Genomic DNA, 211,552 nt, shown 5'->3' on the forward strand with positions numbered 1-211,552 from the left:
CCAAACAGTTCTCTGTAGCACCAAAGGGGCCTCTGGTAGCAAGGGGAACAATCACATTTGATATCCCTAATATTCAGAATGTCATATAACAGATGACATAATAATTTAAAGAGGAAAAATCATAGTGCTTCATTTTTTCATTTAATTTTGCACTCTTGAAACATGATTCTTCATGGGGTACATATGCAAGTAAGCTAACAGTAAAAACAAATCCAAGATTATATGATCATTTTTAAATTAAAGGACATTTCTGTCTAAACTGGAGTCTCAAGGGAGTTAAATCCACGATACAAGACCACTCACTGTAGTCAGCAAGCCTTGATCAGAGTATTTGTGCCATGCAAAATATAGTCCCTGCATTTACATTGCAGAAAAGTCAGAGTCCATTTATCCCACTTGACAGTAAAATTTCATTGATCTAGGGTGCTTTACCTTGCATGAGGATTTGATCCAGTATATTTTGAAAAGCAACACTAAGAACTATGGGACTATGAACAGCAAGCAAATCAGTGCCTCTTCCTTGCCTTTGTCTGAGTCAGTTACACTGTGAGATCTGCTTTCAAACTTACTGAAAGTAATGGTTGTATAAACAACACAGAGCTTTGTCATCAAAAGTAGGATGTTTTAGCAACATCATGGGTTAGACTAAGTTCCTAAAAATAAACGTTCAGTGATAACAGTGATCTTACCTTCATGCTAGTGCTTGAGTGCTTAGCTATTATTGAGTGTTTATGAGGACCCAGGAGAACTCAAAAGAGGATTCTAACAGTTCACACGTTCAAGAGCAGTTTCAGAATAAGCTGATACTAAAACAACATTTAAAAGATGTTAATAAATAATCATCTCTTTTCCTGTAAATCAGGTCTATGGAGTCCTGGGACACATGGGCTGCTTTAGAAGACTGCAAAACATAATTAAGAAGAGTAATCTATTGTCAGTCAGCTTCAGTTTGCTATATAAGGACCACTGTAGATCTATTGGAAAATGCTTAAGATTCTTCAAACTGATGTAAGGTGAGAATTTCTATTACTAAACCCTTCTGCAACAGGGCTTTTTTCACTTCTTGTGCCTTCTGTTGTGCTGAAAGAACAATCAGGCAGTCAGTTTTATACTGTAATTACCAACATCCAGCACAATTGCTACAAGCTGTGACTTACAAAACCAAACAACTTTTAATTAGGAATGGATGTTTCATAAAGCATGAGAACACTTCTGTTAACACTGGCTATACTGTTAATATCAGATCTTTTCAAAAAAGCCACTGGCTTTCTGAAGGATTTCCTCGGCTCCTGAACACTGGAGATTATCAGAACCATGTTCCATTATTCACATCAAACTCAGGGTACACCTATAGCTGTCTTTGTACTCTCAGTCAATCCTACTGTAATCAATGAAACAAATCATGTTGGGTGAAATTCGTCTGTGCAGAGGGACAATGCAAGTCCTTCACAATATGACAAAGTATGATTTAAAGACTCTGTATTAGATCTCCAGCCTATGACTTACACTGCAATGTTGCAACAGGATATCTCCTCCTATGACTTTCTTCTACTACCTTCCCAGATTCCTGGCTGTTTTCTAAGGAAGTGCTTTCTTTCCCTACAAGTTGCATAGGAGGATCTTTTCGCAATCAAACTAATTTGAACTGAGATGAGATGAGTTATGGTAATATACAAAGGCACACTGGTGGAAAAATAGCCTTTTGATTGGCAAACAATCATCTGAGGCAATTATTCACTACTTAGAGCTAAATTAGATTGTCTTTAAGAATAATATAATTCAGTAATTACATACAGAAATTAAATATTCAGAGGTCAGATCTTTCACAACTGAAATGGGTATGAACTGGATATAACTCCCAAGATTGCTTGAAAACTATTCTCACACATATAAAATAAAAAGAGAGAGGATTCACTTTATTAACAGTATATAGGGGACACCATTACATTTTTATTTGATTTACTGCTTCCTGATGTAATAAATACAGATGAGCCCAGCAAAAGTACAGGTTTAAGTAAGAATTGCAGAGTTGTGTTACGCCAGCAGTGCCTCGTGTACAGTTAATCAGAAAGCAGAAGGTAATATAAATTGTTTCTGACATTATGGGAGTATAATAACACTTCATTTCCACCAGCTTCATAGCTCTTAGAATTAGAACTATGTCTCCTGAAGATACTCCTGAAAACCCAAGAAATATGAAGACATTTGTACATACTGACTTTTTCCGCATTTGTGTCTTAGTTGTGCAACTGTAATAGACACAGGCTATTGCTGTAACAGTTCGTGTTCAGTTCTGATAAAAGTTGCTGGATGAATTGGCTTTTGCTACCTAAAGTTGAATTAGACTCCAGTAATGCAGTAATGTAGTAGTGACTATTATTTATGAACAAGTTCCCTCTTTGACCCTATTCTTATACAAAATTTTGATCATCCTTCAATGTAGTAGAACATATTACTATGTGCCAGACCCTATTATTCTGTCAGGATGTACAGGGTACCATTCTAGCTCCAATGGAAGGGGTAATAAACCTACTATACATTTCCATGGTTCCAGGATTTCACCTGTTAACTATTCTTAGAAAACATGAATAGTAACAAATCAATGATTCAAGTAGTCTCCTAACCTGCCTCTAAAACTAACTAACCAGAAAAAAATAACTTTCACAGAGCTTAGACATACTGCAAACTCTCATCATGCCTAAGAGGAATATGCCTTTCTTGAGGCAACCAGGAGCAACTTTTTGCCATGAATTCTGAATATTAATCTCTACAGCTTTTTACTAGTTAGTCTAACGCATTTACTCTGCTAATTCACATAAAATTTGAAACTTTTAAAACCAATTATTTTTGGCAAGGATATTGTGTGGAAGACAGCTTTATAGATTAGCTATAAACTGCACAGCAGAATATTTGTTAAACTGTCTCTCATCTGCAGCTTTTTAATTTCACTTTATGTCTCTGTTATTGCACAGTAATGAAAGGTAAACAGGAGAACTTTGATAGTTTGTTCTATGGCCATTCTTAATATAATCAAATCTTAAACAGGTGTCCTTTTGCCCTGTTTTTCAAAATGGATGAAGCTGTAATGCTTGTACTCAATTTTCCCTCTTTTGACTCTGTACTTTCCAATGCTTGTACTCAATTTTCCCTCTTTTGACTCTGTACTTTCCCCTTGACTCCTTTTATCTGTAGTTTCATCTTGTCCCTGAATCCCTTTTCATCTTTGCTTCTGTCTGTCTCCACTATCACTCTATCTGTTAACTGTCTGTTGTAGAATTAATCAGTTTAGCTAATCAAAATGCTGACATTAACATAAAGTTTGGTTACTTGTGTGTCCTTTGTATTTAGGAAGAAATAACCGGCTTAAAACAAGCAAATAAAAAAGGCTGTAAGACACATTTGATAATACATGTATTATGACCTGATTTTGGTTCATATTGGAAGAAGCATCATGATTTCTAAAAACTCATTGCCTGAGCATCTCTCTTACTTTAGAAAATGGAATGATGAAAGTGATAAAGGCAGCTTAGTGCAGTTAAGGTGAAGCTTCCGCCATGGAATCCTGCTGTAGCTCCTGCCATGACTTCACGCTACCACTATGGGTTTGGCCTAGTAACATCAGAAAGCACAGGGAGAACGCTGTGTCCCAAATTCCACTGAGTTTTTCTGATCCACTATTAGACATTACAATGAGAACACATTAGCTAATTATAAATCATTACCTTTTTGTGCTCAGGTAGATAGCACACAGAATCCCCAGTGTCTCAGAATACCACAAATCATGTAAACATGAAGCTTGATTATCCTGCAAAATCTTGGTTGTGTTTAGTAAGGGAAGGTTTGAGAAAGCATCTGGTATGACCTCTGTTACCATCAAACTCATTAACTCAAGTCACTGAGCATCCCTAGCAAAGTGTATAAACTATTTGCATGGCATTAATAACCACATAAAGCCTAGTAATCTTTTTGTATCCATTTTGTGCTAGGATACACCAGTTTCACTGTAACAAACATAAACTGGAATGGGATCTCTTTGGATTTCTCCAAAGTCCATACGGAATGGCTGGTCTACCACTTGTATCTTAAAATAGTGCCATGAAACTAACTGCATAAGCAAAAAAGCACAGTGTGTATTCAAAATGCTAATAATAATATAACAACATGCAAGGTGATTATGAAAATTCACTTGTCTACTAGCACAGATATATTTTGGATTATCACAAGACTGTCCCCTTGGAGAGTAGGCTGTGAAGGACCATTTTACTGGAGACAAGGTACCCACCCTACTGGCAGTGTGTGAAACTGAGACTGACACATGCCACATTCATTCATGCAGATTTTATCTCTTCTCTTGTTCTAACATCTCTAAGGTTAAACATAATTTCTTTCATATTTTTTTTCAGAGCACCATCAGCTCTCAGTGTGGCAGGTGAATACTGTGGAACACTCAGCTGCAGGGATGGAGACAAGAACTTTGTGAGAGCAAGTGAACAGGAAGAAAGTAGGGCTGCTAGCAAAGGATGCACAAAAAAAGAGGACAGCAGGACTTTGTGGAGAATGCATTAGAAGTAGTCTGGCAGTGTGTAAAATAGGAAAAGATCAGTAGTTTGGAAACAGAAAGAGAAATTATTTGCTTACAGGAATGTGCTTTTGACAACTATCTTGAAAGTCTAAACTTCTTGGACCTGTCTTTAGCTTTCAGATCTACTATCCTTACCAAAGGACATCTGGGAGCAGAGTGCTCTGCAGCAAAGCCAGAGTGCTGCTCATGTTCTTAATTCTGGGTCTGAAACTTTCTGGTTAGGTGAGCTGGGACGGCTGTTTTCCCCAACGTTGAAGCCTTTGCATCCGTAAGGGAAGAATATAATCATGCTTCATGGATAGATGTGCAGAGTGCTGTGAGCTTGTGGATTACTACAGATATAATGAGGCACCTTAACCTACCTGTCTATACAGATAACCATTTCTTTAAAAAGAGATAAAGTGACAACTGCCATCTCAATCTAAACAGGGAACATTAATCATCCACCCTGCAGCCTGATTCCTGCCCCTGCCTGAACTGGAACAGACTCCATCTTCTGGGCATGATTCTCATAAAGGAATACATGTAGCAACCAACACATCTACCTTGGGGTGAGTAGGTGTCACAAATATGTCACTTAAAAGCATTTGTTATGCTCCTGCATCATGACTGTGATGCCCTGCTCTTCACCTGTACCTTTGGCTTCCTTTAAGAGTAGTGGTTTAGAACCTCTGGTGTTGTTCATTAGCATATGTGCAGTAATCTGCCACAAATCTTACATCTTGACTACTTACATCACACTAGAGCCACTGGCACTGGTTGATTATTTTGCAAATGCAAAGCCAATTGCATTTACTATTATCTCTAACTGAACTGAACACAGACCCACACAATGACAGAGTGTAAGATTAAGACAAAAAAAGAAAGCAGAAGAACACCAAGGTAAAGCAACCTGCTGAAATCAGAGGAAAAGCAAACATTAAGGGAAGAACAGTCTGCTGGGCCTGTGAGGTGGGCTACTTGACCCAGTATCTCTTTTCTGTCTCTATTTTATACAGTTTTCTGAGTCCAAAAGCAGTAAAAAGGGCTGCAAGGTCCATCAGGAAGGTGTCAAGGAGGTGGGTACCAGATTGACCCCTTTGAGAACTCATCCTGAAGCAGAGGCTCCCTGTGCATGTGCAGGCCAAGGGCGTCTCAGGACAGGTGCTCAAGGTACAGGGATGAGATGTCCAGCACCCACCTGGGTGCTCCCCATCAGGTTGGCCATGCTGTGCTCTGTGCTGCGACAGCTCAGACATGTTCCGTCTTTTTACAGCATAAGGGATGAAACCGGGAGAGTTCGCTGGGGTTCCTTCCTTTAGAGCAGGTTGGGAAGGACCTAATATTCCCTTGTGTGGGATTAAACTCTTCCTTGTCTTTCTTCACTTCATGGAACTGTGGGCGGATGATGCCTCCCTGCTGAGCCGCTGGCACTGGAGGAGGGACGGGCAGAACTCGGGCGCAGGGCAGGCAGCCCCTCCGGGAAAGTGCCTGAGCATCCCTTGCCGTGGCCCTTTCCAGCCCTCCCTCGGCAGCCCGTGCGCTTCAGCCTCTCCGCTCCGGCGGGGCCTGCCCGGTTGCCCCGGCCCTCCCCGAGCCTCTCTCCCGCGGTACCCGGAGGCGCCTCCGCCGCCTCTCGGTCCCCGGTGCTGGGGCGCCCGCACCGCCCGCCGGGCACGGCCAGGACCCGACACCTTCTCCACCTCCTCCACCTCCTCCTCACCACCCCGGCATCCCTCGCCGGCCCCGGCTCGGCTCGGCTCGGCTCCCGCCCCTCCTTCCCTTCCTCGCTCCCTCCCCCGCCCGCCCACAGGCGCACGCACCGCACTCACACACGCTCACACACTCACACACAGCGAGGCGATGCAGCTTTAAAGGGGCACTGCAGCCCGGGGGCCGCCCCACGCGAGGCCGGTGCGCTCCCGCAGCCCCGAGCGCGGAGCCGCGGCCGGGAGACGCCGGGGCTGGGCGGGCGGGCCGAGCGGAGCTGCTGCCTCCCCCCGCACGCCAAGTTTGATCGATAACCCCCTCCCGGCCCGGGCGGAGCAGCCTCGCCGGCTCCGCTACCCACCATCTTTGGGGGAAGTCCCTGCGCTGGGGGGGGGCTGCTGGAGACGGGGGGAGAAAGGCAATCTCGCAGCCAATGAGCCCTGCCAGGCTGGGGTGAAGACGAGAGCAGAGGGATTTGGGGAAGGAAAGAATAAAAAAAAAAAAAAAAGAAGAAGGGAAGAAAGGAGGGGGACCATCCTCCCCACCACCTCCGCCAGCATCGCCACCACCACTGACGCGGCTCCGAGTCTCCAGTTGCGCCCATGCCTGTGCCGCCAGTTTCGGTTTAGGGGCTGAACCGCAGGGGCTGAAGAAAATGGGGCAGAGCGCGCCCCGGACCCTCCTGCTGCTGCTGGCGGGGCTGCTGGGGGAGGCTCTGGCGGGGTTCCCCAACACCATCAGTATAGGTAAGCGCCCGCCGCGGCACCGCGACCCGCGCCTTCCCCGTCAGCTGGGGGGAAGTTGTGTGGAGGGGAGCGGGGGACGAGCCCGGGAGGCGCCGGGAAGGAGCCAGCCCTGCTCGGGTTCCTTCCCTTTGCTGGTGCCCGAGGGCTGCGCTGGCGGGCGGCTGCGAGCGGCGCCGGGCTCCCGCTCCCCTGCGAGCGGCGGGGATCGGGTCCGCACTCTGCGGAACCGTGCCCTGGAGCAACGCATCCCGTGGAGCACATCATGTGGGAGAGTCACGGCGTGAATCTGTAGCGACGTGCCCTAAACCCAGGGCTGAGCAAGCCGTGAGGCTGAGGGCAGCGAGTGAAGCGGGGGCTGTTCCCTGCCGTCCCTCGGAGCATCCTTTCGCTCGGCCGTGCTATCGCTCCACCAGACCGTGAAACCGCACGTTTGCCACGCCGCCGTGTCCTCGCACATAACTCCACAGTGACGATATTTCGGTAGTCTGGAGATGATTTAGGAGCCGCGGTTCCCCAAGTTAGACTTTTAAATCTCTCTGTGGGCATCTGTGTGGAAGTGGCCTGGTTTTCAAGGCACACCTGCAGCTCCCAGCGACTCCCATTGCTCGGGGGGTACCTGGATGTGATGGCTTTAAAAGCCTAACTTTGACTTGGAATATGCATTTCATGTAGGTGCTCTGTCAGAGTTATGTGCTCAGGTTCAGCCTTCTGCTGTTCATTCTTTCCTGCAGTGTGCAGCATGCAAATGTAACTTACTGCCACTGCTTCTCCTCAAAATTAATTCTGAAATACCTTTTCCTTTTTTTTTTCCATCCTAGGTGGACTTTTCATGAGGAACACTGTTCAGGAGCACAGTGCTTTTCGGTTTGCTGTGCAGTTATACAACACAAACCAAAATACCACAGAAAAGCCCTTCCATTTGAACTATCATGTAGATCACTTGGACTCTTCCAACAGTTTTTCAGTGACAAATGCTTGTAAGTAAATACATGGTTTTAAAAATATATTTCTTTGTTATCCATCCTTACATTCAGTTTCTCCCTGGTAGCCTAGAGTTCTCAGTCATGCAGTATAGTGCAACAAATGTGTGCAGTGTCTTGAGGTTTAGTACATTTGCAGCATTATATGGTTGAATAATACCTTAGGAAAAGTTGTCTCACCAGTTCTTTTCACCCCTTTAGTTTTGTTTTCCTGAAAAACAACCCTGTTGTTGGTGTAGCAATGCTGTGTAGCTGCGATCAGTGAATTGCGCTGAAGTAAGATCCCGTTTCTGTTGAGGCTACAACCTAGGTGTGTGAAAAGGCATAATTTGCCAATAATACTATGTAGGAAAAAGTCAGAAACAACTGTTTACAAGTGACCTTGAGGGGATAAAGCTGCAGGGGCTTATTTGCCTCCTCTGCCCTGAAATACGGAGTTGTTTTCTTACCATGAAAGTCCAGTGAAAAGCTGAGGAGATTGTAAACTGACAAATACCATTAGAGCTGAGGGGAGAGAAAATGGAATCAGAACGCTTGTTGTTATGTGAAATAGCTCTGCACAAGCAGTGCATATGTATAATTTGAGCTTTTATTAACAGAAGATGCTAAACAGAACTTTGAATATTGCTAATGTGATGTTAAAATGCGAAATCTCTTTCAGAAAGACATGTGCGTGTTCTGCATTTTAAAAAGCATTCCTTTACCAATAGTAGTTCCTGGATATTTGTTTTACTGATGTCTCCAAATTCAGTTCTATACAATCTTTATTGTGAATCTTTGAAAATGAAAGGAGTTCTCTTGCAAGGTAGTTAAGGCACTTTGCAATGTACAGATTTATGTCTGTATATGATCTAAAGGACCTCTGAATGCAACATACTAACTTTGTGTTATGAACAGGTTTCCTCTCACAGTAGGCAGGTTTATATTCACCGTATAAAATGTTCAAAGACGAAGAAGCATTATACTGAAACAATGAAGTACTGGAGTACAGAAAACTGGTACCTTTAGGTTTAAAACAATTTCATGTTTTGAATATATTCTTTGGTTTTTTTCTTTTTTCTTTTTCTTTTGTTGGAGGTAGAATAGTTCTTATATTCCTGTCCCACTGTATAATCTGAGAAAGTTGATAGTTAGAAAATATGTAATTAGGAAATATTTGCACAAATTTTGGATTGATATTCTAACATATCCCCCATGTGACTGCTTCGTGCTAGTGCAGCACTACACTTTTCAAAGGGCTTTGAATTAGGACCCTTACAACTTTTGCAGGGGGGTTAATTACATAGTATTCAATAAAAATATTTGGTCAAGTAAAAAAAATAGTAAATAAAAGCATGTCTCTACTTAGCATCTTATTTTACTAATCCTATCCGGCCTCAACAGCTCTTACAACAAACATCAGACTATTAATCCTTAATCAGTGTAATCCCTTCAAGAGGCTGTATCTCAAGCACACTTTCCTAAATATCAATTATATGGATTTAAACTAAATACATTGAACTGCTTAGGTGATTAATTACTGTCTTTTAAAAGTTCTACCAGCACTTCTTTACAGATCCCACCAAGACTAGTGAACCACACACTTGTTTAGGGGCAGCCAGTATATTTAGTCAGTGTCCTACTCATCTTCTGACATATAATGATTTTTATCATTGCTATGGTGTCAAAGCTATGGTGATTTTTAGGAAGGTGAGATGGTTTTCTGTAGTGTAGGGCTGCATGTTCCAACACTCATACTACCAGTGTAGTAAAACTGGGAAAACTTAAAACTCTGGAGAAACTGTAGACTAGAGAATATGAACCTACAGTAACCTATTTAAAAGTAGATGTGAAAAAAGAAATACAAGAAAGACAATGAAAAGGTGACCTTGTCCATAGCTATGTCAACCATCTCATAATACTGTTGATAGGAAAAGAATAGAGTCCAAGTCACCAGTCATATGTTTCAGAAGCTCAAAATATTTTTAAAAAATAGCAGAACAGTTGCTCTTTGAATCTGGAAGCAATTGTCTTTGAAAGTCAGAACACTCATGTATCAATGCATGAGGAGGAACTCATAGCTCCTCCACTACCTGGTTCACATCCCAGCCTAAGTACCTCTAATCACATCCTCCTTCCTAGTGGAGTGGCAGATAATTTTAGGGTGTTCCCACATCCATGAAGGAATTCTTTCCACAATATTTTTACTTCACATAGAGATAAGCATATATTGTCTCCAGTGCTGTCACACAACCTCTGATCAGTATTTGCAATTGGCAGGAATCCATAGGAGAGAAACCTGCAGTGACTGCCTGCCCCCACTGGAGAGGCAGACGGGCTGACTGTGGTGGGATAGGTACAGGAACTGGAGAAATTGGAGAAGGTAGCATGTGTAGCTTGAGCCTAGTGCCTGTATCCATAAAATAACACTTTTCATTCTCCTTTGCTTTGAAGTATGTGATAGTGACTGTAGTAACTGTTCATGAGTGTGGGAATTGAGGGGGGCTCTGCCCAGGAAAGACTTATGTTTTTAATGTACAGCTGCACATCCCTCTTGATGCAATCTGGTGCATTCCGGAGGCAAGAGAAAAAAAACACCTCTTCTGAAGTATTCTCATGAGCCAGAGAAAAAATGCCCACCTCTGGTATGGCTGATTTGGCAATATCCCAACATGGGAACAAACTTGTTTAGAAGCAAAGAAAATTCCTGCCCTAAGCCCCTCCCTCTCATTCCTTTGTCAGTTAAATGATGCATAATCTGATTTATGTACGTGTATTCCTTGCTTTACTGCTAGCACTGAGCCCTTCTCTGTATATTTAATTTACACACATTCATACAGTATTCATCCACACTATTTATCTCCCCACTTATTTATTTAGCTGTATGATATCTTAACAGAGAACAAATGCAAACACAGATGAAAATTCCTGTGTATTTAAAGGTGAATTGAAGTTTATCAGTTGGCTCCAGGGATATTATTACATCTTTTAAAATATGCAGCTTTTTGCTATCAGAAGAAACAGAAAGGAAGTTAACTTGACCTATGAATGTATAAAATCAAAATCATGTTCAGTTTTCTTTAAAAATGCTCATGTAGGGACTGAGCTGGCATTTTAAAAATAATGTGAATCTAACAATTCAAATATATAATTTCATCACTGAATCAACATCTTTCATGCTTTTCTTATAACCTCTGCTGCAGGATGTTGGTATTAGTGTTGAATTGTGTGTGTATAGTTCTGTAGATCATATTCCCTAGAAATAGCCCACGTATGTCGTTCTGCTCTGCACTTGTAGTGCACTATACCAACACTGCTCCAGCCTCTGCAGTGTCAGCTCATTAGCACACAGATCTCATATTCCCTCTCTGCACTGTCATTGCAAAAAATTGCTGTTGTACACCTTTACAGCCGACAAATGTGCACTTGCGTTATGTACAATTTTCAAGAAATATTTAGAAAAGTAAACTCAACCTTCTTCATTGTCTCCATGGAATTTCTCAAAAGAAAGCATTAGTTTTCATTAAAATCTGTTGATCATGTAATGATAGTGGTGGGATGTGTGCGGATGAACAGGGGCTGTGATTGCACAATCTAATTAATCTACAGGCAGATTTCATCTTTCAGCTAAACCTACCCTATCAGCTGCAAATTCTTGTCCCATTAGTTATTCTGAGTTTATTTTAATATATCTGTGAAATCAGAAGGCTTTTTGTATTTTACAAAATATTGATGTGCAGTGGGTTTTTTTTTTTTTCACAAGCTCTCATTCTTCAAGAGATAAAAAAGAGGGAAGACACAAAGACATGCTAACCCTAAGTTGCTAAAATCGTGTAAGGGATTGTATGGGCCATTCCTGAAGGGGTCTGATTTCAGACTTTCTTAGGAAAATAGACTTTAGCATCCTTGAAGTCCTTGTGTTTAATCTTTAAAATTCGACTTGGAAGATTTTAATGGAAAAAGTGCCTGTTCATTGTTGTGAGAATGTTGCAGAAAATGATACCTCAGGACTGGTAGCAGCCAATTTTCCCAGTTTAACTGTACTGCTGCCTTTCCCAAGGCCCAGGTGTCTGTATGTACACGCTCTCAGGCTCACTCACTCACACACAGGACCACATGCGCACATGTGCGTTTTCTTTAGGTGCTGTTCAGCACTTCTTTTAGCCAGTGGGCAGATAATTTGCTTCCCTTGCATCTGTGTGCTCTTTGGCCAGCTGGCAAAGGACACTGATGCTGCAAGTGGTCAGCTCCCTTCTGCCAAAAGCAGTAGCATGTGTCTCTGAGAGTCCTGCCAAGTCTGGGCCATGCATGGGTGGTTTTGCATAGCGTAGATGCCTCACTCTCCCACCATGGATGCCCTCTGGTTTCTCCAGCATTCTGTGGTAAAACACCTGGAAATGTGGTTTCTGCACAACTCTACTCATTATAGATCACTACAAATGCTTTTTACGATGCAGAAGGGGCTCAAGTATCGTATGTGACTGCTGTATGACAGCATCAGGTGGCTTCAGTTGAGGGGTCAGAGCTTTTGCAGTATTGGGCCTAGGTCGAAAGGTGTGTTCCAACTTCAGTTGGAAGTTTCCACTTCATGGCAGAGCAGATGATTTGTCATTAAGCTGAATATGATCTCAGTTTTAACTGAAGGAACCCTACAACTTTCAACTATGTTTTATTATTTTTTTAATTAGTTTTGCAATAAGCTGACTCTCTTTCCTCCTCTGCTGCATACGTAGCATTGATGTACTGTTTAGGTGTTTGGGTTTCATTAAAGTCACACTGTAGAGATGGAAAAAATGTGTTTTATGGATGGACACTTTTGAGAAACTCTGAATTCAGCAAGTGAATGAAGAGTAAAGCATGTTGAAGAGCACCATTTACTTTTCTAGTTTCAGAAAGATTTTGTACAGATGCAGATGTGAAATTGTTCATTTTTCTTATATAGCACTGGGCCTGCAGCACCCATAGGGCTGTTAGGATGGGTTGGAGAGCTACTGATTAACTAGGCATTCCAATAAAATGTGTAACAGCTGTGGTTTGTCTCTGGGAGGAAATGGAGATGCCATGATGGGAAACAAGCCTGTGACAGAAGCTTTTAACAACAACAGAAAAACCCCACAGTTTTGTTGAAGGCTGACTTGGGAGCTTGTCCAAGAGGCACAGAAACAGTGGGTTTCTTTCCTCTGGGTTCGCTGTGTTCAGTGTCTGGGAGGTGGGAGGCCATCCTACTGCAAGTGGAGGACTGTTATGCAAGAAGGTGTGAAATGAGGCAGCTGATGTATTTTCAGTGATTCTTTATTGTCACAAACCATCAATTTAACATTTTCCATTTAAAGTACATATTTTGTCATTACCAATTTTGGAATGCTAATTTTAATTTAGTAGGCATCCTTAAAATGTTTTAGACTATGTTATTTTTAAAACAGCAACAGGTTTTTTTTCATAGTTCATTTCAAACCAAGCCAACCCATATAATTGAAAACCTGTGTTCATTTATTTGGAGAAAGGTGTTTATGTGAATTTGTATTTGCACTGAAGTTGCAGCCTGAGAGCTGTACTTTCTGTGCTGCTGGAGAGTAGAGGTCACTGGAAGGCCATGACCCCCTTTCTAAGGAGGCTCATGAGGCAGCCAAAAGCTCTGTACCTATTGTCATGAGGTTTGCTATGTGGGAGCTTGTGCTTCCACTGGAACAATGAGGTGTTCTAAAAATAGAAATATAGCAATGATTGATCTAGATTAAACCACTTCCTGTGGAACTGTGATGATCACTGCAGTGAAGCAATTTCCAGGTTTCATATGTGGATATTTCCTTCCTCTAAATATGTATGTGTTGTATTTCCCATCAGAGTCAGGGGCTTTCCTGGGTTGTATCACCTGCTTTATATTATTTGTTGATCTTCGGAGTGTTAGGTGTCTTAGAAACCTCAAACTTGAAATCATCTTGGAGTTTTTCATGTGTAGTCATCTGATGAGAACTCTAGAGTAGACTCCTCTATCAGGCTGTTTGTAGTTATTGCAATGTGTACCCTTAGAACTACCCCAGCCTCACAGTACGTGCTCTGGCCTGACTGTATGGGGGACTTTGGAGATATTTCTGTATCACCAAAAATGCAGAGTTCATTTATCAGTGTGTAGCTATATGTGAAGTATTCAGAGGCAATACGTGCCTTTTCAGTAGATCTTACAAAGATGTAACTGTTAGTGATAAAACATAAATATACACAGAGCAGGAGAGAAACAGGTGATAAGGTTTCTGTGTAAAGGGGAAGAGTGAACGTAGGAATGCGTTGTCAGTGGATTCATTCCTGCGTATCCTCGTTGTGTCTGAGGCTCTAGATCTGTTTTATCATCTTAACTGTTTCTCAAAGAGCAAGTGGCAATGTGCAGCCCTGACACAAACACCACACAGGAGGCAGAGGTGCCCTTGTGTGTGAGGATCGGTCTGCAGGGGCACAGTGCTGTGTGTAACTTGCCCAGGCACTTGTGAAAACAGTGAATTGCTCTCCTGGAATTGGATAATAGCTCAGGTGAGCACTCTTCTGCTGGAATGGAGAGTTCTATCTGGTCACTTGTATGTAATTATTTTGCCAGACTGTTTGGACATTTCAGATGTACTGAAAGTATTTTTGCTTGGTTTGTTCAAGTGCTATTTACATGTTCACTTTCAGAACACTTATAGTTTAGGGGATTGCCTTTGGATGCTTGGTCTTGCCCTTGTGCTGTATTTGTTGGAGTTTATTCAAATGTGATGTTTGAAATTCTGATCAAGAATTTTAAAAAATGCAGGACTGTGTGGGGACTTCAGTTTTGAGACCTTTTTAATAAGAGGACTGTCTGTAAAATTATATGTATAGGTATCTGGGAAAGGTACCGCTCTTTGATGGTCTCTCTTACTTAATTTTGTGTATACTTCATAATTTTTACACATCTTTCTCCTGGGCTGATGGGTGTAATGGTGTTTGCTGATTTCACCATTGTCAGTTTTGCAAACATCAAGTGTTTGGGTCTGGCCTATGTGGTAAAGGAACTGAATGTGGGAAATTGTGGACTCTTCTGGTGGCTCGTAGCATGATTTGGAGTAAGTTGATTTGTTCTTTTTGGTAGTGCAGGTTTGCTATCCCTTGTACAAGGGTGGTACAATTTACCTGTATCTGACAGGTATTGCAGGGTGTTTTCAGTGAAAAACATGTAGTTTTGGCTAATAGCACCTTCTTCCATCTACTGATCACTTTGTCCTTTTCCTAAAAAAACCCACAACTAACCAACCAAACAAAAAACCCAAACAAAAAGAAAAACCCAAACAAAGAAAAAAAAACCCAAAAAACAAACCCAAAAACAACCCACAACCAACCAACCAAAAACAAAAAGAAAAAATCCCCACCAAAATCCAGGCTACTTTTCATCCTATTGCAAAATGAATTGAAATTAGCACTTACAAATTTGCTGTCTATGCTGGAAGAAGACATACATTCCCACTGATGAACCTGGGAGAACATGTGTCTCAGCTGTACTGCAAGCCAATCTATCTCTTGGCAAAGGAGGAGTTTTCAGCTCTTTACCTGAAATAAGTAAAGCTGTTGGAGAGAAAACAAGTTTAATATTGCAAATTTCTTTGTCTCCTACACACCCTGGGTCTTTATTATGAGTATGGTCCATAGTTCAACAGCCCAGAGTGTGCCCAATTCTTACCTACCTGATCCCACACTCAAACTGCTTATTTGAGTGATGGGAGGAAGAACCATCTTTACTAGAAGTGCTGCTGTCTGTTGATTTCTCCCTGTGAGATCTGGCAAATGTGCTGTAATCAGTATCTCCCAGCTGCCAGCTTTTCTGAGAGAGGTGCAGCAGTGCGTTTCAGGGGTTGCTGCCTCCCATGATTTCTTTGTCTCATTTCCATTTCAGAGATCTTAGCCCACGATAGGCGCTGCCGCCCGCTTAGTGAACATGGATCAGGTCTTGCGAATCACTGGGTTGCTACATCATGACACACATCTTGATTTGTCTTTGTGCCCTGCTGTGTGTGTTAAATTTCTTAAAACTTCCTGATGGTTGTCATTGATGTTGTTGTTTGTGTTTTTCTTCTGTGGAAGAGGTGCAGGGGGGAAGATGGTTTGGGGAGAAATAAAGTAAACTAAAAATAAACGGCAGAGGAACTGAACTTCACACCAATCTATGAGATTCATAGTGAAGACATTTTATTACACATAGCACATGGTTTATATAGTGTTAGGACTACAGCTTATTGGCTAAAAGAGTTACACACCACCATGCTAGAAACTTCAATTGGTTAAAACCTATCTCTCACAAGTCCCATGTTTATATTATTTCATCCTGGCTATTTTCGTGCACCTGCAGAGTCCTGTGAATTCCTACTCAGTGAATTCTTGGGGAGTAACCCTCCTCCCTACCAGCCAGAAGCAGCTGAGCTCTTTGCTGCTTCTGGCTGATAGCTAAGTCTCACAGGGCTTTCAGTAGATCTGAATTGCTTGCTTTTGATTTTACTGTAATAACAGAGAAATAGTAATTATTAAGTGTTTTCAGGTAATGAACATTCCATAGCCTCTCTGCAGGAGAGACGCTGATTTTTACCAATTACAGAGGTTTCGTCTTCTTAGACATTACCAATTTTGTCTCCAAGTTTGAATTCTAATGAAGTCTGCTGGTCAGAAAACTGAAGTTCACGTGCATTCTTTTTTTCCCAGTAGTTAGATGAGAGCTAATTAGCGTCTATTGATTGGCAAAGGACTGACCCAGAGTCTAACCCTGCATTGAATCAAAACTGTTAGGGGGATTCTAAATTGTCTAGCAAGTTTAATGTACTCACCCATCTTTCTCCAAAGTGTTTGTGCAGTGGTCAGGTAGCATCTCCACAGTGGCTTCACTACCATTGTGGAATATGTAAAAAGTAGTTGGACTTAAGGAAATGCTGAATGAGCAGGCAGCATAATATCAGCTATCCAACTCTGATTTTTTTTAAAACATTGCTTTTTGTGCTTATTTGCTTAGGACTTCTTGATGAATAGAAAATAATGCTAAAGAGAAAAAATGTACATGGTCATATTGTGCCAGCTAATGCTATTTCTTTCCTATTTCAGCCATGTCAGCAGAGTGATTCTCATAACTAATGGTAGTTTTTATATATTTGTATTTAATGTCTCAGCCAGCTCAGACCAAGTTCCTCTATGGAACCATTATCCCTCTGCTGTTCTGTGTATCCCAGAAACTAATTGTATATCCCAGAACATCATCATTGGAAATGATGGGACCTGTGTGACTTGCTAATCTTTCATTTCAGATGTAGTTCCAAAAAGGTTTTAAGAATTAGATTGGGATCAAGCAGAAAATTAGAGAATTATAAATAAAAGATTTTTTAATAGTTTCAGATTAAAAAAAAAAACCAAACAAAACAAACAACTTGGTTTCAATTGAAGCCAAATGTTTTGTTTTAGAAATTATGATTTCTGTTTTGTACATTTTTTTCTTGACTGAAACATTTTAGTGAAGTCTGAGTTAGCAAGATGTTTCTGCAGCCATGAATCTGCCTTTTTTAGTGTAAAAGCACCTGTTCTGTCCAATTTTTATAATGACATATAGATGATGGATGTGAAAATAAAATTGTGTGTGGTTTGGAAGAAGCTGTCTGCTTTTTTTCAGGGTACATAGTTCAAGCTGTTTGTGATGGATTTTATGGATAGATGATTTTTGTCAGTTAAGTATGTATAGCGTGTCTTTCCACACCATCTACAGGCAACTTACTTTATTACCTGAAGAGGCAGTGAGATAAGCCTAAAATTGATCAAAATGAGACCAGTTAAACCTCCTGAAGTTTTCCACTACTCCAGTTGGGCACTGCTGGTGTGGAAGATGCTTGAAGCATGCATCACATGCAGAGTGTGGGAAAGGTAGCAAAGGTTTCTGCAGCTGCCATGTCCTGTTTCCAAAACGTGTGTTCATTTGTGTCAATGTCCTTTTCTACCAGGCCCTTTGTTCTGTGTGACACAAAACAAAATTGCAAGCTGTGATACTTAGTTATGTATATCCGCAATGACCACTGGGACCTAAATGTTTTAATGCTTCGTTGTTCTACCCTAAGAGAAAGAAAAGAAGCCTCTTTATATCTCATAGATAAAGAGGGGCAGTCAAGATACATAATGGGATCTTCCTCTGATGTGATTTATACCAGGGTAAATTTGGAGTAGCTGTTTGAAGGAGTGAAGTCAGTAAATGCTAAAAGCAGGGTAGTCCCTCCTGACTTTAAGCCTCTGGATAAATAGAGGATGTGGGTCCAGGACAGCCACTGGATTCTTCAAGAGAGACTCCAAACATCTTTATCAGTAGTGTACCTCTCCTCCAGGACTGCGTAGGTTGTGCAGACTCTTGACTTCAGCAAATAACTGAATACACCCTTGTGTTGCATTGCACATATTTCCTCTTAGAACTTTGGGAAGTTTAGCAAAATGATCACGTTCAGCGGTAATAAGTGTCCCTTTATAAATGATTCTGGGTATCTCAGAAGTATCTGTAATAGACTGTGTAGAGCAGAATCTGCCAAGGAAAGATTTTGTTTTTCAATTGAAACAAAATAGTGTAAATCAAATAGTCTCCAGTGGAAAATGCTGACCTTGCTTTTAGCAGAAGGCACTTATACCATCTCTACTTTCAAATTTCCTTTTTTTTTTTTTTTACCCTTTCCCTCCTACTTGTTTATTCTTTTTGGTTTGTTGAATTTTGGATTTTTTGGTTTGGTTTGGGTTTGGTTGTTTGGTTTTAGTTTGGGTTTTGGTTTTGTTTTGTTTTGTAGCTGTGAAGCTTTCACTACTTTTCTCTGCATAAGTTTATGGATTTTGCAATTCTTTTAGAAATAGAGGCCGTGACATTGAAGACCATAGACTGTTCTGTGAAGTTTAACTCATTGTGTCTCTTAGATGCTTTCATGAATAGCGATAATCTTGACTGAAAAACGTGACACCTTTTCCTGAGTTGCTCTAGATTTAATTCAAGAACAGATCTCTGGCAAAACAGGGTCTTTTGGCTGAAGCATAAAGCTAACATTTTAAATTATTTTCGTCTGTAAAAACACCCTGTTGTTTTTCATAAATAGGGAACCTATTGTGAGTAGTGATGCTGCTAACTTCTGCATCCTGGTCAGGTTCCAGCTTGGATCAACATCAACATAAATCAGTTACTCTCCTGGAAGCTTTATTCAGATAAATTATCTGCACTTCCTGTCTTAAATTCTTATTGTGTTGTTCTGCAGTGCTAGCCCCTGTTTCACATAAGATGCATTTGAGATTTGAAGCAATCTCTGCATATGCTGGAGGATACAATTTGATATTAAAGTATATTTTCCTTGTGGGCTTTTCTGAAAAGATTCTGTGCTATCTTGGTACTGTCTGGAGATTCTCAGCATTAATAAGAATTGTTTTGTTAATTGACTCCAGAATCTGCTGCTCTGGAATTGTGTGCCTTAATCAAGATCTCCATGTGAATTTAAAAATGGCATCTTTCTGGACAAAATTCTACTTTGTACTATGTGGTCTCTAAAACTGCTTATATCAGCCCAGTGTATTTCTAGTTCATGTTGGGTTGATTTCAGTCTATTGCAACATTCTCTGTAAGGAGATTAAAATCGGAATCGGTTATTAATTGTGTTTTGCAGAAGCCTGGGTGAAGCTGTGTATGAAATATGAATCTGTCATTGCTGTTTCTCAGAAATTCAGCTCTCTAATTCAGTGTGTGTGGAGTAGACTTACTCAAAAATTATCTGAAAATTCCAAAGGCAGGAGACCTTCTTCTGCAAAATGGGTGTGGGAAGGGCAGTAGCAGTTTGAGTCTCCCCTGCTGTCCTGCCTGCCTCATCCCTGGATGAAAGATGCTATAGAAGTGTAAAGCATTAAGATCAAAACTCCTGGATAATCAGGACTGTGACTTTGTTCTGCATGACAGAGAAGGGCCTGTGGTTCAGACACTGCTGCCTGCCTGCTCCACTGAGCCTGCCAGCCAGAGGGTCAATTAGTGCCAACTGCAGGAGTGTGGCTCTGGTACAAAGGCCTGCATGCACTTAGAACTGTTCATTTAAGCTCTCACTATGGACTTCAGCTGAATAACAGTGTGTGCTGCCACCTATTCATTTACCTGAAATTGAGAGACTTTATTTTACCAGTTTAGTCATCCTCCTACCCAGTTTGAGTGTTTTTCTGTGACTGAGTCCAGCTCTAAATCTCCAAGAGAAGTGTATTGGGTTGTGCTGTGATGATTACAGTTAAAGTGTGTAGAGATTTATTGCTAATATAGAATAAAAAGTAGTAACTTTAAAATATTGATGATCAAAGCAATAAAGATGTGCAGCTTGATAAATTCACCCATTCTTAAAAGCTGGCTTTTCTTTATAAATATCCTGCAGACAATTTGACAATATAATCAAGGCTTTCCAAACAGCCACAGCCTGCCTCATTTCTCAGAGGTGTAGAGGCACCAACTGAGTTGTGAACTTCTCTGTTTGTCCACTGGTAAGTGTTCTCTTTTCGAAGAGATTGGTGCCATCAGTCTTTTCACTGTTGGTGGTTGGTTGAGAAACATCCCACTGCAGTGCTGGGGTGGTGTGGCTGGGCGTGCTGGTTGTCATTCACATTAAACTAGCAATAAGCTTGTAAATTGGATAATGCTACAACTTGAAAATTATTTTAATTACCAGGATATAAATTTTCTGAGTAACAAGATTTAAGACTGAAAAATGATTGTTTGCGGCTGTAGGTGGAAAAATGTGACTTTAGAAACTTGGTCCAGCAGTGGTTTGGTTACTTGGGTGTGCACACATATGCTGTTGGTTCTTGCCAGTACCCTGTTCAGAGGGCTTGGGCATTTCTGCAGAGCTCATCTAATTCTTTGTAGCATTGTAATCTGTGTGAAGGAGCTGAGGTGATGGCCTTGGCTCCCATTCATGGTATCCACAGAAGAGAATTACTGCAGTCCGGTGGTGTATTGAGCTCTCTGCAGTGATGGCTCATGGAAGCACAGATCCTGCCTGGAAGCCAAGGAGTGCCAACCTCTAGGTCCTTGCCAGGACTGATTAGTCTTCTGTTTTCCCTAGAGCACACACCAGTCATCTTGAAATTCCTAACCAGTGAAATTAGGTAGAAAACCTAAGGATAATTCCCTGCAGTTAGGAGATTTTCCTGCAGGAGCAGGAGGTATGTGCAGCATCTTGGGTCCAGTGACCCACCAGTCTGCAGGTTCTCATGCTGGGCAGCAGAGGTATTGCAGTGCAAGCCCCCAGCCTGGCCAGGGTGCCACGGGGAGAGAGAAAATCTCTAAGGCTACAGCAATTGGATCTTTTTCACTTCAGGGCTTTGGAAGCTTTCTTTGGGATCTGTACTCCGCAGAGATGTGGGTTTTTCCCTTTAGTCAGCTGTCTTTATTCTTTTTTCTCTGTTCTCTGTTCTCGCCTTGCTTTGATAGATAGGAGCAGATAGAGCATAATTAATTAAAAAAAAGAGCTATTTCACTTCCCAAAGACAGCGAACAGGCCTGTGAATGGTGCCTTCTGTTCCCCGTCTGCCCGTGTTCACCTCGCACCCAGCAGCCTCAGCCTTAGTCTCATTCACACCGAGCTGTTAGGTTTGTTTCACTCTCAAAAACTCCTTTGAGAGTGGGCAAGTTTCACACTGAAGGAGTTGAAGATCCCAAACTTGCTCACGTTTCCTCGTAAGCAACATTAGTCACTACCCAGGGTAGGTTTGCTCGGCTCACTGGAACTTTCTCTGAGTTTGGTTTGACTTTTGAGGTATTTTCCAGTCTTTGAGATGGTGTGAGTTTCCTGCAAGGCTGGAAGTGCTGTAGCACTGGAGGGATACTTGAGCTTTCAGTGGAGCCTGTATGTAAATACAGGAACTGTGTGAATGGAAAACCAGTGAAATTCATCAGCATTTCTTCAGTTTCTTGAAGCCTGCCATGCCTTTTGCACTGATATGAGACTTCTGCAGCTCCCAGTGATGAACCCCCTAAAACAAATGACTGAGATTAGTAGTATTTATAGATAACCACAGAGATCATTCATCCCTCTCAAGCTGTTTATTTTTGGGCAGCCCAGTGAAACTGATGAAATTGCCAGTTGTCTGAAATGCTGCTCCAGTTGTTTGAATGAACGGTATTGATTACAGTTACAGGACTATTCATCTCAGACTGGCACACATACAATACATGGATTATAAAAATGTTGTCTCTGTTGACAGCTGGGTTTATGAAATGATACACTGAATTATATGTCCTTGTAGGCAAGTGTATACATTGACTTTTCTTATACTAATTCAAAAGTATTAAAAGTCACTTGAAGGAATACCAAATGGAGTATCAGACTTTGAAAATACTATGGTATCTCCATTAGAAACAATGAGTTAACAAGTTTATGTTGAATTGAGCTGACCCAGCAAAACTCCAGTGAGTGTAAACAGTCTGCTGTAGAGCTGGAGAACGTTCTATTTTATTAAATGAGTAAAGTTAGAATTCTTAGAAGATGCAGGTATAAAAGAGACCATTTAAATCTACTCTATTACCATATTTTTGTTTTAAAATCAAAGAAAACCTCGAGGTGAACCTTGTTTGCAGTGCGTACAGTAGTAGTCTTTTGGCTTCAGAGCAAATATCTTCATCTTTCTGATTTTTCATTTTAAAAATATGCAGTGATGCAGTGATCATGTTTGTCTACACTTACCTTCAAAAGTTTTCCATCCTTCATTCTGTCACTTACTTAATGGTGTGTATCCCAGTTGCCTGGGTTGCTCCATCACAACGCCTTTTGCTGTGGGATCCACTGGAGAGGAGCTCAGCAGATGGCCCGTTGGCTGTGACTTCTGTCCCTTCACTGGAACAATCTGTTCTTCTAACTCTAACGAGTTAGAACCCCAAAAGTTGAAATAAAAGCCCCTTTCACATTTTAGAGGATGTGCTCTTTCATTGATGCATCGCTGCGTACTTGAAGGATTCATATTTTGAAAAACTATGATCGTTAAACAAAAATTAGATTTTTAAGTACTGTGCTTGAAAATTTCCGTTATCATGCTCTGTAGTCACAAGTGAGCAAAAATAGATTAAAGTGCTCAGAGCATTTTTATTTTAAGTTTCACTAATGCTTATTTGTATCGGAAATAACAGCACTGCCTCCAGCTGCTGCCTTGAGAGCAGACTTTCCCTGTATTTACCTGAACTAATTTGGTACGTTGAACATAATTTCAGCAGTACACAGTGGTGACAGATGTATCTGTAGAATGCTTGGATGTGTTTTAAAATGCATGTGTGATTGTAGCAAATATATTAAATAACCACATTTAATGTTTTATAAAACATGGAAGTCCAGATCAGAGCTGGAGTGGATTGACTTTGCATGCCTGATGGAAGAGATTTGTATCACCACGGTTCTCTAAATGGTATTTGGCAGTTCCTTTTGGCAATAAAGATTTTTTGATAAAAATCTACAAATTTACTGTGATTTGTGTGTTATTTAGTTGCCAAAGGATCATATTTTTCAGAATATTCATTTTGCATATGCATATTTGCATTACCTGTGATAGCTTTCAAATGAAACATTTTTTATCATAATTTCGGTTTTATCAGCTATCAGTTTCCAGAACAGGAAAACAATTTTTTCTCTTGTTCTTCCTTTCTTACCCTTCATCATCTGAGACTTTTTCCGTAACTTGTAAGTATGATTTGTAACCATGAAAAAGCTTTATTTGAGTATGTCTCGTCATTGGTTTCTCAGATGCTAGCAAGCCACTTTTTATCTGTCTGCACTCTTCTGCTCTACATTTCTGCTTCCTTTTCCTTTGTCTCGGTCTCTGCAATGAAGCTGTTCAAATACCACCACTTTATTGATAATGCTTTATTTTTAAATTCTTTCTACAAAAATTTAATCTCCTGTTACGAGACAGGATATGCTCATTCTCTCAGTAAGTGGATGAGTTAGCGGAATGAATATCCTACGTGTTCATGGAGAACAGACACCCCCATGCCCATGCTGTCAGCGTGGAGAGATGGATGCTGCTGGTAATTTGTGTGGTGCAGTGGCTGACAAGATAGAGTAGCAGAGCAAAGCACCAGCGACTGCACCTGGCAAAATTTAGGGGCATCTTCAGCTGTGAATGGCTCTGCTTAATTTTTGCCGAAGCCTCCCCTGCTGAAACGATACATCAGAGCAGCACAAGCTGAGAAGTTGTGATGGCTGAACTTGCTCCTGCTGCTCACGAACCAGAGATACTGTAAATGCAAACAGTAGGTGATCCCCTTACCTCTAATTAAAGCATGGATGCAAGTTTGACTATTCAGCTGCAGTCTCAAGTTACTCACAAGGCCAACCTGGGAGTTGAAAAGCAGGTGTTTTTGCTTCATACATACTCTCAATACCTTTGCTTTTCTGGTTTCCTTGGCAGAAAGGACAGCTTGAGGGTAAAAAATGTACAGTGATGAATCTTCCTTTTTTCTTCTTCTTTGGCTGGTTTTTTTTTTTAAATATATATATAATTATGAAAAACTGTGGCATTTTCTACCATTCACTTCAGAGTAAAGAAAAAAATTTCCTGGGAATCCTAAGGAAAGGTGTCCTTCCCTAAGTGGTATTTTCTCATTTTTTTGTGGAGCTGCAATATGACTGTTTCTCTCCTGCTTGTCTTTTAAAGATGATCAAGATCAATTGTGATAATAAAGATTATATGTGATGGTTATCCTGATTCTTTAGAAAAGAATGGCAGAGAAGGAAGTAAGAAGGAGCAATACTGTCATTTGAGAGGATGATTGTATGTGGCTTGTAGCTAAAAGACTTTCTGTATTCTTCAGTATTCTGTGCACTTGTCCATAAAGAAATTAACATCTCGTTGGAGAATTCAGTTGTTGAAATTGGACACTCAAATGTCCAAACTTGCCTTTCGGGAATCTGCTCAGCTGTATAAAATGGCGGGTGGATATTGTGGCTCAGGCCCCTGCTTTGTTCTTTGTTAGTAGCCATATCCATTGCAGGAGCCAATGTGTGTGGTTTCCATCATGATCTTCCATTAGATGTCACTCAAATGTCTGCTTTTGGGTGGGTTTTTTTGGCTTTCAGGAGAGTGAGAACATGTGGGCTTGCTTAGCTTAAATAAGTGGTTATTTTTCAGATCTAGTTAATCACAAGGCCAAGTTCTTCACCTGAAAAAATCTTTCAAGAGTTATCCATTCAGATAGCTTCTTCTAGTCTTGGGCAACAATTACACTTTTTAAACACAGAAATCCTGATTACAAAGTTTTAGAGGAAGGACCCTTCCTCTCATTGTTCATTATCCTTATTTTTAAGAAGTCTTGATTTTTATTTATATTTTTCTTTCCATTCAAACTTGGTTTTATTCTTTTTCACTAGAATTGTGCCATGTTTGTGCAGACATCTGCTTATATCAAGGACAAAAAATTTAAAATTTTGTGTACAGCAGCAACTTTGTGAAATATTTATTACTGTAATCAGTAATGTGCCTTAATAAATGACAGTATTATTAGTTCATTCCTGATGAGAGTTTCACAAAGATGAGTTAAGTTTTCCAGGGTGAGATTAATTTCTCACTTGCTCTCCCCGGTCTCCCAAAACCGATACTCAGAAATAAATCTTTTAGGAAAAGAATTTAATTATCTTGCATTTCCCATGTTGTTGGCTCTAATTAGGTGACTGTGCTTTGGATTCTGTCCCTCATTTTGGAAGTTTGAATGGACTCTGTAGATACAACAATTTTAGAAAGAGACTTGAGAATGCTGCTTGTCAGGAGACTACAGCTCTGTAGAACGTGATGAGTTTCACTTATTGGTTGACCCAGCACATTTATCCTGCTTAGCTGAAGTCATGCAAATCCAAGATACTGAACTTATTTACATTTGCTTGAACCATCCTTTTGGTAAAAGGAAAGATTTTTATTGTGGCAGTTCAATGGTTTCTCTTTATTCCCTAGTAATACTCTCTCTGTTATGTTTTATTCAAAGTTAATTGTGTGATAGCAAGATATTGTTTATTTCAAAATGGTTTTGAGAGCTGGGATATAGGACCAAGTAAGTGAAGGGGAGCCACAGCTTAGAAAAGGATCCAGAGCCAAGAGGGTTAAATTGCACTTCTTTCTAAGATGTGAAATGGCTTGAAAATACTCTTTTCTAGGGCACAGCCTTGGTGAGTTTGCTGGTGCTGTTTTGAAAGACTTTCAATTACTGTGTCATGGGTAGGTTTTATGGAAGGGAAGTTTTCTTTCTGAAGAACAGAAATGAAATCATACTTTCTTCTCTAGGAACTACAATGTAGTGTGTAACCACATATTCATGGCTACTGAATTACCCTGTTTGTGTCAATCTCTCTTGCTGTTCCTTTATTCCCTCAACAAAATAAGAGGACAGATTCAGAGTAAAGAGGGGGCTCCTATCAGCTGGCCAACATCTGAATCCTTGTAAAACCAAATAATTTTGGTGGGGTGAAAAATTTCTATCTAACATAGATTAAAACAGAATAAAATCCCAGAGGTTCTGTGCTTAAAGAGACAGTGTTAATTTATAGATTACATATATTCTGTGTACAATTATTTCCTGCTGTCCTTACTCATAACATCAACATAACAAAAATGGAGGGCCAGGAAGAGGTGTTTTCCTTTGGTTTTGAATTTATGATGATTGCAAAATACTCTGTGATTTTTTACTCCGTGGAGTTTGTAATTTGGTTTATTTGATGTAGTTCCTGTAGGTCTCAGGACTTCATGAAATAATTGGACTGTCAGTGCTTAACTAAAGCTAGTGACAGCTTGTGTTTGCACTTCCTGCGTGTTTTTGCAGATTTTTGTTGGCTTAGTGGAAAACTGTAGAGGTCAGTAGCTTGCTATATGTTCCTACAGTCACTTCAGAGCTCAGGCCTGTGCTCCTAACCAGAAAGAGTGTTACAAGAGTATTAGTATAATGAAAAATATTAGAAACAAATTGGAATATTTTAAAATGTTTCAGACTTACTTAGAGCAGATTCAACAGTGAGTTTAGCCCCTGAAGCAAAGAATAGCATAATAGAGGGACTTGAAGGCCTGTTTTTCTTTTATAGGTGATCTCTGTAGAACAGGAGGTAAGAAATATTGTCTGGACTTCTTGTGGAAGCTTGGAAGAGCTGATGAATTCATCAGTGCCTTTTATGCAGCTCTTCTGGAGGATTTAAATCTTCATGTCTTCAATTTATTAAATTATTATGGGAAAGTCATTCTATTGTTATAAAATTCATTTTTCTTATGCAAGTTTCTGTGCTATTTTTGTTATAGAAAGGTATTGTCTCTCTGATAACATTGCCAGTGGGAAGGAGGTCTTGGACTGGCTCATGTAAATGGAAAATACGTGGAGAAAATCAAAGTACAAAGAAGTCTTCTGTGCCTCTAGCTGGCATTTCTTAGAAAATGATGTCTCTTAAGCCTTCTGTTATAGTCAAGAGAGACACTTCACTTAGTCCATTAATCTATCTGAAAAGCTTTACTACCTGTGTTCACCAAATAAATGTATTCAAAACCTACAAAATTATTGAGTCCAAAATAGTCTGTGGATGGGCTGCTTTGAAAAGTTCACCCTGTCAGGGAGTCAGTTTGAAAATCAGACTAGGAAGAGTCAGTAACAGTAGCCTGGCATTAGCTGCATACCATTTATCAGTTTAAACAAATATGCATTATCGTTCTCCTTTTTGTTGCCTGCTCTTTGGATAGACAGGGTAGGAATATGCAGGGATAGGTGTGTTTGTGGTGCAGGGAAAAAGAGGTTTCCTGGTTTGGATCCTAAGTCTGTGGTGTGCTGCTGTTTTTGCTACATGATGTCAAATGCTTCTCTTCATGACTATTACACTGATTCTAGCAAGAGAAAAATATTTATTTTAAATTTACTCTGAAATTGGCACTGAAACTTGCAAGTTTCTGCCATAAAGATTAGAGGTTTTGTTCCCAAACCAGAAAAAGCTTGGAAACTGTTGCAGCAAATTTCCCTCTGCCTCATTTGTTTCTCTTCATTCCAAGTTTACTCAGGGGTTTTGCAGGATGCTTGGAAATTGTTGGTGCAAGTTGTTAGCAGCATTAGTCAGTCTTACGAAAAGCCAGATAGATTTTTTTTTTAATACTTCAATAAATGCTGCTGTTACAGAGGCATTTGGACAAAATATTCTAATAATCCCTGTCTCTGGAGATGGAGCACATCTGTGAACCAAGAGGCTAAGGAATGAGTTGGAAAGTAAGCCCCGATGAAGATGATTACAGAGTAGTTTGAAAAATTATTTATTCAATAGCAACCAAGTTATTTAAGTATGTATTTGTTTACATGCAGAAAACCCAGTACATTAAAACAGGCCCACATTTGAAACAAAGTACAAATTATTAAATCAAATAATGTACCAGAAACTTATAATGTGAAAAAATTGAGAAGTTGGCAGTGAGCACGCTGGTTACCTGTACACTTGAAACAACAGGAATTCATGGCATCACTGGTATTAACCTTTGTGAATATTTCATATGCAGCACACACTGTCTTATCTATCAAATTCCACTTTTTCAATCAAATAAACTTGCAGAAACATCAGATGATGTTTGCAGTAAAGATTTAAAAAATCCCAAAAGCAAGGAGGACAATGAAGATGCTTTGGCACATAAAGTTCTTTCATGAGTCGCTTTATACTTCTTGAGAGGCACCAAGAATTCAGTGCTAGGTGCCTCTTGGATAGGAGGATGTGTGTGCAAGGCATGGACTTGAACCCACTGGCGATGAGCCATGATGTGAACAATGTACGTAACTCAGTAACTTTGGAAAATGTCGGAGTATTTTCAGAAGTAAGTTAATGTTTGCTAACCATGGTTCCAATAGGGTGGAGCTGTAGTGGCTGTCATGTAATCCAATTTTTTTTTAAAATATCTGTGATTCTCCATTTGTATTTATGCTGATGAGACCACAGACATGGTAATATCACAGGAGGATTCTCTGGCCTTAATGGTGTTTGTGAATAAAAGAGATTCTAACTCATAGGAATGGAAGTTACGCGAGTCCTCTTGTTTTCTAGTAACTCTCCTGGCAGGTGTGTGTGTATCAGAGAGAGAGGGAAGAAAGGGCTGATCTTTGAAATCATTGATTTGCAGGTGTTTTACTGCTAGGAGAGACTTTAGTAAGTATTAGTAGCGAAGGCAAGTGTGGAAGTGTAATGGTGTAAATCAGACTAAATCATCTTAGTACTCCTAATCCAGCTAGAGTGTAATGGAAGGGGGACCTCCTCCCAGAGTGAGCATCATGGTAATTTGATGCTCAGCTCTGATTCGGTATCTTGAGCACGTACTTCAGTCTGTGTCTGTTCATCAAAACACCCAAACATGTTCTCAGATTTGTGCACACAGCTCTGGCATCCAGGACATTTAGTAAAACCTTGCTGGTGTCAGTGACGCAATTCTGTGCCTGTAGAATAAGGCTGACTAAACAGTGGTTCTTTAGGTGTGTGTTCTTCTAGAGAAAGTCAAGTGCTGCCCCACACTGCCATTGTCTCATGAAACACCAGGATTCTGATGAGGACTTCTAGGACCTCTTGAGTAGAAACAAGGGGCTGCTAATCTGGCTTAGCTCTTCTCTGTCAAGTGGAGATGTGGGAAAAGCCCCACTTCTCTGTCACCATCACACATACCCCTGCAGACCACAATCTCTTGCTGTTGCTGATGACGAATAAGATTGTTCTCTGTGTTATGTCTCGTGGAGCACAGGAAGCACCAGGGTAACATTTTGCTATGCAGCTGGCTAACAGCAGATTTTAAACCAATATTTAAAGCTATGACAATCTGTCCAAACCCTCTGAGATTAACAAAAAATTTCAAACCAGGTTGATCTGTCTTGAACGCTCCCTCCTGCTTTGAAAGGGCAGCAATCAGTTAAGAATTAACATGTAGCAATGTGACTTTTCTTTCACAGTCAGGCTTTTGCTGTACCATTTCCATCAATTTTGGCTTCCACATTATTCAGCTGTGCACCAGACAACTCTTTTGTTTTGTGCCAATTAACCCAGCTTGATAAACAGTGATTATGCATAATTTATAAAGAATAATATTCTTGTTGTTCCCTGTAAATAAGACACTGGCTTAGTGAGGGTACTGGTCTGTGAATTACTGTCAGAAGTGATTGTGAAGGTCCAGGAGGCTGGTAGCAGCAAGGACTCTTTGGACTGTAAGGCAGATACAAATTATAGGGAGAATAAAAGTAGATGGGTGATGCTTTTGTAAGGGCACTTGGGATTTTAATTTTGCATTTCTGTAGTTTGCTCTTTCGGTGTACTGAACAGGTCTCTCAGATCTAGTCCAGCTCTCACTGAGTGAACTTCTCCAGTGCTATTGGTGGGTACTTTATTGGGCCCCTAAGGAGCATCTTCAAATAATTTTCCTGGCTGCTGAAGCCAATTTTCACAGCCATTCTGTTTCCTCTTCTGTGTTAACTCATCTGAAGCCTCTCAGCCTGATAAGCTGACAGCAGTGGGGCACGAGAACTGGGTGAGGATTGCAGAGCCCCATGAACTTTGAGTAAACTGGGGGAGGAGATAGAGAAGTGCAAAATCCAGTTCACTTGTCTGAGATGTACTTGCAGCTCTTGCTGGAATACTATTGCAGTGCCTCCAGAAGAGTGTTAGGGACTGTTGGTTTGGGTAAACTGGGTTGTCTGTCAGCCAGCACCATGCTCTGCATACATGGAGACAACTGGAAACCCTCCAGAGCTGGAGGCTGCTTGCACAGCTGCTGTTTTGGCGTTTGCATCCCCTTTCTCCTTGGACAACCTTAATTGTGGCCTTCACCTCATGGTGAATTTTACTCAGTTCAATGCTTCAGGTGTGTTGGCCATTTTGCCTCTTCTATCTCATCCTCTGTAATACATCCCCACAGGCCTATAAATGGCACCACCTCAGCAGACTCAGCTCATCTTTCATCACACTTCCAGGGCCTTGTTTTGATTTATTGCCTTTCACCACAGTAGCCCAGAATGAAGTCAACTTCTGAAATCACTTAGGGAAGGATCTGCTGAACAAGCAGACATTTAATAATACGCCTCTGCCTTTTTACTTCCTCCTTACTGAGATGTTCCGGTGAATAAGAAATCCCTCCAGAGTACCAGAGTGCTGGAGAGAGCTGCTGCTGATCTGCAGCTCTGGGCACGGCATTGCCTTACACTGCTGTGCTTTGATTCAACCCCGCAATCTGCCCAACATCCTCCACTGCAAAATGCTGCCCTTTTGTGATGGGTGTGATTTATTTTTTTCTTTACACCACAAAGCTCTTGCTTTCTCTTAGCCTGTTGTTTGAAGTGTTGATGAGATATACAAGATAGCTCATCTCTGAAGATAGTAACAATAGCAACTTGAGTACTCCCTGGCCTATCATATCTTGTCATGTTTTTATTAAAAACACTTTTTTCAGCATGTCTTTTTGTTCCAAGGCAGAGTGCTTAATGGCTTTGGAACTCCTATGACTTTGAATAAAGTTACAGAAACGTTCATGATTTTATATGAAACTATTAAAGGTTACTAAAGTGTTTGCTGGAATATGTATGTTAGTAGAGTATATTGGATATCCATATTAGTATATTGGCTGCCTGTAAATAAATGGCTGCCAAATTTCCTGGTTTGTTATAACTGAGTAATTTTTGAAAGAATGGAGTTTTTCTTATTTTCCTTTCACGAACATTTTTAGCAAAAAGGCTCCAGAAATTAAGAGATACAGTTACAATCCAAAGTGATCACAGCATGCTGGCATAACACACAAGATTAAAATTAAAAGCATTTCAAATGGTGCAGCAGATGGAAACAAGTTATTTCACTCGAGTGAGTGTTATGTATTTGTGTTGCATGCACACTGTCCGTGTTACTGCAGAGATTAGTCACGACACAGGAGTTGGAGTCTTGGATATGAGGGACGCAAATGATCATTGTTTGCTGTGAATATGTTTAGACTCCCATGGGAAAAGCTTTGCCAGGTCCTCTGGCTCCCTCACACAGGTGTCAGCTCATCTTCCATGCTCCATGGAGAAAGGAGTATGTGGTTATATGTACAGGATAGGCCGAGCCTTTTCTCAGGGGGCAAAGCTCGATGAACTGCTTTACATCCACTCGTTAAGGCTTTAACACTCTCTAAACTTGAGGGAGGCCCATGCCATAAATCTAAAGCATCCAGGATGGTGGAGCTGCAATCAGGAGCAGAGTGTTGGCATTGTACAGACTGCTGCTGTTGGTGAGGCATTGATCATCTTGGGCTAACTGAGCAGAAACATCTCTTCGTCAGGGTGCAGAAGTCAGATACCGATGCCTTTCCATTTCTCTCCAGCAGTGAGTTTAATTGTCTACGAAGATAAGCCTCTTGCTGCTTCTCTTACAAATGCCTACTTTGGTGTCAGGACCAGCATAGGCAGAAAGCAGAAGAGCCCACAAATAACACAAATCCACAGCACTTCAATCTGAGTTCTGCAACAGGGTTACAAAGTCTTCTTTCTAAAAGCTTTTCGTGTAAACCTGCATGGTGTGTTTTTAATGTCTTTCCCTTAAAACTAAAAGGAGTATTTCCTTGTGAGCAGCTTGTGAGGGTGGTGGGACCAAAAAGGAAAGTGGTCTGTTAACATAAAAGGTTGTGAATTGCCAGGATGGATTTAAGAACAGAAAACTTGGTTATAGTTCGTGGGGTCTGGTCTAAGAGCTTGAACTCCATCTTGTAAAGCCAAAAGCAAGATAATGTAGTATTCTGATCTGCATCTCCTTAAGTATAGTCCTTAAGTACCTAATATGTTTTTTAAATCATCCTCCAAAAAAAATCAGTGGATTTGTATGGCACACATATATATCCTCTCACCTTTAATCCATTTTAAGCTTTAAACCCCTGTTTTGCTTCTTTCAAACTCCAATCGATTATACTTCAAAATGAGTCATGGTAATCTGACTCACAGTTTTCAAAAGGAATGTTTTCATACTACGCAGAATACATGTTATTTAAAAAAAAATCAGTTTGTAATAGGGATACCAGGTAAACAAAATCTTTATGTAATTTGGACCTCTTGATATAAGAGGCTGACGCCTTTCCTGGAAACTGGGTGCATTGACTCCTGGCTTTCTTCCACTGTCAGAAATGTGTTGTAAATACAGAGATTCAGACTTTACACCATCTTAGGTTTAGAAGTAGCTTGGGAGCTAAACAGTAGTATGAAATAGCAGGGCAGGTAGCATAGCCTGCTCCAAGCTACTCAGGCTACCTGCAGTACTCTGGAACAAGAACAGCTTTCAGAAAGTTAAGCACAGCTTTCTCAGGACAATCAAGGTTGTGTTCAGTCTGTCTTTTCATCTGTCTTACAGTTTGGTGCTTAAGAATCCTCTTTTTATTGACATTTTAAATGTACTAGCTAGTTGTTTAAATACCAAGGCTTTCATTTGCATATATATCAAATTGGGAGGTTGAGGCCAGAGAGGTTTTCATCCTGGTTTACCTTTATCTGACTGAAGTTACGCTAATGGACAACCACCTCAGACCTGAATGAACATCAGCTGCCTCTCACTGAGTGCTTTCTGAAACTGCACCTTTCCCTTGTCAGCCTTTCTGTCTATAAGGGTCTGACTGCAGAGGTGCACGTGTTTCTCACGAGCAGTCCTTGCAGGTCTCAACAGGCACCTGTTGGCCCCGTGGTGTGCGTGAGATGTGGCGCTGCTGCTGCTGTGCCCACCAGCACTGCTCCAGCCTAAGTGGCCTATTTTTATCATTGCAAGCTGGCATTTTTCATACACTCATAAAATTCACACAAATGTTTCAGTGTGAGAAGGAAGATCCAGCATACAGCAAACTCATGTAAATCGTCAGGGTTTTATTTGACCGTGGTAGTATATATAAAAGCCAAAATGGGATTTGTAAAGTTTAATGAGTCAAGTATGTCATAAATAATTGGGCATATGAAGGTTGTGGTAGTGTATTTGTACAGCACCCAACATGAAGGAACTGTAATTGAGATTCGGTTTCCAAAGTCATCCTGGAAAGCAGATAAGAAATAAAGACTCCTTTAATAATGTGTAATAGAATTGTGATAGGGTGACCAAAGTAATCTTGAACAGGATCTTGACCAGAGACTGTTTGGGGACGCTTGGATCTGAATATGTGTTTTGAATTGCTTTCCACTAAATGGTTTGCAAAATATAAATGGATTAATTCTTATTCCTTTCATTTGCAATTTAATAATATTCCCCTCCTGGTACCTGAACGTGCTGTTTTTATTTTATTTGCTCTCCTAAAATGCAAACTGAAGGAAGTGTGTATATTTGAAGAAGGCATTAGATTGAGCGAAACAAGCAAGCTGAGTAGTTCTTTCTAAAAAGAACTAGATAAAACACTGCAGTTATATCATTGAGAAAACTGATGCCATAAATGAAGTAGCAAGAGTAAATCACGATATTGTTTTGGGTTCCACTGTTAAGGTTTTGGGTTGGGGTTTTTTTGTTTTGTTTTGAGGGGATTTTTTTGTGTTTGTGAGGGCATACCATTTTCTAGGGAGGATGAGAAGTGATGTTACAGCCAATACCTCAGGAAAATTTGTATACAATTCCATGTTGTAGCTTCCTTGATGCCCTCCTGCCCTCAAGAATAGTCACTGTAAGCTATTTCAGAAATAGCTGTTTCAGAAATACATCTTTTCTCACCTAAATTTTTAACAATGCAGTGACTCTGAGATTAGCTCAGTTGGTTAAAACTTGGTTGTAATAATGCCAAGGTCATGGGTTCAATCCCCTGTGTGGGCCATTGACTTAAAAGTTGGACTCGATGATCCTTATGGGTCCTTTCCAACTCAGAATAGTCTGTGAATACATATGTGTGAAATATTTTCTTTGTGCCAGAATTCAGTGTCTTAATTAAAATGTAAAAGATGGGTTTATTTGCTATGGATAAATGCAGTTCATTTTAAATTTTTAATATGAGTTTGTCTTTAAAGAAAGCTCTCGCTTCTGACTGCCTGGAGTCTCTGAAAGTAGCTTATTCTACATTCAGGGGCACTGCTGTGCTGATCTCCTCAGGGCTCAGGGTAGGGTGAGTGTGACTTTTCACTCAGTGTGTTGAAAGGGAAGTGGAAGAAAGCAGTAGAGGCATTGTCCATCTCTCTAAGAGCAAGTCTGTTTGCTTGCTGTAAGAGTGATGTTAGTGGTTACCCTTACATTAGTACAGCATGATCCTGTTCCATTAGAAAGTAGTCCTGTTAGTCTGTTAGTCTGCAAAAGCTGGCAGGGAGAATTGTCTGGAATCCAGGATAATTGGCAGAAGAAAGTGGAGAGAATAAAATTATTTCACAGTTGAGGGAAACACAGAGCCCAAACCCAAGGAACTGGGGAATGTCAGTGGAGATGGAGCCCCAGCAGTGCCTCTCCTGCCAGGGAGCTTCAGGAGTATCACTGAAGCAGTGTGCTTTTGGCACAGGTTGATTTTGTCAGACTCACTTTATAAGAGATTGATAGGGATAAATGGGAAATTACTGGTCCATCAAAAGAGTAATGAAGAAGGAATAGTATTGTCCTCTCAAACCCCTGACTCCAGAACTACTGGACTCTTATATCCCATGTGGAAGTGTACTGGATGCCACACTTGGGAGGATCCTGCTGACTTTTACAATTTGGTCACTCATGGTGATATTAAGATCTAACATTAACATATCTCTTTTATTGACTTATGCATCTTTTCTCTAAACAAGTAAAATCCAGACCTGCTTGTAAATGTTCCTAGTAACGCTTCAGTTGTTTTTGTAAGGCTGGAAGTAAAAAAAAAAAAAAAAAAAGGTGTCAGAGAAGTTTTGGCTTTAGCTTCCAGGCAATAGACAGTAAAAATGTCAGAGCCTATACAACCTTGCTGTGTCAGGAATACTCACAGTCACTAAAATATAGAAAAACTAAATGCTATTAGAAAGCAAAAATAAAGTTTAAAAATACACAAAACATCTAATAACTTGTGTGAAATGCGGCGTCTTTTGAGATTCTGGCCTGCAGCCTTCCTGGGGTCACAGTGAAAAGAATCTTACATGGTTAATCTTAGCAGGTTTCAGTGGTGGGCCTGATTTGACTGGAGGGGGGATGGAACTGCAAGGAAAACAGAAGTCTGTGCTCGTTAGGTTACACTGACACGTAGGATGGCTCAGCTGCTATTGAGTACAGAAACCATGATTTTTATTTATTTGGCTTAAGTGGGATGCTGTTTATGTGGGTTTGGGTTTTTTTAAAGTAAATCCTGCTTACCACTGTGATCTCCCTGGCTCTGAGCATTTTCCTTCCTTGGCAGGAAACACCAACCTGTCATGACCTGAAAGTTTTTTATCTTCTCTTGACATGCTTGAGAATTCACAGGCTTCTGTCGTACCATCCCTCCCTCTCGTGAGCATGATGCCATGTGGCACCTCACGTACTGTGAGAAAGCCCAGTGTTAAATCTCCAGGAAACCTTGCACCTAATGCCAAAATAATGGCTTATCATGATCTCCTGTTGGAGAGCTGCTGCTCAGGACCCCTCTCCCTTGTTGAGGACGTTGAAACTTGTTCAGATCAGGTTATAAAGCGACTTGCTTATGTGCTGTCCTTGGAAAGAGATATGCAGCTACATAATTAAGAGCAGTTTCATAGCTCAGGAAAAAAAATAGGTTTTTTTGTTGAGGAATGAGGTTGCATCAGGATTTGTCCAAATCATTTCTTTAACAGCCAGAGTATGTGTTTGACCATCTGCATTTTTCAAATGGAGAAAAACAAACATAAATCAACTGTGATTAATTAAGGGAAAATACCAAAATTCTTACTCAAACATGAAGATTGTTCTGATTATCAGTAGAGAGTACTTTGTAAAAAGAGCTTAAAGCTATGCTGTAATTACCCTTTTTAAAATTTTTCTTGTGGTCAGTGATGTTGGAATAATAATGTAATTCAAGTGAATGTAATTCCATGTTTGGGTTTTGGAAAATAAATAACAACATGGCTATGAGTTCATGGATATTTGGTAGGTTCATTTGATCACATAGTAAATTAAGTCACAAACTATACGAAAGACCTAATGCTACAACACTGTATGAAAACTATGAGTTTTAAAATGCAGATGAACAGAGAGGACCAAGGTAACTGGCCTTTTACCTTTTCCTTATAAAAACAAAGATTTGCCTTTTAAACAGGTCAGTAAAATTTCATTTGCACCCTACAGTGCCTGCAGAATAGTCACAAAGAATAAGCAACGAATAGAAGACATAGTTTATCAAAGGATTAAATCTGTAAAATTTGCAATGACTACAAACCTGAATCATGGAAAATGTGATTGGACATAGAGTTGTGTTTATGAGACGATATTGTTGGTGATCCTTCAGAATTTGTAGGAAAAATAGTTGCAAATACCTGAAAGGCCAAATCAGCAGCTTTTCCTCTACACAAGCACCAGCTCCATGTTGGCTGTAAGGTCCTGTTTGGAGAAGGTCCTGCTTATGGTCAGGTTGTTCACAGACTTTATCAGGGGTTTTTTTTTCTCAGATTGCTCACAAATTATGAGTGAGCTCTTGGCATAAATGAGCACAATCTGCTATGAAAATACATTTTAATCCAGTGTTTTAAAGTAGGGATGAAACACAGAAAATTATGTCTGAGGACAAAGACCTTGAAGCATTTTCGGCATGTTGGCCACAACGCCCTGGTGTGAAATCTCAAGGAATGAGAAAGAGCCCAAACCTGACCACTTGCAGCTGGTTCCCAGCACAGTGCAGAGAACAGCTGTGGGGAGCTGTCCACGCTGGGTCAGCCACTGTCAGTTACCTTTAGTGCTGCACCTCTTCTCTGCTGACTCCAGCAGCTCCAGTAAGAGCTAATCCATACTGTCCATTAGAATCCTAGGCTTGGATGACATGCTGGGCTTTCTGGGCTCCCACATGACTTTTTTCAGATTAGATGTCCCTATGAATTTGAGTGATTTCTGTTGAGTCACAGTTCAATAGTATTCCTAGGTCTTATACCTCATACCTGATATGAAATAATGGGTGAACCCAGGATTGTTTGAAATATTCTGAGTTTTTAGGATCAGGAGACCTTTGAGAATGTGTTTTGTTTGCATTGCAAGAAGGGATGTTTCCTGGAATGCTTGCTTTTCTCTGCAGTACAGAATCTACATAAAAACTAGTAAACTAGGCCATTAATAAATATGTAAAAGCTTTTTTGAGGTAGAGGCTCAGTGTATGTGAGGACACTGAACTCCACTAGTCCCACTCCATTGATTATTCACATGGAATTAGAGGGCTTACAGACCATTAGAATGATTTGGAGACTGCCAGACTTTCTAATGTAATCTTGATATTTTCCTTTTTCCACCTGTAAGTTAATGCTTTTTATTTGTTACTTCAGCAGATCATTTTTATGGTAGCTTTTCTATTTTATATCCTGCTGGTATATAGTTTAACAAAATGCCTTTTTAAACAGTGTATTTAATTCCTCACTCATTCCTCTGGGAATAAAGTCTTACTGTATTATAGCTTCTTTTATATCTTCTTTTTACTGTGGCTGAGAACTTCTGCAAACTTTTCTTACAGAAATCACCACTTCTTATTTCCTTTCTGTGTCTCATGTGCATCTCTTTTCTGTCTGTACCAACTGTTATTTGCTGTTGATATCCACAGCTGGTCCTGTCCTTTACAGTGGCTTTAACACTGAAAGAAATTCCTTAACAGCATTTTTATTTTTGCATCTGGACCTCCAGGAAGAAAATCAGATTTTCACACCTGACTGCCTGTTTGAGGTGTTATCCATGATACTGTGTCAGTGAGCTGATGTTGTGGAGAATCCTTTTTAAAATTATTCCAACAGTCTTTAGTGGTTCTGAATTGTAGCATTTATGGTGGGAAATGTTTCATGATGCTATTTTCAGAAGTAACGATACTGCATATTTCTGTGTAGAAATCACATCTTCCTTGCTGGTAACTACTTGCCCTTGCTTTTTGCAAAGTTAAATACAAAGCATTTTGGCAAAAGCGTTTATTGGGGCTAGCTGAAAATTGTTGTTAAATCCAGTTCCTGACAAGCAAAATTGTTAAAACTGAATGAGCATTTTTCTGGGAAACTTATTTTCATTACAAGTGGGACTTGCTCTTCTCAGTGCAGAAGTGGTTGGATTAGGAGTGCTGCTGTACTGTGGTTATTGCAGTTGTACAGTCTTTGTTAGGAGCCACAGCCCCAGCACCTCACAGATCAGGCTCCCTCACTGTCTCTGCTGCAGAATCCCTCCAGGGAAAGAACCCAGGGTCACAAGAAGTTTTCACTTTTCCTACGGAGCTGAACCACAAAGAAACTCTTTTTTTCCTGCAACTCCCATGAAGTTGGCATTGTTTATAAATTGGAATACTTTCATTTTTGTCCAAAATGCTCATTGTTCAACCTCTATAAAAGATGGGAAATAATGAAGTGTTTCCCCACGGTCCAAAATATGTTCAGGCCAGTTTAATTGTTACAAAGTCAGTACAATTTACTACTACACTGAAATTAGTATATATTACCTCATTAATTCATTCCATCTGCTGCATCACACAGAATAATTTCAGGAATAGTTAGAAGCTTTACCTCAAATATACTTGGAAAGTTTGATCGCATTCAGTGTTTTTCCGATTTTCACACCCTTGTCTGTTTTATTTAGTCTGTTCACAGTTTTCCAGAGGAGTTTATGCCATCTTTGGATTCTACGACCAGATGTCAATGAACACACTGACGTCATTTTGTGGAGCCCTTCACACATCCTTCATCACCCCCAGCTTTCCAACAGACGCAGATGTGCAGTTTGTCATCCAGATGCGGCCAGCATTGAAAGGAGCCATCTTGAGTCTCTTGACTTACTATAAGTGGGAAAAGTTTGTGTACCTCTATGACACAGAACGGGGTAAGCACCATCCTTTTAACTGATTTTTATATTTCATAGCTTACTCTTAAGTATTCCCAGAATCAGTATGTGCAGCACAATTTTCTTCTGGATGTAGGTGGCACATCCTGATGGTCCTGCAAAGAAGAAACTAAAGTAAATGGTAAATGAAAATAAGGCATCTTCATACTGTTGTTCATTTTTAAAGACATTGTCTGGAGGATGGTGTTAACAGTGGAAGCACCCAATTGGCATACCTGGTTTGCATGGAACTGCAGACTCAGCACTTCCCAGAGTTTTTGAGTCCTTGCTAAATAAATAAAATTGATACTATGAAGGAGGCTGTTAGGGAAGACCTTCCACTCTGCGTGACATTGCAGAGCCCTCACCACTTTACATAAATGCACATTTCTGCTGTCACTGGACGAAGACAATCCATGCCAAGATATGCTCTGGAGATGCCTAAGCATCAATAACATCTAAGAATGTAGAGCGTAAGATGCTTCAGGGCTCGGCTGGAGAAAAGATGCTCCAGATATGTCACATGGATATCCAGAGACAAATTTAGATGCGTGACAGGAATGACCAGAGTTATGTTTTACTAAGTGGAAACATACTAAACCCAGTGCTTTCACACTTAAGCCTGTCAGTTAATTGTTAACTACAGAGAAGCGTGAAATGTAGCAAAGACTGTGAAAAGATCTAGACTTGAAAAACCATCTCAGGTGAGGAATCTTGCAGGTTTCTGTGGAGCAGGTGTTCCCCCTGCTCTGTTGCTCTGTTACAGGTTTCACCAGGGTAGTAATTTTTGTATCAAATAGATGTGCCAATGCCTTTCTCACCAGCTTTATGATTTACAACTCCAAGACCTTCTTTGGATCAAAAGGTTCTGGGTAGAGACAACGAAACTTAGATTCTCTTACTGGCTCCCATGACAAAATTCTAATCCTTTAGGCTACTGCAAATGTTTAAGGATCAAGTCTTCAGGAGGTATGCTCTTCACACCCAACTAAGGACATATCATATGTTGAAAAAAAGTAACTTTCAGTCTAATTTTAGATGACTATCAAGAATTCAGAATTTTTGGAGTGATTTGGAGGTGTTAAATATTTCTAGCGCTGATAAACACTAGCTATGAGATCAAGTAGGAAATATGGAAAATTTAAGAATGCCATTACTCCTTAAATTTTGTAAAACCACTATCCATACATCCATATTTCTGGTTTAGTCCACTTTCAAATGAAAGCTCCTATAAGCCATTTGTCTGAGTAGGAAAGGCTTGGTGTGGCCAAATGCGATAAATTTACGTGTGATAAAGTAAAATGTCATTTTTTCTAGGACTGATGAAACTTGCCATGATTAAGGCTAATAAAATCTGCTTTAGAAGGAGTTTCATCAGTCTTCCAAGATCATGCCTAATAAGAAATTTGGCACTTCAGACTGAAAAATAATCCAAAACAGTGAGAGTTTCAGTGGAACTGGTCTAGATGACGTGACTCTCAGACTAACTGAGATAATAATGGGAGTTATGAGGGGGGAGACTTGCAGCCTCAAACTTGCATTTTTTGGCAATTCACGGTGTATAATCCTTCCTTAGGTAGAGACAGTCTAATCATGAGCTTATTATGATGACTAATCCCTTTGGAAGAGTTTAGGTGGTGTCAAGGCATCACTTTGCCTAGTTCGTGCTAAGGTTTTAATCATGGGTTAAAACACTGCTCTTGCTGGTGGAATTAGCCCCAAGAATCTGACTTTAGCTCTGTTGCCATCTGCCTCTTTTATTGTCTTCCCATTCACACAATCTTAAAATTACTAATCCAAATCATGTAGCTCACCTGTGTTATGCTGACCCTGTGTCGTGTTAGACATTCTGATTATGTGTGAGAGGGACAAAGCTGAATTAGATGACAGTGAAGGTGACTGTAGGATTACGAGATGAAGCTCAGGGCTGGAAGATAAAGGACATCTTAGGATGGAAGAGGCATCAGTACAGATGGGTAGCTTGATGATGGGCTTTGAGTTGTTTGGGATAAACTTACCATGTTTTATCTGTCCTCCCTATACTTACTACATCCTCATTGAGCTGCTTGGTGACAATATTTGCCATCTGCTAAAACAGGAACAAAAATGAACAGTTTATTATCTTTAGTTACTGCTGCTTTAGTTTGGTTAATACAAACTTGGTGGCAGTTCTGTCAGTTATAATTCATCCAGTATTATAATAAATTAAGTTTTCTATTGGAGGAGAGGCAGTACAATTAGGTACTGAGAAATGCACATTGGATTCTTTTGTTGAGGAGTGGTAATCATGGGTGACACCACCTGAAACATGTGGCAGTTCCAGTAAGCTCCCTAAGTTCTTGTGATAGACCTTCAAATACAAAAAAAAAAAAATTGCAAGAGGTTGGACAGTAATAGTGGTGTATGACTCCTTTATGTCAGGTAATGAATAGACTGTACCTGTTCCCTTGCTGAGATACCACTGGAAATGCAAACACTAAATCTGTCACAATTTTTAATCGTTCCTGTCTTAGATAATTAACTGCTTTGGGACACGAACACTGTAGAGAGAAGGTGTTAAGCAGTTTACTGTCAGTTCCTGAAATAAACTATTATTTAAATGCTGCCTTTCTAAAAAGATTATAATCTCACTGAGAATGTGAAAACGAACTAAATATTAGACTAATCTTTCTTATGTTGAGTATTAGTTATACATTAAATTGTTCTTACAAGTACTTTTACAGTGTTCTGCTGAAGGTAAAGACTGCCATGTATTAAACATTGCATTTACTATTAGTAAGCACTACAGCATATTAGAGATGCCATACAAAACTGAACAAACCCTGTGGTTTTAATGAACTCTTTCAGTTTAAGCTTAGGAGAATGGAGCTTTATGAAATTGTTTTCCTTAAGCAGTGGTCTTTTTGTTCTTTGCCATCAAATCATATAATCATATGGTTTCCCCCTTGGTTGCATTAAGTACAATCCTGCCATGTTTGGCTCCTGCAATGAAGACAAAAGATAAATCTCAAACAATAGAATAAAGTTAAGAGGTACAATTACATAGATAGGTGGTGAAGCTTTTAATCCAGTGAATTAGTATGTACATTGTATATATTTATATTCTTAAGTGTAAAATAATATTTTATTTCCTGTTGCTATGAGATGACTGTTGCAGATTGTGCTCTCATATATGTATTTATGTGCAGGTGTAAAATTCATTTTCTTAAAAACTTCTAAAACACACAGAAAAAAAAGTAAGATTCATGATTTTCACAAGCAAGAATCGTGTCATATCATTGCTTATTTCAGTTGCTGGACTTACTCTTCTATGAAGAAACAGAAATTAAAGAGAAATACCAAATTCCATATTCTGGCCTAGTGCCAGCAGAAAAAAATATACTTTGCAGAGTAATGATGCATTAGGAAATGGCTGCTAAGGGAGGAAAGGATGTGTTAACCACTGTGTAGAAGAAATAGTCATATGTGCATTCCATGCCTTGTGTTTAGTTCATGTGAAAGGGAAGGGTTGATTTCTGTTTGTATTAACTCACATCAGTAAGTTGACACTGTTGGTTGCTGTGATGCGTGCAAAGTGTCTGATTAATTATATGGTGCTAAGTGCCTCAGTAGGCTTCTCTGCAGCAGAACTAAGACTAATTAAGATTATGTCAGGACGAGATGAGGTTACATACAGAAAGCTATTAAGAATTTGGGTAGCATTTGTCAGGAAAGTCACCTTTTGCATCTCATGCTGAGGATTATGTTTCATCAAAACCCTCAGGTTTACTTCCAGTCTTCAGGTCTATTTCTCCTCTTGTTTTACTTTATTTTAAATCAGATACTATTCCACTGAAGTCAGTGGGCCAGAGAAACACAGGTGTGAATGTGTGGAGAGAGAAGCCTGTGGTTTTCACAGGCATTGCATTGTTGTGTGAAAGTGTGAAGTACTTCTCATTTAATTATAAAAATTATATGGTGGATTAGAATACTGAAGCTTTTGTTTATTTAAATTTTCATGATGCTCCTTAAGCAATGTTTCAGTTTATTTTTGCCAAAGAAACACAATTTTGTACAGATTGTTCACTTTCCATCTGTCAGTATAACACAGACATTTTGTCCTGTTACTTTGATTTCTCATACCTGCTGTGCACAAAGACATTGATTTCTGTCATGTAAATAATTTAAACAAAGTCACACCAAATCACTTTCATGATTTGCATCAAGTCTTCATCTTCTTCCTGTGGATCAAAGGAGCCACCACAGGACAGGAAGGTGACTGACTGGGTTTGTGTAATGGCTACCAACTCAATGGCAGCTCAGTCTAGACAGAGGTACAGAGATCACAGTCTTCATGGCATTGTAACAAATATCTTACTAAATCAGAAATTCTTCTGTCATTAGGGTTTTGTATAGCCTATCTTGATTTAGTGTGACCTAAAATCAAGGAAAAAGAAGTTTTGATCAATAAGGTTATTGTTGGCTAATATATGTTTTTTATTGGTTGATGCTGGGTGTATAAAGGCTGAGGAAGGGAAGTGTCAATCTAAAGCCCCAGGTTACGTGGCTAAGGAGAGGTGAAAATGTCTGCTTTAAAAGCAATTACATTTAATCCTTATTGCTACAGAAAGTCAAAAATTTGACCTGAACCTAATGGATGTGTAACGATGCAGAAGACCTGACAATACAGCTTCAGAAAATACCAGTCCTTTCTCTTAAGCATAAAACCTTCTGCTCCCCTGTTGCATAAAGAAATGCCAGGTATAGAACAGTGGGGAAAAAAGGTATGAGTGGAAGGTTCTCAATGATCATGTGTAAGTTATCACATTGCCTTAAAATGGGTCCAGTACAAGGCAATGAGGTCTGACTCGCTGCTTCTGCTGAAACAAAGAACAACTCTGTTTAGTTCTGCTTCTACAAAATGAGGTTAGTTATCTATTGCTATCAAAGGACAAGACACTTCTGTACTGCTTTCCCTGGAGAATGAGAGATTGGAGCTGATAAAAGAAGCTGTATGTAGAACCAGGCTCATTATAGCTTCCACAAAATTAAATTGAAGGATTTTTTTTTTGTAAAATAAGAGTTGCACTGAAAATTGCTCATATGTAGAACATAATTTTTTTTCCTGCAAAACATCTGGGCTAAGATTAATTTTTATGGAATCTAAAAAGGCTCTGCTTTTGTACTTGGTGGACTGCTAGGGATTTTAGAATGTTGGGTTTTGGTGGACTGTGCCTCTCTTGAAAACAGTGAAAAATGTAACCCAACACAGAATGACTGACTCATTGTTATAAGCATCTTCCATCAGCAGAGAGGTGCAAAAGAATTCCTCTTTCCACATAGCTCATTTGTTAAGCTCTGTATTGTATTTCTGCATGTCAGGATGTTTTATTTTCTTTATAAAAATCATTCTTCAATGAAGGGGTAAAACAAAACCAGTGGTAGGAGCTACACCAGCATTAGTAAACCTGAATTCAGCACCTGCTGATCAGTCGAATGTCAAAAGAATCGATAGCTGAGCTATTCATTAACATATTTATTTTTCAGAGCAGGGGAGTTATTCCAGTAGCTGAAGAACTGCTCTGAATCCCTTGCATAAAGAAAAAAGGATTTAACGATAGCTTACACTTTTCTCAGAATTAAACATGGGCTTGGTCCATTTTAAAATTATAATTCTTTGTTGCTAGCATGTTTATACCTGTTTAATTCTTCCCAGTTGCACCTGTAAGGTTGATGCAATGTATTTCGCTTATGCTTTCAAAAGTATGGAAGGATTTAAAATCTTGACATTTTCTTCTGTAAAAATCACTCTGTGGCGAAGAATAATGGAACATACAAAGCTTGTTTGGAAGCCTATAAAACACCAAAGGTGACAAAACAGGGAAGAGTTACTGCAAGCCTTGATTCTTCTGCATTTTTTGGCTCTTTACAGGAGTGGTTTGGACAGCAGCCCAGGTTCCTGGGGATGACATGCAGACAGTATCAATTGCTAGTGTTTAGGTAGCTATGTAGATGAGCTGTCTCATTCTCCTTTCCCATTTCTTTATATAGGGAGAAATGCACAGCAGGGTGTAAAATCTTGGCAAAACCTCCTGAGCTGAGGCTCAGCTTCCATGTCCCAGGTCTGTACATTGGATGAATTATGTGCCCCAGTAACTGCCATCCAGAAGTTTTCTTCTAGGTCAAAAGACAAGTTGTAGCGTGGCCACAAAATGTGGCATCTTTTGCATGGCGTTGCTTGAAAGGATGTGTGGTGTGGCTTCAGGTTTTCATGCTCTCGTACAACAGAGAACACACACAGCGTAAAAGACCCTTATGGTAGAAAATCCATTATTTATATTTAAAGAACAATCATACTTCATACAGTTACGTGCAATAAGAAAATGATCTGTTTCTTTCACTATCAGCCTTCTGGGAATGGGTGACTTTACCATCTTATAATGCCTAGAATTTGTATTTATATAAAATCGAAAGTCGTAAATACTGCTTAGCAATGTTTGCATGAAATAGAAGTAATTTACCCTGACAGAGAGGCAAACCTTGACATTCTTATTAAGGGTGCATTGTTTTGTTGCTTTCAGCAGTATAATGTATGAACCAAGGCTCTGAACAGGAAATATGCCAGGACCTTAACTGAAATATTCCAGGATTGTTTTACTGTTTGATTTCACTGCCTGAATGTGTTAGGGAATAATCTGAGCCTGAACAGTTGAATCTAGCTTTTGATAATCACTCTCCATTTATTTCCTCTGAAACCTCTACAGTCTCATACAGACTCCTTTTATCTTGGTCTCTGTGGTACACAGATACAGAAGAAAGCCCTTTTACTGATCCTTGCCCAAACAAACATTAAGACCCTGTGTGGGAGAATGGATGTTGGCCGGTTTTTAGGTGGACTGAGAGCCTTAAGCATTTTTCTCCTGATCTTTCCCATTAGCTGCTATTTGTTTAGCTTACCCCTGGTAATCACTTAAACCGTTTTTGTAGCTTATGAACAAGAAGAGTGAATCAACTTTGAAAGTCATCCAGCATGAGATGTATCATACTGGCAATGCTAAGATGCAGCTGAAAACCAGCAGCATGGAGTTCATGGGGGTTTGCTGTACTGCAGCTTTGTGCCTCTTTACTCACAAGTGTTGTGTACACACAGTAGGTTCAGTTTGGTGTTGGGATGCCCAGCTAAATGCCTGAGCATCCCCTGAAGCTGTTGGAACACACACCACTGTCAGCAGTGTTTTCCAACAGGAGGAGTAACTGCACATGTGCAACACATTTGTGTCTTGTTTCGTGGGGCCTCTGAGAATACAGAAGTGTGTCAGCCCGTTCATGAAGAAATGAGTATTACAGTGGCCTCACTCACACTGACTGTGAGTCCAGTTGTGGCTGAGAAAGTGTTAGAATCTAACTTGACTTCATGGGAAATCAGGTCGTGAACCTGACTCAGAACATTCGGTGTACAGAGTATGAACAGGCAGGTCCTGGTTAAATCATTTCTGGAAGTCTGAAGCAGGATGTGTGCACTTTCATGGTCCTAATGAAAGCAACTGAAACTCTTGGGGTCATGAGGCCCCGAATATCTTCAGCAGTAAACAGGAGAACTGGCAGCATTGCTACTCACCAAAGCCTTAGAGATAAGTCTGGGAATGATTATATTTATAAAATAAGTCATGTAAGTGCATGCATTTAAATCTTTAGCTTTTCATGAATGCGCATGTTTTATCCACTTTCGGTAGAGATGTAACATTTAATTATTTTCATTGTATGCACAAGTAATTTAAGTGGCAGAAGCTTTAGTTGTCAGTTGATTTTAGGTGTGCATCAGCAAGGCTTAAATGGTCAGTATCTTGCTTCTCCAGATTTCTAGAAACAAAGCTGAAGTTCAAGACAGTTTCCAAGTGCAGGTGGAGGGAGGAAGGGCTGAAAAGATACATGAGAGGCATTGTTGGCAGTTTTGCTCTGAGGCAAAGGACTTGGCACAAAGCCAAGCATTAGAGGTGATAGAAAGGCTTTGCTTGAAACCAAAGGCAACAAGGTGGAATTTGTTGATCCTGTGGAGGAGTAGAAAGGAAAGCTGTAGAAAAGAATACCTGTATGCAAAAGACTGTGAGTGAATTTTTATCAAATCCATTTCTTTAACCCATCTCACCCCACAGATCTAGGAGTTACTGAAAGTTACTTCATTTGAGTTTATTATTTTGCATCTGTATGTGTGGCACAGCCTTAAAAACTTGAAGTCTTTGGTGTCTTTGGCTCAGACGCTCCAAGCAAGGCAGGCTGCCTTCACCTGGGCAGCTGGGCTGGTTCTGTCCATGGAAGTAAACTGGCTTGTTGACCTAAATTCTGCATAAGGGGGCTGGTACTCTGAGTGGGACTGAAGAAAGCAGCACAATTTAATGAAGCAATTTTCAGATATGTGTCAAAAAGAGATGTGTAACATTGCATTAGCATGTGAAGTTTACTACTTATTTCAGTGAAGTAGCATGTTCTGGTTATCATGAGTTTTGCAAAGGACAGAGATTTTGACACCCTATGTCTTAATGCAGTTAAGGTGACAGTTATTTAGCATTAGTGTTCTTATGAGTTTGCAAATGGTATCACCCTTCACTGGATCTTGACTCTGTGTTTACTCTTTGTGTGCATTTTTCTTCACCCAGAAATCATTGTTTCTTAACCTGAGTGACAGCTATTATTGGTAGCCCATGGTATTTATGCAGCCATGGCTGTTTCATATTCACAGTGAGGGAACAGATTCCCAACATACACTATGAGAGACCCCACACTTCTGTGAGCTTGATGTGATAGTGAGATGGTTTTCAGCCCAAGCAAATGAACCATTCACTGAGTGAAGAACTTCTGTGGAATGAGCACAGGCTATTGTGGCTAAATGGAATTACTATAATAGTTGCAAGTGACAAAAAAATGCCAAACACAAGAGATTTCTCCTGCACTTGAGGAACATATTAATAAAATGGAGTATCTCAACAAGTTAGTAAATCAAAGTTTCTCCTTTCATGAAGTGTCCTCAGATACTCCAGAAAGAGTTCTCAGCTGAGCAATTACATGTTCTTTTCTCACTACTCAGAGAGACTTCACATGCAGGTTGAATTTCTTTTGATACAGAACTGTAAGTTCACTGCTGGGTGAATGGTGGGTAAGAATTTAGTTTTCTTAAAGGCTTTGTGCTCTTGAAGTGACTTTCATTTGATGGCCTCAAACAACAATGAATGAATGTTGGTATGCAAAGGGTTCCAGTCCCATTTTTCAGATGGAAGATTTGATATACTGATCAGCAGGTTAACAACCTGGTTTTCATGTGCTTATGTGTGTGGAAATACCCTTGTAGAGTTGAAAGCACAGTGAGCTTTGACTTGAGAGACATGCTGAATGTCATACTGGAAGTCAGTGGTCATGGTTACTAATGAAAAGCAGTTTTTCATACTCCTATACAAGAATTCTCTTGAATTTGACCATCAATTCCCTTTTCACCTACAAAAGTACTTGAGCCTTTCAAGAAACTCATAATGTATTACTTAGAGGCTTTGCATTTAAGGGAGTTATTTAAAGGTGTTTACCATGGAGATGATGTAAAAAAATCCATTGGTTATAGCTCCAGTGCTTCCCTTCATCTGTGACATTTGGCCCTTTTAGATGTAGTTTCTTCTTTCAGCCTTCAGAGAATTTACCAAACTGGTTTGACCACATGCTTTTTTTCTTCCCAGAAAATATCAACTCTCTTAGTAAGCATAACGATGACTGAAGTGCTTTGTAGAAGAAGAATAAATGTGAATGCATTTGTGACAAACTCACTCAGCTAGCAGGTAAAATGACCTCGTATTGTATTTAGGTTAAGGAGTTTTTAAAGGATTTTTCTCTTACAGAGATAGATTTTTTCCTCTGGTTTCTCATGAGACATTTAATATCACGCCTCCTTTTTTATTTTTGAATTCTCTTCTTGCAATTCAGAGTAGGACAGCACTGTGAGCCTGCATTTCAGGAGGTATATAAGATACAGTAGTACAGTGGGATGAAAAATAGCTCCATAAAGTGATTAAGTATTAATCTCTGAAGAAAAAAAGTGAAAAGTTCCTGACATGAATTTTATACTCAGTAACAAGTAATTATTCATTTCTTCAGCTCCAGATGCATAGCTTTTCCTGGCCACCTCTTTTGCTTTGATTCATGATGCAAAGAATCATTGGGAGGGAAAGGTGACCTGAGGTTTTATTCCTCCTTATCCTGAGCTCATCGTGTTCACAGCCTGTTGCTTTGCACTTGCAAGTATTTCTGACTTACCTTGGTTGTCAGCAGCCCAAGGAGACAAATCAGCAGTCAGTGATTTGCACAGCTTAGCAGCATTTAGTCAGGGCCCTTCTCCAGTTTGTTAAACTGAACAGAGTTGTCATCTCGTAGAACAGCAGAGCATCCCCTTTGATGCTGAAGTTTCTTCTCCAGTATTTCAGGCCAGATTCCTCAGGCACCTCTCTGTGAGTGTGTGTGTGCCCTGCAGTCTGGACCTGCATGTGAAGGACAACTGTGCTCCTTCCAGGTGAGCGGGATGGAGCCTGAGGGAAGTGTTTTTCCCAAGGGAGTAGCTCAGTGAGCAGTGTGGGCCGGTGCTTGGTGTCTGCAGCAGAGGAGTGCTGTGCCTGCTGGAGGCACAGCCCAGTTTGCTGCGTGTCCCAGCACTGGGATCTGTGCTGGAGCTGGGAGTGTTGGGAAGCCGTGAGCACCACAGTGCTGACACAGTAACAGCAGCAGTCTGGAAAGGTTAGCTGGTACCAAGCAGTGGTTGTTAAGGTTTCTTAGGAGCTTCTGAGGTCTTGTTTGCTTAGGGGATATATTTGTCAATTATAACATGCAGTGAATTGCCAGAGCTGTGCACATACAGTGTGTAAGAGACCATTGACTGCACAGGGTGCTAATATCTTTCTAGCATTTCTTCTGCTATTTATGAGGTTATGAGCTAGCAGTAATTAATTTTTGATAACTCAGATTTTGATAACCTGACCAACTGTACTTAAGAACAGGTTTATAAAGGAGCAGGACCACTCTGCACACTGCATTGAACCCCACTGCCCAAGGCCAAGGCACAGCCAAATTGCTTTGTTCAGTTGTGACATTTTTTTAATCTGCACCTCTGTGTGGTGAAAATTTAACTGATGCTTATTTCCCTTTTGTAAGTAAAAGCCATTTCTGGCTATTCTAGTTTAGCCTAATGAAATGGCCAGTCAAAAGCCCTTCTGCTCCTTTTCAGTTCTTTTGGCTTGGTGTACAAAGCAGTCTCAAATGCAGCAGCTCTGAGCTGTGCTTAAGCTGTCTAGACCTGATAGTCAGAGTTAAAAGGACTTTTTGAGAGAAGAAAATGCATGATGATGGTCATCCAAGATTTTCTCAGGGTACCTTAGAATGTTTGAGACACTCCGAAGCCATTAGATAAGTATGGCAAATAATGCAGACATGTTCACGTGTCTTTTTTTAGCAATGTATTTTGTGCTGGTCACTCATAAGAACATAATATAGTCATTTTTGTATCAAAGGCTATATATGGCCTTGTTAATTTACATTATGATCCCCTTGGTGATATAAAAATAATGATGTAGTCTCAGAATTAATATGGGAAAGCATTTGTTAAAACTCCTGGGTGCCTTCAACTCAGTAAGAGCGTTGTAGAACCATTTGGTTCTAATGGATGAATATATCAAATAAACTAAAATGTTGGATGAAGCTGTGATACAAACAATGTATTTGCTCTATTGAATGTAGTTTTCAGTTACATTATGTCCTGCTGAGCCATCTGAAATATCTGAAAGGATCCATAATTGTCACTCATCTGTACGAAACGCCAAAGTCGTATACTGCATTGACCTCAGTCTTTGTGCATTAATTCATCAAGAATTTAATTTGATGAGTTTAAGTCAGAACTGCAGTATAAAATCCTTTCAGTGCAATTTCATTATTTTGCCAGCATTATATACACGTAACACCATCATAGACTGGATTCTGTCATGAGCTGCTCCTAAGACTAAAGATACTGTGTATTTCTAGATCAAAGAATGCTATTTGCTGCAATCTTAGTTCTTACTGGTTTTTTCTCATGCTTAAAACAGGGGATATTATGGTTTTAGGAGCAAATATTAGTCTACAGTCTGTGTAGTTTAGCCTTGTCTTTTATTAGCAAGATAAGGCTTTATTCTTTTAAGGGAATGAAAAAATGAAAAAGAATAAAGATAGGGAAAAATAAAGAAGCCAGTCTCCCGACGCTGTTTGGCTCAGCAAGATCAAACCTTGCAGCTGACTGCACTGTCACTAATTGCTCTGTAGATAGAATTGCCTATTGCTTAGTAGTACTACCATTATTGATCAGTTGGTTTGATCCGTGAACTGACAATGATAACCTCAAATTAGATCAAGTTTTCATTAAAAGAATAAAATCAAATTATGCCTGACTAGACAAATAATAATGAGTTATATGAACAAATAATTATTGCAATAATGTAAAAATAAACCCCCAAACCCTCCTGTTTGTTTTTTTTCTGCCATTTGTTATGCAGTTCTCTGCCCCTCTCACCTCTAGTGGAATGGGCAGGACTGGATTTTAATGGCATTGTAACAGTTGCCACAGAGAGGTGGAGAGGTGGAGGCAGGAGAGGGAGCTGAGCTGCTGTATCTGAGGGTGAATACAAGGATGCATAAGTTATTGCAGCCTCAAGGCAGCAGTAATTTATGCACTGACACTTTGAGTTTCATGCTATGCTATTTTAAAAAAGCCTTACAATGAGCTGCCTCCGTTACACAAATGTCTGTGGTGTTTTTAGAGATATTCCACATCATGGAGACAGTTTGAACACAAACTTTTGGAACACATTCATCACAATGTGGTACTTGTACTGCTTCAGTAAGAAAAAAAACAGTCATAAAAAAGGCATAGTTATTTTCCACATTTTAACATGAATTTGAGTGCCCTAAAGCATTTTTAAGGGTTGTCTCATTGCTTATTTTTCTAGTTTTGGTTATGTTGATGCAAGTAAAAATTGTATGCATCTGTATTTTATTAGTGTAGTTATTATCATAGTCATCCTCTCTGGAACCATTTAGCCACACTTCTCAAAGGAAACAGGAAAATGGATGTGAATGGCATACATTTAATAATTACCAGTTTGGTTTGCATGTTTTCTCTGTGCTACAAATCAGAGAAGAGTGTAACATCACACAGCATTTACAACATACAAGACCAACAATGCTTTTGACATGAACCATATAATAATATCTCTGCAGTAAAGCACCATTTCCTAATAGGGTAGTATCCCACTTAATTATATACCATTAATTTTCACTATTTTAACAATTATTGTGAAACTGCACTTCTGGAGGCATAAATAAAAACCATGATTTTGAAACTTTGAGGTGTATAGAACTACACTGAGTTTTCTTTAATAATATAAGTGTAAGCAGCTGTAGAGCATTACAATTTAGATTTAATTTATGTAGTCTCTGGATTGACCTTCTTCAAAAACTGGCCACAGTAGGTGATGTGAACACATCATTGTGTGTGTCAGAGTGAATTTTAGATGCCAGCTGCGTCCTCATAACACCTTATTGAGTCTCCTAGGAAAATATAAAAAGATAATGGAATCAATGTTGTTACTTGTTCTTAAGTTTTAAGTGCTATTCATTTTGCATAGATCGAATCTTGGTTTATGGGGTATTCATGTGCATTTTTCTGCAGATAGTGTTTTTGTGACTTTAGTGACCTCCCTCTGACTACAAAGCTGGATTTTATCAAAATGTTTTTAACATTAAAACCTTTACTTCAGGGAATTCAGAGTGCTACTGGATGTAACCAAGTTGGTTCAGTTGTGTAAAAATCAGCATATGCCTCAGAGCAAAGCAAAAGCCATTCATTGCATGTCTTTGAAGTGAAGCAATGCAGATTTGCACAGGTGAAGATTTGACCTAATGTGTTTCAAAATAATTTCTTGATAGGTCCATTTCAAACAACAGAGTTGTAACACAGAGATAAAACTTGTACAAAGTCATTATTATGAGAGAAGATTAAAAAACCTGTCAATTTTTGATATTCAAATGTGATCTTTTTTCTAAATCCCAGATAGGTAATCCTTAGGACTTGACATGAATAATGGATGCTATTTAAAATGTTTACTTAAGGACAATGACTTCATTATATCAATAATGAGAAGTTTTGCTGTGGACCACTTTGTAATATTTTGACTGTCATGTTTTATACCACTCTTCAGGTCAAATGGCAGAACTTCACTTAATTACTGTATTTAACCTGCAGTCATTAGTGAAGGTGGAGAGGGAATTTATATTTGCTCTCTATTTCTGCAGCATCTGTCACAGTGGGGATTCTTGGGAACCACTTTAAACAAATAATTGCTGATTATTACACTACAATGAAGGGAAATGGAGAGGCTTCAGTGGACATTTTGCTAGAAAAATGAGAATTAGCTTCAGTTTTATTACTTGAGGTATATTTATATGAGTTACAGTATGAAGAGTAGCAGCCTCAATTGTCACACAGAGACCAGAGTCTAGAAGCAATAAAAACGGAAATTGCTGTTTCACAAGGGAAACCAGTTTTCTGTAAACTAATAAAAATGATGTTCTAATGGATTTCTCTGTGGTCCTTCAGGGATTTTTAGGGACATATTTCTTAAAGAAAAGCTGAAAGCTGTTGTATTTCCCTAGTTTTGGTCTTTTTTAATGACTGTCCTTTACAGAATATTCCTTGGTGCAGTGTCTTCTTCTCAAGTTCCTATTCACAGTCTTTTCTCATTTCCTTTACAGGACTTTATTCTGTGATAGCTTAGCACTAGGTTCTTCAACATAAGTGACAAATGTATATTTTCTTTCCTGACTGACAGAATTAAAGCTTAGAAAGAATAACTTAAAGTCAAGTGGAACCTGAGAAGGAGTGGGAAATGTTGAGGGAAACTGAAATTACACAGTTCATTTTGGGCCAAGCTGGAAAATGTTAGTTTATCTGTAAGAAATCTGGTTCATGTTATTTCAATACTAACTTTTAGTTTAATCTTTTTTTCTGTTTTGAAAGTAAGTGGCATTTACTTTCATTTTGAAAAATATTTTCCTTCATTTTTTTCAGCCTGGGTTTTAAATTCAACTTGGCCTAAATTAATTTATAGTTGTGGTCCCCTCTTCTCCTAACGGTCTGATCGTCCAGTGAATGAAATGTTAATTGGAAAAAAAAGATTCACCAGCTCTGTTGCTGAATTAAAAGAGTTGTGATTGCTAATGGAACACTTCCATAAACTGTGAGTGAAGTTATGCCCACATTTGACTCATGTAGGACATCAAGAAACATTTCTAATTTATTTGAGAATGGCTACTAACCACAATTTACAGAAGAAAACCAGCTAACAGTAAACATGCTGGGTTTTGCCCAAAAGAAATGTGTCAGGACATTATTTTAGTAATCTCCACATATCAGTTAAATATTTTTATCATATTATTCTGTACAAGGGTTTAATTTTACTGAGATAGAATTATTTGTGTGCCTGCCTTCAGCTGTTATCATCCACACTTTGTTTTATTGTATTAATAACTATTTAAGTCAGTTAAGACACTTTAAACATATTGTAAGTATGTTTCTGTGTTAAATTTGATCCAAAGCAAAACATATATTTAGTAATGATTTTTAATTAATTCGGTTACAGAATTATTGCTCTATTACGTTATATAAAATTATTATGTATTCATTGATCATTTATAAATATTTATGAAAACATCCTAAATAAAAAGCATGAAATTGTCATTAACACATTTTGGTACAAAAAATGTAACAGGCTTTGCTTAAAGTTGTTCAGGTGCAGAGCAGACTTTTCTGTGTTTGGTTTTATTTTCTGCTCATTGTTGTCTTGTCCCAGTGACATTTTCGTACTGTTGTATAGTGTTGACAATGCATTATTCCTGTAGACTTCTTGAACATTGTTCACTTAAGCAACAAGATAGCAAAGTAAGTAATAACATATTATTTTATTGATGTAAATGAGAAATGCTCTCCCTTTGCCCCAAGGGTCTGGGTTTTTGTTAGGAATGATCATCAGAAATGAGCCAGGGCTGCTCAGTAGCTGAGGCTGCTGAGAGGAGGTTCTGCCCAGGCACAGGAGCCATCAGACAATAGGCAGTCAGGATTCCTTGCTGTCATGTTTCCTGCCTGGTACTTTCCAGACAGGCAGCCTAATCTCTGTTATTTTTGTCTTGCCTCATAGACAAGATGAATAGTACTTGTGGCACCACAGGAGTCAACTGAAGCTGTGGCACACAGTTGCATCTTCTGGTGGTGAGAGTATTTTTGTGGATGGAGTAGATGAGCCCAAACAAAATCTCATGTTAAGACTGTCATCTCTTAGCATCTATCATCTATCATTCTCATACTGGCCCTTACAAATATCATGATAAAAATCCTGTTTAAACTGAGAGCTTTTCCTTCATCCTATTCTGTTTTCAGAGCAAAAAATCCTAAGCAACAGGATAAAGACTTCAAAATCCATTAAGCTACATAACAAAAAATTACCCTGCCATGAAAGCAGGTTTTTATTGTATTCCTTGAGGAGAATGGAGAAGTTGGTGTCTCTACCATCAGCTGTGGCCCTGGTCATGAAGGACCACTGCATATTTTTGTATCCCAGCAGCCAGCTCTGCCACAGAGCTATAAGGAGGCCCCTTCCAGACCTCTGGTCTTTTTAGATAAGTCAAACTGCAAAGTATCCCAACTTTTTTCTTCTGCATTTAATAGAAATCTGTGGGTTCAAAGACAAGCCTCTGTACATTGTTTTCTAATGGAGTCTGGAAGAGACTTTATGCATGAACTGTGCTTGTTTCCCTAATTGGATTGTTGCATTCAGTTGCTATGAGTTGCTTTGACAATCCCCAGTGGAGCCTCTGCATTTTGTGAGCAGGGGTACAATCATGGTGCATCAGTTTCACTGCAACTGCAGCTGTGTTAAAACCATCACATTTGCTGACCATTCAATAAAGGTCATTCTGTTTGTGACAGAACAAGCCAGCCAGAAAAGAATTACATGGCTCCTGGCCAAAAAAAAAAAAAAAAAAAAAAAAAGAAAAGAAAAAAAAGAATAAGGGCACTGTAGAAATATTTTATCTTTAAATATGTCTCCATTTTTCTTTTTTTTTTTCCTTGGGATTCTTTCCAAAGAAATGAAGTGTATTATTCATGTGATTTTGGGGAGAAAGAATATTTGAAATAGCCTTTTTGCAGTATATCACTGAGATCAATATGTGTATGTCAGATACAGGTGTTGCAGTTTTATTTACTATGCAGTGCAGAGGGATGCAGTCTGATCCAGCAAAGTAAGGAAAAGCTGCTTTCTACCACATTCTGCCTGAGTGTAGAACAACTACTTTAACTGCTGCCACGTCAGAGTCTTCATATCCCACCTTCCTTTGTGCTGGTAATGGTGTCCTGGAACACTTGGGAGAAAAGCCACAATGTTGGTCTTTGGATGCTAAGAAAAAAAATTAAGTCTTTCTTGGAAAGGCAGCTGCTGGTGTAGGAGCTCACTGAGTACTGCAGGGCAGTGCCGTGACACTGGAGTGTTAAAGATGGATCCAGTGTGTGTTGGAAGATGATAGTCAGTGCTGCTCTGAGGAGCTGTTTGAAGGATACAGGAACTGAAGCTTCAGTAGGGAGTGGCTGGGAAAATTGCAAGTGATCTCTGAATTCTCACAAAAATTCCACATGGCTTTAGCTGAAGCAGATTTGGGCTAATACTGATTGCCAGTGTTTTAAAACTCTTGGCAGGGAATGGGAAAGAACAGATCTAGAACATACACAGTTAATTTAGATCTCTTAATGCTTCTCTCCCAAGGTGTTAGAGTTCCAGGATGTAAGAGGGGGAATAAAATATTACTATATGTGGAAAATGAGGTGGGAGTGTTATGTGGAAGGCTGAGGAATTGGAAAGTAAAGTTGTTCCTCTTCTGCTGTTTGAGATAGATAATGGCATAAATCCACTCCTTTCCAGAGTTTTGAGTACGAGGATATTTGGGAGTGTGCTTAGGATAGGCTGAAGGTCTGAAGTAGTTTATCCTGGAGTACCTGAACCACTAACATGACACAATCAGTGGAGGTGTGGAAGTGCTTCGCTGCATGGCAGTAGGACCATGGTCCCAGCCCCGTGGCTTTCAGCATGCTTTGATTTTGAATCCTCAGTTCCATCCAAAGTTACAGAGATGAGTCACAATGGGGGAAGTAAATTGAGTAGAAGCCATGAAGTGTAGCCATGGAGGACAACAGTGCTATTTCTGAAAAATAGGAATGAAGACAGAAAATCTTCCAAGAGACAAAAGGGATATCCAAAGAATGAGGACAGATATGCGCAGTGTAGACCTTTTAAAACAGGGACAAAACTTTTGCTGCATTGAAAAGAATAATAAGAAAAGGAATCGCTGAGGTGATGGGATATTCTCCAAACAATGAGCAAGAATATCTGGCATTGAAATCTAAGACCTTAGTGAGAGCTGTTAAAAACAGCAGTACAGCTGGAATGTGATTCTAGACCTCTTGATACACTATGGTGTATAGCACAGTCATAAGAATCCAGTGTTTAAAGAATAAGCTTTATAAATGTTTGCTTTTTTGCAGAAACAACAATAGAACTTTTTGCTGTAAAAAGAAAGATGTTGGCTTGATATTTCACTGCAGGGAGAGAGTTGGTTTAGTACTGAGTACAGCCAGAGGGGACCAGCTCCCTGGAGTAAGCACAGGCGTTACATTTTGAGCCTAGAACATCTGTACATTAATAATTAGTAAGGTTAGATGGAAATTTTTTATTGAAGTCGACTCCAGTTGCTTGCAGGCGCGTCCGACCTGGTTTTCCCTTGTATTTCATATCTGCATGGAGATAATTACAGTGGCAGAAAGTGTTAAAATAAAAATTCTTACTTAGTTTACTTGGGGGTGAAAAATGACAGTCAACAAGAAGTGTCATCCTACTGCAGGAGGGCACTGATAGAACAAGAGAACCTTTTGTTTTAAAGTATTGATTTGCCCAGAACACTTACAACCTTTCCACTCTTAAAAGCAGAGACCTCCCTTGTTCTGTGAAATCTTTCTTTGCCTGAATGACTACAGTAAGTAAACTGGGAGATCAGAACTCTCAGTGCTTGGGCTTCTAGTTGTGTGTGCCATTCACTGCTTATTTTCTCCTTCAGATTAGATAATACTAAAGTGTTTGCATATTTTACCATTGTAGTTTGCTAACCATGCAATCAGATTTGTGGGGCTTTGGAGTCATGGAAGAGTAGTCATGCATCAGTATAATATCAGAGCAAATGTAATAAAAGATTTCTTTTGTTTCAGTGAATATTAAATTGAATATTCAAATAACGTATAAGCCTTTTAAATAATAATAAACACTTGGCAGCATAATTACGTGCAGAGCCCAACATAATTGGAGTGCTGAGCCTGACTGGTCCCAAGGATGTGTTTGTTGTAGCTTCCTAATTTTACAAAACAACTCTGAGAAAACACTAAGAACAATTTAGTTTAAAACTATGAAAACAGACAGTATGGGGTTTACATGCAATCCCTTCCTTGTAGTAGATACTGTACCACTCTGCAACCGTGGAGGGGAATTTTCTCTCTCGCTTTTCTTCTTCAAGCTAATAATTGATAGTCTGTCTCAGATATATGTACATCCCATTTAGTCAGACAGTCCTTATCTGTGCACCTGTTGAACATGTTGTAGTGAAAGAACTAATTAACAGCATATTCTGTAGAGAATTCTGTGCCACTTTTTAAACAGGCCACAGAGTACATAATCTGAGATGCAGATATCCTATTTTGGTAAGTGATTTCCAAAGGCACACAGGGCAGGTCTTTCAGAGGTATTTTGGGTTTTAACACACACAGAGTCACATTGTGAAAAGAATGTCAGTGGGATCTGTGTCTGGCTGCCATTGAAGGCAGTGGAGTGCAGGTACCTCACCTGCTGAAGTTCTTCAGCATCTGCATCTTAATTGCCTCTGAAAACCTGCCCCCACTTCCTACCCAAGTCACTTTTGAAGATGAAAGACAGATGTGAAAATTTTGTCTCTGCCATACCATGAAATGAACCCATTTTTGAGAGGATCACAGGCAAAAGTATTAGTTGTTTCAAATGCTCTGGTTATCATTTAACAGAATCTTTACCATTTACCACATGCAAGAACAAGATCTATTTTTCTATTTTTACTAATAATGTAAAACTAGGAAACACATTTTACATGTTGAGTGATTTTGCTGTATAGTCACAGATAGATACGTGTCTATAGCTCAGCAGCAGCTAACAGAGATCTGGTGGCCATTAGTTCTTGAAGGATACCACTGATACCATTCCATGTTTGTGGTGATCCAGCAGTGTGCACTTCCATTATGCTAATTTCTAGACATATTTTGAGGGCATATACCTGTCAACAGACAGGTACTTTATATGCAGGACCAGGTTTCGCCCAAGTTACTCAACAATGGTAAAGCTGAGCCTCTGCTGAAGTTGCCTTTGAGGTCATGTAAGTTATTCCCTGACTCTGGTTTCTCTGTCAGACTCATCACACTGGTATTTCTAAACCCTCAATTATTAGAAAAGTAAATTAGACAAATTCTGCCCATGCAGAAATGTTACCTTTTTCTTTTTTCTTTTTTTGTCTTTTTTTTCTTTTCTCTTTTTTCTTCTTTTTCTTTTTTCTTTTTTTTTTTTTTGGATGTATTGAAGTTGTTTTATGGTTTTCTGTGCAAATTCCATTTGTGGAGCATGAAATTTAATGGAATTACACTATAGGGAGGGGAAAAAAGTCCAATTCATGGGAAAAATGTCCTGGAAGGAGGAGTAGTCACAAAGCATCTTGAATGCTGTAGAAAAGTCTGGATCTGAAGCCCAGCCCTTGCTGAGGTGTGGAGCCAACTCCAAGAATGCTTCTCTCCTTCCTTCCCCAACTGAGCACATCGAAACTTGGAGTGATGAAGCTGGAGCTAAATGTTTGAATCACATTCCTCTCTATTTAGTGAATATTTATGCTGAAATGTTTGCACATTTCTGTATAATCCAGCTTGATGCTTCATCTGAGCTGCCTTCCTGAGCTAAATCAGGAACAGCATATTCAGTAACTGACCATATTCTTACATTTGGGACTTTTTCCCCCCCATCTAAGCTTATTGGCTTCTACCCCTGTAATTAGAAGGTGCAAAGTACAGTTCAGCAGCCCAGAAACATTCTGTGTGTTACAAGAGAAGGGGTGGGTAATGCTGAAATTCTTAAAGATTTTGATGAAGTGAAAGAGACCTGTAATAGTCAAACAGGATCACAAGGCTGAATAATGAAAACAAGGCGTTGTTTCCCTTTCAATCTCTTTTTCAGTAGCAGGTAAAGCCAAAGGGATTTCCTGACTGGCAAGGGGAGTTTTCAATCTGCAGGTTATGCCAGCCTGTTGTGTGTCTCCACCCTGCAGAGTAAGCCAGGTCTTTCTGAGACACAGAACACAATGCTGGAGGCAGGAACGGAGGTAGGTCACTGATACAGGGCACTGAAGCAGCACATCCTCCTCCTGCTGCCTCATCTCCGGCAAATGTCCGGAAAGGCAACTTGTTTCCCCAAGCTTTGTGCTGGGTTGGGTGTTGCCTGCTGATGCCATGTGCATTCTCTGCTAACTTTGTGAGTTGTCCTCCTGTGGCCTCACCCCAGGAGGAGTCAGTGTAAAGCAGGTCAGTTGATATATTCTGTGCTCTGGTCAACACAGTAGAATTATATTTTGTATATTCAGGCCCAGTTCAGACCAAATGCATATTACCAAGTAGTTTAGGAGATATGCAGACCTGTTTAGAATCAGTATGAGGCCTTCTAATTAACAAAGGCATCATTGTTGTGAAGAGAAATGCTTGTACTGAAAAAATATAGGTAATAGTGCTGTATAAAAGCTCCTTATTGCAAGGTAATATTCAAAAAAAAAGCAGAAATAGCCAGCTGAGAGTGACTAAAAAGAAACACATATGCAGACTGTGAATATGGATCCATAAATTATCATTTATATTACCATAAAAACTCATTTAAATTTCAGAATGTTTTTAAGCTTGGTACTCACCCTTTGATTGCTATATTTTTTTAGTGTTCAGAATAAATAAAAGGAAATTAACTTATGGTTTGAGACATGAGACACATTCCAGCTGCAAGGGCAATTAAAATGCTGGATACCAAAGGGTGAGATGTTGATGAAGAGAGACTTTGAAAGGCTGATAGCATCTGTTAATGAAAATTCTCAGAGGCATAAGATTTGTTTGCTCAGGTAGTTTGAAAACAGAAAGTGTAGATGAAGGTTAGGAAGAGGAATAAATATTTTTCTAACATGATTGACTGAAGGTCAGATAGAAAGAATAATTTCACTATGTTTGAGGACAATTCAGCTAGTGTAATTTTTTTCCAAGACATTTATCTGAGGTGAATCCGTGGAATTTTTTGTGATGAATATGTATTTCAATTCATAATCTGATTACCATAATCTTCTGTGATTGTTTCTTCAAAGGAATAATATTTATGATTTTTTAGACTCAGCAGTTCCAAACATGTATTGTAAGAGAAGGCAGACATCAATACCCATGCACACTGATGCTAAAACACCCATGCCTATCATGGTAACAAGTTAACTTGTGTTATCAATATTTTTAAGTTTGCAGCATACATTGAAATGATGTTTTTCACTCTTTCGATATGTGAGCCCAAATTTTAGCTATTTGCAAAATCCTGTGCTGTTGATAAGTGAATAAGTTTCCTTTTTCCAGAACTTCTATTGCCTATAACATGACAAATGTGGTAATGCTTTCTTTTGGCTAAAAAAAGATATCTAAGCTTAAAAAGAATTAATTTTTATTTCCTTTCTCAGATGATAATTCCCCTCAATACTTTTCTTCTTAACTCTATTTGTAATTGTATCACGATTATACAACTTTACCTGGAAGAATAAATAACGCTTTCCATCAGTATCCAGCGCACTGGGGTAGTAGGTATTCAACTTACTGTGGCAAATAAGATAAGAGGAAAATGTATTCTGAGATACCATACAGATGATTTTACTATATAATTTCAGTGGATAATGTGTTTGTTGACAGTACAGGAATCTTTAGAAGTCTATGCTCAACTGTGTTACAGCTTGAAATATATATATACATCTCTATATGAATCAGGACAACCTGAATTTGAAAATTAGCTCTATTACGAATACTCTCTGTGGGACAGATCAAATCTTCTCCTTTTTCTATGTCAAATTTTCCATTTGCTTATTTCGTATGGAAATACTGCCAATGACTCTGTTTATCTGCAGTGCTTGGAGTGTCATTTAGCGGTTTTGTTAGCATTATTCATGCTTTTGTAAGAATTTTCTGAAAGCTGGGCGACGCAAAAACATCTGGTGTGGAGTGCACTGCTCGGTGGCAAGTGCAGGCCACTCTGGGGGAGACACCGGCTCTCACATGAGGTACTTCTGGAACATGGAAGCTGGGCTGAAATGTGGCGTTAGGTGGAGGCATGTCAGAAGTTTCGTAGACTGACTGAAGAGAGGAGGGGAATCCATAGATCCAGATCAATGGCAGCATCAACATCACATGCTGGAGCAGACCTTTTGTTTCTGAAACAAAAGAGAGTGTTCATTGCAGCACCTCGCTCAGAGCAGCCAGAGCCAAGCCTGGAGAAAGGTAGTTCAGCAGCTCAGCTTGCTGCTGAGCCACAGCTGTGCCTTTATATATGAGGTGGCTCTTCATTTTCTTTTGGTCTCCAAGTCATATGGTAGGCCAAATACTTCTCAAAATCAGTATTTTCACCAAAAAATTAGTTAAATTCTCCATGTCTTGCAACATCTGCACATGCTCAGATTTTGAGTTTTGTGAGCTTTCCCTTTGAGAACTGGCTTCACATGGAATGTACTACAGTTGTTTTTCAGACAAGTTAGGTTTTCCTTTCCAGACTGATAATTGTTAACCTTGTGATTCCTAATTAGAATATTTTTTCTGAAATAAATGTAAACACAATTAGATTTGTATTTTAAAGTGCAGTAATTAGCCCTGTCAGTTGAGTGCTAGTCAACACATTGGGATTTTTGTTCTTTTTTTGTTTTTCACTTGCAGGTAAAGGGTGTGAGTGATACCTACATAACGATGCCTTACACAACTTCATGCTTTTGTTTATTTTCTTCCACTGATTTCCATGCGTGTTGCAAACACAGAAAAATTACACATCATCTCTCTCTCTCCTGACTAGAAAGAGAATATAAGAGGCTGTCCAAATATGCCTAAAGTTAAGGACAGATGAAGACCAGAGCATCTCACTTAGGCTTCATTATGGTCAGCTTTGTGGTGTCTGACATCAAGGGGATTATGGCAGACATACTTTTTATCCAGGTGACTAGACCTGGTTTCTTCAGTAACCAATGCACAGGAGTAAGGATAAAACCCATTTCTGATGGATCTGAAGGAAATGGTTAATAATACCTGGGTATCTTGGTTTCTTCTCTTTTACTAAAGAAACTTCAATTCTGATTTATATCATTCAGATGCTTTTCAGCTGCAGGCTGGTCTGTCACAGCAACAAGGCTTCTCTGGTTTGCTCCATTCAAGAGGCAGGAGAAGAGGCTGCAAAAGGCTTGAAGGGCTCACTGGTGAATGGAAGGGAAAGACAGGCTGCATGTAGGCCAGGCTGTGGTACTGGACTAAGGTTATGGTGTTAGCTTCCCGATGCCAGTAGGATGCAGGATACTCGGCAAATGGTTTATTTTGGATTTGCTGATCCTGCTTGGAACATGTCTTTGCTGGAGAGTTCAGGCACTCAGGGCAATTGGTGCTGGGCAGGAATATCATACAGTACTGTGCTTACTGCATAGTTTTAGGTTTGGGGCTCTGCTAGACAGTGAAAGCCTTGGACTCAATGTAGAGCTTACCAGATGAAATATCTCTGTACTTAAGCAGTTGATTGGGGTTTTTTTTAATTCAGATCTTCTAAAGCTTGGAATTCAATTATTTTTAAAGCTAATGTAGCTTTACAATTTTGACAGTCACATGTATAAAGTTTTCCCTTTGGGTGAGCTCTGCACTACTCCTAAGCCCATGTCTCGCAGATCTTGGCATCATCAGGTGGCAGTGCCCTCACTGCTGTCAGGTTCCTGATAGCATCAGGATCAAGAGTTCTTAGTAATACACTGAGGTTACCCTGCAGCCCCTGCCCATTGGGCAACACAGTGCTCTTCACCTTCTGTCACTTCTCAAATACATTATTACTTTCTCTGATTTTCTGTGCTAGTTCTGCCATCACAATTGTTTACCTGTAGTATTTTCCTCAAGCAGAATGTACTCTGGTTTTGAAGTGGTTCCATCACATCTGTTCTGTTACCAGTCTGCATCCAGAAGCTGTAATCACTCGATTATTATTCCATTGGAAATCATTTAAAGAAAGATTTGCATAGCAAAGCTAAAACTAGAACACAGCTCTTTTGATAAACTTTGGATCATATTGTTGTATTGAGGTATCCCTGTCTGTCCTACACCAGGAGACTTGCTCACATCATTGTGAAAGTCAAATGAGTAAGTCCCCTTACGGAAGTGACAGCATTGCTTACGGCATCTTTATTTTTGTCCTTGGTTATTGTACTCTTTGATCCCTTTCTACGTTGCTCTCATTTTACACTGGCACAGCTTCATTCAAAAACACTGGAGTTGCACTGACCTAAAACTTGAATAAATAAAATGAGGGATGAAATAGATGCAAGGTTGTTATGAAAGAATAGATCAAGGTGAAATGGATTCAGAAAGAGTCACTTGGGGGGGGGGGGGGGGGGGGAAGGTATTTTACCTGAATCCAGCAGTTTTGAATTCCTGCAGGTTTATCTGTATCCCATCCTAAGCAAATACAAACCAGATGGTTCCTGTAAATTATCCTTTAGAGCCAGGCGAGTTCACATTCAGCCAACCCAGCTGACATATCTATTTGTGTATATTTCTGTGTTTATGGATGACAGGTTGCAATACTGTAGTGTATGTATAAGAAAAACTAGAGGTTTGCAGAAGAAAAAAAGCAGAAGAAAAAAAAGTGTTAGAGTGTATTTGCTGCTTGGTCTAGAACGATGTTTTGCTACTTGTCTGCTATGCTACCAGAGTAGTGGAGTGTAAAAATTTACATGTTGGTTACCAGCTAGAAGTGGTCAAAAACAGATGGAATGCACTTATTCTACTTTTGTTTAATAATTTGAACTTTTAGGTGTATTAGACTGAAAGCACTCCAGGATACTTGGCTTTTGCTGCACCACTTTCTGGTGACTCAGGAGCTTGTTCCATGTTTCTTGCCCTACTGTGGAGTTGTGGAGCAGCCGTAGGTTATGCAAAGCGTGTTTGCCTCATGACTGTGTGTGGATTTGGAATGATGGGCAGTGTTTGGGTTGCCTCTTTGTTTTTTTACTCATGCCTAACGTGTTGATCTGTTTGCTTTCAAATTAGTGCCAGGCTCAGTGCCAAACAGAATATCCAAGTAGATCTCAGCTTACAGACCTCTAGTACACTGGAAGTGTAAGCCGGTGTCATAGAGTGTGTATTTGTCTTGGGGAATCACTTGCCTGGATGGCCTCCTTTTTTGGTTAGTTCATTGTGCCCTTGTCAAACACAGCTCCACACTTAAATCCCTGAGGTTCACTCGTGGGCCAGAAGGGTAAATCTTTGTATCATGTCCCAGATACATAGTTCAAAACACAAGTATTCAGATCAGAGTTGGTGTTCATTCGGTTGGCACAAACATGCTGCATGTCAGGAAAATACACCCCTCATAGATCTTTGGTACTCAGCAAGGCAAAAGGAAGAGGGACTACAAGCTCTTTCTTTTCTCTGGGAGGCTAAAGTCCAACATCTTAGCAAGAGCACTCAGGAAAAGAGTGATTTACATAAAGTGGTAATTTTTTCTCAGTAAGTACTTTGGTGCCAACTGCGAGGGCTCATGTGACACTACAGATGTTCCAGTGTGGTCGTTTAGTCATGTCACATCAATGACTGCTGTTATTTAAACAGCAGTAAGTTCAGTGATGTAGTACATAGAATTTCGTATGGCTGAGCAAAATGCTGAGGTGATTTTGCCTACATGGATGTGGGAGAAGTTTTCAGAGATGCAAAAGAGTGAAATGTTTTCCTTGCCTCTATTAATAGGGTCAGTTGAGAAATGCTTGTGTCAAAGGAATGATTAGAAAAACTGAGGGAAAGGATTAGCTTCTCTGTCAGAAGTAGGAAGATACTGGGTGAATATGTGTCTTAGCCCAGCTGCAGGGATGACTGCCTAGAATGTAATTCCATCTGGGCAGTTTAAATACAGAGATAGCACTGCAACAAATAATATTTTCCCTACTTTCAGGGATATTTATATTGAATATTTTCCGTCTTTGCAAGCTTCAATCAGCAAACTTCAAAATATTTGCTACAGCTTACTGAGAGGCAAGCTGGGCACTTGTTTTGTTCTAGTTTTACTCCTATATCTACTTTCAGCTCAGTCATTTTGCAGGCTGTTTAGATGAGGATTAGCACTTTTAAATCATCAATATTTTAAGAACAAGCCAGACAATGACACATTTGAATATTAAGGGCAGGATCCTCTAAGCATTTAGTAGTGCAGATCAGGTTGACTTCAAACATCACAGGGGCAGCTCCTCCCCAGTACGTGGCTAAAAAGGACCAAAACACCTTATGGGTCTGCCACATGACCTGGCAAGTATGGACACAGCCATGGTGTGACCAGACTACTTGCTAATAGCACAGTGCAGTGTGGTGCCACCAAGTGAGCCAGCCTCAGAAGCAGTGCTTTCACTTTCATCCTACTGCTTTTTCACATCCAAAATGTGACTCTAGAAAAGGGGTTGAAAGATCACATTGGGGTCTAAATAATTTTTTCCTGTTGTCTGCACTGGTGTTAATGACTACAGGATGAAGAACCTCTGAATTTTAGTGATGGTGTTATGAACTGGTTTTGAGGTGATCTCATTGCTGCCATCTTCTAGGAGTAAGATAGTTTCTTCTTCCCTTAACTAATTTTTTTTTGTCTTTATTGAGTGAAATAGTATAAACTGGCAACAGTATTAATGGAAGCCTTTCCTCCATGACTTCTTCACAGACTTGGGGTGAATTGTCAGTTCTTCAGTCTTTCGAAGTAGATCTGATGCACACCATGTTCAAACTACAGACTGGCAGTGATTGCCATGGCTGGCTGGTCTCCTTTAGGGGGAATGAGATGAGACGCACCCCTAAGAGTTCCAAACCTATGGGGAGAGCATCTCTTGTGAAGCATTCCCAGGGTGTGTGTACCAAGGATAGGGTGAGGGAAAACGCAATGTACAGGCCTGGTCAGCACCATGTGCAGAACAGGGAAAATAATTTCCCCGTTCATTACCCAGGCAGTACTCCTGAACTGGCACAGCTTGCATTGTTATGCTAAGGAGAGAGGAAAGTTCACATTTGAAGATAAAATGGTCCTTTTATTTAAACAATCACAGTGCTTATGTAACAGCTCTTTTAATGGTACAGTACAGCTGGAGCCTGGAACATGTTGTTTACAGAAATAACACGTAATGGGTAACGATGTAAAGTGCAGTAAATGGCGCTGAAGGCAGTGGGCATGGAGAGAGACTGGAGGCTGGGAACAGCGAGGATGGGAGTGTGCTGCCTTCCTGAAAGCAGGAGGATGGAACCAGGCTTTTGTAAAGCAGGGGCAGTGGGCTCTGTAAAGGTCATCAGAGGACTGGCCTAACAAGCTGCCACAGGAAGGGCAAATGGTTCTTCCCCAAGCGAGGATAGGAGAGGGAGAGGGCCTGAGACAGGGGAGGTGGCACAGCACAGAGTGACCAAAGAGAGAATTTCAAGAACCAGCAAGGGTAGAGAGGACTGTGACTGTAAATACTTGATATGACAAGGAGAAAAAGGGGGTAGAGAACATAGAAATTATGAAACTGTAGAACTTTTCACACTAAGATTACTGTAATTGTATTTTCATGCATAGGAGGTGGGCTTCTCAGTAACATTGCTCTTATCTTTTTTGAAAAGGTAACCACACACATACAAAAATACACATATACTCACACCCACACAAACATGTAATTGCACAAAACTGGGAAAAATGCCCAACTTTCTTTTCAGATAGTCAAGGTTTGACAGAGCAAGTTCTGACTCATTGTTATCTTGAAATGGGGAGCATGGCAGTCAACCAACAGCATCTGCACTCCAGCATGTTCATTTTCCTTCTTTCCTTGAGACAATTCATAAGTCTTGTATGTGTCATAGCAAAAAAATAGAGCCACAGGTATTTTTCAAGTGTCATTTTTTAGTCATATGTTGAACACACTTGTTCAATTTGGAGTAAAAAATTTGGACTTATGGACTGTTTGTTGTTTACAGCAAGCTTGAGGTTCACACTTAGACATCATATGAATGATGAAACAAAGTTGTAAATATTTATTACTTAGTGGAATCATATTTTTTTAAAAGCACATCTTTGTACACAAAGCATTTGTAAATCCCTATTAGTGGTTTTTATGGTCCCACATCAAAATTCCTAGTTTGCAGCCAACAAAGTATCCTGGACTTAGATCTTCCTCCTACACGTAGTGGAATCACAATGCTGTCACAGACATCACAACCATTTTTGTAAAATATGATGTTAAGGAAGACTGAGTTCATTGTACTATACATATGTAAATGCCTCTCTTTCAGTAGTCTCAAAGGAAAGAAGATGCCAGAAAGAATTCTAAACGAGCGTACATATTAATTGTCACCACCTTTCATGGGATAGTAAAGTGCATTCATACAAAGAAAAGCATTAAGAGGCTGCACAGGGAAAGTGAGGGCATTTGAGTGAGACTTAAGGAAGTCACATGGTGAATTATAATAATCTAATTGCAATCCAGAAAATCACTCTTTCCTTGTTTGTGTCTGTAATGAGGTAATGATGCAACTCCTCTGGCTTCAGACAGCCACTACAGATTTACAGCAGGCTATGGAAGATCAGGCTGCAGCATAAGCTCTTTGTTATTGCTGTGCCCCAACAACGATGTCTGAGTGCAGAATAGCTATTAGTGTATTTTGCAGCAGTGAATGTGTTGTTCTCAGCAGCTCAAACTCATTTCAGTGTCAGAAGTGTAGGGAACTGGTTATCACAGAGCACAATTAATGAATTGTTGAGCCTCTATGTGTATGTGCCCATGTGTAAGGTTTTCAAATCTGGCCATGGATGAGAAATCCACAGTATGACTAAATAAGTGGACTGAAAGTTTTGCAAATAAATATCTGGCAGAAACAGAGCTCACATGGATGTGCTTCTGTACAATAAAACTCGACTGGAAACCACTGGGTGCTTGAAGTAGGTGACCTCTGTCTTTGATTGGAATCTGCTCAGAATTGAAATTATTAGAACTATGCACAAAATTAAATTTCCTGAATCAAAACAGATAATGCACCAAATTCCCAGGTACATACTGTAATAAAGGGTCGCATATCAATGTCTGATAACTCCTACTTAGCATGGCTTGAAGGAGATTCCATTCCCAGTTCCACCACTTTTCACTTAGGGACTTGACTTGAGTCCTGCCTGTTGCTGAGGCACAGCTGTTCACAGGAAATGAATTGCTTCTTGCCCATATAAATTCCCACTGCAGTCTTTGGTCATTCTGTGCTGTTTCTCTCCTCTTGGGGATGCTAAATGAGTTATTACCTTAATGAAAGAATTGAAAGTGTGGTTACTGCTGTTCGACTCCATATTTAAAAACAGTTTTTGAAATCAAAGTGAGTATCAGTAAAATATTCTCCTGTGGTTGTGGCTCTGATGACCAGTACAATGACTTAATTGGCATTCTTGTGCAGTGCTTGGATCTGTGCCAGTTAATGACCCATTGCTGCAGTCTGCAAATCACCCCTTCTGTCCTGCTCTTCAAGCTGATGGACTTTTGCCCAAGTAATGGCTGCAGGCTCCTATTCTCAGCTGGCACAAACCCCAGCACGACCATAAACATCCCTGAGAGGATCATAATATGATATATTGGACAGATTCTGATATGTCTTGCCATAATATACCACCTAGCAATTCTGCTGAAGTCAGTGACTTTGCCAGTGCCGTAGCTGAAAGAAGAAACTGGTCCCTACACTGTTGCTTTCTCAAGTAATGAAGCACTTGCAGGCTCTCAGCTCATCTGTGTCCCTTTATATGATGCAAGTTTTTGTGAACTTTTTGACAAGCATTCAAAATAGTTTTTATGTTTGTTCTGTTTTTAAGTGGTTGTGTGGTCTCTTCCCAAACAGGATTTTCCATTCTTCAGGCGATTATGGAAGCAGCAGTACAGAACAACTGGCAAGTGACAGCCAGATCTGTAGGAAGCATAAAAGATGTTCAAGAGTTCAGAAGAATTATAGAGGAGATGGACAGACGGCAAGAAAAAAGATACTTAATTGACTGTGAAGTTGACAGAATCAACACCATTTTGGAACAGGTATGTGCTTTTCAGAAATTGTGGTCTCTCTGTGACAGACATGATTCCCAGAACTGTCTATTTCTAAAAATTAATTAAATATCCATGAGATGTGAGGCCCAACAACTGGCCAGTTACCCTAGCAAAGTTAATGCCACAGTGATGCTCATAGCTGGTGGCAGAACTTACATGTAACCTCCCAGGAAATGTCTCAGAGATATTTTTTCCCCAATGTTAATAATGAATTATTTTTAAGTAGGTTGAGAACCTAAAACCTCAGCTACCAGAGTAGCATTACTGGCATCAAGGCTGCTTGTAGGGATTCCAAGACACACGCAGTTTGTTAAGTGGAACATGAAACAAGAAATAAAAAGCCATTGAAGTATCATAGAACCATCTTAAAGAATTCCCAGAAGAAAATACTGCTAATGAAAAATTCAGCTGGTAGTCCAAATGACATATTAGCACTTTTTGTTACATAAAGCTCTTCCTTCTGCAGAGCCAGTGCTGTTGGCAGGCTTAAATTGTGGGTGATAGAGTCTATCCCCCTTTATGGGGGAAGATGCATTTGGGGTGACTGTTTTGCTCTTGCATGGCCTTCCCAGTGTTTGCTTTGCCCCAGAGGAATTGCCATATCCTCTGGCCATTCCAGGGTGCTGCCCGGAATGCTGTGCCACTGGTTGTGCTGTGCAATGTGCTTGAAGAGATGAAGGAACAGATACAAATCACTGGGAGCAGAAGCAGCAGTTCCCTCCTGCCTGGGCTCACAGCAAAACTGGGGTTGGTGTGCAACCAAATCCATTCTGCTTGGTTATTTGTAGCCACATGGGAGTTCACTTACTCTGATTATTGCCATTTCATAAATTTAACTGTGGGCTTATATTATGGAATAGATCAAAAGTAACATTTAAATTTCATGAAGCATTAGCATATCTCTGAGAAATGTTATATTGTAAACTACCAACAAACTGACCTCACTGTAATAAACCCTAGGAAATGCAAAAAACCATATTCATTGAGTTCCTTCTCAAAATATTCAGTTCCTATCAAGCTTTGAGGTATACCACTGAGGGTCAGTCTGTGGAGACAGCCAGATGCCACAGCTGCTGCCTACAGAGAAAGGAAAGAGCTGCTCAAGGGAACACAGCACAGGTGATGCTGGTCTGTAACTGTGATACTGATACACAGCTTTGCATTTTACGCTGTATTTTTGGGCAATATGGTGAGTGTTCTCTTCAGGGAAATTCATACTGTAAAATGTAAGAAATATGTCCTTTTTTTGCAAAAGATGCAAAACACCTACCCACAGCCCACACTTCCGAAAATGCTGCAGGAGAGCACTTCTGAGCCAAGCTTAAATAGCTCTTTGGGCCCACTCCCTGCAGAGAAACAGGCTTTGTGTTTGATCTGTCTAACTCGGTTTACTTTTGTTCCCTCTTTTCCTTCTATTGTGCAAGTGAGAGAAAAAAACAATCAGACCTTTCCAGTGCCTAAAATGAAAGCTCTATACCAAGCAAACTGTACAGCAAAAACCTGGCGACTCTTTTCATCTGCAACTATTCTAAATTCAACTCTAATGAAGTTATAATTTTATTAGATGGATGATTCAGCTTTCTATCAATGTGATTAGCATCTGAGTAAGTAAAAATTTGCTACTGGGGCCTCCAGGCTTCTCCAAACTCTACAGTACAACTGGTGCCTCTGATGCAAAAAATATCTCCTGTCAACAATTTTCAGTTTTTTTATTGGGTACTGAAAAGTTATGTTTCTGCAGAGAAAGTCAGTAATGGTGGGCCCTAGATTGAGAGCTGAACAATTATTGGGTTTAGGCTTTTTCTTCCATCTCTTCTGCTTACTTTGTTATCTTCTCATAAAGTAGTTGAAAGTTTTCACACATATATGTGGCACTTAAATCCAGCCAGCCAGCTTGCTCAAGGGAGTGGAGAGTTGTCTGTTTTTTTAGCCTGCTGTGTTTGCTCAGAGCATAGCACTGAGGGGAGAGATAAATCTGGATTTGCATATTTCAAATCTCGCAGTTTGTTGCAGTTTAAAAAGTCAATTCAGTGCTATGTGTGGAGTCTAGAAAGTCTGCTCAGCTGAGAGGCAGTAAGGTCTGAGCATGTTACCACATGCTGATGCACAGTTACAGCTGGGTTTGAGGAGCTTTGCCCCAGTGAGAGCAAAGGGAAGCCAAGGATCTCTACCTGTCTGTACTGCTATGTCAGAGTACTGATGGACAAACTGCCTCACAGAGGGTTGGCATAGGCTGCCTCAGCCCAGCTGCCTTTCCATTCCTCTCCCGTTTTTGGCCTCCTAGGGGCACTTGTTCAAAGGTCAACCCTCCCATCACCTTCTGGTGTGATGCCTCCCTTCAGAGAGGGTGGTTACATGGGCTCTGTGAGGCTGTGTGGCACCTGTCAGTTCATTGTCTTGGGGACAAAAGCAGCTTTTGCCAGTGACTCTGGATTTCAGAGGTTTAAATAGAACCTATGCAAGAACAAAAATCACAGCAGAAATGAGCAGACTGTAAAGGACTAAACAGTCTACACACGCACTGAGTTTGCTATCAGACTTTTGGGCTCTTGGCCAGGCCATCCAGCAGGGCTTGTCAGTTCTGTGCTCCAGAAACTGTATATCATGGCTTTGTCTTAGTGCTTGGGTTGAATAAGAGTGACCTCTTTTCCTGTATTGGGCTGGTCACTGTTTGCAGTTCTCTTCCTTTGATGCTTTTCCAACACTTCAGATCAGGCTATACCTTTCTGCTGAAAGTTCAGACTTATCCAAAGACACAGATCTGAGGATTTTCTTCAGAGACTTCAGGCCATTCTGGAATATTCTGTACCTTCCTCCAGAGATATACAGACATGTGAGTCAGTGACCTTGAGTATTCCATAGGCCTTTAGCATCTGGCTCATCTGTATGTCCCTATGTTTCCAAGATCTGTAAGTGTCATATGAAGTATTTCTCTTTTCAGAGCTGGCTGGTACTTGACCTTTCCCAGCTGTAAATATAAGGTAGGGGAAAGAGGCCATCTCAGCTCCTACTCTGCCTGAATAACCTGCTTTGTACCAAATTTCACCCTGCAGGCATTGTTTTCATTCCCCTTTCAGAAGATTTTGTGATGGGACTTACAGTTTGTCCTAGAGGTGGAAACCCTGCCCAAATCTCTTCAGCTGCAAAGTAAGGGGAAGCAAAGGAATTAATAGTTATTCTGTAAGTTGCCATCTGTTTGTTCACTTGTCCTATAGTTCTGCAACCACTGAGCATGTGGATCCATATTCTTCCTTGCACAACAAAACTATATCCAATTTAATCATCCAGTGGCCTCTCAAGCATACAGATAACAACACTTATGTCATACAAAATTCATAAGCTCCCCACACTTCTTGTCCCTTGATGCTAAAATATTCTGCATTCCTTCACAGAGAAATACAAAATTTTGTTCTCATAAACAGAAGTACATTTTCTTTCTAGAGCTAACAGTAAGCTTTAGTCTGTTCAACCGTGTATTTAGAGACATGTTTTTGAGTTAAGAAATATGTTTTTCTTATTCCCAGGATAATAAGCTGTATTTCAGACTAGAGTGGCTTTATGTCCATTTATAAGAAAATCTCCTGAGGGAAAATGAGGAGGGATCAAAATGGTGAAACTTTTCAAAAGACCTGTTTGTTCCAGAGACTGCATGCTTTTATCAAAGGGACACTATCTCCAAACATAGTCATAAAGGTTAGGCTCCAAGGAAATATTGAGTGAAGGCATCTCACAAAGCAGAAGCAATATTACGGTAGAGAATGCAGTCCCCAAAGCTTTACAATGACAGCCAGAATGTCAAAGACGACTTAAAGTGAAGCATTTGTAGGATTATGAAGGGTAATCTGATTGACTGAACTCTGTCCTATGCAAGCACTGACTGTGACTTTACCTTCGAGTCTGAAATTTTGAGATTAGGAAGATGGTCTGCAGGTTCTCAGTACAGCCACAGCTGCATCTCTGCTGAGCTGCTCAGACCTCAGAGGAGGGTGCTCACTGCATAACAGCTTTCACATTTAGGGTGTTGTAAGAATAAACACAAAACTGGTACTCGGTTGACCAATAGTCATTAAAAATAACAGCAATGAGGAAAAATGTAATTGAAAAAAGTCAACACCGCTGTCATGTAAACTTGCTGGTTTAAGTGTTCACTCATCAGCCCATAGTCTGGTGGGGGTTTGCCTGTGTTCTCTGCAGCAATTTAAAATACAACTGCCTACAAGCACAGTGAGACACTTGGAGCAGGAGCAGAGCTGTGAGTAGCTGTAGCTTCTGCTTTGCTTTGAACAACAGCAATGCCATGTCCTCTGAAGGTGCCACTCTGCACAGAGCACACCCTCCAGAGCAGTGTGCCCCTGCCACCCTCTCCAGGGCTCAGTGCCAAAGCCATGTCACAGTTGGATTTTATCCTCTGCCTGGAACTGTGTGGAGCAGAGAAGGGGGTTCAGCTGAGGCTCCAAGAGAGTATCTGCTATGTGTAGAGTTGTGTAACATCACTCTGAAACTGGTACAGTTCATTTTTACATTTCCAATGAACTAGAAACTTAAAATTTAGGACATTTTTTCTTTAGGTACCCATGAGTATTGCTGAAACAAGGATATAAAGCAGAATGAAAGGTCACTTCTTTCCCTTCACATCCAGAGAGTTTGAACAGCTCACAAGTCCATATGGGCATGTGGGGAGGAAAGAGGAATTACTTAGGTCGGTCACCCTCAGGACCGTAACAGCAGAAGGGTAAGTAAAAAATGGGTATATGTCAAAAGCGACAGCAGCTGTATCTGCCTTGGAGGGCCTGCTTCTGTCAGCTGTGAAACTCATAAAGGGCAGGAGATGGATTGCTAAAGCAGAGAAAAGTAACATCTTGGGTTAATCTGCCCCACATATAGCACATTCCACACATACCTGATGAGAGAATATCTAGCTGGTAAATAGAAATATTTCTCCAAAATCATCATCCAGGTGTCATAAAGCAAGGCAGATTCCAAATGACAGGATTTGAACAGAGTGTTAGTCATCCTGCAGAATGACTGAGGTAATGGCACACAAAGCTTAAAAGCGTTCAAAAGACATTAAAGCACCGTTTTAAATGTATCTGATCAGTAATAATAACAATTAATACAGAAAATGTCTCACTGTAAATGTGGACACTGCTGTATGTAGAAGATTACCGCCAAGCTACTCTGGTTTCTTGTGCCAGAGGCATATGAACCTGAAGTCACCATTAGAGTTTTTATTTTTCTGTGATAGTAGCAATTACTCATTTTATGTTTTATGATAATTCATGGGATATAAATGCACACATCAATGCACACATGCATCTGCTTTTAATGTTTTGCATATTTTTACCACAACATTTGTAGTATGCAGTTATGCAGTTGCAGTGATATTTATGTGGTGGCCTCTGCATTGCCATTAAACGTACAGAGAACTGAAATCTCTGCAGAGTTACACTGCTCCAAGTAGAGAGTCAACCATTATCCTGAACATTATCCTGGAGACAATATTTAAATTGATGCTGGTGTGCTTATAAAGAGATTATATTTGCCTTGAACTTCAGTTAATAGGTAGCTGTAAAAAGCACAATTTGCCACACAGTTCACTGTTCTTTGCAGCTTTTCTGTGCACAGAATGTTTGCCCTGAGCAAGAGCTCTGAGGGTCCCACTCATTATTTAGGCTGTGTCCACACTGCCAGAGCTGCTCCTGCAGCTGGCACTAATTGTTACCCATGTTGACAGTCTTGGGAGAAAAGTTGAGCCTGAGGGCCATTATCAGAAGCCTCTCACTCTCATGTTTGATGTGCTTTGGAAGCAGATGTACACACTGATGCTTCTCACGCCATACCTGGACTGGGGGGAGAGGATTTGGTCTTTCATTAGCTGTAACAGGTATTGTTCAAAAACAACATTCCCAAGAAGGCTTTTAAAGACACAGAGTATTTGAGAGAAAGGTATACCTGACTAGAATTTACTTAACATATGATCTGCTGAATTTTTTGCCCCACTCTATTTGTCCATCTCTGCGTCCCTAATAGCTCTGGGAATCTTTGTCACCTCTTCTAAGCCCCTGGCTGATTCTGAAATCCCTCGCTCACTCATCTCTTCCATGTTTTAAAAAACAGTGTTGTACAGAAGTTGCTTTGTTTCAGCTCTGGCATTTAATGTGGTTCTTTCTTCTCCGTATAAAGGATAAACCCTTTCATCTTAGCAGACATTACCTTAATTTCTGCATCTGTCTCTCAAATAGTTTAATGCTTGAAACTCTGCTTCTAACCAAAGGCTTTCCTTAATTAGTTTCCAAGGCAACCAACCATCTTGGCGACAATTCAGATGAACCAACTGCAGGGAGAGGAAGGAAACACACTATCAAAATGAATAGTAATAGCACAATACCACTGTGCAAACAGGCGTTGTACATCACCAGAGACAGCGCGATAGTTCTGGTGTCTCATCAGTTCATTTACAAGGGAAGAAGTCCCAACTCAGTAAAAGAAAAGCTGCACAAGAGTGTATGGCTTTTTTTCACAGCTGACTAAACTGGGATTAATGGCTTCAGTGTGATATGAATCATGTATCAGGGGAAGGAAGAGAACCAGAAAGGTTTTTAGGGTCCTTCATGCACCAAGGTGTTCCCAAGTGTGTTTTGTAGAGTGCTGTTACACTGCAGTTCTAAGAGCAAGACTTCCAGCCTGAGAGCCACCCCCCCGGGCTCTTTTAGCTCAGCTGCTGGTTGGTGGTGCAGTATATAAGACCCTGGCAGTTCATAACTACAGTCTTGCAGGCAGAAGTCTAAGCATGAGGTCCAGAGGTGTGATCAGAGCTGTGGTGCGTTTGCTCTGGGGTACAGATGGGTTTGGATCAGGCCATTCATTCTATGGCAAACTACATCTCTCACTGTTTGTGATTATACATTCATAAGGGATTCCTGCCTCTTGTCCCACCCTCTTACATGTGAAATTCCACTGGCCTCTGAGGATCAGAGTCAAGCCACCAGGGCTAAATTCCCAAAGAATCAGGCCCTGTAAGTCATTAACTCTACTCAAATACAAACTTATCCCACAGTATCCATCCAGTAAGATGGAAAACAGCATAACAATTTTAAAGAAAGTTAATGTTCCAGGCTTAAGTAAAGCCCAGGTTACTAAATTAAGTTTATTATTGTCACATGTGCATGTATAATGGTGTATGTACTACTGGAAGCTCATTCTTCCAAAACATATAATAAATGAAATTATCAACTATATATATAGACCCTTAAAAATACTCCAAGTATCTTCTGTAAAGAATCAGAGAAGAAAAATATTGCTGTAACTTTATTATCTCATATGAGTAAAACAACCTCCCTTGCTGCTTAAACTAAATCTAGTAAAAATAAATTAACTCTCTTTTTCAGTTTATGGTTTATGTACCAAGTTCTATGAGGAATATTGCAGATTGCTGTTTATAGTGAAGCAGAATAAACCTTTCAGATTCCTTCAAAGCATTGAAAACACCAAATTGAGTGAAATTCCAGACACAGTAAAATGCCATTTATAAGAAAAATTATAAGAAGATGTAGCCTTGTTTTTCCTAGAGGAGGTTGCACGGAGTTTTTTTTTTTAATTTCGGAGGGCATTTGAAAAGGAAAGGAAATGCTTAAAAGGAAAAAAAAAAAGAATGGCCACTATTCAGTATTTTTGGTCTGCTTGAAGGCAGTGCTCTGCAGTACAAAACCCCTTCCAAAAGAGTCTCATGTGAGCATTGGGACTGAATTACTGCGACACTTCTGGGTTATATCCAAGTAATAGTTTGAAGTGATCCTGACATGCAGTAATGGTTTATATAAGCAGCATTCTTTTTCCAAGGACTCTTGTTCGATTCCAGGGAATAATACTGGGATTTTACTCTGACATGCTGCTGGGAAGTATGGAGAAAGTGGGAAATATGTTTTTTTTTAAAATTATAACATATGACTCAGTTTACCTAACGTCTTCCCCTGTGCCCCCGTTGATACACATCCTTCCATATTCTGAGCAGCCCTGATGAGAAGTTTTGTGTACCCTGTGGGATATGAAAAGAAGAAATTTACATTTTTTATGTTTGTCTGTGATGGAAGGGTGTGCTCTTAGGAATGTTCAAAGTACAGTTTCATGGTATTGAAAGCCAAAAGGGACAGTTGGATATGTCTTGTGTCACGGGGATTGGGCACACGAGGCAAAGGTCAGTAAAGATTCACTTGTTAATGATGTTGATACACCATCAAACTGTGTGACGGTGATGAAGCAGTCATGACTCCTGCAGAAGGTTTGGAAACTAACAATAAATGTAAAACTACTGTTATTAACAGTCTTTGTGGAAGTGGCTTTAGGTGTTATGAAACTTGGTGAAGGCATGCCAGGCTGGCAGTCAGTTCTTGTAGTGCTGATTTTGATACACCTGAGATGGACTTGTAGGTCTACAGTGAGAGCATCCACAACAGCTGAGAAGCAAGGAGGGAGAGTGTATGTGAAGTAGGAAATGAGGATGTTATTGTGGTAGGACCGTGTTACATGGAATTGGAGCTGGTTGGATTGAAAGAAATTTGATCATGAATGTTGCTGGGGAAAACAACCTTTCTGTGATTTCTATGAGATCTGAAGCCTCCATGTGAAATTTTAGGTGGAATTTACATTTCAGAAGAACTTCAGATTTTACAGAGACTTGAGAAAGTACCAGAACTTCTGTGAAATTACCTCAGATATAACTTGGATCACTCTATTATTTTTCAATGGAGTGTATTTCCCAAAGAATATACTAGAACTGTGTAGACAATTAAAATATTTGCTTCCTATAAATAAGCTGCAAAAATTCCTCCAGAACACAACTGGATTTTCAGCTTATTGCTCTTACTCAAGAAGCTAAAGAATTCACTAATAGAGAATTTCTACAACACATCTCTTCAAGGAAGCTGTCTGGGAACAAGTGCTTTCTCTTGAGAATATCTTAGCAAACTAAGGGGCAAAGGTCTCAGCAATTTCGAGTATCCTTTTCATAGGCTACAAAGAATTTTTGTCATGGTTGTAGCAGCCCCTCATATCTCATCTTGTTTTTTGTGAAATAGCTTCAAGTGATAAAGAATAGCTTAAGTTTTGATTGTTTTTGACATGAAGGTCTTTGTATTGAAGGACGTTGCTTGTGAGGAGAGATGCAATCCTGGGAGATATAACACTGTTCTCATCTGTCTAAATGAAGAAATTGTGATAGAAAGAAAAGTTTGTTTAAGAAATTTTGTTCTGCTTAAGGAGTAAATAGCTGTGATTACGAACATTAGTTAACAGGAGTCATAAAACTCTTCATCTCCGTGTCCTCCAGGGTCTGATGTTTTGCAGTAGGATATGTCCTTTTAACAATAATTGTGCCAACAGGTTAGTTAATCTGGCAATATTACTAAGTCACATCAAGGAAAAGGAATTTAGGAAATTTTCTTTTCAGGGTGCAGAAAATTCACAGACAATTTTGTCATCGCAGTGAAAGAAATTAGGAGAAAGTATCATGCCCTCAGAACTGATGTTGCAGTTTGTGGTGTTTTTCTGAAGTTATTTCTAATGTAACCTTTTATTCACAAATTAAATGCGTATTTCACTACAGAATCTTCAATCAGCAAATGTCAGATTAGTTATGGGAAAAGAAGGTTTAGCCATATGGAGGGAGAAGGAAGCACAATACAGCTTTCAGATGTTTCATTTAATTGCTCTCCAAGGACTAACATGCACAACCATCATCTATCTGGAGATGGCCTAAAAAGCAGAATTTCACTCTTGATGTGACTATCATCAAGGAGAGAGACAAGAGAGGGAAGAGCACAAGAAGCTTTTTCCCCCCAGAGGGGGAAAAACTCTAATGAAATGCTGCAGAGGCATCTCATATCCTTGCTTCCTCCGTGCACATTTTTGTCTCCTTTTTCCAGGAGATTCCGGATCTCTAGGAGGGTGTCTCCCACGAGAGGTACATTGCAGAACAGCCAAAAGCTGTTTGAAGAATGTTTTATAAGCCCAAACAAATGTTCTTTATACTGTTCTATAGAGAGAAGTGAGATTTGGGTTATGAGGTGTAGTCACAAATGTATACGGTGGCAGGTGCGTGGAAGTAAAATCCTTGGGTCCATATACTGCGCAGAAATACAAAATACACCACTTGGGACCATGTATGGATTTGTGACATTCCCTAAAGGGCATGAAGACTCTGAACTGTTGATGAATTAATCTCAACTAGCTATGTAGTTATTTTTATCAGCAACAAATAATATGTGTGTGGAATCTTCATTTTAATATTTAATACATTCTTCATTTAATATTTAACTCAAATTTAATATAGTACTCATTCTTCATATAAATGAAATCATTGTTTACTGCATCTTTTACAGCACCACCATCCCTGGTGGCCAGATTCCCATCCCATTAATACTAAGTGAAGGAATAAATCGCCTTCCCTGGGTTTGCACTACAATTACAGTCATGAAATTTTGATGCTTTGTGTGAGGAAAGCTGGTTCTGCTGAACATGGAAATGCTTTTGTCTCTGTGGAATTAAAGGCAGGACAGGTGTCACTTGTTTGGCGGTGACAGACCATCACTAGCTGGACATATCTTTTGCCACCACAAGATTGTGGTTTCTTTGGAGCCTCAAATATTGGTGTTCGTGTTGTTGGTGTGATAGAAAGAGACAAAATCATGACCCCCCCAAAAAGCTTTTTTTTTATTTACTGAGGGAAGATTGAACTTTGTCTAGTGTTTATAATCCTCAAAGGGAATTTGCTCTTTCCTCAGGAGTTTGTGTGTAAATTGGAAAACCGGCAAGTGGACTCTGCAAGCTTACGGTAAAATTGAACTACTCAGGTTACAATGGATCTTATTTTTTCTGTGGCATCTGGTTAGATGAGGAAAACCCTATTCCCATTTCAGGTGAACTGTAATTTTATTCTCCTGCTGTTTATCCTACTCCTATCTAAAGCTAGAAAACAGCTGCCCTGATGCCCAGGTGTGAAGGCCGTGTGCTCCACAGCAGTTTGGGCTTGCCAGACAGTTGCTCAAATGTGCACGTATACTTAAAAATCAGTAGATTTTTTTTTAATGTGGGATTTTTGCAACAATGGAACCCAAAATAATGCACAAATAACCTCAACAGAGACAACAAAATACATTTTTTTTACTCTGAGCTGTAGGAAATGTCATTTTTCTTACTACTGTCTTTTTAAGACCTAGGAAAAATGAACTCTAGAGTTACATTGCCTTGTTGTTCCCAGATAGGGTCGAAATGGAAAGACACATTACAGCAGGTCAGATTGCTGCCTGTCATTCCATTCAAGTGGCATATTTCTGCCACTTGTCAGGTATGAAAAGCACAGTAAAAATCTCCAGACTTTCTTTGTGGCAATACTGCCTGTCAGCATCAGTATGTTATGGAAAGATCTAATGCACTCATAAAATATCAAGGGTTTGAGTTGTACATAAGGGATGATTAATAACTTTGATTATACAGACTAAACTGACCAGATGGCAGTGGATTCAAATGAAGTAAAGAGTTTCTAACAGGTATTAATTGGACATGTAGTTTTCCTTTCACTGCTGCTAAAGTCATGATAGCTGTTTCTCTCAGTAAAAGTGCAAGCATATCCTCTTAGCTTGTATTTTTCAGTGACTTTAAAATCGAAGCCTTCAGAGGCAGGAAGGTGCATTTGAAAGTGAGTGGAATGCTGGACTTACAGGGTTGTGATCAGCAACACAGAGGCCAGCGGGAGGTTGGTTACTATTTGGAGTACCCTAAGGGTGCTGGGGCTGATACTGTTTAACATCTGTAAGTGATCTGAAGGTTGTGGGATGGAGTGCAGTCTCAGCAAGCTGGCAGATGACACGGAATTAGGAGGAGTGTGGTACACCAGGTAGTCATGCTACAATGCCTTGACAGCCCGATGAAGTGGACAGAGAGGAACTTCATAGAGTTCAGCAAAGGGCAATGCAAAGCTCCACACCTGGGGAGAACTCCTCCATGGCCCAGTACAGACTGGACAGAGGCTTCCTGGCTGGAAAGCAGCTCTGCAGAGAAGAATCTTGGGGTCCTGGCTGTCAAGTTGACCACAAGCCAGTACTGCAGTGTCACAGCAAAGAAGGCCAGCAGCATCCTGGACTGCATTGGATTAGCATGGTCAGCAGGTCAATAGAGGTGACCCTTCCCCTCTACTCTGCAGGGGTGAGGCTGCGTCTGAAGTGCCGTGTACAGTTCTGGGCTCGCAGTATAGGAAAGACATGGGCATCCTGGAATAATCCAGGGAAGGGACCCTATAACCAGTAAGGGACTGGAACATCTGATGTACAAAGAAAGGCTGAGAGAACTTGGCCTGGAGAGGAGAAAGCTCAAGAGCAAATGTTGTCTGCAAATATCTAATGGGGTGGAATGAAGAAGTTTGAGCCAGATTCTTCTCAGAGAGTTTCACTGAGTTCTCAGTGATGCCCAGTGATAAGACCAGAGACAAGGACACAAACTGAAATGCGGGAAATTCTATGGGAACATTAGAAGAATCAATTTTACTGTGAGGGTGGTCAGACACTGAAACAGGCATCCCAAATCTTAGGGATATTCAGCCCTGACATGGTCCTGAGCAACCTGCACTAGCTACCCCTGCTTTAAGTTATTGGGCTGGAACAGACAATTCTTAGAGACCTCTGCCAGCCTCACATGTTCTGAGATTTCCTCCATCCATAAAAGAAAAATTTCATTAATCAAACAAACCATTGATACTTTTAAAAGACAAGCTAGGACTTCTCAGTCCTACCCACCAGGCTTGCACTGTTCTTTCATTTCTTGATTTCTTTTGAGTCTACAGAGTCTTGTTTTTCATTAGTTCTTTCTTTCCTTGCCTATGGTCTGCTACTATTGCTCACCAACACACTTTGTTATCATCCTAGTTCATCATCAAGTCCTTGGAGAAATAATCCAGTGAAACTCCTGGATCTGTCTCCATCTCTACTCATGTTTAAAGCAATTGCCTTGGCTTTCCTTGCCTTGACTTTTCATCTAAGAGTTCACCAGTCTCCTTGTAATGTTCCCTTCATCCTTAATCAGTATTTCTTTTTCATGGCCAAAAAACCAGATCCATGTTCTAAACCAGGAACTACATGTGCTTGTAATTTGACTAGGAAATAAGTCAAAAGGTAATATAGCAATTGTGATGTAAATATTAGTTATTTTGCTTCCTCTTCGCTGTCCTTGCTCTTAAGTGTTGTGTAGTCTTTGAAATACATCATGAAAGAATTTTTATTATTGCTTTAGAAATATCACAGTGGTTCATACCAATTTAATATTAGCCAGATAATACCTAAAGTGCTATCTTCCAAAACTAAGCAAAATGTAAAAACTAAGGCAAACATTTATAGTTGCCTATTTATTGTAATGATGACTGTTGCAGTGGAAACCTGATTGTCTTTATGCTTGATAATTTACCCAGACCAATGAAAAAGTAAAATTGGCAATGATGACTTAATTTCTCAATCTGGCATTTAGGGCTGCACTTTGAGTAAGCCTGGTGTTGGCCAGCAGATTCTATTTTTATTTTGAAAACAGATGTATTTTAATTACATTCCCTCTAGACGTTCTCTTAATTAATTGGAAATATCCGAAGAGTTAAGTAAATATACAAACTTGTATTTGATTCTATATCAAACTTGACATTATGATCTTTTTATCTACAAAGCAAGAATTATGTGGGATCAGAAATCTGAATTATTCATGATGGTTTCCAGCCATTTTTTTCCTTGCTCCTTTGTTCAGTGTAAAATCTTTTAAGCTTTTCTTTCAGTCAAGGTGAAAGCAATATTAAGTCTCGGAAGTCAAACTTAGGAAAGACATGTAGTCTGTGAAATCCTTGCCCTGTAATCCTGGCTTTCTATTCACCACCACTATTCAATATCCCACTTTCTATATAAGCTTCACAATATATCACCAGTTGATGAGATTTATTTGTTATACTCCTGTTTTCCTTCTTCATAAAAAAGCTTTATCCGTCCCTGCACTCCCTTGGGAGTAACACATGTCTGTGATTGTTTCTGCTGGGCTCACTAATCCAGCAGCTCCCTTTGACATGCTGGGCAGTTCGTAGAGGGTGGAAAGAGAGGGAGGAGAACAGTAGTTGTGCTTGTTAAGATTTAGGACAGCAGTGTAGAGTGTAGTGAATTTTAAAGACACTGTTAAGATCCAGTTCAATAGTTACCAACTAACACAGTTAGTGTTTGTTATGTGAGAGTAGAAATGCTGGCAAGTCACTTCTAAAAGATGCTTTATGAATTAAAGCTTGACTGTAGTACATTGAACCTCTCTAAGGGACTGAACAGAATTGTTTCTGGTCATCTTGAAGACTTGACAACAGATGAGATGGAAGTTGAGTCTCATTTATGCTAATGAGTACTAGGTTTCTTATTTGTATTATTGCTCCTGATGCCCATAGCAGCTCCGTAGATGTTTTTCTTACAACCTCTGACTTATTTGTGGTGGTATTTTTCTCTTAAATAAACACATTTCTGTGTATAAATGTAAAAGCTTTCTTATTTGTTGTTAAGGTTAAAACCACAAAGAGTATTGTTGTTCTTAAATAAGTTCCTTGTCTCTAACCTGCCTTTAAGGTGAAATTAAAACATAGAGAATTCAGTATGCAAATAGCACGCACACCAGATGATCTGGAGGAAGCCTGCACATTTCCATAGAAAACAAATGTGAGTGTAGGAAAGCAGATGCTTTCTACCAACAGAGTGTACATACAGTTCTCTAGAGAACCTGAACAGCAATTTATTTTCAGACTGCTGGAAGTATGCAAATTCCTACAGAATTAAATGTGAATTTAAAAGAAATGGCATCTATTAAGGACAAGGCTACCCAAAGAGGCAATTGGGAACTTAATAATTTAATCAAGAACTTGAACAGGCTCAGCCATATATCTAAAGTCAGTGACTCAAATGTCATCTGTTTTTAGCAAAGACATAAGTGGTCATGTTGAAAAGATGTCTTATAAAGTATGGCCTTTGGAGTGTGTTTCTGTGACGATGGAGAAGTGTGTTTGTATGGAGTGTGTAGACCTTCAGATGATTCTCCATCAAAAAGCATCATCTGTTCACTTGATCTGTTCTTAGGATACAGTCAGTGTGTATCACCAGCATTATATTCACTATTTTTAACCCAGCAATTCTGGATAGATTATATCCTGACACACACAGAATCACCACAATTTTAAGTTAAATTCTTACTGCTGGTTGTTGTTCCACCTCATGTCTGTGGGACTGGATGGACATTACTGAGATTCACCTGAAGGCACAGTGCTAAGTGCAGGGACATGGGTGTGCACAGAGGGATTGCTGGAGAAGCAGCAGCCAGCTGCACAGACATGGCATATGTGTGTTTTCCTTCTTCGTGCGAAAAACCAGTCTTCCTACAGTGGGAACGAGCACACAGGCTGGCAGAGTTCAGGCTTGCCAGACAGGGCTGCCTCCAGTCTTCCCCGTGACCCTTACAGAATCCACCTGCTCAGTTCATCCTGCTGTCTCTTTGTCTCTTAGCAATTCCATTTAATGACCCTGTTTGTACAGAGAGATGTCCAAGTGGGGTCAGGGAGGGCAGGAGCTGTTGTTTAGTGGAATGTGCAACATAACATTTAGTAGAAATTTTGACAAAACATGTAAGGTCAGATGTGTCCATTTAGATGCAGTGGAAGTGACAAGTTTTCAGGCCTTTTGAAAGCTGTCAAAAGGCAATGAAGGTCACTGCTTATAACTTTGAGAATTTAAGTATTCATGTATGACAAGGCTTGTCCAGGGTTGTCATGGCAGGAAGCTCTCTCTGCAACCTGGAGCCTACCCAGCCCTGCTGTGCTGGTAGTTCAATAACCACAGTGAGTGACTGAGCTGTGTCCTCCTCCTTTCATAGACTCCACAACGGAGGAACAAGGTATTCAGGCGCTTAGTGAGTGGGTGGATATAGTACTACCTCATTTCAGAAATACTTCAACTGGTAAGTAAAATTAACCTGGTCAGCAGGGAAGACACTGCGATCGCAAAAGTGAGTTTGCCAGGTCAGGTCATCTCTGCAAGCAAAGTCTCCTCAGCCTTGTGAGTCACTCTTTGCTCTGCTGATGTGTTTGAAAAACAGAAATGACATCATGTCTGTAATGCACAGATTTGTAATACTTGTGCTGCCTGTGGATTGAGCATAGAATACTACCAGAATGTTCATTTTTCTGTTTTCCACTAGTTGAGAGTAATGTTCTTACAACTGAATAATATGCAGTTTTTCTCTTTGCACAGGTTGTAATCCTTGGCAAACATTCCAGAGGCTATCACTACATGTTAGCTAACCTGGTAAGAACTTTTCTTCATGACGAGTATTGCCATGTTTTAGGGAGTTATATATTCTGTTCAGGTTGTGGCGACTTCAGTCAGGAAGTGGAAATGCATGAATGAGTTCTTGGATTTTGAGAAATTACTTCAGTAAATATTAGAACTGGTATTTCATTGGTACTCAGTTATGGTCTTTCTTTTGTCTGAGAATCTCATATCCTCTACTAATTTTTAAATAATAATTTAATCATGTGTTTTCCACTAATTTCTATCCTCATAAATTAGGTGCTTGTGACTATAACCTTCTGTGTAACATACTTTAAATTTAAGCGCTCCAAGAAAAATAATTGTAACATATTAGTGTGTAAGTGGTAAAAAGCTGCAAATGAGAGCTATTCCATTTAGTAAACCAGCCAGGCTGTTTAGCTCTTCTTTTGTGTTTGAGAGTGTGGGGTTGTGCCGTTGTATGTGCTGACCTACCTGGAAGAGGCAGTATATTTTTATCTGTATCAGAGCTTCTTCTGGATTGTAGGATTGACTTTCAGGGACATCTATAATGCCTTTGAAACACCATCTGTTTAAGTTTCTTACAAAAAGTGTTGTATTGTAATTAATCCTGCAGGAAGACTCATTTTTGGGTTCTGTGTCTACTGTGAGTGAAAAAATGTTTTTCCAATACTCACACTTTCTAGTTAGCAATATGACTTACTCAAAGATTCTCTGTATCCCTGTTTTGGTGTGATTAAAGCAGAAAAGACAAATGTTAAATTACCCTTATTTAATATAAGTACTGTCTGACTTTAAGATGTGTCATTTTACTTTATAAGAACCAGTCATGATCTCACTGATTAGCATGTGGATAGAAATACAGAGGTTTTTATTCTGCGTTGCCTTTTAGCATGTGTAACCATTGACATTCAGATAAACATGACTGCAATCAAGTCAACTAATCAAAGAGACTCCAATTTACTGCCTCAGGTATAAATAACAACAGAGTGGGAGAGAATCATCCTGTTCTGTTTGTAAGGGAGATGCTAAGTGATGTGATGGAGAACTGCCTGGCAAGGGGTGTGTGCTTTGCCTCCACAGAACAGTTGAGTGTCAAGTGGTTTTCTGCTCCCAGCACTGAACCTTTATTTGCACTTTGCTGTACAAATGGATTTTGAGGTCTTTGACAGCTTTTCACCATGGCGAGGACAAAAGAGGAAATAGTACTTCAAGTTTCCCCACTGTTTTCTTTTTGACTGGCAAACATTACGTACCACATTGCCACAATCCAACAGGGCAGTTTTCTATTGCCAAGAACAAGAAGGTGTTTTAAGTTCTATTTCATGCCACTATCACAGTTCCAATTGTGATAGTAGTTGTCTCCTTGGTAGAGTATTTTCAGCTAACAAGAGGGATATTAATCCATTTCATTTGTGCTGCACTTATAGCAGGTAAAACTGAGCCAAAGAAAAGGGGCTTTGGATGACAATGGTTCTTGTTTTCTTCATGCGTCCTCCTAGGGTTTCACAGACATTGTTCTGGAGAGAGTAATGCATGGAGGTGCCAACATTACTGGATTCCAGATTGTTAATAATGAAAACCCAATGGTTCAACAATTTCTACAGCGCTGGGTGAGGCTTGATGAAAGGGAATTCCCTGAAGCCAAAAACTCACCATTAAAGGTATTTACTTTAACCTGACAGCGATTATTTGGGAGTTTGTCTCAGATATGTGCATGTGTATGATACCGATCCCTCATTAGAATATATGGAAACATTCACTGCCCTTCCAGAAGAAAGGCAGAGGCTGTTAGACACAAGTGCCCACCATGGTTGGAGTCCCTTCGAGGCAAAGGCTTGGGCTTGCAGATCCTGTTATTGCGCAGTGGATATAAAAGCTTTTAACTTGAGCTTCTTGAGTTAATCTTGAGGTGGGTGTAGGGGCTAGTTAAGTTAGATTTTAGATGCAAAGTGTGGGTAACTAGTCGATTTTAATAGTAATAGATAATTTCAGGTGAAAAATGAAGTAGCTCTGCATTCACTGAGGAGCCACTGCCACCTTCTAGTCACTGCTGCAATTGCCCTCATCATCCAACCCACTGCCCTTAAACCATCTGGCCATTATGTCTTCAACCAATAAAAATTTTCAAATTTTTTTGAATGAAAGTCCCAGGTTCACCCAAACTGTCATAGATAGGGTAAAGTAAATGCAGTTTTTATTAGGAAACTCACAACTTGTTACTCTCTCACCCAGATGTTTTTCTGCCTCAGCATCTCTATAATAGAAGGGGATACAATTCACTGTCCAGTCAAGGAGTGCATCAGGGATAGTTTTTCCAGGCATGCAAATCATAAAATCTTCAAGAACCACTGCATATTGCTAATATTACTATTATGTTCCTTTATTCTCTTGCTGAGGCCTGTTCTTTTTCACCAGTATCTATAGGTGAATGAAACAAACTGGGTTTGGTGGTTGATGAGAGGACCTTAAATTCTGTCACTCCCAGAAGTCCAGTCCTCCACATCACATATACAGACTGTCTCAGACTGCCAAACCTGAGAACCACAGCCGTGTTGAGACAGTTCATGTCTTTCCTGTTTGATCTGGGAGGGACACATGTAAACTGATGAACAGATTTGGAATTCAAAATTACTTTGATAAACTGGAGTCGTGTTTTGGTGTTAGTAAGACAAAATTCAGGAAAGCACTAAAATAGTAGATATGAAGGAAAAATCTAGTCCAGTCCCGTTCATGGGGAGATACCAGCGTAGGTGGTAGTGCTGGGCTGCACTGCAGACAGAATAGGAACCAGTTATGAGGTTCTGCTGCTTCTGGCAGTGCCATCCGAAGAGATACTTTTCCATCCGTGGGATCATGTGATTTCTGCGAGGGAGGAAAATTATATTTATCCCACAACCTTGATGGCATTTCAGAGGAAGCAGAGAAAGGCAAACAGAGGTGCCAGGCAAACAAAACCCAGATTAGTGTATTGTTGCCTGTGGATTAGGACCTAGTCTTGTTTTCTGAAGCCTCCTAGCAGTGATGCAGAAGCGAAGATGAAGATAAGTATCATACTAATCTTAAAAGCTCTGAAATATATGAAGTTAACCTGAGAAAATTTTATTCCACTTGAAAGACATTTACCTTGAGGGAATAATTATTCTCCCTCCTTAAAAAAGAATCTTAAGTATATGGTACAAACACAAAGATTACGTTACCTTTCCACAAATGTATCTGCCATTATAGAAATGTGCACAGTATTTGTCAATCAGACAAAAAGCATACTTAAAAATTGATGTACAGTATTTTTGATTAGGAAATAAAATTGCCTAGAGATTAAAGCCCTGATGTTTAATTTATGCTGTATTTTATCAGCCTTTCCCTTCTTTCTCTCTTTTTTCTCTTTGCATGCTCATACATTTATAAGTAGAATTCAAATAAAGTAGAAAATTAGATAGCTGTCTTGGCATGACTTGGAAGGGACTGCATTAAGGTTACTGACAATTGACGCAGTCTGCTGAAAAAATTATCAGTGTGTAAGTTTTATGTAGTGCTAGATTGGGCAGCTATTACAAGATTTTTTTTTAATATGAGAACAAATACCTTAAAAATACTGTCTGGTTCTGTATTGTCATGTGGATTGTGATGTGTAACCTTTGTTAGCTTTCAAAAAAAGGAGAGAGTGATCATTGCAAAGCATCACAGGGAGGGGTAAAGGAGGGCAGGATCAGAGGATGCCTGTGCAGGCAGGAACCACCACACACACCCAAAAAGAGTTTATAAACCCCTGTCATTTAAAGCTCAGTAAGAATGTCTGCTGTACAACCTTTTTCACAGCCCTACCTTTGCACTCTTTTTTATCAGATAAAATTCTCTTGATCTGCACATGCAGACACACCTCACTCTGTGCAGAACTCATAAGGCTTTATATCAAACTGAAGAACTTGCAATAAGATCATACACAGTTTTAAGAAATGCAGACCTCCAATTCTGCTATCCTGCCCTACAGGATAGAATTAACTTCTGAATATAATAAATCTTATCCACAAAGAGAGAACCTGAACAAGCAGTTGAAACTTGGATTTCTGCCTTTCTAACTTGTGTATGGGCAGCAAGTCTTCTGGCACGAACTCCAGTGTCAGGTTCCTTGGGAGGGAGAACCGTGGTACGACAGACTGCCAAAAGATGGGCAGGAGCACCAGTACATGCAGATACCTCTATATTCTTCTTTTCTTCATTCTCTTACAACGTGGGGATATGAAGGGTCAGTTACAAGAGGTTTAAAATCTGATCTTACACACGGAGCACATTTGATTGCTTCCAATAGGTACATGCTCAGAGGGTCTCCTCTACACAGACCCTGAAGTTAGAGATGTTCTGTAATGCCAGTGAAACCCAGGGATGTCATATCCAAAGGTCAGGCCACTCTAGTAGGGAGGACCTTTTAGACAAACACATAAGTATGGAAAAAATGTGAAAAAACCCTACCTCTATGGCATTTGATAGGTGATAGTAAATTTATAGCATCAGGAGGTGTCACCAGATACATATGACAAGCAGTGGATGAAGTTGACAGCAACATGAACAAGTAAGTTAAGGTATCTGGGGATGTTGCTCAAGAGCTGCTGCTACACAGAGTTTACCACCCTCTGCAGATTTGCCGTGGAGGAAAGGTAGGTGGGGAATTACCCAAGGCAATGTAGTGCCTAAAGTGTGTTTTGTGATTACTTGCCTGTATAGCTGTTTTCTGAGAAAACTAATCTGATCTGTTCCTTGCCACAGATGCTACCTAATCAGGATTGTGATCCAAACAAATGATTTATGTTAACTTCACTTCAAAGTCATGGCAGTCTTGTTAAAAAACAACACTCCGAGCAAAAACCCAAATACGAACTTTTCTTTGGTGGCAGTATGGTCCAGCATGGTATTCCAGACTTCTGTAGTGACCTCATTTAGATGAGCAAGTTTCCAATTAAATTGAAATTTTATGCAACTGTAAACTGGTTTTGTTATTTTGGTGCTATATGCTAGACAAAATGAAAGCATTTTTTGGTTTTTTTCAATTGAAATAAGTGGAATTGCTAAACTACAAAAAGCATCAGCTGAATGGCAGAAAGCAAGCAAATGGGTTTGCAGGCATGATTCTGGTAAGAGTATTATAACAAAGAGGAGGACTTTACCTGACAGACCTGGGACAGTTTTAAGGTTGTAGTTTGTCACATCTTTTGTTTGCATTGGTTGCAGTACACGTCTGCACTGACCCACGATGCAGTCCTGGTCATAGCAGAGGCTTTCCGCTACCTCCGAAGGCAGCGTGTGGATGTCTCCAGGAGAGGCAGTGCTGGAGACTGTCTGGCTAACCCTGCAGTACCCTGGAGCCAAGGAATTGATATAGAAAGAGCCCTGAAAATGGTAAGGACAAACATACTGGTTGATTAATGTAGCAGATTATATTTAAGAGTGAGAGAAATGGTTCAGTCTCACAGAAAAAAAGCCAGAGCTCTTTTTTTATGCCATTTTGTCACTTTCTAATTTGTCCCAACTGCACATTCACTAATGTACCATTATACACTTTTGAAGAGAAATAACTACATTCAGCCTTCACCATTGTTAGAGAATTTGTAGTGTCCATTTGAACTTAATTACAAGCTAAACATAAAACTCCTGAATGAGGTACGAGATACTCGTGTCAACAGAGAAAGCCAACACTGCTACAGGAGGCTGTCTTATTTAGGAGAATTTTTTTAAAAGCATATTAAAAAGATATAAAAAGCCAAGGTCATGATTGGCAAAAAATGCAGAAGTTTGACTTTTATCTAATTGCCTTGTATTGTTTTAGCTATTCAAATCATGTAAGTGAGGTTTATATACACCTCCAATGAGAGCCACCCAAGATCATCCCACACTACCTTCTTGTTCCCCTCCTGTTCCATCACCCTCTCTCCTTCTGTTCAGACAACAATCTTGAATCTTTGCTTCAGGAAAAAAAAAACAACCTTTGATTTAACAATGTTTCCTCTCCATTCTGTAGCATCAATTCAGATAAGAATATCTTTTTCTGAGGTACCCATGAAATATCTGTCCTGTACCAGCAGAAGTTTCAGTGTCACACTATAGTCATCTTGCTGGCAAAAGGAAAACAGGCATTACTTGAATCTTCTTCCCTGCAGCCTTGCAAATTGTGCCTGTCCTTGTTTCTGAAGCTGGTTCTAGGACATCAGATCAGGGGCAGAGTTTACCTGAGCAGATCTGGACACTTAGAAATAGTCACTCCATTTGTGATTGCCTCTGCACACTGCTACCAGAAATGCTTCAGTCCTGGTGAGCCTTCCTGCCTCGGTGCAGCCAGGGTTGGCAAAGTGCTGAGTTTTGGCACCAAAGATAGAAACAAATTAAAGTTGAAGTCCCAAGGTGCCCAGTGCACAAAGCTCACGTCTCAACGCGCACCAGGATGGAGCCAGTCTAACAAGCTCTGCTGAGACACGCAGTCACTGCTGTGCTAAGGTAGCCAGGCAGCCTCCTGCCAAAAGCAGGCACAGCAACTCACATCTGGGTGCAGCTTATGTGTCAACTACCCTATGAATACATTTGCTCAGTCCTTGGTTGGTAAGACCTCTTAGGGTCAAATTTGGTTTTCAAAGTCCAATTCATCTTTCTAGCTTAATAGGAATAACTCACATTTTCTTCCAGCCCCTGTAATGATATAAACTATTTTAAGAGAGGTTCAAATCCACTTACTGATAAAAAGAATCACACTCCTTATATGTCAGTCTGAATTTGGCTCAGTGAATAACTCAGGGTCCATGGAATTTTGGATATTTTGTGTAGCCTTGTCCAGCATCTCTAAACTGTGAACAGCAGATCAATCACCAGCCCTGAACAGTTTGCCTTTGACTAGTCTAACATCACCTTTTCCTGAAACTTCTACATTTTTTTGATAAATATTAAATCTAATTTACCCCTGGTGAATTTGAGACTGTTACCTCTTCTCCCTGAGATGACAGCTTGTCGGTGTTGATAAGTGATGTGAGTGAAAACACCTCATCCTTTCATACAGGAAAATAAGAAATACTTTTTCTTTAAAATTAAGTACTTTATACTTCCCCTTTAGATGATTCATGTTAGTAGGTAATGATAATGACTTACCGTCTGCATGCCTATCCATCCTGACTGAGACCAGAATTCCATAAGCAGCAGAGACAATTGACTGTGCTCATTCAGAGGAGACATTCATTCCTTTCTCCTGCACTGGGACTTATCTTAAAATAAAGCACTTCCTGGAATGTGCGGTGTCATTCTGGTCCATACTGCAGATTGCTCTGTACCATATTGTGAGGGGTTTAATGGCACTGAGTTATTGCTTGTGCCTTGCTGGTGCTCTGTGCTGTCCCAGTGAACCCAGCGTGACCAAGCATGCCAGAATCAGTCTTCCTTACATTTAACATACCTGCAGGGCTAATTTCACTTAAATACAGCTCACTCTGCGGCAGAGAGTCACCAGCAGAGTACTAACTAAGAAATATGTACAGCTGGAGCTGAGAGAATTTGGATTGGTTTTGTTTTGAAGAATTTAACTGATTGTGTCAAAAGCACTACAAGTCTCTTGTATAGATAAAAATTGGGCTAGAGCTCATGGGTTCCTGCAAAATGTAAGAGGACAAAATAAAGTGAATCTTTTATTAAAATGTTTTTTCTGTTTATTCTGTTAAGGTGCAAGTTCAAGGAATGACAGGGAACATCCAGTTCGACACCTATGGGCGGAGAATGAATTACACAATTGATGTGTATGAAATGAAAGCTGGTGGGTCACGGAAGGTGAGTTTCAAGATATGCATCCAGATTTCACACCTTCACAAATCTTATTCCAAGAAACTAATGAAACTCAAAAATACCATAGAGGCAGTGTAGTAACAGAGCCCTGAGAAATCCCCCTTTTCTTGCAGTCTTTCCTATCCCAGGAGCCTTGTTCTGTTCAGTTCCTGGACTAAGCCAGTTGCCTTGCTTAATATCTTCATTGGTTTCCATGTCAACTTCAGGCACAAGTTTCTCCTTTAAAACCCCTCTGGAGCTTTTCCACTGCCAAGCATAGTACCTGCTGTCATGGTCCTGTGCTCAGCCCCATCTTCTACATTCCTCTTCATCTTTTCTTCCCTATTCATGTCATGTTTTAGAGCCATAGTAAAGCTGGAACCAGTGAAACCTTCTGAAATTAAGAGAAAATGAGTGTGGTTTTAGTTCGAATTTTCTACTCGGTCTCTTATCTCTCTAAAGTGTAGAGCCTAAGTGGGATGATCACCTAGTTCCATGTTATAAAAGAAGTTTAAGGCAGATTTTTAAAAGTAATTAGCTAGAAGGGTCACAGAAGTACGGAGAGAGGAGTCTGCATGGCTGAGTTTCTTAAAACCCCCTGATTTCACCTGGAGATAGGCACCTAACCTGTTTGGTCATCACTGAGTCTCCTTAAACACTTCTGCACGTTTGATAACGAAATACCTCTGGATGTGGCCCAGCCACTCAGGTAGGTGTACAGTGCAGCCAGCAGTGTTGCTTCTGTGTTGTGCAGAAATATCAAACCTAGTGTGATAGCCTAGTGCTGCAGCCACAGCAGCACGAAGGTCAGCACCACCAGCTGATAAACAGTCACCTCATGCTCACAGAGGGGTTTGTATCCTGTGCTGCAGATAAAGCCACTGTGCCTGCATTGCAAACAACGTCTGTGCACGTGCTCAAAGCCAGCTCAGACAGGTCTGCCAGGGCTGTGTTCTCTGGCCAAACTGCAGCAGGGTATGGATAAAAATTACAAAACCGGAGAATTTTACTCAGAATGCTGTGCAGTTTATTTTTTTTTGTTTGTATATTCTTATGCTATGGGAATTTATTCCACAGGCACCACGATGATGTGAATTGCAATAGGGAGATTTTAATATGTATTTTCACTTAGATTTGGCTTGTGCTTATTTGCTCTTAGGGTAGAGAACATTGTTTCTTTAAGGAAATTAACTTAATATGAATGTGGTCCCTTAATGACAGAAACTGTGTATGAGAAATGTTACAAAGCCACATGTTTTGAGAGTTCCTCTTACAAGTTGAGGTACTAGAGTCCTTATAAAGGTATGTAATGAGGTAATAATCTCCATCTTTCTAGGCTGGTTATTGGAATGAATATGAAAGATTTGTGCCAGCATTAGATCTGCTGCCCTCTAATGACACTTCATCTGTGGAGAACAGAACTATAGTAGTCACTACTATCTTGGTAAGTTTTATGTTCTTAGTGTGTTTGTGTTTAGGAAACAAGACACGAGGCTCTTGAGGTGTGTCAGGCACCTTGCCAGGAAGCAGATGTTGAATACTGTGTGACTTCAAGTGGCTGGAAAGTTCAGTATCAACCAGTGATATCTGAGGGCTTGACCCTGCAAACTTATATATGTATCATAACTTTTCTCACAGGAGGAGCTCAACTGAGCTCACCATTTCACTTTGCTGCTTCTCAGACACTTGAACTCAATTAAATGCTTCATGTAAGTGAAGTTACTGTGCATGTGTGTAAATGACCACAGGATTTGGCCTTACTGCTGTAGGGTCAAATTCTGCACCCCTCACTCAGGTACAGCTCCTGTAAACTCAACCCCTGTGGACTGAGTAAGGGTGGCACAATGAAGCCTGTAGAGACCTGGAACTGCTCTAGCACTGGGGGAAAGCAGCCTATACCTGTGCAATGCCAAAGGAGCAAAGCTCTTCCTGTGTCTCACGAGCAGCAGCACCTGTGTCAGTCCCAACGCCTCTACACGCCTGCTCTGTACAGTATTCATTGTGACTTTTATGCATGTTACAATTCTGCTAAGCATGAGCCACTTTTATGCTATTTCCTCAAGCATTGTATTTTATACTCCTATGGATTTAGCAAGATATAAGCAGCATTTCAGCTAGAATTTTCCAAGAAGGCTAAGGGAATTCAATGACAAAAAGTGCTCCTGAAGATTTTAGCCTAGATTCCCTTAGGCTGCTTTGAAAATATCTCCATTAGAACTGCAGTCTAGGCCATTGGGGCCTTAGGAAATGATGTTGATGGTACAGGTGTTTTGTATGTCACTCTTTAAACACTAAAACCTGAATTATTACTGCAGTGATGCTGTTAGACTGTCTAATCAGGCCTAATCCTGCAAACAGAAGTGTAACTTTGTTTAAAAGTCCTGCTGTCTTCATTGGCTCCATACTAGAACTACAATCAATAGTATGTGTGGCTGCAGGATCAGTCAAGGATTTTTAAACTGCAGAAGTCTGGCTTTCTAATTTCTGTACCAAAGCAGGAAATATTGTAAATACTTGCCAGTAATATAAAGGATAATAACAACTCTCATTTTGTGTGGTTTACAACTGTATTTTACATTCATAGACTTTTGATCTTTACTTTTGTTTCAAAGGAATCACCATATGTAATGTATAAGAAAAACCATGAACAACTAGAAGGGAATGAGAGATATGAAGGATATTGTGTAGACTTAGCTTCTGAAATAGCAAAACATGTTGGAATAAAGTACAAACTGTCAATTGTTGGAGATGGGAAATATGGAGCTAGGGACCCTGAGACTAAGATATGGAATGGCATGGTGGGTGAACTGGTCTATGGGGTAAGTTTCTCTTAACCTTCATTTTAATGTTCTTTATAAAAAGTTATGCTCAGAGTTAATAAACTGCAAAATAAAGTTTGAATATTACCTTTAAAATTCTAGATATTTCTTTGTAGTGCTATTTTTATACTCTTCTAATAATTTCTTTACAGGAAAGTGTCACTTTTTTACTGCTGTTCTCCAAATCAGAGTCTACAAATTGTTGAGAAGTAGCATTGGGCAAATTTCAAATTCTTGTTTAGAGCAGAATTTCCAATTTGCCCTTAATATGTTTCTTCTTCATTTGCCACATTTCCTTTTTCTGTATCAGTCTCTTAAGTGCTAGGAGGATGTCCCTTCCTCTCAAGGTCTGATCTGTGATTCTGGCCCTCATTGGGTCACTGGATACTGATTTGTGTTTGACCAGAAACTAAAGACTCGGTTTAACCCCATGGTTGTTTTTACCTTTTTTTTCTTCTTAAACCCTGGGTTTGGCTTTAAAAATCAACTGTCAGGAAGAAAAAAAAAAGACCCAAAACAAAGAAAAGCCTAATTCATTGCATTCCTCTTTATATTTCTATATTGAGTGTACATTGCTTTGTTTAGTAAGAACAAAAACAGTCCGGAATTGCCATTTTAGAAACTTCTTTGAAAATGAGAATTTTGGAATACAGATAAACCAGATGGAAGGAGGAGAAAATTGGCTCTGCAGAAAAGACTTTTCAAGCTGATATTTCATCTTTGCCTTTTTTTTTTTGCCCCAAATGCTAATGAGATGATTTGTGATTCCGCCCAAATCTTTTTTACAGTTTATTTTTAACAAGCTTTCCTCTATTAAAAATATCTGAGCAGAAGCGAATATTTCAATTGCTTCCTTTTGTTCCATGGTTGAGTGTAATTTCTAAAAGTCACCTCAAAATTTCCTTGGGATAATACATCATCATTCTTGCAAAATGTTTGGTGAGATAATTCTTTTTACATGAATCAGTCTTTTTAAAGTCATTGCTAGATTTGCAAAAGTTTTCTTACTCTCGAGCAGTCAGTCCTGATGCCTTATTGTATATGTTGTAGCCTGTTCAACTTCAAAGTATTTTATAAAAACAAAAATGTTTGTTGTTGTATCATATTATGGCAGGAAGAGATATCTACAGATGAGAGAAAGTAAACAGGGGACTGGACCCCTGGATTGCACCTTTGCTTCCCTGTTGCACCGAGGTTTGACATTAAGCAAACCTGAACTCCCCATGCCTCAGTTATACAACTTGGGAAGCTGATGTTTGCTCTCTGAGAGAACACAAATCCACTGAGAACCTCTGAAGCAAAATATTTAGTTTACTTCCAAGAAAATTACGTTGCACTGGAAACCTAAACCCTGTTTCTCTGTGTGTGGTTCAAGAAATATCAAGAATATCAGCTGTAATTGGGTCCTTTTGATCTCTTTTCAAGTGACAACCAGTTTATTCACTTAAAAAATAATCATAACATAGTCAAAAATCATGGCAAAAACGAACCTGAAATAAGTGCTAACACTCAAGCACAGGGACTGTCTACACTGGAGGAGGCAAGGTGTGATGTGGGCCACTGCTTTTGGGACTTGAGCCAAGATTAGCTGTGCAGCTGCTGTGCCATGCAGGATCTGTCTGAATAAAGGGCCACAAAAATGCTAAGAGGGCTGGAACACCTCTCCTGTGAGGGAAGCCTGGGAGAGTTGAGGCTGTTCAGGGAGGCTCCAGGGAGACCTCAGAGCACCTTCCAGTACCTAAAGGGGCTACAAGAGAGCTGCAGAGGGCCTTTTTATAGCAGCATGTAGTGCTAGGACAAGAGAAGATGGCTTAAAACTGAAAGAGGGTAGATTCAGATTAGGTACTAGGAAGAAATTCTTTGCTGTGAGGGTGCAAAGAACCTGGCACAGGTTGCTGAGAGATGCAGTGGATGCCCCATCCTTGGAAACATTCAAGGTCAGGCTGGACAGGGCTCTGAGCAGCCTGATGTCCTGGAAGATGTCCCTGCTCGTTGCAGTGAGATTGGACTAGAGGCTCTTTAAAGGTCTCTTCCAGCCCAAACCATTCTGTGATAAATAGGTTGTCTGCAGTTGCCTTTTCCACAACCCCTTGGGACAAGCCTCTCTGGGAGAGCTCTGCCTCCTTGGCATCCTGTCCACATCCCCATGACCCAGCCAGCCATCCTTGTGACCTTTCCACACCAGCAGAAACCAGCTCCGCAGCACCACGGGCCATAGCTTAAAACAACCCCAAACTCACCCCACTGTTCTCATTTTCCCCTGCCAAAAGGTCTGTTCCTTTGTATTCTGAGCACAGTTTTCATCTGTGTTTTCTCGTTAATGAAAAATTGAGGAATGTTTTCCTCCCTGACCCCCAACAGCTCCTGCACTCACACTCTGAGCTCTGTTACTGAAGTCTCTTCACTGCAGTGCTCAATTATTCAAAGGTCAGAGTTGTCCCATGAGGTTTGAGAGCAGGCCCAGGTTAATTCCTACAGCCTTGCTCTGCTGAGCCAGCTCCCCAGCCTGCCAAGCTAAACTCCTGACTGGCAAGCTGCATGGAAATCCACCTGGCTTTCTGTAAGCAGAGGAAACAGCCCCTGAACTCCGAGTATAAGCCTCACCAGCCCTCCAGACCTTTCCCAGCTCTATTTGCAAACATCATTAAATGCCCTTGGCCTCTTCCTCCATCTGTTGAGCAGGGGCTGTGTACCACACTCACAAGGATGTGCACTAAGCATTTGAAGATGAGAAGTGCTCTAGAAGGGCTAATTGTTTGGAGCAAGCGCCTCATTTACGTACTGACTTTCCTTTATCTCTCAGGGGCTTAAAACTCTATTAGGGAACTAGAACTGTACGTTTCTCTAATGCCCCTGTGAGCCTTGTCGGCAAAATGACTGTCAAATTTGGCTTCTCTGGATTCCATTTTGGGAAGACAAGAGGGAGATTAGATTTTAAGTATCTTTATTAGCGTGTATGGAAGACAGACTTGGGGGGATAAAAGAGGCCTGATTGGTTTTGGTACCAGTTATCCAGCAGCTGAGCTGAGCTGTGGCAGAAATACAATCCTTTAGATTGCATTTGTCTCAAGTAATAAACAGGGACTAGTCATTTGTCAAATACAGTGTGTTCCTGACCAAACAGCCTCCTCACCACCACCTGGCACTGCTGGGGGGGGTCTCTCCCAGCTTTTTGAATACTGTGCCCTGCTTTGCATAGCCCCATGCATACAGCTCTTTTCTAAAATTGCTCTTAGGACAGTCATAGGAAGTGAATGGCTTGTCATTTTAATGTCAAACCCCTAATTAACTCTATTTAATGTTTGGTTTGTACCAGTTGGTTGTTACTGTTGCTTCCTGTGGAATGCAGCACAGAGCCAGGAGAGAACATGCAGCCTCCTGACCACTGCGTTGGAGGGCTCTGAGTGGCAAGGAGAGGAGGGATGGGTGGGGTGGCAGAGGGTTCAGTCTGCTCTGAGCTGTACCCAGAGGGGCAGGGATGCTGTGCCACTGTGCTGCCCAGCACAGCCCTGCCTCCAGTGTAAGACTAGCCAGATGTCAGCACTGACCAGGCTAACCAGGGCAGTCCTGAGAGTTACACATTGCCATTTCCTCACTGAAATACCTCCCATTAGAAATTTTCCCTCCCCTGTCCCTTACCACATCAGGGCTGGTTGGAGGGTGTAAAGGTCTGCTGTGCTGCAGGGTCTTCAAGTCAAGGACAATCTCAGCTGTCCCTCTTGGGCCTTTCCTTGCAGATTTGCAGGGGGCTGTACCAATGCAGTTTGTTACAGAGGGATGGGAGCCCTGGAGGCAGGGAATTCTGCTTGAGCAGATATTCCCAAATGCCCTTGCTTCAGGCAGGAGAACCCAAAAATCTTGTTAGAGAGGAGCTAACAGAGTTTTGTGGTTTATTAGCACTTTTTTAAAACTTGGTAATATTAGCAGTAGTAATAATAATGAATAATGACAATGAAATTTGACATAAAATGAAATTTATTTGATTTTTCATAAATCAAAAAGTGTCATTTCAGGTTGGAAAAAAACTTAATTTTGCTCTTTCACTCTGATAGTATCAAATAAGACTTTATCCTACCAGAAAAAGCTACCAATACAAGGAATATTATTTTTTAAACTAAGAGGAATTTTTAAATCATAGTGGAGAATTTTGACAGAATAAAAATAGAAAATAGATAAAGCTTTTTTCCTGGACTTTTCAGAAGAGAGAAGTAGCTAAATCATTCTCAGACCAGGACACTGAATCACTATTTAAATCTCAGCAGCAAGGCAAGTGCTGTCCTCCAGTGACCCAGGGGCTGAGGACGTGCCCTTGTTTGGGGCTGAGGAGCAGCGGCACCTCCCTCGGCAAGGCCCCCATGAGGCCAGTGCTCAGGGCTTTGTACCCACCAGCTGCTGAGCACTAGACTGTCGTCTTTTCTCTACTGTAGGGTCAACCTCTTTCTGTGGCTTTTATTTCTTCTTTCTCTTTTAAAGCAGGCTGCTGTTCTTCCTTCCCTGTTCAGCCAGGGAAAGCCATCCCTCCCCAGCCCTGGTGCTTTTCACAGCGCTCAGGCTAATTGACAGTAGGTTTAACACAGATCTTAATTGTAACTACAAATGCTTTGGGAATGAAAAGAGCAGCCAGACCTTATAGCTTTTAAAACTCTCCTCAGGTTAAAAAGTCTTTATAAAAACGTTTCAATATGTAAAATAGCACTGAGGGATAGCAGGGATGTAAAGGATGTAAAGGACAGGCAGTGCCTGGAACAAAGCAGCCTCTGCAGTCTGTGAGAGTGGAACCACTGACAAATCTCCCTGCCCTTGCAGACTAACCAGCCTCGTGTGGTGCTGGCCTCTCAGGCTCTCCCAGCAGCAGAAGAAATGCTGCAGATGGCATAGGCAGACCTTGAACTGTAGCAGAAAAGCAGAGTAATTCGATTCCTGCTTCTCCTCAAAATGTCCCATGTGCTCAGTCCACAGCAGAGCCTGACTGTGCCACGAGTGGTCTTTCTGCAGGGGGGTAGTGCAGGTGCAGGTTCCCAAAGGCAGCAGCTCAGGCAGACCCTCATCCTGTGCAGACATGGACAGATGTGGGTGCCTGCCCAGGCTGAGCCGTGGTGGCAGTGCCACATGGGGGACAGGATCGCAGCCCTGGCACAGAGCCACCTGCTGTGGTCCCAGACTCCGGTTGACCTGGGTCAGAGCACAGGCACAGGAGGCACACGTATGTCCACAGCTCCAAAAGCAGATGTACCCTTTATTTCTCCATCTGCAAGTGGCAGTAGTGTGTCAGGAAGAGCTGTGGGCATCCCCATAAAGCACAAATGGACTTAACATTAACAAACCGTGGCAGACAAGGCCAAGTGCCCTTTTAACACCTTAATACCTTTTTACACTGCTCAGCCAGTACACATTAAGGCTTCAATGTGGCATGTTGCTAGTCAGATATCAGCTGTTGGTTTTAAATAAGTGTAAGCTAATGTGCTAAAAACACATTGCCCTCGAAAGCTGACCTCTCATCCCACCCTGAATATCCTTGGGAGTCATGGACTGTCTTTACAAAGTGGCTTTTACCAGTAGAAGCCACAGGTTATGTTTTGTTCCATCTGACACTCTTTTCTGATACTGGGAGACCTCAGACTACACTGAGAAGTCTTAAAACATGCTCAGAGTCAGTGGCCATTCCAGCACAGTCTCTTCTGGTGCCACAGTGAACCTGCAGTCAGCACTTTTGGGGTTCCCAGAGGTTTGGCTGCCAGTGGAAATTAGGCAGTGTCCCTCTGCCTCAGTCTGCACAGTCAGAGTGCTGCTTTGCTTCCCATCATACAAAGGTCTTGCAAAGTGACTGTAGCCCAGAGCCACTTCTTGCAAAGCCACACACAAGCAAAAGAGTTGTTCAGTTCTGTGAGCAGGAATGACCCAAAGCACATACAGGCAGGAGCATAGCCTGTATCTCTTGCTGCCTCTGGTGCAGAGCTTTGAAGTTAGGGAGAGTCATCTGTAGGGCTCTAAGCAGAAGAATTCCATCCCTCCTCTTGGATTACAGAAGTGGAACATCTTATCATTTTTCTTTTTCCATGTAGAAGGATATTTCCATTTGCTTTTTTTTCTCCTTCCCCATAAGAGTCTTGAGGTTTGCAGCTCCCTGGGGTCAGCTTTGAGCAGAGTGGGCAGTGCCTCTGTGCTGCATGTCCTCTCTAAATCCCTCCCTCCCACACTAGTAGGCAAAGACAGAACAAGCCTCAGAGGAATTCATGACATTTCTTGCCCAGCTCAAATGCAGTGAAGATGATGTTTGAAACACCATTAGTCATGAGTGATTAGCAAAGCTTAGTTGTTGAGGTTCTTAAACCCCACTCCAGTTCTGCACAGAGAGGGACATGTTTTTGGTTGTGTTCCTTTTAATCGAGCTCAATTTGTATGGGTTCAGCTTATCTGCAGCCATAACAGCAAGGGAAATTCTCAACAGTGCTGCAGTTATTAATGATCCTTTAGGGTGCTTAGGGCTCTCCATAAGCTCTCCATTTCAAATACTATATCTCTAAATAAGTAAGTGAAGAGCAAACTGGTTTTTAACCTCCCAAGTGCAACTAATATTCAGGGAAGTGGTGGGCAGTCAGGCATGGTTGGATTGTGGCTGGTCCATTTTCTGTGCCCTGGTTGTTGATGGTTTCCTAAGAACCTGCATGTGAACCAAAGCTTGTTCCCTGTGCAGAAACCAATTGCTGCCATGTTCATTTAGGGATAGGAGTGTTTGTTGGTGTTTCCAGTACAGTAAACGCCTCTGGTAGGAACAATAGGAAAGCAGGAAGACTGCAAGGTATCAGATAAATATTTGTTTTTCTTGTAATATTAAAACACAATTTGAAATTATTTACAAAGCAATCTGTACTGTATGATGTGTGAGGACATGGTAACAGTGAGGCTATTAAAGAACTTTTGTCTGTGCTTCAGCACAGCAGCAGCTTCATCCCCCTCAAATTCCCACAGGAACATCCTACATGAACTCAGTTGGGCATGAAGGAGATACAGACTTTATTGCACGCTGCTTCAGCATTTAGGAAGAGCTCCACAGTGTCTACTTTGGCAATTAAAATATTACTTTGGGAGAATTAAATTTCTCCAAGTCCAGGAAAATGCTCCAGAAACTAAATGCTCTTCTAGCTGAACCAGCCTTTTCCTTCCTTGGCGAGGTGTTCCAAGGCTGGCAGTCCATGTGCAGAAGTGCCAGGCACTAAGACACCTGCCTCCCACCTACGCTTCAATTCGCATGGAGTCTTTGCTAAGTCTCTGCAGGGTCCTATCCATTAAACTTTCTCTGATAAGGATTAATTTCTAAGTACCTCATTAGTTCAACCTGAAGTACAGTGGCCATGGTCAAAGTGCTTACTCTTCCAGCCAGCCATGGACTCTGACTACATTTAGAACTGGTGTTTTGTGTATGTCTCATACAGACTGCAGACATCTAATATTTATCAGCAGCTCAACAAGCAGCAGCTACAAGACAAATACATGTTTGGGGGAATTCTTCAGTAAATAAGTTCCAACATCATCCAGTCCTTTTACCTCACTTTACCCATGTTCCTCCCCAGTCTCTCCATTACTTAGATGATGAACACATTCATCTGCAAAGTCAGTGAACACCCAGGCATCCAAAGGCATTTTCAGGTTTTATAGTCAAACCACGTTAAGCTGGATTTTTGCACTAAGTGACCACAAATCAGCTGTGTGTTTTCTCCTCAGGGAAAGCATCACTCAAGGGGAAAGGCAGTGTCCCAGCACACATGAGTGTCTAAAGATGCTGAGCAGGGCTGTGAGAGGGGGCACCCAGGGCCATGATTTCCGAGTGGCTTCCTTAGGTGCACAGGCATGGTTTATCTGATTATTCCAAGCAGTGAACTTGTGCACGTACCTTGTAGTTGCACATGCCAGTACAAGCTGCCAAGAGATATTCCTAACTGGCTGGAGCAAACCCAGAGGTTGTGAGTGCAGACCATGCCCTGCAGAGGGAGGCTTGTTGTGGGGAGGGCCAGTGCTCATTCGACAGGGCTGCCAGAGCCTCGATCTGCAAACCCCCAACCAGTGCCCTGGGCATGGCTGCTCAGTGCTACTGACATCAGCCTCAGGAGAACCCTTCACCATTTCTGCTTATTAAACTTAAAAAGAAAACCCAAACTAACTATGTAGGACGAGAAGCAAACCAGACATAATGACAATCACGTACATCACCATCAGATTTACATAAAGGCATATTCAATTATTTTATAGCACAGATTTTAATCACTTCTTATTAACATTTCCTATTAAATTTTGTTCAAACTTCTACTTAACCAGGCTTTATTTTTCCACCAGAAAGAGATACATGGTTAATAAGTGAGAAGAAAATGAGGTTTAAAAAAAGGTGCACAGTGGGTTAGGTTCTGGTAAGTTAGGCTCTCCCTAAGAATTTTTTTTTTCAGAAGTTCATAATTACCAATGAAAGGCCATCTTTAAAAGTATCAATAACATGAATAGTTGTAGTGTTTAAAATAGAGTAAAAAAGGTGTATGTAGGTATGTAAACTCTCCTAACAGTAATTTTTAAATGAAAAAGTGGTTTTTTTTAACATTTTATTCCCCTCTGATGCAAATGCTGACACCTGCTTGAGTACTCATGAGGCTGGATCAAGGCTAGGTTATTTATACAGCATGACTTGAATCTTTCTTGCAGAGACTTACAGATACAGTTAAATATGTTCAAAATCTATTTTGGAATGTTAGTTTTAAAGGAAACTAATTTGTTTTCACATTCCTACCCTGCCATGGAATCCACCAAAGATATATTGATTGAAGGGCAAGGTATTGGTTCAGGGTATACCATGTGCTGGTGAATGACAGATGCAATAATGCCATTTTGCTTCCAGATGTCACAGCCCCAGAGCACAGTCTGTGGTACAGGGCTGTAAAGGCAAGTTCTGTAAAACAGGAGGGCACACATCAGGCTGAGAAATACTGCTTTGCGTTCTTCTCAGATTACCCAAGCTGTTTACTCCTCAGGGAATCACAAATGTGTGTTACTGTCCTTTACTGGGCTGTCTGGTTCCTAACCCCCACTATTTACCTTCTTCTGTCCCTTACTGCAGTGGAGTTTCAAAGGAGTATACTGGTAGCAATACCCAAATGCAGCTGAAATTCAGTGACCGATTACTTCTCACAGGTTCCTTTTAAAGATCCTGGACTAATGACTAAGGCAAGAGAACCTGCTGAAAGAATGGGAAAGAGAAAATTAAAACATAACAAACACAATTGCCCAAAGTCTTTGAGACAAATGGGTAGATACAGACCATTACTAGAAAATGACATTGTTTTAGTTACCATCTCACTGTCCAGTTTGTGTAGTATTTATTCATCCATTTTAACTTAATAGAAATATCTGCCTCTGTCATGAGCTCCTTGCACAGATTTGTTTGTAATTTTTCTTGTTAATAATTTTCTAATAATGTCATGTAGTCCTTAACTTTAGTGACTGCAAGATAGGCTGGAAAGAATATGTTTCCACTCTCTCTTGCAATTTATCATCTGATTCATTAGCCTGACATTCTAGATTGTGATTCTCTTGTGTGTGATTTGGAACTAACCTGGGTTTGTTTTCCCTTTTCAGAGAGCAGATATAGCTGTTGCCCCCCTCACCATAACATTGGTGCGAGAAGAAGTCATAGACTTTTCCAAACCCTTTATGAGCCTGGGCATCTCCATCATGATCAAGAAGCCTCAGAAATCTAAACCGGGCGTATTCTCTTTCCTGGATCCTTTGGCTTATGAGATTTGGATGTGTATAGTCTTTGCTTACATTGGCGTCAGCGTAGTTCTTTTCCTAGTCAGCAGATTCAGCCCTTATGAATGGCACTTGGAAGACAGCACAGAAGAACCACGTGACCCTCAGAATCCTCCTGACCCTCCAAATGAGTTTGGAATATTTAACAGCCTTTGGTTTTCCCTGGGTGCCTTTATGCAGCAAGGATGCGATATTTCTCCAAGGTTTGTTCCATATCACTCCATCACCTTTTTGCATTTTATGGTCATTTTCTGATGCCATGGTGCATATATGTTACTTTTTCAAATTTCTTTTAAATTCCAAATTTTTTATTTTGAGAGTCCATTCAGTGTTCGGCATCATCATCATCAAGCCACCATGCTTGCTAACATTCACCTCCAGAGTGAGTAGCATTGCTTATAATGCCATTTATGCATTTCTGCCAAACTATATTCACCATGTTAACGCTGTAAAATGCATAGGGTTTTCAGTTTTCAGCAATGCTTGGAGGGCTACCGTGTTTTTGCTGCATATCTCATTTTACGGTCATCTCCTTGGTGCATTAAACACATTCTGCTTTGCAAAGAAAGAATTATTTATTTTTAAAAGTCACATGCAACAGCACTTTAAAGCATCTCCACTCCCATCAAAGATCCTTCTAGTCTTTTTATTTCTTTTGAGCCTAATTTCTCCAATTTTGTTCTTGAGCCGTCCTTTCATTTGTTACTAATTTGCTTACCACCACTGTGCATATGTTCAGATCTCTGTATGTACTGTGTTACTGCCCTGTATCTGTATCGTTATTTCAGTCCAGTCTAATCTGTTGTCCCTCTGTTCATAGTCAATATGGTCTAATAAGCATTGCCAGTTTCCATAAAGATATTTCTTATGCACGAAGACAGTCTTTCTGGATAAGGCTGTAGTAAAGTCTGTTTGATATTAATTCAAATGTAACAGAGACCAATGCTATTAACTACTACGGAATTAATTTCTGTTTTAAAGGAGTATTTTAAAAATTCCCTCTGGTTGAACAATGCATATACTAAAGATGTTTTTTGAATAATGCACATCATGTTTCTACATTTACACTGGCAAAATACTTTGGTGATGTGCTTGTGATAAGCAGTAAAATTATCTAGTTTCTTAGTGATGGAGCACTAATTATATTTTGTATGACAATAATCTAATAATCAATTTACAGTTATTTTAATTATTCCAAATACCTGCTCAGTGCAAACAGGATGCAGTTTTTCTATTTAACAAGGTTGCTATTTAGAGGAAGAGAGACAGATCTCTAAGCACTGACATTGGAAATGCACCTTTTTGATCTCCATGTTGGTTACCTTTTTCAATACCCAAATCACTGAAAAGATGCCAGGTTCTCCTGATTCATATAGTGGTGGGGGTCTTGAGTATCCTCAATGAAGCAAGTGACAAAACTTCTATGAAGTTTCATGGGACAGATCATGATTTTACCTGTTACAATGTAATATAAATTCAGAGTCATTGCACATTCAAATCTCCTGATGGCAGTGAGATCCAGGATTTTGGGAGTTACTGGTGTGTGCCTGGTGGTGTATGATGCAAGTCATGCCTGTGTTTTAAAAGTCTTGGCAGCACCAGTTGTATTTCCAACTTACTGACCGATGCATGTGTACCCACCATAACACACACACACACACGTGCTGTGGCCATGTGTGAGTTTTCCCAGTTCCCAGTGTCTGGGTGTGCTGCCTCCCTGTGTAGCTACAGCTGTTGGCCTGTTCCTCCTGTTTACATTCCTTGTTTCTGTTTCTGCCTAAATTCTGCATTGAAACTAAACTTTGCCTTGCTGCTTGCTGTTAAAGGGGATGAGTAGTGATACCATTTAAATTGCTGTTGACCATGTGTGTGCCCAATATAAAGGACCGGGAAATAAGCACTGGGACATCACATGGAAAGCTGCAGGCATCGCACTGTTTCCGCTAGAGCTGGTTATTGACAGTTAAATAGAAGTGCATAGGATTTTTGTTAAGCTCTCATGTGACTCTTTGGCATGTTCAGCCATTTACCTTATATAATAAGAGGAACATACTCTGTTTTTATTTCAATCCTACCATGATAAGTGCCTACAATAAGGAAAAGAGACAACAGTATACCTTGTATTTTACCTGTCCGTCAGAAGCTATTAGCTCAGTATTAACATATGGCCCTCGTTTGAAGACATTGTCCAGTTATTTTATCTTCTATGATAACATTTCAGTTAGTTACATGCATTGTTACTGAAAAAAAAAAAGAAAAATTTAATACCTTGGTTTAAATTCCAGAAACACTGTTCCTTTGACCAATATGTTGATTTAAGTTGATTAAAATGTCAAATTCCTTTTCCATAGAAGGGACTATTCCCAAGTATTCCATTCTTAATCCGTATCTTTGTAAGGTTATGCCATTCAGAGTACACTGACTATATGAATGTTTCATACTATTTTATTGCCATTAGAAGGGGCTTCATTCTTCCATTGTGAGATTTGTCTGAATAAATTTCTTATATGAGAGCGTACAGCACTTGTAGAGAGATGTCGACAAGCAGTCTGGAGAGATCACTTTTGTACTTGCTGATAAAGGCTCTTTCAGCTGCCTTTGTGTGGAACAGCTGTGACATCTAATGACTAGTTAGATCTATCCTCGGTGAGTATGCTGTGTGGATATTCCAGAGGATATATCCCTATACTCTCCTCTCTGTATTTAATAGGAGTCATCCAAACAGAATCAGAGAGCATCCAAAGGGTGGGGGTTAGTGCCTCCCTTGATGGAATCACCATTTATTTCAGCAGTTTTGTTCTGCTATCAAAGGCTGCTGTGTTTTCTGCATAGTGAGCTAAAGCATTGAAAATTCACTTTTGATGGATCAAAAGTAGATTATTAAACTTGCTTTTATGTAAGATGTGTACAGCAAAATGGAATAAGGAAAAAACACAGTCAAATTTGTAACACTTTTTTTGAGCGAAAGTATCTTTGAAATCTCTATGAGATCATTTATTTTCATTTTGCTCTTTATTCACGTAAAACAAAGAGGCTAGATTAATTAATTGCTGATGGTGAAAGACAAGGGGTTCATTAAAAACTTGTCTCAAGAGGTTTGTCATTTCAAGGGTATATTTCTAGGTCCCCCTTTTAACAGCAGAGGACATGAGAGACTCCTATTAAAGGCTATGGGAATGACTTTGTGGGACTTTCACAGTAGCAATGAGAGCCGGGTAACTAGAGATTTCTGAAACTCCCACTGCCATTCCTGTGATTGAAGCATCTCAAGCCTGTGCTTTGGATGCTGTGACTGACTGTGTTGTGTCTCTGTAGCCGAGGCGAGGGCTGGCTGGGCGAGCAGTGAGGGGCTGGGCCCGCAGCTTGCTGGGTACCAGGTAATGTGTGCTCAGAATAGCAAGGGCTTCTAGACTAGGAGAGTTTGCACCAAAGTTGTTCGGGGTTATTTGTCAGTATAACAACCATCTTGTATCGATCAAAACAGCCCAATTAAAAATTGAGTAGTTGTGAGAAGCTTATTATTTCTGTGTTCTGTAGGAAATCAAATATGTTTTATGGCCATGAGCAGAATCAAAATTCAAGCTAAATTGACAAACGAGGTTTTGTTTGAATGTATTATTCTCCTGGAAACTGAATGTGAATTTGAATATTTTTTTTTCTCTTGTTACTAATTTGCTCTCATTTGACTTCATGCTTCCTTTTAAATTTCCTCTCAAGGTATGCACTCTTCCTGTTTACTTACTTTTGAAAACACCATCTGACTTTGTTTTGACTTTTGAATTGTAATTCTGTTATCCCAGGTCTGTGTTGATCCTCTCATTTGTTAGCACTCTAATTCACTTTAAAATAATGTCATATAAAGTATCTGTTTATTGAGGTGATTTGGAAAACTACATGTTGGGATAAAGCATTAGCTGTTTTGTTTTTAAATTACAATACTACACATGTGGACAGGTATGTCTTCATCAGAAAAAGTGGTGCTGGTATTAAAAGCTGTGATTGATTTTTCTATAATTATCATCTAAGTAGTGAACAAGCATTTCTGTGGTTCACAGTCCAAACTATATGGGTATTCTCTGATTACCAGCCTGGTGTTCATGTACTAACCCTTTTTCTCCTGCATCCCTCTACACCAGCCCCTGCAGTGGGTATAAGGAGTCTTCGTATCAGCAGATGGCCTGGGGGAACTGGGGTCCTTTCAACAAGGAGGCTGCCAGGCCATGCTTGTCTGTGTTCTTGTTCTTCAATGTTCTGTCTGTCTTTTCTTCGCTGTCAGCTCTGTGGTTTATTTAGTTTTATTTTTGCCCCACCCTGTGCTACCACCATTGACAGCTGTGTCAGCCCAGACTGCTTTGTAGTAGCCGCTGTTTAATCTTCCTTCCTGTGCTCATGGGAAGACTCCAGGAGAAACAACTGTAGTGACATCCAGTTTTCTTTCAAGTGACTTCAACTCTTCTGGAAACAGCTCTGTTCCCCATCTAGCAAGACCCTGCTCTTGCATGTAGGGCTCCTGAGGAAGTGCCTTCTCCGTCAGGGGATCCCCCCATGCCCACCTTCCCCTGCCTCGGCTGCTCTCCCCTTTTGTCCTTTGCCTCACTTGGTCCATGCAGGTTGCAGGATCTCTGGGCTGAGATACTTTTACCTTTCTCGGTGTGTGGGATGCTGTCTGAGAATGCAGCCCAGCACAGACTTTTTCTTGTTGCAGCAGTGTGAGCTTGAAGTTTCACTGGTTTGGAAAAATGCTTGTCTTCTGTACAGCTCTGTCCCAGCAGCCCATCTGTTCTGCAAACAGAAGGGGCAGCTAACAGTCCAAGTAAGAAATTTCCAATGGGAAATTGTAAGGAGAATGAACACATACTGTTTTATTCCCAGTGCTTCCACTGAATTCATCAAAACGCCCTGGCAAATCTTTTTTTCATCTTCCTATTTCAAGGCCTACCTTAAAGCAAGAGAGCTATGGGAACCTGGAAGCTCCAGACAGAGCTAGTCCTGCTGTAGGCAAGTGGATGTCTCATCTGCTGTACCTGCTAGCCAAACTCTGCTCAGTCTAGCTCTGAAATTGTCCACCTTGTGCAGGGAAAAGTTCAACTCCAGGTCTTCCCTGAAGATGGAAAGTACGTACTGAAGGAAGGAGCAAAAGTGAGATGAATTTCACCTGATGTAGCCATCTGAAAGCAATAGACTGTGGTTTTTAGTGAGGCATCTTGGTTCCCTCTGAAGTCATGAGACAGATGGAGACCTTCAGATTTATCCTAGACTACAGCAAATGAGATAAATCTATTTCTAAGTGTGTCTGTCTCCTCTCTTTCTCTCCGTTGGCTCCAAGGGAAGCCTTATGTGGTGAGTTCAGCAGGCAGTGCTTTGCAGTTGGCTAAAACTGTGCCAGCCCATGTAAGAGATTGATTCAATGTGTAGGGTATTTACTAAATAGCTAAAGCCAAGACGCTGCCTGGTAAGGGAGCTGGCCAGAAAGGACTTGAGCCATTTGTAAAATCCCAGGATACTCACTTGAAACCTACAAGGAATGTAGAGAGAGGTGGAGAGAGTCCTTGACTTATTCTGTATTTATAATTCTGCAAATTCCCTTTGCAGCCACTCAGTAGTCTTCTGTTAGCAAGCACAACATCTGCACAGCCCAAGTTGAAACTTGGAAGCCTTTTATCCTCTTGGGAGGCCCTCAGTAAAGGCAGGGAAGCCTCCTCCAGTTGTGGGTGATCTGGTGGATGTGCATGTGCCCTGAGGAACCTGCCTGGGTCTGCCCTCTTGGTAGAAGCTGCTGCTTCAGCTCCTTGGGCAGAGGAGAGTGGAGAACAGTAGTACCCCACTTCTGTGGTTTTCCTCCACATTCCTCTCACCTATTTCAGATTGATCTTTCTATTTTTATTGTGTTGGTGATTTTTTTTCTCTGGTATGTTCTTTAATGTTGGATGGATAATTTTCTTTCTTTCTTTCTTTCTTTTCTTAATAATTTAATGGCATTTTTTTAATGGCTCAGGCAATCTCAGGCTCTGGCCAAGACTGGGCAGTTTACCAGCAAAGCCCCCTGTGTGGGTGGGATGGGGGCACATTGTGAGACTTTTGCTTTTTGCCTATCTCCATCTGTTGGTAGGACAACTTGTACCCACTGTCTGGGGATGGCACTGAGGGGCTTGAAGGAAACAAATAAACAGGTAAGAGTTTTCTTGCTTTCTACTTCTCTTCACACAAACCGAGGACTGCAGCACCCAGGTTCCACAGATGTGTCTGGGATTGATTCTTCCTCCACTGGTATCAGCAGAGCTAAGGGAAAATATGAAATAGCCTTTTCTCAGCACCTCAGATGATTGTTGGTCAACATGCTGTGTTTGAAGAACAAGCACTGTACATGACAGTAAAATTCCCCACCCAGCTGAGTGATGTGGCACTGGTGTCCTTCAACCCAGAAAAAATTCTTTGAGCCTGATGTTCAGCTGCTGTAGAGCTTCAAGATCTCTTACTGACAAGATCTAGACCTCCTGACTATTAGGCATTTGTGATTACATGTTTGCAGTTAGCCATTTTTTTTAGTTCTTACTGAATCCCTTTAAAAAGCTAAAACAAAAACCTCATCAAAACCAAAATGCAATTAAATTTTTTTTCTGTTTCCTTCTCCATTGCTCTGATGGTTATAAAGCAAGAATATGCTTGACTTGGAACAGTGCAACATGCAAATTTTAATTAACATAAAACATAAATCAGCCTCTCTCCTCACTTCAATATGCAGATTAAGTCTGTAATTCCTGCTTGGTTGCAATGGGAGAAGGATGCTGGATCATTTTTGTGTATTCCTTTGCATGTTTGCTGAGATTTCTTTGTGCAGTTTACTGTATCTGACATTTTGGAGGTCAGTGCAGCATTTGTGTCCTCCAGGCTGGGCAGCCCCCAAAGAGTCACAATGCCAGCACATCACAGCAGTCAAGTCCAGTACAAGGCACATGGAAAAGACAAAAGTCTTCTGGCAAAAGCCTTCTCCAGCAAATTGTTTGTGGAAGTCAGGAGAGCTTATTCTCTCCAAGCCTCAAATTAAGTATTTCTTAATTGACTGTCCTTGTTTTCACTGAAAAAGAGGTTTTCACTAGGTAAGACCAGATGGGCTCCAAGTTTTCTCTCCTGAGGAAGGCTATCAGGAGCTGGCTCACAGTCACAGTCACAGGAGCTGGTTCACAGATACCTGGAAGATCTGGACAAAGGGGTTGTGCATGTGAATTTCTTTTCAATAAAAAAGAAAAAAATTAAGTAGTATCTTCAAAGCAATTTGATGATGTGTGTTTTTCCGTAGATCTCTCTCAGGGCGAATTGTCGGAGGAGTCTGGTGGTTCTTCACTCTCATCATTATCTCTTCCTACACTGCTAATCTCGCTGCCTTCCTCACGGTGGAAAGGATGGTTTCACCCATAGAGAGTGCAGAGGACCTGGCTAAACAAACTGAAATAGCCTATGGCACTTTGGATTCAGGTTCAACCAAAGAATTCTTTAGAGTAAGTCTGTTCAATCTCCATTAGTGTTTTTCTAAACTGTAAATGCCTAATTTATGGTTTTCAGTTGTTTGGTTTTACCCAGCTGTAATAGCTGTCCGGGTAAAGGCTGCTTTGTGCAATCAGGACAGGCCTAAGTGCAGATTTTTAATATCAAAATGCATTTTAGCAAAAATGAGTGGTTTTGCTCCACCTGAAACACCTCACGATGGAAAACCTGACCTCTGCTACCACAGGAAAGGTTCTGTAACACCAGTTTCAGACCTCGGTCTGATGAGCAATAATGCAGTCGTTAGCACAATAGAGAGCAGAGAAAACTCTTACGAGGAGTGATGCTCTTGACCTACTTGCTGTGCGTGCCCAGCTGGCAGCCGGTAATGCCATCCGACATCGGTGCTCACTTGCCAGGATGGAAGGGGGATGGGAGGCATGTGCTGCTGCTCATTTCTGTTGGTTCATTGATTGCTGCCATTGTTGTTGCTGTGTCTTCATTGCTCACCAGTGTCTGGCTGTGGCTGAGTCAGGCAGTCAGGGGTAAAACTTCTGCATCCCAGAGCACCTTAAAGAAATGATGGGTTGGCAACATTTGGGAATAGAGGGGGTGCACACTTTTATTTAAGATCATCCTTCCTTCCTCCTCTTGCTAAGCCACACTGAACTGCAGAGAGTTTGGTGAGGGGCATTAAAAACTCTAACTATGACCTCAGACCACTTTTATGCCTCTGAAAACATTGCCCTGAAAAGCTCTTTTTTCTGGCCTTCCAAGGTCAAACTGAAATGCTCGGCCCCGTCAGGGAGCTCTTGGTTCTCTCTCAGCAGTGCCAATCAGATGCCATTCAAACCAACATTTTTTTGTATGGAAAAGTGGTCGGTGCTGCAGGACTAATTACTGCCTGTCACGCATGCTGGCCAGGTGCAAGCAGGAGGGAGGAGGCAGACAAAAACACCCTTGCTGCTGTAGGCTGATGAAATACTGAGGGGTCCTTGAATAAGTACTGGGGTTTCCTTGGATTTACTTAAAATTTCCAAGCATGACCACACACACACATACATGTATGTCTATGTCTGGTGTGAAGATGGAAGTGAATTCAAAGGTATTTTATGAAACTTCTGTACTCTGCCTTACCCACATGTAATGTTTTTATATTAAAATAGATACTCGGTAGTTCTTAATTAACTGTGATAGCTGGTACATTACAAAGGCTTCTGTTTGTGTTAAAATCCTGTGAGATAAACACTGACCTTGTAAGGGTGACATTAGTGTGTAAAAAATTTTATTCCATTTAATTATCAGCCTGAGGCAGTATTATCTGCACAACAAATATTAGTTGAGTGGACCTGTCAGAAGAGGTAGTACAAGTTGATTAGAAATACTGGTGTTCTTTATAGTCACTATACTGTTCTTGGAAAAGTATCTTCTTTTGAGTATCTTGTTACTGTTAATACAGCAAGAGGGATTGTATAAGGGTGTTGCTTCATTTCCTTAATAGTTTGACACAACAAGGAAATGGCTTCTCACGGAAAGATCAAAGGAATGAGTGTTTCGTGTGAAAGGATACGAAGTCTTGTAAATGTATGAATACTTTGTTGTGCTGTTGATAGTCTTGAGATGAGCTGTGACTCTCCTGGTGCTGCGGAAAGCAGGGCTGTAAATGAGGGTGATCTGTCAGGAGCTGTCAGCTCCTTCCGGCCAGGAGAGGAGTCGGATGGGGATGGAGGAGAGCAGAGCCCTGGTAGGGTGGAGAGAGCCTGGATGGGCCAAGTGGGAAGAAGAATGGGCCCTAAGTGGTGCTTCTCTCTCTTCAGCATTCTCAAGGCACACAACATAATTTCAGTTGTATTAACTTTTGCGGCCATGGAATTGTAATTAAAATCTTCTTCAGTTGATTTGAAAAGGGCAAAAGCTTTGCCCTAGATTAAATGTGTATGTCAACATAAATACTGCATTGTACAGTCTTTATTTGTTACTTAATAAGATGATAATGGTGCCTGAAACTTGATGTAACTCCTAGAGGACTCTGGGCTTCTGGGGTTCTGCAGCACAGATTGCACTTCTTTATGTTTTGGGGGATTTGTTCTCTCTTGGCATATCTTTTCTCATTGCTACTGGAGCATCCGTGGGAGTGATAGTGCTCTGGGTCAGAAAAACTCATGAGTTCTTCCAGGTACAGGGTGATCCTTATGCAGTGTGTAAGGGAAGTGTCCTCCTGCACCCATTTACCCCCAGCATTTAGCCCATTAAGCAGCAGTTGGCTGAGTGGTTCAGGGTCATCTACCCAGTGAGAAAGGAAATTCTAACTGAGGGAAAGCTGCATGAGGAAATTAGTGCAGTCCTTGTTTACACCAGTTCCCTGTGCTTATCTACGCACACTCTGGCTGTGGCATGTGTAGATAAATCTTGCCTAGAGATGGGGGAAGTTACCTGGCTGTGAGCAGGAGGTCAGCATTTCTGTAGAGGCACCAAGAACAGTAACTGTCTTTTCGCAGAGCTGTAAGGCTAAAATATTTCTCAAATATATTAGTCAAATATTGATCTTAATGGCTGCTGTTGGCCAGTGAAAGGTGCCTAAGGAAAGGAAAATTGCCTCCTGGTGCACTATAGAGGGATGACACATAAGTGAGCTTCAGATCCCCACCGTGGTGTCTGCATGTGCTGGAAGGAGCTCCTTTAGAGCCTTCAGGCCATGGCCCCTTCTGCCAACCCCATTTCCAGATAGGATCATTTCTGAAGGTCTCCTTTACAGTGTAAATACCTGTGAATACCTGAAACTGGAGCGATACCAGTCCCTCAATTCAGATGAACAGATGGTAATGACTTTCAGCCACTTCAGACCTGGGCAGACTCCAGACAGTGACCTATTTTAGAGTCCTGGCGGTTTCCCTGAACATCGCAATGTCTCCCAGGTAGATGCTGTCCCAGCTATGTAGGTTAACTGGATCCACCATTGCTGGTCAGGCACTGCTGTGGGGGTGACTCTGCTCTCACATTCCAGCCACAGCCGCTCTGCTGTAACAGTTCCACAGCACACACTGTTCACACTTCCCACTTGTTGGTGACTCTCTACATTAAGGGCATTTCTCCTTCCAGTATGTCCAAGAATCAAATGAGCCTTCCTGTGTTTTCATGGTGGTTGCTTGTTTCTGCTCAGAAACATTTTACGTTTTGCACTAATTAGCTGATAAAGGCATTTAAATGGCAATCAATAGATTACATCAATTCCCTTTTGGCTTTTAAAGGGCACTCATCCGTATTGGAAAGGAAAAGAAAGAACCTCTCCTTAGATATTTATTAACACACAGTCTCAGATTAACAGTGCCAAAATACCTCTTTCTCATTCTTGAACACTGGCAGAGACCTGTACAAAAAAGCAGTTTCAAATCACTAAACTACTGCTTTTAAGGGTGTATCTGTAGAATTAACATCTTCTAATACATTCAGTTAAAGTTTCAGCATATCTGAGCATCTTATCAAATCAATATAACACCATTTAATCTGAATTTAGCACTGAGCCTAACACCAGTTTAGCAGGTTTCACCTCCAATATGCATATATTCAAAAGGCATGACCTTTGCAACCAATTAGTAATTCTTGTATAAACTTGGCTGTGTGTGAACTTCAGTAGAACGTCTTTGTAGATATTTAGAAATATAAATTACCTGTGAATTTGTGATGGCTTAATTGATAACAGATATGAGTATTAAGAGGCTTCTGCAAAGTAAGTTGCCAAAAGTGTGTCTTTGGTTATTGACAAACGCAGCTGACCTGCTACACTTCACTGAGAACCTGAAATTTCAGAAAGTGCCCTCAGACTTGATCTGATGTGATCAGGCCCTGCAGGTGGAAATAGTGAGGCAGGTAACATAGCAAGATCTCCCTTTTGTGGGAAATTGCAGGCAGTTCATATCACACCATTGCCAGTGTAGTTAATCACTGTTAACTATAACTAAGGAAAAAGAAAGCCTCAATGGAATGTTGTTTTATTGTAGAAATTTTTATTTCTAAATTTCACAGCAGTAGTTTAAGGATGTCCCCAACTAAATAACTCAGCTGTCCAGTGGCTCTCTCATGCCTCAGGTGAAATGACTGGCTGCCCTGAAGTCAGTTCCTGATTTTTCCTCCTGGAAATGTCATTAATTGCCAGGCTTGTTAGGAATTTCAGTAGAAAGGCAAAGGTCCTCTGGGCATGATGGTTCCTGCTCTTACGTTTGGTTCATCGATTTCATCTAAAAGTGGTTCCTTCCGAACTGCATTCAGATGTGAGGCATTTCTGGACTTGTATATACATAAAATAGGGTGTAAAACTACAGTTTTAAGACACAGGAAGTCATGATAAGGATGGTCCTCTACAATAGTCCCTGTTCTTGTCTCTTTTAGTTCAGCAGGATCAGGTAGAAAAGCACGAGATGCCCTGGCAAGAGACTTTGCATTTCTGGTTGCCCATGCTGAGGAAAGGTGCTTTGACATAGACATGGCTACCAGGAAAAGTGTGTAAATGTGATAAGGGGACTGGTGAGGTATCTCTTGAACACAAGTTCTGTAGCTGGTAAAAAGCTGATATAGAAAACAATTTGTTCAAAAGCAAAGAAAAAAAAAAACAACAGACAGATTAGCACCAAAGCAGAAAATTAAAATTTATTGGAAAAAAACAGTGAAAGAACAAATTAACAGATTGACTCCAAATTCCTTGGAAATTAAAACATTCCTTAAACCTTCAAAAAGGATTTTGAGATAACTTCCACTGAAAGCTCTTGAGGTAACACAGACCTCCCCTCCTGTTCAGCAGAGCTCTGTGTGGGGCTGTGTGAGGTGGGGCTGTCGTTGCATCAGTGGGTCCCTTCTGGCTTGTGCAGAGAGGACTCCCCCTCCAGGTGCTTCTGGAGCACTCAATACGGGCAGACTGTGTGGACAAGGCCAGAGCTGCAGTCAGGCAGCCAGGCAGGAGCACAGCTCCATCCCAGAGCCATTGGGAGGGAGGCAGGAATTATGACTGTAGAGCATTCAGAAGCACTAGTGTGTTACAGCCCATTATAACTTAAAGAGCTTATTGCTTTCATCTGATGATAAGGTTGTGTGAAGATGATACTGAAATAAATTCCACTAGCAAGCAGTTTAGGTAAGGAAAAGCCTTGGATTGTACACCCATAGATGCTGTGTGATTTTTATGCATTCTGTGCAATCAAATGATATCGAGATCATCATTAGAGCCTATTACAAACACCAATAGTGAACTCTGTGCGTGTGGCGCTAAGGGTTTCATCTGTAGTTAAACTCTTTGATTTTTAATTTCAAAATTTATTTTGCTAGTGAAGATGAAGGACTTGTTTTTAGCACAGCACTCATAGAAATGCTTTGCTTTTGCCTTTGGATAAAACTATGATTAACAGTTTGAAGCTTTCTGTGTTCCTGACATTGAGCAAAACAACATAGTCATCATAACAAATTCCTGACAAAAATATTGAAGTATGATTGTATTTATGGGCTTTAAAGAACAGAACATCACAGAAAAGTGATAGCTTAAAAAATGAGTTGTATAGATCTTTGATAGGCAATGTGGCAGCAATTAGTCAGAGTACTGTGGTGTAACTGTTTTTCCACACAGAAGGTGTGAAAATTTTATTCCACCCATTTATTCTCTCTCTTCCCCGTTTGATATCGGTGGGAGTATGCAGAAATATTAAAAGGTGAATGTGTGTGTGCAGAGAGATCACAGCCTCCCCACTGCATGGGTGATAGATGGTCTGCTTGTGGGGTTCTTTTAATCTCTTGAACCTCCTTTCTGCCACATGGCCAGCAGGCAGTTTTAAAGGCAGCAGGAAATCAAATGTGACATAATTACAAGAGAAATGGTTTCCCATGAAGTGATCTAATGTCTTTAGGGCTATAGATTGGAGAGGAAAATTTATCCTTACGGGAACTAAAATTAACAGCTCATCCATCATCCACTCCTTGGAAAAGAAGCCTTTGAATGGTGCTGGGGTTAAGGTGGCTGAACTGCCTTACTAATTTCAGCAGCCAAGCTAGGATTTAGCAAAGCTTTCAGTCAACACTTAATAACAAATATTTGAATAGATCTCTCCATTATCTTCAATAACAGAGGGCATTTGTCTATCAGCTCTCCTTGTGTTTGTAGTTTAGGCTTTCCAGTTCACCTCTGTCTCAATACTGCTCAGCAGTTGCAAGCTGAGTCCCAGGGACCAGGTGGTATGAGGCTGTAGCCCTTGGGAAGCTGGGCACAGGGGGCTAAAGCCTGTGGGAAGCTGGGCACAGGGGGCTAAAGCCTGTGGGAAGCTGGACACAGGGAGGCTGTATTTTGGGAAGCTGGACACAGGGGGGGTGTAGCCCCTGAGAAGCTGGGCACAGAGGGGCTGTAACCCCTGGGAAGCTGGGCACAGGGAGGCTGTAGCCCTTGGGATGCTGGGCACAGGGAGGCTGTAGCCTGTGTGAAGCTGGGCACAGGGGGATAAAGTCTGTGGGAAACTGGGCACAGGGGGATAAAACCTGTGGGAAACTGGGCACAGAGGACCTGTAGCCCCTGAGAAGCTGGGCACAGAAGGGCTGTAGCCCCTGGGAAGGTGGGCACAGAGGGGCTGTAGCCTTTGGGAAGCTGGGCACATCAGCTCGCAGTGGGTTAATGCTGTAACTGTGCCTGCACCACAGAGGCAAGCAGAAAACGCCTGGGGGGAAAATCACTTGCTGTTTGAATGCTCTAGTTTTTGGAGAGCAGCTCTATGATAATGATAATGACATTGCTCAAGACAGCTAGGACCCTGGTTTTTCAAGTCTCTCCTACTTTATGTAATGCTGTTGTGTCACTTTAGTACATGCTTATTAGGGATCCATTTAAAATACATGGGTGCTGATAAATTACTCACAGTGCTGCGACTGTTACTTTTGCATAATTAGAAAATACATGAAGGTTTAGAAACTCTAATGATGTGAATATGCAACATCCCCTCTTGTAGTCTGCTGGGATTTCTCCATCATTGCCTGTGTATTGGCCTTTTCTGTCTGAAGCTGAAAACTCATTAGACCTGACAGTGTTCAGATCGTGTGCTGGAAATGCCGTTCTCTGTTAATTTATTACGGGCCAAATCCAGAGCAGGGCTGGTGTGCTGCTCAGTTGCCCAGACAAGGCAACTCTGCTGAATATGTCACTGCTGGAAAGATGCCCCTTAGCCTGAAGGCTGACGTAACCCTCTCTCCAGCCAGCTCCAGTGCGTGCTGCTCCTGCTCCCCAGGCAGACAGACAGACAGACAGACAGACAGACAGACAGACACTCTTCCCAGCACAGTCATCCAGATCCCCTGTGTGTGCCACCCAGCCCATCACCCCCCTGGAAGTGCTTCCTCGGGAGCGAGCTCTGCCCGGGCACTGGCTGCGTCCGTGAGTCACAGAGGATTTACAAAGGCAGCTTGTCTCTGGTAAAGACTTTCATTTTAATTTCCCAATCAACATTGGAATGAGGAGGAATGGATGGCAGCAATAAAGTGAGGAGATGAATGTAGTCTGAAGTTCAGTGTTGTGCCAGGAAAGGACATCTTAAAATCTTGATTTACATTCTGCTGCTCACAGTGTTACTGACATGTCAGCGACGTCTGGTTGCAGCCGGAGTGACTCTGCTTGTCTGTTTGTGTGAGCAGAGCTCGGTCCAGAAAAGATGCCTGTTAAAGCAGCTACAGCACATCACCCACTGCTGCCAAAGGTCACACTTTCAAAGGAACTATGATACACAGGAAGGAAGTCCCAAAAGACAACTCCTACAATATTGTATTATTTTTATAAGATAGTTCCTTTTGTAATCGAGCCACTGTGTATGTCAGGTATGGAAAAGCTAGTGATGCTGAAGGCTGGAGGGGCTTTTTTAGGCTCCTTCCTCAGCTGTTAGGTTGGCAGAACTGCTGTGGACCCTCCTTCCTCACCATCACCACCTCCACCAGCTCTCTGCTGGATTCCCCATCACTCTACCTCATGCAGGGGTTGTCTGCATCTTAGAGGATCCTAGAGGAATGCTGCAGCCCTGGGGTTTGTGGGCCTGATTCTTTCACTCTCTGGGCTTCATTTGCCCCAAATGGGAAAGGAAAATGCCATTTCTAAAGCGTAGTTATAACCTGAGCAACAAACCAACATGACAATATCTCCCATCACAAACTTGGCTGCAAAATACTATTAGACACCAGGTCACCCGTTCTTTTACATTTATGTGTATGGTCTGAAAGGTTTGTGTATTCCTGCAAACACACAGACTAGTTTGTATACGCATGCTTGAACCTTCTTTGTCTGTGGCGTCCCACAAATGCATAAACTGGGGATACAGTTTGGTAGATTTGAGGGTTGGTCTTGCTAGAAATGCCCTGTGCATGCCCATGGCATCTGACCTACTTTCTTCTGCCAAGAATGTAATAAAAGCAAGAGGTTGATGTAATGATGGGATTGATTTCTCTGTCCATATAGGTAAGTAAATTGCTGGCATCACAAGTTATCTGTGGCTAAAAGCTGTGACATTGATCTGTTAGACTCTGCCCTATGACCTTCAGTAAATGACATCTCTGCTTTCATGTCCACACTGGGGAAAGGGGACTAATGGTGCCCTCTGGCCTTCATGAGACCTATTTTTACCATCTCAGTAAAAAGCTTGAAAATCTTGGGCAGATGGACCTTACAGACAATATTTATCATGGGTTTACTAATTATGTAGCATCATTAGGCCCAACCTCCATGTGCTCCAGAGCTGGGATCGGGCTGGGGGCTTCCACCACCATTCCTTGCTCCTCCTGAGGAAGCTGTGCCAGGGTAGAGTCAACATCAGGCTTGGGTGGGAGTGGAAAGGCATCACTTCAAAGCTGTATCCAAAGCAACCAAGACAGTGGTAGCCACTCCCTTGCAATTTGCCATATTGGAAGTTCAAGCAAGCAACAGCCTAAACCCGATGGATCTCAGTCATGGCCAGGCCAGGCAGCAGCGGCGCTACCAAGCCAGTCTCTGGCAGTCTTTCATTCCTGTTTAGTAACTTGTTTTTTAATGGTTCATAAGCTACTGGGTTCATTAGCTGCTGTAGAGCTAATTGCACACATGGAAGAAAAGCAGTGAGTGATGATAATGAAGCTGAGGTTCACACTTAACTGCCTAAGTTCATACCAGTGAGGTGTGCAGCCATATCAAGGCAGTGTGTATTATTCAGATTAAATACCTGCACTGCTTTTAGTATTCACCTTTGTGTTTTGTATCAGCAACATCTGTCTGACTAAAGGGCTATAAATTTCCCTTGTTAAAGAGCTATAACATAGTCATATTGCTGGTTTAACAGAGGAGTGTGTTAACTCTGCTGCTTTATCACTTATCCATGTCTCTGCCTATCTTTGTGTGGGTGCCATGGTCAGGATGCTCCATGTACTTTTTTATTTTGCTGAATTTCCCCATTTGATTTACTGTGTTTCCACACATGCTGGCCCACTCCAAAGTATATTAAAGTTTATGTAGGCTGGACCCAGCCCTGAGAGCAGGTATCTGTAACTGGCTTCCTTGTGGGCCTTCCCCATTGCCTGTTCCATTTCTTACACTGATAACTGCCGGCACAAAATGTTCTCCTGTTCCTCCTCATAGCCCAGCTACTGGATTACTAGGGAGGCCTTATCTCATTCTTTTCTCCCTCTTTTTTTTTTTTAAGCTTTTTTATCACTCTCAGTTTTGTAGACAGAGGTAAAAAAACTAACATCAATGTAATCTAAAATTTTTAACAGTATGAAAGGAAGAACATATAAATGGATTTTAAAAATAAACTTGATTTAGGTGAATCGGGCTCATGACTGGTAAACAATCATCATCTATATGATAAAAATTCGAGCTTGATTGCTGGGAAATCATTTTGTGCCTGCCATGAGAAACTAAAGACCATTTTGGTCATTTTAATAAAATATCCCAACAGGGTGCATGAGACAGGCATTTTAAAGACCTGCAGGTTGTGGAGAAGGTGGCAGGGAGGCCTAAATGTTCTAAAATAGGAAAAGGTCATCCCTGTAACATACTTTAACTATAGAGGAGAAATGCTGTGTCCCTCAAATTCAACATTCTCTGGTACTCAGTAGTGGCAGAGGTGACGCAGTGTCACTTTAGCAGAAGTGTGAGACAGATGTCTGCAGAGGGGACAGTAATTCGGTCTTTGGGAAAAAGCTTCAGCCACAAAGATAGTTTAGAGCTAAATTTAACCAATGTCAAGGAGTTGTCCAAGAATTGCTGAGGTTTGCTATATGTCTGTAGGTGATTTGGGATGTGCAAAAGTGAACCAAGGCATCTGGTTTCACTCAGCTGGAGCCACAGCTTTTGGTGATTGAATAGGCTGAAGAAATAACTGCCTCTGAGAGGCAAAGCTGCCTCCGTCCCACTGCCTGTATCACACACCCAGCCCCGGCTGGCCGCGCTGTCGGATGCTGTCACACACTGTGGGTTTGCTTGCCTTCTCATTCCACTGCTGGAGCCACACAGCCACACGTCAAAACCAGGAGAATTAGAATGAAAGGCAGTGTTAAAACTGTGGACTGATTGAATTGGCACCTTCTTTTCAAATGAATGCATTGCTACCCAGAAGCAATGTGTATTTAGGGGCTGATTAGTAACAGGCCAAGTGAAGTGAGTCCTTGGCACGAGAGCTGCTGGCTTTGCTGACTCGGAAGGGAGCTGCCTGCACCCTTGGCTGACGTGTTTGTGCCTCATATTTCTGCATAAACATCTCCAAATAAAAAAAGAAAATAATTTAAAAAGCCAAAAATAAAACCAAAAAAGCCCCAACACTATTGACAAAGCAAAGGCCAGCTCTATTTATATCAGCAGTACGGCTGTGATAATGAAAAGACGCTTTAATGTGTCCCAGGGCCTAGATGAAACACTGAAAATGTTGCTTTTAAGAAAAAAATTATAATAATATCCCCTTGAAATCCTGAGGAAATGTGTGTGGCGGACTTCTGGAGACCAATATCAAAGAAATGAAATAAGAGTAGCAGAGCATAGGGAGTTACTGCAGTTACGGGTTTTGAATTGGTTTAAATCTTTGCTTTTAAGCTTTTTTTTCTAAGTATCTCTTTAAAAGTAACACTTTAATGAGAGAGAAAATGTTTTACTGCCACTGAACTATAGCAACAGTGCAGATCTGTCAGACTTTACCTTATTTTGGAGTGTAAATCCTTTCCCTATGGTTGCTTCTGCGGTCTGGCCCTCTTCTGGGTGTCAGACTTCTGGAGGGGACTGGGAGGGGTAGCATGAATGTCTGCAGAGGAGGACAGATGGGTGAGAATTTTCTTTCAGCACAGGATTTGCAGCTTTATAGATAGAAACGAAAGACATTTTCCTTTTGTGAAAGTCTTTTAGGGTGGTTGGGTTTTGCTGAAGCAATTGTAAAATTGCAAAAGTGTAAATATTTATTCAAAATACTGTCTTTCATTTCATCTCATTGCATCTTTGACCAGCTTTAGTCAACTGGCTGTTTCCTGGCATTGAGCAGGTAAAAAATAGTTTGTGGGGCAGAAAACGCCCTCAAGCATTGCTGAGTGGATGTGCAGTGTCACAGCTCCTCTGGTGCCACTGTCCCTTCATCCAAGAAGACTTGTCATAAGTCATTATTTTGGCCACATCATGAATGTAGGTGAGTGGTTGCAAAAAGCAGCACTAACCGAGCAGGACTCTGTGGCCAGAGCCCATCACCTCCTTGGTGCTCTCTTCCAGGACACCGGTGGGTCCTCACCCACACCCCCCAGCCAGACGCTCTGCTCCAAAACCAGCACAGCCATTTTATTTTAACCTTTCCCAGTCAATGCATGTTCTGGTAATTTATAGCTTGCATTTTTGTCTGCTTCTTCTAGATCAGACTGCTATTCTAACTTAGGTTATTTGATAATATCAAGATATTACGAAAATCCCACTTGGCAGAAGAAGAAGTGGGCAATCATATAGAAATGAGAACTGATTTTTAACCACATCATCCAGAAGAGTTAAATGAAGGTAGCAAACTATAAAGCTTAGGCTATTTCTTGAAGTTGAAAAGAGATCAGGTTTTGAGTCATGGAATTTGGTTTTCTGAAGCATGAATGATGATATTCACCCTTTGCCCTTGGAGCAGGGAACGTGCTTTGGACCATGTGCAGCCCTGAGCGTGCTGTTGGCACTCATCAGATAACTGTGATTATTAACAATGCACAGATGTACTGGCCATTGCTCTCAGGTAGTTGGGCCAGCTGGAAAGAGTAGGAAAGAACTTACTACAGACAGGTATTCAGGTGTGAGTTAGGAGATAAAAAGCAAAAGAAATTCTTTTTTATCTGTGTAATTAAAGGCACACTCTGCAGAGGAAAACAAGCAAAAGCACGCACAATTTGGTAGGCTCACCACTGTAGCTTGCTAAGAGGTAGAAAGAGTGAAGCTGGTTTTGTACCTTCCTTTTGTCCCTTAGGTGCTTATTTGCAAATATAAATGAGCAGGTGCGTTTGTGTTATTTATGTTAAAAGAAGATGAAGGTTGTAAGGGAGAGAACCTTGAAATTGGGACACACCAGGTTTGCCACTGCTCGCTCAGTGTCTGTGCTGGCTGGCCAGGCTGTTTGTTCCTGCTCTGCCGGACGGGGCTGCACAAGAGGAGCGGGCAGGCTGGCCCTGGGCAGTGCCCGGGGCTGTGGGCTGCGCTGCCGTGTTGCCTGCACTGCAGCTTGCACAGGGGTGCAGAGCTGCCACACGGGCTATGCTGCCCACGGGGCACCGCGGTGGTGGCGACTGCTGAGGCGGTGACAGCCACCACCTTCTGGCACTTCTGGTAGCCCTGGGGTGCCCACTGCCCCTCCAGCGGGTGCCTGGGCGCTGTGCAGTGCCGTGGGCAGTTCCCAGTAGGGCAGGAAGTGTGAAAATGCTCTCGTGCATTAAGGGGGTTGCTGGAAAAGCAGCAGCCGCAGGGCAGTGTGCTCGCAGACTGGTCTGGTCATCAGCCCTGGGGTGCCTGTCAGAGAGCCCCGGGGTGATATCCCTCCTTGGGCAGCACCCACGGCCCCGCGGTCAGCCGGGGCTCAGCACTCCCCTCTGCAAACCCTCCCACCGAGGCGGGCAGGGGCAGGGCCGGGCAGGGCCAGCGCAGAGCAGCGAGCACAAGCTCCCTGCCAGGAGCGGAGCTGCCACGCTCCCCACTTCGGCTCCAGAGCCACCATCCTCATCTCTGCCTATTCAGTGTTTACTGTTGTAGCGGAAAATCAGGAAAGTCCCGATTCCTTCTTTTATCTGTGTTAAGGACCTATTTCAAGCCCCACTTATATCCCTTTTCCTGCCAGTGCAGGATAAGGTCCTACAGCCCCTCTTTAGCCAGGAGATAGATGCTCTCTCTCTTGCCTATTTTTCACACCTACCACACAGTCAGCTTCTCTGGAAGCTGAGCTGTGTTGTCTCTCTGATTTCCTGTTGTCGAATGGACTGATTTTAATTGGTTTGCAATTTTCAGGTTTTTTTTCAGCTCATCAGGAAGGATAATTAAAATAAAATCCTGCCCTCCGTGCTCCTCTCAATCCGTTGTAGCAACACCAGCTGAGCATGTTAATCCGAGAAGCAGTACAGGCAGGGCTTGCTCTCTGTGAAGTGTTTGGAGGCTGGTTGTTAAGCATTGTATTATTCAAAATGCATTAAATTGTCCTGAATGAGGTGGAAGCATGTCTCAATCATCAAGAGGATGGACATTAGCAGTCTTCCACCACAAGTTTGCTACATTTGAACTAGATTTACCTACTGCCTGCTTCATTTCTATTCTGCAAGGAAAGCTGTGGACAGGGAACTGGCAAGGAGTAGAAGGCATAAATTTGAGATACCTACAGCTTGGACCAAAAGCTTTATATAAATCCTTTGGATTTCTAGACTTTAGAGCAATGCAGTTGGCATTACTGCCTTCTGTTGACCAAGCAGGAAAGTTTAACCAGTAGTCCAGGATACAAATGCATAAGAGTCTGGAGGTGGCTTTGAGATGTGAGGGTGGTTTAAATGTTACTGGTGGGGAAGAGGGAGAAGGGGAAGTAACACATTTCTCAACATTTCCAGATTTACAAAGCCTGTATGCTGAGCTAAAGGCTGTTAGGGTTGGCTCAACCACAAAACAATGAAAGCAGAAAAAATAGATAGAGATGACAGGCAACCAGTTAACCAGAGATTTTTTTCAGTTTATTGATAATATTTGTGTTTGCTCTCTTTTAGGTAAATGTAAAATAAAATTTTGAAAGTTTGACTATTGACTCATAAAGGATTTTGGAATTACTATTTATACCCCTTGTATGAGCACCACCACCATTAGAAGCCACTAGAATGTCATGGTCTCCTGCTGTTGTCACATGAAAAGCAGACTCCTGCCTTGCTGAAAACTTGTAATACGCAAATGTCAGTCCTTCCTATCTGCAAATAGCATAAAAAAACCAGTGCTGAGGATTTGTATGAAAAGGAGAAGCTCCTTTTGCATCTGTTGGCCATGATGGATGAGTTGGGATTTCCCACCCTCCCTCTGGTTCAGTAGCAGAGCAGCACACAGGCAGATAAACCCAGCACAGAACAGGAGCCAAGCGCTGGGATGGGCACACGCTGTTGTTCATTCTGACTGCCAAGCTGCCAATTACATGGCAAATAGTAGACTAAATGTCCGAGATTTGTTTCCCCCTCCCCAAACATTTTAAGGTTTGGTCATTGTTCAGGAGGCAATGTATATCCTTCCAAGCTACCTTGACTTTTTTATTTGCTAACCTTAATCAGTTATAGGGTTTCATGCCAGCTAACCCCAAGGAGCTCAGTCCTGTGCCCTTGCCAACACAACTCTTCATTTCCCTCCTTTTGTCTCTCCCAGAGGTCAAAAATAGCTGTCTACGAGAAAATGTGGTCATACATGAAGTCGGCCGAGCCCTCGGTGTTCACCAAGACGACGGCGGACGGCGTGGCGCGGGTGCGCAAGTCCAAGGGCAAGTTTGCCTTCCTGCTGGAGTCGACCATGAACGAGTACATCGAGCAGCGCAAGCCCTGCGACACCATGAAAGTTGGAGGCAACCTGGATTCCAAGGGCTATGGTGTAGCAACCCCCAAAGGCTCAGCATTAAGGTGGGTGGAATAATATAACAATATCCATGTTGTTATAGTATTCCACCTACCCTGATGTATTGTGTTGTCATTTTCTTTCTTGTGGATTTTGAGGTAACTTAAAAGTTTAAAATCTTCAATATTCCATGGAGTTAAATAAGACGGTAAATTATGGTTTCATTTATTTAATGCATCCATTTTTTGTGTTCTCTTCGTGTTGTCCTTTCTGATTGTTTGTTGCTGTTTTAATTTTACAGTTCAATGGCTTTTTCAATTTAAATGGTAAAAGCCAAGTTAACCTGCCATATGTGACGAATGTTAACTGCATGATGTGGTGTTCTTGTTACTTTTTTTCTCAAAGACGATTTCCCCATCCCGCACACTTCAGTTTTGAGCAAATGTTATCCTCCATGCCACCTTCCAATATTTAACCCTGTATTTGCTGTACAGACATTTTGATAGCTCCACGTTCTGTGAAATTTTAGCCAATTTGTCCTCTTGTGCTCCTTTTTTTATACGTTACGATTTCCTGAGCATTTGTGCATTTTTTCTTACAAGTTATGTTTTATCGTTTCAAGAAATGCTGTTAACCTGGCAGTATTAAAACTGAATGAGCAAGGCCTCTTGGACAAATTGAAAAACAAATGGTGGTACGACAAAGGAGAGTGCGGCAGCGGGGGAGGTGACTCCAAGGTCAGCCTCAATGTCACCACAATCGGGTACCTTAGCAAAGAGTAATCGGCAAGGCTGTTATTTCGCTTCTCAAGAAAAAAAGAAAAACAACCTCAAAAAAGAAAGCAGATGAAAACCATCTTACTAATTGCGGTGGGGGGAAAAAAAGCCATTTTCTTGCTCAGTAGCTCTTTCAAAGAAACAGTCTTCTTTAATATCACAGCAGGCTTGGTCAAGTTTGGAAACTTTATTTAACTAACAGATAGAAAGTCCAGTGTTGGTGGGACCTGGGCAGAGCAAATCAGTGAGGTAACTGTACAAGAAACCAGTGATGGCATCTGGTCACCGTAGTAATCCCTGAGGACAAGGCTTTGGTCCTCATGTGATGCAGAGCAGGTTTTGAGAGGCTTTTTTGGCCAGGACCACCTGTGCCAGCACAGACCTGGAGATGAAAGGGCTCCTGTCTCCTTTGCTCTTTTGGGTAGGGGTCAAGCAAACCAGTACCAGCACATGTGGCTTTGCTGGTCTGAGCTGGTGCTACAAGAGCCTGGTCTGTGGAGAAGAGATGCTGGTGTGGGGCTGTAGCTCAGAGAAGGAGAGGGTGGCTGCTCACCTAATCAATCACAGTGTGGGGTAGAGATAAACGTTAAGCAAAGATCATGGCAAAGACAATGTTACACAGAGACGGTATTGCCTGTTAATGGTAAAATAACAGCAACAGTAACGGGTAAGGAGTTACAGCTTATGGTAGGCAAAGCTGAAACGAGATGTGCTACTTGCAACAAGGTGGTGTTTAGTTGTATTGCTGCACTAAACTGGAAATTAAGGAATGAAGCTTTGGAAGTTTTGTCAGGAGTATTCGAATGTCACCTTTTGTATGGCACTGACCAGTCTTCTGCACACACTTGTGCAGGAGCCCTGCATCTGTATTACATTGAGATGTAGAGTCAAACCTGGCTCTAGTGCCAGCAGTGGCAATGCTGTAACTGCATTCTGCTGAGCTGAGTCTTCCCCCAGCCTGCCAAGCAGCCTGTGCTTTCCTATTGCCACCCTTATAGTGTAAAAGTGGCATTTTCTGCAGTCTTTAATCCAGAGAGGAGAAGCTGTAGCTAAAGTAGGCTGGGTACTGTTGGTCACCTTGGGTGCAGAAATTACCAAGAAAATTAATTTAAATGACATCATTATATTGAAAAGTACTGAAATTCATTTTCATAGTGACACTCTCCTACAGTTACTAAAACCAGTTCTTTAGGAAATAATAACTCCTAATCTTGCTTATAGAAATGCTTCAGCTTTGGCCCAAAATCAATAATAGCAGTATTTTCAGTAGACCGCAGTTTTGGACAATTACTGCAAATTACTGCTGCATTCTGTTAATAAGAGTTGCTTACAGTTGGCTTCATAGGAAATCGCTCAGCTTGTCATGTCTGATGTTAGCAAAAGCCACTGTGTAATATTGAAGGAAGGAAAAGCTCTTGAATTCAGGTTTGTTCAATAGCTGGAGGTCTGCAGTGCTCAGCAGCAGCCTAGAGATGAGGATGAGCTTTTTTATGCATTTTAGCTCTGCTGCTCATCCTTCACAGAATATTTTTATATAATGTCATACTTGCCAGTATATTAAATGTTTAATATATTCTCCTGGGATCCAGCACCTCACTGTTTAATGCTACCTCCATGAAAAAAAAACTCTTTGTACAAACCAGCTCCAATGAATTTCATTGCTTCAAGTTCATTGAATTAAACCCAGCCAATAACACTTTCAGCCCTAAGAAAACTAAAAAGGATTTTTAAAATGGTCATAATTAGGGCAGGGTCATCCTATTTTTCGCTTGTGCTGAAAGACCTTTTACAAAGAGCGATACTGTCTATGAGCAAGCCCTTGGCCTGCACAGGAAATGTTGCAGGAGTGGAGTCAGGGATGCTGTGGTAACATGAGTTGGGGAGCAAACACAGTAATGAGTGTTTTGCTGGTTTAGTCCAAAATGCTGTCTTTGCAACATGCTGTGGTGAAAGACTGCTTGTTAGTTTGAGCTGCGGACATCAGCTCTCAGGGCACGGCTCAGCTGGCACAAGTCCTGAGGCAGGAGAAGACCTCCCACAGAAGACTAAGCTGAGGGAGGCAGAGAGGGGGTTAGTTGCTGTTTCTAGGGGTGTTGTAAATCAAAGAGCTTTCTGGTTATGAAGTGGTTTTTCTGGGGAGGTGGCATCCCAAAGCATTGAGTGCTGCCAGCTGTGATGGAGCACTGTTGCAGCAGCATGAGCTGCCTTCCCAGCAGTGCACACTCCATTGCTGGCCACTGGCACCAAGTTCAGGCCATGCCCCTGCCCTCTCAGGAAAGGTGAGCACCACTGCTGCCCTCTGGGCACTTCAGTTTCAGCAGTCTCGCTGGCCTCTCTCTCCTGTCTGTCCTCCCACCAGAAGTTGCCCTCATCATTTCATCCCATCTCTCCGGTTAATTGTTTATGTGAACACACCTTCATTTATACAGCTTTCAGAGGAGGTGCTTCAAAACTGCTCTTTTTTTCCCCTTAAAGGAGGTGGTAGCTGGGGGGAATCAGAGTGGATGGGGTGGGGAAGGTGCCTAAGGTGGAGATACAGACCTTGTAGCTCGTCACAAGGCTGGTGTGGGGACCATTGCTCACTGGGGACAGCTCTCTCTACCGGCTGAGCTGACAGAGCCCCTCTCAGCTTTGTCAGTAGAGACCCAGGCTTGGGTAATCGCTGTCCCAAGTTTGCAATCATCCATGTCCTACCTGCTGGGTTGTGCGCAACTGGGAGTTGTGAACTGATGGTGCTGGGTTCTTAAGCTGAATTCCTCTGTGCACTCTAATATTCTAGCTCATGCTGAAAGCCAGAGGTAAGTATGCAGTCTGCTTGCCTGTGCCAGCACCCATTGTTGTACCACAAAGGACCCAGTCACCCAGAAAATGCCCTCCTGTGCTCGTCCTCCCTGTGGCCTCGCATGCAGTGTGCCTGTGCTTGGAGAGGAATGATTCTGAGTTGTGACTTCATCCCTTGTTACTATGTCATCATCAACACTGGAAAATTAAACAGTGACTTTCAGTTTCACAAGGATTTTGAGTCTTGCAGCAGGAAAGAAGAAAAGGTATTTAGTTGTCTTTTCTGCAAGTTTTTTAATCTGTTGCGTCACACAGAGTGTAAGGTTAGTCCTGTGAACTTCCCGTGCTCCTGGAGTTTATTCATAATTTGAGACTAAAGAGATTGTGCCATTTTAATGAGATTGTTTTAAAGGCCTCAACTGACATGTGTCTTGTTTTCAGCACTACCAGTCTGTGCCAGTGCTGATGTGGAGAAAAGGGTGCCAGTCTGCCCTGCAGTGCCTTAGCTGTTGGTACTGCCTTGGTGAAGGGAGTTACCCAGTTTTGGTAGTGGTCCTCATTTAAGAAGTCTGAAGGGGAATGTGCTCCATCTATATGCAGTTTTTCTGGGATGCATGTTAATACATGTGGGCTGACTTGGCTGGTGCAGACGTTCTGGTACGTGCATCAAAATTTGTTCATTTAGCTCTCCTAAATGAGCATGAATTTAGTTTCATGGCAGAATTACCCTGTCTTCAAATGCTCTTCTACTTGTGAGCTGAGTTCTCAATTGTGAGAGAATACAAAATAGTAGTTATAAAAAAAAATATTCCAGGAAATATGTTGCAGTGTATTACGAGTTTGGAAACTATTTTGTTTATTAGACAATCCTATCATCTTGGAGCTGAGTGATGTCTGAATAGAAATTTAACAAGAACTAGACAAAAGGGGATGCAGACGGCAGTAGCAGGCTGAGTGACTTAAGTGAAACTAATTATTCAGTTGCATAGGAACAATTTTCTGCTAAGATAAATTTCTGTAGTTATGCTGTTGATAGATTTCTTGTGTTCTTATACCTTCATGGTAAAATTTAATGAAACCGACACGGAAGGAGAATGTCTGAATGCAGCTTCTTGCCAACTTCACATGCCAAGATTTCTTGCTAATTATTTGAATCAATTTTTTTAATATATTCTTTTTTTAGGCTGATATCTCTTTTGGAGTATATCTGTGAAATGATGTGCAATGTTATACTACTTATTTTTCCAATTGTTTCTTTTAATCATAGGATTACTCTTCTGGTGAGCTAGTTGAGCTGTACCCGCAGAGCCACACTCCACGCAGCGTCACATCCCCAAGCCCTTCTCAGCTGTGAGTGCGGCCATTAGCAGATGGGATCTCTTCCCCCATTTCTGTCTGCTGGTTTGCTTTGATACATTTTCAGCACAGCCGTTGGCATTTGAGGCATAATTTTTTTTAAGTGGCATATTTTTAGAAGAAATCTGTTATGCATTATTTTAGATGATACCTGACGCCTAAAGAGCACCATTGCCAAACGCGTCATGCGGAAAAGGGAACATTTGGGGAAATGGCTATCTTAAAAAGATGCAGCACGATTTATTTAAGCAATTTGTTTGAAATTATGTTCATCATCATGAATTTCCTTGTCACCCATTCTATAGGCCTGGGTTATGAGCTGGAAAAAGATAAAATGGCTGGTCAGAGCCAGTGACAGTAACACAGAGCTAATTCATGCTCAGAGCTGGGAAAGTAACATGAAGTTATTGTATTGTGCAAACTAGTGACAAAGCAAAATAATGCTTTATAAAGAGGGCATCAGAATATTGGTTTAATTGACACCTATTACTTTATAGCGTATTAGAAAATAATACTGTGTATGTTTTGTGCCAATAATGAAGTCTTCATGCTCTGGGAGTTCATTGGAGCATCTCGCTTAGAGCATTGCCAAGAAGGGCAGAGAGCCTGCTCTGGTTTGCATGGCAGTGCTGTTGTGCAGATTGTTGAGGGTATTTTCCTGGAAATGTAACTGGGATACTGGGAACAAGGATTTGGGACAAGCAGGTTGCCCTGGCTGGGCAGGAGTTAGTGGAGTCAGGGCTGGTGGCATCTGAGAATTGGGAACTGTTGTGTTTTGCCTGTATAATCTTTATCATCCTGAGGACTGGCTTTGCTGCCTTGCCAAAGCTGGAGCTGCCTGTACAAGGGCGTGTGCTTGTGCAGCATTGACTGCAGCAGAGCTGGAGCTCATACAGGGACACCATGTCCTGCCTTTATGGCTACAAGAAATCTTAGAGAAAGACTTGTTACTCGTGTATTCCTTTTGATAATACCTGTGGTGCTTAACAGTTAATTTCCATTAATTGCTTACTTGAGTCATTTATCCATGGGACTGGAAAAGGAAAAAAAGGAAATCCAGCAGCTGGAAGTGGAGCTCCCAGCAGCAGGAGCAGGGCCCTTTCTTTGAACATCTCCCTGAGGGTCTGTACTTGGCTGTTTCCTCTTTAATAGTAACTGCTGTCATTTACCATACAAAGGGAAAAGTAAATACCTTTCTTCTTGTTCTTCTTCAAAGTGACTCTAATGTTTCAGCATTGAGCTCACATTGGACACAGACACTTGTGCTGCTCTGAGGATTTCTCTGTGCTGGCTGGCATTGTAACTGTGGGTTGGACACCTTTAGCTTTGTAGCTGTTCTTTGAATGTCTTGTGTAGCCTTTGGACTAAGCAGCACCTCCCTGCAGCCTGCTGAGGAGCCGAGAGCAGGAGTCGCAGAAGAAGCCGTTTCAAGAGGAAAATAAAGACGGGGTGGGAAGTGGATGTGTCTAGAGGCAAGAGAAAGAGAAGGTGAGGGGATAGCCCACATGCAAGGTAAGTTGAGTCTCTTGCTCATATCCACCAGGTTAGAGAGGATCCAGGCAATGATGGAAAAGATCCATGCTGCTGTTTCTGATGTTGTAGGTTTGAACATGATGTTAAGCATCAGCTCTCCCTTGCTCTGCCTCCCTGTTTGGGGAGCTCTTCCTCTCATCCCTCACCACATCTGTACCTCAAGTCTTGGGCACTGCTGTGAATGAACTACAGTGACTTGTTAGAGCTTGCATTTCCTAATCCCATTGGCACGTATTATTGCATTAGCACTTGGCGCTTCTATTAAATTATGATCTTGTTAGTACAGAGTTTAATTTGTTTGAGCTACACTTATGAAACATATAAATATACTTTCATAGTGACAGCTGCTGCTGCCAAACACAGGCTGCAAACTCTCTGCAAAGAGCACAGGAACTTGCAGCCTTGGTTGGTAATGCATCTGTACAGGTGTGTACAGAGTGTGTGTAGATGTTACAATGACTTTGTGCACCAGTTCAAACAACTGAATTTAAAATGTATACCTAGTTCCCACAAGGAAAAAACAACAGAGTCTGCAAAAATACAGTGATTGCTCCAACCTGCTCTAAAAAAAAAAAAAAAAAGGCAAGAATCCTTGAACACTATTTACAAAAAAGCCCAGTAATGGAGACTAGAACGAAGTTCTGTTATGGGGAACTATTGCCGCTACCAAGTACTCAGCAGGAACTGAAAAAACCTGTCCCCTGGCAGCTGGGAAGCTGCAGCCCCAGGATGCTGCTCACCAGCACTTGGAGCCCTGGGGTGTTGAGCATACGAAACTGCTGCTGGCTCTGCTGTTGAGGAAAAACATCTTTCTGGCCAGGGGATTTATTGCACTGCCTCAGAGCACTACCCCAGCCATCGACATGCAGTGTATTTCTTAGGTGGCTGGGGGTTATATGGGGCTTGAGGCACTGAGTTTTAATCTTCTAATTTTTAAAGCTTTTAGTCTTTTCAAACTAGAAGGCTTTCACTTTTATCCCTTCCTCTGCCCAGCTGTAAACCATTTCAATCCCTCAAATGTTAAATCTTGGAGATGTGCAACTGCTGATAGCACAGGTAGCAGAGCAAAGAAGAAATCCCTGGTGCTTTTTCCGTGAATATTAAATGTTCAGTATGGAATATCAAAGATCACTTTTTGAGACAGAAGGTAACAAGTAGGAACAGTGATTGACCGTGTGGGTTTCTGCCCATGTTACCAGGGCTCTTCACTCCTGCTTGGGATACCAGATAACTGTAGTCTTTAAACAATCATAGTGGTTTTGAAAGTGAGCCTGTTTCCATCCAAAATCTCCTCTATCCCTCACGTGTGGGTGTGTCGCAGCACATGAAGTTGTCACACAGAGATGTTGCTAAATTGGTAAATTGCAACAGGCAGAATGATCAGATCTGGGCAGGAGCAGAGCCCTTGGACAGTGCATTCACCCGCAGGTTTTGTATCTATTCAGAAGTTATTTCAGTAACAAGATCTGACAAAAAGTCCATTTGATAGTTACAGATCAGGCTGGGATTTATAGAGCTTGGGGGAATAAAGTGCCTCATTTGATTTAGATGGGTCTTTAACCTCAAGCGATGCCCTCTAGAGAGTAATGCTGGATTTGGTGTATCTTCCTGGATTGTTTCTATCTTTATACTTTAATGATACCAAGATGGCTGTTAGTGAGATTTTTATGGTATCCTGTCAAATTAAGCTGAGTGCCTGGGCTTGATTTCTGCCTTTGCCAGTGCCCTGTGTGGCCGTGTGCCTGTGCAGGCTGGCTCAGGGATGCAGCAGTGGCCACTTGCCTTCTGGCCCACTGAGCTACAGGCAGCAGGACTGCAGTCCCCATCCAGCATCAACTGCCCTTCCTCCTGCCAACCCAGCGGGGGAGGCTGCTGATTCAGCACGATGTGGAGTGGTGAGGGTGTCTCTGCTGTGCTGGGTGCTGGGCCAAGCAATGGTGCAGTTGTTCAGGGTCATTCTCCCTGTGCCCTTCAGGTATTTACCTCTTGCAGCATGGTAAAGGTGACACATCCCACATGTCCACAGCAACTGCCCACTCTACTTCCCCTGAAGTTAGTGGAGATTTGCCTGTGACACCACCAAGAACAATTAATTAAGTGCTTGCAGTAGTTCAACCAGGTAGGATTTTAGGAAGCATTTGGAATTAAGAAAGTGCTTGTTTGTTTGAGCCTTAATCCACTTGCCTTTCTCTGACACTGTGAGATGGATTTTAGAAAACCAAGCATTTAACTTCTGAACTCTTTGATGTTATAACATTGTTGGTTGAGTTGTGCTGATGTCAGCAATCCCAGGGATTCTCCAGCCAGCAAGGACAGCTCTGGTCATAAGGAACAACGGGGAAACAATTCCAGCTGCAGAAGTGAGAGTGATCTAAATATGTCAGACTCCTAAATTAAAGAGATTAGGTAAAAATAACAGGAATTAAAAGTAAAACAAGTCAAAAACACTTTATGATACAGTAACCAAGACCTGGTACTACCATGGACTCTTACCTCCTTCATGTCACTAAGATTTGGATAGGAGGGTGACAAGCCCTTTGAAGGGACATAGCCCTTGGTCTGACCATGGGGCCACACTGATGTGGAGGGAGGATGTCACGCTTCATTAATCTTGCACTCTTAGGAGGGGCAGATTTGCCAGATGCTTCCTGTGGCTTTTTGTTGCTCTGATGCCACAAATCAGCAATAAACCTGGCCTAGCCAGATATTAGACCAGATTTACAGCTGTTCTGTGCCATGCTGTGTGACACAGCTGGAGCCCGGGGGTGTCTTTGGTGCTGTGATTTCACCTCCCCCAGTGGACCCAAGTGGGCAGTACTGAGGTACAGTGACATAGAAACAGCTTTGCTGTAAATACCACATCCCTGTGGTGTGCACCTGCCTTTCCACAGCACTGCTCCAGCCAGAGGAGTTTCACATCTGCCGTTGTGCTGCTGGGGAAAATGAACAGCCTGTTGATGACCACACAGGATTCCACATTGTGGCAGATGCAGAATTTGGTACATGGGGAGGTCAAGTCTCAGGCCTGCTAAGAAGAGACAAGGCTCCTAGTAAGGGTATTTACCCAGTGTTTGGAGCCAGCATCCCTCTGCCTGTGTGAGAAGGATCCCGTTGCCACTGGCCTTATATTTCTTAGTTTAATCTCTGAGTGGACTCTCTGTCGCTGGGTTGGGTGGCCACATCCCTCCCCAGTGCTGCTGGGGACATGAACATCCTGCCTGAGCAACCCTGCAGAAGCCGTGGAACCCTCCTGGGACTGCTCGTGAAGATGCAGCAGTTGGAGCTCTTGCCAGACATTTGACATCTTCCTGAGCCAGCCAGGATCCCTCTAAGCTGATCAGCTCTGCTGCAGCTTGTTCTCTGCTGTCCTGAGCCTCAGCCCTGGGCATAAGTGAAGAAAGGACCTTTTCAAGACAAGAGAGGAACTCTAAAAGCTGGTATTATCCTTGTCTTCCTTCAGGCTCATGGGTGATTCCTTTACCCTCTACCCCCAAAAAAGCTACATTTTGACTCTCAAGGTGCTGCAAGCAACGATCTCGTGAAAATGCCACACTGTACTCTGTACACCAAATATTCTACGGAACATCAGAAATGGGCTGACGATGGGTGAAAGAACCTACAACTGTAAGACCCAGGTGGTGAGAAATGCCAGGGCAGCCCTTGGCCAGTCCCACAGCCTGGGAAATTCAGGGCAGCCCCAGCACTGCCCTCCCCATCCTGCACCACTGGGAGGAACCCTTTCAGATAGTGCTTTGAAGAGCCTTTCCTTGTTACACATTTGCTTTGCAGCTCCCTTTGCTGAAAGATTGCATCTAAAAATTCTAAATTAATTCTGAGCAATGGTTCATCTAGTTTGAAGGAACAATGTGCTGCCTGCCATGTTCAGTCACTCTCCTTGGCAATGATCGGGTTTGGGTATAACATTTATATTACATCCATTAGAGCATAGAATGGGGTGTGAATTATCCAAAGCTGTTCCAATCATCACTTAAAATCTTTATGGATTGCAATAATAAACATAACTACAGCCTTGCTGAGACTTCATGCCACTCAAACACCAGTTAGACACAGCTGAAAAAAGTCTGCAGATTATCAGGTGAGATGTTCAAGTCCTAAAGTGACTTTTGCTCCTAATTCTCACCTGTAGTGGCCACCAGCAATTTGTATCACCTGCTGTGACTTGTGAGGACCAACCCAAACATGGCTACAAAGCCACTAGCATCATTCCTGGAAAATGGCCCTTTCCTGGCAAGACCACAATGTTCTTTTCATAAATTAACAGTTGCTTTTTCAAGAAACTGCTCAGACTCTTTACTGCAGTCCAGGTTCGTTCAGGGAAGGGTCCTGTTTGCAGCACTGGCACACAAACATGATGGCCAGTAACTGGAACTTAATTGCCAAAAGAACATTTTGGCCAGCTTTTGCAGTCACATGTGGGACCACAGCCTGCTGGAGCTCTGTCTTAAGCTGGTAGAAGTTAGTGATACCAGTAGGTAAAACATCTAGTTTGCAGTTATCTACTTTAAGTAGGTGCCAGTGAAATCATGAAAATTAACATAAAAGATCATTATTCAAACTGCTGAAAACCTGTTATGATTTATAATTTGAGAGGGGCAGAATTTCTACCTTCCCACTTTTGGGACTAATAAAGATCCATTTCTTTGATGATTAATTTACTTGTCTCCTACTTCAAACTTGTTCTGTCCGGAAAGAAATATTATAATGCCACCAGTTTTCTCAATGGAGATAAAATTTATTGCAACTAACCTGAAACTGGTGCTTTGGCCAGAGGAGGCAAGGCAAGAAATCCCTCAGACAGGTGAGAGTGTCTCAAAGAGGAGAGCAGACAGCCTCTGAGTCGTGTTCCCTCTTTTCCATATTAATGGCATGAATGGAAGATAGATAATAATAAAAGAGAAATGTAATAAATGCCTGCAAAGAGCATATAGCAGCTCCTTCTTCTGAGAAGGAATATCTGCATAGTGAACATACCCAGCTTGGAAGTGATGTCATGTTTTATGCAGGATTGACCCTCATGACAAAGAAGTGCTGTAGTGATCCCTGAATTTGAAGAGAGAGGTAGTCCAAGCTTTTGAACTTGAACCTGAAGTTTTGGGGACCCAGCTCAGGGGCAAGATTTTAATAAGTGAATGCACATTGTTTTTCAGAAATCAGTTCACTCCGTCAGTATTGTCCTGTCACCCAGGGCCACCTGCAGGAAAGGCTGCCAAGGGGCTCGTGTCCTGTGCCCAGAGGGGCTGAAGGGCAGTGGGAGGAGGCCCCAGAGTCACACAGCAAAGGGAAGAGGAGGTTCCCTTTGAGATGGTGTTACATTAAATTTGGAAAAAGACTGGCACAACAAGTTTTCTAGCAGTATCTGATGGCTGAAGAGGGAAAGGTAATGCTGCCAGCACCTGAGAGGAATCTCCTAACAGGGTAGCAGAGAAACCAAACAGCTGAAACATCGGTAAGACCCACCTCTGTCCCAGGTGCAAAATCATGTTTGTGGCAGCCTCTCATGGAGCCTGTAGAATAGAAATCAGCCATAGCAAATGACTGAATTCATCTATGAGGGCAACACTATCCCATACGAGGCTCCTGGTACTGTTTCTCTAAACTCAAGTCCTCCAGTCATTGGTAGATACAAGCAAAAAAATTCTTAGCAGGGTTTGATAGATCTGCCCAACACATCCAACCTCACAAGTTTAAGCCTGGATGAGCCAGATGTACTGGATGAAAAGGATGACCAAGGAAACAACAAAATCCTTCAATTATGAGAAGGAAGAAAAGCACTGCAAGTTTCTGCACAAGAATACCATCCTGTGGCATCCAAAAAGCTGACATCCCAATCCAAATGTCCTCATCTTGGTTTCTTGGCATACAGAATGCAACAAGACAGCACAAGCTCTCAAACCTCTGAACATTTTACTTTGATAAAAGCAACCAAACTAATAGAGGACTGGTCTGGAAACCCCATGGGGCAGATGAAAAAGAATGCCATCATAAATTAAAGCAAGAAAAAAGTGGAAGCCACCTGGTAAAGGGCTGAGGACCTCATAAGACATCCCATACAGCCCAACAACAGCAACCTAGTTAGAAAAATGGCTGGAAAGCACAAAATTATCCCAGGAACAAGATGAGGAAATGGAAGTCTTTTGAGAGACACACACAGAGAAATTGAGAAATGATCCTCTGGGCTGGACAGGGAGATAAACAGATGCCTGGGGATACAACCTTCCCATGGGACCCAGGCAAGTCATTTGGTTTCTACATTCCTCTGCCCCTAATGCAATTTTAAAAAATCCCTCCCTCTCAAACAAACAGTGCCAGGGCAACCCATGAAAGTTCTCCTTCCTTCAGCCAGCAGCCCTCACTCCCAGAAGAGCCCTGCATTTCCCTCTACAACACCCAACAGAACACTTTGCAACTTGGTGGCCCTGGACCAGCCAGGATGGGCAGTGCATTGACACTGCCTGAGGGACACCATTGGGACCGGCTGGGTGTGAGCTGAGGGGTGGCACAGAGGATTTGTGTTCCACAGGCAGTGCTGGGCACTCGGCGAGAAAAATGCCAGGATCGAGACATGGCCCTTCTGAACTTCAGATCTAAAGCCAGGCCTGACTCTATTAAATTGAACCAGGCCACGCAACTACTTAGAGATGAGGAACTGGAAGTGTACCAGCAGCCAAGCTCACTTTCCAGTATATTTACTTACCTTAGGAATTTGGGAATTGAGGAGTCCATCCCTCACTAGCTCACACTGCATTCCTGAATAGTGGGACCAGTGACTGCAAAAGCATCATGCCTTCTTCCACCCTCAGTGCACTCAAATCCTGCTGCACAGGAAGCAGCTCATGCAATTAGGTCTTTGGATCTATTTCCTGGATCTGGCAAAATTGTTCCTTTGATGAAGGAAGCTGCATTTTGTGCTCCACAAATTGGTGCCTTTTCTTGCACACTGAGCACATGTCCTCGCCCAGGTATTGATGTTCATCCCAGTGCCCCAACCAGCAAAACAGCTGAGCTGAATGGGGCTGGGAGCTTGCTCAGGGAAATCCCCAACTCATCTGTGTGGTGGGGGCATGGGACAAGCTAAGGCAGGGGAGAACAGGCACCAGCTACTGCATCATGTCTGACTTGCCTCCCCTGGTCCCTCCATACACAACCTGCCTCTCTGGCATGAGCCACCTGCAGTCAGCCCCTCTGCCAGGCAGGATGGGGAGCATGCCCACCACAGGGGCACCCTGCCATAGTGACAGCTCCACCAGCAAAGCCTTGGTGAACTGGAAACAGGCACTGGCTCCTTGGCACCTGCCTGCCCATCCCATTCTACTCCTCATGCTGGGACAGATGGATGGACCAAATCACTTCTCTCCTACCCAGGCTGAGGGACCTCACCTGACAAACAGGGCCATGACAAACTACAGTGAAAATCCCAGTTTGGGCAAATTCCCATCTGTTTAGTTAAGATAATTTTAGTTTACTACTTTTTTTTTTTTTGGCAGTTGCGTGTGCACAATTAACTGCAATCTTGGCTTGGAAAAAAAATAAAGCACCCTAATTAGCATATTAAGCCTCCTCATTTCCCAGTACTGTATAATGTTGTGAAAGCTAATCTATAATGTATTGGATGTTATGCAAATTCTTGGTACTCCGTATGGGGTTTGTAAAGGCATGCAAATTAAAAATAGTGTTTGGAATAGGACTGGGGGGAGGGGAAAATTTGCACAATAAAATATGCGGGTAGGAGGAAAGGTGTTTATAACCTTCTTCCTATTGTTTGTGTATTCTCAACTGTACAACGCTTTTCAAAGTGGAGAGATGTATTGCATAAAATCTCTCCAAACTGGATAGTTTTTAAATGAAATTTCAAATGAGAGCATTGTTCTCTAAACAATAATTCACCCCACTCTCTGCTGGGTCTTGTAAGTGGTAGGTAAGGGCACTTAGATCTCACTGACTGGCATTGCAGTCATGCACGGCTGATCGTAGTGTGTTTACCTGGGGGTCACTGGGGGTCTTGTCACAGCCACTGCTGTCCAGGAGGGTCCACAGTGGTGGCTGGGCCAGGACCTGGTTGGTCGCCATCAGAGTGACTTGGCGGGGCAGGTGCATTACTTGCAGCACCCCGGGCACTTGCACTGTGTGAAGCGTGTTTTGATCCTGTTAATATTTTATAGCCCTGCCTACAGGAGGATGTAAGTGTAGCTGCAGCACAGCTGGCTTTTCAGGATGCCGCTGGCTGCGGGTGCAGGGGCTCCGTGCCTGCTGCCGGCGCCGAGCCAGCCAACACGGCCAGTCTCCCGCAGCGTGTCCCCGCCAGCCGTCGGCTGTGTCCGGCTGAGCGCTACCGCCAGCGCTGATTGATACTTAATTAGATTACAGCTGCCGCTTAAAAATAGGCATTTTATAAAAATAAAATCTTGGCTGGTGTCAGAACGAGCCCTGTGCAGACCAGGCGTGGTGCTGCCTCTCCCTGGACAGCCAGGAAGCTCTGCAGGCACTGCTGGCATTGCTGCCACTGGGATCAGGGCGGTTCTCCCCACCGCGATGGCTTTTCCTTGCTCTTGCCTCCCTGGTGGCCTCAGCGACACCACACTGGGTCGCGTTGGTGCAGCCCGGGGGCGCGTTCAGCTCAGGAGCTCTTGGACATGCTCGATTTTATCAGAGTGCCCCGCAAGCTGCTTGGGCTCGGCTGAGCTCAGCTTGTCCCCGGCGCCGTGGGGCTCCTGTCCTGCTCCCAAGGGACACGGAGCACCTCCCAGGGTGGCGCTTTCCAGCATCAGGCACCAGCAGTCTCACGGCAATCTCAGAGGTTGGCAGATGAGGGAAGGGGGCTTTTCCTTACCAGCTGCTTCTTCCAGCATCTTGGCCTGCCCCAGACGTGGCAGGGCTCAGCCACTCGTGTTGCCAAGGCTGTGAACTCTCCCAGTCTGGGGATGTTTCACTAAATTCCACCAGTTAAGCTTGTATTTAAGGTGTTTTGTATACGTTGTGCTGCTCTTCCTCTTGAATCTCTTCTGCTCTGCAGAGTCAGGCACTTTGGGGAGGAGTAGGGGAAAGGCAGGGAGCAAACATGAGGCTGGCACTGGGGCAGATGTGGGCTGAGCTCCTGCATCTCCTCCACTGACAATAGGCCTGGATGGACTCAGAGGAGGCCATGCTTGTGTCTGCCCAGTGTTATCCCATGCAAAGTGGTACAGCATCGCTGAGGGTAAGGGCCCAGCCCTTTCCTCCCCACCAGCTGCCCTGCACAGCCATGGAGCAGGAATCAGACGTTTTCAAGCAGGAGCAGGAACTGAAGATGTCCCTTATGCAGGGAGCCTGTCTCATAGAAGCAGGCAGGAAAAAAACCACGATATCACACAAAGAGGAACTGAAAATGACAAAACCCACCTGAGAGCTCCTCAGGTGCTGCTTTCCCACAGGGAAGAGGCAGATGAGCTCAGGTACCCTTTGGCTGTGAGCTCTTGGCAGTACCAGCCAGCAGCTCCCTTTGTCCTGCCAACATTTCCCACCATGGGCACTTTCAGCAAGTGTTTTCATATTCATGAATTCACTCCACAGAGGCCTGCATTTGCTTATTTTCTGCTGCAGTTCCCTGGACTGGGGGAGCTCAGGATGCAGCAGCTCCAGGGAGTGCAGCAGAGCACCATCCCTCCGAGCACAGCCCCTGTAGCAGGAGCTGCAGAACCCACCACAGGCAGGGAAAGGGCTGTGAGAGCTGGCAAAACCTCCCTCCAGGAGTCCACCCTGGGGGCCTTTGCTTTGCAGATGTGCACACCCACACCCACACCCACGGGGCATGAGGGCTGCCAGGGGCTGGGAGCCGCAAGCACTGTTTGACCTTGAGAAGCCACAGTGGCTGGTTTGGGGCTTCTGTCTGTTAGTGCAATACGAGGGTCCTGCTAGATCAAACCCACCCGAATCTGTAAAGCTACTGCAAGTGCCTGTGGTGCACCAAACTGGGAAATTGGCCTTGCTTTGTTTCTACTGCCTTCATTTAACAGTGAGTGCCGATTACTCAAAGCGATATGGGCAGGACCTGGTAATGTAGAGATGCTCTAGAGTTAACTTAAGGGGATGATCCAGTTGCCTGCAGTGTAAATACTTTGTGGCCAGGAACCCTGCTTTATCGCTTTGTATAGTTTTAAAGTAGTTTAAAGATTGAATAACATAAAATAACATAATATAATGTTATTTATGTTATTTCCCACGTGAAGAACTCCTGTAAACCTTGCAGTATTGAAACTCAGTGAACAAGGCATCTTAGACAAGCTGAAAAACAAATGGTGGTACGATAAGGGTGAATGTGGAGCCAAGGACTCCGGAAGTAAGGTCAGTCGCTGAAGGTCTTTTTGTACTGATTAGCAATCACATTTTGACCCACTGTTTGTTTATACCAAGAATGACTTTTCAAAAGTTGCTATTTACATTTTGAAGGTTGAAAGAAAAGAATAGAAAGAATAATTTAAGTCTCAGAACATGACAGCGTTTTTCTTATATGCAGTAACAGACTGTAGTTGTAAGTATGTTTTACTGTGTGAGTATTTTGCGAAGAGAAGCCCCCAAAGCCTCCCAAGATGGTGTCTTCATTTAAATGTGCAAGCTTCAGCACAGTCATTATGTTTTATTCAGGCCAGCATCTTTTTTTTTGTTTTAGTTTTATTGAAAAAACACTTTTTTGTTTCAAAATTACTACTTAGATTCTCTACATGTCAGTTTGGGAAACAGTCACATTATGCTTGCTAAGGGTGTAAATTTTCAGGACAGACCACTGATAAGGAAAAAGCCCTCTCCCACTCTATTCTGCAATTCAGTTTGAAATTGGCTGGATTTTTTTTTAAAAATCTAGAAATACTAATGGTGATTAATTACCTAAATGTTCCATATTCCTTTTTATACTACTTTGAACCATTTTGCTGCTGTACTGCCCTGTCACCCCCCAGCTGTGCTGCAGGGCTGGCCAGCCTCATGCAGGACCACTGTAGACCCCAGGGGAGGTCCCACTCCTGAGGTGGAGCAGCCCAGTAGCTGCACACTTAAATTGCAGGAAATATTTATTTACACCATTCAGTTAAAAGAAAACACAGAGGATTTTTTTTTTAATGCTTATAGACCCATTGGGAAGAAAAACACTGTAAAAGTGCTGGGCTTGTTGGAGTGAAGGACATTTTCAAAGGCACCAAGAGGAGGAGAAATCCTGCTCCAGCTGAATTTGGTCGCAGTTCAGTGCCTAACTCCCCTGGTGCCTTTGGAAGTGCTCTCTGTAATCATTCAAACAGAAAACTATAATTTCAGAGCACCCTCTCAGTGTCGGAGGACAATTTCAAGTTCCAGCGAAGCCAATAATAAAATTTCATTGATTTCAGTTGGACTGGAAGTTGCTTAGGGCACAACCCTGTAGCTGTTATATGAGATAAATTTGGGATCATGGGATATGTGATCACACAGCAGCTGCAGGAGGGAACTGTAATTGAAAAGAGGTATAAATGAGTAGGCTCTTTAGTTTATATGGCAGGCTGTTTGCTACAACTGCCTATATCCAAACTGCCCATGGAACGCACAGACACTTGCAAGGTAGATCATATTTTATTCCAACTGTATGCAAATCTTTTTTCCCTGGAGAGACTCATTTCCTGAGCTCCATCAGCAAGTGTCTTCTCTGGGCACAGCCAGGTTGCTTTGGCACCTGCCTGTCCATCGGGGCCAGAGTGGCATGGTGTGCCAGCCCAGCTGGGGCCATGCCAGCCCATGCAGCAGCAAAAGGGTTGCAGCTCTATTTAATCTGATTACAGAATCCTATTTTTAAAAATGCAAGCTTCTTCCCCATCTGACATGTATTGAAGGAGGGTAAACCCTGGCCAGAGATTTTTGTGTTACAATGTCTGGTTTTATTCGATAGCTCACTCTCCCAGAGGTGCTGGTTTAACTCAGGGCTCCACTGCTTGACCTCCAAGTAACTGACCATCTTCCTAAGGTGGTTTGTTTTTTTTAAATAATGAAAAAATAAATGTAGATAAGTTTAGCAGCATCTCAACAATTTTATTTATGTTTGCCAGAACCAAGTGTGCAGTGGTTTGGCTTTTTCTAGTTTTGCCCTGGCCTTCTGTTTATGCAGCCACTGCTTTCCCCAGCACAGTTCTGCCACAGTGCCTTTGCCACCAGGGATGCTCAGCCGTAGGATGCTCTGGGACACCAAAGGCCTGGGGCAGTCAGTGGCCAAAAAAATACCATCACCCTGGAGTCAGCCAGGGTTTCATCTGCCACAGGGTGGAAGAGCAGTCACTGCTGCGCAGCCCCAGGCTGCAGGGATGGGGGATCAGCTCTGGCCCGTGAGCCGGACACTGAGCACCACGAGTGTAGCTATTCCAGCTAGGACTGAGTGCAAAGTAGCTTGTTGTCTGTCTGCCTGTCTGCTCCTCACAGCAAAACTAACGGCGTGGCTCGTTTCTCTTAGGACAAGACGAGCGCTCTGAGCCTGAGCAATGTTGCCGGGGTGTTCTATATCCTTGTGGGAGGCCTGGGGCTGGCCATGATGGTGGCTCTGATCGAGTTCTGCTACAAGTCCCGGGCCGAGTCCAAGCGAATGAAACTCACCAAGAACACGCAGAACTTCAAACCCACTCCTGCCACCAACACCCAGAATTACGCCACCTACAGAGAAGGCTACAACGTGTACGGCACAGAAAGTGTGAAAATCTAGGGGTACGGCTGAGGGCTGGGAACCAAACCCGCTGGGTTGGCTTCTTTTGTTTGTAGCTCTCTGTGCTATTTTGCTGTGTGCATCAGCAGGATGATGCAAGAGGGCTTTTGAAACATTATCTTGTGGCAGTCTCAAAGTATCAGTGGTTTAACTTTCCCCTCTGATCAGAAGTAAGCTTGGCACCATCCTGTATTGCACACAGTGGTAGCTGGCTTGGGCTGCAGTGAGTAACTCCTCTCTCCAGCATCGTGCTTGTTCAAAATGAAAGTATTTTGTTAATTGGTTTAAAAATCCCTGTAATCAGAATTCACATCTCGCTTGCCGGTGGTCTCTTCCCCTTTGTTTTTTAAGCTCTAATCAGGTCAGGTAAGTGCTCTTAGGAAGTCTCAAAAAAATCTACAGTAGAACAAAAACTACACAAGAATTCATGATTTCTAAATCAGGAAAGGTAGAGCTGAATTGCTGAAAAGTGACTCTGGAAAAGCCTGGTTAGCCCCTCGCCCACAGCCTGTGCCTCTCCGCGGGCTGAGCTCTCTGCCCCTCACTGCCAGGCAGTGATGAAATCTCTCTGGTTTTATTATAGATCCTCACCCTGACAGCATGCAAGAGGAAAAACAGCAGAGAATGTGGCTACTTCATGGATTTGGACCACCTGAGCCAGTTGTACTCTCTCCGAGGTGTCGGGCATGACACGCATTGATGATGGTGCAATGTACTTTTAATAGGAAAAACTGATTTTTTTTTTCCTTCAGTGCCTTATGGAAGACTCTGAGACTCACAACAATGCAAACCATCACTGAAATATTCTTGCTTTGCTTGAAAGAAGTAAAAGAAAAGAAGAGAATAAAAAGAAAATTTAAAAAAAAAAAAGAAAAAGAAAAGAAAAAATGAAAAATGACAAAAAGAGAAAGAGAAGAGGAAAATTAAAGGAAAGGAATGGTAACAAGATATTGGTATGTGAAAAAGAATCTTGTAAAAATAAAATCAGTGCAACAAAAGCCATTCTTTGATACCACTGCACAGTAACTGAACTTGTGTCCTGAGAGCAAACCGCAGCCGGTTTCATCAGCCACCCCAATCGTATCAAATTATGAAACTCCTCCTGACACAAAGCCTCAGAAACCTTCTGCGTGCGAACACGGACCGGCCTGCCACTGCTTGTATGAGCTGATGTCAAGATGTTTCAGTATTTACTTACAGTGGTGTGATTTTATTTTTATTCTGAGCCACTTTGATCTCTCCAGCTAATTTGAGCAATTCTGTATAGCAGTAAAAAGTGTAACACCTGAAGAAAAGAATCTATGTGTTCAAATCAATTAAGGTCGATGACTGTGATTCTGTAAATCCAAAAGAAAGGAATTTGTGGAACTGCATGTCTTGCTTCCAGATCAGTAAATTAATTTCTTGACAAGGTAGCTAAAGTGTGGGCAGAAAATATTGCATTCCTTCTTTTGTTCTATCATCAGGCATACCTACAGGTGCTTTATTTAAATGACATTGGGTGGCTTTTAAAAATAAAAAATAAAAAAAGGAAAAGCTACTTGCTGTTTAGGTTCAGACAATATATCTCTTTTCTTGGTGTGCATTTGCATTTTAATTCACTGTTTAATATCAAGCAATGAAGCAAGAGAAGGGCAGGTTAGTTTTTCCCAGGCCTGCTTCTGCATCACCCCAGTTCTCTCCCAACTAGCACTGTGCTCAGCTAATGCTTCTCGGGAATGGTCCTTGTAAAACACAAGTAAGGGAAGAGGATAGTAGCTGCAGTTCCAGAGTAACAGTAAGTGATCTAACATGAGTCCTGCTAGTACTGTTATATTATATCAGCTCCTGCCAACTCTTGTTTCATGGCCCCTGGTGAGAGGATGCTCCTGTCGCTGCCTCTCCTGAGGAGGACCCTGCTCTCTGCCAGCTCCAGGCAAGGGCTCGCTATTACTCACATCCAACATCTTAGACAGCAGCATTTCAGCCTTGAACCTCTGCCTGGAAACTACTTAATGTCATCTTTAAAAATAATTAAAAAAAAAAGCAAAAGACAAAAAAAACCACAAACCTTTAAACATATTGTCAATCACATGGGAAATGTTCAATGGAATATCTGCATACTAATTACCTCTAATCGACAATATGTATTTTCTGTAGTTTACGATAGACTTTTATTTCATCAGTAACATACAATGAAAAAGAAACTCATTTAAACCAGTCTGACCCTTAGGCGTTTAGTTTGCTGATGATAGATTTGAACTTTTAATAGGATTTAAAAACAAAAACAAACAAAAAAAAGAAAAAAAAAAAGAAAAAAGAAAAATAAATCTCATTAAAAATAAGTATTTCCAACAAAATGTAATATAAAATCATTTTAAAAGCTCATAGGAGAATAATTTATTGTTCAAGTTTTTAACAAGATGTTGACAAAAAATTGTTGTTTTGTTTTCACTTTCTTTTCATGAAACTGTGATTTTTTTTTTTCAACTTCTGAACGTGATCACAGCCCCAGCAAGGGCGAGCCTAAAGCTGTGCGGTTATGAGTTGTATTTAAAACAAACATTTTTCTTAAAAGCTGTATAAAAGATGTATGTTTATCAGATCAATTTTTAAGAGTGGAGGCTTCACACCAGTGAAGGGAGTTTGGTAAATGGTTCGATATTTTTTAAACTTGCATGTAAAGCTAAAACAAAACGTGTTGAGTGCTTACCAATTCCGGCGTCCAACTTCAAGCTATTGGAAGTTCGGCAGTAGTCTCACAATGATTTGTTTTGGTATATTTTTTTTAATTTGTTTTACTTTGGGGGGATTTTAGGGTTCTTTCAGTTTTCTTTTTGGTTTTTTTCTCCTTTTTTTTTTTGTAATTTAAGTTCCTATTTTTGGTCGTTGAAACTGCACTTCAGTGAGCAGAAAAATTGCCAAGCAAACTAATGGCTGTAAAAGCATAAACTGCATGTGTGGGCATCAATTACTGAGCCTCATTTTGATGAGGTGTTGTACAAAGAGTTTTAATACATTTTGTAAATAAAACTGTAAAGAAAAAATTAAAAAGCCTGTTTATCTTTTTGTCAGGAGTGAAAGAGTCCCTCCCTACTGCTGTCCAGTTTGGGATGCTCCACAGGTATTTACCACAGAACCCTACAATGGTTTGGGTTGGAAGGAACCTTAAAGATCATCCAGTTCCAACCACCCCACCCTACACCACTACACCAGCTGCTCAAGTCCCATCCAGCCTGGCCTCAGGCTCCAGGGGTGTAACTGATGCTTCTCCCACCACTCTGAACCAGGGCTGCTGCTGGGAAAGACATGTTTCTGGTTTGGTACCCTACAAATCAACTAATTCATTGTTTTCTTCATGAGTGCAGCTGGTTGATCCTGGCTAGGTTGACAGTGCATCTGTGGGGAGCAGGGAAAGGGCAGAGGAGAACCCTCAGGGCTCCAACCAGTGCAGGAGATGCTCAAATGGTGACTATACAGATGTATTTTCCTTCAATTCTCACCTTTTCAGCAATGACTTTTTAAGAAAAAAGAACTTTCACCCAACATTGAAACTAATCCCAACTCAATAAATTGGAGTTTAATTCATCCACAGTGTGGTTTTTCCAAGTCACCACAAACTATGAACTGTAGGAGGTAGCCCTGGTATTAAACAGCTGGTGTGCCCCAAAATCACACCCTGGCAGGGACAGCCTCTCCAGGGCCACCCCGCCCAATGGTCCCCATTAGGAACCAGCTTCCTGAGCTCCTTCCAGGGACCATCAAGGGTGACAGTGCTGAGCACCCAGTGTCTGCTGGGGCTGAGCTGGGGCAGCACAAGGCTCTCCTTGGATGACAGAGGTGAAAAGATTAGCTCCTGAAAAATAAAAACTCCTCCAGGGAAGGTCCTGGGCAGTAGTGTGGCTGCAGAGCAGGCAGGAGTGGGACCTGAGCAAGTGGTTTGGTACCTGCTGGTCAAGACACACCCTGCAACCCAGCCAGGACTGTCCCCTCAGCTGGAGTGTCCCCACAGCTGGAGTGTCCCCACAGTGCTGCCTCTGGCTGCAGGGGAAAAGGGAAAAATGTATGTGGCAATCACTGGTACCTTTCCCAGCTCAGCACGCAGTGCCCAGCAGTGGGTCCCAGCCACGGGTCTGCTTGTTGTACGTGAACACAGCAGTGGGACAGGGGCTGAGCCCACCCCCATGTCTTCAGACAAGTCTTCAGCAACAGCAAAATAAGCTCAGGAATAAGCAAGGGCTAAGTGAGAGTAATAAACAGAAATTCTTTGTCCCTAAACCACCATACAAGAATGAGAGTTTCGGGTCGGTGTGGGTGTGAGCAGGTCCTGTGCTGGGCTCACTGGGCTCCGTACTGGACCACCCTTCCACCAGGCACAGGGACATGGGCCTTCCTTGCCCTGGGCCTGGGGGAGCCCGTGGTGAAATGAGCCTATCTATATGTTAAGTGCCCACACAATGAATGCAGGGAGGCATGGAGAAAAATATTGTTCTGTCCTTTAACCTTCATTTCACGCTCAACATCCAGGCAAACGTGGGCGGGCTGCATTTTGCTAGAGAGCAGTCTTGACCCGCTCCCTGACAGCCACACACAGCCGTGCACTGGCCACAGGGATGAGTGATGCTCCTTTTCTCACAGACCTGCTAAATGTGCCCCTGCAAGGCAGGGCTTTATGTGCCCACTGAGCCCCAGCACCGAGCTTGGAGGGTGTGAGTGAAACAGCAATGCCAGAGCTGGTGAGCTGCTGCCCCACCAGTGTGTCACCAAGGACCAGATCCTGCAAAACAGGTGTTAAGGGTTTCTAATGAATATAAGTCAGGCGAAACAAGCCAATTAGGGGAGGGGCAAAGAGGCACAGCTGCACCCAGGGAGCTGAGAGAGCCGGGCCAGCTGGGACAGGGTGGGGAATGTCCCCACATGGACTGTGGCCCACAGGTATGAGGGGCAGGAACAGGTCCTGCAATCCTAGTCTGGGCTGGGCTGGGCTGGGCTGGGCTATCAGCAATCCAGAGCATCCCTGGGCCACAAGGACAGTGCACTTTGGTCCGAAACCTGGACTTTGCTACATGGACTGCAGCAATGGCAGCAGGGCTGCGTGACAGCCCTGGAAGGCTGGGCTCTAACACCCCAGCATAACATTGTGTCTAGATTTCTGTGGGGGGAGTAATAAAAGGAAAAACTCAGAGTAATGCATCCAGTTTCCAGAGCCATCACTGGGAGCAAAAGGACTTCAACAGTGTTCAAGTTCAGGCCTAAAACCCCAGAGCAACAGCAGCTCCTCCCCATGGTACAGAGCACATCTGACAACAAAATAAAATCAATACTGTATCATTGTGGCATAGTTTTTCCTTCAAAGGTTTTGTGCAAAGGACCACAACGTTTATTTTTTAAAAATAATTATTCTTTATGGTTATTAAAATAATAATATATCATGGATATTAAAATTAAATTATGAAATGTCTTTGGTTCTCATATTCATCATTTCAGTCTGGAAAATTGGCACTATTTTGCAGGCAGAAGTACATAAACAAGATCTGGATAATGATAGCTCTATTCAATTAACCTAAAGGATTTAAGTATGGAGATACTATTTGCATGGATATTATAAATTTCAAAGTAATATTAACTCAGAATATAATCCATCTAAAACTGGGATCAAGGAGGACAGTGCCGCCAGGAGCAACAGTGCCTGCAGCCCAAAGCACTGCTGAGCCAGGCTCAGTGCCCCCATGGCACTGGGGCTGCAGGAAGATCCAGGCTGCCCCTTTTCCATAGTCTAATTCCAAGAGGGCCAGGGCAGCCACTGCTGCATCTCACCCAGCCCAGGAGCCCCAAGCTGGAGTCCCACCTCCCCTACAGGACCCCCTCTTGAGTGTGCCCTATGGGGAGGCACGTTCGGCTAAAATCCCCCCCAGCCCTCACAGCATCCCAGTCCTGCTCTGACTCTGGGCTTTCTTGTCTTTATTTCATTGGTCTGAGAGTGACTGATGAGTCTGGTTTGTAGTATGGCACCATCACTGCAACCGCATCAGGAAAAGTGCTTTCCAGCTTCCCCCAGACACAGGCATTGGCAGCCTCTGCCCTGTGAGGTGAGGAGCAGCCAGACAGCACAAGGTACCCAGAGAGGAGTCCGAGCAAAGGAACTGCCATACACACCTTCCAGCAGAATACCAGTAAAACCTCTGCCCTTCTCTAGGGGAGCTCATCAAGCTCACTGAGAACACCTGCAGCACTGGTTTTGCTGGATGGCACTGGCAGACCAATGTGCTGTGTGACAGTGTCTCCATGGGCTGACACAGTGGGCAGGATAATGAAACCTTTGTGCACACACCCAGTATTTATTTATTGATGTTTCTAACACTGAAGTGTTATCCCTAAATTATTTATGCCACTGTGGCATTTTAGGATGACAGGACATCTTACAGCAGAGCAAGAGGACAAGATCCTACTCTGCAGCAACTTGCAGTCAGATGAGTAGGAGCAGGGAAGGTACCATGACAAGTGGTGGAGCACAGGGCAGGGGAGAGCAGAGCCAAGGCAAAGCAGAGGTTTTCCAGAATCATTTCCCACTGGTGAAGAGGCTGTTGACATCTCCAAGCAAGCAGGCAGAGCTGACACCTCAAGGTGAACTTGGAGCTGATTTGTAGCAGCAGATGAGGATTGAAATCAGCATGTGCAGTGGCACCTGGCCTGCCCCAGCAGACAGTAACAGGGGATTCCCCTGTCAGCTTTTTGATTGTGATTTGAGGTCTTTCTTACTTTATTCTTCTTTCAGGCAGGGAGGAGCTGAAGGCAGCAGTATAAAACAATCTAAAGCCAAAAGGAGGTGGCTTGAGAAAGGGCTGGAAAACTTGGCAGGTGACTACAGACCTGCCCTCCAAGAATGGGGATCTGCACAGGGGCTGAGCTGCTGCTGACTGGTCCACAAAGAGTTACCAGGGGTCCAGGCAAGCCCCCCAGCCTTGATGGCAAGGAAAGGGTAAGGCACTTAAAGCCTATAAAAAATGCACATTCCAAAGCAGTAATGACTGGTGCTTTAGATAATGTTTAGCATATAAATAAAGTAATTGACCAATTAATGAGCACATGGCAGATGCTTGATACACTGTAACAAGTAGGAAAGGGTATGATATAACACCAGAAATTGATTAAAGGAATATAAAAGCGGAGCAGCGTGGGGGAGAACAGTGCCTGCGCTCTGGGCCAGCTGCTGCAGGCAGGTTTGGAGTTGGGGCCACAAGAGCAAGGAGACGGGACAAGAGTTTGGTCCCTGCTGCAGGGACAGAGCAGGGCATGGTGGACAGGAAGGGAAAGGGAATAACTGTGAGATAATGTATGTGCACTTGGTGATTCTACTCAACTCTGCTCGTCTGAGATCCCACCTGGAGCACCGTGTCCAGCTCTGGAGTCAGTCACAACATGTGGACCTGCTGAAGGGAGTCCAGAATAGACCACGAAGATGCTCACAGAGCTGGAGCCCCTCTCTTATAGAGGCAGGTCCAGAGTTGGGGCTGTCTAGTCTGGAGAAAAGAAGGCTCTGGAGAGACAGAGCACCTTCCAGTACCAGTAGGGGCTACAAGAGGGCTGGAGAGGGACTTTTTACTAATCATGGAGTGATAGGACAAGGAAGAATGGCTTTAAACTTGAAAAGGATAAGTTTAAATTAGATCTTAGAAATAAATTCTTCCCAATGAGAGTGGTAAGGCACTGGCACAGCTCTCCCAGAGACGCTGTCGCTGCCCCATCCTTGGAAGTGCTCAAGGTCAGTTTGGATGAATCTTTGAGCAACCTGGACTAGTGGAAGGTGTCCCTGCCTGTAACAGGGGGTTGGAACGAAGTGATCTTTAAAATCCCTTCCAACCCAAGCGGTTCTATGATTCCATAACGCCAGGATGGGTTCGGGAAGAGGCGTGGGGGGACCTGCTGCCGTGCTCGGCTCAACACTGACATGCAGCGGCCGGGATGGGGGGAAACGCCGCTCCTGTGACCGACACGACCAGAGCCCTCGGTGATCCCGGCCCGCAGCCAGCGCCGGGACCGCCACGGACCGGGGACCCTCACGGACCAGACACGGCCACGGTCCGGGCACCACCACGGACCGGGCACCGCCACATGCTGCGATCCCGAGCTTCATCCCTCCCCTGTCCTCGGTGAAGCAGAGTTTTAATATAATTCCAAGCCTTTCGACAAATATTGGATTTGAATTCCAAATATGGGCTGAGCAGCTAATTACCAAAAAAATCCTGCAAAATTAATGTAAGAGCCACGGTTTGATCTGAGGCAAATAAATATAAATGGTGTTTATTTAATATTCCCCTGCCCTTTAAACAAGGGAAGTTTGCCAGTGTTGAGGCAAAATGCCTTATTACGGAATAGCTGAAGCTGTGACCCATCACAGATGCTGCAGATTACACAGAGCAATTAGAACATCACATCAGACAGGGCTTAATTAATGGGAGCTGAGTATTAGGATTTCCATCAGGACTCTGGGCCAGGACTACCATCCCCCAGACCACACCCCTTCTCCTCTGCCCCCACTGCTGCCACATCAGCAGGCAGTGCAGGTGAGGGACAAACCCTCTTGCCAGAGCAGGTATGCAGTTCCTCAAAGGAGATTTTACATCATTATTTCAACTCACCTTTCAGTGTCTGGGACGCCAGAGTGCCTCTTGGTTTCCAGGTGACCACAATGCGCTGAGAGGCCCCCAGGGTGACCTTTGCCCAGGTTAACCCACCTCGGTGTGACAGCCGCGAGCCTGGGGGAGGCTGCAGCCCCAGACAAAGCCTGACTAGAGTGACTTTGATAGTCTTTCATTTTGGAATGCCCTAATGAGTTAATTAAAAGTCTGAGTGCTTAGCTTGGCTACTCTCCTTTTTAGGAATTCTTTCTCACCTCTAATTAGCTGCATAACTCTTACCCAATTCTCTTCCCAATTTGCCTGTCTTTCTTGCACTGCTGGCCAAGGGTTTGTAATCTTCTACAATCCACTCAGAAATAACCTCTAATTAATCAGAACAAAACTAATCAGGAGAGTTTTACTGATCAAGCACTAATTTCTTAACATTCAGTATTTCAAATACAGCCACCAAGACAACACCCCCTGTCCCAATTCCCATTACTGAGAGCACAGAACACCAGGAATGCTCAACTTTTGATTAAAGTTCCTTTTCTCTGGATTACATTAACAAAGACCCACCAAAACCCCAACAAACCAATCCCTCAGAATATTTAAGAGAAGAGTAAGTCTCTGTGTTTAACAGTATTACTACTTGATCCAAGAAGAGATTTTAATGACCTTTGGATGAGGGACAAATACCTCAAAGAAAGGTGTGAACGTGACTGAACACAGGAAGGCAAACCCTGACACATCTGTCACTTCACAGCAGGCACCACACCCTGTAACCATCCCTTCTGTTAAAGGACAGGTACAGAGGCCTCTTCAGCAAACCCAGGAACCACCCTCCCACAATTTCAACCAATATCCAACTTTTCTAACAATCCATAAAGCAATAAAGTGACCACAGAGAGAATGATTTACGACCCATTGAGAAAACTATTGTTTATTTAGAAAAAAGGTTACACTGGTAGAATTCAGCAGATAAAAAAATTCCTTTTTTTTTTCTTTTTAAAATGTCATTGTGAAATCTTCAGACTAAAGTTCAGCAATACAAAGCTCCTGTAAGCTGTAACTGAAACTTAATTTATTTCAGTTTTGAAGAGAGCATTTCCAATCAATCTAAAAACAACATGACAAACAAAAGGTGTGACAAGGGACAACTGAGCACAGGTTTAAGTTGGGATGGGACAGAGTTCATTCTTTGTTTCTTTAAACAAGTCAACGTAATATACAAATAATCCCTAAGCATTGCATGAAAACAGTGCTCCCACTTAACTTTTGTTTTTTAGTTACTGAGATTAAAAACAGGCCAAGTAATAAATAAAAACTGAGTTTAAATGAGGTAAATCCAAAAAGGTTCAATAACTGTTTATTTGTGATTTTCAAACATCTAAAAGAATGCAATTTCAAATTGAAAGAATTACTAAATTCAGGCAGTATTTTTGACAAACTAAAGTGGAACTATGTACACATGAAACCTCATTTGCACTATGGCAACTGTTTGTTTGCAGCACATTGTGCTAAAATATGGAATAGGTAACACTTTCAGCCAGGTACTGAAAATAAATGTGTAAGAAACTAAGCAACAAGTTAAAAATACAGTAATGTACAACTTAACAATTAAGTCCTTAGCATGGGGAAATAAAGCAGAGAACTGAATAATTTAAGGAGATGCAGATGGGTCCTCTTCATTCACAATTTTCTGTGCAATCTATACTCTGGAAAATACATTTCTGGTCACAGCTGGATATCTTCCCACTTCAATGTCACCTGCAATGAAGACAAACATAATTGGAATTACATGTTGTTCAAATGAATACTGATCTCACAACTTCACATTTTGTTCCATTCACAAGTCAAAGAATGATGGGGGAAATAAAACTATTTTCATAATTCCATAACTCCAGTTTATTCTCCAGCAAGAAATAACTAATATAAACACTGCGTTGTAAGTAGTGAAACACTAATTTAAAGATACAAAAAGGAAACAAGTAGTCACTTGTGAAGGTATAAACTCTTTTAGAAGTACAACCCCCTCAAGATGTTACTATCTCTAATTAGGCAAGAAATAAACGCAGCCCATCAGACACTGTACATTAGGAAGAATGTTATCAAAGATTTAACAAACAGGAGCACAAGATCAGATTCCACAACTGTGTTAATACACAAAGCACTTTCTCATACTCCGCTATGCACACGATGTGAGTGTGCCAGTACTCCAGGCCAGATGCTCCAGTTTAGCCCATTACCCAGCTGGATATGATCCCTACTGTTCAACTGACATTTACCTGAGCACTTGTTACTTACAATCATCAAAACACAGTTGTGCTTTTTTAACTGATGACAATCCTCACTTTATATTCAACTGCTAGTCAAAACTTCACATTTTATTATTAAAGAAGCTGCAAGTGCTCTTGGTGAACTTCATCTACCAAGACTGCCTTTTTCTTTTTTTTTTTTCAAAGTAACATTTAAAGAAATGGGGAAAAAACTGGGATCCGTCCACAGTGATCAGACGATAATAGCTATAAAGGACAGAGAGCCAAAAAATTTCCATTAAATTCTTTCCAGAGAATGCTCATAATTTTCAGTTTGGAAAGTACTTTCAGAAGTAGCTTCATCATTTCAAGACGATAAAAAGAAATAGGACTAAGAAGCAATAACCTGAACTCCCACCCTTTTTACTACCAACACACTCCAAAGAGCACACGGTATCAACACCCTTTGTCACCCAAACCCCTCCACATTGCCCTCATCTGCAGTGGGTGAATGAGACACCAAATAGAACAGGAGTCTCTTTTTGCAATAAGCCCCCTTTGCTCTTCTTTAAGAAGAAGATACCAAAACTGAGTTTACAACCTATTAGGCAAGACACTCTTAATTAACAGGTAGATGATTAAGACTGATGACTCTCAGGATCCCATGGATTCACCTTTGTTTAGCAATGGCAACCTTTCTCGGAAAAAGCAACAAAGATGCAACTCCATCAAACACTGCTGACACACCACATCCCCCTGGTGTTCGTTTTTCCCCCAAAAAAATTTGAGCATCTATATAACCTCTGCTAATGATGGGGAAGTTTTTTCCCCTAGGGTAAAAATTAAAGAAAAAAGCCCAAACCCCACAACCAACCAAACATCCCTCCACCTCAAAAGCAAATAAACTCGAAACCACACACCCCCAAACCTTCCTCAAGCCCCTGCAAAAACCAAAAATAAATCAGCCAAAAAAACCCCCACAAAGGAAACAAAAAACCAAACCCCCACCCTGCTGCCCTGGGTGATTTCAGGCTGGTTTGTCTGTAAATCCTTTACCAGTCCACAGGACACATGAGAGAGACCAAAGCAAACAAAGCAAAAGTTTTTACCTTGACTGAAAGAATCTTCATTATCTATGCTTGTCTGAAGACTTATGAGTAGATTCAACATTAAGGAAAAATGTATATATTTTGCAATATATAATAAAAAGAACCATATTTTCAGCAATTTTCTGAAATATTAATGTGTAAAAGGATATTGTTTCTTTTCTTCTTTTCCTCCAGTACTGTCCCGTTTTTCTTTCTTCTCTGCTTTTTCTTTATCATGTCTTGATTCCTTTAAAAATACACATAAGGGAAATAGTTTATTATGGTACACATTAATCTGACAAGGAGGACTGTAATATTTAACATTACAACTGGACACAGTTAAAAAATCACTAGACAAAATGACAGCGCTCAGCTTCTGTGATTTCTGAGATTATTTTGCCTTTCTCTTCCAGTTCTCTGATGATCACTGGCACCAGAGTTACAACTGGGAACTACTGTTTGGTGGTTTACAAATACAACTACAACATACTGACTTGTTTTCACAAAAAAACTCAGCTGTGCAGACACATGGATAAGAAAATCTGAATTACAGACTGGTTTGTATGTAAGTTAAGACTGCTTTCATCTATTTGCTCATTCAAGCAGTCTGCAAATATTCTGAAGTGTAATTTTCCTGGGTACTGAAAAAATGAACTAGTCCTTCAATTTATCCTGCAAGGAGTGACTGCTGAAATATTTAAAGCCACAAGACACCAGAAGTTCAGAAGCGCATTTTTCTACATTCATGATGTATCTTTTGCATTTAAGTCATAAAGCAGCAATAAAATTCAAGGGGGAAAAAAAAATCAGCTTGTTTTGTCAACAACTGCATCAACAAAATAAGAACAGCTTATTTTACCTTTTTGCTACCAGAGGAACTCTTCTCCATCTTTTCTGCCTTAATCGAATCACCTTTCTCTTTTCCTGAAGATTTTGATTTGCTTTTCTCCTTTTCTTTTTCATTTAAGCGAGGGGAATCAGAAGGACTTTCACTTTTGCTGTGTTTTGAAGAACCAGCTAAAAACAGAACAGAAAGTTGTAACTCACAGCAAGTAAAAGCATAATAAACTCACACAAAAAAAGTTAAATACGTACTTGTGCCATTTTCCTCTTTGCGCCGCTTAGTTGAATCCTGCGGTACCTCTCGGTCGTTGTTGGAATGATCCTGGCACCAAATACAATTATGCAGATATTAGCAGACTAAAACATATACCTGCTTATAGGATCATTTTGGAGAACTGATTTTTAAATACTTGAAATGTAACTGAGTTGTTACATCTTGTGTAAAGTTTCTTGAGATCGGCTTTGAGGGGGAAAAGTTTTGAATCAGTTACTGTAAACCGACCTTTGAAAGAGTAACAGAACAGAAAAACCAGCTCTGATGTCGATCACTTCTGCTCAGATGGGCTGTACAATCAACCATTACTGTAAGAACTTGGAACAGAAGGCTTTCCAAGCACATACCAACTGTCTAAACTAAGTTCATTAAAAATGGCACCAACCCTTTTTCGATCTTTCCTGTCCTTTTCATCTTTCTTCTCTCTCTCTCTGGATCTTTCCCTTGACTTGTCCAAATCTTTCTTCTCCACTTCTCTCTCCTTACTCTTGGACAGTGTTGGAGTAGTGTGGTTTATGTAGTGCTGTTAAATTAAGGCAACATCACCAAATATTAATATGTAGTCCTAGATGTGTAAATAAAAAGTCTTACTCTAACACATCAGATTTAGCTCAACAACTAAAATTAAACATAAATACTTTAGTAGCAAAACAAAAAGTGATTGAAGGCACGTTCAAACTTCTCATCTATAATTTAACTTAGAGCTTATTGACTCAACACTGGAAATTCAAGAAAATTGTCTCTTAACTGAAACACTTCATTTAAATACACACAATTGTTCACCAGCACTGTTGGATGCATGAACACACGTCAGCCAGCAGGGCTACAGAAACAGGATATGCACATTACTGGACTGAATTAACACCTGCAATCTTGCCTGGAACAAATGAATGGAATCAGCTGCTTAAGCAAGCTACAGTTAATTTTTAAAGAATAATCTTTATCAACCAAGTATTGAAGCCAATACTTTGAATGATGTGTCTTTTCTTCTAACTCCTTAACTTCAAATGATAAAGACAGCTGAACAGAATTGGTTTTTTCTGTAACGTGTTCTAGATTTATTCCAATCTCTTCTAACCAATTCTGAGAAGCTCTGTAAAACATACCAGTTTCACAAAGCTGAGTATTTTGAACATAAAGTGGGGTGACAGGGGAGAACAGAAAGTAATTCATAGTAATGTCAAGTGCAACACTTGATGAAGTTCCAACACCACTGTGTGTGTATATATGTGTGTGTGTATAGTCTACGTATGCACACTTACATATACATAAGGTAGCACGTGTTATAAACAGATACACTACAGTAACTAAATCTGTCTTGTTAAATACAAGTTAGATCTTTCTAAGAAATATTAAGAGCACATTTTAAATTAAAAACAACTTCCTTGGTATTTGATATACTTGAGTTACAGCAGCACACAGATTTAAATCGGTAGATTATCATCTTTCCCCAGTTCTGTAACACAACAATTCTATCTGGGGAAAAAATACCTTTTTATTAAAATGTTCTCTATTTTTTTTTGAGATACACTTACTTAAAAGGAGAGCAACAAAGAGGTAAGTGAAGGATTAGTTTAGAACAATCTAGAAATCACTTGAACCAAACCAATCAGAGTTTCAAGTACCTTTATTCTTTTAGTTAAACTAATCCTGTCCTCCTCCAATTTCAGTAAATGTTTAACTTACCAAAACCCGATGTTACAGGTCTTATGCTCAAAGTCACACTAACAACGCTAGGTCTATTTTCCTTTTATTGCTTAACTGAACTTTTATTATCCTCCTAAAACAGAGACTGACCTTTCAGTACTTCTTTCACTAGATATCTTTGTTTTTGCTCTTCTCCCTCACTCCTCTTTTCTTATTCCACTTCCTACAATGCTGTTCCACAAGTAAATGTATCCTTGCTTCTTTCTTTGCTGATGATGACATGCAAATATGTTTTCTCTAAGCAGCCCCATTCAGTTGTCTGCCAGAGACTATTTCCATGTGAGGAAACAAACACTCTGCTTTCTCCTATTTAATTTCTTATGTTCTCATGGCTGTTCATGACAGATTCCACTGCTCTTCTACCATTCCAGTGCAGAGTTTTGGAAAACCATTTCCATCCTTCCCAGCTTTGCAACAAGAACTTTTATCAACTCACTTCCAGAAATGCTGCCAACTGAAGCCACATCAAATTTTGGGCACTGCTGTGTGTTGTGTAACTTGGGCAAATGACAAAGCAAGAATAAACACAAACCTAACTCAAGTCTGGCATCATTTATTTTATAACCTGCAATGTAAACCAACATTTCCATGGTCTGCCTGCAGAAAATGAGCCAAGTGAGGAATAAAGGAAGCCTGTGAGCAGACAACAGCACTACAGACTTCTAAACTTTCAGTGGAAGCTGAACTCATATATCTTACAGGCTTCTGAACATCCCATCCCTTCCCCAAACAAGTACATGGCAGTAAAGAAGAGAAATTGTCTTACACCATGTACAGGGAACAGTGTCAAGAAGTGCTTTAAGTCTGTTAGAATGGCACTGAAGAACAAAGATTAGTTCATTAAGTGAGAAAGATTAAAAAAGAGCATTTAGAAGAGGAAGGAAAGGGTTGGGCATCCTCCACTCCCAAAGCACTAAAAGAATAAATCCATTAAAAAGTCACAACTGCAATACACTCCCAGTTAAGTCTACACAAAACACATTATAGTTATTTCTGAAACATAACCTTTCAAATTAACTAGAAAAATAAAGCTGTTTGTTAATCATTTAATTACAAATAGCTCCACTGTCTGCCTGATTACATCAATGTGCTAATAAGCAAATACATATTTAATTAAAAATTTATCTTAACTAATGAAAATGTGAGCAAAATTTCAATTAGTCAGTTGAAGCTTGACTAATAGAGTAAGGAAGAGTGAGACTATACAGACTCCCACACACCACATTTCAGGTAGAGGTGAGCTCAACATAAATATTGTAGCTTTTTAATTTAAAAAAAAATATAAGGTATCATGGTGATGATTTACAAAAGTATCTGGATTCAATCTATAGACACTAATTTCATCACCTGTAAGATTAAAAGGACAATTCCTACATACACTGTCCCTATAAGCAGTTATAGTTGATATTGGAAAGATTCAATTAAAAATCCATCAGCAAGTGTCCCTTACAGACTCACAGCTATTTTGAATTAGAACATACAAATTTTCTGAGCACTGTTTATACAAAATGAGCTACAATGAAAACAACAGTGTAAATGCAGAATAGGAAGTGGTAATCCATCATGCATTTTTAAGTGAATATAAGTAATGATACACAAACCCATAAATTATCCAGGAAGTCCAAATGGGTGGCATTTTCCAATTGATAAATATTTGTACTGTTTAGTTACACATTGGTACTGACTGTGCAATCAAAGACGGATCCATTTCCCATTAGTCCCATGCCCTGATGCACTGGCACATTTGCAGTGGTTGTGACTTACTGTACAACAGTTATGATGTGCTTGAATTCTAACAACAGAATACAGCATCTGTCTAAAATACAATATCCCAAGTGCTTGTCAGGCCACACCTGGAATACTGTGCTCAGTTTTGGTCTCTGCTACACCAAACAGATGTGGACAGGTAGGAGGTGGTGCAGAGATGGGCCACAAAGCTGACCCAAGGCCCAGGGAGCCTGGGATCCCAGCAGGAAAGGCACAGAGAACGGGTTTGCTCAGGGGCGAAGAGAAGGCTTAGGGGAAACCATATCACCAAAGGGGAAGGAGACATAGAAAAAATGGGTAGATTCCAACTGGACACAAGAGGGAAATTTTTCACAGGCAAAACAATCAGCCAGCAGAATAATCTCCTCAGGGAAGTGATGGATTCCCCAATACTGGAAAGTAATGGACTCCCCAACACTGGACACCAAGATCTCACTGGACAGGGTGCTGGGCCATCTTTATACCATGTTTTTGCCAAAAGACTGAACTAGCTGATCCTTAAAGTCCCTTCCACTCTGAATTCTGGTTCTATGAACTTCTGAGAGCATTCTTCAGTGTTTCTTTTCATAAAACAGGGAATCTGAAGAGCATTTACAGGACACAAATGCACAAAGGGCGTAAGTTAGGAGGGTTGTCTGTGATGCTTAGGAACACTACCATAGCACTCAAACATGAATACAGTTGTAGGGAAAAGAGTAATATTCCAGAGATATGTCTCAAATGTCCTTTGTTTTAACGAGCTGCTGTTTTTTAACTGGTATATTCAAACGCCCTCAAACTATTCTAAGAACTATTTTATTTATTAGCTTTTCAACCAAATGAATGGCTTAATCATAAGGATACTTCTATACAAGTTTCAGAGGGCAACAGAAAAGATGCTCCATAAAAACTCTTCAAAATATTGACAGAATGGTGAACTCAGGGGATTTTTGTTATGTTGCTTCTACATAACCAACCCTCTCTCCTGTACAGAATCTCTATTTAGTAGGACAAAAAAATCCCTGTTACTACTATAACATTTACAGGAATGGAATCTGAATTTTCTGATGGAGTTTGCCACAAGAGCAGAAGTTAACTTCTCTCTGCAACAAAACATGAAAATAAACTTTGGTGCTTTCTAAAAGATTCAAACCTTTGCTGAAGAATCCTTGAGTTCGTTGAGGTTGTCCTGTAGAAAATGAACGGAGATGACACGTGAGCTGGAATAGTTTTCAGAAACCAGAGGGACTTTGGGAAGCACGGCCGTACCCTTGAAACAAAAAACAGCTACTCCTTCTGGAATAAATCTTATGTTAATATTGTACTCTGAATAAAGCTAGGAACTGAAATACTTATGAAAAAAGAAAGAAGAGGTAAAAAAAAAAAGACAGTCAACTATTCTCTAGACTCTGTTATTAAATAAATGACAAAATGTGTCTATCTCTAATTCCTAAAATAGTGAAAAAACACTCTCTCTCTGCCTAGACAAAATATAGAGAAAAGGTAGTGTTAACTCTGAACAGCTGAACCAGTGAAACAGGCTTAATACTTTTTAAACCTGTACCTTCTCCACTTTCAGTTAAATGTGGTAGAAGCCACTCTAGAAAGACTTTACACTGCCATTTACAAAAATCTTCATAATTATGAGAAGTTATCACTGTCACCTGTTTCCTCAAAACTAGTAAAAGCTACTTGAGTTCTACAAAATAAAGCTAAATCTTACAAGTAAATCTTACACAGAAAAAGATGTACTCTTTGAAAAAACAGAAGAAAAAAAAAAGCTTGTTCTAGAGTTGGTAAGATGGTGAAGTTTAAAGACCCACATAATCCATCACAGTGCTCTCGATGAAGTATTAGTAACTTACAGTTTTAAATGTTCAACGTACTGCAAATTCAAAGATTCCATGAACATAGATGGTTTAGAAATAATATAAATATGGAGCAAGGAATGGCTACCCTGAGTCTTCAAGAAGGCTACGCCCATGGTTTTGTGCTGCGCTTGAATGCTTGGGGTTTCTCTTTGCTGGGTAGGAGGCTTGGTGGCCACATCTGGTTTTATCGTAACGCAGGGCTCAACACGGTGGGAACCCATTGGAAATAAACAAACCTCGAAGGGAAGGTACAACAGAAGCTGCATGCGCACTGAATATACACAACTACAGGAGAACTGATCACCAAGGAGACTTTAAAATGGAACTCCTTCCAAGACTCCTCCTTAGAAGGCACACATCGGTATGATGCTCATCAAGAAGCCTGATGAATTCAGAGGTATCGTACATCCCGTATCATCCAGGAATCTTCAGTGCTAGAGATTCTTCAATAGAAGTGAAGAAAAATATGCTCCACTCTGTTGCAAAGACTCATTTGCTTGTAGCTACCATTGCACTCCAAAAAAACTGACTGCTTAAAGCAATGAGGCACTTCTGTGTAAAAATTCTCTTGCAATTTCCAAACACTATTTTACAAAATTTGTGCTAGGTCCTTGAAGTATTATTTTGGTTAATTAAAAAATATTTTTATAGAAAAAAAGACAGTCCGCCAATAAAGAAAAGGAATGCATTTTCTAATGCAACATAAAACCTCCAGTGGTTCCAGTGTATACTTGGCACAAAACTTGAAGGAAGTCGAATACTGGCATCCCAAACTTGTGAGCCTAACATGGGTGCTGCCTTCCTCAGGCTATACTAACCTTTACTGTTGAGGAATGTGATGGAGAAGAATGTGTATCAACTTTGCGGCGTTTTTGTTCTGAGGAAAGAACAGAACAATGGCATTATTAGAACACAGTTCAAAGAGGATAATCCAACACCTTCTCAAGTACCAACATAAATGAAGCTAGAATTCAGTTTTTACCACTAAGTAAATTTTGTTTTCCTTAAGCCACCTAGAGTTACCAGCATGCTTTGACCCTCTTTATAAAAGTTTGCAGGAAAAGTGTAATGTGAACAAACTGTTGCAAAATTATGCCCACTTTAAACTTCCACTTTATGGAAGCCAGTATCTGAATTTCAGAGTTGCTATGAAGACCCTGAAAAGGTGAACCCAACAAAAAGCATTACAACCCTCCCTTATGTGGTTTTCCTTGAGCAGCACAAACATAAAACTCCACATAAGCCTCAGATCATAAAAGCTTAAAATATCAACATTAAGGACTTGCTAACCCTTAATGTAAGAAGCAACTGATACAGCTTACTGTGTCCTTCTCAGGGACATAAAGACCTACATCTTCCACTCTCTGTTTTCTTCCCATTCAAAGGGTGTGAGGAAACCCTCAAGAGTACACACTACTGAAGTTTCTGCTTTACATATTTGCAAAACTTGCAAGGCAAAAGTTTTACAAATATATTTCAATAAATGACTGTTCAGACTGGTAGTAGAAAAAAAATGACAGGCTTTGTGAAAACAAGCATTCACAGAAGACATGGGAAGTTCACACATTCAAATAGTTTGCCTTTTGGAGATATCCTGACAGCCTACTTTAGACACAGTACTGAAAAGCCAACGCCAAAATCCTAGCCCATATGTAGGGATTCTTCTTCACCTTCTCTAGCATTTTCTGATGTTCAGTGATTCTCCAGTGACACATTCTATTTTTCTAGACAAGCACAGTTATGCAAACCTACCCCTTTCAGATTCTGATGTTTCTGATCGGGGAACAGGTGACTTCAAGGACCCAGCTACTGGCACCTTTTCTCCTCCTTTAGCATTTTCCTTGGATTTCATTTCCTTCGATAGATCTCTTTCTCTGGACGGCTCCTTTTCTCTCTCCTTTTCTGCAGTTGACTTTGACTCAATGATGGTAACAACCGTCTTGGATTTTTCTTCTTTTGAAGCTTTTTCTTCTTTCTTCACTTTTTCCTTCTCTTTGTCGGATTTCGGCGTTTTCTCCTTGATCTCTCTTGGTTTCTCCTCTTTGTTTGCCCGTTCTTCCTTCAGTTTTTCTTTCCCATCCTTCCCAAGTGCCTTCATCTCTGGAGTGGCAGCTGGAGTCTTGTCTTTTTTTTCTTTATCTTTTTCCTTCCCGCTTTTTTCTTTATCATCTTTCTCCTTAATAATTTTGCTGCATCAAAAAGTAAAAGGCCAATTAGCATGCATACAAAACACAGCTTTGTCACAAAAGTTTTAGTACTGAAGTTTTGATAGAATTTCCTGAAGCAGCCACTAAGATTTCAAATTTGCTGTTTCTTTATCAGAACAGCAACAAGCAAATGTCTTCATTTGTTTTATGTTTGTTCAGCTAAAATGGGAATGCATTTCACAACAATGTCAGATCAGTGATCTGACAGTCCACAGTACACAGTAGGGCTGTGTATTTTGAAAGAAATAATCTCACTTATTAAACTCTGAAGAAATGAAAACAATTTACACAGAACCTGAAAGTAAGAATACAAGGCAAGTCATTTTTAAGTATCATTTTGTGCTTTGGAAGGAAGAAAATATAGAGTGTGTAAGAATAGTTTTCCTCACCTATTAGATGCACTGTTTCCATTGCTTGTTGTCACTTTTGGTGTAGCATTGACAGTTTTATTAATAACTTTCACCACACCCTGAGACTTCTCCTTTAGTTTATCTGTTTAAAAAAGAGAACAGCTCTATTTGAACAACTTGATATACATCCTATTGGTTTAAGTAAAACACAGAGCTAAGCACATTCATGTAAGGTCATATGTCCCCAACAGCTAAAACAGGCAATTAGATTAAGAACACCCCTCCCAAAACCAAGGAAAAACAAAGAACACACACTGAACCTATTTAGCATCACATTTTTTTTCTTTTCAGATTAATGAGCCAAATTTTAAGAGAAGCCTGTAATGGCAGAAGAACTCTACTAAAAAATAAGCAATTAATAATCATAGGTGTGTTTACCAGTCTCCTCAGTAGTGCCCTCTTCCAGTCTAACTGTATTTATCGTGAGAGACGTTGGCATCCCAGCACCACCTGGCCCATTTTGTACTGTGGCAGGTACAGCATTCCTGGCAGGTGGGTCTTTGTGGTGAAATTCATTTTCAGGTATCATGAAAGGCTTCCTACTTTTCAACTGTCCAGAATAGCTGCAAGTCGCACAGATTGTTAAATATGCACAAACATAAAGCAAAACATGGGTTGAATCTTAAATGAGGATCTAATCTAACAGTTCATCTGTTATTTATTTCACAGTTTTTCCTAACTGATATGCAGTTTCTTCCCCCTTTACTGATGAGCTCAAAAGAAAAAGAAAAACAAACAAACCCACTAGACACAGAAACAGCCCTACTTCCACACCCTCTTCATCAGCACCACACACCACATGGAACAAACTGCCTGCTGACAAAACCTCAACTGTTTGGGCAAGCTGAGCTGCCCCTCAGGCACACGAGGATGATTCCACATTCACCACAGAAAGATGAAACATGTAACTAAGCATCTTAGAATCATATAAACATCCAAAATCTAACCAGTCTTGCAGGAATAGCCCTCAGCTTTCTTCATTTTACTATCCCTCCTATCTCCTTGCTGCTTTATCATTTCCCTAAAATTAAGCTACGCTCCTGTGAGTGGAAATCTTTACTATTTAAAGTGTTACTAGAGTCTTGTAAAGGGAAATAGTGATCATCCAGCACAAAATGAATGTTTTCATTCACACTGCCAGCACCGAGATGCAGGATAGCGAATCTTCTGTGATAAGGTAAAAATCAAATGTTAGGACTGCAACAGTTCCGAGTCTTTAGATGCCTTTCATGATCCACTTTTAACCACTTTCTTAAAGTAAGTTGTTGTTACCCCATAGCCAATGCATATAGATCAGGTCTCTTCTCTTTCTCTTCCTGACATATCTTGTGTACTCTTCTTTCCAAGGCTTGACCCAGGTTCAGCACTTTGGGATACCATGGAAGGATTTTGGTCAGCACAATCAGGATGTTTCTGATATGTGTATATTCACCCGTTTCCAGGCAGTGCACAGAAGCCTAAAACATAAATTAAATATAATTGAGTCAGTTTTATTAAAGCTTCCAAAAACTTAAGGTTTTTGGCATCTCTATTTACCTTAGTTAATTTATAGTGCCACTTGTGTACCACGTGTCTAAAATTCTCATAATCCAACTGATCAGCCTTATTTCCACCATCAAATCCAGTTGCCCGTAATATAGTCAGGAAGCCTGGATAGTTGCCACATTCCTACATGCACATCAAAGAAAAGAAAAAAATCATTTTTGAGGAGAGAAAACTGGTAATTCTAAATTCCAAAGACACAATCACACAAGACTTACACACATACTTTTTTTATAAAAGCTTATTGATGTTGAAATTTTAATTGCGGGTGAGAGAAAATTTTATTCATAATTTAACCAGGGTTTTTTGCAAGGAGAATTAGAGCATTTCCATATGCTCTCTAAATTATCTTCAAGACAAGCTGTGAGAAAAATCAGATATGGAAGAGATTTTTTTAGCCAATATATTTTTTAACCCTATACAAGATTCCTTCTATCAAAACTACATGAATCACAGAAAGTCAATTCTACAATTATGCCATCAGAAAAATTTGATCACCCTTTTTAAATATAACTTTCACTACATCCATTTTTATTAGACTGAATTACACAAGTGGCCATTACATATTCTGGTGAGCAAGCTCACATACCTTTTCATATATGACTCTGTCACTGTGCCACCTTGTCACGGTCTCCAGCATACAGCACAAGAACCTGCCGTACCTGCTGGCTTCATTTTCAGTGCAACTTGCAACTGTATATATAATATCAGAGAAAACCTGGGAATAGGGCAAGAAAAAGTTACTATGAGTCTACTGAACAACAAAAAGGAACAAAACTCAAGAAGAATTACAAATTTTTATCATCTAGACCACCATTAAACTGGTTTGTAAACACAACAGAGATCACTTACAAAATATTCTGTTTTCAAGCCTTTGTTACCCAACTGCTGGTCCTTCACACTTAGTCAGAATCCAAGCACTGAGTGCAGCTAATGCTGACATATAGTTTTCAATAGTTCAAGTGTTTCCACTGACATAACTGTTTTGTTTTCCTCTAAGAGGAGGCCATGGAAATGCAGAGTGCCTAAAAGGTTGCAAAACCTGAAAGCAGCTCCTGTGACTCTTAATGACTTTGCTCTGGAACTCCAGACCCATTAGGGTAAAACACAAACAACACTTCTTGAAAATAAACCCCTGAAGCTTTAAGAAAACTTGGCTTGTAAGATCTGAAGCACAAAAGTGAATTTCTGATTGTCACAAGTTCTAGAATTAAACTTCAGTAATTATTTACCTCATTTGGGAGGCAGAGGAGACATTAGTTTTGCATGTTCATGTGCTACTTATGTACAAACCCAGAGCTGTAGCTACTTACTCGGTCATAGCAGAGAAGTGTGGAGAAGTTGGGTGTTTTCTGCTGATGCACCAGTTCAACAAAGTGAGCACAGTAAACTGCATCAATTGCCGAAAAAATGCATCGAGGAAATATACACAACTGCAAAAATTTGGTGATAGTCTCATTTTTGGTAGATTCTTCAAAAACAAAGAAGTTGAGAGGGGAAAAAGAAAGGAACAATAAAGTAAGTTAATGAGCTAACACTCAACTAGTCTTTTCCCAAGAAGTTCAGTTCTCACACACCCACGCCGGTGTTTGTGTATTTGGCTGCTTGTATTCCAGACATACCTTTGGTACTGACCAGAAAAAGTCAAGGTAAGTGTAATTGTTTGAGGATGGAGGGAGGATAGCAGGGTGGATGGAGCAAATGTTTATTTCATATTGGGAAAATCTTCTATTACACAATGTGGGGAAAAAACAGGTTCTAGAAAAGCTTCGGTGAACTTCTCCACCTGCTCAAAGTGTACACATTAACAAAAGGAACACCACCTGCTACCTCCCTACACTTGCTTTCACCTTTCTAGATGAGGCTGACTTTCAGCTCAGCTTTCTTAGAAACTGAAGAACATGCTGTCTATACACAATCCATTAACAATTGTTACTCCAATCAATGAATTAGAGAAATTTTAAGAGGACCAGTCTTCAGTAAACCACCACCCCGATACACACACACTTTGTGAAAGTTTCACTCTAGCACTGACTAAAAGACTGCACTGTATGCTGGAGTTACCTGTTTCCATTTGGCCAACCACTGGCTGGCAAACTCAACAGCCAAATACATTCCCAAACTGGTCCTCAAATGGCAAAGAGGAGCATAAAAAGAAGCTGGGAAGGATGTACAGCATAAAAGGAAGGTTGGAAGAAAAACATACGTATGAAAGCACAGAACTGAAGACTGCGAGTGGACACCTTCAAAGGAAGAACAGTCATGATTCTCATGAGGGCAACTGGTGGTTTTGCACAGGTCACAAGTCATTAATAACCAGGATTTCCTTTCTTTGATTTTGGGATGCTCATGGAATAAAGCTTGTTCAAGAAAGGACTGTCAGCTTTTACTTGACTAAAAACTTTATGTTACATTTGTTTAATTTTAACATCTACTCCTCAAAGGTTATAACAAACCTTTGGAACTTTAAAAAGCTAAAAAAATATACCAAGAGACTCACAGTATAGGACAATCAAATGGGTGTTACTTCAAAAGTCAACAAATAAAGCAAGTAAGCAGCCTGTCAGAATAGTAGTCTCCAATTGCTAAAAGGTATCGGCCTACTTATTCTGCCAAAAATTAACCTATTCTTAACGAATTCCTCAATGTAGTACAATTATAGATTATGTCTTTCAATGAGGAAACTGCTGAAATAGTAAGTTTGCCACTGGATACAATATTGGGAAAGTTCTTGCAGCTGAAGTGTGAGCACTCAAGAGCCAACAATAAGCTATTCCCAGTGTCCCACAAAGGCTTGTATTATTAAGAGTATGTGTTTACATATATAGATCATATCTACACAATTTTCTACACGCTTTTGGGTGCTTCCTTAAGTAGACAAATTTACCAAGCAAGCTCTAGACTTTACTCAGGTAGTAACTTTTCAACCAGTAATCTCACAAAGCTCATTCACTGTCCATGCCAGTACATTAAATACTTCTAGGGAATAACTTCTCTTGATTTAATTGTCAATGTTTCTTCATTAAATCAGCTGGGTGATCTTACAGGAGTCGGACAATACAACTCTTTTCCATGGATTACGCTAGGCTTCTCGGGACAGACGAACTACTACTTCCAGTTACAAACTCAAAGTGCATCCACAGAAGAAAACTGACCAGAGAAAAACATTTCAGATTAACCATATCAAGTAAGTTCACAATCAACATGAAACATTACAGAGGCTTTGTAAGAGCAAAATCTTGGTTCTGCCTCTTGCACATCTGCCACATGAAACACATGCATGTGGGTTCACCACATGGTGCTCTTATGCTGCCACAATACTTATCTTGTCATTGGAACAAGGTTTGTGCTGCTGCCCAAACACTGGCATATTGCTCCTAATCACAGGATTTAAAATAAGTTCACTCAAACCACTCATTGAGACTTCACACACTTATTTTGTGTAAAGTAGCCATTATCCTTACTTAGCAGCATTCTAACTTTGGTTAGCAAGTACAAGCCAGCTTGCAATTACAACTTTCCACTGAATTGGTCTGTCTCTTACTTATTTTCTAAATTAGGGCAATATTTAAAAGGTCTTGGCATTATAAGAAATAAAGGAAACATTTCTCTGAAAATCTCAGCATTTGCAATGACACATTACATTCTAACTAAAAATCTACCTGGGTAACAGACCTCAATGCATAAAGAGATCAAATTTCCAAATCGACATTAAGGCTATTACAGTGAGCTAATTCTGGGGACAGTAATGACTACAAAATACCCACAGCATTTTCCCTGGACACACTTACTTGCCAGAAGCCAGTTATCTTTCTCTAGTTTCAGTCTCTGTAGAACTCTCTGCACGTGCTCCAACTGCTTCTTCTCCTCTTCAAGGAGTTTGTCCTGCAGAGCTGTGCAACGTTCTTTTTCTTTTTTCTTTTTATTTGGAGGCTATAAAATGTCAACATAGCTCATTTACTACTACACTAACATTTGCTATAGACAGAGCAATAAATTCCTGGTAACACCAAAGCATACTTGACAAACTTTCCATTTCACTCAATAGTATTCTGCTCTGATTTTATGAACACTGGCTGACTAAAGATAAAAGTGAACAGATAAATCACAGACACAGGTGTCAAGAATTCCTTTCTGAAATAAATTTTCTAGGAATTTTCACGTGGTGGAGTCACCGGTACTTTTAATGTGGGAATTATAAAGAAATACAAATTATGTTAATGTGACAAATCAGAATGGATGCACCAAGTGACAGAACCTCCCAGATCTAAACAACCTTATATAATAATATAAAAGGAAAGTCTTTCAAGGTTAGAAAATTTAAACTGGACCACAAAATTATATCAACATACCATTTCCTGATTGTCATCTATGGCTTTCATCTGGACTTTCAGTTTATTGACTTCTCTGTCATAGCTGCTGTGTGGGACAGCAAGGTCATACATTGTCAGAGACCAGAATGTGGCATAAAACTGAGGGCTGATGTCATCCCAGACTTTGGGGAGGTGCAGAGAAATCACAGCTTCATGAACAGGAGCCATCACCAGCTCACACGATGTAATGTATTTGTGAACTTTGTGCTGCTGTTTATTTCCCTTCTCAGCTTTTTTTAGTTCATCATACTTTGACTGTTGATTAGAATATATGAAAAATAAAACTGTAATCTATATACACAAAAAAAATTTAAATGTAACAATATAAGTTAATTCTCCTAGAAAACCTTTCTATATACCATTTACACATGTGAAATGTCACTTATGTCCATAAAACACTGAAGAACAGCACAGAACTTTTAGCATTCATCCATATTGGAAAGATTTATCTCTCTTCACTGATGCTGCTACCTGTTGTTATAGTAACAAATTATACTACAGCAAGTAAAAATTGCTCTCTATATTTAACATTTTAAATGCAGGAACAAATTTATTTCTGACACTTTCCAAGTTCCCCCACCATTTGGCAGTTGCAACACTTTCCTCCACAGCAAAACTCCACCTAAAACACCTGCAGAAGAACTGACACCTTTGGGGAAATCAGGAGAAAGAACTCCTACTGACGACCCAAGACATGAGAAAAGGTGACTTCATTAGCTACAACGTCTGTCAGTTGTGTGAAAATTGCCACATGGGCTGTGTTTTCTAAGACTGAGGACAACCTGTTACAGCTTCTTTTTCTAACTCTACTCATAAAACTTTGCAAGTTTTATTTAGCAAACAAACTTTAGCATGGCCCTAACACATGTACTGGTAACACCTCACAGAGCAGCACCAAGAGCAGACAAATGCAGGAGTTGTACTCACTGAAATATGATGTGCATACATGGGTCTTGAGAGGAAAAATGCAGCATCGTGAGGGGTGTGAAACTCGTTACAGAGAACATCAATAGAAGGCACTCGCTTAATGTAATCCTCTGTGCTTAGATTGGATGCTAAAAACCCACCAAATTGTACCAGGGTGTCATGGCACTACAAGGGAAAGATACAAAAATTTAGCAAACAGTATTATTTTGTTCAAAAATTAAGTCAAGGAGAGCTTGAAAGCTTGCCTTTTTTTTTTCCCAAACACCACATAGTAGAGCATTCTGTTCTACCAGAATGGAATGCAACCAATTCCTACTGACTAAGGCAGCAAAAGAATTCTTAAAAAAAAAAAAGAAAGTTCCACTACCAAGGTAAAAATCAGAAAAACATGATGGACAAAATAAGAAAAGAATTTAAGTTTTTTATGACAAAGGATGCTTTGATCTTTTACTCAAAAGTCACTTGTCAATGTAACATATATTTAATACATCCATGTATTTTAGTAATATAACCACTGCAATTAATTTTAAAATTCTTATATATTCACATTTGTACTATATTCTTACATATAAAGTCACAGATATTTTTATTTATCTGCTGAATTCTCATACGTTGTGCTGATATACTAGAAGCTAACAGAAAGAAGGGGTTCTCATAAACAGGTGGTTTTACTTGCCTGATCATACAGTTTTCCCACCAGCTTCAGATGTTTTTCCCCTCCCTCTTGAAAGATCACACCATTTCTCTGTTGAGCCATAAGCAGGCACAGTGGGAGGGCAAGATCATGGTCCAACAACGCATCTTTCAATCTCTGAGATGATTTTTTTGTATTCCTGATTTGGCCAAAGTATCCACCCTGCACAGCACAGAAAATGTTACCTCAGTTTGAAAATAGTGCATCACAAATGGAAGCCACCTCTGAGTCCAGGAATACTGATGAGTTAGCATCAGTTTCCTGTCCATCAGTAAAACTCCCTGGATCTTGCACTGCAATGTATGTATAGAAGAATCAGAAACTAACTAGTCTTGCTTGCTGTTACTTAGTTTTCGTTACTCCCCTCACCAGGAGCTGCTGCCCTTAGAGCAGGGCTGTTCCAGCAGGACAGAACCACATCCAAGCTCGGTGGTGCCACAGATCACAGGTCTCATTAAGAGAGATGCTGTGATGCACAATTAAGGTTCCCATGCACTGCCTTGGCTGCCTGTCCCAAGTCCTGTAAGCTCACTGGAGGGGGAAACCCTTTGATGAGAGTACACCTTTCTCAGCTGTGCAGCCAGAATTCATGTCAGAGTGTTTAGAACCACCATTGGTGACCAATAGCTACTATGATATTTAACACAAACACACCTCAGCTTTCAGTTGTTCTCCACCAGTCATGGCTTCCAACTGCTCCATTGTCATTTCCTCAGTGATTTCTATCCCTGCCATTTTCTGTACGACCTCTTTTAAAATAAGCAAATCGAAGCTGCACAGAAAACAGAAGTGGAGTAAAAACAAGACAATTTGTTTAAGAAATGGAAGCTACAACATTCAATACACATTACAAAGCAATAGTACAATGCATGTTAAAACAAGTAACGTTTTCATTCTTTTCTGAAGCAGAAACTAGCAGGTTGAGCACAAGGATTTCTTTATTGCAAGTAAAAAGTTAGTAGCTAAAAGCAATGCAGGCAATTCAGCAGTTGAAGTTCAGAACAACTTCACTGTTTTTGAAGATGTCAGTGAATGAAGTGCTATTAACTTTTAAGTATTGTCAGATTAATCATAAAGTTTATAGCTCCTTTTTGTTGTTTGCAATGTTTCAAATTGTATTTACACAGTCATCTCCTGAACATGGAATATTTTATATTTTGTTAAAAGTTTCTACAATAGCCTTAGAAATATACTGGAATAGTTACTCTGCTATTAGAGCCATCCCGGCAGAGAAGACATTACGAGAAAAGAAAAACTAAAACTGTAACAGTCACACTCCTTTAGAGCATGGACACTTATTTTTAAATTATGTACAATAACTTCTATGATAAAATTACAGGCTGGCAGGTTTTTTCTCCATCTGGTCAGCTGTTAAAAAAACTGTTAAAATAAGTTACAGATGAAAAATCAGTACTTCAAAAATGTCACAGCTATACAATTAGAGGAAAATAATGTACTAAAGAGGATATTATTCTTTCTGCTATTTAAATTTCTTAACCTACCCAGTTACTATAAATGGAGTTTTACCACTCTTAGAGCAACTACTACATCAAGTGCCCATCTATCAGCAAACACCCAAATGATACATTACAGAAAGTGAGTTTATAAAGATCAGCTGTGCAAGACTTGCCTTTTCCCAGCTTTCAGTTGGTTGGCCACATACTGCAACAGGCCAGCAAGTTCAATGGGGTATTTTCGGAAAACTGCCCCACAAAAGCTGGCGAGACCTAAAGCAGAGAGGAACAGCTGTCACTGAGCCCACCAGACACTGATCAGTAAAGAAACATTAACAAAGTGCACAGGGGTTGCCAGCAATAAATGCATTTTCGCATTACAAAAGAAACACTATTTTCCTATTGATTAAACTTGCCAGCTCTCCATTTTGTTTAAAAAATTCACCAGTAGGTCAAGTGAAATATTGACCATAACGATGAATGGTATAGTAGATCATAGGGAGGGTGGTCTTTCAAATATAAATATAATAAATAAAGCAAGAATACTAACTCTGCAGCCAGCTCGAGATTGTAGTGTCATCATGCTTCATTCTCTCCTTTTCAGGGTTTGCCAGTGCTTCAATGATACAATCTTTAGTGGAGTTAAAGAAAACACTTTTCCTCAACTTATAAAAACAAAAGATACAGAGAACTGTTTTTCTGGCTCCATAATTTGTAATATATGAACATCAGATACAAGTATAGCAAACATGATATCAGAGATTCACTGACACAGTTATGGTATAAAAAAATAAACCCATGAAAAATATATAGTAGCTTCAAAGCAGTATTTACCTCACTATTTACAAGATTGTTATGCCTTCAAGAACAGAGTGAAAGAAATAAAAAACCCTTAAAAATAAAGAGTAATTTGCATAGTCTGAAAGAATTAATAGAGAGGGTTCCATAGTCCACTAAGCGTGCAAATGTATTTGCAAACCTCACTAACATTTCCAGCAAAAAGGAACAAAAATAGAAGACAATAGAAGATAGTATTTGCAGACAGCAGATTTAATGTCTACAACTGCAGCTTTGTCAATAACTAAGGTATTGATTTGTATTAAAGGATACATGCCAAGACATCGTAGTTCAGCGAAGTGAGGTATTTCAGCGAATCAACAACTGGAGTTATTAAGTTATCATATTTTTGTATTTGTGATAAAATCTGAAAGTTACAAAAGACATTGAATAGGGACAGTGTTCCTTATCTTTCACATAATAAAGCCATTTAACAATATTTATCTTCAAAACTTACACAAAACATGCTTTGAAATCAATTTTTCCGAAGGCCCTTAACCACTGTTGAAGCAACAGCCAATCTCAGTTTCTGGTACCTTAAAGATACCAGTGAAACATGTCTCTAACACATAAAAACAGTTCTGTGTAACTATTTTTTAATTATCAGCAAATAAAATGTAAGAACATTTTGATTCTAAGATTTCTTAAGAATCCTGAACCTTAATGGCAGGAGTTTCTGTTGCTAGAGTAATAAGTCTACTTAAAGACCCAAACCACACAAACCAAGGTCATGAAAAACTGCAAGTGAACTGTATTAAACCAATTCTAGAATGTTCTCTTTGGTGCATGACATGCACCTCAAGCAGTCTGTAGCACCAAGTAATCTTACATCTACAAAGTTGGGAATGACTTATTTCAGACTTCAAAGCTTTAAGTTTTCTTCAAAATTACCCTGATCTACCTTCACAATACACAAACAACTGTCCAGAGTAATTTAATCTAAATCTGCATTCTGTGCTCAGCACATCCCTACACCTGAGACCCACCCCAGCTACCTCAAACTCAATAAATAGATTGATGTAAATTTTCTGTGCAGAGGGTAACTCAAGAGCTGTTTTCATATTTAACATCTCAGACCTGGGCACTATTAAAAAATGAACATATTTTAAAATGTGCATCAGAAGTAAAAAATAATGAAATTAGACCTAGAGGTTCCTTTCCTGCACTTCAATACATGCTGTTAGGATGAAATAGTATTCAAACACAGGTAACTACATACATAATCAAATAAAATTGTAGGATTGCTGTGGCTGAGCTTCCCAATTTGTCTCCCAGAGGGTTTCACATTTTCTTTAGTTAAACGCCTGTAAAAGAGAACAAATTTTATTGCAATAGACAAGATACAAGAATACTGAAACAACAGGTTAGTTCCAGAGAAGAAACACCTTTATTAGTATCAAAGGTTAAATTCTCACTAGCAGATGTGTTTTCAAGAAATCTAAACATAGAAATATTACTCCTCTGACAGTCAGAAACTGATAATCCCACAAGATGGAGACAGTACAACCAAACCTGCTGTGCCTGTATTACCATGGGCCATATTCCAGTTTCAACTTGGAGCACTTCACTTTCAGAAGGTATCAGTGAAACCTATACCACATACAAAACTACCACGTGATGCTATTAACTTCTGAAAATTTAATTTAGCCACAGATTTTATATTTGTTGCATTCTGTTAAATGAAAAACAATATAAATTTTTTTGTTACACTTCCACAGCATTCCCCACTGAAGATCTAAGCTCAGCATGAAACCTGAAGTTGCTACACCAAAGTGAACTGTACACACAGTGATCTCAACAACTGACAGCCCTGGGCTGCTTCACCTGCACTACTGAAATCCACCCTGCAAGGCAAGGGACAGAAGTTTCATGGTCTGTGCAGCAAGTGAGAACGGAAGCAAAATCATTGTTTCCAGCTTTCACAGCTCCAAGTCCAAAGTCTTTCATCCAGTAATAACTACTGCCTGGTCTATGTAGGAAAGTTCTGTTTATCCACATTATAATACCACATCATCTGCTTTTGGCAACAAGAAATGGAGAACTCAAATCCCTGACAATGTCAGGGACGTTAAATGTGAGGTAAATCTGAAACAGCTGTGAGGCCACTTGAAGCCAAGAAGGAATCATTTTGATCAACTTACTGCCCTACATTCAAACCTACTGAAACCATGACAAGATTTTTGAAACTCTTTGGATGAAAGTCTCCATACACAGAGAAAATATCTTGCACTCCGACATTTCCATAAGCAAAGCAATTTATCAAACAACAGTATTCCCATGGAAAAGGTTTTAAATCATTTAATGGGACATTTTTCACAGGCTAAATACCCTTGTTGGTGACAAATTTCTCTGCATCCTTACTTAAGTGATAGTTTTTAACCACAGTAACCTTAAATAATTCATGAACAAGGACTATCAGTGAAATTACAGACTCGTTAGAAAGGGAATGTATGTCAAGTTTTTTCCCTCAGTTGGTGACATGCAATTCATTGTATCACAGTATATAATTATTTATGGGAATAGATCACTTACTTCATGATATATTTGGCTCTGTCTATGGTTTGAGCTTTAACTTTCACGAGAAGTGGGTGACTGTTGTATGTTTCGTTCTTCCACTGCCCATAAAGGCGGTACCTTGAAACATCACAAAGGAAAACTAATTTCAGTACTGACAGTTCAACAGACCAGTCCAAAAAGTGAAAACAAGTTATTCTACTCACCTGTACTGGTATGGAAAAGTTTTGAACATCCCCCACAACTCCTCAGACATGCAGGCATTACAATCCATCAAAGACAGGGATGGAAGCAAGACTTGATCAGTGATACTCAGCAAACAGCTGAACAGGGTCTCCTGAGAGAAACAAAAAACTCCAGGTAACTCCCAAGGAATTGCCTCAGAAGGATACTCTGCATGTGAATGGCACAATTTAGTAGACTGATAAAAAAACAAGTACACTGCAAGATTTGAGCTTCCAAAACAAAAATCTAAAAAGGACCTAAAGTATCTCCCCTCATAAAACATTAGGCAAATAATTTATGGACTGTATATACTGTCAATATTTTAATTGCTTATGTAAGATATTTGAACAAGGTTGTGGAAATCTTCAGCAAGTTGCACTCATTTTCAAATCAAATATATCATTAAAAATGGATATTGTGTGGATTTGCATGAAGTGCAGCAGGAGAAAATAGATTTTGGCAACTGCTTTCATCAATATAATAAGGTATTCCTTGCCTCTACTTCCATTTCCAACATTTTAGATTAAAACTTGAAGGTACTATACATGTTGCCCCAAGACACAGTTTCTGTGTATTCAGTATCCTAATCTTACCCTTTCTTACACATTTCTCTTTCCCATTCAGCTATTTAACTGTCAGTAATTAAAAAAACAAACAAAAAAAACAACCAACCAATACAAAAAACCCTGAAAAGACCAATTTTCTCTGCAACTATTCAGGAAATCAGAAAATCATAGTAAGTGAGAAAGAGAAGAAATAAATAATAATGAAAAGTGGATATACTTCATATTGAAAACTCATTTGTTGATATAAAAAAAACTCAACTTGTTTTTTTAAGTTAGATTTCAACAGGACACTTGGGTTTCATTGTGAACAATCTTGATAATTCAATAAATTAGAAAGTTTAGAAGTGAATAAATCAGCCAATTAAAAAGCCCCACAACACTGTAGTAATAAACACCTCCCCTACTTCCAATTTCTCTTTGTGCTTTCTCCAGTAAATTCTTTTAGATACAAAGTGACACCATGAAAAATGTATTTATAGAATAAACAGCTGGACATTCTACAGCTGATTCTGAGCAAATAAGAAGTAAAACTCACTGGACTAAAGAGAACAAGATTAGGTTCTAGGCACGCAGGGAGAAAGAAAAAGAAAAGAAAAAAGGACATTACAAAAAGACCCCCTTGTGACTGGACTGTATTTCCCCTTAAGAAAAAAAAATCAAGACAAGTTTATACATTTAGTAAAGCATAAAACTCCTCAGAGTTTGAGTGTTCTACCAGTGTTGTAGAGTTGTTAAAATAGGTGCTCACAATTACAATCTTGCACAAGAACACCTTCCTCCAAAACAAACTCACCATTTTCTCTTTATCTTCTTGTTTGCTTCCATCAGACTGAAACTGTAATGAAGACACACACGTTAATTGTGGCACAGTTAATAACACACCAGTTCCACTTTCACAACTGCTACTTCAGCAAAAGCACAAACCTGAAGGGCCACACAGCTCTTAAGTGTTTAATTTGCAAGATATGTCAGCATTAAAATATTTTTAAACAGAAATTCAAATGCATTCCTTACATATATAGAGGCTTTATATACCTTTGTCCAAAAAGAGATAATAACTAAAACTAAGAGGAAACTTGATATTGTATATGAAATACTGAATTTTCTTACTGGAGAGAGAAAAAAATGCCCTAAACATTCACCTTCTACCTAAACCACCTCAGGACTTCCAGAGCAATTATCAACAGCCACAGAGTATTTCACCACTTTTCCCTCACGGTAACATCCTCTCAAGCTTTTAGTCTTCATTATTAAATTACTTTTTTGCTCTCCTTGCTCCACTCATCATGAAAAGCATAATAAGCTCTCACACCAGTAAGTGCACAATTATTTTAAAGGTACACTTAAGCATGAAAGCTGCAGTGCAGTGTTAGTAGTCTAACTTTTAAACTACTTGTATGGGTTAACTTCAAATTACCTTCAGTTATAAGTATTTCTACTGTGTGTTAAAAGTAGTTTCACAACTAGAACATGCTGATGGCAACAGTACATTAAAAACAACTTTCCCTATGTTACCTTAACCACTCTGTCACTGACGAATTTCTTCACAGTTCCAACCTAGAGCAAATAGCTAAAATGTTGCTCATTCTTAGCAGAAACACATCGAACTATTCCATAAATAGATTTACAGTAAACCTGCACAAGAGATTCCTACAGCCAAGTGATCTCCATTCCACTATACATACCCACAGAAAGAAGGGCTTCCTCACAAACCTTCAGTACTCGAATTGAAAATTGAAATTGTAACTTCCAAATTAGCTGCACTGCCAGTGCAACACAGCTATCACTCAGATATCTACCTTCTCACAGGCCAGCCAAAAATTAGCAAGAAAGTCAGAGTATTAACCACTGGGAAATCTTACCATTCTGGAGGAGAATGCTCAGAAATTATACATACACAGAGATAGGGAATTAGCAAAATGCTTGAAGTTATCATGATTTTATTACAAAGACTACATGGAAATCAAAGCTAGTGTAGGTCTATCACCCTATTAGTGCATCTTGGAACCAGATGGGAGTAAACTCTCTTGACAAAATCTGCTAATTTAGACAAAGATCTTCAATCTCAAGAATTATCTGTGTTCTTAGCTCTGCATCATCAGGTACAGCTGGGCATGAAAGCCTCCCCTCACGGAGTGCATAAATTATGAACATTCCAATATTTGTTAGTTGCAGCTGAAATAAAAAATGCTTTTAAGGAAAAAACGTTATAAAACTGGAAATTGCCCCTTCCGTATCATTTAGATCAACCAAGCTCTCCAACTTTCCGGTTGAAGTTCAAATAAAATGCTAGGTAACACAACCTGCAATTTTTATGTTTCAGGAGGTGGACTGCTTGTTGGTATCAATAATACTTCAAAAATTTTTCATTCCAAAGTGTCTCTGAGCTGCTATTTTAAAAACATTCTAAATCCTCTGTTGCTGATTTGAGAATAAAACAAACTGATGGTTAAACAGAAACTGCCAGAAAAGCAGCAAAAGAAATCACTGGCCTCACTCTTGAGTACCAAGCACATTTTAAGGGAGTTCAGGATTTAAATTCAACTGGCAGCCTTTTAAAACAGGTCATACAACCAATCCTTCACTATGCACATGGTAAAGACATGGTCAAAAGACATTAATCTCAAGAGACCATTTTATTTCTGAAGGTGGCAACTTGAGGGGATCTCCACACTGAATTCATCAATAGTGTCCACAGATGTGTCACTGACACAAGATCAAGAGCAGTGGCAGAATGGGGGGAACCCCAGGAATTACAAAGATGCAACATCCCCTACTTCCCAAGTAACTCAACAGCTGGAACAGGAAGGACAATTACTCATATTGAGTGTGTATTAGGTTATCAATACCCATTGTCTGGCACTGTTGTTTGAACAATGTAAAAGCTTCCACACAGTCAGTACCACAACTTTCTTTTTTTTTTAAATATATATGCACAGATAATGTTTTAAAAGATAAAGATCATAATGAGGAATTAGGTATCATTAATAGTTCTGGTTATAAACTGAAAGCCAAAAAAATTCTTTATGTTTCAACATTTGAATATCGACACAATCATTAAGATATGAGCACTTTTTGACATCAGAAGAATGGGTATTTTTCAAGTTTTGCAAAATTGTTGTGTCATACCAACCTCTTTCATAAATGCTTTTCCAAGGCGCACCACTTTAGCAAACAAAATGGGATCATGGGACAGGTGAGGCCCAAGGTAACAAAGCATGCTGAACACTTCCTTCCTCAATTCCTCAAAGCTCTCTGCTTGTTTTGGTGCTCTCTTGTTTGGCAAAGAAGAAATTGGTGACCCTTTAGCTCCTTTAGGGACACCAACTCTGAAAAATAAGATGTGCAGCATTTCACATGAAACAGAAGCAAAAATTTGAGACATTTACCGATAATTACACACACTTTTCTGCTTGTAAAGAGATTGTGTGGCAAAAGAACGGAGGTCCCCCCTCACCTGCGGTACAGGGGCTCAATCGTCACATGGACGAGCTGGCAAAGGGCAACCGCGATCGGCTTGTGCGAAGTGGCGTAAAACGGAGGCATCTGATCCATAATACTTTGTGCATGGTGCCAATCACCAATTTTTAATAAGGCTTCCAATAAGCCAAGCTTTTGGTTATCAGGAGGCTGCAAGATAATAAAGGAAAAGCGTGTTCATAAAGCCTTCGTCATACTATTCCTTAAGCAGCTGCAATCCAGAGCTAGAGAAGAAAAACGCCAGTACTTCAGCTGTGTAATAAAAAAAAATGCACAATAAAATTCTGCTAGACATTTAGACAATAAGCAAACTTCAAAAGAAATAATAAACCAGTCTGTGTATAATCTAAAATCTGGATCAAAGAGAAAGTTAAAAATAAAATTTAAAACAGGAATTTATGAAGTTGCCTGACATATGTCTGATCGCATATTTTTCACACTGCCACAATCTACTGCAGCTTCATTCTTTACATGACATTTTAAGAACAATTCAAGCATTTAAGAATCCTTTATGTTGTGTGTTTTTCTGGATTTAAAAGCACAAATTTCTCTTGCAAAGCAGATTAAAGTTAAAAAAAAAGCTAAACCAAACCCAAATAGTTTACCTGTCTTTTAGTGTGCCTGTACCATGAGTTTTATATTAGCAACTCTTCTAGGAGACTCTGGATTTTAGAGCAAACCTCCAGGAAGTTTTCCAAATATCCCCTTTGCAATATGGGCTTAAGAGGAATTAGGACTTTACAATTAAGATCATGCCTTGAAGCAATTTTTCATATCAATACATTTTGTTGCTATAAATTGTTATTCCCTGGCCCCCAAGGTAAAAACCTATTCATAAATGACTAACACTAAGGAAAACTGGCTGTAAGTAACTACAAATCAAGATGATGCTTACATCCAATCTGAGTCTTAAAAAAAAACAGGTTTTATTACTTTAAAGCTAAAAGCAGTTATACTTAAATGACACAGACACGGCAGACTGACAAAAATAAAGAGGAATTACAAAGCAGACACTTCAGTGGTTCCATAGCTTGCATGAATATTTTAATTTTCTTTCCTTTTAAAACATCTTTATAACACTTAAGTATTTTTCTGACAATTTTGAAAAAGAAAACAATCCTGTACATAGTAACACACAAAGGAAGGTTTCAGAACAAAACAAAATGCTCGGGTCTACTCTATATTCATGTTGAACTCATGAAGCAATGAAATTTTAGCCTTTCTTTGGGGAGAAAAAACATATCTGTACATTGAAACAAGATGTGCCTATAAATGATTAAAAACATACTTGTGCAATTAGAAATGCACAAGTAATGCTACTTTACCATGTAACTACTTCGAGTTCTTCAATGTCAAGAATTGTCTTTTTAAGTCAATATATACCATGATAACAAAGGGGTCTGCTGAGTCCTTACTGAACCATTTAAAAGCTTGCCCTGTGCAGTATGTGCAGGAAGGTTGAAACCTATGTTCAAGAAAATACAATTCTTAAAGTTCATATTATTATGAAAAAATTCATAAAGGAGTTATTTAATTGGTATGAACCTCCAGTTAAAGTCTGACACTAAGCCCCAAATTTCTGATGGGGTTTTTGGGTGATTCCAGCTCTGTTGGTCTCTCTGGGCTGTGTGTGCCACAGCAGGCACTGCTCACACATGCACAGCCTGCCTGACTGGGCCTCTCTTTAGGTAAACAAGCTCTGCTGACACCACCTCTCCAAAAGCTGACACATGCCTGGCACAGAAGGGTCAGCCTGGAACTGCTGTCAAACCCACTCATGCTCCAGGTGCTCTGACCTCTCCCTGTCTCCTTATCACACAGTTTAGTCAAATGCATCCTAAAAGGTGAAAGGAGATAATGCATTTGTCAATGTAAATCATTCATATTAGTCATGAGGCAATAATGAATTTTAACCACACAAAATAAGCATTTTGTGGATTTAAAAGAAAAGTCATGTCAGTAATTGTTAAACACTACTTTTGTTACTCAGGTGTTTATTCCATGGTACTGTATCAAAAATTGTACATTAAAATGACACACTGGATACGAAGTACTCAGATTTAGACTGTCAACAGCTTTCACAAGTAGTTACTCCTCTAACTGCTATGAAGTGCCCAGCTAAGCACATACAAAAATACTTCCAACACAGAACAAGCTTTTCAAGAAACAGCATGCATTGCATAACTGTGTACAGTCACAGAAATTGTTCTGTGTTAAGCACAACTCTTAATTTTCCCATCACACAGGCTCAGACTTTGTTGTCATTTTAATCCTTCAGAAAAATGTTGCAGTTTTTGCTACAGCTTAAAATTCCCTAGTTCTTAATTCTAGAGCTTAGCCATGAAAACTGTCTTAATGCCTCTGACACTATTTGCAATACATACACTCTCCATGTCCCCTCAAGAGTTTATTTTCCCAACAGAACTGGGGACAGGCACACTTAGAGAACTGCAGGCAGCCCCATCTGACTGCAGAGAAGGTGGCCCACAGCAGTGTGGTATATAAGGGAGGGGGGATCAGAAACCTGAAGACCCCAAAAGAGACCAGTTTAAGCAGCAGCTGTGGCTTAAGAGCCAGAGAGAGTGACTGTATCAGCTGCCTGGGGGAAGAAAATTGAATCACATTTTTCAAGCTAGGCAAGAAAAATGGAAGGAGGAAGAAAGGTCAGAGACTAACAGAATCAAGAAGGATACAGAAAATCAAGAACAGAAACTGCCAAGACTGATGGGCCTCTCCCCTCACTCCAGTATGCCACTTACAAAATGCAAATGTCAAGCTTTTTTTTTCTTTTAAGTAAGGTGTTTGAGAAGCACTTAGGCACTCAAATGACAACAGAAGAGCCACTAAGAGATTAAATAATTTTGTTTCTAAAGTAAGGCTTGGACACACTGAAACAAATTTGACCTATGGCAACATAAATATGACATAGCATAAATAAAGAGCATAAATTTACACATACAGAGATACAGGTTTAAAGGAAAGTACTACAAACAGTTACAATTAAAAATGTTCAATTACAGCCTCTTTCTACAATGAAGGATAATTACAACATTCCTAAGTCTGGCAATTCTTTACATCACAATTCTTGATAAATAAGGAATAAACTCTTATTAATGTCCTTAATTTTTTGAAATCAGTTAGGATTACACTATCCTGGGTCCTAGAAACACAAGTGGTTATAGATTGTGAAGTGCATGTATGCTGGGACACATTTAGTGCAGCTGACACAACAAAGAGGGAGGAAAGAAATTGACTTGTCTTTGAATCAAGAATATAAATGTAGAGAAATCCAGACAAACTCCAAACCAGGCATTTCTGCTTATTCCATATACAGGAAGTGTAGAGGACAGACAAAAGCCACCCAAGAAGTACATAACTGTCTTTCAAATAAATACAAAAATGTTTTCATAACAGTTATTTCATTGAGTTTGCTCAGACACACCTTTTCAGTTTTCTCCTCCTCTTTTTCCTTTTCTTTCTCCTTTTCCTCAGTCTTTTCGGATGACAAGACAACCATGGTGAGTTTCCTGACAATCTGTTTCGCTTCCACTATCTCCCGCCTGTGTTCCTCCGTGATGGCATTATCCCCGGGCAGAAGCTGGAAAAACAGAGCAGATCTGAACGTTGATGTGACCTTACTGCTGCTTTGGATCACTCAAGCTCAAAGCAGAAGTTTGTCCTTCCTTGTTCCTAATCAGATTGTCTTTCAGGAAGTCAGTTTCTTCTCCCTGTTACCATCATCCCAACAGGGAATTCCACTATTAACAGACTATTCTGAAATGAAGGACTCCTGAGAAGTAACTGTGTCCTATTTCTTTGCAACCATTAGTTGACTAAGTTCCCCTTCCCCTCCCCAATTCACCATTCAGCTGTGGCTCTACAGCAACAATTATGCAGATTTGATGATAGCATTACCACAATTCAGTGCCTTTAAACCAAGTGAATATTCAAAGCATAAATTTTCACTTACTCATCTGAAGGGAAAAAAATTAAATCACCAAGGAAAGGCAGATAACCTACTTAGTCACACATTTTGACTGCACCTTTAAAGGAATACCATTTAAAGCTTAGCTGAATTTTCTATTTATCAGCAACGTGGGTTAAACACACGTAACATCTGTTCTTTAAAAACCACCTTAGACTGGTAAGTACCTAGTATGTAAGACATCAGAATAATCTTGTACTTGAGAATGATCAGGGTGAGGAATATAACCCTACACTCAAAAGGTCAAGTCAAAAGCCCCCAAACTTCAATTTACTCCCTAAAACCAAGCCCAAACTTAACTGCAAACAAGTAATCAAAACCTCCTGCAGAGTCATGACCTCTTCAATACAATAATCTTTTCTTTTAATGTTTATTACAAGATATTTTTTTACTGGTTTTTCTTTGCCCAAACTGATGAAAGAAGGAGGTAAAATAGTAGAATTCCTCCATTTCACAAAAATTTGGGGAAATAAAAATACCATTGGAAAGGTAAAAGGTTTAAAGAGCTGCACTTTCTCATTTGAAAACAGAGGGAACCTACTGATACACCAAGAAACACCTAGTGTGGAATTTCAATGGGTAAAACGTGTCTTCAAGGTGCAATACATATTCTGTATGGGTGTGTATATACACACCAACAGAACAGTTCCTACAGGCTTGGAAGGGAGGGCAGGGGTCTGGAGAACATTCTGGATATGAACAATAACCCTACAGTGCTTTTTTACAGCCTCTGTACAACATGCACCACTTCAGACTCAGCACCTGCATGCTAATTATTGTCTAGAAACTCACAGTAAGTTAAACTAAGCCTCAACTGAAAAGATGTTAAAAAAATAACCACCATCCCAAACATGCACAGACAGACTTGGCAGAATGAGCCTGAGTATGAGCATCACACAGGTGAACAGTGTAAGTGACCGCAGGGACCCTCAAGCTGTGAGACTGTCAGAGAATGTGCCCGCACCTGTCCCGGTCTGAGCAGAGATTGCTCAGGCCACTCCAACCCCAAGTCTGAGCATGTTCCCTAAGCTTACAAACATTCCTTAACTAACAAGCTTTATCATCACACATTCCTCTCTCCACACCAATTATCTGAGCCATGCACTCCTACTCTTGCTCCACCCAACACATTTTTAGCCAAAATACTCGTATGAAGCCAGTTATTGACAAGTCATATTGTGACTAATGCTGTGAACTGCCACACCAATTAACGACAGGACTACCTTCCAAAACTTCCACAGCTTTAACTAGAGCTCATTTCCTGGGTATCAGTGGAAGAGTTGAGTCTTAAAATACCCTATATTAAAATATCTGTGGATATTCTGGAATTAAAAATTCTTATAAAATGTAAAATTTATTTGATAACTGTAACATTCTGTTTGCCATTTGCAAACTGGGAGGGGGGTTGGTTGATGTCTGTCAGACTGCAGAGGATAAGCCTCTTTGACTAAAGCTAAACATGTAACTCCATTTCTCTTTCCACCTAACAAATGATCAGGATTCTTGTGGAGAATGAGGCCTATTGAATAGCTTAAAAAATCCTATTATTAAACTAAATAAAGAATGTTGGAAGACGATTGTCCTATTGATTTTCTCAAAAACTGATCTTGTAAAGCAAAACTCAAAAGGGTCTAATTCTTAAGGAAGGTACTCAGGCACTCACTCACCTCTGACCTCCTATTCATCCAGGAGGAAAACACTCTGGAGGATGCTACATAGATAATTCAAGTAAAGTTTATCAGCATTTATATTTCAGTGTGTGTTAATTGAGTAGATGGTGTTAGAAACTTTTGAAAGACATTAAACATTGTACACATAAAGGTATTAAACAGCAAGTCATGAATCTGAAGCTTTACAAATAGGGTAAAGAATCTGATTTTCTTTTTTAAATGTCCTTAGTTTTGGCATTTGACAAGAGTAGCACTGTCACTTACATGGACATAAAGATCTTCCAAATCTATGAGATTATGTTGCAAAAGGACAGCAGCGACTCTGTACAAGGAGGAAGGTGTCTCACCACTTGGGTCCTACAAAGGACAACATTGCAAATTTAAGTGAAAAACAATTAGACCACTGCAAAAGGTTGTGAAACAGAAATCACCCAAACCCCAGAGGAAACATATTAAGCCACAGTTCTCCCTGTTATCACATTATTTACCTGCTATTTCTCCAAAGCCACGAGACTTAACTGCAATACACAATCAGTATTTTCAGAAACAAAAACATTCAACTATTGTCACACCTCGTGGTGCTTGCATACAATTGCTAATGATCCATTTAAATAAAACCCTGAATATTTTATCACGTATCTACCATGACTCCCTTGCAAACATGCTCTTCACTCCTGGGGACAAGTCTTTTGTTTATAAGGTACAATCTCTTTGTTCATGCCAGTATTTATATAACTACACAAGTTCCAGTGGAAGATACAAAGATTGTTTTCAGTTCTTTTAGGGAACGCTAAGCATTCTCCCATAAAACAAGAGACTTCCATTCAAATAATGAAATTACTGCTTTTAATACTGGAATTTTACAAATTAATTTTTAATTTCTATATTAAAAAAACCTGCAGAAAACCTGTTACAGAAGTACTGAAACTGACTGAAGTTCAACACTGCGTATAACCAATCACCAAGTCCAAAAATTAGGAGCAGAAATACATCACCTGATAAAATTTGAATTTGAACCCAAGGATATGGCACAGAGTTTGAGGTTCACACATGTACATGTAAGACTCTATCAGTGGTACAAAGAAGTCATCATACTCAGGTCTGCACTCATAGACCTCCAGGATAATATCCAAAACTCTGTTAGGATCAAGGTTGAAACATCCTAGTGGAGAACAACAGAGTAGAGAAGTTTAACATTGCTAATTTTCACCTTCATTCTGTTTCTAAAATACATTAATTTTTTTAATGCATTCTTTTTGGTTAAAATTGAGCCTGGACTTATCAACAGCCAAATAATCTGGATCATCTACAAATACAGCACTGATGGGTTTGACTTCAGGGGAACATTCAGTAAGTAAAAACTCAACCTCACTAACACTACAATGGCAGCAAAGGGCATGGGCTGCTGCTTCTTCCCTTGTGTTGGCACTTACAGCCATTCAGTCACACAAATGAGCCAGGCCTTAATTACTTCACACCCCAAAAGCTGTTCTGGTTTGAGCTAGACCCTGATCCCCCTGTGTGTGCCCTGTCAATTCAGTGTTAGTGCCAGCAGTAGGGAGAAGGGTTTGTTTACTTTAAGGGGAGCAAGAGCAGGGATTCACACCAGGTAAGCCAGTGCTGTAATCACACCTCTATGATACTATAAACTTTTCCACCAGAACTCCAGGAGACATGCTCAAGACAGAAATATTACTTATATCAAAAAAATCCACATGGAAACTATTTTTTTCACTGTGCCATGACAAGTTTTATCCAGACACATCAACTATGCAGATATATAACTGCATCAGTCTTTGCTTCCCCAAACCCATTTCCATTTCACCAGAACCTACTGCAAGTCATTACTTTAGAACAACTGACACTTTGTAGGAAGTCTATTTGCAATTCCTAAAATTCCAGAAGACAGAAAAATGTCTTGTTAATAAAATTCCTCAGGCTGAATTTATTTTTTACTGTAATAATTAGCAAAACCATTCTCTTCTCCAGATCTCTTCCAAAACAAGTAGTATTATGATGTGACACTCAGGCAAAACTCTGTAATAAATGACAATTTTTTTTTTAAATAACAGCATAGCCTTTTCCCCACTACTGCACTGGCACCACATGAAACAGGCACTGGTCAAACATCCATTTTTTGTGTAGAACTCTTTATTCAAAAACGAAGTGTAAATCATGGGCAATTACAGGTATTTCCTGTTTTAAACTTATTTTGCACTTTGGTGTGACATTCTCATCAAGACTCAGCTTAGAATCATGAACAAATCACTAAAAAAACTAGACCAAGGAAGAACATTTACTACTTCTCTGTTCTCTTCATAAGGAATCACTCATTCAACTACTTCAAGAATAAAAGAATATTCACGCATTGAACTGAGTACCTTAAACAGCAGAAGTAAGACTTTGTTATGCTCCAACCTGCCTGCTGAGATTACAAGCACATCATCAAAAGATGCTGCTAAAAGGATTCAAAATCACAGCATATTTGAGGCTGTACCATAAATTCAATATCTAAATGAAGTTTACCTACAAAACATTCCCAAAATTAGTTTTCCCACAGAAACAGGAACTTCCAAACGTCCTAATTCTATCCAAGGTGATCTACTTTGTGTAGTTATAAGATCATACAGGAAAATCAATGCCCATATTCTTTCAATAAATTCCTTACCTATTAAAGATTTGATATTTTCGAGGATTAAATCACTAGTCATATTTCCAGATAAGTCTTGACCCAGTTCTGCAATGAGCTTCGCATAACCTTCATTCTCCTCTCTTAGCAAATTGAACTTCTGTTGCTTGTAACTGCAAATAAACAGAAATTAAATACTATAGTGTAACACTTATCCAGTGAAGCCATTTGTGCCCCCAGCAGTGTCATACAAAATGCTGATTTTTAACACATTTTTAAGAACTTGTAATTTACTTGAGCTACTGCAAAAACTGCTGAATGCAGTCTATGAATACCTCTAAGGCAGCAAACCCTCTCCAAACAAATGCAGCTGTTCCTTCAAATGCAGCCCACTGAAAATACTGTGCTTACACTTAGCATAAGCTTGGCCTTACACACTGTGCTGAAGAACTGCTCTGTAGCAGTCGGTGCTTAAGGACCTGTTCTAGTTTCAAGTGGTCTTTGAGACTGAAATGAGGGATGCAGAGACAGAAACCAAATATCCACCAAAAAAACATAACCCATGTTGCCCAAATAAAGTAAAATAACTATGTTTGCTTATTTATGAAAACAAAAGCCTATGCTTAACTGACGGAACAGCAATAATTAATTTTCTTATACTTTGTAAGTTCACACTTCATCAATAAAATTAAATATTAACCTGCATATATGGAATCACTGTAGCAAACGTCATAGGTAACATGGAAAAGATTTTATCCTTCTCAAGAGTTTGAAAACTAAGGGCTAACAAAGTTCCTTTGTCAATGACAACAAAAAACGTCTCCTAAACAAAACTGAGTATCTTTGAAGAAATATTGCCAGAAAACACTGTTCCCACACTAATTACCATTGCCCCTCCCCACCTACTCCCCAAACCACCCTTGCCCCAAAACTTACAATAGTTTTGTCTTTATTTTAACAGATTTTTGATTGAACTGTTGAGACTGCTTGATGAGCCCCAATGACTCCAGGGTTTCTGGATCTAAACGCTCCTTTAGGACAGTGTCAGATACAAGATACTACAAAACACCAAAACATACACCAAATTTGTCAATTACAAAGACATAGAAACTGTATGATTATTGCTTTAGGATACACATGCACTCTGATTCCAACAAAAACAGTTTCATGATATTAAATGGGTTTTGTTTCAAGCACAGAAGAGGGCAGAACAGAAACTATTAACTGAGACTGGAATTTTACAGTGGTAGATTTTACAAGAGCACCTTGAAGAAACAAGCCCTGGAGTCCAATTGCTGGTTACCAAGTACACATTGCACACACCCAGGCATATTCCCACCAAGAGCTGCATATTTACACAGGCTTATACTCCTTTCCATATTCTGGGAGAAAAGCCTTATTTTCCTCTGCTGAACTTTCCTACAAATCAAGCTTAGTGGTTAGGAATGCTGCTTCTAAAGGCAGAAGAGGTTGCAGAAGGAGAAGTGCAACTCCAAGCATACTTGAGTAGCAAAATTTCTGTTGAACTGACAGGTAGAAACATTTAAGTTCTCTCAAAACCCCTCAGAGAGTTCAAAGGAGAGCTGTACTATATTCCTCTACCACTACACTTTGAAGATGAATTTTTAAATTATTAGGGCATTTGTGAAAACACTGTGATAGTCTTTTCTAGAGGGGAAAAAAAAGCAATCAAGCTCCAACACTGACTTTTTCTGTTAGATTTTGACATGCCATTTTGCCAAAAGACTTCCTAGTTGCTACTTACCAAACAGGCCAATACCAGTTGTGTAAAATGATCCCTCTTATTTTTTTCTTCTAAACAACTTGTTTCAATATCTACAAAAGATGATGGGGGGAAAAATCATTATTAGTAAAATTATAAGAATTTCTACTTTTAATAACTATTCTGATAAATACTAATGATAACAAAGGCAAAGCAGCTTGTTGATAACATGCCAGAACTTCCTGCCACCCACCCCGTCCCTCACGAGGGCCACATAATATTTTGATGATAATTCTCACACATCCACAAGTCTCATGGAAAGATAAAAGAGAAACCAGAGGAATGCCTTAATAATTTTTCTTGCCCTTCTCTTTGCTGCAATAACATTTCAGCAAGCATTAAAAATCAGTTAAAGGCACAAAACCAGAAATACAAACATCTGGAAAGAACTGCATGGCCGTGGCCTGTCACATTTAATCCCTCTCCCTGTGGCTTCAGAGTGACTCCCATTTACTGTCTGGTCTGCAGCCTTTCACCAGCTATGATTCTGTATTACAATTAACTTCTTTTGTGCTGTCAGCTACTGAAAGCAATTCATAAATTCCCTCCTATGGGAAGATAGGCCATAAAACAGTGGCCAAGGAACACCTGTCTAAAGTTTAAAAAAGCACATGGTTACAGGAAATGAGGAGCTGCAAAAGGAGTACAAAACTCTGTAAGAGATTGCAAGGCAGACATTACAAAAACCAACCAATAAAAAAATCCTACAAAAACCCCCACACATACCCACATTAAAATCAGACCCACAGAGAAAACACCAACAACAAAAATGTGAGAAAGAAGACCCCAAAGAGACTGAAAACTAATAATGTAGTGGAAGTAGGGCTGAAGTGGAGGCAACAGACTGCCCAGACCAGCCTGCACTCCACAGCCAAGACTCAGCCAAGGAACAATCTGCAGAAAAGTGCTGGTCCAGGGAATGTAGATGAGTGGATACATCACAATTCTCATACGCTGAAACACATTAACTATAGGGGAAAAATCCTGATTGTGGCAAATACTGAATAAAGAGAAAAGGTGTTAGAGGAATCAAACAAGAAATTGGCCAATGTCCTTTGTCCAAGAATTTGGAACCCAGCTCCTTAACCATGCTATTCTCTGTTCCAGTGAGGACACAGCATTTGGCTGCACATTAATTTGAAGGAAAGGAGAAAGAAAAGAAAGACAAAAAAAGGCAGATGGATATGGAAGTAATTATTACAAAAAGATGATACAGGTATACAGAATAAAACAGAAAAAAACCCAAAATTCATCATTTAGATGTTCAGACCAAGGCTACACCTGTAAATTTAATTAGATGCCTCTTTCACAGGCAGCCACAGCACAGGAGACACCTCACTCCTTCAGTACAGGTAACAAACAGGATTCTATGACAAGCACACCATGACAAGAATTTTCTGAAATATGTTGAAAAATACAGACATAGAGCAAGACAGAAACTGAAGTAGTTAAAGCTACAATCTGGAGAAACATATACAGGATTAAAATGCTAAAAACATGAGAAAAACAGCTTTGGATCTGCATGACAACATAAAAATCCAGAAGTTATCACCAGGATAAGACACACACATCTTTAAAGCCTGCTCAGCTGGCAGATACTGACTTGTCCAAAGATGCCATTTGCCTTCAGATTTCTGAACAATTTGCATAAGCTCCATTTCACTAACAGTGACTGTAAAAGTATTTACAGAACACATTCTGAGAAGAGAGGACCTACCTATCAGTAAGTCAACTTTTATTTAAATATTTACTAATTATAACATCACTAAGTCAGTGATTCCATTAGCTAACATCCAACACTCTCACAAGCTGGTCCATTTAACTACTCCTGGCAGATGAACTTCCTCTGCCTCTAACAGGCAAACCTCTGGAAATGGAATGAGAATACATTAACAACTGAGAGACAGATACGCTGAGGAAGAATGAACACAAATACTTTGTAAAGAGAAGCCATGCCTTACAGATTTAAGGAAATTTCCCAAAGGAGTCAACAAGCAGACACACAAAACATGCATTTCTCCAAATCTGCTGTAGTGCTGAAAGGAAGGGAACCCAACTTACCTAATATGCAGAATACATCAGCTAGGATAGAAGGCATGTCTTCTCGAAATTCCTGAGGAGGAAAAAGATCCCACTTAACAAATACAGAATTCCAACATACACACTTAGAAAATTCTTATTCCACTATGTAAAACAATACTCAATCATAAAGTTCAGATAATTAATAATGCATATCATTTATATTATTAATAATTCATATTAATCATGAAGATGCTTGCTTATTGACTAATATATAACAGAACTGCTGTACTAATTATTGAAACATAATGAAACACTGTAACATTTTAGTGTAATTTAGAAGTGTATCCAGTGACCAAGCCAAAAACTCCTCCATTTCTCTGGCCCAACTGAGCCCTCTGAGGAGCAGCCTGTACAGTGACCTGCACCTTCTCAGGCACCAAACAGGTTACAATTTCCTACAGCAACTAAGGTTCTTAAGGAAAATACTCTTTTCCCTACTTTCTCCATTTATTAAAAGCATTTTAAAAAAACCTTTTTTCAAACAAAAAAAATAAGCCTAATGCATTATTTCAAAGGCTACCACAAACCTGCACATCCCAAGAGTAAAATGGCAGACATTTTACACTGCTATAAAAACCAGTAGGTGGCATTACAGATGTGCTGCATGAGCAAGTGACACTCAATTTTAGCATTTATCAGAAACTTCAGTCTTCATATGCCATTAAAAAATCACTTAATTTTTAATTTATGCTGAAAGGAACACATCCATTTCTCAAAAAAAAAAAAAAAGAAAAAAAGCAGGGGGAAAAATGAGACCCTGCCAGACTACATATATACCAAGTATACACAAATGAAGAAGAAGAACTTGACAAGAATGACTTTTCAGACATGGAAAAAAAATCCCTTGAATATTATCCTGCTTGGATTTTATTCGGTCTTCTATAACAAAGTAAAAATTTAGTAAGTACACAATTACTACAAAAATATACTTACTATGACATCACCAAGAACATTGGAAGCTTGATCATGCTTCAAGTTTCCTCTGACAACATGGTATGCCAGCTCATACAAAGCCTGCTGGATATCTGCTGAAAGAAGAGAGATGATTAAGGCACATATGAGGCAATCTCTGCTCTGACTGCATAAGTAATATTGACAATAACACTGTAGACTTCAGAGACCCTGCAAGTAAAGGGGATATGGTTCTCTTACCTATGAGAGGGGATTAATTTGCTACGACTGATTGATTAAAATTGATCACTGGTCTAAGATTTCACACAAGGAGACAGTAAGAGATGACCCCCTTTATCTACAGTTTATGGAATAACTGTGAAATGGGATGAAAAACTACAGTCCTGCATGTATCAACTTGAGTCTTGGCAGTTGGTTTTACTTTATAATTCATATAAATATCATATTCTACATACATAAAAAGCATTCCAGTATTTTTGCCTAATCATGCCTCATCCCAGATATGCTTTCAAAAACCATTTTTCTTGGAATAAATAAAATTTGATTGGAGAAAAAAGTACCTAATAAGGATTTTTTAAATTTCATTTTTTAAGGAAAGTCTCCTATAACTCAGGAATGCAACCTTAGAAAAGCTTGTTTTAAGCTGAAGCACTGAACAGGTGCTGCTTTTGAGAAAATCCTACAATGTCATTGTAAATTATCTGTGGTAAACCTGTAAAGTTCTTAAACTATACATCACAAAGTTGTTACACTTTTTACTATATGAAAAACAACACCCCCTCATGTTTTCATCTTGCTCTTGTACCATGTGGTTTGCTCAATAAACAACATTCAATAAAGAAATTGCAGATCTTAATGCCTTAACCCAAGTACTCACTAATATGGTGATTGCAGACACTGCAACCAAATTAACCCCAAATTTGTTTTTTTAAATAGGCAGGTTAATTTCCCACTTGCATACATTAGTGTTCATATATTTAACTTTTAGAATAAAATCTCACTGTATGTTGAGTTTGCAAAATGCAATTCCATTTTCTATGGCAGAGACCAAACACTGGATGTGCTGCCACCACCCACTGAGGACAATCCTGGCTGTGCATCTTTGTGTTGCCTCAGAATTTGTAGTATTTGCCTTTACCACGCTCTGGTATCACCATGTATGAACATTCCAAGCACACACATGCAGAGAATCATAGAATGGATTGGGTTAGAAAAGACCTCCGAGATCACCAAGTCCAACCCTTGGTCCAACTCCAGTCCCTTTCCCAGATCATGGCACTCAGTGCCACGGCCAATCTCAGTTTAAAAACCTCCAGGGATGGGGAATCCACCCCCTCTCTGGGCAGCCCATTCCAATGCCTGAGCACTCTCTCTGAAAAGAATTTTTTTCTAATATCCAACTTAACTTTCCCCTGGCAGACCTTGAGCCCCTGCCCCCTTGTCCTATTGCTGAGTGCCTGAGAGAAGAGACCAACCCCCACCTGGCCAGAACTTCCCTTCAGGTAGTTGTAGACAGTGCTGAGGTCACCTCTGAGCCTCCCCTTCTCCAGGCTAAACACCCCCAGCTCCCTCAGCCTCTCCCCACAGCACTTGTGCTCCAGTCCCTTCACCAGCCTTGCTGCTCTTCTCTGGACCTGCTCCAGCCCCTCAATATCTTTCCAGAGGTACCACCATCAACTGTTTCCAGGCTTTTTTTTTAACTAAAACCAACCAACAAACCAACAACAAACTTACCTCTAAAACCCACATCATGGTTTTTGTTTTCGCTGAGAGCACGACACAGCTGCACACTGAAATAAAATATAAAAAAAAAGAATAAATTGTTAGTTATTAACATACACACACAATTATTTTGGGATACTTTGTTGTTGTTGTTGTTGTTCTGGCTAAAGCAGCTTTAGATTCAGGCAGTTTAAATGGCTGACTACATTTAATTTTTCCAGAGTGAACCCTAATTCTGAGAATTTATACAGCCAAGAAACACAAGACTCCCAATAAATCTCATACACATATAATCATACTTAAAAGAATAGTCTTCCTAACATTACACATCCTTACACATAGAAAGGTGAGAACACACAGCAATGTCAGTATGCAAATGGAAGTGTGGAAGTGCCAGCAGTAATCTACTGTTGTTAGCCAATGGGGAATTCTTTTCTTAGAATTACTATGACAGTTTTCAAACTCTGGCCTATAAAAAACTTTCAACATCAAACTATGTGCATGTTTTCCTCATGCAATGGTTTATCAATAGAAAGAATTTCATCTAAGAGAATCCACTGTAGGATGGAAAGACCTGTCACGTTCCATTGTCGCTGGGCACTCCTGGGGCTTCCTCAACAGAAGAGCCATAGCCAAAAAGTGCACCACGTACCCCACAGACTGTTCCATGAAATAAATTAATAGTTCCCTGTGTTACAAAATAGATGCTTAAAGACCAGGCTCCTCCATTACACTGACAGCTGGGAAATGGTCATGCTTGAAGATCCAAGGATCTTCCCTTTTCCCAACCACCACTGTCACCTCAGGGTGAGGCTTCAAAGGCAGTTTCACATTTAGAAGTGACAGTTTTTAAGAAAGAGCAGTGATTTACCTGTATTATAACAGACACCAGTGAATATTTTAAGAAGCTTTGTCACATTTGCGCATTTTCAACCAAAAGTTCACATATTTTTTCAAAATATCTTTCCCATGCAGAAAGTGAGGGCAGTATCAGAGCTATGTCCCATTCCCACACGAGATGGCAATGCCAGTTCGCTGTGGGAGCCGCTCAGTCTCACACAAGGCAGGTCTGCACCATTACTGCAGAGCTTAGCATGAAAACTAAACTGTAAAAAATAGTTCTGTGGCAATCCATTACTCATTCTATTTGCATCCTATATAGATCACCGCCTCTCTAGCAGGACTAAACAGCTGTTCCAGCAATCAGAGAATTATAATTAGCAAATATAAGGTATACACACCCTTTAAAGATAACTGGAAAATGGGAAGTTTCACACAATGTAATCAGCAGAAACACAGAAGCCAACCAAAAAGCAAAGGTTTGGCTAAGATGTTCTAAATGCTATCAAAGAGAATGCAGTGTATTAGGAAATAAGCAGAACAGAGACAGCAAAATAGAAGAATAGGTATTTTATTTTTCATGAATTCCTAAGTACAAGGGTTTTTTTAAATAATAGATTCTTCTTTTCCCCAGCTGTCCCCAAAGAGTGTATCAACTCAATATAAATCAACGAGAGTACCCTATAAGGACTCATTTCTAAGCTCTGTACACAAATAACAGTAAACTGAAACATCTGGTTCCAAAAAAATTATCTGAGATGCACACTTTGACTTCTATGTCATAAGGTGGTATCATCAACCAGATTACATGAGCAATAACCCTCTGCTTGGACTGATGAGTTCACTTAAGACATAATAACACAAAATATGACTTTCAACCTCTTCCCATTCCCTTTCCAGCAGTACCAGAACAGCACAATCAACTTCACACTACTTTAAGACATGAATCAATGTAACAAGAAACTCAGTATTTAAGATGAGTCTGCAAAACAACTTGCTTAATATTTGGAATTAGAACCCCATAACTATTAAATTGGGAGGAAAAAAAAAGGTCTAAGACTTTCTTTTTGTGTTCATACCCTTTTCTCCAGGCACTCTCTCTCCAAAGGAAGGTGCCCTTTTCTGCAGGCACTCTGGGCAGCACAGCTGAGCTGATTTACTGACTTGTCGCTCCAGAAAAGGACACAATCACCAACATTTCCTCCCCTCAGCCCCACGGCTCCAGCCCTCATGTCAGCTACATCAGCTGAACTGAACAAAACTGGCAGAAAGCTGGTCAAAACCCAAGTCTTCAGCCAACCTCAAGCAGCTCACCAGGAGGTCAGACAAGCAGCAGGTGAATGAAGACAGGGCAGAAGCCCCACCTTCCAATAACAACCAGCTGTGAAATTAAGTTCATGTCGTCTCAGCTGAGTGCACCATAATTTAAAATCAAAATATCTGAACCTTCACAAGAATAGAAATAATTATGTTGGTATAGTCCATTAAGAGTTCATTTGCAACTTTTATTGTTCTGACCTTGAAGCTCATTACTGCAAACATCGGATGGAAAACTTCCCTGCTGTGCTAAAACTCATCCCTCCATATGAAGATACAACTGCATGAAAGAACAAATTCTGAAGCAGTGCAAGCACTTATTAAACAAGTTTGCACGGCAGAGCCAGCAACTGAACCGAGGCCTCCCAACTCATAGCCCATGTCCTATCACCTCCATTTCACTCCCACACAGGGATTAAAGCAGTAATTATCACAAAGTGCAAGTGCCTGCTAACATTTAAGCACACACATAATTTAACTGATGTGGGTAGTTCTCTAGTTGAGATAAAGTGCAATCAGTTGCATTTTGCAGTCAGGATGGCACAACTACAACTGGACTGTTTACCTGACTCTCAGTCCTTGAATGCATGAGGAATGTTACAGTGTTGAGTTAAAGTAAGAAACGTGTTGGGAGTGGCTGAAGGATGGACCCTCAAAATTTCACATTCACAAATATTAAGCTTCTTCAGTTTCTCTTGAGGCTCAACACACTGCATAAACTGCCAGGCAAGTACTTTATTAAAGCCCTCCATCCACACTGAAGGCTCCTGGATGTGTTGAATCTCCCAGGAAACACGGTCAGTGTTTGCCATCACATGTACTGTCAGTGTCCACGTGGGCTTCGGTCACAGACCAGCATCTTGTTGTGGGAGACACCACACAAACCATTTCTGTACAAGGACAGAACTCAAACAGGTCCACAAGGAGTCCAGACTGAGCAGTGTAAGAAGTCACCCTCAGATTCCAACTCCAACTGTACAGAGTAACTGGCATTAGCAAACACATGAACATAATTTAATAAACTGCATTCATACAGAGAAAGGTCTGTACAAAATAAAAAATGACAGGTAAGATGACCACATCCTGACCAATGTACAGTGTTGGCAGCTAAGCACAGCTGAAAGCACATTATATACATTTAAGGATTTTTATTTGATATTATTACACATCAGTATCTTGATTAATGCAAAGTATGTAGAGTTTTGAACAAGGTCTCTGAACAATTTCCTGGAAGCAAATGGTCACTGTTGCCTTACTAATTAACACTATGGCAGTCTAAGTCACACAAAATCTTTACCTTCTTTTTGGATACTACTGTTAAATCAGGACAAGCTGATCATTATGAGCAAAAACACACCACTCAAAAAGAAAATACAAGAAAACAGTATCTCAAACATCTATTATTAATCCCCACAGAACATGAAATGTCAAATTAAAACAAATCATTTACTTCTCTCAATACAGTTTCATATTCCTCCAACACATGTAACTGTGCTTTCATTCAGGCATTGGTAACTGCCAAAACACCATCTCAAGTGATCTGGTCAGACCATGAAAGCCATTTCATGCTCCAGCAAGTATTTTTTTTTCCATAAGACCTAATCTTTTCTAATTATGAAGAGTTTTTCCTGTAATCTTCACTTTTCAAAGAAGTTGGTATTTGTGTCCCTGTGAACAAGCCCACCACTTTGTTTAAAAACAAACCAAACCCCTCCATACAGAAGCGAATGTTCTCTGACTTCGTTTGTGGGTTTTGTTAGATCAGCCTTCCCTAAATTAAACAAAAAAAAAAAAAGGGAAAAACCTTCTACATTTTTGCAAATCCTTTATTTGCTAGCTATTCTTCTTTTGCAATATCCCTTCCCATTTTTCTAACTTATCATTTTAATGCACCATCTTAACTTTGAACCACAAAGCCCAAAACTGGACTCAGGCCTGGACCTAATTTATGTTTCTGAGCATATTGGTATTAGATGAATAATTCAATGAAAATAAGAAGTATCATTACATTTATTCTCTTTTTAATTTAATATTTGATAATATATCATGTGTTGCATTTTGAAATTACAGCATCCTAGTTTTGTTTTCCTCTAGTAAAACAGGAGATGGGAAGTTTTGGAAAAAGAAACACAAAGTTACACAGTGAAGACTCTCCCTATAGTTTCTTACAAAGTTCTCTAGATACTGGCTACAGATACATCCTTTAGGTTCTACAGGGTAAGCTCACGCATAGTCCTCGTGTTTATAAAGCTACCACTGCAAAACCCTGACAACTGTTATCCAGACACAATCGTGTTTCTTCTAACACAAATGGCCTCTTCTGCAAACTGCTCTTGAAGTCGTGCCTGGAACTGCATTTAAGCAACACTCCAAATGAAGTGCAAATTCCACAAATACAGGAATTTCGTTAATTATTTTGGGGTTTAGGTCCTGCAGCAGATGAACACTTTCTTTCCAGCACGGTTAAAAAGTGCTGCACTAAGAAGAGGGGGGAATCCCAAAAGTCAAAAAATTGAGGTAACTTGCCCCTTGCAAAGCTCAGAGTGATGAGAATTCAACGTGGGCAATGCAGTTGCCAGTGTATGATCAGCTATGGCATTTCTGTCCTTGTGCAAACTCCACACTACCTTTCAACGTGTTTAGCTTATATACTGAGAATAGTTCTATCATAATTGAAAAGAAAAACGACATGGCTATAAAAGGGGGCCCCCTCACTACAAAATGGAGGATCTGGAAAGAACAGTGTTTTGTGCAGGGAGCCACTGCCCTCTGCATTCTCTAACTCCACTACCTTTTTCTTCATGCACATGGAGGATCATTACCAAAGCCAGACAACCTTTTAAAAAAAGATGAACAAAAGAAAATCACAAAATGAGCGACTCTCACCAAGCATTTCTCAAAGTGATCCCCTAAGCAATTGTATTTAAAACTGCAGCACTTTTTAGTTCCAACAAAAACAGAAGTACATGGAAGAAATCAGAGCACAGAAAACCTAAAGTTAGTACACAAAACAAGCTGTTAAAGCCAACAGAGATACATGAAATGGCCAACTAGTGAATTACCCGAAGAAACGCAGCAGGCAGTCAGTTAACTTGCCAAGATGGCCTGAAACAGACACACCGAAGGTGCCGAACGGAAGGCTCCCAGCACACCTGGGCTGGTGTGGGAGGCCGCAGCCAGACCCCTCGGCACACAAGGATTACTTTGAGGGATAGCACATGCACGCCTGGCTGATCCTGCCGTGCCTGGGCCAAAGAACACAGCGCCAGCCCCCCCGGGATCGGGGGAAGGTGGGAACGGGGGGTTGAGGCCTGCACCGAACGGCCAGTACCGTGTCCCCAGCGGAACCGGAACGTGCCAGGGCCCGCATTACCCCGGGGGGAGGCTGAAGGAGCCCGACCCTGCCAAACCGGGCCCGGCGGCGGGAAGGGGCGGTCGGGGCGGCGGCAGCACCGGGCCCACCTCCGGGCCGAGTGTCGGGGCGGCGGCAGCGCCGGGCGGGAGGGCGCTCCGCCATACCGTGGCTTCGACCCTCAACCCGGCAAGCAAGGACGCGGCTCTGCCGCCGCCCCCCGCGCTCCCTCCCGCGGGCCGCACCGCCCCATCGCGCCCCGCGGCCAGGCCCCGACACTCACAACTCGCTCTTGCCGCCTTTCTCCCAGTTCTTTATCCACTCGCCCGGGAGCAGCGCCGCCATCTTCCCGGAGTGGCGCCGAGGGCCCGGATGGAGCAGTAGCGGCGGCGGCGACGGGTCAGAGGGGACGGGCGGGACCGAGCAGGGGCCGCGCCGAGCGGGGGGCGGCGGGTGGGACTGCGCCTGCGAGCGAGGGCGGCCGAGGGGCGGGGCCGCGCTGTGCGCGTGCGTGGGGACCGCGGGGCGGGAGCGCGCGGGGCCCGTGAGGGGAGGGGGTCATAGACCGAGTGCGGGGCTCTGACACATCCCGTGCGTCTGTGCGGGGCTCTGACAGCCCCCGTGTGTGTGTGCGGGGCTCTGACAGCCCCCGTGTGTGTGTGTGCGGGGCTCTGACAGCCCCCGTGTGTGTGTGTGCGGGGCTCTGACACCCCCTATGTGTGTGTGTGCGGGGCTCTGACACCCCCCGTGTGTGTGTGCGGGGCTCTGACACCCCCCGTGTGTGTGTGCGGGGCTCTGACACCCCCCGTGTGTGCAGGGCTGTGATGCCCCGTGTGCTCACAAAAAATGGCTAAAACGGTAAATCGGATTAATAAATATAGTCTAAAAAAAAATGTTTGCATCCAGAATGACTGTGGGGCATCCCAGCGGTGTGTCTGTGTGTAACAGGGCACTGAGCTCTGTGGGTGTCACTGACTGTTCCTCGTCCCTGATGCTTTTGTGTGTTTTCTTAGTGTGGCACATCTTGGCATCGTGAGTGCACCAGGAGGTGTTGGCCAAAGGCTGGACTTGATCTCAGGTCTTTTCCAACCCAGTTGATTCTGTGATCTCTGTTAACTCTCTCCAGGCAGTTCTGTGTTCTCGTCAGTTTCTAACTGGGATATAAGGGTTAAAAACACCCTGTTTGGTCAGGCAGCACATGTGTTTAGGCTTTCCAGACATTCCTCTTACCTGTCAGGACATCTTTGTTTCACCTGCCTTCTCAGTCTTGTACTGCCTGCTCCTCTACTAAAGTGTAAATCATTTCACCAATATGATGAACCTTCAGAAAATGGAGAATTTTAAATAAAAATAAATAAATGAGGCAAATACAATGAAACAGAGAATTTAAAATAATATTGAGCTGAGGACTCAGTTCACCTGTGCCTTTGGCAGTGCCAGCACTGCTGTGCTCTCTCTGCTTTGTTCTGTGTTCTCCACTTTAACCCAAGTTAACAGCTTGCAAGTACTTGGTGTAAAAGTGTTTTTCCCCTCACAAAATAGCCCAGATCAGAAAGTCTGTAGAACTTCAGCCTGAGGAAATAGTGTTGTTTCAGTTGCCATGCCCAGCCAGTCCCTGCCACTGACACTGTGCAGGGTGCTGGTGTTGTTGGGCCGTGTGTACAACAGCTGCTGCAGCCCCTGAACTCTGCACTGACACAACTAATAGAGGAGGCAGATTCTCTGCCTCCTGTGCTTGTATTTTCAATTAAATACCACATTTCGGGTGTATCATATGCCATGTGATAAAAGACAAACTCAGTTTACAAGAGCCTAATGTATTTGTGATGGTTTATTTTTTTTTAAAAATTAAATAAGTATATTTAAAATAGATGTGTGAATGATGAGAGGCACAACATTGCAGGCCTAAGGAATAACATGAGAAGGTGTTACAAGTGCATGCAATAGGTGTATTTAGGAGACAAAAGACTGTTGTAGTTTGGGATTATTATGTAAATTCTCTCCCCTGCCACTTAACTGCCCAGGCCAGCGGTTAACAAAAGAAGCAGTTAACTGTTGATCGCTGGGGTGGGGGCAGGTTTGTCTCTTTTGGTTTTTTTTTTTTTTTGGATATTCTCCCCAGTCTTGGCTCGGCGGAACGGGGGAGTGGGGGCTCGAAGGAGGCAGGCTGCCCTGCTGGTTACTGCTGGGGTTTTCCTGGCTGTTTTGCCGCTGCCTACTTCGGACTACTTTTTCGTGCCGTGCTGCTGCTGCTGCCTGCCTTGGATTTGCTGCTGGTTGCTCGTACCTTTCTGCTTCTTGGACGGGGAACACAGGGGGAAGAGACTGAGTCCATCTGAAAGCCCACTGCTCGTCTGTCTCGCTGGAGAGGGACTGAAACTCACTCTGCAGCCAGCCGGGCTGTGATATGAACACTTGAGTATAACCTTTCCTCCCGGAGAGAAAAACCTGCTGGGTTTTGTTGTTGGGTTTTTTTGGGTTTTTTTTTCCTCTCTTGTGGTGTTGGGGAAGTGGGTTGCACTAGTCTGTTTACATATATATATATATATATATATTATATAGCAGTTATCCTTCTTGTATTAAAATTCCTTTTCTTAAATTTGATAAAGAGTGGTGTGATTATCGTGGAGGAGGCCCCTCCCCTGCTTGTGGGTAAAACATTTTGGTTTTTTCCCCTCAAACCGAGACAAAGACACAAACAGAAAACAAGAATCTTGCAACAGGTACTATGAACGAAGATGTGTTCAGGCACAGAGCTATATCTGGTCTGAATGAGAGATTTTGCCTTCATCATTTCACAGATATTTCACAGGCAATTCTGAGTTGGAAGGGACTCACAAGGATCATAGAGTCCAACTCTTAAGTCAAGGGCCCATGTAGAGGATTGAGCCCATGACCTTGGCATTATTACAACAAAGTTTTAACCAACCAAGCTAATCTCAGGGTTTCATGAGGATGAAGAGAGACTTGTGGAGAAATACAGCAGAATAAAGCCATCAAATCATTACAGGACTAAAATGATAAATCCCAATTTTACTCAAGGAAACTAAGACACTTCTTCCTTGAAGTGTATTGGTAACAGAGTGGACAGGCCAAAGATAAAAGAAATTACATGCAGGATAGAAATACATGTGAGAGAAACAATTTTAACATCTAATTGATCATAGCCCAATAATAAATAATAGCTATTACATCTATGGTAAGCATGTATTTTTGCTTGCTGTGTTCTTGCTAGAAGGTAATTACTTCAAAATAAATGTTATTGCTTATGAGCTCTAAGTGTTGAAAAAGTCATTTCAGGTCAATAACAGCAACTTTACATTTCTCTTCATTTTAACACAGGGATGTTTGTGTCTTCATATGGAATCACAGAATCATAGAATGGGTTGGAAGGGAAGGGACTTTAGAGATGACCTTGTTCCAACCCCTGTTGTAGGCAGGGACACCTTCCCGTAGACCAGATTGCTCAGCAAATGCAAACAGCACAAGAGCAGTGTCTGAATTGTAAATTGCAAAACTCCAACTTCTTTTTTACTTGAATTCTGTAATTCAACAATGGAACATTACAAAAAACAAAACAAAGTACTGTAAGCTGAATTATGGCCTTACCTAATTGAATTCAGTTTTAAAGTGGACAAGTTACTCAGTTCTAGAAAAGACAAATGGACAGTGTTGCACCTTCTTTCAAAGTGCTGACTTGCTTCTGCAAACCCTTAAATCCCTCCACCATCACTGAGAGCAATTTCACTAAAATTACTGTTTCCCTTCTCTCTTGGCCAGAGCTATGAACTTCTTTGAAAGATCCTGCATGGTTTGTTTTTAAATGCTGACTCCTTACTATGCCAATG

The 211,552-nt window shown here is 40.8% G+C and overlaps 2 protein-coding genes across 9 annotated transcripts; one reads left to right on the plus strand and one right to left on the minus strand.

Moving 5' to 3' along the window:
- The first annotated feature begins 6,744 nt into the window (after positions 1-6,744).
- On the plus strand, positions 6,745-152,825 carry GRIA3 (glutamate ionotropic receptor AMPA type subunit 3). 4 transcript variants are annotated; one of them, XM_071569624.1, is made up of 16 exons: positions 6,745-7,017; positions 7,836-7,994; positions 39,644-39,883; positions 71,193-71,380; positions 87,688-87,741; positions 89,229-89,390; positions 92,953-93,120; positions 95,419-95,523; positions 96,854-96,961; positions 98,130-98,336; positions 107,955-108,331; positions 115,426-115,624; positions 130,465-130,712; positions 131,270-131,384; positions 149,554-149,801; positions 150,383-152,825. In XM_071569624.1, the coding sequence occupies exons 1-15, from the start codon at positions 6,927-6,929 to the stop codon at positions 149,797-149,799; spliced, it is 2,667 nt and encodes an 888-aa protein (XP_071425725.1). In that variant the 5' UTR covers positions 6,745-6,926; the 3' UTR covers positions 149,800-149,801; positions 150,383-152,825. The 4 variants fall into 4 exon arrangements, 3 of the variants coding, with proteins under 3 accessions (XP_071425725.1, XP_071425724.1, XP_071425723.1); XM_071569623.1 differs by lacking the exon at positions 131,270-131,384 and adding an exon at positions 147,317-147,431; XR_011699060.1 differs by lacking the exon at positions 150,383-152,825 and adding an exon at positions 147,317-147,431 and having other exon boundaries at positions 6,837-7,017; positions 149,554-149,644.
- Positions 152,826-159,299: 6,474 nt separating this feature from the next.
- On the minus strand, positions 159,300-208,160 carry THOC2 (THO complex subunit 2). Of its 5 annotated transcripts, none has more exons than XM_071569640.1 (39): positions 207,988-208,159; positions 202,208-202,263; positions 200,495-200,586; positions 199,541-199,592; positions 197,462-197,532; positions 196,633-196,754; positions 195,736-195,869; positions 194,063-194,229; positions 193,332-193,424; positions 190,855-191,010; positions 187,390-187,562; positions 187,066-187,261; positions 184,726-184,767; positions 183,348-183,478; positions 183,160-183,261; positions 181,847-181,931; positions 180,901-180,994; positions 180,341-180,421; positions 179,967-180,063; positions 178,991-179,108; positions 178,319-178,498; positions 177,643-177,807; positions 176,695-176,970; positions 176,134-176,275; positions 173,656-173,813; positions 172,932-173,060; positions 172,337-172,468; positions 172,073-172,257; positions 171,179-171,363; positions 170,780-170,882; positions 169,936-170,372; positions 169,002-169,060; positions 167,466-167,501; positions 163,245-163,382; positions 162,838-162,907; positions 162,602-162,759; positions 161,913-161,989; positions 161,764-161,811; positions 159,300-160,166 (listed from the first exon to the last, which is right to left on the minus strand). In XM_071569640.1, the coding sequence occupies exons 1-38, from the start codon at positions 208,047-208,049 to the stop codon at positions 161,784-161,786; spliced, it is 4,782 nt and encodes a 1,593-aa protein (XP_071425741.1). In that variant the 5' UTR covers positions 208,050-208,159; the 3' UTR covers positions 159,300-160,166; positions 161,764-161,783. The 5 variants fall into 5 exon arrangements, 4 of the variants coding, with proteins under 4 accessions (XP_071425741.1, XP_071425739.1, XP_071425740.1 ...); XM_071569638.1 differs by having other exon boundaries at positions 167,466-167,582; XM_071569639.1 differs by having other exon boundaries at positions 200,495-200,589.
- Positions 208,161-211,552: the final 3,392 nt, after the last annotated feature.

Source organism: Pithys albifrons, chromosome 14 (genome assembly GCF_047495875.1).
Source record: "Pithys albifrons albifrons isolate INPA30051 chromosome 14, PitAlb_v1, whole genome shotgun sequence".
Taxonomy (NCBI): domain Eukaryota; kingdom Metazoa; phylum Chordata; class Aves; order Passeriformes; family Thamnophilidae; genus Pithys; species Pithys albifrons.

What these genes read in the sequence shown, in the direction of transcription:
- GRIA3 (XM_071569624.1), top strand. Translation starts at nt 6,927, where the DNA reads ATGGGGCAGAGCGCGCCCCGGACCCTCCTGCTGCTGCTGGCGGGGCTG. An exon ending in TAGAAAGAGCCCTGAAAATG is followed by an intron (nt 93,121 to 95,418) that starts GTAAGGACAAAC and finishes TATTCTGTTAAG; the next exon opens with GTGCAAGTTCAAGGAATGAC. An exon ending in GCGGGGGAGGTGACTCCAAG is followed by an intron (nt 131,385 to 149,553) that starts GTCAGCCTCAAT and finishes CGTTTCTCTTAG; the next exon opens with GACAAGACGAGCGCTCTGAG.
- THOC2 (XM_071569637.1), bottom strand. Translation starts at nt 208,049, where the DNA reads ATGGCGGCGCTGCTCCCGGGCGAGTGGATAAAGAACTGGGAGAAAGGC. An exon ending in CCATGATGTGGGTTTTAGAG is followed by an intron (nt 200,590 to 202,207) that starts GTAAGTTTGTTG and finishes CTCTTCTTTCAG; the next exon opens with CAGATATCCAGCAGGCTTTG. An exon ending in CACATTCCTCAACAGTAAAG is followed by an intron (nt 167,583 to 169,001) that starts GTTAGTATAGCC and finishes TTTTGTTTCAAG; the next exon opens with GGTACGGCCGTGCTTCCCAA.